At 40.4% G+C, this 288,358-nt stretch overlaps 4 protein-coding genes across 11 annotated transcripts; 2 read left to right on the top strand and 2 right to left on the bottom strand.

The window, feature by feature from the left end:
• Window positions 1-102,159: 102,159 nt before the first annotated feature.
• Window positions 102,160-146,189, top strand: GALNT15 (polypeptide N-acetylgalactosaminyltransferase 15). 6 transcript variants are annotated; one of them, XM_061996345.1, is made up of 13 exons: window positions 102,160-102,257; window positions 103,196-103,741; window positions 109,177-109,343; window positions 110,014-110,218; window positions 119,893-120,060; window positions 120,667-120,784; window positions 121,571-121,765; window positions 125,341-125,472; window positions 126,535-126,636; window positions 127,519-127,659; window positions 129,368-129,472; window positions 137,474-137,564; window positions 145,920-146,189. In XM_061996345.1, exons 1-12 carry the CDS (start codon window positions 102,232-102,234, stop codon window positions 137,546-137,548), a joined length of 1,980 nt encoding a protein of 659 aa, XP_061852329.1. In that variant the 5' UTR covers window positions 102,160-102,231; the 3' UTR covers window positions 137,549-137,564; window positions 145,920-146,189. The 6 variants fall into 6 exon arrangements, with proteins under 6 accessions (XP_061852329.1, XP_061852328.1, XP_061852331.1 ...); XM_061996344.1 differs by lacking the exon at window positions 145,920-146,189 and adding an exon at window positions 138,712-140,268; XM_061996347.1 differs by lacking the exons at window positions 129,368-129,472; window positions 145,920-146,189 and adding an exon at window positions 138,712-140,269.
• Window positions 146,190-147,626: 1,437 nt separating this feature from the next.
• DPH3 (diphthamide biosynthesis 3) lies at window positions 147,627-150,017 on the bottom strand. Its single transcript, XM_061996737.1, has 3 exons — window positions 149,853-150,017; window positions 149,637-149,711; window positions 147,627-149,139 (listed from the first exon to the last, which is right to left on the bottom strand). Exons 1-3 carry the CDS (start codon window positions 149,958-149,960, stop codon window positions 149,074-149,076), a joined length of 249 nt encoding a protein of 82 aa, XP_061852721.1. The 5' UTR covers window positions 149,961-150,017; the 3' UTR covers window positions 147,627-149,073.
• OXNAD1 (oxidoreductase NAD binding domain containing 1) lies at window positions 149,711-168,920 on the top strand. 3 transcript variants are annotated; one of them, XM_061996736.1, is made up of 9 exons: window positions 149,711-150,050; window positions 153,007-153,067; window positions 154,261-154,423; window positions 154,688-154,751; window positions 158,097-158,203; window positions 161,554-161,695; window positions 164,761-165,003; window positions 167,814-167,922; window positions 168,561-168,920. In XM_061996736.1, exons 3-9 carry the CDS (start codon window positions 154,293-154,295, stop codon window positions 168,713-168,715), a joined length of 951 nt encoding a protein of 316 aa, XP_061852720.1. In that variant the 5' UTR covers window positions 149,711-150,050; window positions 153,007-153,067; window positions 154,261-154,292; the 3' UTR covers window positions 168,716-168,920. The 3 variants fall into 3 exon arrangements, with proteins under 3 accessions (XP_061852720.1, XP_061852718.1, XP_061852719.1); XM_061996734.1 differs by having other exon boundaries at window positions 149,711-150,802; window positions 152,956-153,067; XM_061996735.1 differs by having other exon boundaries at window positions 149,711-152,263.
• A 5,076-nt stretch (window positions 168,921-173,996) lies between these two features.
• RFTN1 (raftlin, lipid raft linker 1) lies at window positions 173,997-274,001 on the bottom strand. The gene is made up of 10 exons (XM_061997180.1): window positions 273,799-274,001; window positions 263,266-263,421; window positions 232,190-232,376; window positions 220,455-220,563; window positions 206,296-206,719; window positions 202,068-202,271; window positions 191,569-191,684; window positions 181,016-181,119; window positions 179,608-179,689; window positions 173,997-176,395 (listed from the first exon to the last, which is right to left on the bottom strand). The coding sequence occupies exons 2-10, from the start codon at window positions 263,408-263,410 to the stop codon at window positions 175,973-175,975; spliced, it is 1,794 nt and encodes a 597-aa protein (XP_061853164.1). The 5' UTR covers window positions 263,411-263,421; window positions 273,799-274,001; the 3' UTR covers window positions 173,997-175,972.
• Window positions 274,002-288,358: the final 14,357 nt, after the last annotated feature.

Here is a 288,358-nt window from a genome sequence, read left to right as displayed (position 1 = left end):
CTTCTTCAGTGTGAGGGTGAGGGAGCACTGGAACAGGCTGCCCAGATGGGTTGTAGAGTCTCCTTCTCTGGAGGCATTCAAAACCCACCTGTCTGAGTTCCTGTGTGACCTACTCTAGATGGTACTGTTCTGGCAGGGGGGTTGGACTAGATAATCTTTTGAGATCCCTTCCAGCCCTTAAGATTCTGTGATTCTGTGACTCAAATAAATTCAGAAAAATAGCCATAAAGGGCTAGTCATTACAAAGCTGCCATCTATGTGTCAAGAAGTCCTTGCACAGCATATTGCTGGCATCTATGAGAGTATTTTGGGGAAGCTGCTATATGCTTGCTCTATTATATTCTTCCCTTGTACTGCATTATTGCCAATAGTTAGAAATCACACACTGAACCAGCTGGATGTCTGCCTGATCACCTTATATTTTAATTTTATGTGTTGTAAGACTACACTTAAAAGTGTTAAATACTTCCAGGAAGTTCTTGGATGTACAGAGAAAGCAAAAATGAAGATTCAAAAGGCTCTCTAAGTTAAAAGCTTGAATGACAGTGCTGTTGATTACATATCAATAGCAAGAAATCAGGAAGGACTGGGGAAGGTATTGAAAGAAAAATCTGTTCATTTTTGGTCGTTATAAGATGGATGGTTATTTTGGGTCATTTGCTAGAAGTAGTTTCTCTAATTTCCAGTTTCTGATTTGTAATATTGAGATCTGAAAATTACAACAGTTGCCACTGTTTAGAAATCTGAGCTAATATAGAAATAAATCTCAGAAACCACAAAGGAATTTACAGACTTTTCAAGTGCCCTTCATATTAATGAGACAAATTCAGACAGAAATATTAGAAACATATTTACTGAACAAGGAAAGCTGTGGAGCTGAGTGTGTTCTAAGCACAAATAAGCACTTTGTTCATCGTTAACTGATTGAAGCCCGACAGTGCTGAGACAATCCCTTTGTTGAGAGGATCAGACAAGGCAGTTTACAAGTCTGACAGCCCGGCTTGTGCAGCTTTACCGGCTTAATTAACATACTTCTGCTCGAAGGGAGGAGTGAGCCTCTACACAAAATGAAAGAGCCCCACAATTGTTTCCAAAGTCCAACCAGCTCAGACACTTTACTAGAGTACTAGCTATCATCACAGGCTGCAGCTTTCTCTTTATTGTAGTGAGTACCTCGGAGGGGAAAGCAAATCAGTTTCCCGATACACAAGCTGTTGGTCTTCCTCTTGCTATGTCAGTGATAGGGTGTTAGTCTGTGTCTCTCAGTGTACCTTTTATATACAAAATACCCGATACACACATATGATTGACTTTGTTCCCACACAGATACGTTTCAGAACAAACACAACTTGCTCAGGTGACTCGTCAGATGTCATGAGCTCTAACTGAAAGAAGTAAACTCCATGAGGTTGTATGTCTTCAGGTCCTAAGTTCATGTCTAAGTTTGTGTGAGGCATAGCAGTTCAGGAGGAAAAGTGGAGAACAGAGCAGTGGCATGTGCCTAAGCTGCAGCAGAGCTCCTAGCAGATGGCACAGCAGCAGTGCTGGCCAGAGACCCCCACCAGCCCCCTCAACCCAACTGGTGCACATCAGCTCTCCTGCCAAGAGCCCCATGGTGCTGGGAAAACAGTAGGCTACAGGTCTGGGGCTTCCCCCAGGCTGGAGAAGGGACTGCTGCTGCTGCTTTCTTCAGTGCTGGCACATGGCTCTGCTATCAGCTGGGCTTGCTTGAATGAAAAGGATTTTTAAAATTTTGGGTCAGTTTGGTTTTCTGCACCGAAGATGCAAGTGCTTGGTGCTCTACCTGGGCATAATACAAACCATTCTTGTATCACTCTATGAGATGACTTTTCTGAACAAACTTGCCTTATCATTTTAGTGTGCTCAAGGCTGTTGTTTTTAATTATTTTCAGTGGCACCTCAAAGACCCTACCACAACCAGGATACCATCTTCCTAGCAATACAGAATGTAAAACAATGCCTTCTCCAAAGAGGTGAAGATCTCAGTATGCCTTGGAGGCTTAAAGGGAGGACGCAAGGGAGCAAAGGTGCTATGCAGCAAGGCTTTTACTCACAGGCATCCATCAATTTAAGAGACTGGAAGCCAGGTTTCCTGGCACTGTAGCACACACCCACTTTTCCAGTCACCCCAGTCACCACATCTGCACTTTTGGCAATTCACACGGAATTTGTCTTCTTGCCCACAAAGTGTTGGAAGGACAGACCTTTGTGGCTAGGCACACTGCCTGATTATTGCTTTTTTAAGCATACCAAATTGGCCTTTCTCGTTGTCAGGATATCACCTCACAAACATTCATATAAAAGCTAGTCCAGAAGACTCATCAAAGAGAAGAAAAAACTTAAAGCCAGGCCTGGCTCCATAATCCTCCCCAGATAAAAAAGTCCTGATTTACAACTCCTCCAAGTCCCAGACTTGAGTGAATACAAGAAAAAAAACCAAAAAAAAACCCCAAAAAACAAAAAAACCACCCAGATATATCTGCAGAAGCATTTGGAATAACTTCAGTGGAAATTTCCTTCTATAACAAATCCAGCAGGACAGAAGAGGAAATGTGTGGTGCACATAACAGCTATAGTTACCAACATCCCTGCTATCTTCTTCCACAAAGTTTCAACCTTAAAAAGGGAGAAGCACCAGACAGTCAGAAAACATTCTATATATTGTGATTTAAAGGAAGTGTTGCAAAGACTGTGGTGGTGGATGGCACTAGGAGATACCCAAAGTCAAATTAGGAAAAGAACTACTTTAAAATGAGGAATCACCATGTGAACTGGCAATCACATCTCATTCAGCACACTGAATGCTGTTATTTATCACCAGAAACACACATGGTGTTTAGCAGACAAAGGGAAAAATGAAAACCCTGCAGCGTTTGTTAATCATAATTAGGCATAATCAGATTGGAAGATACTTTGTCAATTATTTTAGTTGTACTGTACTGTGTAACAACTGTTGGAAATTGCCAATTTATTAAAAGGGAAAGACTTTGCAGAGAATAATGCATGTAAACGAATGTCCTATGAAACTTCATTGAAAGAAAATGTTCATACAAGGAAATGCTTTAGACATCTCTAAATGAAAACATTTATGTGTGAAATTAACCTTTTGCTCTTACATGTAAGTTGATGCATGTTAAAAATCCACCATCAGTTTTAACAGAGTCAATGAAATGTTGCAGAGTGATCACAAGTAAGCTTTGCAATAATTTATCCTACTGTAAACTGTGAGGATCTTTGTTTTTCACCCCTCTTTGGGGAATAACACATTCTATAAACTACTTACCATTGGATCTTTTTTTCTATAACGTGATGCAGTGAGGTATGAAAGGGTATGAAGGGCAGGGGTCAGGATAGTGCTGGGTGGCAGAGACTGACTGAGAGAATCACACAGGCTTAGAAGCACAGATAGGTTACAGACAGTGAGGGCTGAGAGCAATCCAGGCAGATCAGTAGCATAAGAAACATCATAGGATTTCTCCTGGAAAGACAGCAAAGGAGCCTCAAGGCTGGGTGAATTGACAGGGCTTAGGGGCAAAGGGACAGTGGGGGAGCACAGTATGATACAGTTTATTGCCAAGGAGATGGCTGAGCCAGGAAAGGATGTGCTATAAGGAAATGTCAGCATGAATATTTCATATATTGACCCTTTTTGTAGTTTCAACATCTTAAAAGACAGTGACTGTAATTGACGCTAGACTCTGGGTAGAGAATGTAATTTCTGTCTTAGGAGATTGACGTATATTACACCAAAAATGTATCTCTGCTATGTTCTGCAAGGTGACATGCATTGCTACATGTATTCACTAAAGGAGTATCATTATTATCTGCCTGAATTTTAATTTCCCATGGAATATCACTATGTTGCAGTTTCACATATAAGGGCACTTCTGGAGCAGAAAGTGTCATAGGACTCGGTAGATGCAGATTGAAACCAGATGAGTTCAGACTACAGATTAACTAAGGCATTTTTCTTATCCGTAAAGGTAAGTAAACATTAACAAGGGCTGTAGTGAATTTTCCACATCTGGTAAAATTAACATTATTATTGGTTGGTTTTTTTGTTCCAAACAATGCTAATGAATTTTCCACAGGAATTAAGAGAAGGGTATTATTTGGTCTATGTGTGAGATCAGACTAGTCTCTTCTGGCCTAAGTTGTTGATTACCCTAAAGTAAATTCTCCTGCCTTCAGTATGAAGAAAATTGTGAACTGAAAGCTAACTGCACATGCCTTGGGTTCTAGCAAAAACCTTTTTATACTGAAAGCTATCTCCCTGGCTATAGTCCCTCTAAAACAGCTTCCTAGGTACAGGATATGCACCGGAGCCCTTTAAATTATATACACTCTCATAGCTGATGCAGCATCTAATGGACTCATCTAGTGTAGGAGTGAAAACAATATGTGCTCTGAAAAGGTTTATGTACAGACCAGAGTATAGGCTTGTATAGCTTCTTTTCCATATCTTGAGATCACAGTCCCTGCTGTCCTTACCCATGAAACCTCTCAAGCAGAGCTCCAGTCTGCCTGTACTCCAAGTTCCATGAGTGTGCCAGGACCTTGCATTTTTCAAGTGCAGAACTAAGGATCTTGCTGCTTTCTGGGCTGCCTGAACCATCTCACCGTTGGAGAAGCCTTTCAGTGAGGCACTGTTGCCAAGACTGGCCCTCTGCCCTGTATCAACAGGGTTTTACTACCAGTGCAAGGAGTGCATACAGGAACTAGCCAGCAGACTGACCCCACAGACACACATCTGTTATGTGAGCAGAACAGCCTGCATCAATCACCCTGCTTGTGCAAGCAATCCAAGGCATGAAGTTTATATGCCAGAGTCTCATAAATTGAGCTCTGTGTGCTCTGGGAACACAGAGCTCTCTTGGGAAGGGGCTGGGCAGAGAGCATCTTCTAGGTGACCTAGAAGAGGGAGCTTTGCCAGGCAATCTCTGCCATGAAGACGTATCTTATTGACCGTGAATAAGGTTGCATGCTCTTCTCATCCTTTGCTGTAAGTGCAGCGAAAGCACAGAGCACTAAAGGATCTGGAGACTACTCTTGTTGAAAGGTAAGCACTCGTTGAAGCACTTTGCTGGATCAAAGCCCTTGGACTAGAGACTTCAACAAACAGTACAATGCCATTGCCTCATGTGGCACTTTACATCAACCTGTGCAGTCAGTTTCTTTCTGGGAGCTATAATGAGGAAGCCATTATGTATCAGACAGGAGATGGAAGAATAAATACCAAAGTTTGCCTTTAACTCAAATTAGTTTTGTCAAAACTTTCCTGTTGTCATTAAAGGGAAGTTGTTTGTTCCAAGTCAATTTAAATATTTATATAGGCTACAATGCAGGATAAAAACAAGGAAAACATTTTACTAATCTATAAATTAGACCAAACTGCCAACTGGGAATAAGCTAAATGGGCACTTCAAGCTACTCCATGGAATGTGAGTTTGATCAATTCAGTTCAAGCCACATTAGTCTCATAAAAGCTGAGAGTAGCCTTTTCTCCCAAGGGTTTCCTTTGAGGGATATTCCTCTCAGAGTGCAATATCACAGAGGCAATTAAGGATGATAATATTTTTTGCATATACTAAGCAACTGACGAGTCAACATTGATCAAGACATGCTTTCATCATTCTTTTAAAGGCACTTCCATGTTCACAGTGGAGTAGTTTTCATCAAGCTGACAGAAGCAGTAATGACTAGTGAAAATTATTGTACCATGACCCTGTGAACGATTTTTGACAAGCAAATACTTTCCAGGGAGCTAGTAGGGAAAAAAATATTATTCTCATTAATAGTCTGTGCTCTTGTTCAGGTAGAAGATGAGGTGGGTATGCCATGAGACTTTCTAGTATTAGTGGCACGTTCTTACTCTTCCCTCCCAGATAAATTGGCATTATTGTTCCTAGGTCTCAGTAACAGTTGCAAGCTCGTTACAAGTGGTACTTTGGCTGTGTATCATTGCTGTCCCACAAGCTTATGATTTATTGCTCAGAAAGGATTTCTGGATATTTTCCCAGATGTACAACCATAGAGGCTTATATTTAATGCTCCAGCTGACAACAACCCTACCTGCACACATTCTCTCTTTCTCTCTCACATATATACCCTTGGCTGTGAACTCTGGCATTTATCTTATGTGATAAATTCCTTCATTTACCAATACAGTGCATTAGTATAATTCGGTTCTGGCCCCAATTCTCTTTTGGAACAGCTAAGCAGAATTGTAGCAATGTTGTAGTTCATATAATATATACATGTTGCTAATAGGCATTTCAGGTATTACTGGTGAAGGTCTTGCTGTAACAATGCTCTTGCTTCAAGGTTATTTGTGTAAAAAGATATTGTCTTTGTAAAGAAAAACCATGCATGCCTCTGTGCTTCCTGCACAATAACATGACATGTTACCTTTCCTTGGGAAGTTATCTTTCTGGCTCCTCTATATGAATTTTCAGGCCATTAGGACAATTCAGGTCTTAAAACAAATTAAAAGTCATTCAAATGTACCCTTGAAAGTGAAGGGATGTAAATTTGGAGCAGAAAACCCAGCATGACCAGAAGCAGTTCAGTTCTGGACTCATTTATTTATGTCAAACTTTTTCATCCTTTAGACACTGAGCTGCAAGTTGATCCAATAGTAACTAAAGTTTGGGAAACCTATGGCATGACCCAGAAACAAGCGATTCAGAGGAGAAGGAAACTCCCATCGCGTTCCTAACTATCTGGTTCAATTTTGGACAAAGAATTTTTTTCTGTGTGAAATATGAAGGTACATAAAAGGATCTGGGAATGCTACTGAGCACCACTGGATCATAACAAGGTGGGACTTCCATCAGCAACATTGCCTGTCAGTTTGTCTTAAATGCTTGGCTTTAAGCTACTATGGTAACTCCTAGGGTCTGAGTGCCCATACAGCTACTGGGTGATGGTAGGGACAGAGTACTTAACAATTTTGTCACTTTGTTTTGATAAAGAGCCAATAAATCATTTTTCACGGTTGATAGAAGGAGGATTTTTTGAGCAGCAGAATTCACAGGTCTCCTGTACTAACACATTGCTGGGAGAGCCTAAGTGCTCTGCAGGACTGCATGTCTCCATTGTATTGATCCCTGCTGCAATAAACAGAATAGGGAAACACTTTTAATTAAATAAACACCCATCCTCAAGATCATCAGTTATTACTGAATCATATCTGTTGGAACATGAGAATTATGTTTTGGCAGGTGTTTTCAATTGTCTTTTCTAGACAATTCAGTATTGCCTGTAAAGGGCAATAGATTTGCTCAGTTAAAGTGACTTATTCTAGCTGTGGAGTATTCATACCCAGAACAATAATTAACATACTCTCAAGAAAGTATGGGGGGCTTGGAGACTTTCTATTGCTCTGGGATAATAGCCTTAGTCACACTTTACAGTACTGTCCCATTTCCACTAATTTACCCATAGCGAATCATTTGTTTCTAGGTTAATTCATAGCCATGGTTGTTTCCCATCTTCCTGCGGGCTCTCTGCAGCGTGAGGCTTCTCACACTCTCAGCAAGACTCAAGTCTGAAGAGGGCTGTCACCAGCATCCAGCCAGGCCTTCTTTTCTGGAGAGAGCGGGTGTTAAGGGTGGCAGGCTGAACAATGGATGCTCCTCCACAAGCAGATTAGCCTGGTCCTGCAGAACACCATGTATCTTTTAAGGATGCTGTCAGGAAGAAAATGACGGGTCAAATCCTTGGTGAGAGCAAATTAGCCCAAGTGCATCAGCTGCAGTGTGGCTGATGAGGCAGCGGCAGCTGATAGGAGCTGAGGATCTGATCCGCTCTATCGAGGAAAAACAGCATGTATCTGTATCTTGAGTTTGAACAATACTGGAGACAGGATTGCTGCCATCAAAAGGAGCATAAGGTTTTTGCTCACTTGTCATCACTTGTGCTGTTTCCCATACGCTCTGCTGGAGTGCTGATGCTGGGCAAGTCTGGCCTCTGTGAAAGCATTTTTGGCTCTCGTGAGATTGCCAAATGACTGCTGCAATGAGGCTTTCTCACTAAGGTTAGAAAAAGATGAAAAACATTCCAAAGCACACTGAATTATATTACCTGGAAGGCTGTATCCCGTCCCTTCTCTCGTCATGTGAAGGGCATCTGACATAAGAATAGCAGCAGCAGAGTTTGCTACCCTGTGCCACTCCAGACTGCTAGCACTTTGGAAAGGTTGTGATGCTGCTGCAGCTCTGCTGCGGGGGTAGCACAGAGAGGAGGCTACAGAACTTCTTGTCCCCCTGCAAACCACAAACTTGATATTGTCTGTGGGAACATCAAGGGTACTTTGAGAACCGACAGAAATGTCACAGCACATCACAAGTGCTTTCATCCCCTCACCAGAAATAAAACACATGTCAGGTCACAGAAGGCTGTTTTTACTCTTACCAGCAGTGCCAGCTGTTGTTTAGCTGTGCAGGACTTCCCAGCCTTTTCAAAGGCATTTTTAATGACAAAGAAAGAGTATTTTTGGAAAATGCTTCCCTCCTTCTCTCAGTTTCCAAGATTTTTTCTTTAATTTGGTCACTCAAGCCTGAAATAAAAGGCTCAGATAGCTGTAAACTGTTGCTTCATTTACAGCTTCATTTGGTGGGGTTTTGATCAAATCATCAAATCATGATTTTTCTAGCTTTCATGGGTTATGGCTAAACTTTTTTCACAGTTTGTCCTTCAGAAGTTCCCAGATGTCTCAGTTGACAGTTCCCTGGCATATATTTCAGAAGAAGAAAGTTGTAAAAAAACACTGTCACTCACCTGACTGGATTTTTTCTTGCTACAGTGCTATAATAGTGTTGATAAATACTGAGGAAAATTGGCTTCAGCTCCACTTTTTTCCCTAACTGCCAGGACACGTCCAGTTTTGGTTTGCCGGATGATCTGCAAACTTTGCGGGCAGGAGGCCTGTATTGTTTTGTCCACAGTTTTGGCCTGTTCTTTTTCACATTTCATTTTACCTCTGGAATTTACAGGGTTTCTCAGAAGTTATTTTTCTTTCTCTAATGCTGTCCAGACAGCATACTAGCAATCATTTTTAATGGTAGGTTTCCAGTTAATGCTTCTTATTCAGTGATCCCATTGCCAAGGGCTGTTTGTTTTATTAATTCTGTGAAAAAACTGCCCTGATCATTTGCCCAGATACATTCACTACTTGAACTGTGAAATCAATATGGCCCCAAGTGTCTCTTACTCCCAAATGAGGTAAATTAGGCCTGTTAGTCTGTAGTTAATATTTTGCTTGATAAAGTAAGCATCATGCATTTATGAACCAGAAAGCAAAGTGTCTTAAGCTGCTAGAGATTCAGCTAAGAAACAAACTTGAGTACTGAAATATGTTTGTGCTTTTGATGAGTCAGCTGGAGGCATCTGTATCACACTGATGCAAGTGCGTATCAGCCTTCTGCCTCCAGATGCATTCCAACCTACAGGTATTTGAGGTTTTCAGCAAGAGTGTTTCTGCCTTGCATCTTTCCAGGACAAAGAAAGTGGCTTCTCTGGTTTGTCTCATGTAGAGATGGTCTGGAGACAGGCCAGACAACCGAGTATCTGACATCTCTGAGCCTGCTAATGACTCTACAGGATTGCTTATAGATGTAGGGACTTGTCTACTTGCATTTGGCCAAACATTTTTCTTTTCACTCCCGTTAAATATCCAAATATTTGGGACTTTAGCTTCTGGAATTAGTGATCGCCCCCTGCTCTGCTTGCAGCACTGCCCAGCATGACCGAGTCTGGGAAATCTCACATGCTGCTACGTGGACACTTTCCTAGATGCAGTGGTCTTCCCAGAAAAAGGCCTGCATCTCCATAGTACCCAGATGAGAAGCTGAAGCTGCCCTTTCAGATAATTCATGTGGTACAAGGTGGTGATCAATTGAGACTGCATTACACAGCACAACTGAGAGGGCTTAGTCAGAGAAAGCTGTAACGTTAACTTTTTTCCCATTATCTCCATAGTACATTTGTCTGCAGGGTCTCCTGGGTTCTGCACAGGTATTGTAGTTTCTATACATTTCCTTCTCCTGCATAATCAGCAGTAGTACATTTTCTGTTAATAACTGATAATCTGATGACTTCAAGAAGGCAGGATGATGCACGTGGGTTTTCTTTTACCAGTAGATGAAGCGATTAGTCAGTTTTCTAAAGAGCGCCTCAGATGAGCGTCAGTCTCACTATTAATAGTTTCATTTCAAGGTGAGCTCATGGGCATGGCAAGTCCCCAGCACAGTAATTACTTGAGGTGCTTTAGAGCAATGAGAGCTCCTGGAAAATTTGATAGAGTACTAATTATATCAGAAAGGTTTTTAATTATTACTTTCTGTATGAAGATGGAGGAACAAAATAAGGCATATATTCTGCATGTATCCTGAGTGCTTGCAAATAAATTTTCCTTGTATGAATGGCCTCGTGGATGTTTTAATAAGAAAGATCTCAACCCTCACAGGAGTTCTGGCTTAGTCAGGATCACCAGGCAGCTGCACTTCGGTTGTGGCACTACCTGAATTCTATATATCTCTACTTTCAGAGCCTCAGTTTCTCTCTCTTCATCTCTCAATTCCCACAGTGCATCAATCTTCTTTTTAAACAACACTCCCTATGCTCACTATCAACCCCCTAATAAAAAAATCTTCCTTCCTTTCTTTTTTTTTTTTATGTCCTCCATGCTGTTTCCATGATATACACAGGTTCCTGATTCAGTCCTCTTGTATAGTGGTAAATTAAGTAGGAGTGTGGAAGTGTTTCCAAGATCAAGGACAGAATGATCCTTCCTACTCCAGATGGGCATTATTTGTTAAAGACTGTTTTAAAAAAGCCCAATCCTTATTGCCCGATGAAATATAACCCAGAACAATTCTGTGGCCTTTTTTGCATTTTATGAGCTGCTATATTTCACATATTTTCAGCAACTGAGTTCCTAAGTGCACAGGAACTTAACTAATAAATCCAAAATCAGATTATTGTCATTTAAATGGACTAGTGGATATCATCACATAATATCAGGAATGAGACAGTTCTTCCATTTTAATTTTGCATCAAAACAAATGTATTCCAATAATCAGAGGTAAACTGCAGAAGTGCTGGGATGTGATGGATTTATTAAGATACACCATATCATTTTTGTATGAAAATATGCTCCAGAATGTGTGAAGTTTTACACATCCTTGTATTAGAAAAACAAATTATTAATAAATATTGCATGTATAGGTTTGAAACTTCATTAAGTATAATTTCCAGTATGATGAGCATTTTTGAGAGGATCTTCTCTTTGAAAAGAAGTATAAATAGTCATATGATGACGTTACAAAACCGAGCCTTTCTTTATACTAGAATCATCCAGAACCCAAATGCAATGGTCCTAAATTCACCCTGTGCTTCAAGAGGATGAGGAATGTATCCCTTACATAGCAAATAATTTGAATTCAAGTTTCTAAGCTGCTTTTAATATTTAATAGAGTTCTTCTCCTGCCTAAGGACACCTTTGGCGACAGGTAATAATTTGACTGCTTCAAATCTTCATTGTCAAAATCACCTCTTAATTTTGATGTGCTGGTTGTTGCCTTGTTCACAGCATTTGGTAATCAGTAAGACCAGAGAGGTCCATATTTGGGCTTCTGTAACCAGGCACCTAGGTCAGTACGGGCTGCCTAAATGAGTGGCCTTGTCCACACAAGAGCTGAGCTCATTCTGCTGCTGCCAAAGAAAACTGCAGCAGCAACATTTACTTCAAGAGGAGTCAGAAATAAGGAGCATCTCTGAAAAATCAGACTGCTTATATCCAGTGCATCTGTGTAGGCTTGGAAATTTTGGCCCAAGTGGTTTACTTTGTTTTATTCACCTGCACCCGATCTCATGCAACCAGCAAGACTGTGCCATGAGAAAGGAGTGCAATTGCATAAACTGGCACATATTTGTGCAAGAACAACCACAGGAGAAAACACCTGGACACCACCCCTCTCAGCAAGCTATTTTAATACCATCTGTGGGCTTTTTTAAACTACAATATTTTTTAAGAGAATTCTTTCTTCCCAGGCAACATTATTTGCTTGTCCACTGCTGTAAAGCAGATTATTGATCAATCTGCTAACATGTCCCCTTGGTTTCACATGTGTGGACATTTCTGTCCTATAGTCTTTAGCAAAGATAGGTAATATCCACAGCAATTCTATCACCCCCTCCGAAAGTGAAGAGCATAATGTGAGCTGCATGCCACAGTCAGGCGAAATCTGATCACTACAAAGCATAGTGAGGAGGTCTGGCACAGCAGGACAGAGCAGACCCCAACAAGGACCTCATTCAGGCACTGGGAAGGGACAGCCATCCACAGGTGGCCTCCTCAAAGCTGGCAGATTTAGGACTATTCAGGTAGTTTCATCCAGTAAAATACATCACCCTTTTGTTAAGACAGTGATATTCTTCATTGCTTAAACACTACATTTGTTGTTTCTTTTTTTGCTCACCTTTAATCATCCTCTCTAAAAACCATAGTGTTGAGGACTACTTTTCCTCAGTCTCTTCTTTTTCCAGTAAGTAAAACTAAAAACCCTTTCAGTACTTTAGATACATTCTTATATAAAAGAGTAACCATGTTTCCAGCATCACCTCAGATGAAGCCAGCACGTTTAGCATGCTAGTCTGCAGTACTAACTTGATTATTTTTTAGAAGTGAAAAAATCAAGTTATCACAAAAATAAAATACTAGGTGTCATTTCTTAGTGCCTGTTTTCCCTAATTTAGGAACTAAATTATGTAGCACAGATGGGGCCAAATTTTCCTCTCATTTACGTCAGCCTAACTCAATTTATTCCAAGTGACAGCAGTTCCTAGCATAGTTATGAGACATCTCATTCTGGAGTTCCTGGAACATAACAGCTCAATTGCAAGAAAAAGTAAATGGATGCTTTGAAATCTCTTTGGTTAAAGAATCAGTAAAACAAAACAATGTAGGCAACATATGGTTGGTGTCACTTTCACAAAACATGTTATCACCAGCACACTATGAGGATGGGACAGACAATGTCAAAAAACCCCAGGGAAATACAAGAAATAAGTCAGAGGGTAATGGGAGTGCAGAGAAGAGCATCAGGAAAAAAAAAAGACACAGACCTACCAAACAGATCCAGAAATATCACAGAGCAACAGAGCTCATGAAGACAAGGAAGACTTCTTGTTCAGCTGGAATATGTCTTCTAGTTGTAAATAGCTAGTAGCTTCTTATGTCTCTTTAATATGAACATAGAATTTCTACCAATATATGGAGTACGTATATGTGTGTGTATGTATGTATATACATATTTACATGAAATTAGCAACACATCTTCCAAAAAAAAATGGGGTTTTAATACAAATTGTGGTTGATGACTAAATGTCATGAAGCAAATCCATTTATTACAGCAATCTTTATGTGGCTGACTGTCTCAATACATGACCTGCACACAGCTTAATACACATATTTTCGTGATGTTCGTGTTTGTTATTGGATGTTTCAGGCTTGACTGTATCTAAAGATAGGGTATGTAAGGAAAGCAAAAGCAAGGACCAGAGGAGAAACACAAAGTATTTGAGAGGCTTGGCACAAGAAATCCAGGGAAATCTGCTGGACTGAGGATATCTGCTGTTCTAGCCTGAAAAACCACATGTTACCAAGCTTGCATGCACATTGCAAGGCTACAGTGCAGCTCAACTCTGCTTGACAGGGCTCCTAGGGCTGTAACACAGCGCCATACTGCGCAGCAGGGATTTATGTGGGTGCATATTGTAGGTAGCTCCCTGAGATGCAAAGCAAAACCATTAAAAAGAAAAGCAGCAAGCTGCAGTTAAAATACAGGAAAAGTCTCATGATCTTCCTAGGAGTAAACTTTAACCTTACACTATGGAAAGCTCTCACATTTTACAGGATGGCTGACATCATCTCTCTCCTCTGTTGATGAATATTGCCCTGGGCCTCTCATACTGGGAGCAGCAGCCTGGAGATTCACAGGACCATGTCATGGCAGTGCTCGTGGGAGCTGCATGTCCTTGCAGCATCATGCGAAGAAGTAACCACCACACACAGAAGAGGCCTTCTTCATTTTCAGCTGAGCGAAACTATTTGGAGAAGCTGTTTCTGAGGAGAATACACTCCTGCCCAGGCAATTTTCAGTGTCTACTTGATTGCACATTTGCACATACAATTTATCTTTATTCAGTCCTGCCAGTGCTGTCATCATCTGCCTTGCCTCCAGCCTGAAAACCCTTAGTCCCTGCACTCACACATCTAGTCAAAAACGTGGCTCCCCTCAGGGATCTGTGTATCCGAGCTGACGTTCAGATGACCTGGTCAGCAGCTGTGCAATGGGCTTCAGCAGAAACAACTTTTCCCCATTACCCTTTGCCGGTCACAAAGGTTTGGAGTAATTCCTGTCTATTGCACCAGAGCACAGATTATTAGTCAATGTGTCAGCTTGTAATTTGTTTCATGATGTGAGCCGTATGCCTGAGTGCTTCTATTCCCTTTTCTTTCAACAAAGCCAGTCCATCCTTTAATTCAATTACAGCTCTTTTTAGCTGGCTTCCTCACAGATTTCCAGCAACTATCCCTCTCTGCTTTGCAGATGATAAAGATACCAACACCCTGGATTATTGAACTCAGTTTTTATGCAAGCTATAAAGACAAAAGGACCATCTTCCTTCAATGAACACATCCTGACCCTCAGAGATGCTGAGCTCTTGTCCTGCACTAGAACCTCCCCCCTTTTCATCAAAGAAAATAAATGTTCCTCAGCATATGCTTAGCACCTTGCAGGACCCCACAATTAAGTCATTTCCTGAAGGCCATGGAGTGAATCAGAAACAGCGCCAAGAATTTAATACAGCTTCCTGAATCTATCCCCTGCTAACCAAGAGCACAAAAACATGCTCTGTTTACACAGAAATTAAATGACGCTGAAGCTGTAGTATTGCATGATTATATTCCATTTGTAAATAATTTTTCTCTCAGCTCTCTTTCCCACACCCCATCTGGAGCATTAATTTCCCTGTTGAAGATGCCTGTTTTCTAGAAACCTTCATGGGAGAACCGCAGCCACTGGCCAGATATGGGCCCCAATGGGCTCTGTGCCAGCATCCCGCTCTCCTGCAAAGTAGATGTCACCTCCTCCAGTCTCTTCTGTCTTTCTCCTGGACTCTGGACTGGATTTGTCTGGGGTCCAACTCCAAGTGAGAAGAGGTTGGAAAGGAAAGAGGACACACCTCTCTTCATCTCTCTTTTCAACAGGGATCTCCTGTTTGCTCTTAGTTAAAGTGTTCTCTGTCAAAACAAGGGAAGATAAATATTCCTTAATGCAGTACCTTCCCTTGCACAATCTACTCTCTGGAGAAGCCTAGAAAGATTCTGGGCTAGGGAGAGATTCAACATCCTACAGTCCAGAAATTGGATTGAGTGACCTCAGCTATAACAATGTAGACCCAAGCAACATAAGGGAACTGAGCTGCTGTTTATGTCATTTCTACTCCCATCTTTCCAGCATATGGCCTTTCCCTCTCCTGTCTGTCATCAGAACTGATATTGGCTATATCAGACTCCCAAAGGGGCTTTTCCCACCACTGAATGACTTGACTTTTCCCACCTACAGCTGTTCAGTCAGTACTAAGATCCCTGCTTCTGAAACCATGCTAGCTTGTGTTCTCCTACCCAACTGAAAATTAACCCCTATCCCATCCATTTGTATTTGTTCTGCATGCTGCTAGGCTGGGTCCCCTTTGTCACCCATGGCACTGCTGTCACCCCTACGGCAGTATTATACCCCAAATGCATTGCATTGGCTGGAGATGTGAGTTTGCTTAGTCTTCAGGTCACATTTTTAATATACTGCCTGTTGGAGATTCATACTGCTTTCTGCCTTGGGTCTGTTACCAGGAACAAGGTCTCAGAGAACTGCCTGCTCTCCATGAGCTCCACTGCAGCTGGGGACTTTGATCTCAGGGTATATTTTAATAATCTTGTCAAGGATTTAGACTTTACTGAGTGTTTTGCCTTATGCTACTTTCAGCCTAATTTCCTAACGGTTCAACATTCTCCCAAAATTGCAACACTGGCTCATCAGGCCAATCATGTACTTCTCTATGCTTTCATCATCCTTTTGGCTTACCACTTAAAAACATATTGCTCATGTTTCATGGGCTACTGGTACCACTAAAATGCCTGTAATATAGCTTCATATCTAGACGCATTCTCTTAAATTCAATGGAAATTTCACAATCATCACACCCTTTGGAAAAAGCATTGGTCAGAAATTAGACTAATTTGGCTTATCTGCCTTTATTTTGGCATCCATTGCTTGCAGTTACAGACTGAGCCACTGTTTAAACTCTGTCTGGTAGATCTTTGTATTTCCAGAGAATTTCATTTCTAGAAGGCAGAAAGCTTTCATGCTTCCTTTCAGGGAATATTGTCACTTTCTTAAAATCCTGGTTCTCTCTATTGTTCAGAAATTGCTCCCAATCCTGAGGTCTAGGCTTCCAGACTGCTTTCCCCCCAGTCCCAGTCAGAACTAGATGCAGACTTGAGCATAAACCAATGGGAAACTCTTCACAGTGTGGATGTCAGCTCTAACTGTCTGTTGCATGGACTATTTGGGAGCGCAGTCTTCTCACAAAGGCAAAGTCACAAAGAGAAGCAAAACTCCCTTGAAAATCAGAGACCAACACTGTTATCAGTCTGAAGGGAGAAAAAAAGGACCTTTCTAACAGAACAGTGAATAGAAATTAGTAGATTCTGTACAAATACTGTTTTCCTCCTCTTCTTCAGGGGAAAAAAGGAAAGGAAAGAAATTTCCAAGGAAGAAATTCACAGTATGATCTGTATTTCAAAGAAATCTTCCTAGGTGTCAATAAAAGCATTGATGAGGGAAAATTGAAAGCCAAATGACAGCCCCAAATGTAGAGCTAGTTCTCCTCTTCTCCCCCAAGAAAATAAAAAATAGTACACACTGTACATCAATCTGTTTCTTGGAAAACTGGCATATTGCAACATGTAGGGTTGGCTCAGATGCTTCCATAGCAGCCACACTCTTGCAAGCTTGAGCACTGATTGCTGAGGATTGGCATCAGGCTTTTCTCCATGGCAATACAGACCACTTCTGCTCAGCCATCTGTCTTATTCATCAGCTTTTAAATTTCACTGTTGTTCTTGTCCTTGCAATTCTGACATCTTGTATGCAAGCATGCTGCATATAAATCCCTAGTGCAGGATTTCACCATAAAATTCCAGGTGCTGTTCAGAGATTTTATTTAAATGAAGGAATACACTTATTATCATCACAGAGAAGATTATAAGAACTTGCACCTTTTTTTCACACTAAGACAGTGCATTTTTATTTGAGTTTACTTAGGAGATAAAAAATGACAGTCTTACTGAAATGTATTCTGCTTTTCTTATAGATAACATTCAAATTGTTAATTCTGCTCCTGGATGCTAAGGAATTATATAATGCTAAGGAATTACATAATGATAATAATTACCTCGCACTTCTAAGGTATTTTCATGTCATGAGGATGTTGTACAAGCTGAACATGGCAATAAATGGAAATGTGAACATGGCAATAAATGGAAACGCCATCATTTCTAGAGATTTTACAGCCACTGTCAGCACTATGTAAATAATAGGAAACAATAACCTATCTAAATGAAATACTTTGGGCAGGCTTGTTTGGAATGCAGACAGCTACAGAATTTTTGTATGAAAATTTGGGGATTTACTTAAAGCTTTTGCTCTTGAAATCATGGGATTACAAAGTTTTTACTGGAAATATCTCTCTTTTGATCTCTATTTCAGAAAAGCTTCAATATAGGAAACTCAGAGGCTCAAAACCAAATGAAAGCAAACCATGCCATATTGACTTTAGGTTTGTGTTATGATTTGAGAAAGAATGGGAGGCTGCACCCTTCGCTTTCAATACATGCAGTCAGTAGTCATGGTTTTTGACATTATGCTGACTGCAACTTGTCACAAAGACATGATGCAGCCTATGTTAATTAATAGAGGCCTGGCAATCTCTACTCACACAGCTTCCAGCCATCAGTATTTTCAAAGAACAGATCTAAGTCTGATGTTTGGTCTGAGTAATGAATCATGGAGTATTTGAAACCTGGGTATATAAAATACATGACTCTATTTCCTACAGCCTGCAGCTAGACAGTTATTAATTCTTCGCTTTGCTCATTGTTCACATTAAACTTCTGGTCTACTAAAGATATTGAAAAGGCCTTCTGGACCTCCAAGAAGATCTACCATGTTTAGGGTTTATAGATGCCAGGATATATTTGAAAATCCATGCAAATTTATCAAAGATGAGAAATTGCTGAGGATTCGTTTAATGACATTAAACTCCCATGGGGATGCTCCTGTTTGGGATTAAAGTAGTTCAGTTTGGCCAAGTTCACTTTGTTTCTGAAGGAGATAAATAAAGTCATGGTGCAGCCACTCTAGTTGAGAATGGGATTCTAATGAAGAGATTAGAGCAGGGTCAAATGAACTTTCTTTCCGTGAAGAATTGCCCTCTGTGTAACAATCCACATGGAAACCCATATTCTTCCACAGTTTCTCCTGCAACCTCAGGGCCCCTTTTTTCCCCTCTATCCTGGAAAAAGTAGTAAATGGATGAGGTAAACACAAAAGACACTGCACTTGAGCACAGAATATGAACACCTTGCCTGTCTGCACCTTACCAATTGATTCAATAGCCAAAGAAGGAGACTTCTCAGTTCACTGTATTTATTTGCTCAAGGCAGTAATGCACTGCTTTTCATGTAGGAACGTCAGACTGCCCAGGCCTTTTGCAACCCTCATTTTCTTGGACATTATGAGTGGGCAGTGTACAAATGCCACTACACCATTTACAGCCCTCCTCAAGGGGTTTAGTCCAGAGGATACTCCAACTTTTTACATCTGACCCCACTTGGAGTTTAGCCCAGAGGATATTCCAACTTTCTACATCTGATTCCCGTTGGATTTTATTGACGTTACTCTTGACAAAACAGGACAAAGTGAAAGGAGGATTGGAGGTAAAAGGAATGGCAGAAAGAGTGGCCCATTGTGCAGAACTTGCAAACACTATTCAGGCTTTAGAAAAATGAAGTAAGTTATGGCTGATCCAGCAAAAACAAGAGAAAAAGATAGAGACAGTTAAATCTGTCATCTCTCAAAGCTGTTTTGGCTGTTTATTCATATCAGGACCACAGAGCAAAATGAGTAGACATTTTGTTTCTTTCTTTTTTTACAAGAACAACTTGGCAGCAGGTTTTGATTTGAAGAAAGAAATGCAAGTCACTAAAACCTAGATTATAAATTCTATATAAGTAACAGTTATTTAAATTTGCAGGCTTAAAAACTATAAGAGTATCCCTTTATCATTTATGATTATCTAATATTTCAACAACTTTTCCTTTATTCTGCCTGCTATTTGAATTAAACTGGAATCTAAAATTTCAAAGCTAATTCGAATCCACAAAGGCCCTACTCTGAGAATCCTATTTAAAGTGAACTGACATCCTGAAAAAGCAAGATGCATAAATGTGTTAATATTTTTAAATCTCAACTTGTATCATAGCCTTTATTTGACCTTGATTCTAAACCTTTAAAGCTTCTTTGCCTCAGCCCATCTCCATGCACTGCACATTTAGCCAGTATCTCTCCTGCCACAATTCTGGGTTTGTGTCCTATTTATTTTCCTTTTCCAGCAAATTATGTCCTTCTTCCCTATCTATTAAAAAGGTCAAAAATGAGATTTACCATGCACAGGAAATCAGCATTATTTCCTTTTGCATTTGCAGCCATCTGCCAAGCACAATAAACACATTCAGTCGCAGCTAGGCTCCCTTCCCCTCCCACCCCACCACCCAGATCTGGTCAAAGAAAAAAACAGATAAAGAGAAAATATTCTGGAATTTCGGAGAGGACAACCAGCCTGGAGTGTGCTGTGTTCTGCACTGAACAGCAGAGGGGAGCAGCAGAACGGAGTCTGTCCAGCTGTACAGGGGCTGTGCAGTCCAGCCTCCAGAGAAGCCCTCAGTGTGGGCTCCTCAGCACTGGGGAGACCCTAAATCCTTGCAGGCATTTAAATTTAGTGTTAAATCTATTTCCTTAATATCTGTGGGGTAAATGAACCTCTTTGGCAACAGACCATGTGTCTTCAAGATGGTGCTGTATGGATTAGCAGCTATTAAGTCTGCATTACACCCTTATAATGATCCAGATCTGCAGAGATGTCGAGTGCCTGATTCCTACTGTTTTGAAGCTATCTCCACATCACTTTGAACATGTACCAGCTGGTATTTCCCTAGGATAAATATGTATGAGCAAAGACGCAGACAATTACATTTAATCAAATCCAAGATATCATGTAAGAGACCCTGGAAAAAAACCACATCAGTGTAAGGAAAGTATATAATATTGTTACATGAGCATTCACATCTCACTGTGTCTGTAATATCTATATATTCCATAGAGCTGATGCCAGCAGAGATGTAGGAGTCGACTCACTAAAAGGGAGCAGAGGCCATTGGAGCTGGGTCTTACTGGTGATGTGAGCTACACATGTGAGGTTTTAGGAAGCACTGAGACTGGAAAAAGCTGATGGGAAGGGCTTAAATTCCTGAAACAAAGGATACAGAGGCCCGTTAAAAGGGTTGGAGACTGCAAATATCAGCTGCTTCCCAGGTTATATGCAAAGTTTGGAAAAGAGGTTGCCTTGAAAGTCACTTGGTCTTCATATAGACCAACACATAGATCTTTCAGCTGCCTAATAAATAGCCTTGGCACTATACCAAGCTATACATGATTTGTAAGCAGCTAGTCTGGAATGTGTAATAGCCTTGCAGGCTGTTAAGAAGTAAGGCTTGCTATAGCTGATGCAGGGTTTGCCATGTGATCAGATCACAGCACATCATGGTACATGCAGATTTGCAATACAGCACATGCCCACAAGTTTGCGGAGTCATGGACACAGGAGACATGGTGCCAGTACTTCCCCAGAGTGGCATTTCTTTGAGGTGAGCTCCTTCAGATGCAAGTACTGAGAAGGGCTACCTAGAGGCAGCACATGCCTAAAGAAAGCCATCTCTGCTCTGAAGTTTGTTGGGGAAGCCAGGCAAAGACCCTGCAGGCCTAAGAGCAGATAAACATTAGTAGAAGACCCTAAACCAAAAGATTCCATTTGAACAGAGAGAGCTGAATACAGAAAGAAAAGGCCCACAATGAATGTCATTTCCTGGAATAGCAAAGAAACCCAGGGTCTTAGGATTATCCTCTTGGAGTTAGACTACGTTGCTGAAGGTACAGCAAGTTTTGAAGTACTATTCGGAAACTTGGTGGAGGACAGTAGCTCAAAATCTGTTTTGAGTCTTCTAGCAGGGCACAATCCATGACCTGAACTGCTATGAACTGCAGTCAGGGATGAGCAATGAGACAGGAAAGAGTCACTGGCATTGGATCACATATTCTAGGCAACATGTACATGTTCACGTGTATGTGTACCTGCACTTTTGTGTATATATCTGTGTATCTAGCTTAACTAGTATCTGAGATCGTGACCACACCAACTTGAAAAACAAAATTCACAGTTCAGTAAAGAGAGGAAACCTTGAGCATAGGCAACAAAAATGAAAAAAAAACCACAAAACAACGACTCACTATAGGAGGATAAAAATACCAATAACCTGTGAAATCAGAGAGCAAGTAACAGCACTTCAGCAACAACAGAGAAACAGTCTTAGCTACAGTAAATGTACACAGAAATTACAGAATTACACAGAAAACACAGAATTACAGGGCAGATTGCAGACTCCATCCAATAGCATGTTAAACATGTTAAATTTAAGTAGAGGATCCCAGTCTAAAGTTTTAGAGCTCTTTAGGATAAGAAACTGTAGAAGTTCTCATCTCTGCTGTTAGACTGTGAATTAAAATGCAGAAGTTACTTGAAGGGTCATCCTACCCATAATTACCTCTTAGTATTTAAACTCCTTCAAATATATCATTCTGGAAACAATAGCACAACATTTTATTAACAAAATAAGGCAGCTGAAAAACCCCAAACAACAGAAAAATTGCACTGGTCTTCAATTTTCTTACCAAATTGTGAGATAATTTGTATAATAGGGGTCCCTACACCAAAATTCCAGCCTGATTTCATTCATTCAGACTTCCTATATTTCTCCCACAGTCTTGCTGGTCTGTCTTCCTGCACAATGATAGTATCAATGTTGAATAAAAACAGGATTTCAAGATATACTTGTGAACCTTGGAAGAAACAAAAGCTTCTTGCCACAGTGAAGCTTCATGTCAGCAAGTATTGAAAGCACCAGACCTACAAGTAACAGTAGCTATGAAATAAGGGCAGTGCAAACTGCCTGAGCACTAAGGCTGTAGCTTTTGTTGTGGAAAGGGAGTGCCAAAGCAGATTGCATCAACTAGACAAATTGAACAGTGCACAGACATGATCCACTAAAGGTTACTTTTTTCCCCATAGTAACTATCTACATTAATTCATCTTAGAAAGATAAATATGTAGGAGCTACCTAAGGCCATGGTCAGAACTAGGAAGAGGGAAGAGAGCAGAGGATACGTTTCTGTGGTGTATGAAGTGTGGTGAGCACCGTGGACATGCATGGTGGGCAGAAAGGTTTTGTTTCAAAAACACAACAGCTTCAACACAGGGAGGGGTTCCATTGTAGAAATGGTCCTAAGATATCTGTCTGCTGCCAGAGAAAAGGTAGATAATGCTGAATTCTTGTGCCCTGTTCAGGCCCCTGATGGCTGTCCCTCAGCCCAAGGAAAGTCAAGCACACACCTGCAAAAGATCTTTCAGCTTCCTGGACCTGCAGAGACAAAGTGAAAATGGTCCAGGCCTGCAGTGCCCAATACCTGCATGGGCTTCTTGCAGGAGTGTGAGGAGATGTTGCTCAGTTCTTGAGGAGAAAACCAGTTTGTCACTGATGGATCAATCTAGCTTGAGGTCATAAGGGCATTACAGACTTGTAGGGCAGGGCACAGGTCCTGAGGTGCCAGTCAACATGGATGAATAAAACCAGGATCTGGAAGCTGATGTAATACTGAAAAGAAGGTAGCTAGAGAAGTCAGTGCATGACATCAAAGGCCCTTTATGAAGACAGGCTGAAGGGGGAATGGAAATGTGAGAAAAACTCCTTCACCTCATGAGTGCCTGTTGCTGGTCACTATATCTTCCCAGTCTAAAGGGTTGCTAATATAGACAAGAAAGCCATAGCGCTATTTTTTTAAACAGACACTGGGTATTTTCTCACATGCTACTGCAATGCTGGCATTCCTAAAGTCAAATGTAGCTTGTAACACTTTTGTATTAGCCATCTGCAATGATTTACAACAGGATCCCAGAAAATAAGTATTGACATTTGATCAGGATATTGTGTCACAGTGAAGGATTTTTAAGGTTCACAAGTAGAGAAAACCTCTGTTTTAGAGCTTAGTTAAAAGATTCTTATGAAACCAAAGAGTCTATAATTAACTTTATAACAATACCTAGCAATGCAAGCACATTGCTCAGGCTGCTCCCTGGTCACTCTTAGCAGAGCAACAGCTTTTTCAGTGAACAAAGAAAATCGGCTCCTTTCTTTCCAGACAGAAAATAAAATTAGCCTGAAAGAGGCGGAAAGCTAAAAGGGGAAGGAAAAATAAAAGGTTTAAAGAGAGAGAACACATGGAAAGGGAAAGAGGAAAAGTGCTACTGAGGAATATTTGTCTCACTTCCTACTGGTTTTGTGAGTTATAGCTCTACTTTGAGCTGCAACCTTATGTGAGCTCCCCTGCTTTTTTCTACCCACTGTAACACTGTCAGAGCCTAATGGATTTTGCCAAAAGAGGCTCTCACCATCTTTTGCATTCAGCAGTGTTACGCAGTTTTTTCTCTTAGTAGATCTGCAGAATGGGTGTATGTTGGCTTCACTGCTTCCAGTAAAAAGAACACTCAAAATCCATAACCACACAATAACATCAGAGTGAAGTTTAGGCAGAGTGAGGTTTTGGGAACTGATTTCAGACACAGGCAGTAGGTTTTCTCTCACATATAACTTTCCAATTTGTTTTCACACTTATGGTTCTTAGAAATAGTTCAGCAGAGTCACACAAATAAAGTGTAGTAAGCCTACATGGAGCACAGGGCATATAGCAAATGGACTGAGATTTATTAGAATTTTTTTCATGTCAGAAAAGCATTTTCATGACTCATATATAGGAAGTGGCTGCCTCTCTCAGCTGCATAAGATGGAGGAGCTTTGCTGGGCCCTGTGTTGGGTGATACAGATGGAACATTTCCAGCAGCATCCCCGCTGTGAAACATGAGTTTCTCAGAAGAGGGAAGCAGCGTGTAGGACCTCAGCATAACATGAAGAATATGACTCAAAGCATATTCTCTATAGTCCAGCTTCAGCAAAGGCACTGCACACAACAGCAATGGCTGCTTGCAACTGTACAGCTCACAGCCCTCTGACGCGTGAAACGTCTCATCTGTCAGTGGGTATTTTGAAACAGGAGCAGCTGTTATGGCTGGCAACTTTTCCTTTATGCCAGTGCTATAAAATGTTGCCTGTACAGGTGACAATGGAGCACAAAGCAGTAACTTCTGTGTTTCCCCAGTATAGTGAAGACCAACTAGCTTAAAAAATTCAGTTATGATAGCAAAAATCCCCCATATAACCAGTCTTTCAGGTTCCTTCTTCGGTAGCTGTCAGTGATGTGCCTAAGCAATCTTGTGCCAGTCCTGTGTAAGCAAGTGTCTCCAGTCCATTAAGTGACACCCCACAGGGAATTCACCAGTTGGCTGCTTCAGTGGACTAAGCCTCTGAGGGGTGAAACTAGATGATCTGTAAAGGTCTCTTCCAACCCTGCCATTCTATGATTCTGTGATACAGTCAGTAGAATTGTAAGGCCAAACTCAAGTATGCTATATGCAAGTAGAAATAGAGTTTAGAAATTAGAGAAATAGAGTTTTAGAAATTAGTATTCGCTTCCACCAAGGCTAGTTTTGCCCTGTATCTTGAAAACATACTCAATGAAGCATTAAATTAAGCATTGAATGATTGTGGATTGAACAGATACTGTATATATGTAAGGGCTAAATGGTGGGGGTCTGCTTCTAGGGCTATCTAGTCTTTCTTCAGAAGCTGAACTAATATAAAGTTGAAAATTCAAATCAATCTAAAAAAAGTAGCTCCTGTGATTAAAGGATTTATGGAATGTCACTTCAGTTAATATTACTCCCCAGGAATAAGTGTTGCTAGTAGGACAGGTACCAACAGACAGCCGTGAAAAAGAGAAGAAAGGGCTGCCTTTTCTTGTCCCTTCCACGCCAGGGGTGTGATGCTGTAGGAATACTATGATAGCAAAGTGGCATCAGGGTATGAAATGTGCTACATCGAATTTGCTCTTGGGAGACAACAAATCTGACTGACAGAGAGGACAAAACAGAGCTTGGGGAACTGCATTTCAGGTAAGTACTAGCTGTGACATATTACAACCAAGACATTTCCTCATGATAGAAAGACATTTGACAGAAATACCTTTTTTGTTAAATGTATCTCCATTACAATATTATTTGGGAATTTGTAGTACCAAGAAGCCCAATGTAGACCTCTAAGAGGCTTAAGGAGAAATGCAGCCATCTAATACTCTAATGAAAGTCCTTTGAATAGTTACTTTAATGTGTTCTACCACGGGTGCAAAACTAACTCAAGAATGGCTGTGGCTTGTGAATGTGCAGGCAGCCATAAACAAATTCAGTGCAGAACCATCATTACACATTTATTGAGACAGATGTATTTGTCTGTTGAGGCCTGGGAATTTTTCAAGATACATTCCAGCAAGTCCTTTTGAAAACCAAGTCAGAATTTGAAAATATTTCTCTTCTTTTCATTGGCTTCCAAGCAAAATCCATCATGTCTTCACCATACTGCATGTGTTTAGGAAAGCCACACCACATCTGGACAATCAAACTGCCTGGAGATGCTCCAGCTCTGAGCTTAGAAGAAAACACTTTAAATGTTGAAAGAAAACACTGATAAAAATAGAGAGAAGGGTGGATTCTATCAACTCTCAAAAATCTAAGATCATGCACATATGTATTTAATTGCAGAAGCAGTTTCTATTCTGCTTTGAATTGCATTAATCTGAAACATTTTTATTGCTCCTCACATTTACACTTTGAGATTCTGCCCTGATGTGTGCTTTTCTTTTTAATTAATAGGATTTAAAACTGTTGAGATAACTCTCAAGAAAGACAATTGTTGGCCTGTGCCACTGCATACCATATTCTATCAGTTTATCTTTGAAAGGCTTTAATAAAAAATGCAACATTTCAGAGCTTTCCTTCCTATGGGAAATGGCTATGCCCTGTATTCCCTTCCTATCCTATTTTTAAATTACCCTTTTGGCTTCTTGGTTTTGCTGAAGGGTTTGTATTCCAGTTGTGAGTGCTTGCTGTGGTGAGAATGTTTTTCCACTTTCTCTAGTGTGAAATTCCAGGTACAGTATTATGTCACATCAGATCTCTGTGAAAAAATGTATCTTGGTTCCAAAAGAAAAGATTAATGGAAAAACCATTCTCAACCTGCCAGGAAAATATTTTTTCCCCTTCAGCATGAAAACAAAGTGTAGAGTCAGCTGAAGGATCTAAGGATCTAAGTAATGTTCCATGCTTTTCTTAACCTTTGTCCTGAAGTTATCCAAAGGCTCTTGGAGGAAGTGGAACAAAATAAAGAAACCCAACTTTGTTTATGCCTCTATAAATGTTAAAGTTGCTTTTATCAGCAGTGAAAAAAACCCTGCAAAACAAACACCTTAAAAATAACTGGATAATACAGAATGATGCCTTTGGCTACAGAGATGCTCTGTCTTCTTGTCTGTCTAGCAGCCACAGAAGTTACTAGTGCAAAGTAAAAGCAATGAATTGTAACATAGGCAAGTCTGGACTGGCTACAATTCATTAAACTTCAGAAAAGAGAAATAAATAAGGAGGAGGAAGAGGGGCAAAAGGACTGACACAGTTATTTTTTTTATGTTCTTGCATACAAGCATCAAGTCCTCGGCCAGAAGGGTGCATCTGGCTGAGGACCCACTCATTTGAGGAGTGCATGTTCTCCTTGTCAAGCTCCTGATGGAGTGCTGCCCTGCAAGCAATGCACAGTGGCCAGGTACTCCCGTTTGGCAAAGAAGAGACATCGTGCCCTCATCCCATAGTCAAGCTCTGATCTGCTTAGTGGAGAGCAGAATGTTCAGCTATCCCAGGTCAGAGAAAAAACTTCATTAGCTTAGTGTGGTGATCTTATTCACTAGGATCCCAAGGCAGCTGATAGCTCTTATGACCTGCTTGTGGCAATTGCTGAGCTGCTGCTTCCTATTAGCAGCAAAAACCTCCTGATGCTTCCAGCAATTCCTCTCCAAAGAGTTTGGTGGCTCTTGTACACACCAATCTCCTCTCTGCCACACAGAAAGGCTGGGGAGTGAATTCCCCATGCCATTGAGAAAAGGTTTGAGTACATTTCTGAGACCTTTCAGTGCCAATGGGGTACTCACAGTCAGTCACAAGGAGGAAAAGGGAGAGCAGACACCAAAAGAGAGGCAGGCATCCTTCAAAATCTTTCAGAGACAGAAAAGTAGAAAGACTCAGACTAACCTGCCAACATATTACAAAGAGGGTAGTACAGCACAAAGATCTGCTCCAGTGCTTACTGAAAACAGGAACCTTAAAACTGCTTTGAAGGGGATTTGATAAATGCCCAACATGAAGCTGACCAAAGAGAAATGAAGCATAGCTGCCAGCTTGGTTTTTTTTTTTTTTTCAAAGAAAATGTGTGCTACAAAGTGTAAAGCAAAAGCAGAGCACAGTAATACACTGACTGGTTGAGAGAGCAACCCTGCACCTTAACTCTTCTCTTTTGAACATACCCTTACAGCAAGTAGCAGCAAATCAGGGGAGTAAGTAGGACTCAGAAAGGAGAAACATTATCCCAAACCTAGGACAGATTGTCATCTTAGCATGCCTTATACTCTTGATCAATTGAGCACATACACACAAAAAAATCTTGGCAAAAGATCGAGCATTTCAACAGGATAAATTACTTCATCATTTAATCAGCCAAGACTGAATGGTATTTATTAGTGAGTAGAAAATGTCTGGTAATTTAAGGTGGCTGTTTATGCCATTGTCTTCTCTAACGCTATTAAAATACTGCTGTGTAATCCTTATGGAGTCTGAAAAAGCATTTGTTGTGTGAAATTGTGCTCAAAGGTAAATGAATTTTAACCAAATTTGGAGATAAATATAACAATCTTCATAACTGAATTAGAATATTTTCTGTGATCTGTCAGGCCAGTTCACAGGTCAGCTCTTACTTACGGAGCTCTCCTCTTACTGCTTGACTTGTCAGACTCCTGGAGAAGTGCTGCACAAATAGCAGGCACTTGAGGCTGAGCAGTGAGCCCCCAAATGAAAGGCATTGTTCTAGACTTTGCTGAAGTGAAACTGTTAAGTTTTAACATAGAAATGAATAGCCATAATGCTGTGTCTTTGGTTACATAGACTGTTTTGGTCAATTTGAGATGAAATGTTTTGTTTTGAGAGTGCATAAGGTGGTAGGGTCTTCAAAGTCTTCTTTAGGTATAAAAACTAAATTTTATTTCAAAATAGCAAACAGAATTTAGGAGAAAATGCTAACACTAAACAAATGGATTTCCTTGACAGCCAGGTTTAAAAGCTGGTTCTATAAAATGGCAAATTCAAAGATATTTTTCTTTGCCTTGAATCTGAATTTTTGGTCATATTTGACCAAAAAAAACCCCCAAAATCACCAAGATCCACCCTTGAGCAAGGTCCTCAAACAGAATTCAAGTCAAAGAGATTCATCCTCGATGAGAAAAAAACCCTAGACTTCTCCTTTCTCAATTCAGTCATTCACTTTCATTTTATTTCAGCTAATAACAAATTTCAAGCTAAATTAAGCCACAGTAATTCAGACGTTCTACTGTGCAGTGAAGCAATGCTGTAATTGACAGGTCAGTCTCCATTTAAATTAACTCTTGGGAAGATTAACTATGTGGGGATTAAATCCCTTCATATCTGACCCAAATCTCCCCAAAATTAATATTAGCTCCCTAAGTCAGCTGGTTCAAAATGTACTTTGATCACCTGGGAAACTTGTCTCTACTTCTGACTGACATGATTGCTGTGTTAGAAACAAACTCATTGCTCTTTTCTTTGACCTGACCCTGAAAACATGACATAAGCCTTGTAACTCCACACAACTGAGGAGACTCATGTTGTTAATCTGTGCAGGTACATATTCTGTATCATCTATAAATGAATTCTTATAATCTTTCTTCTTTCTTGATATAATTGGGAAGCCAAAACACAGAATTCTTGATTAAAAAAACCCAAAAAGAGTGAAAGCAGAATATTCCACAGTGGTCCTAATTTCCTCATCTTGAATTTCTAGTTTTATACATCAGGAATGGAAGATATGGGCAGAGTGGAATGTCAGACAGGCAGAGTATTGGGAACAGACAGAGTAACACAAAGCAAGGAACGTTCATGTAACTAATTTACTATGTGTTAAACTGGATCAAATTCCTACAGATGTCATGTTCAACACTTACGTATGGCAGTATATTTTATGGAACAGGATTAAGAAATGATGTAAATTTCCAAGCATAAAATTTTGGCTAGTCAAAATCTTTTGGCACGTTATTCATTTTCATTTTGAACAAACATTCCATATTACCACTTCATCTCCAGAAATGACCATGTCATCATATAGATCCCTTGAAAATTGAATGGAAAATTTATTTTCCTGACTGAAATAATTTCCCTGCATCCCCACTTATTCCCATATATTTCATGATGTGTAAATCAAGTATTTTTTTAGTAAAAGTAAAACTTACATGTGAAATACAAGCACTTAGGTAGGTTTCCATAACTTCTGACCTATTAGTAGCAAAAACCTGTCAAAAGGTCCTGCAGTAGAGAGACGTTTCAGTTTAAAGAGGAATAGCAGCACCTGACAAGACATGCAGATACTGAGGGAGAAGAGTAATACACAGAATAACAGAATTGTTATGGTTAGAAAAGACCTTTAAGATCATAGAGTCCAACCACTAACCTGACACTGCCCACCACTAAACCATGACCTTAAGCACCTCATCTACATGTCTTTTAAATACCTCCAGGGATTGTGACTCTACCACCTACCTGGGCAGCCTGTGTCCATATCTAAAAACACTCTCTGTGGAAAAAGTTCTTCCTAATCTCCAATCTAAACCTCTTGTTCTTGGGAGAAGAGACTGGCAACCAACTCACTACACACTCCTTCCAGGAAGTTACAAAGAGCGATAAGGTCTCCTCTGAACCTCCTCTTCTGTAGGCTAAACAACTCCCACGTCTCTCAAAAACTCCCCATAAGACTTGTTCTCCAGACCCTTCACCAGATCTGTTGTCCACTTCTGGACACGCTCCAGCACCTCAATGTCTTTCTTGTAGTGAGAGGCCCAGAACTGGACACAGAATTCGAGGTGCAGCCTCACCAGTACCAAGTACAGAGGGATAATCACTTCCTTGGTTGTGCTGTATTTCTGACACAAGCCAGAATGCCATTGGCCTTCTTGGCCACATGGACACACTGATGGCTCATGTTCAGATGGCTGTTGACCAGCATCTCCACGTCTTTCTCTGTCAGGCAGCTTTCCAGTTACACATCTTCAAGCCTGTAGCATTGCATGGGGTTGTTGTGGCCCAAGTGCAGCACTCGGCAATTGGCTTTGGCCCACCGATCCAGCCTGTCCAGGTCCCTCTGTAGCTCCTTCCTGCTCTCAAGCAGATCAACACTCCTGCCCAACTTGATGTCATCTGCAAACTTACTGAGGGTGCACTTGATCCCCTCATCCAGATCATTGATGAAGATATTAAACAGAATTGGCCCAAATACTGAGCCCTGGGTAACACCACTGGTGACTGGCCACCAACTGGATTTAACTCCATTCACCACCACTCTCTGGACCCGGCCATTCATCCAGTTTTCCACACAACAAAGAGTACATCCATTCAAGCCATGGGTAGCAGTTTCCCTAGGAGGATGCTGTAGAAAACAGTGTCAAAGTCTTTACTAAAGTTCAGGTAGACCACATCCAGAGCCTTTCCCACATCCTCTAAGTATGTCACTTTTTCATAGAAGCTGATCAGGTTAGTCAAGCAGGACTTGCCCTTTATATAGCCATGCTGGCTGGGCCTGAATCCTTAGCTGTTCGGTATGTGCCTTATGATGGTGCTCAGGATGATCTGTTACATAACCTTCCCAAGCACCGAGGCTGACAGGCCTGTAATTCCTTCCATCCCTTCTTGTAGATGAGTGTAACGTTTACCATCCTCCAATCCACTGAGACTTCCCCAGTGAGCCAGGACTGCTGGTAGATGATGAAAAGTGACTTGGCAAGTACTTTCACCAGCTCCCTCAGCACCCTTGGGTGCATCTCATCTGACTTGTGTGCTGTGACCTGGACCTGCAGGTCACATACCATTTTCCTCTTCGGACTAAGGGGGCTTCATTTTGGTCACTGTCCCTGCGTTCCAGCTCTGGGGCTTGGGTATCTGGAAAACAATTGGTCTTATTGAAGATTGAGGTGAAGAAAGCATTAAGTGTCTCAGCCTTTTCCTCATCCTTTGTCACCATGCTTCCTTTTGGATCTATTAAAGGATGGAAATTGTCCTTAGATCTTCTTTTGTTGATAATATATTTATAGAAATATTTTATATTGTCTTTTATATCAGTGGCCAGTTTAAGTTCTATTTGGGCTTTGGCCCTTCTAATTTACTGCCTGTATAACCTCACAACATCCTTGTAGTCTTCAAGAGTTGCCTGTCCCTTCTTCCAGAGGTCATAAGCTTTTTTTTTTTTTTCTCTTCCTGAGCTCCAGTATAAGTTTCCCATTTATCCAGGACAGTCTTCTGCCCTGTTGGTTCATCTTTTTGTACATGGGGATAGCTGGTTCTTGTGCCTTTAAGATTTCCTTCTTGAAGTATGTCCAGCCCTCCTGGACTCTTTTGCGCTTCAGGACTGCCTCTAAGGGACTTTGTCAAACAACCTCTTAAACAGATCAAAGTCTGCCTTCTGGAAGTTTAAGATAGCGGTTCCGGTGACTTCCCTCCTTACTTCTTTGAAAATTAAGAACTCAATCATTTTGTGATCACTATGTGCAAAATGGCCTCCATCCATCACATCTCCCCAAAGTCCTTTTCTGTTTATAAACACCAGGCACCTTCTCTCACCAGCTGTGTGAAGAAGTTATCTTCCATATACTCCAGAAACATCCAAGACCATTTCTTCTGTGTTGTATCTCCAGCAGATATCTGGTAAGCTGAAGTCCCCTATGAGAATGAGGGCTAACAATTGCAAGACTTTTCCCAGCTGTCTACAGAAAATTTAAACTACTACTTCATCCTGATTGGGCAGTCTATAACAGACCCCTACCATGGAATTTTGGCCTTGTTATTCTTCCCCCTGGTTCTTACTCATAAACACTCAACCCTATCATCACCATCATTGACCTCAGAACAGTCAAGACGCTTCCTAACATGGAAGACTACCCCATGGCCTCTCCTTCCTTGTCTATTCCTTCAGAAGAGTTTATAACCATTCAGTGCAGCACTATAGTTGTGTGAATCACTCCACCACGTTTCTGTAATGACAACTATGTGTCATGGTTTCACATGACAGCCTTTTCTGGTAAGGGAGAAGGGGCTGTAAAGATGGCTCCTGTAAGAAGTTGCTCTCAACTCTCCCCAGCTCTGAGCCAGACCCGCTGCTGGGGCTGAGCCAATTAGACGCCTCCACGATCACTTTTTAAGAAGAAGCCGGAAGAGGAGGTTTCTTCCTCCATTTTCTTTCCTTTTTCTACCCCATCTTCTTCTTCCGGCTGGTGGTAGTGCAAGGAGTAGGAACAGTTAGAGAAACAACCATGCAGACCCCAAGGTCAGTGATGAAAGAGAGGAGGAGGTGTGCTGGAGCAGAGACTCCCCTGCATTCTATGGAGAGGACTGGTGAAGCTGAGATTTATTTTCATTTCTATAAAGACCCCACATCAGTGCTAGAGACTCATTTTGATAATGAGCCCGTATCAGGGGCAGAGACTCATTTTGCTACAGCTGGCCCCAGACCAGGGGCAGTGATTCACTTCATTAAAGGCCCCGAGCCAGGGACAGTGACTATGGCCGGAGGAGGCCATGTCCCGTGGAAGGGACCCAATCACTTCACTGCAGACCCCGAGCCAGGGGCAGTGATTTTATTCTTTAAAACTATGGCCAGAGCAGGCCATGTCCCGAGGAAGGGACCCAATATCCACAGCTGTAACTGTGGGGAGGAACCCATGACACATTAAACTTATGCCCAGAAGAGGCCTTGTCCTGAGAGAGAGACCCTGCAACTGCAGAAACTGCAACCACGGTCAAGAATCCACGTCTGAGATATTCACCAAGGACTGTGTCCCGTGTGAGGGAACCTGTATCGGCAGAAGCCGCAGCTGTTGGGAACAACCCACACCAGAGAAGTTCGTTAAGGACTGTGTCCTGGGTGAGGAACCCCGTGTTGGAGCAGGGAAAGAATGCCAGGAGTCGTCCTCATCTGAGAAGACAGAAGCAGCAGAGCCCATCTGTGAGAGACTGACCACATCCCCCATTCCCTGCCCCCCTGAGCCGTTGAGGGGGGAGGAGGTAGAGATATCGGGAGCAGTGAGCTGGGCCTGGGAAGAAAGGAGGGATGGGGGAGGGAGATCTTAAAGTGCTAGTTGTAATTTTCTCATCATCCTACTCCCTTTTTGCTTTTATTCCATTCTGTTTCTTGTAGAATAAACTTTCCTACTTTCCTCTCTAAGTCGAGTACTGGAGTCTGTTTTGCCCAGAACTGTAATTGGCAGCGAGCTCTCCCTGCCCTTGTCTCATCCACAACAACCTTGCTTATCTTTTTACTCCCATTTCACTGGGGCCTCTGCCATCCTAACGAGGGTGGGGGTGAATGGGGGCACCGAGTGAGAGACTGTTGTGGTGCTGCTGTACTAGCTGGGCCAAACCATGACACTGTGTCATGCTTTTCTTGCTACACAATGGCTTCCATCTCCTCCTGTTTGTTGCCCATTACAGCAGTTTCTGAAGTTATAGATGGAGACTACATTATCACCCAAGCTTCTAATAAAGTGTTCCAAGACAGAAAAAAAGGAGCCACAGACTGGCTCTGCCACTTCTTCCTGTCTCCACATGACTCAAACATCACCTGCAAGACTGCAACTGTCTTTTGATCAAACTCCTTTTGATCTGACCATCTGAAATTCAGGATCTTATCTATTCCAGAAAGAAAACTGGAAGTGGACATCATCAGAGTAACTTCCTCTATGTAAAAAGATCTTATTTCTCACACACAGAAAGCCTTGAATCACTGCACTCATAGATGTAAACATCTTTCAGCCTCCTGACCATGATGCTAATTGCTGAGTGATCACCCTGTCCTTATCACAACTCACAAGCCCCTTTGTTATATTTCTGTCTACCCTGCCCAGTTTAGGAGAGAGAGTGACAGAATGACTTGGTGAACACCTGGCACCCAGCCAGGGACAAACCACCACAAGTGTTTGTATTCTGTTTGTCCTCTTGTCTCGTTTCTTACATTTATGTGTACAATACCACTACCATTCTGTAATCCTGGGCCAGCTTTCTCATAGATTACAAGAGTCGACTCACCCAGGGCTTTAGTTGCCAGATAGTAACTGATTTTAAACCACTCATTTTTAAACAAATCTAATTGAGCAAAACTATCTACTAGGGAACCAGTTCTGAACCACTGAGCCCACCTAGAGTAACTTGGAACCATTATATTCCTATGCTAGGATCTTCAGCAGTTCTTTTGCCCTAAGGAAAGCAAATGATGGCTACTCTTTCTGTAGCTGGCAGAAAAATTACTGATAACATCCCAATGAAGTAAAGTTGAGATGGCAGAGTGGGCAAAGGAAGCATCTAAGAATTGGTACTGTCACACGTATAGCAAGATCAAAATGAAACCACCATCTCTTTGAGATGCTCTGGCTTGGGGGCCTTGGAAAGCCTGCTGGCAGCAGCAAGTATAAGGAACAACAGAAATGCTGCTCTTTGTACTGGAAAAAAAATGCTTGAAAATTGTAGTCAATCTCTTGAGTCTGAAATATGGGAACAGAGGGGCACTGCTGCTTTCTGGAAGCAAGCAGCATGCCTGGAAACAGCATCGTGAACAAAATAAGGAATTTTTCTTTGTTTTAGAGACAGAGAAGGAAGAGAGATGGTAGGAAGAAGGTGGTTCTAAGGAGAACCATGTGAGCAGGAAGCAAGGAATCATTTAGTTTTCTTTACTATCTAATTAAAAAAGCATGTTACAGAACATTCAGGCTATGAAAAGGGCCGTGTCTGAGACTGCTTATTTTGACTTGTGGGATGCTCTTGAGCATGAAGGATGTGCTACAAGAAAAGATTTGTTGACTTAAGAGTAACATTCCTCACATGACATCCACCAAAATGCCTGTGCATGTAAGACATGCAGATTCTTTGTCAATAAATGTGTTTTGATGGGCAGAGACTGCTTGAGAGGCAGCTGCACTGACAGCTTGTTCATATAAATCCAGCAATGGGGAGAATACAGGTGTGTGGATGTGCAGGGAAAAGTTTCTGTTGTGCAGCAATGTTTTCATCCTGCTCAGATGAACACTTCTTCCAGTTTACAATCAAGGAGGCCAGTCTGAGGTGACACAGATCAATGCAGAAGTTCATAGTCATATTGAGTCATTTTTCTACTGGGGAAAGGTTAGCTTGTGCTTTCTTGCACTTTGGGATGTCTTAATTCTCTCCTCCTCTGATGACTCCTGTCCTGTACATGTTTTTACTGTTGTCAGTTAATGAATTCACTTGACCTGGCAACTTATCTGCTAATGTAGTTTAAGCAGCAGATAGTTGATATTTACCAAGATGGAGTTAAAAATAACTCATGTGTTACATTTGAATGTTGAATCTGAGGTAACTCGTCAACATGAGAGCGTAGTCCATAAGTAAAAACAGATGCAAAATTAATCCGATTTTTTTCTGTTTCTTTCCCTGTGATTTTTCTATTTTTTCTCAAAACTCAAACTCTTTTCATTGTTTCCCTACTGCAGACAATGACATCTGCATGCCAAGTTCACAGGCAAAACTTCCTTCAACAGTTTTCCTGCTGATAAACACGTCAAAGCACTCATCCATACTTGCAATCCTAGGAGTCACTGTAATGACAATGCTATGTGCGACCAAAGTAGTGCCAGGAGATGCAGGCTGCAGTGTGACAGGAACAGAATGACCCTAAGCAGCCAGAAGCTAAAAAGCTGTGGGCACAAGAAACACCGCTGTGTGCCTCTTGATATCTTTGCTTTGCTTGTAACAGAAAGACTTTTGCGTGACCTGCCATGGCAATTCCTATGGTTCGCTTTCTGGTTTTGTGTTTTCTTAACTATCTATTCACACTAACTGCTTAGGAGACAAGCCCCAGAGGACTGGATTAAAAATTCCTTCAAGTACAATGCTGCCTGAGTGCTCATGGCTGTGCTGCAAGGGAAATGTAGCATAGCAAAGCAGCTAAAAACAGTCCCAGACATCTCACACTCAAGTTCTCCAGACTAGGATTCTTGGTTATCTGGTGTGGCTGCTGGAAAAGCAGCTTCAAGGATTGAGTGGGGAGTCCTTATGAGCAGCACGGATGAATAGGGTTCATCCTGCTCTCAAGAGGCCTCTCTCCCCAAAAAGGCCACACTGCACTCTGATTTCTGCTTGCTAGTGATATGAGAAAGGCTAGACTCTACAACTGAGAGTCTGACAGCCATTGAAGGATTTCCTACATCCATCGCTCTCCTTGCCATACTGCCTCTGATAGGAAGGATTTAAAAGTTTGAGAGGCAGGCTATGAATGGGCTTTCTTCTTTGCCCCAAAGGGACATTGTAAAGGTGATGGATGCACGTTGTGGGGAGCTGACTGTGTTTATGCCCAGTCCTAATAGCATCCTGGGGGCAGGCCTGTTGTCTTGACACCACAAGGATTTCACAGTGGAAGGACATAAATCAGCATTAGTTACCTCAGAGACTGTAAATGAACTGTAAAATACACAATGTGCTTGGCTACCAAAGTAAGAGCACCAACATGCTGCCATCCCTGACACATAAATTTTGGGCAACTGAATGCACACAGGTCATTACTAGTGGTGACAGAGCTGGAGAGCTTGGTAGGTGCCATGGAGAGGACGTGCTGTGATTGCTGTTGCTCTTCTCATGGAGCAACCTCTTCCCCTCACTCACACTCCTGGCAGCAGCCAAATATTTACGACATCCTTGTTGGTCACGGCTCAGTTCCTGCTCTGACTCTTGAGTTAGTTGTTTATTGGGTATCAGAATTATTTCTTAAAAATTATATCAATACAAAAAAAGGAATGGAAGCATCAGAACTTATATGTTGTAATCCCACTTTAGTGACCCCTATAACTACAAACATCACATTTCATCCCACTTGACTTCACACCCCTGTCTCACTGCTTTGCTTTCTATCCTCCTAGTAACCAAGAGCAGGACGGTCTCAGGAAAGAAAGAAAAAAAAAAAAAGGAAGTCCTGAGAAATGGTTCTCTGAAATGGATGCTGTGGGGCAGGAGGCTAAGAGTCTCCCTGAAGACTTGTACAGGATGCAACTGAGGTTACTTTTCCCAACATCAGGCACAACTTCTGATGACAACCCTGCAAACTTGGCCAGGACTGCAAGGGTTAAGTCAAACACCTCTTGCCCTGTGCATCACTGCTGCAGGGGCTCTCAGGGAAAGTTTTGCCCTCACTTACAGCTCAGCAACTCCACAATCATTCCCATCTCACAGTAATATGTGGGGGCAGAAGAGGATATACTAATTCTTATTGGGGGCATCAACTAGTTAATACACCTTTCTAGTGCAAAATGGCAAAAGCATGGAGGACACCTACAGGAAGACTCTTTAGGCTTATTGCTGTAGGTGTTTGCTCATCCTGAGAGTGTTAATGACTGCCAGATCTTATGTCCTCCCCAAAATGCAAGACGGTAGGGTCCCAGGAGCAATATAAGTAAGCTGCTGAGAAAGTGGTGGAGCTGTTAGCATCAGAGTGGACTTGCCTTAGGGTAGGACTAAACCTGTGTCTGTAACAGTAAGGATGGGGTAACTTTTCCCCTAGAGAGAAGATTCTCTCTCCTTTGCTGTACTGTCACTGCACCTACAGTGGCCTTCAGTCACTGAAGACCATTCAGTTCTGTCCAAATATGTCTCTCCCACCTTGTACTTAACTCTGTCTTTGTCTAGGCTTTTGCAGTCCAGAAGAGTGGCGTGACCTGCTCTTTATTTCTGTCCTGTAGCCTGAACAGCCAAGAGAGGCAATTCTAAGTATCTCAGATGGCTGGCCTAGAGGCTACCTCCTAAGAAAGAACAGAAATGGCTCCATAATGTCCAAAGAGAGTTTCAGCAAGTGCTTAGAGGAATGTTTCTCTCCTTTTCTAGGACACATATTTGAAAAACACTTACTGGATACTAAAACAATGAGCATTTGTTAAGTAATAAATCTCAGACAACCTAGTTTATCAAGAAAGAATAATCTTGTGAGGACTCTTTAGTTACGGAAGGCAGATTCTTTCACAGTGTCATCATTTGTTTTGAGCTTTGCTTTTGTTACCTGGTTTTGCCTAGACTCTCTCTCTATGAAAGATTTTTTAAAAACTCTAATTGTTCTTTGTGTAATCTTAAGGGAGAAATGCATGTAACTGCTAAAGCAATAAATCCTTATTACAGATCATCACTCCTTTTTCTTATGAACATATTTAAGATTCTTACCACTGGTTGGAAGAGGAAGAAGAAAAGGTTAATGCAATTTCCCTGCTTTGTTACCACAACAGACCGAAAAAAAATATCCCTCCCTCTATCCAGCTATTTACACTAGTCCAAGTCTGTGTAGCGGGACCATGAGTCATGTCACCAACAGCTCTGCAAGCACAGAGCTATTTCTCTATCCTAACAAAAGCAATTCTGTAGCTCAGGATGACAAATTAATGAAACATCTGTGAAAGGTCATGAAACAACATGCCACTTTGGGACATAGACTTTCTTCTGAGGTCCACATTTCAGTGAAAATCTTTGCTTCTTGGCACATGCTGCCAAATGTTATATTTAAAATATCATAAAAAAGAAAAAAAATTTAATATAGAAAAGTGCTGTTTTATTGAGGTTTTTTGCAACCTCAGAAGGGCAGCTGTAATATTTTAAGAGAGAAAGACAGCAGCCAGGTATTAGCATTCTGTGTAGATGCTTTTTTGCATCCAAGCCAGATCCAATTTTTACCTGTCTTTATTGTGTCACTTTCCCTCTCTGTATAACTTGTGGAGCCCAGGGTCTGGAGGCTTCATAGTTTCCATATCTTTCCATTTTCCATTCTGGAGACTGTTTCTAAACCAAGACAGCTATGAAGATGTCTCCAAAGAAAACAGGCTAACTGGAGATAGGGGTGAGGTGAGGGGTAAGACCCTTAGGGCTGCATCTGAAACAAGTTCTCAGGCATTTGTATGCCCACTTCGAAGGGAAAAAAATCTGTGTCCTTTGGAGAGAAGAAAGAGATTCTGCCTCTGTGATGAGTCAGTCTGGGAGAGGTCTGAAGATGACCATGTAGCAGTTTGCAAAACCTCTTCCTGTGGGATTTTAATGTGAGAGAAAGTAAGCCAGGCCAAGTTTAAAAAAACTCTTTTAAATCCCTTGAAATGTAGTTTTTCTTTGTCTTTTGTCACTTCCAATTATATTTATAGGTGTTGCTACTGCTCCATCCATTGTTACACCAGGGTAATACTCTCCATCATACCCACTGTTTCCAGTTGCTTATTACTTTATCAGACCTTTAACTTCTAAGGTCTGAAATGTTCCACTCTCTTCCACTGCCTGAGGACAATTAGGAAACATTCCCAAAAGTTCAGGTCCTTTTCAGAACAAAAACTAGCTACAAAGGCAGATTTTGCCACCCACTCATGAAGACTTCTATGAAGGTTGACAGCAGGAAGTTGAAATTTGGCAGAAAGAACAACAGTGAAGCTAGAAAAGTGTGTCACACTGATTTGTTAGTTGTTCTATTTGATTCAGTTGATGCGAACTTGATGAACAAGGCAGTACCAATGTCTGCCCTCCCTGCAAGCATGGGTGATTTGGTCATTTCTCAGTTACTTGTCACTGAAGCAGAGTGCTGTTATTCAGAAGGGACCACTTGGGGTTCTCATGCCTTACAGGAGAAAGAGAATGTGGCACATACTGTGCCAAAATCTCCTTTGGGATGATGGTCAGTGCTACAGGCATAGTGTAGATTGATGTTCCCAAGTCAACAAGTAGACACGCCTGATCCATCTCATCACTGTTATTGCCACAAACTTGTCTGTAAAATGAGGGAGAATGCATACCATAGCTTTATCATCCATTGCTGTGTGCACAGCATGCTGGTATTTTAAATTGCATTGATACCAACCCTGCTCTGGTCTTCCCTGATGCACAGTGGGATCATCACGGGCCTTTTGCACAGTGAGACTATTTATGACTATTTCCTTTAGAGGATTGGCCTTCCACGTGACCTTCCAGGGCTGGCTGCCATCCTACAGAAGGCATATTGCCACTGATAGGGTGCACTTTGCAGAGCAAGCCATGCAGCAGTAGAATCATAGAATCATAAAATCGCTATGGTTGGAAAAGATCTTTAAGATCGTTGAGTCCAACCAGTCACCTCACACTGCTAAGCCTGTCACTAAACCATGTACCTCATCTACACATCTTTTCAATATCTCTAGGGATAATGTCTCCACTACCTCCCTGGGCAACCCATTCCAATGCTTAATAACCCTCTCAGTGAAAAAGTTCTTCCTAATGTCCAATTTAAACCTCCCCTGCTGCAACTTGAACCCATTTCCTTGTGTGTTATTATTTGTTACTGGAGAGAAGATATCAACCCCCATCTCACTACAATTCCCCTTCAGGCAGTTGTAGAGAGTGATCATATCTCCTTTCAGCCGTCTCTTCTCCAAGCTAAACATCCCCAGCTCCCTCAGCTGCTCCACACAAGACCTATTCTGTAGACCTTTCACCTGCTTTGTTGCCTGTCTCAGGACACGCTCCAGTAGGTACTCCCGAGTAGTGTTCTCATGCTCTAATCTTCCATGTGAACCTGGTGATTAACAGATCTGTTAAGGGATTTAGCACCCGTATTTTCAAAATCATACTGCAAACTTTCCTCATAGAAGTCAAGGATAGGATAAGCACTTCATACTTATTCGGTGGAGGTAAATCAAAATTATAAGCAGGGTATAGTACTGTTTAGAAAAGGAAAAGAAAGCACCAGGCAGCTCCCCTCCTTAGGCTCCTTCTTTGAGAAGCTCTCAGTGAAGCCATCAGAACAAAACTAGTAAAACAGACTCTGGCTTACAGTCTCTCCATATTTTCTGAATAACTTTAACGTGACAAATGGCAAAATATACTGGCAAAGGTGTCACCATTACACAGCTGTGGCATTTCCACTGGGTTCCAGGAGATCTGTGGCTCCCAACACTTAATCTGCCACCAGGCTAAGGGATAGACTCAAGAGAAGAAACTCCCTGATCGCTGCTGTGTTCAGGTTGCTTTGTGCCACTGATACGTGGAGGAGGCAGCAAGGCAGAAGAAATGCTCAGGTAAAGGGCATTCTTAATGTTGTTTCTTCACACATGTACAATTTGATACAGCATTCATTTTTAAATAGCATTTAAACACACAAAAAAATTGCCTTCATAAATGTCAATGCTCCACATGTCTAGGACTGAATGCTCCATTAACTGTCAAGGAAATAAAGGTTCATGAGTGCCAATATTATTGTTGAAAATGAGATCTAAGGCACTCAAATGCTAGTTTTAAGCACAGCTTTTCATTACATGCTTGAATCATTAAAGCATGTACAAAAAAATTGTAAATGTATTGCAAATACCTACTTAGACACACGTAGTCATAGGTATTTAATTAGACTTTAAGGTGAATTTCACAAGCTATCCTCTTCCCTTATTTGTGGCTAGGGCTGAGAAAAGACACTGATTTGGAATTTCCTTATCTTCAGCTTCTCAAATTCTCCTGTTTACTCACACCTCACAGCACTCATAATAGATCTTTTAAAGTAAGCACTTTCACCTATTTTCTGAGATTCTCCAAGCACTTAAAAAATTATTCTGAAACATTTTATTTCAAAAAATTGCTTTCTAAATGAGAGTTGTTTTGTTTGGGTTTTTTTTTTTTCTAGGAAGAGATCTGCTGGGGAAACTGTGCTCTTTAACACCCAGATACATAGACGTGTCCTCATGAACTGTATTGACTTCAGAGGAACTACTTGGAATGTTAGGCTTATGCACATTGCAAGCTAGGACATCCTGTCATATACAAACTCCTTGCCTCTCAGCACTCACTGCAGATCCATTTCTGTCATTTTTTTCACCACTTGCAATGTACTACATAAGAAAAATTATATTACATTATATTATATCATATTATATTACATCATATCATATAATATCATAATATTAATTTAGAAGATAATAAATGGTATCTTCTTTGAAGCCAGAAAAATTTTTGAAGCAAGAAAATTTTTTGTTCTTTATTTGAGCATCACAAAGAGCACCACAACCCAGCTCAATGACTCAGCTTTTATGTTGCAATTGTGTTACAAGTAAGTTATAGGGTAGACCAAGATACACTTGAGAATTGAGATGCAGGTTATTGAATAACAAAGAAAAATTCATTTTTTTCCAAGAAAGATTTAAATCTTTTTACATTTTGAAGCCTTTTCTTGGAACAATATCTAATAGGCCACACCACTGACTTATACTGCAGATACTACATCTGAAAGTATATTAGACAATTACCATGCCAGGGCAATATTTGTCTTTCATTTTTATTCCCATCCCTGTGTTTAATTTGGCATATTGCACTCATTCAAAAGCCAGTGACCTTGGCTAATTTATGAAGGACAATTAACAAGCAGAAGTGTTCCAAAATCCGCCTACCACTAACTTGCCAAAATAAATGACAAAGTAGTAAAATGCCCATGAGAACTCAAAAAAGGCAGGAAAAGAAAAGATAATAAGAAAAAAGAGAGAGCTAACTTCAATCCCAAAGAAGAATTGAAGATGACCAAGAGAAACTGAAGCAGGATTACAAAGCACCCAATGCCTAAGCAATGAATTGTTTTCTTTAACACTTGGCAAACTTTTGTGGGAATCTGGGAATCAAATAATATAGGGGGAAAATAAAAGTTCCTCTGTGGTTGCTTAAACAGTAAAAAAAGCCACATATGCAACAAAAAAAGACCTGGTGAAATATGAAAAATACATTATGACTCAGCAGCACAGCCAATCTATTAAAAGTACCGGTGACATAACTATTTTTTCCATTGTTGAAGCTGCAGCAACACAAAAACATACCTTCAAACAGAAAAGGAGATTCCCCAAGTCTATCTCTATTTCTTTAGGACTTCAGTGAGAGAAAATTCTTTAGAGCCACAGCCTGAGAAAATCTTTCCATCATTAAATGCCATTTGGAAACCTAACTTTGAACTCTGCTATCTTCATGTTTGCTAAAACGATGCTCTACATTAATTTTGACTCAACTACTCTATACTCTATCAGAAGTAACTAAATATACTAAATACATTTCACAAGGTGTTTAACACACTTGTATGTCCTATCCTTGACAGGGTCTTAGAGATCATCTCAGTATTGAACAAATCCAGCTCAAAAGTCTCATGAGGGAATGGGTCAGGAAGGAGAGGGACAAGACAAATTCTTGGCAGAAGGACTGTAATTTGAATCGTGATTTGGAAGACATTAATTTCAAGCACTATTTTTACAAACAAATCTGCCTGAATGACAAATCCTTCCCATAAGTACACTATAACTAGTCAAAAGCACACCCACTTTAGAGGTATATAAATAGTCTGAGACTGGTTAGAACTACCCACATATTAACATCATATATTACAATTGCTTCAAAACAAGAAAGAATTTCAAATTACGCTGGCTGGATCTTTTTTATAGGTAGTTGTAGTGTGCTGGAGGCAGACCTTGGAGAGCAGACATTTTGGCAGACATGTCTGCTGGGAAGCATGACCTACCTTTACCTCCATTTCTTTCTTAATAAGCAGTTAAGATCAACAAGTCTCACAATGCAAAGCAGAAAATCTCTTCATCTAGGGCTCTCATACGGAAACCAATATCCATGGTTTCGATACCACTCCCCAAAGGAAAGTGGAGCCCAGCATTCCCATTTTGTAAGCAATAAGGGGACAGCAAAGAGAATGAAGTGACCTCCCCAAAACCATGGGACAGTTTGGTGACAGATTGAAGCGGAATCCACATCTCTATCCTACTTTAATGCCTTTATCCTTATGCAAATGGGTGAGCAAACTGAAATGCAAAAAGAGCTTGGAGTGACCACTACTCCTCATTAAGCCCTCCTCTTATAATTGTCCTTTGAATTTGATGCCCAACTGCAGCAATGGGAAGGGTAGAAAATGAACTGCAGTTTTAGGGGCTTGGTGCTGACAGAAAAAGTAGCAAAGATGTGGTGACTAATCTCAAATTCTCCCTGGGCCAAATTGCAATATAGTTTGGGACTTTGTCAAAAGCCTCAGTCTCCAATGAATTATCACGTACTATAGCTTTATAATCTTGAAGAAAAAGCCACAAAACCCCTATCTGATCAAAACATTCATAACTTTGCTGACTACCGAAATCTGATCTGCAGCAGTGTTTAAATCATGGAGATCTGAACAAAAAGAATGGAGGAATAACAGAAGAAACATTTTCTGGAAAAAGGTGAGAAAGTATGAGAAGCTTTACATGTTTTGTTCATGTTCCGCATTTGTCTCCTCTCTTTGGTACTCTAGTTGAAAAATTCAAAGTTTTTCTTTTAGCCCTGTTGAACTGCCACCTGGTTTTCTTCACTGCAAATCTGAGAACACCAGGATTTTGCAGAAAAAAAACAAGTAAACCAGCAAACCGAAAGTTTCCATGTTATCCCAGCATGGAAAAACTACCGGTAGTCTGAACATTTTTTTTAATAACATCTAGGAAAAGTATTTCCAAATTTGTAATTCAGTCTTATCGTAACAATTTGTCATGGTTTGACATGACAGCCTTTTCTGGTATGGGGGAAGGGGCTGCAAAGATGGCTCCTGCAAGAAGTTGCTCACAACTCTCCCCAGCTCAGAAAAGGCTCACTTCTGGGGCTGAGCCAATTAGACGCCTCCACGATCACTTTTTAAGAAGAAGCCGGAAGGGGAGGTGTCTTCCTCCATCTTCTTTCCTTCTTCTGCCCCTTCTTCTCTTCTTCTGGCTGGTGGTGGTGCAAGGAGTAGGAACAGTGAGAGAAACAACCATGCGGACTCCAAGGTCAGTGATGAAAGGGAGGAGGTGTGCTGTAGCAGAGACTCCCCTGCATTCTATGGAGAGAACTGGTGAAGCTGAGATTTATTTTCATTTCTTTAAAGACCCCACATCAGCGGGAGAGACTCGTTTTGATAATGAGCCCGCATCAGGGGCAGAGACTCATTTTGCTAAAGCTGACCCCGGACCAGGGGCAGAGATTCACTTCATTAAAGGCCCCGAGCCAGGGACAGTGATTTTGGCCGGAGGAGGCCTTGTCCCGAGGAAGGGACCCTTTATCACTGTGGCCGGAGCAGGCCCTGTCCCGAGGAAGGGACCCAATATCCACAGCTGCAACTGTGGGGAGGAACCCACGACAAAGCAGCTCATTAAACTTATGCCCAGAAGAGGCCTTGTCCCGAGAGAGGGACCCTGCAACTGCAGAAACTGCAACCGCGGTGAAGAATCCACGTCAGAGATATTCACCAAGGACTGTGTCCCGTGTGAGGGACCCTGTATCGGCAGAAGCCGCAGCTGCTGGGAACAACCCACACCAGAGAAGTTTGTTAAGGACTGTGTTCCAAGGGAGGAATCCCGTGTTGGAGCAGGGGAAGAATGCCAGGAGTCATCCTCATCTGAGAAGACAGAAGCGGCAAAGCCCATCTGTGAGAGACTGACCACATTCCCCACTCCCTGCCCCCCTGAGCCGTTGCGGGGGGAGGAGGTAGAGATATCGGGAGCAGTGAGCTGGGCCCGGGAAGAAAGGAGGGATGGGGGAGGGAGATCTTAAAGTGCTGGTTGTAATTTTCTCATCATCCTACTCCCTTTTTGCTTTTATTCTGTTCTGTTTCTTGTAGAATAAACTTTCCTACTTTCCTCTCTAAGTCGAGTACTAGAGTCTGTTTTGCCCAGAACCATAATTGGCAGTGAGCCCTCCCTGCCCTTGTCTCAATCCACAACAATCTTGCTTATCTTTTTACTCCCATTTCACTGGGTCCTCCGCCATCTTAACGAGGGTGGGGGTGAATGGGGGCATCGAGCGAGAAACTGTCGTGGTGCTGTTGTGCTAGCTGGGCCAAACCACGACACAATTGCAGAAATAGTGACAGAAAGAAAGATAATTTTAATTTCACTCTTAGTTTTCAAAACTAACTTTGTTTTCCAAGCAGATATATGAGCACATATCTACCCTAAGATAACTAGACACAATGCAGTTGCCTTCTTGTGTGGTGGGACAAGATATTTAACAAATATGCTCCTAAACTTCTTTTGAGCTCTAAGCTTTATCTATGATTGTCTGGACAAGTTCTTTATTTCAATCTCTAGTTTTTATGCTTCATAGGACAGATAAAGTTACTAAAGTGCTTGCTCAAGTTAATAAACCAGTAGCTTGGCACAATTTAAGGACAAAGTCCTGCATTCATATGCAGCATCTTTAAAAGTGTAACTCACTTGCAAGGACAAGAGCAGTCACGAAGCAGAAACTTATCTCAAAATAGGTATGCAAATGTTGTCTGTATTGGATCACTAAGCCACCTGCTAGAATGTCATTTGCATCTACTTAAGCAGAACAGGGTTTACTGGAATACAGACTTTCTTAAATGTCTAATAGGGTCTAGGCAGGCTAAATTTTATTTCTTAATAAAAAAGGTCAGATTCTACAATCCACACACTAACAAGAATTTAAGAGCTAAGAACAACTGCATTAAGAACACCTATGCTCATATAATCAAATGAGTCTCCAAAATAAATGCCAAGATCACATTAAAGGCAAATAAGTTTTCTAATGTGCTTGTAGGAGGGAATGCAGCTATCCCTGCACTGACAAGTTCAACACCTAAGCACGCAGCAGCCTTTCCAGGTGAACAAGCTTTCTACAGAATTTGGATCAGAAAGCTTTATCAAAGCAAAGTTTTTTTCTTCCTCCAGACAATAGACGCCACCTTGAAGTGCCAAGCATGGCAGTTTCTATAATGTAATACATCTGCCTGCCTCTGATCACCTCTCCAAGATTTGAAGTCTATGTGCCGCCACACGTAAACTTCACAAACAGATACACCATAGAAAATGTTTGATTGAACTGAAGTATTTAGATCATGCAGGATTGTCTCTGACCTCAAATCTTCTCCAACAGTGGTTTATGCCAGTAATGCAATAAATTCATTAATCTAATGGAGCTACAGCAGCATAACCCTACAGTCTCCTTACCTCCAATAGGCTCATCTGTTAAAACAGAGGTCACTTGCCTTTCCAGTCACTACGGAGATAGACAAAAATCCATGCCTGCTACCAAAATGGGAGTCACTGCCTTTACTGGTTAAATCTTTAATCAGAAAATTACAGGTGTGGCTACACAGCTACAGCAGACATCAGGCCAGACATCAACAGCTTTGGAGCAAGTTCCCATTTGTATAAAAGTTTACTAAAAGATACCTCAGCAGGATCTGAATTGAGGACACTCAAGTCTGATGAGGTTGAAGGGGTGTATGAGTGATCCTGGACACTAGTAAAGCAACCTGAGACTTTGCCCTTCATTGTTGACTGGAAATGGACAATGAGAATGCTGCTATAGATTTTAGAATCAGTGCATTAAAAGTATACTGAAGTTACTGAAATTAAAAACTAAGTACCAGTGTACACTGGTCTTAAATGGAGATATTCCAAAGAACACTTATCAGCTGTATTAAAATTTACATAGTGATATATTTTGCTTCTCTATCAGCATTTTTTCTGCAGCATAGATGTTTCTGTACAAAATCCATTCAGCATGGAGGATCTAAAGATGAAACATATGTATCTGATAAACAGTCTATTACAAGCTTATTGTAGTTCAGGATTGTTCTTCAGTTTATATTTTGTTTTATGTTCTTTTGAAATTGTTTTGGTAAAACTGGGATTAATTTAATACACATTTTATTAAAATTGTTTGCAGAAGGGTAAGACAAAATTATGGAGTGTAGCAGACATTGAAGAACTGAGCTGTCTATAGTATTTAGGGCAACTAAAAATAAAGCATGTCAAACTATGAGTTCCACAAATTTCCTCATTTCCTGGCCCCAGTCACTCTGTCTCAGATCCACATTAGAGAGAAATGTCTTTCACACAGTTCAGCCTTTCCTTAGACAATATGATAGGCATATCATTAAGCTATTTCCATGTAGTCACTGTGTTCAAACAAGAAAATTCTCAGTCCAACTCATTTTGTTAATATTCTGTAGCTGTTCAAGTGCTCTTTAAGCTTATGTAATTGGACTGATGGCCCTCAATGGTCAAACAAAGGGAAAATTATCTGCTGGGATTTTTCCATCTGGTTTACATTGTGGTTCAAACTCCACAGATCAAAGAAAAAACATTTTCTCTTTCATTGTATTATCTAACATGAGCCAAAGTATTTTTGTGTCTGTTCAGTGGAAAAGCAAGACAGCAGCACTTTATGGAAACTATCCCTATTTTTATTAGTTTCAAATCACTTTTTAAAGTCATAATATACAGTAATAGACATGGGCACCAGCCATGGTACAGGGAGCTGAATAATTAAGCCCTTTCTCAGTTTTTATTTGGTCCTTTAGAAACCTGTTATGCCAATTCCTGGAAAACTAACCATATACCTGCAAGTTTACAAGCAAACATAAGTAAATTTTTGGCTTTTCACCTCCATAAATCAATAGCAGAGCTACCAAATTCTTTTAGAAATTGCAAGGTTATCCAGCCTTTAAGGCTTAGGCCCTAAATGGTTTAGTTAGTCATACAGAGCTTTGATCTGAAGCCTTTGAAGGAAGATAGACTCTGCTTTCTTTCCAATTTAAGCACTTAATTCTAATGATTCTTAGTTATATCAACAGTTCCTTTAAGTTGTAAGTTCTGGTGCTCACTTCCTATTAGCTGACATGTAACCATACTGCCTAGTTAGCAGAGTTGGGGTAGAGACAGAAAAAAAAACCTTCAAGAAAAAAAAAAAGAGAAACCAAAGAAGAAAAAACCACAACAATGTGCAGGGAGTATGGACTTTTTTGCATCCTGAACTTTCCAGGAATGCAACAGGGAAAGCTTTCAACAGGGACGTCTTTTTGTGACAGACCACAGACTTCAAAAAAAAAAAAAGACAAACTCCAAACCAAAACATCTCACAACCAACCAACCAAAAAAAAGGCATAAAGTAGCCATGGCTTTGTAATTATTCTGTCTCTTAGTCATTACAGACTTTTTACAAAGTCTTTTAGTCACATCAGTGTTTTAACGGAGACCAGAAATCCCCAATTTTTAAAATCTTACTAGATCTAAACTTGGAAGAAATATAAAGATCAGACATACGGAATGTACCCATTGGATCTCACCAGATCTTAGTGGGAAGACCCTCAGACAGCTAGTACCACAAGCAACTTGTGTTTACTCTACAAAGTTGGTGAACAGCCCAGCCTTGAAGGAGGTAAGGAACACACGTGAGAGCAAGCACAGACATGCAGAGTGTCCAGCTGTTGGAGAAAAACTTCCATCTGCAGGGATACCAGACATTTTCACATCAGTCTGTGAAAAGGAAAAGAATGTACCAAAGACCAGTCAAAAACACACATATTCTGAGAGGTTTCAGTTACAGAAAGGAAAAAAGTCAGAATTCAAGAGCTAGATACATCCACTGACTGAAATATGTTGGATTTAGATGAGATTATTATTGCAAACAGGACATGACTACATTGATTAATATGACATCTGAATCTAAAATCAAGATTTTGCAGAGAAAGTTGACTCATGTGGAATACACATGGGTAAAACTTTAGGCATACATAGAGCAGATTATTCCCTGTAAGGAGAAAAAGTCAAGATATGAAAGACTTTGCAATTGCCAGTGGAAGTGGAATACCTGGTCTTGGGCTGAAAACACATTGGAGCTTAGATTTTGTTTAAAGACTTCATAGTACAGAGGATGAGAAAACCCTGGAAATGGGAAATATTTCTATTAAGAGGAATAAAGCAGACTGGAGCTCTGTATGAACATATGCAACAATTATGTGCATCCACAAAGAGGGGAAGTCTAGCTCCTTTCCTGATCCCCTTTGGAGCTGCAGCATTTGTCATCCTCACAAAGCATTGCTCAAGTTCCATCAAGTCCAGCTTGCTCACTTCCCACAGCACTAGCTGCTGTTGCAGGGGTTGGTCTTGTGTAGAATCTATTCAATGAACCAGTGGCTGTCTTGTCCAGACACTGACCAGCCAGTTCCCATATCAGGAAATTGAGAGAGAGCAAGACTACCTCTTCTAGTGGCAGCCTACAGTTAGACCAAACTCTGCACAATGTAAAACTTAGTGGAAACAAGAGTACACCAAAGGAAGAGAAAATGGTAGCAAGTAAATAAACAGACACTCTATTATTGTCTGTTCTTAATATAAGAAAACTTCTTAAAAAAATAAATATTGTTTAAAACTTATGACAGAAAAGGCAGAATGAAAACAGTATGAAATTACACACAGAATTACATGCAAGCAAATGTTAAATCCATGATACAAGTTTGGCCTGTGAGTATTTGTTGATGTCATCTCTGGATAGTGGTCATGCATTATTCTTGTCACTATCCAGATCTCCTTAAAGAATATAATATATAATACCATGTATAACCTCTATGTTTAATATCTATGACAAACTAGCTGAGGGTAACAACAGACATTGGATCAAAACATTACAGGCTTGTGGGAAAAGTGGCTGGAAAGCTACCTGACAGAAAAGGACTTCAGGATGTTGATTGATAGCCACCTGAATATGAGCCAGCAGTGTGCCCAGATGCCCAAGAAGGACAATGCCATCATGGTTTGTATCAGTAATACTGTGGCCAGAAGGACTAGGAAAGTGAACATCTCCCTGTACTCAGCACCTGAAGTACTGTGTTCAGTTTTGGGCTCCTCACTACAAGAAAGACACTGAGGTGCTGGAACATGTCCAAAGAAGAGCAACAAATATGGTAAAGGGTCTGGAAAAAAAGTCTTATGAGAAGCAGTTGAGAGAGCTGGGGTTATTTAGCCTAGAGAAGAGGAGACTGAGGGGAGACCTTATCAATCTCTAACACTACCTGAAAGGAGGTTGTAGTGAGATGGGTGCCAGTCTCTTCTCCCAAGTGACAATTCACAGGACAAGAGGAAAAGGTCTCAAGTTGCACTAGGAGAGGTTTATATTGGAGATTAGGAAGAACTTTTTGCAGAGGGAGTGAAGTCACTATCCCTGGAGATATTTAAAAGACATATGGATGAGGTGGTTAGGTACGTGGCTTGGTGGTGGTCTTGGCAGTGCAAGGTTAGTGGTTGGACTCTATTATCTTAAAGGTGTTCTCTAACCAAAACAAGTATATGATTCTAACTCCATAAACCTCATTGGAAAAGCAGTGTAAGCCAAAGGAGGAGGAAAAAGTATATCTGTGAATGGTAGTAAATGTAGGTGGAAAGAAGAAAATCTATCATGCTTCTTCAGTGCTGTTCAGTTCTCAGCTGAACACAATCACAATCACCTTGTGTGATGTTTTGTTCAGGACTAGAAATAATAAGATATGGGATGTAAAGGAAAAAAAGGTTCTTCACAAACTCCAGGATTATATTATTAGCTATTCTAAATTCTCTATTTAATGTTAACTCCTCTGCTCTGCTAGGAGTAGATTAAAGTTTAATATATTCAATTTGTCATGCATACAATCAGAATAAAATACTTTTAGCTGATTGTGAATTGTTTACAGAGAATAATAATTACCTGATATATATATATATATATATATATATATTTCAGACAGGCCAGCAACTACATAGCCTGTCTCTCCTGACTAGATACAAAAGAATAATTTACAATTGGAAAGGATGTCTTAGGAAGCTTGATTATCTTTGAGAAATTTGGCAGTACATGGGGAGGCAGAAGATTAAAAAGTATTACACATTTTAGACATGTAGAATTTCCTCATGAGGGTAGTTTATGTTGACCAAGATGTCCTTTTCTGAAATATTGGCTTTATTGGCCAGAAGTCCAATTGTCTGGTCACATTCACAGACAGATCTCATGTGAGCACAGAGGATAAGAGGATATGAAGTAGTTCTTGAAGTCTGTATCTTGGATGATATAAAGAGGAATAAAAAATTATCTTATTCTACAAAATAAGTATCACTGCCAGTTTATTGCAAAAAATTCTGTGGACGGGATGCTCAGATGTGCAAGTATATAGTGTTACTGTCTTGAGTAGCATGAAGACAACTTACATGACTGCGATAGAACAAAGCCTTGAGGGTTCATAGTTAGCCAGTTTTATTTTAGTGAAGGTTTGTATGAATATCTCTCAGATTGTTGAGCCATTTCCAGAAAGCTGATGGCAAGCAAAACTTAAATAAAATGAACAATTGCCCTCCAAAAATAGAAGCCTTGCGCAGAACACATATTTGCCCTCCTGTTTTGGCTAACAGGAATACCTTGCAACTCTAAAACTTCACTCCACAAGCCCTAAATGAGGTGGAAAAGTACATAGTCCTGTATTTCTGGATACATAGCTGGCTTGCTGTGATACCTTCTTGTTTTCTGCTGCTGAGTAATGTTATTTGGTACATGAAATGATTGCTAGCAACCCCATATGGCATCCCTGCACCATAGGAAGGGCTTTATGTAGAGTTACACTGCCCATCCTCAGATGACCCCAAGCCTGCAGTGAAGTGGGCAAACTGCCCTGGCAGTGGTTGCCACATTGCCAGGCAGATGGGCTCTGAACAATCATGTGGACTCACCACAGGTGAGTAAACAAAAGTGCAGCTCAGGCTGTGCTAAGGGGAGACCAGAGGAGTGTTGAAGATATCCCTTCCTCTACCAGCCATGGAACATGGCAGCGGGGACCAGTATGAACTGCTGGAGATTTTGTGCCTTGTAAGAGTTAAAGTGCACTGAAATACTTTCAATCTGGGCAAGACAAGAATTCACAAAAATGGCTTTGTAAAAGGCTTATATGGGTTGAATTTTGTAATTTTTTACTGTACCTGGCTGCCCAGCACAGTGAGGTAATGCATCTCACTAGGTCATGCACAGCCTCACAAACCATAGAGCAGTCCTGGCACCAGCGCTGTTCCATGTCTACCTATGTAGGCCAGATGATTGTGTTTTACAGCCTACAATAACAAAGACAGGAGGCCCACTGACTGCAAGCAACAATACTCCACCATCTCAGACCAGATTCAGGCTTTATTTTCAGTAGGCATACAAGGTGCTTGTGACAGTTTTCTGTTGCTTCTTGAAGGCAAAAATCTTTTTCCCAAAGGATAAGTTATCAAGCTGAAATACATGTTATAGACTTCATCCTTAAGATGACCTTTATAGCTTGCCAAAGCAAAAGGAATTTTTTTTTTCCTTTGGAAAAATCCAGATGCAGTTAACCTCAGCCACATGTATCTACATTACTAATATATTTTTATTGCATTATTGAAGCCTGATGGATTAGAAAGCCTGCTGCATAAATTACACTTTTCAGTCCTTTGCCAGAAGCTCAGAGGGGAACTAATTTTAACCAATCATCATCCCATCTCCTCCTTATGGGCCGTACTAATTTTCAAGGGATAAATTCATCACAGCACTCAGGGTTTTAGTTCCTAGGCTTTTTGAAAAAAAAAAAACAAAAAAACAAAACAAGCCAGATTTATATGATTACATAATGCAGAAACACTTTCTACTTATTACTGCTATGAAAAAGTAAACAAAATTCTCAAGTTTAACATGCCCAGAGTACTTGCTTTGGGAAAAGGCTTGATACAGGGGAAAGCATTGCAAGAAAAGCCCATTTGGGCTTTAGGACATGACTCAGAAGGTGTGAGATACTGCTCCCAAAGCAAACTAACAGCTGTTGCACCTTCTCTTTACACTGCAGATGCAGGCAAGATTGGCAGCAGGTTTGGGATCTCTCCAGTGAGCAGAGTTATCCAGAGAAACCACAGCAAGGAAAGAGTCCATTAAAAAAACCCTGGATTTAATGAACCATGCAGCAGCACTTCAAGACTTTAATATCATTCCAATGAACAGTTGTAAATGGAAATTAAAACCACCAGCAAAGCTAAAACCATGAAAGGAGGAAAAGATTTACACTCACCTTCATAGGGAGTTTTGAATCCCTCATCTCTTAACACAGACTCTTAACTCACCCAGCAGGAGCTATGGCTTGTCAGGATGCTTTGGCCATACAGATTTTCTATGTGGATACCTGATATATGTAATTTGTACTCCATGAACTATATGTGTTACCAAGGGTGGGATTCATAGGAAAAAAAGTAAAAGATGAACCCACATGTCATGTGGATTCTACTCACTTCTGCTTTTACCATGACCTTGGAGAGCACACATAATTCTTTTTCCATATTATACATAGTCATGCACACCTGCACAGGTTTGGAGTTAATTTTGACACCTTCGATCCATTTCATTATTTTAGTTTGAAGGTTCATGAGAAAGATTTCAAGGAGTTGTTACTTTTTAAATTTCTTCCTCACAAAAACAAACAAGAAAACCCAGGAAACAAAACAGAAAAAAGTCAACTGCAGTAATCTCCTGTGGTCTTTTGGTCAACTGTTCTGCCACAAACAGCCATTTTAAGATCTTCCATAACAAGGAGAAGCTTAGTAAGGCTCTAGATTGACAAAAAAGGTACCTGTGAGCTGGAAGCAAGTCCGAGTTGCAAAATGAAGGCATTTTAGGCATAAGATGCTCGATGAGTAGTTGCATAGCTGGAATACTATTTTATCAACAGTTTTACACCATATGAAAGATATCATCCCTATTTTTTTTTTTGTTTGTTTGTTTGTTTATCTGGGGAAAAAAAAAGATAAAAAATCTAACAGGTAAGGTAACTTAAATCATACACCTCTGAGTTTAGTTAAACTGTTTGTTCTTTGGTTTTTTGATTATCAGAGAGCTATGGTTTGTACTAACATACTGTTGTCAGATCAATATGTTTCATGGGAATTTTGATCATAGGTTAGCACAAGAAATGCAGGTCAGCCATGGAGCAGTGCTTATACAGACTTGAAGCATGAGACTGTCAAACCATAAATTTCATGAGGCATTGCAGCAGAGGGGACATAAGTGTTTCTTGACCTGAGCTAGAACACAATATTCCTACTATATACTTTACTACACTACACCATTCCAAAATATTTTGATCAGCACCATAAAAATGAATCTGAATTAATACTTTTTCACAGAATGGCAAGTGAAGAATTTCAGGCTTTTCACCCTAATTGTACAATTTTCTTTTGAAATAATTTGTGTTCTCCAACAGACAGAGTTCACTTCTCCATGAACTCTAATAAAGACAGCTCACATCTCTCTCCTTGGAAGCGGTCGAAGGATGATGGACTCAGCATGTAGCTGGGAAGCTGCTTTCCAGAGCAGCTGGAGCCCTCAGTGTGCATAATTCAAAAAGGCAAATAACAAGCCCCTCTTAGTAAATGTCTTTCAGGAAAACACACCTCTAGTCCCTATGGTCACATCACACACTGAACACTAGCAACATGTCATTTAGAAGCAGGAATAGATCCAATTTTAAGGAACTGTGAGGGAAAAAGCATAGACAAGAGGTACAGAAAGCAGTAACTGTAAACCAGCAACAACAGTAAAAAAGTTAATACCCCAAAAAGTTGAATATCCACAACTAGGTGAAGAGGAGGTTTCTACCAAGGTTGAAGAAAAATGGCATGTGGCAGAAGCTGGGAAAGAAATGGCACTGCAAGCAGTCACAGATCACACATCTGCAGCATGACTGAGCAGCAACCGAACCAATAAGGCATCACACCTAATTCAAAGGAAAAATCTCAGAGAGGGGTTGTACAATAATCTCTCAAGGACAGGGTGAGGAAGGGCTCAGTTAACTCCCTGGCAGGATGAGTTTGGCACTTGTTAAACTGTCAAATAATTTCTTAGGTCTTTATGAACCAGGAGACTACATTGGATCTGACATCTCTCATTGTAACAGAACTAACATGGCTGACCATCTTGATACAACTGGCCTGTAAAGGGAATTTCTCTGTCTCAAGTTTCAAATCAGCTGAATTTCCAGAATCATTCACAATCAACTTTAGAAGTATGATTCTTCTTTCAACTTCAAGAAAAACTACATGCAGAAGCTTCCAGCAGGAAGCTCTTCAACAAGTGTACAACATGCAATCATCTCTCTGGGTCAACAGAATAACTTATCCCTGGGTTAAGAGAACAGAGATGGACAATCTGACCAGACACAAATGGAAAAAAAGGGACAAGGCTTTCTGACCTATTTTGCGAGGGAGATCATGAGCAGGGACAACCCAAAGAGGTAAAGCAGCAATAAAACCCCACAAATAAGCATGATATAGGATTTCCTTATTAACTGAGAAATTGAACCAGAGGTGGATATTCATATGGCCTAATTGCTGATACTTACCATAATTCTGTCAGATTCTCTGCAGGTAACAGCAAGAGGGAGAGACATATCCACCTCCCTAGGGTCAGGCAGTTTATCTAAATTACACTCCTGCTATACCTATCTCTCTTCATTAATAGTGTTAAGGAGTCTAGTTCCCAAGTTAGGAGCATAGTCAGTGATAGAGTTTGATGTTTGTACTACTAGGTTGTCTTTTCTCTTTGTAGTGTCAGAGGTGGTCTCTGATCTTTTCTAATGAACAGGCTGTTTTCTGATCTTTCCCAATGGTTGTTATCTGCTTCTAAACAAATGAATAGCACAATTTGCATCAAGTTTGTGATTATACATCAACACGCTGGTACCAACTATGTGTGCAGTAAACAATAGTTTTCAAATGAAAGGCGAGCTAAATATTAATAAACATCACAAAAACTTCTTCATGCAAACCTACTCAGAGAGAACAGCTTAAACAACTACACATGCACAGAGGATCACTGTTAAGTGGTCATTGATACTACTGCCTAGCTGGAATAATGCCACTAGGACACCAAAGAACATACACAAAAATGAAGCAAATGAAAACATCTGTGGTGGTTTAGCCTTGGCTGAGTGCCAGATGCCCACAAAGTCATTCTATCACTCCCCCTCCTTAACTGGACAGCAGAGAGAGAAATATAAGGAGGTTTGTGAGTCAATATAAGGACAGGGAGATTGCTCAGCAACTAGCATCATGGGCAAAACAGACTCACCTTGGGGAGAAAGGGGTTTGATTTATTAATGAAAAATCACAACAGAGTAGGTAAATGAGAAATAAAACTGAATCTTAAAACACCTCCCCCCAGGACTCCCCTTCCTTCCCCCTCAGCAGCACAGGGGATGGGGGTTATGGTCAGTTCATTACAGATGGACTTTGCCGCTGCTTATTCTCGGGGGGGGCCTCCTCACACTTCTCACTGCTGCAGTGTGGGGTCCCTCCTACGGGAGACAGTCCCTCATGAACTTCTCCAACATTTTTGTTCCTCACAAACTGCTCCAGCATGGGGCCTCCCATGGGGGCAGCTCCTCACACCCTGCCCCAACATGGGTCATCCACCAGGAGAACAGTCCTTCAGGGACAGACTGCTCCAGCCTGAGTCCCTCACAGGATCACAAGTCCTGACAGCAAACCTGCTCTGGTGTGGGCTCCTCTCTCCCCACAGACTCCCAGGTCCTGCCAGGAACTTGCTCCAGGGTGAGCTTCCCACAGAGTCACAGTCTCCTTCAGGCATCCACCCACTCTGGTGTGGGGTCCTCCATAGGCTGCAAGTGGACCTCTGCTTCCCAGTGGCCTCCATGGGCTGGAGGGGCACAGCTGCCTCACCATGGTGCTCACCCTAGGTCACAAGGAAGTCTTTCTTCCAGGTCCTATGCACCATCCTCCCCCTCCTTCTCCACTGATCTTGATGTCTGCAAAGATGTTATATTCACATTCTCACTCACTATTGCTGCTGCAGTTTAGCAACTGTGCAGCAACTTCTTCCCTTTCTCCAATACGTTATTCACAGAGGCATTACTCAGTCACTAACTGGCCAGACCTGGGTCAGCTGCAGGTCCATCTTAGAACTAACTGACATGAGCCCTGTTAGCTACTGGGGAAGCTTCTGGCAGCTCTTTGTTTAAAGAAACCACCCCTGTAGCACCCCCCACTAACAAAACCTGTCCCAGGCAAAACTACTACAATGTCCCACCCTCTGCTGAAAGATTATCAGCAGATGGTTGACTGACTTGACAAGAGATAGCCCATCTCAGAAAAGCAAGATATAAGAAGAGGCAGGCAAGGCTGTAAACATCTTTATTAGGCCAGCACGCACATTGGATGCAGTTGTTGAGCTTTTTGGGGTACATATATCCTTCTCCATGTCTGAAATAGAAACAGCAACTGCCAAACCAAGGGTATGTGGGAGCAATCAGAAAAAAATGATTATGAACAGTTACACCTAGACTAATCTTTCTATTTTCATGATACTTGCCACTCTCAATGTTCAGCTGAGCACAAATAGTGACTTCAGGCCAGCTGGTTCCCCCATTGCCACTCCCAGAAGTGTTATCTGCCCCTCTCTGGGCCACTGTTTTTAGACAGGGACAGTCTATATTATCATCTCTGTTAGCAATGATGACAAAAGGCAGTAAGTAATTTTCAATCCCAAAACAAAGATAAAAGCCACATGGAAACACATGACACAAAACTTTTATCCCTTTGAGCTGTCTTCCACCTAAGGATAAATTGATGTTTCATCCTGACAAATTATATAAATTAAAAGCTCTACAGTATTTTATTATTAAAGATTTTCACTTTAAAAAACCAGTTAATTTTTTTCTTCTAGTTTTAGTCTATCTAATCTCAGAATATTTAAACATAGGAGGAGAAAAAGAGAAAAGAATAAGAAGGGGCTTTAAATTCCAGGGAAGTTTTTCTTTCTGTAATGAACTCAAAGTGACTGAGGTTTGTAACAAAAGTTGAGCATGTCATATTTTCCACCACTTACAGTTCCCTTCTGAACTTCCATTTTGTGGGAATACACTTGGATCACTGCTGACCTGTCTCTGGAAAAGGCTCGCTGTGTATTTTGGCTTGGCTTCATTCCATTTCTACTCCTCTAAGTCTGTTCCCCATTTCAACATCTTATTGCCACATTCCCAAGCATGTTACACAATCCTAAAAAAGGCAGTTTATAGGAATATTAATAAATCAACTGTGACCAAACAAGTACTTTTCCTGTTTAACAGATTATTCTCTCCTGGGATCTGTAATTATGTGGGTGTTTGTTCACTTGTTTACAGCACATTACACTGAATAAGATCTTCAAATAAGAAAACAGTTCAAGGATGCATAAACCTGTGAGAGCCAGTGCTCTGCAGCAGCTTTCAAAGCAAAAGCTGTCTGGAAATATTCTTTGAAGACTTTTCCAACAGAGCCTGGAAAAGTCTCATATGTGAGTGTGCAACCATCCTATAGCCAATCAAATAATAGAATCATTTCAGCTGGAAGAGACCTTTAAGATCATTGAGTTCAGCCTCGTATTGTGCCAAATATGTGTACAGAAAGACTCAGCTTTGATGTCTGTAACCTGAGGCAGCACCATCCTGATGGGAACCCTGAGCACTCTGGGAATGTAAGCCATACCAAGTACAGGGCACTCTTCTAATGCCAGCAGATACAAGGACATGACGCTGCATAACTTACCCCAGGACCAGAGTTACTCAGCCTATAAATAGCTTAAAGGCAGTCTCACCAAATGCACTGAAATTCACAGCTGTTGCCTGATCTTACAAGCCCTGTTTGCTTGAATGCTGGCTCCCATATGATACTCCTACAGGCTGTCAGTTTGCCAGGGCAAAACTCTTAGTTTTCATTATTTTATCAGAAGACTACATCAAGTTCAATGTCAACTTCTCTAGAAAAAGAGGACCTTCGTTATGCAAACTTAAAACCCAAGCCACAAGCAAGACCTTTTCATCCATCTCTCCGCAGAACAAAAGCTTTGCTGACCTACAGTTGCCCTTTTTCCTCTGTTCCCAGTGTTGGCACCCCTGAAGAGGAGCTTGCCAGGTGGAGTTATCTACCTGCTGCAGTTTACAGCCTGACACATTAGCATGAAATAAGATGACTGACTTCAAATTTATGCATTCATTACAGTCTGTAGCTCATGGTCACAATTATTTCTGCTTGTCTGTGCCCCCAGCACTGATAAAGACATTTAGGAGAAGGTTTGTAGCATGAATTAAGGGCAGTAATTGCTCAAGCCACCTCCGTGAATTCCACTTTCAAGTCAACCCAGAGGAAGTCCTGTTACTACATTGTGATGTGATACATTCATAAGCATCATCCATCATGCAGTCTATGTAACCTTACACCAACGTTAAGTGGGGAACTGTGATCAGGAGCTACTCAGCCTCTCTTAGAAATGACAAAGAAGTCTAGAGAGATCCTGTGGGTTTGAATCAGGGAGCACAGCCACAGGCAGTGCTGAAGCAGCAGTCACACCTAATGGCCGTCTAACACTCAAAGGTAAAGCAGATGTGCTAAAAGCAACACACTCAACCTCACCTGTGAGCACACAAAGAGATGACCTCAGACACAAAATCAGCATTTTTCTATGTAACCCAGCAATCCAATACAGTCTGTTTCATTAGCTAGCTTCAGCTATAAGCAGATTTTGTTTTCCTGCTCCAAAGTGGTGAACTCTGCAGTCTGACAAACAATAACACTTGAAGTCATCACAGAGAGATCTTCATCAGAAGGTCTTACTCAGATGTAGGCAAAAATACTCCATCATTGGTACCGTCCAATTACCAACGATATCCTTAGACTGAAAGCATGGGTACAGAATAACACTCACATAGCTGAACCTAAAATGACAGAATGGTTCAGACTCTGTTTCCTTTTAACATCCTAGCACTATCACTGCCATCTTTCCTGGCTTCAACTACTATGTACATATAGAACACCACTGTCAATATGATTGCAGAGGCAGACATCTAGCTGCTTGCTGACATGCAGCCAAGTACACAGTAACTGTCTAACCAGCCCAACCAGCCATTTCAGCCATCTTCTCATCTGATAGTAGGTTGTCTCTGGGTACGGGCAGTTACTGCGCGCATTTTGGTCAAGGATCACCAAAGGACAGCGTACATATGGACAGAGCTTAGTACAATAGGCCCTCAATAGCTTGAGGAAGCTAATCCAGCGTGGAGCAGTTTGCTGTCTTGTGTGGCACCATTGGATACATATACTTGAGCTTGTTTGGCCTGACCGATGTAAGCTATTCTCGATCTGCTATCTCTTTGAGAAGTAAGGCATCAAGAAAAGGTTATTTTCTAACAATCTTACTCATAAAACTGAAGAGCAATGATGAAGCTCAGGGCAGAGAGAGGAGTGAGGGGCAGCAGGGAGCAGAAATATCATAAGCTGCTCCCCACAAAGCTGCCAAATTGTGCAATACACCCTCAGCTTCTAAATGCCAGCACTATGAAGTAGGTTCTCTCACGCCTCAAGAGCTTTCCATTTCTTCGTGTAGAACAGTAACAAGGGAATGAGTAGGCAAACCAAGTGACAGATATTTGTCAAAAGAATTGGACAGAAAAATTCCCACATGTTCATGGATTTTAGTTGCTATAGAATCACAAAAATAACGTTAGGCTATAAAGGCACCGTAAATCAATAACATTCTCTCACTGTCTAAACTGGTGGAGCAATAAGTAGAAGAAAAATAAAAGACTAAGGCCAGAGCAATAAACTGTTGGGAACCTTTGAGACAGAAGGAAAATATGTTTTAGATCTCCTGTGTGAACATTCTGGGAAATAAAATAAATGAAAAATAGACATCTCCAGACTCAATATAGATATTTACTGATGGCTGTGCCAGTACGGTATGATCTGTCAATTTGCTGGCTACCCTCAGCAACAAATACTTGGTCTTCCTTTATTGAGGACATTTTGTCCACATTCATGCTGAAATATAGTACACCTTCACATATCAGGACCATACCAGCTGTGCCGTGGAGATACCAGGGATGAATTTGGGGACTCATTCCTGTGGGAATTTTAACCTGTCAATACTAGAGCAAAGCTCAAAGAAGATGCATCACCTGTTGTCTCTAAAGCACCCTGAAGAGAAAAGAACTTGAAACAGAGTCTTACCAAGACTGACTACGAGGTTAGTCAGGACTGACTTATACCTGCCCAAAGGGGCCTTAGCATCCCTGGGCTGAATCTTTTGATCCAGAGGAAAGGACAAACCTAATCTGGGACTAATACTGGGAATGAGGCCCAGGGATGTCCAGGGTACTGTTTCCACCTCAATTGCAAGAGCAGGAGGGTAGAGATGCTTTTTGCCCTGGGCAAGTACACAATAAAAGAAGGAGACGTGGAGTAGTAGAAAACATAATGCTTTTATTAGATGCTGATATAGCCACAACAGGACACAGCTGTAACTGGAGGCTCAGACTCCATGCTTGCTTTCATCTCCATTCAGCTTTGGTGTCCACCTAGATTATCTTGCCACTGCATGATCTAGTTTGCTGGCTCAAGTCCCTTAATGCAGACAGACTAGGGAACCTCTGGTCATCTGATCTCACAAGGGCTGCAGCTGCCATCATTCATAAGAACATCCTTTGGGATTGCAGCGATGGGTTGGGGGGATGGAGGCTTGGGGAGGAAGCACAGGACAAGTTCAGGGCTGCTGCCTAACTACTCGGACCCTTCTTCCCAGCATGCAACACTCCTCCTCACTTCCAAATTACCGTTCCTGTTCTTAAAAAACCCAGAACATTAGTGAATCAGAATAAAACAAGACAGGTAATGGAGAGGCTGCATGGAGACTGGTTACAGCCAGTGGTGCCCTGCTTGTGCAACTGGGGCTATGGTAGTCCCAGCCTTTGCATTTAACACAAAGCCACAATAGCAAGCAGTGCCTATGGGTCTTATTTTGTTACAGCGATTTTGTTGTTTTTCACCCCAAATACAGAAATGAAAGCAACTTTTAATCAAGAAGAGGAAGAAACACTGTGAAACAGGCAGGATTTGGGGTTTTGTCTTTGGCATAATGGCAGAGCAAGGGTATATGCAGCATTTTGTTCTGCTCCAAGACACTTCCCAGGCAATCAGTCCTGCTGCCACTGCAAAGTTATTAAGTATATACCTTCCTTAGTGAACAGTCCCGTGTAACCACAGAAATCAAGTAGCAAATAAGACTGATTGCCCATGCTTATATTTTCCATCTTCAGCGGTGCAGATATGTTATTTCCATTAGACTTTCCAACCACTCTTCTCCTATTCATGACAGATAAAAGACAGTTAACTCCTACCTTTCCTGAGGCCATCTCATTTCAAAGTCTATTGTACAGATTCTTGAAAAACTTTCTGTGTTACTCTGTAAAGTGAGGGAGAAAAGCAGCAATGGAACAAGTCTATTGTGCAGTAGCTATGAGTTTGCAATAACAATAATATAATTCTGTCCCCATATCCTCAGTTGTTCTTTTTAAGATGCTTGACCAAAGAGTGAGCAGTCAGTGATTTCTTTTCTTCCAAATAATTTAATAGTTTTGAGGTAGGTTGATTTGGTTTTACTCCAAGATACTCAATATCCTTAAACATCAACTAAAGACAAGAAGATTGATGCTATGTTTTGAGAGCTTCCATCACTTTAGGTGGTCTTACTCTGGAGGGGGGGTTGGACTAGATGATCTTCCCTTCCAGCCCTTGAGATTCTCTGATTCTTCTCCTTTAAGCCCATTAATAGAAATAGGAGAAAGGCAAAAGGTTCCTTGTAAAAATATGGGTTATTCAAATCCACACTAAAAGCCACAAGAGGGAAACCAGACAACAAAAGCAAGCGTTTTGTTAACAATGTTCCCCAAGAACTTCCCCAGGCACCTAAGTCCAGGCAATATCTACATGAAAAAACTGTTAGTTCCATGATAACATCTCATCTATGTTTTAGTAGTGTCACAGGTTTGTGTGGAGCTATTTCTGGTGATGGGGAGGGGTATGTAATGGTGGCTCATGTAAGAAGTTTCTCAAAACTTTCCCCGGCTCTGAGTCAGACCCAATCAGATAGAATAGGAGGGTTCCTCCTTTTCCAGGTGATGGTGAAAGGAGTTGGAGGAGAGAGAAGTAGCCATGCAGACCCCAAGGTCAGTAAGGGAAAAGAGGAGCTGGTGTACTGGAGCAGAGACTTCCCTGCATCCCATGGGGAGATCACAGCTGTCCTGCAACCCATGGAGTGAAATGGTGAAGCAGAGATTTGTTAGCAGGTCATGGAAGACTCCACACCAGGGGTGGTGACTGTGCCCTGAGGAGCCCATGAATTTGTGAGAAGACAGCATTGCAGCAGAAGGTGCCTGGAATGCTGTTGCTTTGGGAGGCCCACGTTGGAGGAGTTTGTGAGCAAAGCTGTAGCTGTTGGGAAGGACTCACACTGGATAAGTTTGTTAGGGACTGTATGCCATGGAAGGGACCCCATGTTGAAGCAGAGGAAGAATGTGAGGACCACTCCTCCTCTGAGAAGAAAGAAGCATCAGAGGTCATCTGTGAGGGACTGACTACATCATCCATTCCTTGTCCCTCTGTGCTGGTGAGCAGGAGGTAGAGATATCAGGAGCAGTGAGATGAGCCCAGGAAGAAGGGAAGGGTGGGGGAAGGAGATCTTAAAGTATCGGTTGTATTTTTCTCGTCATCCTGTTCTGTTTTGGCTTCCTATCTGTTCTGTTTCTTGTGGTTAGTAAAATAAACTGTTCTTTCTTTCTTCCCTAAGTTGAGTAGTCAAGTCTGTTTTGCCCAGAACCATAACTGGGAGTGAGTCATCCTTGCCCTTGTCTTGATCCACAAAGTCCTTGGATCCTTTTTCCTCTCATCTCACTGGGGACTCTGCCATCCTAAGGAAGGTGGGGGTTGATAAAGGGTGTAAGCAAGAGACTGCATAGTGCTTTGTTGCTGCCTGGGCCTGAACCACAGCAAGTAGACACATCTTCCTTCAGCATTTAGATTCTACAGTACTTCAGCTGTTTGGAAAAATTGTGGTAACTACACAAACCTATGCAAGCTAGATCTTTATTCTGAAGTGGATTAATAATTGCCAGCTTGGCTTTTAGCAAGTGAGAAGTTGGAGAGCTTTGTACCATACCACAAAGGCAACATAAACGGAATGATTGAAGGACTGGGAAACACAAACAGAGAAAAAACTATTTTGAAGTACAATGTCTGAAATTAACAGTTCATAGGAAGGTTAACACTATGGGGATTACAAAGCTCACATTGCAGAAAAGCAAAAAATTAAAAGATAATTGGTTTTATCCATCTTCTGCCATTTAGAAAAAAAAAAAAAGTGTTTAAGGGAGTATTTTTCTCAACTGGGTTAACAGAGCTCCAAATTAAAAGACTTTTCATTTTCCTTCACTTCTGGTTGACAAGCTCACCCTCATACCAGGCTAGAAAAGTAGATCAAGAGTTGAGGAACACTAGAGGATGGGAAGGAAAGCTTTTTAGAGTAAAGCAGCATTCAAGAAAAGCATCAGTAAGGATTAACATCTTTTATTGGCTGCTCTCAGTCTCACAGCACTTTACAACACGGCAAGGTTTTGCATAACAAGAATCTAGGACACTGCTGATTTAAGAGGAATTCACATCCAGATACAAGTTATTGTTTTTATAACTTACGTCTCAGGAGAGCAGTTGAATCAAATAGGCACTTCACAGTGATTAGAAAGGTAAGAAGAGGTATACTAGGTCAAAGTGCTGTATCCTCCAGCTCAGTATCCTTTCTCCAACAGTGACAAGTAATAGATGAATACGATCTTGTCTGATTGCTTTTTGAACTTGAGTAGAGTTTTGGTTCCCAAAGCACTGTGTGGCAAAGACTGCCAAAACGTAACTATGGATCATGGAAGGAAATTCCTCTGCCTATTTTGAACTTTTGAACCTGTTAATTCATTTGGCAATGTATAACAGAAGTAGAGAAAACAGTGAATTACTCTTCCCTGTGTACCTCCTCTGCTACTCTTTATGATAGCCCTCTTCATATTCCTCTCTCCTAGTCATTTATTTTTCATGCCGAAGAGCTGTAATCTACTTAGTCATGCCTTGAAAGGAAGCCATTCTGTATCTGATAATTGCTGCCTCCCTCTTTTGTATGCTTTCTTTTTACACATCTTTTATTGGGGAGGGAGGATTCATGAGGAGAGTACACCATCAGCTCAGTCACAACCGCTTCTCATGATTTGCTACTGTTACTTTCCCAACACAACGTAATACTCTTTTTGCCTCTTTGACTGTCATGGAACACTCAACTGACATTTTCATAGAATTGTCTAAAATTACAAGAAGATCTTTTATGACTACTGCTACTTCAGTCTATCACTCTGTATGAGAAATTAAGGCTGTTCTCAAAAAGCTCAATACTTTGCTTTTCTCAGCAGTGTCAGATGGCATTTTATCACCTAGTTATGAAATGCAATCTTTCCACATCATTTTTAAGCAAGCTGTTTATCCATGAACAATTTGGGCAGCACTGGCTCAAGTATTGATCTCCATGAGACTCCAGTGATCTTCCTATTTAAAGCTCATTATCTATTCCTACAGTTTGAGTGAGGTTCAGTGTATAAAGGAGAAGATCTCACATAATTTTGTGTGTGGTATAGTCTGTACGGTGCCAACAAATGTGTGTTTCCCTTAAATCCCAGGTCACATCTGTTGGCTTCACGCAGGTGTCCTGAATATCACAAAGCATCCCAAGGGGCATAAGTTACCCATGTTTAAGCCATTGAATTCAACTCTGTTTCTTGTTTCTTAATGAGTGTCATGATTTGGCCCAGCTAGCACAGCAGCACCATGACAGTCTCTCCCTCAGTGCCCCCATTCACCCCCACCCTCGTTAGGATGGTGGAGGCCCCAGCGAAATGAGAGTAAAAAGATAAGCAAAGATGTTGTGGATTGAGACAAGGACAGGGAGGGCTCACTGCCAATTACAGTTCTGGGCAAAACAGACTCCAGTATTCGACTTAGAGAGGAAAGTAGGAAAGTTTATTCTACAAGAAACAGAACAGAATAAAAGCAAAAAGGGAGTAGGATGATGAGGAGAATGACATCTAGCCCTTTAAGATCTCCCTCTCTCATTCCTCCTTTCTTCCTGGGCCCAGGATATCTCTACCAGGATATCTCACTGCTCCCCATATCTCTACCTCCTACCCCCTCAACAGCTCAGGGAGGCAGGGAGTGGGGGATGTGGTCAGTCTCTCACAGGTGGGCTCTGCCACTTCTGTCTTCTCAGATGAGGATGACTCCTGGCATTCTTCCCCTGCTCCGACACAGGGTCTCTCCCCTGGGACACAGTCCTTAACGAACTGCTCTGGTGTGGGTTGTTCCCAGCAGCTACAGCTTCTGCCGATACAGGGTCCTTCATATGGGACACAGTCCTCAGTGAATACCTCTGGTGTGGATTCTTCACCACAGTTGCAGTTTCTGCAGTTACAGGGTCCTTCTCTTGGGACAAGGCCTCTTCTGGGCATAAGTTTAATGAGCTGATTCGTCATGGGTTCCTTCCCACAGCTACAGCTTCTGTGAATATTGGGTCCTTTCCATGGGACATGGCCTGCTCCAGCCATAGTTTTAAAGAAGAAAATCACTGCTGCTGGCTTGGGGTCTGTAGTGAAGTCATTGGGTCCCTCACATGGGACATGGCCTCCTCTGGCCATAGTCACTGTCTCTTGCACGGGGCCTTTAAAGTGAATCGCTGCCCCTGGCTCGGGGTTTGTAGCAAAATAAGTCTCTGCCCCTGATATGGGGTCATTGTCAAAATGAGTCTCTACTGCTGATGTGAGGTCTTTAAAGAAGTGAAAATAAATCTCAGCTTCACCGGTCCTCTCTGTAGAATGCAGGGGAGTCTCTGCTCCAGCACACCTCCTGCTCTCTTTCCTCATTGACCTTGGAGTCTGCATGGTTGTTTCTCTCTCTTCCTACTCCTTGCACCACCACCAGCTGGAGAAGAAGGGACAGAAGAAGGAAGAAACAGGAAGAAGCTTCCTCTTCTGGCTTCTTCTTAAAAAGTGATCATGGAGGCATCTAATTGGCTCAGCCCCAGCAATGGGTCTGGCTCAGAGCTAGGGAGAGTTTTGAGCAACTTCTTACGGGAGCCACCTTTATAGCCCCTTCCCCATTACCAGAAAAGGCTATCATGTCAAACCGTGACAGTGAGTTACAGACTCACGCAAGGACAATCACGTTGCTTAGTAGTTTTGTTTCTGGTCAAGAGTTTGGCAAAACCTGGTTTGGAAGTTCAGACCTACCATATCAACTACTCACACATGTCCATAACTGCTCTAGTAAAACCTGTAACAGATTTGCAAGGGATGAGATCCTTCTAGAAAAAGAAGTATAACTCTTTCCTATCATATCTTATTTATGTGCTTCCTTGTGTATCTATTTTTTGTGTTTAAAAGCTATAGCCATACCAGCAACTTCTCCTAGGATAAGCACAATTAGGGTTTGGCCAAAAAGTTCTTCTGTACACATGATTTATATCTAGTCATTAAACAGAACATGCTGCAGTAGCAAACTGATTTCTTGGCAAACATTTACACTGGGATGGTACTGCCACCGACATTTCTATGACAGTGTTTTAGTACCTTTCCATGGCTGCCCCAAGGGCCATAGCAAAATCTCAGCTATCCACAGCTCTGTCACCCTGCCCCCAGTTTCTCTTCTTCCTGCATCTTTTCTTCTACTCATGATTTCAAAGAAAACCAACCCCATCTGCTTAAACATCTATCTCCTAGTGTGCCTACACTGGCCACATGCCACCTAGCAAAGTGTGGAAGACAGTGGGGCATGGATCATATATCTGTGGTGAGACAGAGGTGAAAGCTTCTCAGGGATGTTTAATCAATGATTCATCATCATCATTAAGAATTCAAATCTTCCTGGGAATTCAAAATGTGAATAACTGTTTGAATTAATCAAACAATGTCTCCTTTTGTGCAATAAGTAGTAAAAAAAAAAAAACACACACACATATCTAAGTGAGTATACTGCCATATCAAGTTGTTTTAGAAGAATCATTGCTATTGGCCACAAGGAATCTATCTCCAGATGGAATTTACTCCTTTATAGAGATCTTATTTCTCTAACATCAGATGCAAAATCCCTCTCTTCTGTGCTTCTGAAGAGATTTATTCATAGCTACTCTTCTGGTAAGACTTGAATCTCATGGTAATATTTAGACTAAGTTAGTTTCTGGCTAAAACTAATGTGTTGCTGTAGATTATTCCTATCCCCAGACAGTATCATATCACATAAATGCATTAGGACATTTTCCTAGACTACAATATCTTTATGCATACTGGAACTACTACAGAATAAATAAATGGAAAGGCGTTCCCTGTGGCTGACTTGTGATTTGGAGTTCTGCCTCAAACCCTTGAGTTGCATTTCCAGTGTATAAATAAGCCCAGACATCAAATCTGTCCAAAACTGTTGCTTCTTCTAATGTTCATCTGTAACTACTTATTCTGAAAGGGATGGAGTATCTAATGTGCCTTCACAAGCACCTATGCATCAAAACATTCTCCATTCACATCTGTATTTCATAGCTATGTTGCACAGATCTCCATCAGGTCTAATGCTATTTTCAGCTTCCAACTTTTGTGCCTTGCCTTCATCCTTCTCCACCTTCACCAAAAGAAGGGGAAAAAAAAAAAAAAAATCAAAGGTGAAAGTCAAGCCATGCTATTGATAGACTCCTGAGGCTCACCTCTGCATGGAAGACCCTTACACACAGACTAGGCTCTGCATACTTTACACCAGATCAGAAGAATGTGAGAAACAATGTTATCAAAACAGCATAGCATTTAATGCAATGGTCTACTTTGCTCCTTTGAAATCCCCAAATGTTTGGACTAGGGTTACTTCTGTGCTAAGCAAAGTGCCAAGCAGAAGGAAGGGTGGGAAGATTAAGAACAATCAGTACAAATTTTTACTACAAAGCGTGGGAAGATTTGAGTCAGATTGATGAAGAATAGCAAGTTTACAAGACCTTTTGTCTTACTCCACTCTTTCCGCACATTTTCAGAGGTACAAAATCTTCAGCAGTGCATCTTGAGAGCAATACAGAGAGCAGGTGGCCAACATCAAATGATTAGACAACAGCTCCACAGAGGGTTGCACAGCTGCTTCCCTGGCACACAGCAGCAGCACAGGATGTGCATAGGGCCACTGCAGTGACTCCAGATGCCCAATAGGGAATCATCTCACTTGGCAAATTTTGCCATTTGGACAGGAGCATATGGTGCTTCAGGTATTACTCACACAGGTAGTATAACTCATTACCTCTCAGGATTTCAGAAGTCTTTTAAAGCATAATTTTCACCTTGGGAATGCCATAGGAATATATGCTACGATTGCTTAAAACCCCTAAACAGCCTTGATAAGTAAATATCTCTGGGTGAAGAGTTGAAGACAGGGTGGGAGACTCCAGCTAGGTGGATACTTCAGTCCAAATATCAAGATGAAACCTGTGGATGTTTCAGGGTCTATTTCAATATGCAGAGCTTGATGTCAATTGACAGATGTCAATTTCTAAGTCACTAAACCTTGTTATTTGGCAACAAACATGTTCTCTCAACCATTTGTCAAGGGATTCTTGCCACAAACCACGGTGGAAGTGATCTGTAACATTCAGAGTTTCTAAACCAAAAAGCAGAGTTCCATACAACTGTAGAGAGAGATACATATTTAAATAAAATACCTAAAGTAAACTTGGCAGACATCAGTCTGCATCAGAGAAATCAACATTGGAGACTAGATGCCCACCATTTTCTGTATATTTCTGTATTATTTATGCTTCTACTTCACTACCTCCTAACAGATTAAATACACATCCCCCTCAACAAGCAGGCAGAAACTCAGAAGACCAGATACACAAAAGGATTCAGGTACTCAAATGCTTCCTGATTTCAATTAGTCCAAGTTTGGAGATATTTAGATACCAAAACACTTTACAGAATCTGGCCCTGTGTATCTTAGCAAGGCTATTGGAGGCCCTACTCTCAGGGATAGGATTAAGGAGTCCTAGCTCCAGCCTCAGTTTATTAGGCTATAACATTTTCTCAACTGCATCAACAGAGTTAATAGAAATAGCACATGACCTTTCTGTGATAAGGCTCTTTATCACAGCAGTCTCAGAGAGTCACAAAGTCTACTCTGCAGAGCTAATAATAGACAACATTCCTACACAGACATAATTCATAGAGTTGCAAGCACCAAAACCTAAGAAAGCATCAAATTAATTACTGTCTGAATAAAAACAAATGAGCTTCCCACACTGCACAGTGAAATGTTCAATTCAGGCTGTCTGCACAACAGCTACATATCTTAAACCCAGGAGAGAGAAATGGTAGAGGGTAGGTAATAGCCAAATGATTCTGTATCATTTCTTGGGCAATGAGGTTTTTGCCTCATATGCTTTTTATTCCTATCATGTAAGGACAGGAAAACTATGAGCAACAAGAGCAGGGACTATTTGCAAGGGATCGGTATGGTCTGCTTAAATCTGGGACTAGGAAGTGCAAAAAGGAAAAACAATGACTTCATTGAAAGCCATGTAAATCGTCAGAGTTAAAGCATCTCTTTCAGAAGGTACATCCTCTGTCCTCCCTCCCTTGTACAATGCCATACAGTTTATTAAGTGCAAGTCTGCTGGACAAAATGCTTCTCAGCCATATGCCAGTGATATCTAGAGCAGCTTCGTAATAAAAAATAAAATTTGCAAACAACTTTTATAAGCAAAGTCATTGTGCACATATGATTCTAGCAAGTGATGACTCCTTTCAGTGCTGTCCTTTAAATCCCCATTTTTGGCACGGACCAGTATTTTTGAAAAACGGAACCAAGGCGTCATGTTACATAGAAAAAAGACATCATGTTCCGAGCTGGAAAAATACTTTCCCTTTCCTCTGGGTTTTGTCTGTCAAAACAGGGCAACAGAGCTTTGCAACCACTGATGTCAAAGTTACTGTTATTATATCCTGTTCACTGGGCTAGGTATGAAAAGAAACCTGTTCTATCAGGACAGAGAATACAAAGTTTGGGAAAGGAAACCAGTTAAAAACCACTAAGAGAAAAATACAATCACAAATGAAAAGAAGACCGCTCTTATGAAGAATAAGCATATTAGAATCTTTTGGGTTTTGCTTTTAAAGTTCATTATTTTCCCTATGTTATGGCTGACTCAAGAAACAAGAAGTCTTTCATATAGGTTGCATCACAGCTTAGTCTCCATTTAAAAAATATATGGAGTGAAATCCTGTCCCCAAGACTGTCACTGAGTTCAGTGGGGGAAAGTTGCAGCCATCAACTGGCAGTATTTCTAAATGGTAAGAATTCAACAACTGCTTTTCCAGCAAGTAGGAAACAAACAAAAAAATTGACTTGCAGGATAAAATCCCTTTGCAAGGGATGAGTGTTTTCATCCCGTAAGACAGACTGTGTAATCTTTAGCACATTCTTTTGTAAAGTAACACATTCACTTTGAGAGAAGAATAAAGCCATCTCACTCTTTTGCATCATTTCACATTTTTACAGTTGTTCTGTTGCTGCTTCAGATATTGTAAAATGCAGAAATTCCATGAAATGCTGCTTCAGTCTGCATGAAAACAGGTATGAGAAATTCAATGCCTTTCTAGTTTCTTTCCCTTCCAAACTTCCATAAGCCACAATTCCACCTCTTCAGAGACCATCCAGATGTTAATAAACATCTGACTTACCGTTTTTCAATGGCACAACCTTTTCCTATTAAGTTTTTTCTATCATTTATTTTTGTCCACCCTTCAGCCTTTGTTGTTTGCTCATATTTCCAGTGCACCACAAATATGTTGTATGAGTGTCAACAGAAAAATTCCTTTAATATGAACCAACAACATTATTTGCTGCAAATCCAGGGAAACAGAACCTCAATTTAATTTTATGCTCATTTCAGCTTCCAGTAATATTTTTCTGGATGGTAATTTAACGTGGAGCATTACTGAGTGTTCCAGTTGGAATTCAAAAGCAAACTTTTCAGAGTTCACAATAACAAAGAGATTGAGGATCTTTCATATAATTTTAAAATGTGTTTCATTTAGTAGAAAATAGATCCTCAGGTCATGAGCCATGGATTGTATATCAATACAGGTCTGATAAGGATGACAAATGACAGTTGAAGAATATGCAGCACCTTTCACAGGCTCTGCAGCATTACTAAAAACATTAATACCTCTATATTTAAAAAAAACCCAAAACCCTGTGTGATGTAAATCTATGTGCCAGCTAATCTTGGCTAAAGGGATTTTTAGAGTTATATGGGAAAAACGGAAAAAAAAATTATAATATACTTGTCACAGTTCTCATGATTGTGTGTATAGTGATGAAGAGTCATTTTCAATCTGAGTTCAGTGCACTCTGAAGGCTTGCTGACTAAGAAATGCCAAGAAGAGTCAAAGGTTTACCCTATTTCAAAGTCATGACAAAGGCTGGTGGTATCAAAGTAACAGGGTATGGAACAGACTGTGATCAGCCAGAGCTCTCCTGACACATGGAGCCGTGACAATATACAAACACTCTCCTTGGGCCTCATGTTCAGATCTTCCCTGAGGAGAATCTGCTGCCAGAGCACATGCTATTTACTAACATCCAGGGTCAGAAAGCAGTTTGTATGTCTCCCTGATGGGACTGTAAAAGGGAGATCAAATCAGACCTAACCCTAATCAAAATCCACTCAACACAACATTTATAAGTTCTTGTTAAACCCATACTAGCCTTCCAAAAGTGTTTCTGCTAATCAGAGTAACAGCTCAGCTGTCCCTGATATCTCCAGATAGGCTCTTGCCAAGCACCAGGGCTGTGCTTTATGGGTCTGCAGTGCCATGTCATATCCTATACCATTATAGCCTATGTCTTCAACACCTATAGGACTGGTGCAGCCCCTGCACTGCCCACAGACGTGTTCAGTGCTGCTCAGGGTAGTGTGTGTCCCCCCTGCCACCTTGGCATCTGCATCCTGACAGGTCTCTTGTGCTCTGTGCTATCACTGGCTGTTTTCCATTCTGAGATGGTTCATTTTCCAATTCAAAAGGGCTGAACTTGGTCTGAGATTACCAAAGTGGGTAAGAGCCCACCAATGGTCTGCATGGGAGCAGAGCTAGAACAAAATCATCCAAGCTTTGCACAAAAAGTAAAGTCATAATTAATCTTTCTGGTTTTACTTCTCCAAGGACATTATTTGCAAAGCAAGAAAAAATGAAAGGAAAAGGAATTATGTAGAAAATGAAACTCACCACCAACCTCTAGAGTATCCTGTAAAGTTTGAGACTCATGGGCTAGATTTTGCATCAACACAGTCTTTGGCTTAAACAAGCTCCAATCCAAATAAGAGAGGAAGAGAAGAAAGAAAAACAAGAAAAGAAAAAACAAGAAAAACATTTAGAAAAGAACCAGTCTTTATAGAGTCTGATTCTATTCATTTCCTTTCCAATTACAAAATCTTCTGCAAACCTGATCATTTATACCTGAAAAATAGCTCCAAAGGAACTCCTACAAGTGTTAAGAGATGATTAGCAATGCCTGCAAAAAAAATATTCATGTAAACTCCAGATTTTACTAGCCAAAAGGAAATATTGAGTCTTTGTTGTAAAATTAGCATTAGAAAGACTGAGAACCCAGAGACACAGCAAAGTCCATAAAATGATCTCTAGCTCCATAGAATTCTGGCTATTAAACAGGGCTATCTCAGGAGCTCCTCAGTAAGACAGGAAAAGTGAATTTTGCCTCCAGGAATAAGAAATTTTAACTGAAGGTTGAGCTGTTCCTACCACAGGAAGGACAAAAGAAAAAAAAAAAAGGGGTACAGGGAGGATGTCAGAGCCAGAGAAGACCACCCATGAATGTCTGAAATTGGGCTATCTGCTGTTCTAAGGAGAGAAGGGGAAAGTTGGTAGTTAGGAGGAACAACTCCATGCACCAGTACAGGCTGGAGATTGACTTGCTGGAGAGTAGCTTTGCAGAGAGAAAGACCTGGGAGAGAAAGACCTTGATATTCTATATCATATGATGTCAGCTCAGTAATATAAACTAAGGGAGAGCAGCAGAAAGGAGGGCAAGATTAATTTCTAGCCTTCCAAAAGCAACCATTATGTGTACTGAAGCCCTGCTTCTCAGCAGGTGGCCAGACATCACTGCTGATGGGAAGCAGAGAGTAACAGCTTTATCTGCTTTTGCTTTGCTTCTCACATGCGCGGCTTTGTTGTTCTTTGTTAAACTGCTTTTATCTCAACCCATGAGGCTGTCATCTAATTTTCTCCCCTTCCCTGGCTTGCCAAGGAGGTGGGTGATAGAGCAGCGTGGTGGGCACCTGGCAGCCAGCCAGAGTCAAACTACCACACAATGGAAAACAGCTGGAACACAAAAAGTTCCATTTAAACATAAGGAAGAACTATGTCACTGTTCAAGTGAGGGAGCCCTGGCACAGGCTGTCCAGGGAGGTTGTGGAGTCTCCTTCTCTAGAGGTCTTCAATACCAGCCTGGATGTGTTCCTGTGTGACCTGATCTAGGTGGACCTGCTTCTGCAGAGGGTAGGACTAGATGATCTCTAAAGACTCCTTTCCAACCCCTACCATTCTATAGTAACTCTGGAGTCACACCTCAGCACAGGCACCCTGGTCTTTGAGGGCTCCCAAGTAATCAAAACTAGGATTATAGCTCCTTTTTGCTGACTAAGGCAGCTTTTTTTATCCCAAGGGAAGGTCCTGGCTACTTATATATATTGTCTCTGTGAGATGGCTTCAGAGATGAGAAGCAAGGAGGTCCCTTGAGGGATTCCTGAAATTTGAGATACTTATCCAATTTCTAACCATGACAGGAAGCATCATTGTTTCAATGACCCAAATACATTGCAGTGCATTACAACGGTACAATTAATCACAGTAATCTTTCCTACATTGCACTTAGGATCAATTAGACAACCTCAAGGACAGATGGAATCCATCCAATCAGATGGATCTACCATTGGGATAGATCAACCTGCTCTGCTGCATCATCAGTTAAATCAGTTTTGGTGCAAGGCATAATTGAAATATCAAGTTAAGAAAAATTCAAACAAAATGTTAAGATAATTAGTTGCTATAGTGACTCAACACATAACATTTCCCAATACTACAAGTCACATATGTTCATGCCTAATATTATCTTGCTTGGGGTGAAAGGAGGGTAGATGCTCTCCATATCATGCAGAAACCTCTTCAGAGAATGCTCCACAACAGCTCATCCACTCAATTACTGGAAAAGTTTCAAAAGGTATGGCAAATCTGGCATAGCAACAAGTTTAAATTCAGGATCATAGTCATATCAGGATTAATCAAGCCCAAAAACCACATAAGAATTTGGTACGAAAAGCTAGAAATTCAATACTCAATGAAATTTCATCACCTGGAATGAATACAAAAAAAAAGTCCTTCAGATGGGAATTTTTTTTTTTTTAAATCCACCATGATTTGATCAGTTTGTTGTCAGCCTATTTGCCAGAACATGTTTGCCAAGAAAATTCAAGCCAGTGCAGTCAGAAGACACACATTCACTTAACGTCTTCACAGAGAAGCTTACGTCACTCTTATAAACAACTGTAGCAAGCCTGATACCAAGATATATTTTTTAAAAGCAAATATTTTTTTAAAAATATACATTTCTCTGTCTTTAGAGGTGACACTTGGTACAGCCTCTTCAGCTGTACTTTGATACCCATTTCAAATCCTCCTGGTATTGCCTCTTTAGTGCTTGCTGAACATTGGTCGAAACTTGTTAATGGGAAAAGTATTCTACATCAGGAAAAGCCACTTTTCAATAAATCCATAGTTGTCTTGCTGTGTTCTGCATGTGAAATTCTTAAGTTAGATAATACAGAATGGGGAAGGAACTATTTTATATAAATTGTTCATGAGGGTTAGTGGTTGTTTTTTTAAAGTATGCAGTAATTCTACAAAGGATCATATTAAATATTTATCAAGTTTTAGATGAAATACATCTACTGTGTAAATGCATTACCTACCAAGTCTCACCTCAAATGGATTAATTTTGTCTCTGTTTTCCTAAAGTTCCTGACCTTCGCTACTCTTACAAGCCACACAATCTTCTAACCAAGGAAGTAAAGACAATAATGCATGAAGTCTGTTCAAAGTTTTCCCTTTTACTGGTGGTACCCGAAGATATTCATAGATCAAAAACCCTGATCTGACCAGAGCCAAAAGACATGAGTATGCCTAATCCACTGTACTAACGGTTTTGGAAATTACTCAGAAAGTAAAGGAGACACTCAAAGAAGAAATATTTTTTTCTTGTTTGCACCAAAAGAAACACAGGAGCACTTAAAATGCACTCAAAATTCAGTAATTTGATGTCTTCTTTAAAAAGAGCAGTATTGAATAAACAAACTATGTCATTGTGTATATGTATAAGGATATCATGAGATAAAGAAATGAAATAGTTCTGCCATACCCAAGTTTCACTTCTGTATCTCTCTGCTCCCAAAGGGGAACAACTGTGCAGCTATTCCATTATGCCAATGCATTGCTTTTGCTCCTTCCAGAAAGTGAAAAACTAAGCACCACCAGTTAAAAAGGTCTGCTCAAAAAACCCAATAATTTGTTTGGTCCAGATTTGTTCGGTTTAAAGTGAAGAACTTCATTAGCCAGGGGTTTATTGGTACTTATTGATGAACTGACCTGTTAGAACTATCATCTTTGGTAACCTTTTGTTATCATCCAAGTCAGTGAACAACTTTTCAACTGTGATATTTATGTTTGTTTCCAGCAAAGAGAAGCCTTATATGTATCATGGCCTTAGAACAATAGAAGTGTCCTAGAAACATACTGAAAAAGATAATCATTGCACTTTAACACTGCAACACTTGGGGATTTAGCTATTAAAAAAATTTGTATTCCATGACTAACATAATTGCATATTGATGCTAAATAATGCTAAAAAAAACCCCAAATTTCAAGTTTTCTTACAATAATTTCAGACTAGACCCTGAAAAGGCTGTTAATGAGTAACCTGCACTTTATGAGAAGCTGAGGGAATAGACTTACACTAGCTGTTTGTTTTAGAAGATTGAAGCATAAGAGACAAAAGGCAGCTCTAAACAATCAATGCGTCACTACTGATGGCTGCACAGATCCACAAATGCACTGACTCCACAGACAATGACAGGAAGATGGAAACCGTGCTGCAGCAAGTAATCCACCAATGTCCAGCCTTCTCTGGTCTGGCAGACTATGTGGTTTATTTTGGTGGTGGGCAGGGCCATATAGTGCAATTAGTCTTCAAATACACTGCACAGACATTATCTCCATACACATCAATTCAACAAGTGAATCCATGAGGAAAGTGAATTACTTCAGCCAGGTTACAGGCCAGAAACCTTCAAGGACCATTTTATAGAGTGTTTGATCTGAGTGGTCATCTTTTCTATGCATAATACATCAAGTAGGCTGAAAGATTAAAACCCTCTCTGTGCTAGCTGTCTGCTATTGAGTTTTAAACTTAAAAACAAACTTCAACTTATAAATACTCTCTATATACCAGTTTTAGGAAAGATTTTTGGAACATTGGTCTGCAGTAGGGATAGAAGTAGTACAGATGACTCATAGTTTTTATTAGTTGCATAAACTTTCACTTCTATTAAATTGTTTTCAAAGCATGTCTTTTTTTTTTCCTACTTGCTGATGTTGATTTGGCACCATTTTTTCTGCACAGGAATAACAGTGGTTGCTATTTTCATGGAAAGTTTTGTTTTCACACTTTTGTTACAAAATAAAAGCCTGTTTTCCCAGCACTAATCACTCTAATTCACCATGATTCCAGAGCTGACAAATTGTGGCTTCTCTATGGATACAGTTAAGCATATCCTTTTCAGCTAAGCATAATATTCATTCTGCCTCTCAGCTAGATTTCACTTACAATGTATACCACCTAAATCCTGAACAGCTCCTTGTAACCACCATCAGAATACAGCCCAGATAATTCAAGAAAGGAACATTAAAAAAATCACTATAGTATTTGATGCATCAGAGACAGCATCATTATAACATACTAAATATGGTGGGAGAGAATCTGTAAGTAGGTAAAGACTTTCCACTTCATGCTGCTTGGCATATACAAGTAGAGAGATGTGTCACACAAAGCATATGGTTAGAAGCTCAGCCTTCATGTGACCAGGCTCCTCCAACAAGACTGAATGCCTTCACCAGGACACAGCCCAAGACATCCATATAGGGATAAGAACTGACAGCTCTGTTGTCCTAAAAGCCTCCTCCACATCCATTCCAGGCAACAGCACATTGCTCACAGCAGCCCACACCTCATCTGCTTCTCACTGTGCCACGAAGACATGCTACAGGTATCCATGTCTCCCCTTGGTGCAATACATAGCTTGAGGTTACTATGCCTGCTTGCCTTTGATTTTGCTCATGCTTGGGTGAGCAGCTTGTCACCTGGTCTGAGGCTAATACTTTCTCTCTTCCAGGCATTTCTCTACTATAGCACAACCATGCTCCAGCTCTGCATGCTGAGACAGGTAATGGGAGGGCACAGCTCTTCCTCTCAGTGTGTTCGCTTTATTCTGTGAGGCTTTAACCTAATATTCTCTTTAAATACTTGTGGCATGATATTAGATCACAGAGAAAGAACAGGACAATTGCTGTACTTCAGCCAGGAAGCCAACTTATCTCAGTATCTTTTATTCAGAAATAGGGTTTAAATACTACTGTGTACTTAGATTTTAAAATGGGGGGAAATAACTTAGAAGTGTATTAAATATGTGTACTTTAATTCCTTGTCTGCATAACACTCATGGACGACTACTGTAGCTTTTGCAATACTAAGCCCTTAGACCTTTACTAAATAAGCTAGAAATTGTGTGATATTTTTACTATTATCTATTGAAGTGCAATTAGGTTTTCCAAAGCAGTTAGAAATACAAATTAAATTAATTTTAGATCTATGACAAGGAATATTCAGGCTCATGGACTACAAAATTTCTAAGCAATTCTAGAAGAAATCACAACAATCTAAAACAAAACAAAGCTTGAGTCCTCCCCCTGCATTTGATCTACTGGGGCCACTTTTACATTGGGGAATGTGTATGGAAGGAAAGCCAGAAAGCTCCCAGTGTTATCACAGTGCTGGCCAGAAAGGGAATCAAACTCCTTTACTCCTCAACTTTAGTCATTACAGCCTATTCACCCTTTCATTCTCTATCTGGTAATCAGCCATGTCACCACCCAAGAATGAAACTGCCCTACAAATACATTACACACTAATAAAGGAATTCATGGTTTCCCATCATCTCTATCCTCCTATTTTAGGAGGTTGGTTTTGGCTTTTAACCCCATCTCCCTTTCCAACAATATTTATCACTCATTTTTCCTTCCAAGTTCCTTAATCCTATTTCAATGAAGGTTCTTGCCATCCCTCTACTCCTTTTCTCTTGCATGCTCACCTCTTTGCACGTATTCCCCTAATTATAGTTCCTACACCTTTCCTTAACAGACTGGCATGAATCAAGTAACAAGCAGCATTGCCTTAAACACAAGGACAACTTTTAACAAAATAAATGGACAGGAGGCAAAACTCAAGGAGATAAAACTGGAGCTACACAGCCCACACTGAGGAATATCTCAAAATACTCACGAATAAACAAGCTGTAAGGGAAGCAAAGGAATTCAGTCACAAAGACAGATGAAGTAGCAGCTTCTTCTTCTCAGCTGCCTGGCATTTAGTATATCAGTGAGATGGCAGTAAGCCTTGGCTTTAGTACAACTTGAGCCTGCAAGGATAACTGTTTGTATCTCTGCCTTGCATGTGCCACATTTATGCCTTGTCAAACAGTAGTGTGGGAACACTTGCAGAGTTTTGTCTCCAGAAGGAAGCAAATAATCGCACATACAATTTTTCAGGCACATTCCAAGGTTACACTAATAAACTCATGTAATAGTATTTACTATTTTTTCTCTACATAGATACCAATTAGTCTTGCACTTTGACACAATCTTCCCTTTCTGATGAAAATGAGTTCTTTGAATGTATTTCCTGTATTCAATAATACAACTTCTCAACACATTACAATGTGCCCCATATGAATCATTACAGTTGAGTAAAAGGTAAAGACCTAACTCTGCTTAGCTGTAACAGAAGACAAATGTCAGTTATGAACATGGACAAAGCAAGAGCTATGATATTATGGCAACAAACTTGCCACCTTACCAGATGCCAAATGGATGAAACTTTCTTCTCAGAATGAGGTAAAGTTACACAGATTCAATTAGCCATTGCTCAATATGAGTGGTGCATACCTTCATGTCAAACTGCCTAATAAATCAGATAGCTTTACAATCATCTGCCTGCAGGTACCTCAGCTACCATTCTACCTTTCACTACTTTTCTCACTGCATAAACAGACAAAACAAGGAATGTGTGTGTGTCCTATGTCCTTTAATTTTTGCTTTGGAGAGAAATTCACTGAATTTTTCCCCTCCTTCATCCCCTGCAGCTCCTATTAGGGAAAAGAAGAGGGAGGGGAGGGAGAAGAATGAGAACAGCAGAAGAAAAAGTGCAAATGGCTCAAGCATTGCAGATTCTTAAAGGTTAGAAGGGACCTTGAAAGATCATCTAGTCCAACTCCCCTGCCAGAGCAGGGTCATCTAGAGTAGGTCACACAGGAACTCAACAAGGTGGGTTTTGAATATCTCCAGAGGAGAAGGCTCAACAATCCGTCTGGGCAGTCTGTTCCAGTGCTCCATCACCCTCACAATGAAAAAAAAACATCTTCCTTGTGTTTCTTTGGAATCTTTACTATTCCAGCTTGTACTCATTGCCCTTTGTCCTATCATTGGACATCGAGAAGAGCCTGAGGCTCCATTCACCTGATACCCATCATTTACGTATTTGTAAACATTAATGAGGTCATCCCTCAGTCTCCTCTTCTCCAAGCTAAAGAGCCCCAGCTCTCTCAACCTTTCATCAGAAGGGAGATGCTCCACTCCATCATCTTGGTGGCCCTGTGCTGAACTCTCTCCAGCAGCTCCCTGTCCTTCTTGAACTGAGGGACCCAGAACTGGACACAATATTCCAGATGTGGTCTCACAAGAGTAGAGGGGAAGGAGAACCTCTCTCAACCTACTGTCCATAGCCTTTCTAATACACCCCAGGACGCCATTGGTGTTCTTGGCCACAAAAGCACGTTGCTGGCTCATGCTCATCCTGCTGCCCACCAAGACCACCAGGTCCCTTTCCCCTATATCCTTATGCTTTTAAAGTTACAAGAAAAAAGGATAACTATTTCCATTTCACTTCCCTCCTTCAGTCTCAAACACTCCATGGGAGAGGAGACAATGACTGGCTGAAGGCAGTAATAGGTTTATCATACGCAAATGAAGCAGGAAACCTGAAAAGTTAGAAGTGGAAGTTGTGACATAAAACTTCCTTCTCCCATTTCACTACTTACAGAGAGTGCTGTCCTTAACTCACTCTAACTCAGGCTTTGGAGGAAATGTTTTTCCCCATTGATTCTCCAGAGGTGTCCACTCAGGGCCATTTCTAAACACTGCTTATTCAATTCATGCACCACTAGCATTAGTCACTCTTCCTTCTTTTGTTCCTTAAATGATCCAAGGGAAGGAGGTGAGATAAAGTCATGTTGCAACCATCAGTTGTTCACTGAGTGACAAGCTTCCCCAAACTCAAATTGAACACAGGTCTGATTAGGGCACAAACTTCATATCAAGACTCTCCACAGAGGCATTCACAGATGCATTCACAAAAAGACATGAAAATAGATTTTGAAATGTCTAAAAGCCTTTTCAGTAACTTAACATGTAGTTACAAACATGACATGGCCAGGATATGAGCCTTAACCACCGGCACAAGAACACACTGTAGCATTTAACTGGCTAGCATAGTGCCTGGCATATGTTTGGCCTTTCTGAACCATAATTCAAACTATGCTCAAACAGCACAGGCCAGGGAATGGTTTTTTTAGAGATGGTGGCCAGAGACCTACTACCCCCAGTAGCCAGGCAGCTGGAAACCAGGCAATACCTCTCCTTGCTCCCAGAGGCTGGCTTGTGAAATTTACTAGTATGGAGTCACACCTGTAAGCCTTTGGACAGGAATATCACCAAATACACAATAAGTGAGAAACATTCCTAGAGTGCAAGGCCTATTAGTGAATGATGCTGCATAATCAATCATCAAGGGAGCCATGAAAAGTGTGCTTGATGGAATTCTTGGTATGATAATGTTGTCAGTTGAAAAGTTTCTTGTAAACATGTGGGGGGGTTTACCCCATTCTCTTCTAGACTTTTACAAAAATCCAGGGGAGAGACAGATTGTTTATAGTAAATTTAAATCAATAGGCAATATTTAGGGCTTTTTTTTAATTGCTTTCCTTGGTTCACAGATTTCAGAAACAAACAGGTGGAAAAGTCAGAGCCATGACAGACATTTTCAGTAGATCTACTTCTCATCACAACTCACCACTTCTGATACAAATTAGAGGTGGGATCTTGCAAGTCATCTCTCCTATAAGAAATCATGAGTCCTTTTGCTTCAGAAAGATACCTTGAGGTGAGGATTTTTTCAGAGCAGCACCTTGTCTGGAGATCCCAAGGACACAAGTACAGCCAAGGTAATGCATCTGGCATGACTCCTGATATCATCAAGTAGTGTGTTGTACCCTGTAGCACACCTGGGACAGCAGCAGAATGTCCCACAGTTCCTGCTTCCACTTCTGCTCACTTGCACCATAAGAGAGTTTCCCACTCTACCCCCAGTGACCACTAGTTATCACTTGTCAGATACTCTTCTCAACCCTGAAAAAATACAGAGACTGTGAGGCAAAGCTTAAATCATTTTGTTTTCCAGAAGCAGCAAGTCTTGACCCTTTCACAGGGCAAACATCTCAGCACTATGCTCAGCAGAGAGGCCACTAGGGTATCAATCGAAGAACATCAGATCATTCAGCTCAGAGATTGGCAAACCCAGGTCTCCACCCCTTGCATGCCACATGGTATCTTCTAGTGTTCCAGTCTGCCTGTGATGAGGCTTGATTCCACAGCATAGCAAAGCTGTCTGTCAAAGATTATCGGGGCAGTCAACCTAGATTTTGCATTTGTGTTTTTCATGTTCATACTAATTTATGCATATAAATAAGCTATGCATATACATTAGTTTTTCTACTGTTTAATAGACAAGTATTTCTGAGTGAATATTAAAGAGATGTTAATAACATAGCAATGCTAATTAAACATTGAATATGGTGCCATACAGCAGCATTTTAAGGAGAACTACAGCTGCTCTAATGGTATTTCATTTTTGTGCAAGAAAACATCCTCTTAAAATAATCAAATATATTATTCAGAAAAATACAATATCAAACTGTTTCAGCTGTCAAAATAAAAATCATAAAGCAGTTTAACAATTGTTTGAGAAAGCTCCAATTTACAGGAGGAGGTAAGGTTTGTTTCTCTTATACCTTAGATGATTCTGACTACAACACTGTGTATGATGGATTTGGATGAAGTAATCTAGTCTTAAATGGAACAAAGAGATAAATACATATCAATAAAAGTACAAATAGAAAGTGTCAGCAGATATGCTAAATATCTCTCGGCTGTCAAATACAGAGGTACCAAATATAAGAGTTCAGTAAATAGCTATTCTGAATGTTAACAGCAAGCACAGGCAAGCAATTTAAACAAAGACTAAAGCATCAGGCGAGCCATACTACAGTGTCTCAGCTGTCTCTCCTACTAAGCATCCTGTATCATCATGCAAAAGCTTTATTTTCCTGTTCTCGACTTACATGTTAGATCAAAGTCTCAAAGTCTGAAATACAATCCTCCATATGAAATGTAATTGCCAACTTTAACTCTGTTAACGTAGCACCACAACGTTCCATTTCTTCTTGTCATTTCCATGTCAACTATAAACTCTTCAAGACTTCCTTACTTTAGAGTCCTGGAAGCACCCTTTGAAGTGTGAAAATGAAGCTAACTTATCATAGTTTGTATTTCTTAATAATCAACAGCTACACTGCAGCTGTACAGAATCTGGCATCTCATATTGTGTCTTCCAATAGCTGTGCAAACGGCAGTGATTTTACACAACTTAAGCAAGTAAAACAAGGTCAATACCAAGCTGAATAATTCTGAGTAGCATCAATTCATCTAAGAAGAAATAGTAAAATTAAGTAGCAAAGCAGATATTTATGAGATCTGACTCCTCTGCAGATAAAGACATGACACATTGACTACCTTAAAATGGAAAAAAGTAATAAGTTAAAGTCATATAGATTCTGCAGCATGAACCAAAGCTTGTCTCTTCGGCTACTGCAGCTGCATATAAAAGGACAGAAGCAGGCCACACAGTATCATAGTCTTATTGAGGAATCCTGAACTCTTGAATATTTTTTAAAAACTGGAATATATCCAAGCAGGTTGAAGTACAGTACTCCCACTCCTGCAAAATTGTCCTTGAAATAAGGAAGATGTTAGCACACCATGTTTGAGCAAAAGCAGACTTTTGTAGGAGGACTGAGCTATTTAGACAAATAGCAATGAAAATTGAATGTAGCTAATAATGATGTTTTATATAAAACAGAATCAAGCAGATTATATCCCAGCATTTCAACAGTCTTCCCTCTTCCAGACAATCTGTCATCCCTATGATGTAACAGGGAAACCTCTAGACAGGAGAAACATTTTCCTATGCTGCTTTTTACTAAGGTCTAAAGATTCATTGCAGGGCTATTTTCACAAATTGTCTCCCATGGCTTCAAAACCATCTGTTTAAGACAAGTATCCAAAATACGGATTGCTGTCACATTCCAAGGTAGCTGAACATAAAGAAGATTTTTCTAAGATTAAAAACAAAAAAAAAATCCCAGTAACACTGATTATCAATATGCAAAATTGGTTAAATAGTAGACCTGTATAAGTGCAGTGACATGAGTCCCACCCACATCCCAAGACTGGCCATGCACCTAAATTCAGGACTTCATCTGTGAAGTGAAAGCTTTTCTTCACAAATGTCTTTAAGGAATAGACAATACAGTGACCAGAAATAATTGCTTACATTTGAAGCATAGTACCTTATGTTGAAGAACGCTACCATCTTCCAGGAGGCACAACTATCTGAGAAGAGAGAGAAGTTGCTGGAACGACTCCTTCAGCAAACTGAAAGAATGGCATCTTCCACAGACAACGGGAGACAATAAATGAGGTCCCAACAGATGTGATCTGCAGCCTTATGGGATGGTAGAAGATTGGTGGTCTAATGACAATTTTGTACAGAATATTTGTCTTAACTATACAGAGAACATGAGATTTTAACCTGAACTATAGCTCCTCTTTTTAATCCTCCATATACGACTGGGTTTTCAGATCCCCCAACTTGAACCACAAAACTACCCAAGAAGCTAGAAAGGTCCCTGCCATTACACATTTTTCTCAACTCCTCTCCTGAAACTCAGAGAAGAAATAATGCTAAGAATTTCACATTCAAAAAGTGAAGCACATTTATTAAATGTAGTTAAGAATGAGGCAAATTGCTTGATCTGAAAAACTAGAAATAGTATGAATGTCCCTATGCCTAGGTGAATCACTAGCAAAGTAAGTGGAGAAGGTCATACTGTCAAGAACCAGTGATACACTGTACCCACTGTCTCATTATAGAGAATGCTCATCAGCTAGATAACAGGTCACAAATGAAGCAAACTCCTTAGAGACACAGAGGAAATCTGGCAAGATCTCTACCAAAAACCAAAGACCTGCTCAGGTAAATGAGCCCGTCTTTACTTCAACAGTAACATGAGCAAAGATATTAAATATATATTAGCAAGGAGGAAAAAAACCTCGTACTTGTCTTAAATCTTTGTGCAAAGCATTAACAAAATGATCACACTACAGTAGAGAGCATAAACCCCATTTTCATTAGAAATGGCACAACTGAGACTATGCCTGACAGTGGGCTACAGCTTAGCAAGCGTGAGTTTAAATCATTTAGAATAAAGTGCAAATTTAGAAATGTAACAAGTAATTCCCATTAGCCCTAATTAAGGGCTTGATGGAAAACAGTGTCAAAATAAAATGCCTACTCTAAACTAGAGAATGAGGCTGTGATCCATATTTAATGCTCATAAAAGATACCAGTGGAGAATGGATGATTACTTGATGACACTTTGTTTGCTAGAAGGTTGAAAACAAGAGTATCACGTTAGAGGAGTTGAGGATTTAGAGAGATATAAACTGGCAAAATCTGATCAGGAACCAAGACCTCTCAGTTTCCTGGGAATTATTCTGTATGTGTTATCCATAAGACCTAAGTGTCTGGGGTTTCCCCCCGCCCCAAGATAATGCAGTGGTCATACAGCAATCACAACTACAAGGGAACTTGGTATGTGGAAAAATTAAGGTTTTTTTCCTTGTTCCAGAAAAGGTAAGAGATAATCAATTATGAGGCTATTAATTCCACAAGACGGGAAATAAGGCAGCAGGCCATGGCAGTCAAGCACTCTGGCATGGCAGGGCTTCAATAGACTTTATCCAGCAGCAACATGGCCAATGTTCCTGGGAAGACCAGAAGATCATGTAATAAATAAAGTATACCAGAGAGACTAGGTGAACAAAACAGGCCGTTAGATGTTCCAACACATCTGTACTTCTGCATCATTATCAATATGGATTGTGAATTACTGCCATTTCGATGTATGATGTTTTCTGACACAAAGAGGTAAGTGTATTTTCAGTCTGAAAAGGAAGAGTTAACAGGAATAGATCTCCTGTTGGATAACATTTATTGTCTGGGACTGAGACACAGGCTGCTGCCCCACCACAGGAACCATTTTCAAACTGCAAGAGAGCCCCAAGTCTCCCCAAGGAAGAGCCCTGCTGGGCAGCGGGTGTTGGGAGACAGATATCCCTGTCTCTTTCCACAAGGAAAAGTACACAGGGATATTCTCCAGTGTTGGTTTATGAAAAATTCTGCAAATCAGCAAATAGAACAGAACATGCATGGCCAGTTACTCTATTGTTAAGACAGACTACTTCTCAGAGATGTGTTGATAGCTGCCTGCTTTAGGAAGAGCATCAGGACAATACAGACTCATATTCCAGAAAAAAAAAACAAAACAAAAACCCCACCACTGTAAGACTGAGATGAACTTGGCATGAGCAGAAGGAATAGAACTGCATTTTGCCTGGCATAAGAGCAGACAAGCCCACAGTGATGCAGAGAACATAATTTGGCCTGAAGTTTGTAGTTAAAAATCAGATCTCACATCCAACAAAAAAAATCAATGGAAAGCCTCCCAGAGGCTAATGTAGGTGAGATGTGGACTGAACTTTAACCAATGGAAGTGGGGAACAAGTTGGGTGATTGTTTTCAGAGGGTTTAATATTTGTTTGAAACAAGTATTTTCAGGAAAAATTCCTTAAAAGGAAGAATTCCTGTCACAGGAAAACCTTTTTCTTCACTGTTATAATTTTATTTTTACTTGTTTTGGCATTAAATTTTAAAAACACTTTAATGAAGAAACTTCAATACATCTGAGTGAGCAGGACATATACAATGAAACTTGTTCCTCTAGATAGTTGCAGATTGCTAGATGAAAGAAGGCTTCAGAATTATTCTCCTCTTTCCAAAATTTGTGACTTAACACAGTTGCACTATGTGTAGTACCATTTCAAACAACAAATTCCTGCACAAATCTGAACTTCTGATTAGGTTCGTAGGTTGGATAAAGCTTAGTTTTGTTTTTCAGAACCTTTGCTGTTGTCTCAGAGATTTAGCGGTAGCTCCTAGATTTACATTGCAATCAAAAGCACTACATTTGATACATTTTAAAATTACCATTTAAACATGACAAGTCCTAGAAAAAGTTTGGAAAGGTAAATGGTTATGAGCTGTAAGCACTGTTCTGATAAAGCAGGGTCTGATAGCTAGTGGTTTGGGTACAACAAAATTGTACCCATGTAAAAGTTACCTACTGGAAAAAAGGGTTTGAAGTCAAGCTACAGAGGATTCAGGATGGCATGCAAGACCTCTTCATCAAGTACAAAAACTTTAAAATGTTTGACTAAACTGACCACATGAAATGAATACACTAAAAACCTGCAAGAGATTAACTCCTATTCATATGCAACTATCATATTGTTGCGACATGGGTCTGTTTGGGCAGACAGACATAAAAGGCTGTTAAGACTCATGCCAAGATACACTCAGCTCAAGACTCTCCATCAACACTGATGTACTAAATATCTGTCTGAAGACATATGGACATAAGTGTCTATAATTTATACACTGTATCCTTCAGCACAACATAATGGCCACATCAAAGCACCCTCCAAACTGCCAGCTTACCATCTCTGACCTATAAATTAGCATTTGCAGAGGTCCACATCTGACAAACATAGCTCCATCCCAGTTTTGGAGAAACCACCTATTACACAGCCACTCTTCTTTTCCTCAGCTGTAACCACTAATGCATCCACTTGTAGTAAACACAAGAAAGCAGGCCCCTGCTGGGGCAGAGAAAAACCAACACAAAAGTGGTGCTGTCTAGCACAAGCTACACAGTAGGAGAGGCCACATTAGCAGCAACACCCTCTTTCCATATTCACAAAGCCATTAAGAGAACAGGATGGCTTTACACATGGAGTTATTCAGCTGTCCAGACAGCACACAACTCTATCTTTCAGTTACACTCAGCTATGCCCCATCACAGGACAGACAGGAATCGCCTTCTCAGTTGTCTAACTGATAAATCAACACTACTACTATACCCTTGCTGATAACACATACAAGCTACTGCCAACATTGCCACATACTGCCCAGGCACCTGCATGGATGGAGCAACTGTGGATAACAAGAGGCAAATCATGCAGTCAGGTGCAGAGCTGGATTTCTGGCTAGGGACAAAAAAGCAAATGGAGCATGCGCAGGCCAGCATGCAATGATGAAGATACAGAGGAACAGAAGGTAGTATGGATACAGAGCATCTCAATGGGTTGATGGTGCTGATAGGGCACCAGAAGTGATGGTCCTCATCAGTATTTGACCATTTTGTCCCTTGGTTTGCACATTGTCCCCATCCAATAGTAATCAAGTATCTCTCTGGGAGCTTAAAGAGTTGTCACTACAAAAAATACACCACATTTTCTATTTACCACAGCTATAGGCCTCACATTTGGCCTGGCATCCTATCACTAGACACTCCTCCCCATCAGTGGACACAAAAAGTTCAGCCAAGTAAATTTATTGCTGTTTATCCTTTGTTTCCAATGCATTTTTCCACCTTTAGTTCTTCCCTGGCATGACACAGTAACTGAGCAACAGCACACGCAACTCATGTCCACTGCCACATGCCCAATACAGAACACAAATTGCAGAGACAGATGGAACACAGGTGCAGACCTCTGCAAGGTGGGGCTGTGATTCCTCAGTCTGTGAACAGCTGTTTTGCTCACTAGCAGGCAGCCCACGAATCAAGAACTAGAAAACATCCAACATGGTTTGTTCACACTCAGCAAGGTTCTCCTGTTCTCTGGCCTCTTAGCCACGTCAGATATTTGTTTCACACCAAATATTTATTATTCAGAGACAACAAAACCCTCACATACTGTAAGTCCCTCATCTCTCCACACCATGCCAGAAGTACAGAGCAGCTGAGGAGTTGAGGTATCCTGGGAATCTGTGGATTTGTTTTAAGCTCACTGGAACCAGAAGATAGTGTGTGACAGTGTTTTAGCACATTAAAGATTCTGTCGGGAGATGGAGGAGATGACAGAGTCCTGTTGTAGTAATTTCTGTCTGCAGGAGAGATAACCAAACTGCACACTCCTCTGACCATTTACAGCAATCTGGAGTAGTGTGTCTAGCTCTGGGCCCTCCAGTTCAAGCGAGATGGGGAACTTCTGCAGGGAGTACAGCAGAGGGCTACCAGGGCAATTAAGGGACTGGAACATCTCTCTTATAAGGAATGGCTGCAGGACCTGAGGTTGTTCAGCCTGGAAAACAGAAGACTGAGGGGGAACCTTATCAACACTTACAAATACCTAAAGGGCAGGTGCCAAGATGATGAGGCGAGTCTTTTTCTGTAGTGCTCAGTGACAGGACAAGGGGTAAGAGGCACAAACTGGAACAAAGGAAGTTCCACTGGAACATAAGGAGGTACTTCTGCCAGGAGGCATTGGAACAGGCTGCCCAGGGAGGTTGGGGAGTCTCCTTCTCTGGAGATTTCCAAACCCACCTGGACACATTCCTGTGCAACCTGAGGTGAACCTACTTTAGCAGTGAATTGGTCTAGATGATGTCTAGAGATCCCTTCCAACCCCTACCATTCTGTGATAATATGGTCCTAGGAATTTTTATAAACAATCTCTGTGCAAGTGATGTGATTTTACCTTATACTATATAGTATTCTACTGTTAGAAAGACACTCTCCAAGCAACAGAATCACAGAATCTCAAGGGTTGAAAGAGACTTCAAAAGATCATCTGGTCCAATCCCCCTGCCAGAGCAGGACCTCCTAGAGTAGGTCACACAGGAACTCATCCAGGTGGGTTTTGAATGTCTCCAGAGAAGGAGACTCAAGAGATGAACAAGTCTGTTAGCAAGTCTGAAGGATACAGACTTCCTGAGAAAATCACTTCCATCTGTGCAAAAGCTTTTAAAAAAAGCATACAGTGGACAGCAAGTAAATAATTCAATGCTGTAGAAAAAGTAATTTTTTTTGTAGATGTTAACATCCACACTGAGCTTTAGGTGACAGCACATCACAAGCTCTTTCTGCAGCACTCTGAAAACTCTGGTTAGTGAGTCCACAATTGAAAGAAATAATGAAGGATAAGTAGAGACAAATCTCTTATCCTACTATGTTCATACATCCTAGCCATTTTAAGCCTATTTGTAAAAAAGATATTCTAGCTGCAAATGCATTACACCAGTAGCTTTTCCTTTATAAGGGATCTGTCATTCAGAGCTACAGGTGTTTACACCAGTGAATTCCATCTACATCTAGCTGTTGGGTTACTTTATTTTACAGCTTTGTAGAAGAGCCTTGTTATGGCTATTAATATGCCTTATGCTACACTACTGAAAATTAGGACTCAAGCTGTGATATACTGAGCCAAGCTAAGAGTTGCTTAAGTGTTTTTTCAATTTGTTGTTCTCAGTAACTCCAGCCTTTACTTGACTACCATTAAGGCAAAGCAAACATTGCAAAGATGTACGAACATTTGACACAACCCAGGTCCCATCTAGAAAGGATGGAAATCTAAACAGACAGAAATGTAGGAATTAAAGGCAAGTGATTCACCAGCAATGCCTGAACAGAGGAGAAAATCCACATCTCACTCCCCCTTCTTTGTGCAGTTTCAAGGGCATTGTCACCATTAGCTAAGTAACTTTTACTAAGGCTAATTCCTTCTGCCTTCCTCCACTCCCAAGGCATGTGATCTTAGCCCTTGTTTACAGGGCAACAAGTAACAAAGTAGCCTGCACAGTGTCCAAAGGAATGCCTCATCACTTCCTCTGCAGTCAATACTAGTATGCATTTCCTGGTTACTTCTCTTCATAATTTTTATACACCAAGAACAGATGATTATTTCACAGAAACCAAGGAGTCTAACTGAGCAAAGAAATCACAGCATAGCTCAATACATGGTGCATGACACAGAGTAGGTTAAATTCTCAAAGCATTTTAAGCATTAAAAGAAAACTATACCAGATGATATTTATTTGCAGGTCTATTTTTTCCATGTTGACAAAGTCCACTCATTCTTTAAGTTAAACTCTCTGAAGGTAACTTGAAACACAAGGTTGGAATCTGTCCTTAATTAAGACAAAGCCCTACAAAGTATTTGCAAGGAATTCCACAATAACTAGCTACTTTTAAATAGACAGTATTGTTTCATCAAGAATTCATGCAAGTCAAATGAAATAAGATCAATACTTTTCTTAAATAGTCCCGTTCACAAGCTACCAAAATACTTTCAAGTAATAAAACAGTTTCACATCTAGCTTGAATGGTTTTGGTTCTGCACATCATATTTAGACACTCAATGTTAGATTTATTCCTTTGCTTTACTAGTGTTTCTAGCTTTTTTTTTCCCCTCTCCACTAAATAAAACATAGGTGTAACAGATTAGTCATGTCTGAAGCATTCCAGCACATCAGTCTGCCAGTCACTAGCAATCTGAATGGAGTCCTGTGTAAAGCTCTCACTAAGAAAAACAAAACACAGATAGATTTTTGCCAAAACTTACTCAACGAGGGGAACTCTTTGACAGAAGCCAAGCAAAATGCACTATCTTGCACTCCCAGTGTGTAGGGCTAACATGAAAACAAAGGGGTAACCTCACTTATTGGCCTCACGCCCTTTCCATATCATAAAATGACTGAGGCAATATGGAAGAAATGTTATCATTATCCTGCTGAAACATACAGGCTAACTTGCTTGTATTGTCATTTACAAAGGCCTTTGCATTACTAACAGCCACAAACGCATTGCTTTAGTGACTTTATGATGTCGAGTGTTTCATCTTCCATAACTTGAAGACTAACAGCTTCCATATTGTCAAGGAACACATTTGAAGTGATACTGTGCAAGAACATGAGAGAGAATGAGGTGCAGTTTTGTATGTAATTATCTACAGACTTTCATACTGCATGCAGTACAAATAAAAGTCAGCATTAGTGAGATGAAGTATAAATTTTACCCTCCTGTAGTCAACTGATCTTTCCAGAAACTTGGCAAAAGAAGTGTACTGCAGCTATGCATATACATTATACTTAATGATGGCCATTAAGCCTGCAGTCACAAAATTCAGTTTGCCTTTGGCTGCTAAATTTGTACTTCAAATCTCCCATAGTCACTGTCAAAGTACAAAATAATAGTCCTGTGAAATCATGACCCTGATTAGTAAAAGAGTAACTGCACCCTCCTCGTCATCTTCATCAGTCTCAGTGGCTTTAGACCAACAATAAATTTGCTTAATTCTTTGAAGATCAAAAGACACACTTTATTAAAATCACTATAAAAAAAAAATGTTACTTTTTGCTCATATACCTCCTGAGCGATGCTTTCCAGAAGTCTAACAGCACCCCCTGAACATGTACATTCACTTTACTTTCTAGCTTGGAGAATTCATTTTAAAACTGTAGGTCACTTTTCCAGTTTTTAGTATACAGGTCCTTGTATTCTTCAGGACTATAGATCAGCCTTTCTAGAACCCAGACAGTTGTGCAGGAATATAGCTTTACTCTAAGGCAGCAGCAACACAGCAACTTAATAGATAGTCCACTGGATCATTTTGAGGTTCAGTCAGATGGACTCTTTACCAGAGCATGGACCGAATGAGTTGGGGTTCAGATGTGGTAGTACCAAATCCTTACCAACTTTAACTTAAATCAGAAATCTCCCACAATGGTTTTAGTGATCATCTCTTCCTCTACATTATGACTTTCTTTACATAGGAAAAACCTTGACAAGCCTGCAGGACCTTTTTTTTTTTTCAACTTGTACCAAAAAAACTTTCTCCCCCTTTCTCTTTTGGTGCAGGATCTCTGAATCACTGCTTCCCAAAACAGTATCTCAAAATTCACATGAGCTCACTCTTTTGAGACTGTTGACAGAAATGTTAGTGATGACAAAACAGCTACCCGGGTTCTTAGTACTCACACTACAATATAAATCTATAATCACCAGGCTCTTCCAAAAAGGATGCCATCTCCAGGTATGTACCTTTAAGAGCAGTACTGTTCCTCCCAAAATTGTCTGCTTAGTATTTTCAAGCTCTCTTGTATGGATACCAAGAGTATGATTTCTGAGAAGCACTCTAGAAGCTTTGTTCAAATTACTAACTGCAAGCCTGCTTCCTGAACTTTCGTTTTCTCTCGCATTTAACAGTTCTATCATGTGTTTTAATTTCTTTGAGCATTAACCAGCATTAACTGGCTTCTCAGACTACATCTGCTTCACAAACCAAGCATCCCATCTATGCCTAGACAGCCTTTTTCATAAGGAAAAAAAACTACAAATCAAGACTTAACATGAAAAGGAATGAAGTCAGTGAAAACTCTGATTGGCTTGTGCCATATGCACCAATTAAGAGAAGAGAAACAAGCTTTTACTTCAGTCACAAATGAAAATGAATTGAAATAATCACTTCCACAATTCAGTTTGTTCTCTTGTGCGGCTCAAAACACATCCAGAGTCTGGTAAATGACACTAGTTTTCCTGACAGTCAGCAGTCCATGGATGATATAAAAATGATATCATTTGCAGGCATAAATTTAAAAGACTGTTAATAGACATTGATTAATCTGTCTTGCTTGTGATGGGAGCAATAAAACCATCTGTGTCTATTCCTACTACCTCAGAAGTGACCACAGTCTGCACCTTCCACCACCTTTGCATTCCTTTCCTAAGCTGACAGGAAGTAAGAAGCTTTGGAAATTTAACTTACTTTATGCCAATTTTATTTCTTATACCTTACAAACTTAGGGAGGCATGGGTATTTTGTAAACTGTTAAGAATACAAGGCAGCTCAGAAAATCACACAGATAACGCCTGCAAACTACAGGCACAAGGAGGCTTTTCTTGTAGCAAGCATCCATTGTACTGACAAGTCTCACCTCCTTCGAAGGCAACGTTTGGAAAGGACAATTTTCCTTTCTACCAGAACAGTACCTTTGAAGACACAGACTTGTATAGGAAATATAGCAAATTAACACATCTCTGTTGCCCTGCCACTTTCTTCCACCACGTTATTCTTTTTGATGGCTTGCCATCATGAAGATATTTTCGTGAAACTGTAAACAAAAGTCTCATATCCCTTAAAAGATTCCCTTAATCAAGGCTACTGGTCTCCTGTTTTAAGGCAACAGAAAATTGGCTGATACAAATTAAACCAGGATTGTCACAACACAGAAGCCAAATCTACTTCTGCTGGGAAATTTTCTTTCTAATGATTTAGAAGTTCCAGCCACTGATGAGCAACTTCCCAAAGCATTAGTGTTAACAAAAACTGTATACAGATAGCAAGTTTTTTAAAGTATGTTAACAAATTAAAACCATAACCTTAATTCAGTTGTACAGAATTTAGTTCTACACTGCTATGATGATGAGGAAAAAGACTTTTCATCTCTTCCAGTAAAAAAAAAAAAAAATACTTTCTTTTCAGTAGTAGGCTTACTCCTTTCTTTAGGCATCTTGCCACAAACTAAACAGAGTATGGAGGACAGAATGGTAGGATGATCCAGGTGGGAACAGATGCACAAGTCATCAAATTAAACCAGGTTATTTTTATATATTTATGTTGCCATACACTCACGTATATGGTATATACAAAGGCTGAAGTTTTATACACATGCATACATACATACACACACATTTCCTTTCTTTCTCCCTAAATCCAATCCTGCTCTTAAACATGTGGGACACAAAGTTCACACAGATACCAGTGACTGGACATATACACATCTTCAGGCTAAATCTAGTTTATCTAGAACATCTTAGGTATGAAGTCCAGCTTCACTTTTAATACCACATTGTATTTAAGTCTTACTCACTCTACGTAAGCCTTAACCATTCCAAACGAACATTAAGAAAAGTATAGGGTTTGTTCTGGTTTCTTAAACAAACCTTGCCAAGATCTACGTCAGTATGCAATGTTTTATAGTTTAAAAGAACATCCATTCCAGCAAGAGCTGCACTTCAACAAGGCAAAGAACAAGGGGAGAAGGAATCTAGACCTCTATTCCTGAAAAAGAGTTTTCAAACACACACAGGTTAACTGCATCATAACTTCAGTGTTAATTCTTACATGGTATATTTTAAATTGTTATTTTAGAAATAAAAAATAATAAAGGCAATAGGCTTGCAAAAATTAGTATTTTCCACATTCCTTTTAACAATGAGTTATAGAAGTCTCTTTAGAGAGATATGGAGAGAAGTCATAGGTCTGCCCCACCTGCCTATGGTACTAACATTTTAGATGGTGCTTACTTCCATTTTCTCTATATTCTCCTCATACTAAAAATTAAAACCTTACCTCAAATATTCATCCCATAGTTACTCTAACTCCCACATCATAACAACATTCACAAACATGCTCTCTATGCTCTGAATTTATGTGCACTTGCTTCCCATGTGCAGCTCATTAAGCTGCACACCTGCAGGGACTTAACTTGAGCTTTACTCAGCACTTAACCCACCCCAGCAACAGTGAAATCATTTGCTCTTCACACTATAATTAAATATAGATTTCTTATCATGGTTTTCACAAGTATGATACTCTCGGTCACCTTCCATGATAAATCAAGCCCCTAATATTCAGCATATATCTGAAGAGCATGTATTTACTAAACCAAATACACACAAATATGCACCTATTTAGAAAAAGAAAACACCACCTGGTAGTTTCAAGTTTAGGTGATGTGGATGACCATTGCACTGAAACACATGCAATCAGTTATGTAACTGCACATTACTCACTACTATGTCAAGACATGCAAGAATCATTTAAAGCTTTTTTCCCCCCCTTTAGCCTAAACACTATTTCAACTGAGAATATTTATTATGAAGATAGCTTCTCCATATGAATATTATAACTTTGAAGTGCTCTCTATATTTACAGTTTCTGGGAAGCATAAACTGTGTATCTCCTGTATGTAGAGAAAGATGTAAAGTACATATGAAGTGAGAGCTGCCCACCAAGGAAAGTATATGGTAGGGGAAAAAAGGCTTTGCTGTGCTTGTCTTTAGCATCAGTTCAGAGCTGGATTCAGGTAACCTTGGGTTCAAGGTATACAAAACTCTTTCCAGCTTAAGGATATTAATAGCAGTTGAGTACAGCAGCAGAAGGTAGAGATGGAATGTGTACTGCCCACACTGCTGGAGATGTAGGTGGGTTAGTAATGATGAAAAATCTCATCCCTCAGACAGGGGGTAGCAGTCTAAGGCTGTGTTAGGGGCTTGGTTTCAGACATGGAGTACATGCTACTGGCCTTAAATTCCTGAGAGCTACCATTTCTGAGTTAGACAGAGGCTGTGGTGCAGTAAATCTAGTTTGATAGATATCCACTGTGATATGTTCCCTCTACTTTCCACGAAGTGCTGCTGACCTTCATGCCCACAGAACTGCTTTTGCAAAGCAGTGCAAAGGTCCATGGTTTCCATGCTCCATTTTACACTGGGCACATGATTTATGAGAAGAAATCTTGTAAAAATGGAATTTCAGCTGCAATTCCTTCACTGACAGGTTGACAAACATCTTACAAATCACAATGCTAGTGACAAAATCCCTGACAGTGATCAACAGATTTTATCAAGCTTTGATAACCTCCAAAACCAAGTCCTACAGAATTGTAATTTATTGCTAACTTGCTATTGGAAAGTGACATTGAATGAATAGTATTTGGTACAATGCCAATTACACAAAACATCTGCAACTGCTGCAAATAAATTATATCTCATGATAATCTAAAAACACATATTTCTTATTGTAACCTGGGAAAAATGGGGAAAATAACCTGATTATAAAACAACAGCTCCTGTGCACCATGTAATCAGTCTCATTTTATGCACCGACTTTCTTCACATCTGTACAAATAAAGCCATTTTTACAATACAAAGACCTGTGGCATATAATACATGCAGCTATGAAACCATGAGTGCTGCTATGTCTTGAGTCTTTAAATGGAAGGCGGCACATCTGCTTTTGGCATAGGAGTGTAAATCAATCCAAGATGTTTATTAAAGTCTAAGTAACAACCTGTCCATATGCTCTCTCTTCCATCCAGCCTTGTTTTTGTTCTTGCTTTGTTATTTTTCTGGCAGTTAAATACAGGCTCTGCACATTGAAAGTATGTGCTGTTTCTTCATGTATGGATAACATAATATGTCACATAATATTTAACAAGTATGAAATGGGGAATTGGGCAAAAACACAAGCCAAAATGAGGTGGGGAGGAAAGAGTAAGTACAAACAGTTACACCACAATGACTGAGAGCTTTATTACTCTGTATAAGGCAACTATGATTCCTAATACTTTTCAAATGAAAAATAAGACCTAGATTTCATTTCATGTTCTAGCTCTTGGCAATCAGTGAGGAAAATTTACAACAGTGAAGGACAGTGAATATTTTTTCCCCTATCAATCAGAAGCATGAGGAAACATTAAAGAATGGAGTACTCAATATGTCTTGCCTTTGTATTTACTGAAGGTATGTACAACTTCTACAACCAGGTCTGCCTGAGTAGGATAGGTAGGAGCCCAAATTTTTCACTACTTTCATAGGCTGACCAGCAGAGAAGACAATATAATATTTGGCCTGGTCAATATTGACACCAGAGGCTGGTCCTTTCTGTAGGAATTGCTGATGTATTTGGCACAGGTCATGACACGTTCCTCTCCCAGTAACTGGGGAGCTCTGGGGTCTGCTGTAGAACAGCAGTCCAAGGACAACAATACCTTTTGTGGGCAGCCTCTTTTGTGGGCTACCTGAATGAAGCAGCATTTAAGAGACTGGAAGTGAAGAAGAAGGCAGTGTCTCTAGGCCTGAGTGTAAAGTCTGGGACATGCAGTGTTCCTTCCCCTTTCATCAAAGAATGCACAGGAAAGTGTCCTTAGAATGCCTGGAGAGATTCCCCTACAGCTAGGCCAGAGAAGTCACCCATTCCATGTCCCAGTGAAGGGCTTACTTTGCAGGATGCTTTTTAGAAAACATAGGTAGAATGAATATACCATGGATGTGGTCTTCTTGAGTTCCAAATGGGTAGATGATAAGAATGTGATGTTGTTCTTCAAGACAATTTCAGAAACATCTCCTCTCGGGTACCAAAGGGCTCATCCACTGGAAAGACAATGTCTCTTTTGTATACTGTCAAAAATCCTAGTGCTTTCCTGGCTAATTTTTAAGAAACAAGGTTGGAAAACAGACCGGTTGATGGGAGATGGGAAGGCTTGTTGTATAGAACTGGGCATGGTTGTTTCAACAGAGAAACCAACAGGAAAGCAGGAAGTATGGTACTAAGTGCCTTACACTCGGGCATTTAATTGACTAGTCTGATCTCCAAACATCTTCTGTAATTCTTCATTTCTTCTTTGTTAAAATGGTCAGGATACATTCAAAGGCCAGGTTCCATTTGTATGTGTTTCAGATATAATGTAACCTACCAGCTGTCCCAAAAGTAGCAAAGATTGCTGTAAATTTGTTAATTGGGTCTCTTCTGTAGTTGAAACATAGCTCTGTGAGTGACCCAGGTGGATTTATTCAGCACCACAGAACACAACAGGACAGAATTTATATAGCAGTTACCACTGCAGGCTAGAATTACCTTGATCAGAGTCGTTACAGCATCCTGTTACAATATTTTTGCCAGGGCAAAAATATTTATTAAATTGAGCAGATCACAAAAGTGGAAAAAAAAAAAAAGATAATAAGCCAGTAATACTTTCTCCCATTTATTCCACACACTCTTTTAAGTTTCTCCTTTCATTTTCTTTTTTTTCATATACCAGATGATGGCACTCGGAGGAACTGAACCTTTTGCAATTCTAAAGTGCCAGCTTTTTGCAGAGTGCCTGGGACAGGTCTCTTCATTCCCATTTCATTTTTTCTTTCAATGGCTGACACATATTGTTATTTAAATGAATGCTTTTGAACACAGATTTTTTTTTTAATGCAAATCTGTGCTGTTTCCCTATTGAATTGAAAACACTTCTTTTTCTCTATGGAAATTAGGATAAAGAGTAATATTATTCTCAGGGGTACAGGTGGGTTGAGATGTTGCTTTTCTTCGAATTTAAGCTAAAAAAGAGAGACACACACAATGGCAAAGTATCAAAATATTGTCTAAATCTTCCTTCTACCAAAGATATGATAAAAGCAGTATTATATCTTTAAAAAACGGCTGAGGTAGGGAAGGTGCGAAGACACAGCTGACTTGTCATGCTCCCTCAAGGCGTGTAAGACAGTTAAGGGAGTACACATAGAAATAAGATACACTGTATGCCTCTAGTAATTTTGAGGTGCTCTATCCCGTCCTTCATGTTGATGGCCATGACTCATTTTAGTTTGAAAGTAGGTGTTTTCATATTTTTAATTTTTTTCAAAGCTGTTTGGCAGGAACCAAAGGATGAACTTACAGAACATCTTACAGGGAAGTAAGGGGGAAGAAGTAAAAAACCACTCAAATCCTCGGTTCTCTTTACATTACCCTGTATTCATTTCTTCAGGCTTTTCTTCTATGATGCCTAGAAATGTACTTTCTAACAAAAGGTCACATGCCTCCTGTACATGGAACTTTCTGCTCATCAAATATTACAAGACATACAAAAAAACACATCCCATGCCCCCAGCATCAAAAGGGTTGGTAACATCCGAGTTACATCCTTACCTGATCTCTGCCAGACCAAGAGGCATGTGATGCTGAATCATGTGGACTGTCTCACCCCATTTCCCATTGGACAAGCATCCATCTCGCAGCAAGGAATGCCACAGTCCATGCCCACTAGCATCAGTGCCAGCAATATTAGCAAACAGTCCTCAAAGACTGACCTCCCATTTCAGTCACAGAAGTCATCATTTTTTTTCAGTGTCAGTGGTTGCTGCTCCAGCCCAGGCTTTCTACATATTATTCCTGGACTAAGTGCTGCTTGCTTTGCAATATCAAATTTATGGATGAGGAGACAACTTCAGTCTGACAGGTGATAATTTGGCATCCTTATGTCAGTGTTAAAATCCCTCAGCTGTAAATATTTATCAAATATAAAATATACTCATATATTCCAGCTAGCATGTTGCCATATGAACAAATCTAACCTTAAATAAATGTTTACTCCATCATTTATTCCGTTTATAAAATTCTTGCTTCATGCTCTAAGCATTCTTTGCTTAATACAGCTATTCAGAAGTAGAGCAATTCATAGTGTGCCTTGATTTCTTTTCTAATACAACATTTTGCTTCTTATATTTCACCTCTTACAGCTTTAGCAAAGTTTTGATTTGATAGGACAAGAACGGTGAGGGCATTAGGACCAAGAGAAAGACGCACACATTGCTCTGTATTATGTCTGGCAAAGTGCTTCCTGACTGAGTGCCGTAGTTATGTGTGAAACAAAGTCAGGGACTGACTAGTTCTCATCTGTTGATCACAGTTAACTTGAAGCCTCTGAACGGGGGAGAGCTGTCAGATCTGCTTTCAGAGATAAGGCACTTCAATTCAGGCAGCAATTGGAAACTTTGAAGAAGCAGGATCTACTCTGGAAGGAAACTATAAGAAACGGAATTTCTTTTTACTTAGAATTTAAAAAGGAAAAAAGCCAAACTTCAGTTTGACTCCTACGGTCAGCTAAACATGTGCTTTCCTAACTAAGCTGGGACTCTTAATAATAAAGGATCTACTTTATCTCACTGGGTCTATGCTACGATCTACTACAGTAAGTGTGATACTAGTAGGAATGTTATGTTTTGTCTGTAAATAGAGAGGAAAGCATGAAACGGCATCAGTGAAAAGTGAGACGAGCAAAAAAATCCTCTTGGCAGAGAGTGAAAACCAGAGCTTTGCTGCAACCCCAGGACTGGAGTCTGAGAAAGATCCAAGTGATATTTAACATGACCATCTGTATCATTTTGTCACCAACAGTATGTTCTTGAAGAAGAAGTGCAGATATGGATCGCGTAAGCTGCAATTTCTCTTGTTGTTGCTGATGCTGGGCTTTTTGCTATTGATGGTTACAACACTGAATCCACCACCCAGCAACCAGACCAAGGAAGGGATTTTCCAGCCTGTGGAATTCAGCCCTCGGGAAGGGTATCAGATGGACTTTGCGGAGACCCAAGAGATGCTGGAGACCCAGGAGGAGAGCCAGCAGTATTACCCTTTGGATGGGCTATCGCCTTTCATCTCCTTGCGGGAGGACGAGTTGATTGTGGCCGTTGTGTCACCCGCTGGTAAAAGGAACCACAGCAGGGCCAGGAAGGGCTATCGCATGGTGAAGCAGCAGAGCAGGCCGCCGGAGGCGAAGGCAGAGGGGGACTCGGAGTCCCGGCTCCTGTCCCTTCCTCTGCGGGCTGAGGAGGGGGCTGCTGCGGGGGAGCGGCCACTCGGCCTGGAAACCCACGGCTTTAACGAAGCGCTCAGCGAGCGGATTTCTCTGCGCAGGGAGCTGCCTGAGGTACGGCATCCCTTGTAAGTATAACAGCTTATTTAATTTCTGGGAGAAAACTTGTCTCTTGGCACGTCGCCGTCCTCCGCTGAACCTCTCTTCCTCTAAACCACGCGTCTTTCTGTCAAACTCTCCCCTCCGGTTCGGGACAGCGTTTTTCGCCAGGCTGCGTGAGGAACGCATCTCTCTTTCTCGGCACCAGGTTTGCTGCCGGCCCCGCCGCCGGCGGAAGCCCCAGCCGCTTCAGCCGGCCTCACAGGCTTCGCGGCAGGCGCTGCCGGGGCCAGCACAGGCTGCAGTGAATGCCGGTGGCGATCCAAGCCCTCGGGAGCCGGTTGGCGGCAACAGTGGAGGGAAGGGGGCGGCGAGGGGCAATCTTGAAAGAGCAGGGTCAGGAAGAGGAGGGTGAGGGAGGGCGAGAGAGCGCTCGGCGCCCCCCGCCTGAGGGCGGAGGTGCTGTTACCTGCGCCCCTCGCGCCCCCCGCCCGCCTCCCCGCGGCCACGGGGCGGCCCGGCCCGGCTCGCGGCAACGCGGCGCCCCCTGCCGGCGGCCGCCAGCCGGGCGCCTTCCGCCGCAGCAGGTGCCGGACGGCGGGTGAGGGGAGCGCCGTGTGCCCCGGCTCCCGCCGCGTTTGTCTGGCCGGCTGTTTGCTGGGGAGGGAATCCTCATGGCCAAGGGGTTGGCGAGCGGGAAAGGCGTCTGCCCCTGCTTGGCCAGGCCCCAGCGCACCCACCAGCTGCACCAGCCCCAGCCTCTGTCCCAGGCCTGCGGACAAGCAGCTGCGTGAGGAGGGGTCGGGGCAGAGAGCAGTGAGCTGCCAGTGAGCCGCTGCCCCTCTGCTTCCCACCTCAGCTCGACCCGAGGCCTCAGCGAGCAACTCATGCTGGACCTCTGCCACGGATATGGGGGGAGTCACTGGGCTTGCAAGATGATGAAGGAGCTTTTCTGCTCTAACAAATGACCCAGTAAACATTGAAAGGAAACTCCTGGGTGGAAGGAAGGTGGAGATCATTGTGTCCGGCCAGATCTGCTAATGCCATTGGAGCTAGAGGCAGACAGGCTGTAAGGCCACATCTAGACAGTGTTGTGTTTGAGGCCCCACGTGTTGCATTCAGAGACCAGAGACTTTAGAGTAAGTTACTCAGCAGCCCAGGAGGGGCAGTTCACACTTAAAAGGGGCTGAGATCTGTCTGTGCTCCCCTGCCCAGGGGAGAGGGAAAGAGATGTGAGTGGGTACCTTTTCTTCTTGCCTTCTGTAGTGCAAACTATTGTAGCTTTCCCCCAGGACACTGTGGAAAGATGCACCTGCAAACATTTAAGACGTAGAATATATATCATTGTTTCACTAATGGTCATTCTCACATGTTCAAAGACATCTAGTGGCTCTAACTTAAGGCAACAATCTTAAGGAAGGAGAAATGAAACAAGCAAGTTAATCTGGGTAATTCCATTGAATAATGAAATGCTGATCATTTCATATATTTTTCACTGTGCTTCACTGCCAACTCTTTGGACTATGTAATGTTCAAAGGAGGAATTATGACTTTGGTTTACTACCTGTGATGTGAGCCAAAAACCAGTTTTACTTTGGCAGTTGAAGGGCCATCCAACAAGAAACAGGTTTAGTTAATACTAATCTCAGTAATATTTAAGCCATGGTCTCAGAGCTCTTAGATGGGTTTTCCTGTCTGACTAGTTACAGCCTAAAGAGCTAGCAACACCATGGCTTATAGATCTCAGATTGAAACCACAGATCTGAACATATGAGGCTTCACAGTTGTTCAGATCTAAATCCAGATCATAAACCTGCAGCAGAAGTCTACCTATTAGGTATTCAAGACACAAAATGCAAACCACGGTGACATTTTTAGGCATAATTTACTCTGAGGGCCTAGCTCACAACTGTGTCAGTCCAGTTTTATAGCAGTGCAAAATGACAGTGATCCAGTAATGACTCAGATTGTCTATTACTCTATTCTGTTTGAATCACATTGTTCCTAATAATGACTCTTATTTCATTAGAGAGAACCCAACCAATTAGAGGCATTTCAGTGAGTGAGCTCACTGAGAGATTCAGTCTCTCTCATTTTACTTCAATGAGATGGCAAATTCTTCACATCAGAAACTATGCTTACTTGATTGTGAAGCACTTCCAGATACTGTAAATTAAGGCTGGCCAAGCTTCACACTTGATTACTTAATATTTACTTTTAAACCAGAGTGTAAGATGTAAGGCAGACATCATAAGGTATGTTTTGCTGCTCTTCCTTAGAAAATCACATAAAGAGGTCTGTTGCACTTTGCATTAGAGCAATAAGCAGTCTCTTCTTATGCAAAGAGTACAGAGCTCTGCTGGAAATAAACCAGAGCCTGTGGGAAGTGCTGTGCCTCGATAGCTCAGGATCCAGCTCCCTCTCTTGGAAAGCTGTACTTCAGACCTCTCTCATCTGACCCCAGCATATCTCTTTGCATGCTTTGCAAGTGAATGTTTTATGCTACTTTTCAGAAAGTAGGTGCATAAAACAGTCTCTTCCATCACTCCTACTGATCTCACAGTAAAACATACCCCGACAGATGAACCAGGTACTTTGTTTGTCCCATTTACCTTGAGTACCAGTATTAACACAGGCAGGGATGGATGTTGGGTAAAAAAGCCTAGTAACTTGACTAGTTGTACTAGAAAGTTGTTCTTCCACTTTGAGGCTCATCCTCTGAGGCACCTTCACCCCTCAGAGTGCTTTCCGCTGCTGTCAGTTGGTCCATTTGGTGTCAACACCCTCCTGGGACAGTGGACCTGAATCAAGCCTTCCCCCGTGACTTTTATGGAAGTTCTGCCCAAGAAAGCTGTTTTCCTCTCTCAGACTTCAGTGTCAACCATACTCAGGCAAACAGAATCATAGAATCATAGAATGGTAGGGTTGGAAATAGCTTATATTTAAATGGAACTTTTTGTGTTCCAGCTTCATCCCAAAACTCACAATGTACCTAGAAAGGTTTTGAGTTCCGTTATAAAAGTATAGCTTCCACTTGAGTGCTGTTGCAAGCTGAATCTCAATGAAGCATTTTCCTGAAGGTGAGTGGAAGTCCTCCTTGGCAGTGCCTTTGCCATGTCAGAATTGCTCCCCTGTTCATTGCTGCATGTGACAATTTCTTATTTTTCACAAACTAGATTAAATCACTGTTTCTCATATCAATCACAGCTCTGAGTTTTTGAAAGGCTAGTTTATGATGGACAGTCTATGAAACTGCTCCAAATTACAGGAGGTATTTCTGTATACCATTACCCTTCTGCATTTTTCTGAAGATTAGATATCTATATTGCAAGTCTTTGCCAATCTCCATGGCAACTAAACATTCACCATTTAGATTATGTATTCAAGTACAGTTATTTTCAATTCTTTCCCAATTAAGATTCTACAACAGCCTTATTTTCTTGCTATAACCACAGTACTAGCCACAAGGCTTTGTAGCATTATCGTGCAAAATATAGGTGCTTATTGTGTACTCAGTATTCTCAATTGGAAGCTGCTTGGTGGTAAAAGAACTGCAGCAGATCTTCACTTTTCTTAATTACCTCTGAATTCTTCTGCCTGAAAATACAAATGCTGCCAAGTTGTGAGAGTATCCTTCTCCCCATCCTGCTGAAAATGGAAACGATTATCCTGTATGAAACTGCAAAATAACAGCATTGTTGATTACAGAAACTTAGTAAACCAAAGAAAATGTAGATTCATGACAATGTCAAAATCATCAATAAAATTTGCCTCTCTAGACACAATTATATTAATGATATATTAATATTATAAGCTATAATGAATTAATCATATTATAAACTATATTGAATTATTATAATTGTACTCATTTAAAATTTCTATTCCCAGAAGTGTATCTATAGTATTCAATTATTTGTATTTGTTATTAAATCATTCAGATTCTCTTGAAGTGGCTTTCTGTCTGGATAGTGACTAGCATCATAGGGCCTTGGTTCATGAATAGCAGCACTAAGTAATAAATGCAGCAATATTCAAATGATATCCCTTACATGAGCTTCTGCTGAGTAGCTAGTTGTTTAACAACCACTATAAAATCTGGGTGATGATTTGCTTGGCAATACAAAAATGCTGAAATGACAATTGACCGTGTTCAGCCAATTCTATACTTCCTTGAACTGCTGCTGAACTCTAGCTGCTAGAGATTAAATGAGTTTGGAAACTGAATGACTGCTGCTCAGGAAATGGAAAGATTTAAAAATATGTTTCTAATGTAAGCAAAGCAGATATATAGGCAAAGTCTTTGCATCTCCACAAGAGGCTTTTGAAAGTCATTTCTAGAAATCGTGCATCCTCATGCCACCATTGTGTGTCTTGTGTCTCTGAACCAAGACTGGCACACTAGAAAACACTTTTTTCTTATTAATTAGATTTGTAGATCCATTACTTACATTTGTGAAACAGCCATTGTTTGACAAGATTTATAGTTTTCATATACAGGTTCTATGAGGATGAATATGAAGTGTTTTATAATCTTAAATGCTTGTGTTGTCAAAGCATCATCTAATTCACAGTAATTTTGATGGAGTTGTTTTCAAGTCATGGGTGAAATCTTGGCCGGAAAATTGAGGAGCCATGGACACTCTGGGGCATCTCTAGGAACGCTACACAGTGACCCATGCACCCAAGTGTCTTGGCTGTGTCTGTACCTTAACAACACTTGTAAGGTAGGAGTGGCAGAAGCAGGAGTACAGAGTTGTAAAGTAAGTAGCAGAAAATGGCATAGAGAGAATCTACCCATCTGGGAGCACCATTCATCAGTGATCCATTTTCATTGGAAAAAACAAACTGTACAAGCTTTATATGGAAAATACATTTACTTTCTTAAATGTATCTATATTTGTTTTCATTGCCCATGTAAGGATCAGTCTCTTTTTCTATACAGGACTGAGATGTTGGCTTCATTCACTAGGATCCTGGTCAGGCAGTCCACAGGTATACAGATCTGTTGTGCAGATTAGTTATTTTGCTCATTAGTCTTAAAGGTACTGCATTTCAGTTTGCTCTTTTCTCTGTTGACAAAATGTGGAAATTGGTGGAGGCTGACTGACCTGCTTTATCTCCCTCTGTGCTTTGTCTAACTACCTTTCCAGTTTTTCGTTGCTTTCTGGACCTTTTCCATTTAAGATCTATGTTTTGATGAAGTCAGAGCTAAAAAACCCAAAAAATCCAAAACCTACTCCAGAACAAAGAAAAACTTTCCTCTTTTGTATTTTTTTAAATAGCGTGATTCTGTGATTTCACTTCATACTCCAGTCTTGGACTTCTTCTTTGTTAGAAATTATCTGAGATCCTGAACTGCTTTCCACTCCTGAAAGTTTAGATGTAGCTTACACCTTTGCTCTGAGAAAAAAAGCAGTCAGTTGTACCAGTGTTTCCAATGTCTCCCTCATCTGATCCCATGCAGGTGCCTACAGCAAGAATATGACTCCAGTTTGCCTACTGCTAGTGTCATCATCTGTTTCCATGATGAAGCCTGGTCTACTCTGCTGAGAACTGTGCACAGCATTATGGACACAGCCCCAAAGGCCTTGCTCAAGGATATCATCCTAGTTGACGATCTCAGCCAGCAAGGTAGCCCCCATTTTTCTGTGTGTGAACTCAGGGAAGAAACTGTCCTTCTGTGAGAAGTGTGTGAGGAAAGTAGTGGCAAAGAGGATCTTCAGAGAGTTAAGCAAAGCCCTGAACTGGATGCCAGGTTCTACTCTTCCATTCCTAGAATTAAGCTTAGCCTTTCAACTTTGAAATATGTTTCTTTTTTCCTCATCATTTCCACTCACTGGGAACTTTCTTACTTTAAAAGAAGATGTCAGTATGCAAATCTTAGCCTGGAATAGATCTGCTGTAATAATTTCCAGACCTGGACTTCGACTGAAGCATAGAGTGGAAAACTCCACATTGCTAAAGTAATCCAAAGCACTTGGGAAAGCCAGACACCTGTAGTATCTCGCTCTGATCTGTACCTTTTATGAGATGATGAGAGTGTCCACCTTTTGCTGAATATGGGAGAGGAGGCTGTTAAGTTTCCCACAGGAATAATTTCACACCTAGTCAATCTGTTTCCATTAGTCTCTATTTCTCTTTGACATTATACTGCTGTGGGAACATTTAGAACATGGCCTACTTTACAAATGCTCCCAAAACATTTTACCAGCAAGAAGTAAAATCTCCTATTACCTGTTGCTTTTTTATTGCAGCTTTAATCAAAGCTAAAACATTTCCCTGACCCTTCTGTTTCTGACAGGACCCCTGAAGTCAGCTCTGAGTGAATACATCTCTAAGCTGGACGGTGTGAAACTCATCCGGAGCAACAAGAGGCTTGGAGTCATCCGAGGTCGGATGCTGGGAGCTGCCCGGGCAACCGGGGACGTGCTTGTCTTCATGGATTCACACTGCGAGTGTCAGAAGGGCTGGCTGGAACCCGTGCTGGCCCGCCTGGCTGGCAACCGGTAAATAGCCCCATCATCCCTGTGCTGCCTGCATATGCTCATTTCTGCTGAAAGAGATGAGTTTGGAAAGATTTAGGTAGCTTTGTTATCCTTTTTTGGTTGCCTTCTTCCTTCTCGTCACAATAACCCTCACTCCACACCCAGTGTCACTGAACTGTCTGTATCTAGTATCTGAGTCTGTTATCCAGTTAGAGCTGTAAGACGGCTTTCTGGTGGTCTGAATTTAAAAGGTTACAGTCTCAAGCTGTTTGCAAATTGGCAAACAGCCACCAGAATTACTACTGCAGGACTTCATTATTCTTACTTTTTAGCTATCTCAGTGATGAAGCCAAGGATAAAATGCTTTGTCCCCCCAAGCCAGTTTGGCTACATACCAATGTCACCTGTGCTGTCTCTGTTTCATAGGAAAAATAGATTGTCTGTGCAGCCCAGACAGTTCTAGGTAACCACAGGTACTTTCACTGACACCATCTGATATATTGTCTGAGTCTTTCATGTTTAGGCTGGTGCTTGGGCCTGCTCTTCAATGTACAGCCGAGTTCATCTATGCAGTCTCTCAAGTCATTCAAAGAGATTAACTCACTACAAATATTTTGAGAATTATATGTCAGTAAATCCTTTATTAAAGGGACTTTTCTGACAGATGAATTCATACATTAACTTGCTTATCATTACCCATAAGTAACTTGGGAAAAAAAAAGAATAATTGCTAGAGGGGGTAAAAGAAAAAACCCAACTCTTACAGATCGTTAAATCATCACCTTCAAAGGCTGTTCCCAGGCACTAGAACAAGCTGCTTTTATGTCTGATTATGTTTGCTTATAAGAGAATGAATGTGAGTTTGTAGAAATTATTTCATCATTCAGATGAAAACATTAAGAATACTGAAAGCATGAGTAATGCTGCCCTAGGATGTCAGGAATATTCTTTTTTAAAAGGTCTTCCTTAGAAAAGCAGATAATTATTTGTCTTCTGATTAATTACATGTTTTTTTATGAACATACTTCATGGTTCTTCTGTTTTCAACTATAGTCTATTGATGTTCATGCAGAACTCCTATCTTTGTCAATTGTCCAGTCCTTATTCAAGACAGTGTTGCTGAAATTAAGAGTTACAAAAAGTCTCAGAGGAGAGCTATAGTGAAGGTAGAATTGCAATGGTAAGAGAGAAGTTAGGATCCTACCACAAGTGTAGTGATTCACTGCCAAAAATTCTCCCTGCTGAGGGAGTGCAAAGCTACCAAGCCTACTATCACTGGGAGGTTTCTGTAGCACTATCACCAGGGAGTGAGAAAGGGATTCTTCTCCTCTATAGGGCCCATATGCTCATTCATTCCTCCAGGGGGGCAGAATTTAACACTGAGTTAGCTAATGGCTAATTGGATTAATGGAGCAAAGGTGGAAGAGCATTAGTATAATAGCATGGGCTAAACCATCCCTTCTGTATGCCATGTCAGTCACTGTGTCTGACCCTGGAAGCTTTGTCACTGCTCGTGTGAAGAACCTGTGCCAGGGAAGACATGCTCTAAGGCATCTGGCAATCACTTTCCCTCACTGTCGCTCTTTCCCTAGCTGGAGAATGGTGATAATAACACTGATCTGATGAGGAAGTTAATTCATTATTTTTCCTAAATTGCTTGTAATGCTTGCACAGAGATCACTATGGAAATGTAAAGCATTAGCACAGTCAACTTGGCTTCATTAAGCAGTTGAAGAGCTGTTAAATTGAATCATGTGCACTCCTTGAGACTACCCAAGTGAGGAAAGTACAGTGAAAAAAAAGCTTACAGTTACTGGTGAAATACCCATCTTTCCTCTTCTTTGTGTACCAGTCAAGCTGCAACTCATGCACTTTTGCTGGAAAGACAGTTCTGACCACTGTTATTTTGACCTGTTTTAGAATTATGCCAAGAGATGCTCAGATTGAGACCTCACTGTGAGTTGAACATACTCACAAAAAGGAAGATATTCCCAGTTCTTAGTAGCGTATGGTAACAACAGAATGAACACAAGAAAAATTATCCCAGTTTTACAGGTGTGGAAATATTTCACAGATCTTTGACTTGCTCTGGGTAATGACATTTCATCTCCCTACATGGTGGGTTTATTCACTAACTCAATCAAAATTATTTTCCCAAAAGGTACTAAGTCTTTGTAAAATCATTACACAGGTATTTATGGGGATCTTGACTGGGACTAGATCTGTGAACCATACCTAATAAATTGTCTGGGAAGCTGCACATCACCTTAGTATATCGCCTAGAGAAGAGTTCAGCACTTTGTCCCTTGACATTTTGATTATTCAGTGATGAATATTGTGGGCACCTGGACAACATTAGAAAGCTAGAGATGCCCCACAGATCATTTCGTTTGTGTTCCGGGCTAATTCCAGGTGAATAGCATGGTGCACATTAATGCAGGTGTGCCATTATTACAGTTGTTTTTTTAGGAGTTTGCATTTTCTAGGAGACAGTTGCTACTTTGGCCCCACAGTTCAAGGACAGGGAGCTGCTGGAGATAGTTCAGCGCAGAGCCACAAGGATGATGGAGTGGAGCATCTCCCTTCTGATGAAAGGCTGAGGGAGCTGGGGCTCTTTAGCCTGGAGAAGAGGAGACTGAGGAATGATGTCATTAATGTTTACAAATACGTAAAGGGCAAGTGTCAGGAGGATGGAGCCAGGTTCTTCTCAGTGATGGCCAATGATAGGACAAGGGGCAATGGATACAAGCTGGAACATAAGAGGTTCTAAAGAAACACAAGGAAAAACTTCTTCACTGTGAGGGTGAGGGAGCACTGGAACAGGCTGCCCAGATGGGTTGTGGAGTCTCCTTCTCTGGGCCATTCAAAACGCACTTGGACAAGTTCCTGTGTGACCTACTCTAGGTGGTCCTGCTCTGGCAGAGGGGTTGGACTAGATGATCTTTCAAGGTCCCTTCCAACTGTTAAGATTCTGTGATTTTTTATTCAGTCCAAAGGCAGAGGAGACATAATGAACTGTGCCATGAAGCTTTGAAATGGTTGTTCCTTTTACCTAAAAACAGTGACAACCATGCTGAAGCAGAATGGTTTTTTTTAAAAGAGATTGAAAATGTGGTTCCTGAGAATACTCCATAAAAGCAGAATGAGCCTTGATTATATCCTTGAGAAGGAACCCTAGAAAGGCAAATGGCTGGCTGGGAAAGGGGTATCTCAACCTTAGAACCTTTCCTCTGTTCCTCATTGCAAGGGTTGTTTCCCTCTGTGCTGGTGCTCTGCCTATGCCACAGCTCAAATATTATATTAGGAATCAGGAGCCTGTGATGTTATTGAAAAAAGTTAACTAGTTTCTAAAATTCAAAGTGGCTCTACTAATCTCCATGATTCTAGGTCACTAATCTTTGATGAAAATGCTGTTAAGTAGAGTAAGAAATGAGCATAGTAGTGGAAAGGTGTCTGACTTGCTGTTTGCTCCCATTCAGGAGTGAATGGCACCTTTTGCATATAGATACAAGAATAGTAAGAGTTATGCTGTCCAGAAAATTTATGTGTGGTTCTAGTCTTATGGTAATATACCAGAGAGAGGGAAATATTTTGCACTACAGTTGAACAACTCTGTTGTCTCTTCATCTAACACTCCACTTCTTATGGCTTGTACCTCAGCTTTTCAAGCTACCAAATACATAAGCCATCTGTTTTCTACCTTCCCTTAGGCTCAGGGGAGTGTAGTGTTATGCATCTAGAGCCCACACTACCCCAGCATCTGAGCATGCATTTCCATGCTACTCTGCTTGTTTTGAAGACCTTCTGTATACTTCACATATAACAGCCTGCTTCCTGGGACTTCTCTTGTTGCCTGATCCTTTAATGTCCTCCATTTTTCAATAACACTCAAATTCCAGTAAATCTTCAGTCAATGATTGTTCTGCATTTGCATGGTATGTTATGTGAAGATATGCTATTGCTACAGTCTTTCACAGTTGATCAGGATCAATAGGTGACCTGTTTTAAAGAAACTGAGGTAAAGAAATGGAAGACAAGAATCTAAAGCCAAAAGCTTCAATATTATTGCCAAAAGTAGGAGCAAGTAGGATTTAGGCATGATTCATAGCACGGCGCCCTGATTGGTCAGTATAAAAAGGTACTGGTTGCTCCTACAGATTTTGGTACCCCACATACAAATTGGAATATTTTAACAAAAGACATGATCAAATTTTTAATGAAAAGATAAAGCATTCCCTTAGCACTCTACCAAGCAGAGACTTGATGCATGTATTTAGAACTTAGCTTATGAGTAGTCCATCAATTCAAGGAGACTGTTCATGTGGCCTAAGTTAGTCTGCAGCTGATCTGTAAGCCAGTTTTTAAATAATCTTTTGTAGCATAGCTTTACCATTCCTGATCACTGCACTTCATCTTTTTAGTAATGTTTTTTATTATTATTTCCCTGAAGACTTCAGCCAGGCAGCAAGGTGCTTTCAGTGAAAATGCAGTGTGCCTTGGCACCAGCTTGGGTTCTCAGTTAATGAAGTTTTGACAATATACAAAGCCGAGGACTTGGACTGCCTGGATTTACTTGCTATCTAATTTTTGCAGGGAATGAACCACTCTGAAACTGGTTGAGGAAAATACATAATTTGCATGTTTGGGGGGTTTTTTTGTTGTTCCTCTTTATTTAAAGGTGGATTTACACAGATTAAAGTCTATTCCCTTCCCAGCAAAAGAAAGTATGAATTGATAGAAAGCACTTTTAAAAAACACTTTCAGTGTTATCCTCTCCTCATGTTACTTATTCTAAAAATAGAAAATAACATCATGTCCATGATGACTGTAAAGGGGTCATGGGAAGACATTTCATTTGCAATTGTCTTTGGTTGAGAAATCTCAAACAAGCAAATTGTTCTTGTTTGGGTCGCTCTTTTTCATGGAACCGTGACCTTTTGTAGTTCATGTGCGTTCCAAGCATTTGAAATATTCACAACTTAGTCAAACGTTTCAAAGCCTCCTTACTAGTTGGATTTGAGTTTCCTGTTTTTTCCTTTCCTTGGATTCCACAGAGTAAAATTAGCAGTAGTTTGCCAGCGTGTCTCATTTTAAAGTGCTGAGAAACTGCTGACGGTCTGCCAGTTACCCAGTTAAAACCAAAAAGAATAGCTAAGACCATCTTCCAACTTTCATTACCTTCTGCTGTAAATTTGCATTTAGAACCACACAAACATGAAACCATCATTGAATATGCAGAAAATGGGTCTTTAAAAAGCATTAATACCAAAAGATATGTAAAGCACTGCTTGATAAAGATTAAAACTGGACACTGACCCATTTTCACACAAGATAAAGTTATTGGATTCCTCTATTTCAGATCAGAAAGACACTCCCGATATGTAAAATTTTAAGAAGGTATGTTTCTATTGGTTTCAGCAGAGCTACACCAGCTTATACTAGGTGGAGATCTAGCTGACAAATGTACTCTTGAAAACTGTTAATCTTGGCATTCTGAAAGAGCTACTAGATTAATAGCTCTCAAACCAATTTATCCATTTGAACTGTATAATTTTGTGGGAAAGGAGATTAGGCTTTATTGTGTTCTGGTTTATTGTCAAATTTCACCAGGGCAGAATGTAACCTCTCTGGTGAGTTATTTTCAGCTGTCTTAAATACTGAAATTTCCCATATCATAATTTGCATATAGTTTGGATAATTATTTGGTCTCCAAAACAACAGAATCCATTACATCACTTCAAGTTTGGGGTTTTTTTGAATGGCACTGAAGGATCCTTAGTTTCCTTTTCATATTGTCAGTGAGTAAAGGTCAAATACAGCTTTCAGTAGAAAGCCTTCTGCTGGTTTGATTTTCAGATGGTTGCTCCCATCCTAGATAGAAAACTTTAGCATAGGGATATCATAAAGAGAATGAATAGAGGATGTCAGCTTTATTATTTTTAGTATCATTTCTTTCAATTTCTTCTTGAATCCTGAAGGAGGATGACAGCAGATCACCACCTTAATGTATATGCCTACAAATGTTACTGGTGACCTTAACGTTTTCTCATTATTTATAAACTCAATGCTTGTTTCTAAGAGTGTCTGTCATTGCACATTACAAAGGCTGGTTTTACACCTGAATGGAAAAATAGAATCTTTTCTCTATTGAAAATTTTTCTGCCTTTAGCTCATCATAGGACAGTCTGCTCTTATTAGGAAACAAATAAAAAGTCATTTTAACGCTATCCTTTGCACAGTTCAACTTCGTACAATTCACTAATGATTGGTAGTCTCTGTTTCTCCATAGGCTTCTAAAATTCTCTACAGGAAATGGCAACTGTGATAAAACAAAGTTTGAAGTTTACCCCCACCCTGATACTGAAAAAAATACTACTCTAATGATTGTAAAGGCGGAGAAGATATATGAAGATTACATTAATATCACTCAGAGCTATGATCTTCACCAGCTGGTCCTGGTCTCTGCCATGGAAAAGTGAAAAGGGCTTACTGCATTGGAGAGTTCTGAGATGACCTTTCTTTCATGATAGTATTATATTTTAAGTATGTTTCTCTCAAGACTGATCAACATATAAATCTTCAAAAGAAAAGATATATTTTACTCTTTACCCTTATATTGACCATTTGATTTCTCTCTCAGTTTTAACAGGAAGTTATTTTCTAGGGAAAGAGTTACTCTAGAATAATACCTCGTATGAATACTTTCACTTTAGAACAAGAGTAATTTTTTCAAGTGTACTTTAATCCTTAGTAAATGTTACTGATTTTTTCCAGAGGACCTTGTGTCTATAGGCAAGCCCTTACACAGAGACCAGAGCCCATACTTTTTTGCATAACAGAGAAGAAAATGAGTATGTTGCTTTTCCCCACATTTTTCCCCCACATTCCCCAATACCATTTCATTTATACTCTGAAAATTTCCAAATGTGATACATCGACCTGGAGACAAGGAACACTGGTTACCCTTCTGAACGACTAGTTAATTCCAAGATGATGTTCAAATATACTGTGAGATATCGTGATGTTTGCCATGTGGAAATGTCTAATACCTCTTCTCAGACTAATCCAAATTTAACTCATTAGAAATTAATTGGAGATTGCTGCTTACAGTGCAATGGCTCTATTCCTGGCTCCTCAGAATAGATTCCACACTGTGACAGTGCATTTGAAGAACATTTTAAGCTTGTGATAAAATGCAAACAGAAACTGGCTTATGAACTCAGTGATAAATGTTTTTACAAAACAACCTTTAGAACAAAAAAAAGGACAAGTGCAGTCTTCTTTAGGCTCAGGATGAGAGCATCCCAGTGGGTAGGAAATCAAGCAAGGGAGCCAGGAGATCCACGTGGTTGAACAGGGAACTGTTGGGTAAACCCAAGTGGAAGAAGACAGGCTATAGATTATGGAAGAAAGGGATGGCTACTTGGGATGAATATAAGATTGTCGCCAGAGGATATAGGGAGGCAACTAGGAAAGCTAAAGCCTCATTGGAGTTGTTCCTTGCAAGGGAAGTCAAGAACAAGAAGAAGGGCTTCTTCAAATAGATTGCAGATAAAACTAACACTAGAGGCAACATAGGCCTACTGCTGAATGAGGTGGGTGCCCTGGTGACAGAGGATACAGAGAAGGCAGAGTTACTGAATGCCTTCTTTGCCTCTGTCTATACTGCTGGAGACTGTTCTCAGGAGCCCCAGACTCCAGAGGAAGTCAGGTTAAAGGAGGAGTTTTGTTTAGTTGATGAGAACTGGGTTAAGGATCAGTTGAGCAGTCTGGATATACATAAATCCATGGGCCCTAATGGGATGCACCCACAGGTGTTGAGGGAGCTGGTGGAAGTCATCGCTAAACCACTCTCCATCATCTTCAGTATGTTGTGGAGAACAGGAGAGGTGCCTGAGGACCGAAGGAAAACAAAAGTCACTCCAGTCTTCAAAAAGGGCAAGAAGGAGGAGCCAGGTAACTACAGACTGGTCAGCCTCACCTCCATCCCTGGAAAAGTGATGGGATAACTTATCCTAGGCACTGTCTCCGGCATTTAAAGGACAAGAGGGACATTAGGAGCAGTCAACATGGCTCTACCAATGGGAAGTCATGTTTCACCAACCTGATAGCCTTTTATGAAGATATGACCTGGTGGAGAGATGGTGGCAGTGTAGTGGATGTGGTTTATCTCAATTTCAGTAAAGCATCTGACACAGTCTCCCACAGCATCCTCACAGCAAAACTGAGAAAGTGTGGGCTGAATGATCAGGTAGTGAGGTGGATTGTTAACTGGTTGAAGGAAAGAAGGCAGAGAGTGGTGATCAATGAGACAGGGTCTACTTGGAGGCCTGTATCTAGTGGAGTCCCTCAGGGGTCAGTGCTGGGACCAGTACTGTTTAATATATTTATTAATGACCTTGATGAGGGAACAGAGGCACTGTCAGCAAATTTGCTGATGATACTAAACTGGAGGAGAGTGGCTGACACACCAGATGGCTGTGCTGCCATTCAAAGTGACCTGGACAGGCTGGAGAGTTGGTTACCCCAGTATAGGTTGGGGAAAGAACTCTTAGAGAGTAGTGCAGGGGAAAGAGACCTGGGGATCTCGGTGGGCAGCAGGATGACCATGAGCCAGCACGTGCCCTCGTGACCAAGAAGGCCAATGGCATCCTGGGGTGTATTAGAAGGGCTGTGGGCAGTAGGTCGAGAAACGTTCTCCTCCCCCTCTACTCTGGCCTCGTGAGACCACATCTGGAATTCTGTGTCCAGTTCTGGGCCCCTCAGTTCAAGAAGAACAGGGAGCAGCTGGAGAGAGTTTAGCACAGGGCCACCAAGATGATAAAGGGAGCTGAGCATCTCCCTTCTGATGAAAGGCTGAGGGAGCGGGGGCTCTTTAGCTTGGAGGAGGGAAGACTGAGGGGTTACCTCATTAATGTTTACAAATACGTAAAGGGCAAGTGTCAGGAGGATGGAACCAGGCTCTTCTCAATGAAGTCCAATGACAGGACAAAGGGCAACAGGTACAACCTGGAATATTAGAGATTCCAAAGAAACATAAGGGAAAACTTCTTCAGTGTGAGAGTGAGGGAGCACTGGAACAGGCTGCCCAGATGGGTTGTAGAGTCTCCTTCTCTGGAGGCATTCAAAACCCACCTGGCTGAGTTCCTATGTGACCTACTCTAGATGGTACTGTTCTGGCAGGGGGGTTGGACTAGATGATCTTTTGAGGTCCCTTCCAACCCTTAAAAATCTGTGATTGTGTGATTCATTGGCATGAAGTGCCAAACTCATGAAGTATGTGGAACATATACAGGAAAATAAAAGGATGGTACAGTGTGTGAGGCAAAAATAACCTTTTGTTATAAACATTGCATCTATGCAAAGCTTGTAACATCTGAGGTTGGGACTTCTGTGTGAAATAGCTTTAGAAGAGTTCTGATGGTTAACTTGTAGCAAAATCCTGAATAGCTTTAAATGACAATGTAAGGTGTAGGTTATCAGTAAATTATTGATGTTTAGATTCCTCACTGCAGGCTCAGTATTCCCATGTACTGAGCACCTGAGCTTCTATTGGCAGGGAAATTAAAGGCACCTAACATCCAGAGGAGTGCTTGTGCTTGACAGTATCATAAAGGAGAATCACTGTTTAATAGCAGAGTAGTGAGCTTAATTTCTGTTTTGGCTTTGAAATGAAATGGTATTGTTTTTTCCAGAAACAGTGTTGTCTCCCCTGTCATAGACGTCATAGACTGGAAGACTTTTCAGTACTATCACTCTGTGAGCCTGCACCGAGGTGGTTTTGATTGGAGACTAAATTTTCACTGGGAACGTGTTCCAGAGCATGAAGAGAAGGTACGACAGTCTCCCATCAGCCCTATCAGGTAACAGTCCATCAGCCAATATGCCTCTGCTCAGCTCAGCTGCAAAACTGTACCATTTGAGTCATCTTCCAGCTAACAGAAGAGGGATATGGTTACTTGCAAATGCTCCGTTAATGTTTTTCAAAGGAATAGATTTTCAGTTTACACTGAATTTGTTTGGCCTTTAGTAATTACTCTAACTAGATTGCAGACATATTTTCAACATGACAAATATTTTCCACACATTGAGACAACTAGTATACAAGCTGACCAGACAAGGTGTGCAAGTTTGCAGGGAAAGCAAAAGGTGGATCATGCACAGTTGAAAGAGATGTCTTAATCATCATCTGTTTGTCTGGTTTTTGGGGTGTACATGTATGTGACATTTCCCACTGTTCTGAGCTCTATTTAATAATTCAGCTTTTGGATCCTTTCCCCAATCAAATCCTAGAATTTATTTCCAGTTGTTCTTTCTTTTGGTTATATAACCAATTTATTCAAGCCTATATGGAACAATATTCAATCATTTTGCAATGCTATCTCTGTGGCAATGGCAGGATTTTCATCCTTCGCATAATTACCTATCCAAAACTGAATTTGTTCACTTTCCAACTGTTTTCGATGCAGGAGCCCTGTGGTAGCTGGTGCAGTAGTGGCCATGGATCGACACTACTTCCAAAACACTGGAGCTTATGATTCTGACATGACCTTGTGGGGAGCAGAAAATCTGGAGCTATCTATAAGGGTAAGAACCTTAATTAAAACATAAAGCTCTGGCAACTATTGGGCTTCCAGGTAACCTGTAGCAAAATGCAAGAAGCAATTTATAAAAGCAGTCAAGTGTAGAATGTCTTGGGATGTGGGCAATATCACTTCCCTCACAGATACCTATCCTCACACTCTGATCTGTCAGGAGCATACATGAATGTGCAGCTGCCGTCAGTTAGGACCATTATGCCAGGGGAAGGAAGTTTCACCGTCTGTCACTGTCTGCCTGAGGACAGAGTCACTGTTTTTGGCATGTCCTGAAAGCTGCCTCTTCTTTTTTTGGCGTGTAACATGCACCAAAGGGAGAGCAGCTTTATTTCTTTGCCAATATGTAGTTTTAATACCAAATTGTTTCTATTAAATAGTTTGCATTGATTTTTGCTGAATACAAAGAGTAACTGATATTAAAAAGCAATGAAAATTGCAGACACAAAGGGTATAGAGTCTAATGTTCCAGAGAAAGGGAGGTGTGCCCTCAGGCCCCTTCACTACACTGTACTGTTTGTGCACAGAAAAACATAGAAGCATCTACACAGCCATACTGGGTCAAATCAAAGGTCCGTGTTTGCCCAGCATCTCCTCTGTGTCTGTGTATCTGTGGAGAATGATGTATGAAGAAGCACACAATAATGTTCTCGCTGTTTCCAGCAATGTGCAGATTAGGATTTCCTGAGGTGAAGTCTATAGCAAAGTAGTTACTCCTTTTTAGATAAAGGTAATCTAAATAAGGTAATCTCTTTTTATACCTTCACCTGTGTTTCAGACCTGGCTCTGTGGTGGCTCTGTAGAAATTCTTCCCTGCTCCCGCATTGGGCATGTCTATCGAAGTCACTTTCCCCGTGCTTTCTCCTATGAAGAGGCCATTGTGAGGAACAAAATCCGAATAGCAGAGACTTGGCTGGGCTCTTTTAAAGAGAACTTCTACAGGCACGACACAGTGGCTTTCTTAATCAGCAAGGTAAAGGCATCTGCAGTGATGTGTTTCTGAGGGAAGGAATGTGTGTTGAGGTAGATGAAGGGAGCGGAATAGGGGTGGAGGTGTCTGTGCAGTCAAACATTCAATGTAGATGGTGCTGGGGATAGTCTTTTTATAAAAGCTTCTAGTGGAAGAGCAGTCAGATCAGGAAGAAAAGAGAGAAACTTGTGTCTGGGTGATGTTTGCTAAAGTTATCAAATCTCTTATGTGATGATTCCTTCTCCAAATGACTCCTTCTTCAGCTTACTCAACAAGCTGTGATTCCACTGATAGCACACAGAGGGCTGCAGTAGAAACTGGTAACACTGTGTGCTCAGAGGATTAATTCTTCATTACTGAAGGTCTTCCCCATCTGATTCATGAGGATATCCAGTAATATTTACAGGCACATGCCAAGCTGTGGCGTCTCTCCTATTAGAAGGGAACATATCTGAGTGGACCACTGACAAAAAAGGTGATTTTTTTCCTGAACTGACAAGACATCCAGAAGCAACTACCTGTATCTGAGAAAGTCAGATCTCAGGGTAGCTGCTATTTACAGGTGAGTTTTTCATTAGAAGAATCATGCAGGCAGCAGCCCAACCTCAAGCAATTTGGATTCCCAGCAGCCTTTATGCTGAGACAGGCTCATAGCCAGGTATGTGATGTAGCACTGGCTTCCCTTGAACTGTCTGCAGGCTACATACCATCCAACAACTATGGAAGGGTCACACTTCTTTCTAAGCCACTGAAAAATTTATTGCAGATCAGGATCAGTCAAGGGACTTTACACCCCATGTGTTACAAACCAGTGGATGTTTATTCCCAATGGGGACTCATGCAGATGTGGTTAGTGTTGTTCATGTTGTTAATGTTGTTATTAATGTGAAGGTTTTAATAGTGCACAAACTTGTGAGCAGTTGTAAATGAAAACATGTCATTCATCTTCCTGTTCATTTCATAATGCCACACATTTAAGAAGAAAATGGTTCACTGAAACGCGTTAGGCATAGCATGAGTGGCTGCTGTGCAAAGTTTCCCATTTGGTTTTGCTCTTGCATTTCAGTCCTTCATGCCTCAGTCCCTGCAGTTCTGGCCACCATCTGAGAAAGCCAGATCCGGCAAGAGCTGGGTTGTAGTGGGGAGAGGCAAAGGGCCATGTGTCGGTGTGGTGTCTCCTCCCACCCTGTCTGTCCTCCTTACACCGCAGCAGTGGATCTGCCTCTCCAGTCAGTCTGCCATGCTAATCCTAGTCTGAGGCTATCACATTCCTTTTTTCTATTCTGTTTTCACTTTTTAAACAAGCTTATCTTTCCTTGTCTGTATTGTAGGTTTGAACTCCACTGGCCAGAAGTTCATTAATTGACTCACAAGAGTTACAGCCATGTAACTGCAAGGAGAATGCCAGGATAAGTCTTTTAAGCTGGGCAGTTAGGTCTTTAAGTCATTTAATAATTTCCTGAAGGCCTTTCTCGTCAACTCAAAAGCAATATTCTGTACTAAAAACTACAGCCACCAATGATACAGCTTACTAGCTGTAAGCAGAAGAACTTTTGCCTGAGTTTACTCTAGCCAGAATTCTTTTAGTGCTCCTATGTATGATGAGCCTTCAAATCATCAATTTTACAACCTTCGTGCTCAGCGTAGCATAACATAAAAGGCCTTTTTCTCTGTTCCTTTCTTTCACAGCCAATATTTTCAGTGTGTCAGTGCAGTGAGATGTTATTCGAAAGACAGGAGGAAGCAATGCCATTACTGCCGCTCAGCTGCAGCAGGGCCCTGCGGGGATTTACTGAGCTGAGAGGGGGAGCGGAGCCACCTATTGGCAACCACCAAAATCTCCGCGGGCCTTCACCGCCGACGTTGCCGGCTGCAGAAAAATGCGTGCTGACCCCATTTCGGTTGCTTTATGACTATTCCCGGTTTATGGTCTGAATCGGATCCTGCACAGGATGGTAGAGCCTTAGTGCAGATGAATAAAGCACTTCCCAGTTCTCTACTATTTCAGCCACCATCTCTTCTTCTTTTCTTCCATGATTTGTTTATTTAATTTACAAGCAGTTTGCTTTCAGATTGGTTTATGGGGATAGTAACTTTCTTTACGTTCTTTACACCATTTATTCAGCATCACATGCAGACAGTAACTAGCATAATAAATGAGATTTACTGCCATCACCTTCTTCAGCCAAAGCAAAGTCTCATGAGAAACATCTCTTTTTAGGGGAAGCATTTCACTTCTCTATTTCCTGTTCCAAGAAAACCTCTTGGGGACACATTTCTGTGGTGCTGAATTGCTGAACTTTGTTGTTATGCTAATTGGATCTAAGATTCATACTAAACTATAAGGTTCTCTTTAACATACTGCAACTGTTGAGCCTTGCCTGTGCAGCTCACAGGGGCTGACAGTGACACTTTGCATGATTGATCTCTGCCTTTGGAAACTGATCCCTCTCCTTAACCTCCAAGGCCCTTCATTTGTCAGTTTTCCTGGCACGTAGCAAAATCCATTTTTTCTTAGGGATGCAGAGAAATATCTGATCTGAGGAAAAGTTATTTATGGGCAATTCTTTGCTTATGTTATCAATTTTAATTTCTGATGTAGGAATCCAGACCAGTTTCCTGGAATCCAAAACTGCATTTTTAAAAAGTAGAAACATGAAGGGAGAGATCTACTACTGGCAAGAAAAAGGAAAGAGATTGTTAAGGGTGGTGAGAAGTTTTCAGTGTTTGGGCACTGTGAGATTTTAAAACATATTTTGTGTGGTTTGGTAATGGAAGGATTAGACACTTACCAGAACCCTGTGGGCCATCTTTAGTGCTAAATACCCTCAAATATTCAAACCATCGGTCCTTGACAGTGCAGAGTCTCGTAGCTGCACCAAGGTTTGAAGACACTTGTCTAATTTCAGAACAGAGTTGCTACCAGGAAGGGCACAAGTTGATGATTTGTGTATATAATTAAGAAAACACATAAATCACAGAAAATATTTTATGCCTTTATAGCTGCAAAACACATTCACTTACTAGATGTAGTAATTGTCAGATAATAATGTGGTAGACTGTTTTTTGGGCTAAGTTCTGTTATCACTATCCTCTGATCATGGACGACTGAAAATGACTGAGTAACTTCGGCTGTTTAAGGCCAGGAAATCAAATTTTAATCAGTGAGGCAAATTCTGTACTGAATGACAATCTAATGCAATCCCACTGACTTCAGTGCAACAAGTATCAATCTTGATCCTGACTTTTTTAGTTAAAAAGATGAAAAAGGCTGACTTATCTTGCAGTATAAGAATAACTTCTAGAGAAAATACTTTCACAGTGGATGCTACTTCTGAAATGTTCTCTTCCATCGCAATGCCATACTAAATGCTGTTTTAGCACAAAGTTGGAGGAAGGCTACAGCTGGTTGTCCTTCTTTGCATACTCAAGAGAGATATATATTGATATAATCGATATCTGTAACATGCAGCATAGAAGACATGGCAGAAACAGTTTCTGTGTCGTCATTTTCACTTGTAGCATCTCTTACACAAATGCACTAGCAACTTTGTTGCCCCTGTGCTTTCTACATAAAGGCAGAGAAGCCAGACTGCAGTGAGCGCCTTCAGCTACAGAAGAGACTGGGCTGTAGAAATTTCCAGTGGTTTCTATCAAATGTGTACCCTGAACTCTCCCAACCTGAAGACACACCAAGATTCTCTGGCAAGGTAAGAGAAAACATGCTATAAAGAATGACTAGTGGTTTTGCATTGTTTAGAGACCCGGTATCACTCCATGAATTAAGTAGTCAGTAAGCATAGAATAAGAGGCTGTTTCTGCTTTGAGATGGTTTTTGTCCAAAAAGACAATGCAACAAGGATGGGAGGAGAAAGGAAAGGATAGAGGAAACAAACCATGGGTCTAATATCTCATGTAAAAGTTGAAAGCCAGCCAGGAGATGAACAGATCATTTGACTGTTCAGTTGTCATAGCTTATCCTAAGATTATCCTAAGATATCCTTAGGTTATTTAGGTGCCATTAGTAAAGGAGAATTGTGTTGCCTCATGCAGATGGCAACCACAACAGCAGCTATTTCTGTGTTGACCTGTGCACATGAAGACAAAAAAAAAGCATTTCTTCAGTCCTGCACTTCTCCCAAGGGCAGAGGTGGTAGCAATAGCAGTTTCTTGGATGACTCTGTATAGGAAGCAATATTATCGATGTTTTCTTTTTAAACATGTAAGTTGATAATTACTATTCATTAAAATTTATTCCAGGTAGTCTTTTTGTAAAGGATTTTCTCCCATCAAGGCAACAAATTTCACTAGTTAAGTCATACTCTGCTATCTGTAGCCAGATTTTTTCTGTTCTTTATTATCAAAGTTTGCTTGAGAAAAGAATAAGAACTGAGTGTGGATCACAGGAATTGTCACATTCTCATTTTTCTTCCAGAGTATTTGAGGGTTTTTCTGAGTACAGTATCCAGTTGAAGTGCAATTTTCCATTAGCATAAAAACTTGGACAGATTTCTTTTAACTATCATAAGAGTTAAAACCAGTTAAGACCAGGGTATCTCTAATAAACAAAACTCACTGGGTAACACTGACCTTTGGTGACACTCTGCCTTCTAGATCAGATAACTTTGCAAGATTAATATGCAAGAGTTAAGCTGAAAGAAAAAACCTGCCTGAATTATGTATCAAGGGATACAATCACAAAAAAAGATAGATGAAGGATATTTCATTTGTATCTGATTGCACCTTATTTCAGTATAAACCTTTACTTACAGCTTTACAATACTGGTGCCAGCTTCTGTGCAGATTACAGACCCGGAAGAGCCATCGCAGAAGGCTCTATCCAACTCTCCCCTTGCAGTGACAGTGTCACCCAGGTACTGTATACTTTAAGTACATAGGCACTGTATCAGGTCTAGGGAACTATCCAGAAGACAGTCACTCCAACATGTAAATGGCTGGGCTGACATTATGAAAATACTGATGTATTCAAAATTAGGCATGTGCTAAGGTAATGATGCCCACTCTTCTGCGGCTGTCATTTGAAAAAGGGCGACGTTCCATGTGTCACTGAGTCCAGAGATATCACACTTTGCTCCAGCAGAGATCAATGAGGGCCTGTTTGTTAGTATATTTGGTAGTGGCCAGGAACAGAAAGTCTGAGAGTAGAAAATATATAACAATTCTAGAATAATGGGGATGAGTTCCCCACTAGTGCCTAAAACTGCAGGTAAGTGCCTAAAGTGGAGTCAAAGACTCCACTGTGTCTTTGTAAGTGGATTTCAAGGAGGGGAAATTTCTCAAAGGGAGGGAATTCATGTGAACTCCCAAGCTGGCAACCAAGTCCATGACTTAAGAGAAGCCAAACCAATACAGACCTACTGCAGACATTCACTCCAAATCCCAAGCAAGTTTTGCTGCTCACACTGAGCTCAGGCTGACTGGCCAGGCACCTTTCTAAATGCAATGTGTGTGGACACTGTCAGAAACACCCTTCTGTTCAAATATTTGTTAAACTAGAAAATTTTATTGTAAGATGAGTTTACTTTGCACATGATTACAGTCCACAAAGCCTTTCCTTAGGTAAACAATTATGCCAGAATTAGCTAGTGAGGATGATTGCTTTGTAGGGTCAAGGCCATTAGGTCTCCATCACTCATCTTAACAAACATGTACAGGAAATTATTTTTGGAATTAGCATTTTAAAATGAATTGGCATGTCCTTCCATCCTTGTTCAAACAAACCCTCCCTTTTCCAGCACTTTGAATATAACAGCATGAAGGAAATCCAGCTTGGTTCTGCTCTGCTGTTTTGCTTTGATGTCAGACACGGGAAGGTTATCCCTCAAAACTGTACAAAGGAGACAGACCACAGCCAGCAGCAGTGGGATGTTCAGGAGGTGAGTAGTGACTCAGTTGTGAGGGGAAGGCAGCTGACAGTGACTGTGGGATCACTGGGTACTTGACAAGACTCACAGCTGGCGAATGGACAAGGTATGTGAAGTGCAAGTTTCACTTCTGTACCATTTTCACACAGGAATTTTAGGATGCCTCTTGCCCATTTATGCTGTCTATGTGAAATAAATTTGGTTTATAAATACAAATTACAGAAACCCTACCTAAATTCCCATGTCCTTGCTTTAACTGTTGGTCTTATTGTCCTTATAGGAATAGAATCAAAATTGGTGGGTGTGAAATAACAGCAGGGCAAATTCTTGCCCACTTCTTTTGGATAGAGGAGGGGTCAAAGTACTCTGAACCCACTCAAATGAGACATTAAAATTTCTCCTGCATTAGCAAGCTTCCTCTTAGAGGAATTCAGTATTATTCAGTGGACTTCATCAAGCAGAGCAGGAACTCCTCTACAAGACTGAAAACTGTCTTACAGACAGCCTGAGTAAATAGCAGTTACAGCAGTTGTAGGGATAGTGGAATACTCTGGTAGAGTTCCTCCTGTAATCTGCTTTGATTCCTAAGGGAAGCACTGGTTCTTTTGAAATTTTGTGGCCTGTAGTACTGTAGTTGGTGCTGATGACAACCTGTAGCCACAGGAAACAAAGAGTGAATCACAGAATGGTCGGGGTTGGAAGGGACCTCTAGGGATTATCTAGTCCAACCCCCCTGCTAAAGCAGGTCTACCTCTCACCTTGATCATGTTGCACAGGAACATATCCAGGTGGGTTTGGAAACCTCCAGAGCAGGAGACTCCACACCCTCCCTGGGCAGCTTGTGCCAGGGCTCCCTCACCTGAACAGTAAAGAAATTTTACTCATATTCAATTGGAACTTCCTGCAATCCAGCTTGTGCCCATTACCCCTTGTCTTGTCACTGGGCACTATAGAAAAAAGTCTTGCCTCATCCTCTTGATGCCTGCCCTTTAGGTATTTATAAGTGTTGATAAGGTCCTCCCTCAGTCTTCTCCAGGCTGAACAGCCCCAGGTCCTGCAGCCTTTCCATATGAGAGAGATGCTCCAGTCCCCTGATCATCTTAGGGGCTCTCCACTGGACTCTCTCTGGAAGTTCTCTATCATTCTTGAGCTGGAAAGCCCAGAACTGGACACAAGACTGCAGATGAGGCCTCACCAGGGCAGAGTAGAGGGGGAGGAGAACCTCACTTGACCTGCTGCACACACTCTTCTTGATGCATCCCAGGATGCCATTGGCCTTCTCGGCCACAAGGGCACATTGCTGGCTCATGGTCAGTTTGCTGTCCATGAGACGTTGCAGGTCCCTCCTCCACAGAGCTGCTCTGCAGCAAGTCACTCCCAGCCTGTAGTGGTGCATGGGGTTGTTCCTGCCCAGGTGCAGGACTTTGCTCTTGCCCTTGTTGAACTTCATGACGTTCTTCTGTGTCCAAGTGATTGAAGAGATTTGTTGAATTCTGCCCAAACCACTCCTATCAGCCACAAGAGGAATTGTGAGTACTCACCATGCCCTGCTCTCAAAACTAAACCTAGTCATTATGTTTTGAGTGACACAAACATTTTTGAGCAACGAGTCATTATTGATTATGTACTGTATGCAAAAAGTTTCAGAAACACAGCCTAGCTTTTACTGGAAGTCCCTTTTTTTTCAAATTGTTCTCTCCCTTCTTCTCTCATTTTGCAGAATGGAATGATTGTCCATATCCTTTCTGGCAAATGCATAGAGGCAGTGAAAAGCAAAGATGAGAAGGACTTGGTCTTGCGTGCATGTAACAAGAATCCAAACCAGGTGTGGCAGTTTGAACGTTCCCATGTGCTACGTCAGAGCTGACTGACAGGTCTCTGTAGAGGTCATGTCTACAAAATTTAACATTACTTCTGTTTGGGATTCAAGATACATTTCCTACATGGACAGAAGAGATGTTTGTATTTGCAGGGAAGTTAGGAAGGTCTCTCCTTTGAAAGCCTGGCTCAAATAGTTGCCATCAGTTCCTGGTTTGTTCAGCTCTAGCTAAATTTTTTATTTATTCTGTGAAGTAGGGAACAAAGGTACTGTGTGAACCAACAGATTCTCAACTCTGCTATTGCAGAAGACGGTTAAGTTTGCCCTTTGAAAGAAACATGGAAAATTGGCTGCCAGACAGCTTGTCTTTAGCATATTCTGTGACTTCTGAGGATACAGGAAAATGAATGTTTATGAAACTTTTGAAGCTGTAAGAGGAAGCCAGCCAAACCAGGATAAGAGTTGAGCCATGTTCTACAGTGCACTCAATTCATAAAATACTAAGTTTTCTCTGCTTAAAAGTAGTAGATGTTTTCACATGCAATAGCTAAAGTTTTGTTTTTCAGCTAGCCTGAGCCAAATTTCTACCCTATATGAGATTGCACGGAGCATAAATTAGCACTTCATTAGACACTAAATGCTGTAATTGATTTGGAATACCAATAGTCCTCAGTGTCTGGCACATCCTTCCTTAAATCCTTCATCCACGGTCTAATTTAGATGGGAGCATGAGACTCAAATATTAACAATTTTTTGTTTTTAATGAAATTTAAGAACAAGTCTTCAGGAAACTTTTGTGGAATATGGAAGAAGACTGAACTAGATTAGAAAGAAGGATAACAACTTTCCTTCTTATTTTGAAATGGAAAGTATCAGTGGCATCCATTTGCTCTTACAAAGCTATGGGATGAGCTTATTTTTATTCCAATGACAAAGGTGAGGGCTGAAAACAGGAAATAAAGGGAAACAACAGTGGCTGCCTGGGAAGAATATACTGGTGCCTCCTTCCCCTTGCTTCCAGCCTGAGTTAAGCCTTCCACACTGTGAAAGCAAGTACGTTTTTCACACTGTTGCTTTTAGCCAAAATCTTTTAGATTCTTGTTGTCATGGGTCTCCAAGCTGATCCTCAAAAGACAGCAGCATACAAAATTTTCTACCCAAGCTTCTTCCGCAGAGCCTGTATCTCTGCTGACCACCTGCCTTGCACCAAAGGGAATGAGAGCTGATATTAAGTAATAAGAATGGTCTCATACAGTATGCACTAGCAAAGCAAAATCCTATCACTATTTTGTTAGGGGACTTTTAATTTTTGAGTTAAGACCAGTAATGGTGACACTTTCCAAGAGCCTACTAAGACAGAAGAAGATTTGGGAGCTTTCCCATATCAGCACCACACCTGATTTATAGTATAAATCAGTCAGAACTGTATGTATTTATTAAAGAGGAAGAGCATCATTAATGAACTTAGTTTTTGATTCATTTTTTTTCCAGAGACAGAAGTCTGGGGTTTTTTTGTAAACTGTACAGCACATTGAACTTCAGAGAAAGAAAGGAATAACAGAATATTCTGCTTAGATCCTTTGATTCACCTGCTCTTGGTAAATCATAATACATTGGTTCAAGCATATAAAATTGGTTACAACAGAAGATACAAACAACATTCCATGTTACGTTGTCTGAAATATTTCCCAATAGGGTCTCTGTTTCCTTTGCGTGCTACAGATTCCACACCATGTTTGGGCATCACTCCAGTCACCTTAATTACCACTTAGTCTTTCTTTGATAGCATCAGAATCTAATACAATTTGCTGCTATGTCATTTAAAATCTCCTGTGACCTTCCTGAAAATGCTTCAACTTTCAGCTGAAAGGATGCTAGCAACTTCTTCCAGAACACCAAGTGATGTCTGATCACTGCCCAGATCTAGGGTGAGAAAGAGAATTTCCAAAACTGCATAAAAGCTGAATGAAATGCTGTTTTAACGACATGTGATTCCTTTGTTTTGTAAGTAGGCCAGATTTTTAAATTATGTATTATTTATTATATTTTGGACCCTACACTGGCAATATCATTCCTTCAGTGTTTAGCCTAACGCTAAAAAATGCAAATATAAATAGGATGTTTGATCACAAGTGGGATTTATGAAAATATTTTTTGTTTAGAGAGGAAATGTTTGGAATTAGGAGATGTGGACATCCTCATACTGCTTTTTAATATAACAATAAAAATCCAGAAAATAAGGTTTGCTGTAGATATATGTACAATAGAAAAACATGTTACCTAATACCTCCTCTGACAAGAAAATGAAAACCTGTGGTTCAGTACCATTAAAAAATATTTATTATGCTTGTTTCTTTCAGTAACACTGTAAATGCCTGTTTTGTTTCCAAGGGGACTAAACTCCAGAGCACGGGACAGAAGGGAGCTGTGGTGTAACCTAGGAGGTCTCTGTACAGGGGCAGCCGAGGGGCACATATGTGGGCCAAACCATTGAGCACATATCCCTCTAATATAAACATAACTTGCCATTACACACACACACAAATCAACACAGGGAGAACATCTGTCCCCAGTTTTTCCTAGTTTCCTTCCCGCATGCCTTTTAAATGCATTGGTTGGGTGTACTAATGCCGTTTCCCCATTGCGGTCACTTACACTTTTGCCCCTGTGGTTAGATGCATTAACCAGACCCTTCTCCTCATGTTGGTTGTACAGGGGGCTCACAAAAGGGCTCTGCTAAGGATGCTAGTGTGTTTCCCTCATCTTTGCCCATCTTTCATACAAAACTAGCAGAGTGATGCTTTGAGCATCACAAAACATGGAGATACTTTTAATTCTTTATTTAGACGGGGACAACATCTCAGGTTACTCTGATTCCCATTGACAGGAGGAAAGCATAAGAACAAAATGTTTCAGGCAAGAATGGAGTAGCAGTTTTAGCTTTCAAGGCCTCTGAAGCAGAACCTTGGGCAAGAGCAATGGAGTTCCAGCATAACATGGGCAAACATCCTATAGTCTAACTTCACCTGTTTCTTTGAATTTGCCAACCCAGGCATAATGAATGCTTTGAGCAAAACCCACCCAAGACACTGACTAAAAGGTCAGATTCAAGAACAAGTCACCTTTTGGTTGAAAACGCTTACAAAATAGCCTGGTTTATTCCTCTTCCAGCGAACTGGAAATGGAAGAACGTAAAGGCTTGAAACATTACTTTTAAGCCTAGACCCAGTTGATACAGTTGGTATTGACTGTAGATTGGAGTTTTGTCCTCTTAGGTGAGGTGTCATCACTAATGCAGAGAAACAGAAAGGCCGAGTTTCTCTCTGTGCTACCCTGAAGTTTGAGCAGGGGGATGGTTATAGCAACCTTGAAGCTAAATCCTGTAGCAGAGAAATGTTCAGGGTAACTCACGGTCCACATATAAGTGCCTCCAGCTCCTTCCTTAGAGGCATTGATTGAGCTGTAATGCTTAGCAGTAATGCTTACTAAAATGCAATAGCTTCCATTACAGATTTCCCCAGGAAGAAATGAGACTATGCTGAGGCAACCAAGACAGAACAACAACAGCTTAGATTTGCGTAACAGCTGGAAGGTGACACATGAGTGAGAGCTTTCAGATGCTGCCTTTGTATCTCATTTTATCTCCAACAGCTTGATTCAAATTATGAATGTATTGGAAGAGAGTAAAAAAGGAGTGTTTTGTGAATATTGGTAATTTCTTGGCTCATGTTTTTAAGCTATGCAAACTGCACACTTCTGCCCTGAATAAAATATATTGGTGCACAGTGAAATGTATTTTTATTCCTTTTCATTTTTATATTTTTCTATGGTGATTCTTTTTCCTCATGCTGCAGAATAGCTGCTCTGCAAAGAACCCTGTCAGAAAGCCTCCAGTGACAATGCTTTCATTTAGCTGTCACCTAATGGTCTTGCAGAAATGTATGGGCGGACTCTGCCTTCACCAACATCTTAGACAGGTGTTGATTTTATAGTCCTTTGCCGTAATTGGTTGCAATGGAAAGCTCTGAATAGGGACTACAGAAGTAGAGTCCCTGGAAAGCACTATCTCTAGCACACTCTTCAGACAGCTCACAGCTGTGTCTTCACCAGGTGGCTTGCAACAATGTACTACTATCCTGGTTTAGGCCCATCCAGGGACAAAAGACCACAATTAGACTTAAGTACCACAGACCCTGGAACTCCCAAAGGACACGGAGGGCTTAATTTGCCACTTATGATCCTGGACAAAACAGACCAGGCTACTCAGCTTGGGAAGAAAACAGAAAGTAATTTAATCTGCCTCCATGTAAAACACAACAAAGAGAAATACCCAATGGAAAAACAAGAGTAAGGCGAATGATGGAAGTGCAACCAGTCCTTTAAGATCACCTTCCCCCCCTACCCGTTGTCTCTCCCTTTGCCCGGTATCATTACCTCCTCTCTCCATAAGCAGTGCCGGGGGCAGGGAATGGGGGGAGCAGTCAGCCCTTGCCTGATGTCTCTTGCCACTTATCACACTCCTGAGTAGAATTGCTCCTCGCCAGCCCTCCCTTGCTCCAGCTTGGGTTCTCCCACACACTGGGCAGCCCAGCACAGGCCACTCCAACAGGATGCTGCAACCCCAGTTCGTCTTCTCTGGGTTGAGGTCTACACTGCTTGCCCTCTTACCTGGAGTCTCCAGCTCTCATCCCCTCTGTCACTGGGTCTCTGCTTCTCACCACGTGCTACAATGCTGTCTCTATGCACTTCAAATTCCCGTCCTTAAATAGTGATGGCAAAGGCACCAGATTGGCCCAGCCGGGATGGAGGTGGGGCCAAACCTCAGAGCGAGGGAAAAGTCCGAGAAACCTTTACCTGCACGGCAGCCCCCTCCTCCTATTACCAAGCAAAAGCAGCTCCTCCCAAAGCCATGACAACTAGAAAAAACAATCCGGCTCCATGATCTGGGAACAGAGGGCATGGTATTTTTGCTGTCTTTCTAGCTGTAAATGGTGGGTTTTTTTGTAAAGCAGCTACCTGACTTGGTGATTATGATGCATTGGACACACGGGATGGGAGTCTCCTTCTCTGGATATTTTCAAAACCTGCCTGGATGCACTCCTGTGTGATGCATCATCTGTGATCTAAGTGGACCTGCTTTAGCAGGGGGGTTGAACTAGATATCTCTAAAGGTCCCTTCCAACCTTACCATTCTGTGGTTCTGTGATTAAACTTGGTTAATTGCAGCCACTTTAACAGTAGTCATCACTAAGCTAATTGTCTAGGCTGCTTCTACTGGTCTGCAGAGAATACTTCCAGAGGAAACATCTTTTCAAAGACAAGTATTTAAACAAGATGGGTGAATCACTAACTAGAAGTGATTGCTTTCTCTACTTTTTTCTACAGAGAGTCTTGATGATTAATTTAGATGGCACGTTTAGCATTTAAACTCGAGTTAGGGGGAAGAAAAACTAGGCTAAAATCCCTTCCAGGTGCCCAACCCCAATGCCCAGCTCTTCCGATTCCCGTCAGATCTGGTTTTAGGCATAGAGATATCAGACGAGAACAAACTCTCTTGCTACCATCTGCAGTTTCCTCAAATCAGCTTAGAAACACCAGCACTTTTTTTTTCCCCAAGACAGCTTCTTTGTTCACAATCTGAGAGACTCCACTGTGTAGGAGGGTGTATTACAGCATGATCTGATCCTAATGGAGTAAGAATTCAAATTTTCAGAAGAGTTTTGAATATTTGGAAGATGTTAACTCTAATATTAATGACAAATCTTATACATCTTTCTGCTGAGTAGGCTAGAAAGTTACAGCAGATTTTCATAATACAGAGTTGATACAGGTGTCAGGATTGTTAGCAAGGTTCTTCTTTTCAGCTTGAATTTAACTTATATCCAGACCAGCCTAAAGTCTGGATATATTATTCCATTTCTGAGTAGCCACATGGTGACTTTTGTTAAAGTCCAAGGCCTTTGGTAAAATTCTCATGATATTTATTTACACCAACAGTAATTTAGTGTTACAAATTGAGAAGATGGTGAAAATAACCCATTTTTTAAAATATGCATGATATAAAACCACAAAACTTATTTTAAACTAATGTGAAGTGGTTTGTGCAATTACTCACAAGATTGCTACCACAAATCTCCATTCTTTAGGTGAACCTGCTTCTGCAGGGGGGCTGGACTAGATGATCTCTAAAGGTCCCTTCCAACCCTACCATCCTATGATTCTATGATTTATTGGTCTCTCAGACTTACAGACTGATAAAAAAATTATCTAATAACATCACTTACATTTTTGTGGGCAGAAATGAGCTTTAAAGGATTACATCCTTTAGTATTGTTTTTCACAGTATTTGTGCTCAACTTCCTAACTTAATATCCCACTAGGTGAAAACTGGTTTATTTTCAGTCTCTTTTTCATCATTTAATGTGACATTTACATGAAAAATTTAATTACAGATATGAAAGAAAATCAGCTGGTACTCTCATGCATCAGGAGTTCATCTTTCAAGATTTAGAACATCAGATATTTATATCTGAGTACAAACCATTGGGAGGCTGCTTCAAACGGTGCATTCTGTCAATCACTCTTTATACATATGGTTTGGGTCTACTAACAAACTAGAAGTGGTCGAAAGCTGTAGCCAAACAAAAATGTTTAATGCAAAACAGTTCTATAGAGAAGACAGTTCATTGCATTAGTGTTTTCTTCTTTTTCTTTCCCTTTTATTGTCACACACTGCCTGCTTTGCCATCTAGAATTCAAGAGCCAAGCAGTGAACAAAGAGACAGTTTCCTAATTAGAATATTTCAAGTGGCAGATGCATAAAACTCATCATGTCAATTAAAAATAAGCCTCGCAGTAAAAGTCTCATTGGCCAAGTTGTCTATCTAAAATACTGGCTTTTTGTTGTCTTATCTAATTTGTGAATGTGTCATACCCATCAAAAAATCATCATCTGTGGTGCCAAGAGCTGCCTTCACTTACAAATCAGTCAACTACTCCCGTATCCTAGAAGGCTGCTTAGCCTGGCTGAGCCAGGAATGCTTCCTGAGGTCACACCGCTCAGATCACCAGCTGCCGCAGCACGACCCCAGATGGTGGCAAGAGATGCTTCTTCGGGGCAGTTCGCAGTTGATTCCTTTGTTTGTAGAATAAAGGAAGCACTAATTTCCTAGCGTAAGGAAGTGTGGTCAGTCCCAGTGCCCGCGGAGATGCGCTCACGTACAGCCTCAGGAACTGAGCCCAGGGCTCATGAGAAGGAAAGAACTTTTAGTTTTGCGTAAACAAGGAGCGGTTTGGGCTCGAGTTCCTGCTGTTGGAACAACCTCCTGCATGCAGCCCGTGACAGAACTCTGAGGGTTCCCTAGTGCCAAGAACAACTCTTAAATCACTGATGAGAGGGAAGGGTGAAATAAAATAGGTCTTGACACTGGAAAAAACCCCTTGATAAGCAAGTAAGTACAAAAGGACCATCATTTGCCAATTACAAGAAAAATGTCTGTCTTTTCTGAAAAACATAGTATTTCCTACACTTTCATTCAACACTAGTCTTTGCAACACGATGGTCAGGCTTGGCAGAGAGCAGCAATTCCACTTTGCAGAATTTCCAAGGTTTGTGAGTTCTATCTGATTTCAGTGTGGAGCAAGAGTCAGTGATTCCTTTATTCTCTGACACAGAGCTCACCGGAGATGCCCAGGCCAGGCTGCCCACGGCAAGGTGCTGGGCTTCCTTTCTCGTCATCCCACTGTAAGAAAGGACGTTTTCCTCTGGGATGTTTTGCTTTCAACAAGCTGGCAAATTTTGATAAAAAACTTTTGCTGGAATTTTCTTTGCCAGCTGTAGTGAATGTATTTAGAACAAAAGCATGCCAGCACAGACTGCAGACTCAGCAGGATGAGGAAAAACAGTATTCAGCTTTAAACAGAGAGAAAGACTAGAGAAAAGTGGTAAATGGGAAAAGATGAATTTAATTTTGATTCCCAACTATGTCCATCTATTTCTTTTTACAGCACTGGAGTACTGTTGAACAATCCAACAGGGTTATAACCATAACAGCAGCCTCAGGTTTATGTTGCAAGCCCTAACGGAGTGACTGGCAGGGTAAGCTTTTACCTACACTTTCATGCATTCGGGCCATTTGCTCTCTCTTTGCTTTCCTCTGCACCTTGGGTGCTTTTCATCTTTCCTTACCTGCAAAAGGAAGCCCTGGAGGGGAAAGGATGAAGTGGGAGGCTGCAGATTAAGGACCCAGAACTAAGTCCTTGAAGTTGTTTCAGCTGGTGGTAGCTGCCCTGCTGTTGAGTATCTTGGCATTTGATTCACTCCTGGTTTCCCTTAGCATTTCACTTGTCAGGTAGATTTGAGCAAGCACAGCCTTCCTCCACAATTCAACCCTCTCCTCCAACTTGGGTGGCATGATCTCAGTCCTGCTCCTCAGCCACATGACAGCAATGTCCAAAAATTGCTCTGGATTGGGGGCAAAGCCAAGCTTTTGAGTTCAAAAGCCAGATGCCATTCCTGTCATCTGCCTAGCACTAACCCTTGCTGTAGGCCAGCCCACTGAGGCTTTCGGTGACAGGACACTAGGGTCCAGCTTGTGAGAATGCTCTCGTGTCAAACACAGAGGCACTTGGTGCTTCATTTCCTTATTATTTTTTGTGACTCCTTTCCTTATTATTTTTAGGACTTCTAGTGGCATTTGTAGAGAACATCACCTTGAAAAGCTCTTAACATGAAAGAAAGACATGAAATACCAGTATGGCCACGAACTCCAGCCAGCAAGGAATGAATGTCAAAATGCCATTTCTTTAATTAACATTCTGGGTTTTCTCCAGGAAGTTACCTCATCCTTTTCCTTCTTACACAGGATACAGCAAAAGAATAAACTGAAATGGAGCTCTCCATTTGTGGGAGTATGCTTTTGTGATAATCAAGGAAAAATATGCTGATTTTTTAGAAAAACTACCTTTTGTCTCTTCTGGCACCCCCAAAAAACATCCTCCTATTCTTCTGAGCACAAGCTGTTCAAATCCAGGGCTGCTACTGCCTAAATCAATTGAGGACTAAATTCTGCCAGGAAAATATCCAAGACATAAAAGACACTTATAGTTACTGGTGATTTCTATGTCATGCCTGTCAGTAATCTTTTTAGCAAACAGCTATACTCAATTATTGATATTTCATTATGGGGTTTCAAGGTGACTCTGTACATGACAGGTTAAAACTCTAATTTTCTCTCTCTCAATAGGAGTACTCTTGGCACGATGAACATTGGAAATGTCCTGCAGAACATCTGTCCCTCCAGATAATCCTCATTTTGACCCTTGACAACAAAAACCTGTTGTTTTTTGTCTGTAGCCCTTATCTAGATCATTCCAGCTGTGCCAGTACCATTAAAACCTTCCACACTGCGTGGATCTAGTCCTGCCAGGACGGCAAATTCCCCCTCTGAAGTGATAAGGACGTAAAGCTGCAAGCAGGGTAAGAGCAATTAATACCTGCTCCTATACAAGGTCTCACCAGTGCAGTTATGTTATTAAAAATGTTTAAAACACATCTGCAAAATAAATAGTAAAATGCAAAAAAAATAACAACCCTCAACCCCTAGATGTGGACAAAGTCCACATCCAGCAAGAGCACAGGACAGCCGTATCCTTTTTTCTTGGTTTTGGCAATAATAAGACAATCCTAATGGAGAACACAGGAGAGCAAATCACAGCAGGAGAAATGGCAGGACATTTGAGGAGGTTATTTCTCAGACTGTGAGAATGTGCAGGTGGTCATCTGTTCTACTGAGACCAAGATTTTTCGCTTTCTGCTGGACGTGTCAGAAATACGCACAAATCTAAACGTGATGTTTCCTCTCTGCCCCATTTGAGAGGCTCATCTCTCTTAGCTTTCTGGTTGTTTTCTGCCCAACTGGCTAGAATGAAAAAACAAGGATGGAATTTCCACCAGCAAAATAACTATATTGTGAACTACAGTCTTGGAATCGTCAGTTCTTGGCAGGCATGAGCAATGAATTACAATAGCTCTATCTGGGAGAAAATATAGAAAAGAGTCTGCATGGTAAAAACCTGCAGAGTGTCAGAATGAGCAAAAGTCAACAGAATTTACATTGATCAAACACATTTGTCAGGTTTAAAATATGACAGTCAACCCATTAAGAGTAGACTAGTGAAACTCAGTAGTTTCAGGTTTTCTGAAAAGGATGTTTCTGAAGAGTCACTATACCCCCAGGCACAGATGGTGTCTCTTCAAATCTCACTAAGGCATTTTGCTCCTCAGTGTGTTGCACAAGTCAGGAGCACCAAGAGCATGCGCAACACAGTGAGAGTGTGTTCGGGTGCCTCCGATGGCAGGGCCAACAGCCTGACCTCATGAGCAAGGTATGGTGATAGAGGCCGATTCAAATCAGGTATCCTTATCAGGAGGGTATTGCAATAGAGATTGCATAGCTGCTGAACAAAATAAGAGAACAAAAAGAACCCAGCAACAATGTACGCACACAAAAAAAATCCAAACCAAAACCAGACTCGTTACTCACTGAGTAAAGTCCTCTGAAGAGTCAAACTTTAGAGGAAGCAAAACTATTCACAGATTGGTGTCAAGTGCCAGCCTACGTGGAGGGATGGTGCAGGGTGAGAAACACTGTGATATTTTATCTCAACATATTCAGAATGAAATGAATCAGTTCCTAAATGCTGAAATGCTTCAACTGACATTTTTTGACCAAACTGATTTTTATGAATTTAAAATCTCCTACCTATTTTTCAGTTCAATAAGAAATAAACAAAACAGGAACTGTATCTGATCAAGAGCAGTCACAGAGTGCACCCTTTGGCACTTCCAATATAGCTCTGGTGAGGACAGCATCTTGCTCCTAGAAATCAAGGTTTTGTTTGTGGTTCTGCCTCACTCTGAGCTGTAATAGCCCCAGATGTGAATGACACCAAAATGCACTTGCCTAGTCTGATCTTCTGTCTCACACAGTGAAACAGCAATCAGTCTGAGTCTGAAATATTTATGAGAGCAAGTCAGGAAGGGCAGAAAACCCAGAAATTTATTATTTACATGTCTTTTATTCTCTGTTTCTGTGAAGTTCATTTAAATTCTGACCTTCTGTGGAGTGAAATGGATCTGAGATAACGAGCCTAAAGCAGCCTGAATTACTCCAGATTTACACAGCTGTGCTGGATGGCAGGGTCTGCCTTGGACCATTTTCTATTAGCCATGTTTCACAGGGTGCTCTGTGCCTAGGGCTCAGAGTAGCTCCAGTTTAATCTTCACAAGCTGCCCTTGCAAGGCAACCTGCAAACATGTTTACAGATCTAGCATGGTAATTTCTTACTCTTTGAGTTGATTAGCCTGTCAGAAATTAATCTCTTTCTTCAGACCTCTATTTTTGCAGGTGCTCCTGGTATAAACCCCTCATCTGTACAAAAACGAACTAGACAAAATGTGCAGACGCTTTATTTGGCATGGAAAGAAACCAAGGACACGGCCCTGCTATGGTTGCAAAAATAAAGAGTGTGAGGAACTTGGCCTTCCTCAATGGAAACTCAACATTTGGGTGGCCCTGCTGTAGTCTGTGTGGGGCTGGCAGTCATTGTCTCTGAATGAAGAGGCTGCCTTAACCTGGATGCCTATCAAATCCTCTCTCCGTGAGACTGTGCATTTGGCAGAGGTACTGACAGAAATCCTCTGGCTGGGAAAGCACAATCAAATCCTGTTAGGCACAATATCTTGAGAAGGGGGTCTGTTAGTTAAAACACCGAGCAAGTTTGACTGCGGTTGTTTGGCGTTTTCTCTGGTCACTCACTTATTTGAATTCTCCTTCAGTTATGAAATTCCCAGACTTGAAAAAACTATCAAGGATAAGGGAAAAAAGGCATTTGCAAAGATCTGAGTGTTTTTTAGTGACCAGATTAAATTCTTTCAGTGTGTATCTTCTACACATCACCCCTCACTTGCTGTATGCACAGGGAATAATCACGCAGCCCTAACCCCTAGGTTGCTTGCTAGGTTTACTGAGCAAGAAACAAATTCCCAGATCGGTGTCTGAAGAAAGAGCTGTGGTGGGGAGAAAATCCTGTCCCTCACACAGAGGAGGAGGTGGGCCCTCTACCAGCACATCCTCCCGCTACCATGCACTTTCAGTGTGCATAGAGGAAATCTGCACAGGAAAACCTGAGGTACCAGCCCTCTCTCTTGCTCACCCTTGCTTCCACAGCAAAATCACATCTCAGGATTGCTAAAATCTTATATCTGGATTGCTAAGCAGCTCACAGCAGAGGTGTAGGGCCACAGAAACATATTTTGATGCCTAAGACAGGATGCCAGTTTGGTGTACCATCACCTGCTCTCCCCTGGGCCTCATGTCAAGCGATATTAAAAACACAGTCTTGGTTCCAGTTCAAAGCAGTGCTTGAACTGCACGAACCATCCCTGGCAGGGAGCGTGTGTTGCTGTTGCTGTGGCCTTTTCACAATCCTACAAGAAGCCCATCAGTGTCCCACTGTTCATCATCCCACAGTTTGGGAATTTTGCTGTTTGCTTCAACAAGAAATGGATTAAGTTCCCAACTCAACAGCTTTTACTTGCCTGAGGAAAGCTCGTAGGCTCTGACCTCAGGCTGTTTGCAAAGCCTGTCAAAAACCATTTGTGCATGGAGACTGCAGCAGCGAATATCACAGTTAAGGCTAAAAGGCAATTCTATGCCAAGCTCATTCTAGGTCACTAGCTTCCTAAGGGTATTCTTCCAAGAAATAGCTTTATCTTGTGTAGTTCTGCAAGAGGAGAGAGACTGTGAGTAATAATTAACCCCTTCTTCAAAAGGAAAAGTAAGAATTCTTCATTCTATCACATTCATCACTCATAATTTATTCAGGATGAGACTGGTTTGGTTTTTTTCTACAGGCCAGTATTTGAAAATAAAAATCACAAGGAAATGGAAGATTTGAATGAAAAAAAATTCTTTGCCCTTTCAAAAAGTACCCACAAACACTGCCCTAGTCATTATTAGACTCTTCATTAGCTGCAAGGCAGTGCTGGGGATGGGATGAGACCAAGGAGGCTCTCGGTCTGCTCCAGGACAGCTGGTTCTTCTGCCATAGTTCACCTCGGCTTCTAGGATGGACAGAAGCTTTCTTTACCACCTCTGAAATGGCACTCTGATGGGTGGTTCATCTGTATCTCTACCTCCAGACTGTTTTCATATAGAAATGTAAAGTCTAGTTCTCCTTATCAAACTAACAGAAGCACACCAGAACCCATCAATGTGGTTACACCTGTGCAGTGCTCTGAGGGTCACAGAAGCCTCTGCATAATACACTAAGTCAAATATATTCTACTATAATGAGAGAAAAGGTGGCATAAAGTAGGCTTCATATTTTATCTACTTTTTTCCTACATTTAATTAAATGAAATGTTAATCTTTAAATCTGACACAAGCTACAGAATCAGTTCTAATCTAAGTTAAGGAGTGACATGAAATGATAAATTTATGCTGCAGTATACAAAGTTCAGCTGGAGCTCACCAGTCTCCCTATTGTCTTAAACACCAGGAGTTTGCATTGGCTTTGCATAGGTATACAATTTCCACAGAAAGAAGCAGCAATGGGCCTGTGATCAGAGATATGCAGAAATGAGAACTTTCAGCAGTATGTATTTCAATGTATTAAAAAAAACCAAAAAAACAAACAAACCAAAAACCTCCCTTGAAAAAACTACTTTTTTCCTAGGGAGTGTGACAGAGTCAACTCTTCCTACACTTGTGTTTTGTGTAAACACTGTATGAGAAAGATCATGCTGACAAGGGCTGCAGCTAATTGAGAGTTCTGGGAGAGTGGAATTACTTTTACTTGAAATAATGAATATGTCAAAAAGTTGTTCTCTGACTTGTTCAGAAGGACTACAAGTAAAGCCCAAGCAAAAACATTTGCCATGGAGCAGAAAGAGCCTGAAGAGGGCACTGAAAGAATGCCTTATGGGTCAGTGTATTGCCAGCTCCTGTTGATTTTCCCCAAGTCTTGTGCATAGAATCATAGAATGGCACAGGTTGGAAGGGAGCTTTAGAGATCACCTAGTCCAATCCCCCTGCAGAAGCAGGGTCATCTAGATCAGGTCGCATAGGAACATGTCCAGGTGGGTCTTCAATCTCTTCTCCAGACTGAACAGCCCCAGTTCCCACAGCCTTTCCTCGTATGAAAGATGTTCCATTCCCCTGATCATCTTGAGCATCTTTCCCTAAAGCAACAGCTTCAGCATTCAAACATGATAAAGATCTTAAAGTGACCACCACACAACTGGAAAGAAAATCTTGGTAGCAAAAAGAGAACATGATCCCTACAAACTTCAATATGAAATAATAAATAATAATTTTAACATATTCTTTTAATACTATGATTTTAAGACAAATGTTGGATCTTCAGGGGCCCAACTCATAAATTTTGAAAGCTTGGTTTCAGCACCATCAACGAGCTGACTGAAAATCTGTCAGGGAAGTGACTTGGAGAAGAAAACAGGACACTGAAAGTTACACTGTATTATTCACACAACTGAAAATATGGAAAAGAGTAAAAAAAGAAAGAAAAGATGCTTAGTTAATGATTCTGTGATAACAATATATATATATGGGGCAGATATTTGTGAATTAATTACTACTCTGTGATAGCAATTGAAATAACTTTTCTACTAGAAGAAAGCAGGCATAAGATCATAATACTCATGAGTTAGTGTAGTTGCTTCCTTTGAAAATGTTTCCTAACAATGACCTGTTATTTAGGAATCCCAGAAGTTTCTTTCTCATTTACACAGCTGCCAACACTAGTATCACACAAATTTTGAATTATTCCTTTAGATCACCATACACCAGCAGAGCTCCTCCCTTCTCTATGGAGAGGAAAGACAAAGAATGCAGAGAATAAGGGTGGATATTGAAAACTAAGAGTGCTCACAGGGCTATTGCTGCCTCAGAGGTTACTAGTGCACACTGTCATCAAGCTTTTGGCTCAAAAAAAAAAAAAACCAAACAAACCCCAACAATAAAACCCCACACAGGCAGAGCTCTAAAGTACTCTGAGAGACCTTCACTGCTTGACCTGGCAAAGCACTAGATTTGCATGTTGCAGCACTTAAGCAAACACAGAGAATTCCATTTCACTGCTCTGAAGCAGCTGGGCTGCTCTAGAGAGGAAGTTGTTGCAGGAGTTGTGCTTAGCACAAGCCCTGCAGAGGAGCAGCCCTGCTGCTCACCTGCACCTCAGGGCAGGACTCCTCTCGGCTGCCTGTGCCTGGCCGCAGCGCAAATGGCACCAACTCAATCTGCCCTGCCTCCGTGTGACTCGAAGCCTATGCTGGCCTGGTGAGCTGACGAGTATTGGAGGTGACCTGGTGTGCAGTCAGATTGAAACGGTGACAGCAAGGGATGGGAAGGAGTGATGAGCTTCAGCTTTTCCCCTTTGGGTTAGTCCCTTTTGACCCACCTCCTCCCTGACGCAAGGTGACACTGTGACAGCTGTTACCCAGCTCGACACAGCTTCTGGCATTTCTGACCTCTGTCACTCAAAAGGTTTGACCAGTTGGAGGGCTGATGAGCTCAGCACCTTCATGTTTACACTGGATCCTCTGGACCTCTCCCTGACTCCTCCATAGTAGCCACAGCTACTATGGAGAGACATTAAGAAATCAGCATTTTAAGTTACCACAAAGCAGAATCAAATATATGTCCTAACTAAAGACAAACAGAAAGCAATCCACAGAAAATTGCTAAGAAAAAAAATCCATAGCAAACATTTGTTACTACTCGGCAAATTCTACTTGTAAAAACATTTCAAGAACTTTTCAGTGTAACAAACATCTACCCCTACGGTTGGCCTGACCTGAACGTTAAGCTGGAATACAGAGACAGAAATGGAACATGTGGAAGCCGGTTTTGTTAGTGACAATCCACAGTTGTCAGTTCACTTTAACTGATATTTTGGCAGTTTATTTGAAATATGTCAGTATCTGCTTCTTGGCAGATAGGCTTGGTAATCTACATAAGGATCTTTATTAAACTGATGTTCTTTGTGCAAAGGATGTCTCTTTTTTTTGACCAGTGCTTAGAACCAAAATTTAAAGTCACCACGGAGGGAAGAAATGTCAAGGTATTTACATCAGGGTCCTTTAGAACATTACAGCTTCCTCAACAGAAAAACGGAACAAGCCCAACAGCTGAAACTGGTGGCCTAATGACCTCAGCTCTCATCCAGTGTCTCTGTCATGGACTTGTAAGAGCAACTGTTCAAAACTAATCACATTTGTCCCTGACACATGCCACTGACACAAAGGCACAATGAGCCAAAAGTACACGACCTTCTCAGCAACCTTCTTTGAAATGCAAACAAGAGTCTGACTGCTGGGAAAAGCTCAGCCTCTTTAACGAAGAGTAAATTATCTTCCATTCCTTTGCAGAAAAGTGTGGCAAGAGAGTGGCAACAGATCTGTTACACAGGAGTTTAATGGTGTTTAACAGACTTCATTTCAGACCTTGAACATGGGAAGTTTATATTATGTAGTTCCCTCTTCTCTCATTGCCAGTAAACAGGACTGTCTCCATTAATGTTCACGAGTGACGCTGTTTTCATCACTCTGCTCCTCTGTGCAGAGTCAAGGACCTAATCAACTAAATAATCCATCAATCTGCTTGCCAGATAAAAACAGCAAGTAAAAGACTTCTTTGTGTCCTACACAATTGCCTTTTTAGAAGACAAGGGAACCACTGGTTTCTCGGAACACGTAATACCCAAGTTTTGGGTAAGGGTCCAGCATGCTGTGCAAGAGTCTGGGATGCTCTGAAGAAACATTGTGACTAAATTCCAGACAAGGAACACTTCTGATAAGTTATTCAGATTGCCCTGACTGGTGTTTTGGAATTACACAGTACAGAGATATTTTTTAAAAGCTGACTGGAATCACTGGAGTCAAAGGCTTCTTACAAGCTATGAAAACACAGAAGTGGACAGTTCTTTGGCTTTATCATCACTGAGCATTCATGAAGGATGAGCTCTGCTGCTACAGAACTCCTCTCTGCAGAGCAGAGGGGAAAAGCAACAAAACAGCTCAACAGTTCTTAAGCATCTCTCTGATTCGTAAACAGCAGCAACAAGAAGAGAAGCAGATGAGAATCCATCCTTGTTTGGCCTCCTTTTTTGGAGGCAGCAACTACTGTCTTGAGATCCTCAAGATGCTGCAATGAGACTGAGAGAATTTACAAGAGCAAATGTGGCCACATCCTTTTCTAGCAAAGTCAGCCACAACCCTTTACTGTCATTATGCTGTAAAAAAGCGACAGAAAAGCAAGCGTAACACATACTTCCTTAAAGCTTTGAGATATACGTTACCACATCATTTTCATGTGCTTATAAATTGCATCATGCAACTTAGATCCTATTTGCACTTGGTAAGAAGACGTTGACCATGAAACCTAAAGCACCAACAGTCCCACATGATGTAATTAATTCATATTGCCAAAATATCTGTTAAAAAAGCCACTACCTGTATTTCAGCTGAGTGGAAAACACTACAGAGAATCACTTCAGAGCACACACCAAGTAAAACTCAATTGACAAACACATTCTACAACCATGTAGGAATTCAACTATATGAACAGTTCTCTCCACAAGCTTCATAAATGTTTTTATCACAGTGCTTTACCTTCAATATAAAATGAAAGCTGGTTATTTCTGTAAAATCTATGCATTTGTAGAGATGCTACACCTGGAAATGTACTTTGATGTAATATATCCCTGTGTGACCTGATCTAGGTGGACCTGCTTCTGCACAGGGGTTGGACTAGATGATCTCTAAAGGTCCCTTCCAACCCCTACCATTCTATGATTCTCTGGGGTTCCATTTTAAACTTGCTCTACTTACTTTTTTGTAGAACACTTGTGGAAGAATCCTTAAGACAGCTGTGCAGTGGAAATTTGAACAGGAGCTTAAACAGAGTTCCTCTAGAGTTCCTTTATAGCATCTACTGACAGACTGAAACATTTATTATTAACTAACCTGAAAACCTTCCAGTATGACTATCACAGCAGCAGCAGCAACTCAGCCCCCCTGGAAATCATTGTGGCTGGTGCACAAACAAAATAAGCAATGGTCCATTATAACCACTGGTGCAGTCTTAAATATCTTTATTTAAATAGTCAAAATAAATATTTCATATGGCATAGTTAACAATAGTACCCCAGCTAGGTTTTTTCCGAAGCAGATACTGAAACAACATGAGTGCCATCTTCTGGTTTAGGCATGAAAACACTTTGGGTTGTACATCTTGCATTCAAAACTTCAAAGTGAAGGGGGATGGGTGGATTGGTTTGGGTTTTTTTTATTAATTAGAACGCTCATCTTCAACCTTCACAGAACGTTGTAAGAAGAAAAATAGTTTAATGCAAGCATTCAGTAAAACTTGCTCATCTTTAGTGCCTGGAGTAAAATAACTATATAAATGCTGCACAAGTATTTTGCCCCCAAATTTATCTTCACAGATGTCAAATCTTACTAAAATATATGACTGACTGTAATTTGAAATACAAATGCAGTGGCTTGTAATTCAAGAAGTAGTCTTGGAATGGACGTGCTCTGTAGTACATTCTGTCAACTTTTTTCTACTTTACAGTGTGCATCTCCTATCCAGGAAGGAACAGAACCTAGTGGAGGAAGACTGAGAAATTCAGCAAATGTACTATGAATGGCACAAAGAGCTGGAGCCCAGTTTATATTTGCTGCAACAGTCAAATCACAAAGCTGTTGAGAAAATGCAAGTAAATGACAAGTCACTTCTATTTCAGTCTGTTTGCATGTCAGTGGCTTTGCAAGGGTAAAAAAAGTTTGACTTTTGTTTCATTTCACACAATCCCACAAAAATACCACTATTATGTCAGAGAGTCAGTGGATTAAAAGGTACAAAAACTGTTTCAAAACAACTGCAACTTAGGAAACAAATTTTCCCCAACTCAGGTGTTGTTCCTGCGGCTATAAATACAACTGCATTTCCTTTGTGCTTACAATAGTAAAAGCAAATTAGCAATAGTGTTGGTTCTGGGTCTCATTTTTCCCCATATTCAGTAAGGGCTGGAAGTACCTGAGCCCACATCCTGGCTGGTACCAGGTCCAAACTGTAATTTGGTATCCATTGCATCCTATGGACTTCTACATTTTGGCTCCCAACATTTTAGCTCTCTATGCCATTTCACACTGGCATATACCCACATGAAGCCTGCTTTTGTTCACAGGCTGAGAAGCCACCCTTAGGCAAATGTTACAACTTCACAACTCTGCACACTTCTTTTGCATATTGACTTGCTGTCCATTAGGACCATAATCCTCAGGTCCTCTGGAATATCCATGGCAACTTAAGATACTTTCTAAAATGCACAACCATTTTTGAACAAAACCCATTCACATGTTGACATTGCAGCAAATTTTCAAATTATGAAGGCAGCCAGTTATTGCATCTGTATCTCACAGCAGCGAGCACTTCCAGCAGGAGGACCACGTCTTTCCATAGTTGCCATCCCCATACTTTCTTACTCTAAAGCAGCAACAGTTCATGATGTGTGTATCAGCACTTAATCAATTCCTTGTTTGTCAAAGGTTCTGCAATGACTTCATCACGCATGAACTGCTCCTAAAGACAGCAAGTAGAGTTTTAGTTGACTTTCATCATTTTTTAATGTCCTCTTCCTCAAAAAACACCAGATACCCCTTCAGTTTCCTTTCTTGGGTATCACAACTATGAATCTGACTCCCAAATGGTGAAAACCGTAACATAACATGCCTGCTAGGTAGGAAAATCTCCTAGGTGAACTGACAGTGTTGATAGGGGTACAGATGGAGCTTAATGCCACTGAGATGATTTTGTCTGTGCTCCACTCCACGCTCACCCAAGTAGGCATGTTTTAAAGCCCAAACGCAGCAGAAGTAGACTAGAAAAACGAGTGATGAGGCAGGAGTCGCAGTCACAAACAAACGGGCCGCTAAACGGGTCATGTTTACTAACAACTTGACCGCGCCACCGCCCCTTCAAAGGATGTCGGACTGAAACTCGGCCTGGCCGTGCCGGCGCTGCCGGTAGCAGGCCGCGTGTCCGGCAGCCTCTCCCCGCTCCCCACCCCCCGCACCCACCTGGTCGTAAATGACACGCAGGATGAGGGAGCAGCTGGGGCAGGTGGCCACATCCTCGCCGTTCTCCAGGTCCTCCTGCAAAAGCCCCCGAGACGGCAGTCACCGACCCTCCGCCTGCCCAGCGCACGGACACGGGCGGAGGCGGAACCGCGGCCTGGCGCCGTTTCAAGCCCCCACCTCTCCCCCGCCGCCTCGTCCCCGCCCGGCCGCCGTTACCCGCGTGATGAGGAAGCGGTCCCCGCAGGGGCACGGGTAGCTATAGGTCTCCGTCTCCTCGTCGTACTCGAAGTCCTCAATCTCCACCTCGTCGTGGAACACGGCCATAGCGCCGGGGCGGGAGACCGGGCCGGAAGGGACGCAGCGGCGCACGCGCGGCCCGGGAGCTCCTCTCATCACGTGAGGCGGCGGCGGCGGGTGAGCGCCCGGCGGGGCGGGGGGCGCGAATCGCCCCGGTCTGCCCCCTCTCCCCAGCCGGGATCCCCCGTTCCGCGTAGCTGGAGCCGCTCCGGGCCGCCCCCTCTCCCCAGCCGGGATCCCCCGTTCCGCGTAGCTGGAGCCGCTCCGGGCCGCCCCCTCCCCACAGCCGGGATCCCCCGTTCCGCGTAGCTGGCGCCGCTCCGGGCCGCCCCCTCCCCACAGCCGGGATCTCCCCTTCCGCGTAGCTGGAGCCGCTCCGGGCCGCCCCCTCCCCACAGCCGGGATCCCCCGTTCCGCGTAGCTGGAGCCGCTCCGGGCCGCCCCCTCCCCACAGCCGGGATCCCCCGTTCCGCGTAGCTGGAGCCGCTCCGGGCCGCCCTCTGCTCGCAGCAGGAGCCCGGGGGCTGCCCGGTCGGCAGCGCTGTCCGGGCTCCTCGGCGCTGCCGGTTCCCGCCCGAGAGGCGGCGCGGGGCGGCGGTCGCTGGAGGCTGAGGGGGCGCAGGGCACCGCCGCGGCCTTGACCTTCCCCTCCTGGGCCGAGGCGGCAGCCGTTCACCTCAGTGCTGCCTCGCTTCAGCCAACCACATGCTTCTGCCGTGCTTCACACCCCCCTTCCAGACCCGTGTGCTCCTTAATCCTAGGCCAAAGGGAAAAGCTTTTTCGGTGATGAGGGACGCTGTATCTAGAGGAGTACCACCTCCCCATCCATACGCAGACTTGGGGAAAGGTTTCCCATCCCACTTACTTAAGTATCCTTGCTTCCCCCTCAGCACTTTCTTCTGTTCACTTAGGTGGTAATTAGCTCTTGAATGTGAAATGGGTTAACTAAAAATAACTCTCCCTTCAGATACTGATGTAGAGACGAGGAAAAGAAGAGATGCAGTTGTAGGTCTCAGGAGATACTGATAGCTAATAGGTCACAGTGTAAGGAGAATGAAGGGATTGCACGATTTTAATTGAGAAAGCAGGAGTCCTGTACAAAAGTAATGTTGATTTCTCTCTGTGGAGCAAAGAAAGAAAGCTTTTGGAGCAGATATTTCTGTAACGGCTTGGTTAAAAAGATAGTAACTAAAGGAAGAACATCCCACCAGACAGGAGGCTGAGTCTGAAGCACTGTGCTGCTTGGAGGGCAGGGAATGCCAAAGAGCTGGAGGAGCCAGGAAAGGCGCAGAAATGACAGATGGGCGAGAGGCTGTTAACGTTTTGTAAAGGCATGACTCAATCTTGTATAAGGTAGAGGAGAAGCAGGACTCGTTAAAAAGAAGTTTTGGAATTACTTACAGAGTACAAATTAGAACTGTTTCTTAGGGATTTTTTCAGGTTTGGAAAGTGGTTGATGATAGTGTAAATGGAACAGGTACCCTGAACTACTGTTTGAGTTGTTTTTAATTTGGGGTAGAGCCCCAGTCTTAAAGTTGTTTTTATCAATAAAATCTTTCAGCTCTGATGTTGAAGTTGTAGCTGCTACAGTAAAATAAGGCTGACATTTTGTTTTCAGTATTATGTATTGCTACTGAACTTTTCATTAGTTGGGGTTTTTTTTTGTTTTCACGTGTATAACTGAACACATCTGCTTCCTAAAGAAGAGATGACAATGAGAATGAGGCCGGCTTTAAGTGACTGTCAACCTCAGCAGCAGAATTAAACCAAATACGTAAAAGAAACGATAGGGAATCTTTGTGTTGGCTTGTCAATTTTGGCCTCTCCTTTCACCAAGACAACTCCCTGTGTTTGTTAGCAATTATTTGCAGAAAGGGTTTTGAAGGATGTGAGGTGATTAAGAAAACAAACCAATAATAACTCCCTCTTTATTCTCAGTCCTTGGCCACTGAACAACGTGCCGGACTGTATGTGGTTCATTTTGATCCTGTGGTGATTTAATTCAATTCATAGCTGTTGGCATAAATAGCTTACATAAGGTGTCTGCTTTCAAGCGTCCTTCAGTTTTACTTTTAGTTATTTCATGTGGTAGAGTGAAAAGCTTGAAAACATGAATCAAAAAGCAAGAAACCTAAAAAAGGAGATCCAGATGGATATAAAACCAAGAAATACTATCTCAGAGACTCCAGATCATTAAATTATTTCATGAATTTGAGTACTTCAGTGGTTTTTGAGCACTCTGGGTTTACAGACTGAATATGCTGAGGTAGAGGAATGCGACTGCTTCATTAGATGTGTACTACGTCTTGCTGAAGTATTTTAAGATTGTTGTAAGTTTTGTCATCAATAGCTTCTACACATTTACACATAGAAAGTGCTAAAGGATCTTGTTGAAATACCCTACATGCAGGGACAAAAAAAATTAGAGTAATGTTGCTCACTGTGGTAGAAGAATTTTAGATAATGCCACTTTGAAAAGTTGCAAGCTGCTGTGGAATTAAATGCTGAAAAGCTGTTAAAAATTATGGAGAGTTGCAAGCTGCAGAAAGTATTCCTTAGGCTTGAAAGTGGGCATTTTGAGTAGTTACAGTAAATGTATTCCATTTCTGAGCAGCCTAATTTATGAAAGCTCTGCCTCCCATTTGTACAAAATTACAAACAGGACAAATTACCAAGTGACCGGCCAATGCAGCTGTCAGTGAAAGCCTGGAGAGTATAGTCCTGATTAGTTAAACAAGCTGGATCCTTGCCATTTCAAAGGATTCAAAATGAAAAACAAAAACATTTTGAAAATAAATTAGATGCTTTGAAAGAATGCAGGGAAAGAGATTGAAATGGAAGTAAAAGATTAGTGATGCTTTAAAAAGAAACCCACTGTATCATAGAAATAATATAAGTTGATAGGTGGTGATAATGTGATATTTATGCTAATCCACTTTAGGACAAACAAAGGCAGATTTACAAGCAAGGAAAAATATCTCTTGGCTCACTATGAACCTGTTCCTAAACTTTGTAAATGAAGGGTTTTTCTGACTTATTCTGAACGTCACACATGTCAGTTTCTCTTTCTCAGTCATAGCTCCACTTCAGCATGCAGTTTTGAAACTTCACGCGGTGCTTCCACGCTAGTGCATGTGAGTATCTGCTACTTCCTTAACTGTTGAGAGATGTAAGTACTTGGGAGGATATACAGAAGTATGAAGGATTTCCATGTCTTTATATAAACTTGCAAACAAACAGTTTGATTGAACGTTTATAAAATTTTCCAACCGGAGCCTTTTCTTGGATAGAAAAGGAATGTGTATGCCGTGTTTGGTCTTCTTTCAAACATAAATCTTGCTTGAGTGCTTAGAAACACAGATATGTTGGGTGCGAGGGACTTCTGAGGGTCATCTAGTCAAAGCTCCTACTTTGAGCATGACAGATAGTAGCAATGGATTAAGCCAGTCCCGACTGTAGACCTTTTGCTGATGGTACATTCTGTCTCATCACCCAAGCTATTGATAAATTTATTGGGCTGTATCAGCCCCAGTATCAACCCCAGGGTACTCTGTTACTAGCCAGCAACTGAAGCAACTTGAAGCCATCAAGCCTTCAATTCTGTCTGTCCAGATAGTTTTCAACTACTCCATCTGACCTCAGCTTCCTTGTGTGTGCGCTATGGGAGATGGCGTCAAAAGCCAGAGGACAGTGGTGAATGTGCATTGTATCCCTGGCTGTCCCCTTAGCTGTGTGACTAGACATTTCATCACAGTAGGTGTTCACTTTATCACACCTGGTTTGCCCTTGGTAAGTCTGTGTTGAATCTCCCTGATTGCTTTCTGTTTTCCCACGGCTAGGGAGACAACCTCTGAGCATTTTTGCAGAGCCTGAGGAAGTGCTGACTAGACATAGGCCCGGCTTCTTGCCTCTCTTAAAAATGACTGTGCATTAGTCTCTTTCCAGTCAATTGGAGGCTTTTTCTAATAATGGTTTTTCATAGGTAATGGACAGTTGCCTCACGAGCTCCTTAACAGTGTCTCTTAGCAACCCTGTATGTAACCCATCTGTCTCTGCATGTGAATGCATCCACTTTCTCATCCCTCTCCTTCCCATACACCGCTGTACACAGAGGTACAGGTACAGGCTTTATGAAAAGGCAGAAAAGGTGTTAAGTACTTCAGCCTTTTCCATATCATATGTGACAAGGCTGTCTTCCCCTTCAATCAATGGATGCACATTTTCCATGTTTTATGATACTTTTTTATGATATGAGAACAAAGGGTGAAAACAAACTGTGTCAAATAGTGAGTATTGTATTTAACAAATATTTATGTGGTTTTTGCAGGAGCTGGTGATTCTGAAGACAGACCAGTGGTCATGGCTCATGCCACAATTCATAGGAGATTTTCTGTTCCTCAATTACTGAGAGGTGCCAGCAGAATTTTTCCCACTCACTGTGCGTTGGTGGTGTTGAGGCGCTCAGCTTTTTGTTCCTGTGCAGTGAATGGGTAGGTTAGCCACATAAAAAACCTGAGTTCGTTTTTCTAATTAAGAGAATGTCATGGTAATGCTGTCCAGATGAAGCTGACAAATTATTACTGATATATAAATACTTAACTCCCAATTGTAAATGTATATTTCATTCTTATTTAGATTTATGTCATCTGTAGTCTGGATTACACTGGTAAATTGTTATGTTAATATAAATTCATATCACTGAGGGACAGTAGCACAGCTGTCAAAATGACTATTATCTTTGCTTTTTGTTACAGCACAATAAAATCAAAAAGGAAAATGGATCATCTAGAGAGGACAGCAAATAATTTTCGCCAGGAGGTTAGTGTTCTGTTCTTTAGGATGTAAGCAGTTGCAAGGGTTTATTTTGTGTTTGATTCTTAGGCTTCATTTTGTCTCTACTGCAGTCTGGTTTACTTCTTTTTCTTCTCATTTTTCATATCTGATATTGTTGTAAAATGAGTGTGTTTAGTGGCCATTAGGTGAAAAGTAATAAGTTAGAAAAACTGTCAGTGACACGTGGTGCTGTTTACTTTGTGTCAGACAAGAAATTTAATAGAATTCTGGTCAAGTATGGAATATGGTAAGTAATGAAAGCACACTGACACCTGTCCTCTCTACTCAGGCTTCTCAGATTTTTATGGATTTCAACAATTCTAGTTCAACTTTTGAGATTACAAAAGGGCATTTTCCACATTTTTTTAACACAGGACCTAAGATAAAAATTGTTGACATTTGGAAGGGAGAGATGACAAATAGTTGTAAAAAGAATCCTAGTTTGTATCGATTTGAATTCATAAGAAAGAGAGGATTGTTTTCCATCAGAATCCAGAAATGCTTGTTCTGGATCTCAGTTTTGTGCAGTAAGCATTCTTTTTCATAGTGTTCAGAGGTGAACATGCTCTTGCATTTCATAGAGGTATTTCCTTTCTGTAATTAACTGAAGTGGGGGTTTTGAAATTTTTAAGTGCTGCGAGAATATGACTTGCAGTTCTCAAAAATGTTTACTAGGGAACAATTGTGCATTTTTCTTAGACTTTTCAGGAGAAGGGTACCTTTTTGACTGAAAAATCCCATCTTTGATTCCCAGGGACTGGAAAACGGTGCCCATTGTTTAATTAGATTCTCTCAGTCTTGAGTAGCCATTCGTGGCAGGCAGTCCCGTGAGTGTCAGACAGCAGGACAGACTATGTTCTCAAACACTACGCAGATGGGAATGTGCGTATGAGTTAAGTCCTCCTCCTTTTCCCTAACAGAAGCTGGGTGGAGGGAATACATAAGTAACCTCCCAAACTGATGATTCCTCACTCATAACAGAGGCTATAGATGGATGAAACAAGTGCAGCCTCATTCTGCCGGTTCCCAGAGGTGTCTGGGTTTGAGCCAGCTTTGAGACCCATTTGTCTCAGAGCTGCGCCTCAGCTGCTCAGACCTAATGACAACTCTTGCTTGAGTACAGATGAGCATTGCTTGTGGACTCACAGCTGCTCAGGTGTGATTTATGCCAAGTTAACTCAGTATGTGGAGAAAATGAGTGCACACACAAGTACAGAGATGCACACTCTGGCTTCTGACATGGAAAAAAATGGCTGTGCTTGTGAGTTTTCCAACCATGTGTTTGTTTTATCTTGGGTATTTCTGATTGCTTGGCTTGTTTACTTTTTCTGCTCAACATAAGTGCTGGGTAGTTGGAAATTATGTGGAAAATTGATGTTTATGAGGTGTTGGAAGCTCCAAGGTGGTACAGAGAACTGAGGAAGGCATACACAGGAGAAGAAAGCTGTATGAGATAGGTGAAAGAACAGGGCTCCGTTCTTGCTACTGCAAATTCTCTGCATACAAGAGGATTATGCTGTTTATTATTTTTAATGCTTGATTTATTCTTTGCTATTTTTTTTCCAACCACTTTAAAATCAGTTTACTTTACATCTTCTGCTTGGTTTTAAATTCCATATTAATCAGCAGCTGGCTTCCCTCAGTCCATATTGCCTTATTTGGCCATTTCAGCCTTGTAGAAAGATGAAAGAATCGCAGGTCTGTGTTGCATTAATGGGCATGCTACACACTATTGCCTGTTGAGGAGTGGTAATGGAAAGGACCAGGGCAAGAAAAAAATGCCTAACACTTTCTTAAAATATATCAGCAAAGTTGGGAGTCCTGTGTCCTCCTCCTCGCTGCCCTGAGTCAGTCTGATACTCTTGTGGTGGTCCCAAATACCAGTTAAATGTCTTTGATCACCCTGGCTCAAATTCAGCTTTTGTAAAAAACTTTATAGTGATTAAGAATTAAATTTCCAATGCTCTGTCAGGTATGTCAGTCAGAGAAAAAAAAATAAGGACAGTATTGAAAAGAAAGAAATGAAGAAGACCAACCTTAATGTCTGTTTCCTGCACTTCAGGTTTCTCCATGAGTTCTCCATTTTAAGTGTTGTCTGACATTTCTCTTGTTAACTTTGAGTGATTGGGTTCCCCATTTAATACTGTCTTCTAAAGTGGGAAAGAAATGTAAACTATTTTAAATAGGCAAATGTCCTGCTGTTTAATGGGACAGTGGACGTGTTCAGATGTTGCTTTATGAATAAATTAATTTCCTGCCATGTGTTTTAAATTAGAGCATAGTTGCTTAAAGTTCCTTTTTTTTTAATCTGTTTGTTCTCACACAAATGAGAAATGGTAGAGTTTTGTTGGTATTATTATTTCCTAGTGTGGTAAATGCCATCAACATTTTTTTAACAGAGTAAAATCTGTATATTGGCCTGTGTAGAAGATATTTTGGATGTTACTTTCTTTGTAGAGGAAAGGCATTAATAATTCTAACTCAAAAATACCTGAAAGAGGAATGGGAAGGGAAGGGATGGAAATCCATGTTACACTGATGGGCATCAAAGAGTTTAAGCAGGGAGCACCTCTCCAATAGTCCTGTTGCAAAATCTGTTTTTTATTTAGAAAGGCATTATTTTTCATATTTCTTTTTCTTTAAGCTCTTTAATAGCCATATCAGCTATGGCTCTTACATCCCCCCTTGTCTGGTTGCCAAATAAAACTCTTTCTGTTAACTAGCAAAGGATGCTTGTGTCCCAGGTTCCCTGTGTTCATAGACCACGTGTGGTCAAATGGATGTGTGGCTAAAAGCAGTGACACAAGGCTTGTTGGTTTTCTTTCATTCATGCGTTATGCATTAATGCATAATCTTTCAGTAACACATTTAATTACTTAAATAAAACAAGATACAGATCCAGAATTCTCCCTGGGACTTCAGTAGCAGGTGATCTTTTGAGGGTTTCCTTTGTCAGTCTTTATATCTGAGATCTTTTTTTCTTTATTGCTGGAAGATAGAGGAGTGTTGGTCTCACATAGATGGCAAAAGAACCTGAAAAGTGGTAACAAGCAATCGCTTCTCTTTATTGTTGTGTTCTCTTCAACTGAAATAAGTTTGTATATAATCTTAGAATTACTTGACAAAAGTGACCTGGGTGGTGGACTGTAAGTAGAAAACCATTTCTCCAGTGACTATGTAAGTGAATCCATTTTTGTTTCTCTACCCCAGTGAAAAGATGTTGGTGCTTTAGGTAGCGACATGCCACATGCGAGGCGATAGATGTCTCGCACACGTACTTTTGCTGCAAATGATGTCTGCTAACACAACGGCTTGTTTTCCTTTCTTTAGGTAATTTCACAAGCAAAAGTGTGTGGAATCACTGATGAATCAGACACAGTCAAAAGGCTCCGGTTGGCTATTGCAAATAAAGACTTTACTTTCAAAGCAGGACAGTGGTAAGATCTTCCACTATTTTGGGGGGAAATTACCAGCAGAAGTCCACTATAACAAAATGTTAAAAGGCCTCGAGCCTTTGAAAAAATCATTAGTTTGTATAAGATGTGTTATTATTGGGTGCTCTGTCAAATAGTTGATATTTGGCATAATTTAAAACTAGTCCTTAGTAAATTCGCTAATATTAATTTTTGAGGACAAAATGGATATTCTTTAAATGTTTGGTTTAATTGTTTCGGTATTTTCCTCTGGTTTATCTATATTACGTTGTTTCTTCACGAGTGCCTTTAAGTACCCTGCACTTTATTCTGCAAGCTGGCTGAACTGTCTGTATTTATCAGTTACTTTTACAGTGGAGCTGAGACTGCTGATTTGCAAGTTACTTAGTTTTGCTTTATAATTAAATTACAATTGTCTTTTAATTTCTTCCCCTAGAAGTTTCTGTTCTGAAAATTAATCCTGTTAGATCAGATTAATGTTAAATATAGATAGGCAAACTTCCAAAGAAAAAAAACCCAGTGAATTATTAAGTTTCTGAAATAATTAGCTGTTTGTTTAAGCAACCTTACAGCATTTTTTTTCCCAGGGAGATGGTGCATTTTCACATTTTTTTTCCTTCCTTGTTAAAAACACTCCCACTCAATCAATTTTTTTTTTTCCCCTCTTAGAAATTAATTTAAAACTAAGATTAGTTGCTTTTGGCATTGGACTTTTAAATGTTCTTAAACTTTTTATTGGCTTAGGCCATCTGAAAGTGGTTTTGCTGGAATCAAAGTCTAGCTGCCAGGGTATTAACAGCATATGTTACACATATAGTGTGAATATGATGGCTTTTAATTTTAGAACCAGAACACAAGATGTTGATTGCAATAATTTGTTTGTGGAGTAATTTGCTGCAGTTTTTGCACATGTGCAGTGACTCATATGAAATTCTTGCTTGCCAGTACTTGGAAAGTACATTTACCCTCCAAAAATGTTTTAGAAATTATCATGCTGAAAACTGAAAGCTTTAATTATAATTACTCTTTTCATTTTCTTCTTCCTTGAAAGTATTCTAACGCTATTGTAAGGTATACAACAGCTTTTCTATACTTGTAGCTGTAAAATGTGGTTGCATTTTTTGATGAGGCCACAATTTCCTGAATAGAAAGGACTAATTTGTTAGCATTTGCTATAGTAAGATGTTACAACCAAAGATTGTCACTAAAATATATATAAGTGTGTGTATCTATATATATATTTAAAAGTAATATCTATTTTGAAAATATGTCTATACATAAAGTGTGCATGTTTATCTAAAAATATATAAAATAGATATTATGAAGTCTTTCAGAAGCAAAAGTGAATTTGTTTTCAAGCATGCTAGCACATACTTGGCCTTTCTCTGACTTCAAGTAATAATGAAGAGGCTTGTAGCTATTGCCTGGTTTGATTTACTAAGACATTGAGGTATATACATGTTATAAATACTTTGAAGAAGTAGCTTTATGGTTTTAGTGTCAAATGAAAAACCACCAGAAGATCTGTGTTTTACATCCTTTTGCACCTCATCTTGTTGTGGGTTTATATGGGGGGAGGTGTCTTCTTTTTAATTTCTTTTTCCATAAAGTGACTCTTTCTGCTTAAGCTGTCACAGAGATCATTTCTTCAGGAGTATTTTTATGGATACTACACACAACTGAGACAAACCATCAGAACTACAAGCCAGTCCACTATGATAGAGTATCCTATGCAGTGAAATCTCTCCTAATTATGTAATTAGGGAAGAAATACCATCAGGAAAGAAACATACACCTACATTAGTGCTTTAGAAAGGTCTAATTTTTTTTTATTAGGTTTAGGTTTTGATTTAGGTTTTGCAGCAGTGGTTTGGTTTGTATGTATGTTTTCCCACCAGGCATGAATAATGCTTCCCTTATATGTCAAGAAGAACATTTTTACTTCCATGTAAATTGTTACTTTACAGCATAAATATAATTTTTAATTTTTTTGTTTTGTTAATGCAAGTAGTAAGATCTTTTTTCCACCAGAGGGTGGTAAAGAGCTTTAGTAGCATCTTGAGGTGTTCTTTGGTAGACTAAATGCTGCAATAATAGCTGTCCTTTCTAATCTTTTAGATCCTCGCTGCTGGGAAAGCTATGCCCTGTGGTCACCGTGGCTGCAGAAGCTGAGGACAGAAAAATAAGCTTTCTCAGCATTTTTTGGTTGTTGACCTTTCTTTGCAGTCAGTTTATACACTATCTAAAATAAGTTAAAATTTATATCACTACAAGATTGTATAAATCACACTGTGCTTTTTTTGAAAGGGGATATTTTTGTTGGAAGGGTGAAGCTTTGTAGGGAGTAAGCAGGCAAGACTTTTTCATTAAAAAGAAGTAAACTCTTCAAAGTGCTTCTCTCCTCCCCCAAGACCTCTGTGAAGAACACAGTCGTCTTGTTTAAATAAAATACCTGTGCAGTAGAAGAGAGTCGGTATTTCTTGTTGCATTCTTATTTAATTAACACTGAGACAGCTTAATTTAGGCTTGAATTGAATGATTCTCTAGTACTTGGCATGGATTACAAGTGTGCTTGTTGCCTAAGTGGAGCAGCGCAATTAGTTTTAAACATTAGTTTTCCCTCAAAATAGAGAGATTTTGTCATGTGCTGTAGAAAAATGAAGTATTTAAACATTTATGCAACACAGAGGAGTTTAAATGTTAGGTCATAAACCAGCTTCTAACTTCTGATACTATTTGGAATATCAAAGCTTTTATGAAAATGAATTATAGCTGGTGCAGTAGTGGCTTGCCTTCCATACTCTCTAATTGCTGGTGTTGCAAAAGCACAGCTATATGTTACCTTCTCATCTACAGAACCTCTGTGTGCTTTACTGTGCTATTTTTTAAGTAGTTATTAAATTTATTCCGGTTGAATTTCCTGTCGATGAGAAAGAGAGGGCTGTCACCAGAGGGCACTGCAGTTCAGTAGTAAAGCAATTCTGCTGCAAGGAACGGATTCTTCAGGAGAACTGTTTTACAGACCGTGCTTTTACTTCAGATATTTCATCACCCCAAGAAAAGAGTTTAATCTAAAGTCGTTTCCCTAAAATTAGTTTCCCAGTCTTCTTATATTTGAAAACTGAAGAGCTCCTTTAACAAAGGTAGTGACATGTTTCTAGATGAAAAGAATCGTAAAGAAATGGTGTTACTCAAGGTTTAACTCCTTTTTTGGAAAAGTTATGTTGTGGAAATGAAGATGTTTTTGAAAAGGAAGGATAATTGAAAAGGGCAGCCATTTTGGTTTGGATGTTGTTTTCCATGTTTGGGGTTGTTGGCTTTTTAAAACACTTTTGTTTCTGGTCTATTTTTAGGGTTGATTTCTTTATTCCTGGAGTATCTGTAGTTGGGGGATTCTCAATATGTTCAAGCCCTGGCCTGTTGAAACGAGAAGGAATATTAGAGCTGGCGGTAAAGCACGCTGTCCATCCTCCTGCTCACTGGATTCACACTGAGGTAAATGTCATTAATGGTGAGATTTGGCTTCATTTTTCTTCTTCTTCTGTTTTGAGGGAGTGGAGGGGGTGGTTTTTCCTATCGACCTCAAAACTCCTGTTGACTTGTTTGACTGTTTTTAATACGAGGTCCGTCTTTAAACGTTTTGACCAGTAAGGGCCTGAAACTGGAAGTTTGTTTAGTAATGTGGTTATTGTGATCCTTTGACTCCCATTGTGCCTGGTGGACTTAGAGTGGTACTGTAGTTGGCATGTACAAGGGTTCTCACTCCTTTGGAACTGATGAACTGAAAAATGTTGAAAAACCTCTGTTCTAAATTGTGTCCCTGAGAACAGGCTGTGTTACACAGTAAGTTATCAGGTGTCACTTTGTACTATCATTCTGGCCATTTCTACAAATGTAAACTTGTGCTCACTGTCAGGTAAATATAAATTGAGATCATTGAAGCAGAGCAAAGGGAGATATTTAGATCCTTTTTTCCTGAAATGGTGAAACAACAGAATACTTCAGATTTTTTATAGTGTTTTTTAAACATGCAATATTTTTGTAATATTGATATAACCCAAGGCTTGATATTTTTGGGTGTTTTTTTGCTATGTTAAGTTAAAGTCTGTTCCTTTGGCCTCTAGCTGTGGTCTGTTCATCCATTTACCTCATTTAGTTATAGTCAGAAGAGGCCTATCTCTGCTTTTTGTAGATGATCTGTGCTATTGACTTTTGTTCTTTTCGTGATCTCTCTCCTATTTGCTGTTTCTTGCCTGGCATTTGTGGCTGCAAAGTTTATATTGACGGATTCTTCTAGGTTTACAGATGGCCAACAGAGTTACAGTGAAAAGTGATGCAAATTTACTCGAATTGAGAATATGCAAAGTGGTGCTAATCGAGTAGCCATCTACAGTATTTTAATTAGTGTCATATCAGGTTATCTCCAAAAGGACATAAACCTTTTTGGTGATGTGTAAAACTTGTAGTGCACATGCCAGCAGACCCCATAATGCCTAAGAGGATAGTCTGGCTTTTGGCCTAATTTCACAATTCTCAGACTCTGGAGACTCTTTTTGGACTTGTGATGCTATTGCTGAGTTTTCTGGTTGAATTTATAAGAACATCTTTAGTTAGAAGATAAGCTTGGTCAAACCTGATGCTGTGGAGAAACCTCCAGGGTGTATATGGACACTTGTAGCTCAACAGAAGTGCAAGCTGTTCCTTAGGAAAAAGAAGGAAAAAAAAATAGCAACCTAGAAGTTGAAAAGGTGGTGTATATGGTGAAAAAAATCTGGCACGTAATTGTTTGAAAGTTACTTCTAAAGAGAGTTTCTGTCTCATGGTAAAAGATGTTTTAGGAATAGGACACATTTGCTCACTGTATCTAGGGGCTTTTAGAGGAGTTTTTTGAATGTTACTGTATATGATAGATTTCAGCACAGTGTTACTTCATAGCTTTGGCAAATCCAGCCTTTCTTTAGAAAAATGTACAGGCAATGTATTGATTGCTTCACTTCTCTGCCTAAGCTGTTTCAGTGCTTTTACAAACTTCTCACCATGTTACCCCAGAGTTTTGTTGCTCTTTCTTGAATACTTGTGATCACTGCCATGGCTAAAATACTAACTATACGAGAGAATGCCGGTTAAGAGGGATTTTCCCGTGTCCCATCTTAATGAGCTATGTAGCTGATGAAAGAGGAAGATTAGATAATAATGAGACTGATTCTCCCTAACAATGCTTTTTCCCACAAAGGGTACCATATTCTGTGTCCTCCTGTCACATGAACCTGAAACACGGCTGGATTCACTCATCTGAAACAGCGTTAACCATGGTGGGAAAGCCTGGCAGCGTGCATTGAAAGGGAGAGAGAAATTGGTTCCAGATAATGAATGCTGCTTGTCTTACCCTATACTTGAGAGGCAATACCTTATGCAATATTTAAGAAAGGCAATAAAGCTTTTTTTTTTTTTTTTAATGGTCCTGACTACTTCAGGAACCTCTGTGTTCTGGTCGTACCAGTATCCAAGGCCTGCCTCCTTCCTCCTGCTCGAACTGTTACGTGTTTACACCTTTGCTTACCACACAGTTATCATTACTGGAAATCCTTTTATTTAAACTACTGTTTCCTGATATCCAAAGGAATTTTTGGAGAAAGTGTTTTTATTCAGTTCTTGTAGCTTTACTTTTTTCTTTCCTCTCCTCCTTTTCCACCTTTCTTGGTTTTCCTGTTCTCTTCATTATATTTTTTAAACCTTTTCTATAACCTGAAATGAGTTCCGTTTTCCTCTCCTCTTTGTTCTGCTAGCTTGCAGTGATGTGGGAGAACTCGCCTGACTTCTCTATACTGCAGTTTCACCCTTCACACCAGGATGCAGTGCTGGTTTGCCAAGAAGATGTTGACCTGAATGGGTTTTTTTGTTGTCGTAGCTTTAGTTTTCCATGTAACAAAAACCCATGCTTTGGCAAATTCCTCTAAGAAATCATTCATGTACAAATGGAGAGGAAGAAACAAGGTTTTCCCTTGATTTTTCTTCAACTCTGAAGAGATTTGCAAATGCAGAAGTGGTTATGCAAGAAATATTCTTACAGATACTTGCTTCTCTTCTGGGTGTTTCTTATTTTTTTGGAATGGGGATGGAAAAACTTGCATCTCTGCACTCATTCTCACTTCCTTCTGTGACCTCATAGCAAGGCCTTTTTTGACAGGATTTGACGGGGTTTGGGTAGAAGAGTGATCTCCCGTGTTAACCTCGGGTTTTCATAACCATACACTGATGCTGAAAATCTCTTGCATGAATTCTTCCTCTTTAAAACTCTCAATGGAGGTGGGAAGGGGGAGTCACCATCTTGCCTTACCACAGGACTGAAACTTCTGAAAGTAGAACTAGCACCCTAGAGACAGTGAGCCAGAGGTAGCTGGAAACGGGGTGTTGATTTTAAAGTACTTTCATTTTCTCCCACTGGTCAATAAAAATCGAAAATTCACAGCCCAGCACGTCTTGTGACTGTGGTGCAAGAAGAAGAGCATTTCAACTTGTGCTTTTAGTTTTGAAATTAAATCTCTTCTTTTCCATCCTAGTGTACTCTTGACTCAGAAGTGGCCCTGCGAGTGGGAGGTGATTTCTTCTTTGATCCTCAGCCTGGTGACTCCCCTGTAAAACTAGTGCTGATAGCAGGGGGTGTTGGAATTAACCCATTGTTTTCTATACTGCTGCATATAGCAGACCTCCATGGATACCAAGAGGGTAAAGGAAATGGATACAAAATGGGAACAGTGAAGCTGTACTACAGTGCAAAAAATACAAGCGAACTCTTATTTAAGGTAAATAAAGTTTTAACAGTTTTTTTTTTACTAGATCTCAGCTATTCAGCTGTTACTGTGCAAATCATTCCGGGGCAAATTCCACAGAGCCCCTGACGCTGTACAGAGAGAGACAAAAGTCACTTCCTGCCTCAAAGCCCAACTGTGTTTTGTTAAAGACTTATTCCGGTGTACAAATTAAGGCTGTTCCTGGACACCTCTGGTCTCTTTGGAGTCACTGATAAGTCATTCAGTGCTCAACATTTTGCTATAATCTCCTCAGAGCATCATAGCATACTAAAGGTTATACATGCTGTAATATGTATGTGTATATTAAAGGTTATACTTGCTGTATGTGTGAAGTAGAACTTTACACACACGAAGTAGTAATAGCATGCATAATCCTATATGCTACAGTGCTGTAACCACACAGTCTCAGTATAGGTTGTATTGAATTTAAAGAATAGCAAGAGCAATTATATCCAAAGGAAACAGGGGAGCTTTATTGACAATGCATTAGTTGCTACTGGGTACTACTGCATGAGTGAAGGATTTATGACCACTTTTTAAAATGGCTTGTGTAGAGCTTCCTCCACATTTATGTAGCAGTTAAAGGTCAGTTGTCACACTCTGCCAGTAAAGGGTCACTGATAACATTCCAGGGTCAAATTAGCACAGCTTCTGTAACGAAGCATCCCTAAGGATTTAGGTTTCTTTGAAGTACTGAAAGCTTTTGATTGTAACACAAGGTGAAAAAACGTAATGCTTCCAGAAATTGTGTACAGGATCCATCACTAGTTTTTCTTCTGTACTTCTACAATATTTCTAGGTACAAGTGTTTCTAGAAAGTTTTTGCTTCCTTTGAAAAGTCACTGTTTATTGCTTGAAGCAGAATAATAAACTGGAACCTCTCTACTCTTCCATTGGGCCAACTACTCATCTCCCAGTATGTTCGAAGCACACACAGTTTTTTTCAGTGCAGGAGCCAGCATTTTTCCCTGAGTTTGACTTCAGCAGTGTTATGACAGCAGAGCTTTTGCATTAGAGCTTCTGGGACACAAAAGAACACAATGATATGTCACAGTTCTTAAAATATCTCTTTCCTTTCATTTTTCACATGCCCCTCAAATCCAGAATAGGCATATGAAAATTACTTGTGTGCAGAGGACTGAGGAAATACATTTAGGAGCGAGAGGCTTTCTGCTATCCTGAGACACTGTCCAGCTCTCCATGAGGCACTGTTGGGTTGTAACTAAGGGCCGGCCGGGGCTGTGTCCCCAAAGCAGCGACTGTGTGCAGGCTCACAGGGACAAAAGCTGTGCTCTCGTATCCTAGGCAGGTGCACTGCTTTTGAGAATCTCCTCATCTGAAACAGTAGAAGCAGGCAGTGCTAGAATGACAGAAGGTAGCACCCTGGCTTTGCCACTTCAAGATGCCAGCTAACTGGGTTTTCCTGATTTCACAAGGACTGAATCGGGGGCCCTTATTTCCTTACTGTGGCGGGGACACTCAGGGATAGCTCTTTTCTCATGGGTCTGTATCGCCCAGGTCTCCGCCTCACTTTGTACACCACTGGGCTGCAAAGAGCCCGATGAGCTGCTGAAATTCTCCTTCATTCAGTTAAAGAGAGCCCCTCTCTTGCCTTGAGATCCTACAAAACAGTGGTTTGGGGGCTGATGCCACATGTAGGCCTGTGTGTGAGTGACAGAGCAGAGCGGGCAGTGTGAACAGCCAACGGCTGCAGTGCTGCTCAAGCACGTGAAGTCCTATCTCAGGTGTGCTTTCTGGCTTTGTACTAGGACTTCAACTCAACAGGACACGATTAGCTTCAAAAGTGGTATCCAATTGTGCGTGGTTTTATAGAAAGGGGACAGAAGTTTAGGGTCCCACCCAGGCCTGTGCAGGCAGGCCAATGTGAGAGAGGCAGCAGTGGAACTGCACAGCAGCGTCTGACTGGGCTGCTCATCATTCCAGGTCTTGTGCAGGAATCAGAAATGCATTTGTCCATAAAGTAGACTCTGTCGGGGATTTTTGTGAAGCAACCCACGGCAGACTGTTCAGTGTAGTAAGTCATTAGTAAGCAAACACATACAAAGTGAGCTTGTTACCTATTCAGAGAGTCAGGACTATTTTTATGTCAGAATATTTTAAGGAAGAATTTCCAGTGCTCATCCCAGCAGTGGAAATCCAAAACCGTGCACAATCTAGACGGTAAGTAAATCTTAGCTTCACACCTAACTACAGCATCTGACTGACACTTTTTTCTAACAATTATTTGAAGTGAAGCTGCTGGGTTTTGGTGGTAACTCTCACAGTTGTCACTTAGGGAACTGAAAATCACACAGCTTCTACTCCAGTAAAAGCAGCATTAGCATTACACTCCAGGTGGTTTTACTTGAACACGAGAGAGTAAAGGGTCAGTAATCTTACCAGATAAAGCAGATGAGACTCAAAAAGTTTCTAACAAATGGTAAATACATACTGCAGGTTGGGTTTGTTTTAAATGGAAAACACATATGGAAGTGGAAGGAGGAAACTGAGAATCTACATGGGGAGGAAGTCAGGAAAGGACATAAGTGGTTCTTAGATCCAAGTCTTACAAATTGCAGCATGCTGTAAAAAAGGAGAAGTGCACTAACACTGTCGCTGGTGATGTGTGCACAAGCCAGGGGTGGAAATCCTTACCTGTTGCAGGTCAGCCCCGGGGAGTCAGGCCCATCACATTCTCAGCACTGAAATGCAAGAGTCTTGGTACTCAGTAGTAATCCCTGATGTTCTGGGACTTTAACTTCATGGCCTGTGGTTTAAGCAACTACGTTTTAACATTACAGAAAAACATCCTTGGTTTGATGAATGCATTTCCTGGAAAGATCACGTGTCGTTTCCACGTTACCCAGCAGAGTTCAGAGGTCTGTGAAGAACTTCAGCCACACGTTACAGGTAAATATAATGGCAGTGTCAGACACGGTATCTAAGTTTGAGTACATTCTAGAGGATGAAGGTCTATGCAGAGGTTACTACTTTTATATTTAAGATTCCAAGTGAGATGTGAGTTACACCTGAGTAATTTCACTGTACAAATTATGCTTTGGAGAAAAAAAAATCCCTTTGCAGTTTTTCTTTTCATTCCTAGTAAACCTCCTCTGTTAATTTAAACTTTACACTGGTGGTTCCCACTGCAAACTTTAGTCCAGAAAAGTGGTGCTTAAGGTGGGATTGATGAAGGATAAGCTTGCTGCTTCTAAGAGGTAACTTCATCAAATACTTCCATTTCTGTTGTGTTTGTGTTAGAGACGCTCACGTATTCTTTTTCATCTGAATGTGGGATTTTTAGTTGGATGTAAGCTGTGTTCCTCTTCAGTGACTAATATCCTGTGCATTCCAGCTGGAAGTTCTGATCTAACTCCCCAGAGGAACAAATGGTTTTGGAAGCCTCAAATCTTGTTACCTATTATCCTTAAACAGGGCTGGCATTTTTATGAAATGAGTGCTTGAAATAGCCCTAGCTACTCATTCTTTTTTAATTTCCTCCACAATTAATATTTCTGTTCTCATTTCCTACCTTTTTTTTTTGTCAGAGGGAAGAATATCCGAAAAGGATCTAGAAAAACACGTATGTAAGGACACGTTATGGTACATCTGCGGCCCACCTCCAATGATAGAATCTGTATCCAAACTCTTATCTAACATGGGTGTTCCCAGAAACTGTGTTTTCTTTGAGAAGTGGTGGTGACACCTGCAGAATGGAAAATAGATTCTTTGGTTGCAGTCCATCTCGATGAACTCAAATGTACAGAAATGGACTCTGAATTATTTGGAAGATTCTGCTTCATACGTGAAGATATCCTCAGTTGTGATGGTGTTCCTTTAATTTAACTATAATGCTGCTGCTTTGGGGGGAAACAAAAAGTGATTTTATATTAAAGACATTAACTGTTCTGGTTTTTTTGATGGTTTGCTTACTTCTTACGGTAGCAGCGTATTTCCACTTTCTACACTTGTGCTGTTAGTCAGCTTTTGAAAGACTTTCAGTGTGTGATTCAGCAGTTGTAGAGAATTCTGCAGCAACGCCAGGTCGGTTCATAATAAATAATACTTCATGCCACAACTTCTAACTCTGCTCCAAATTGTTGTGCTAATGAGAGCTCACACTCTGACTTCCCCAGTTCTATATCATCGTATTTTTATAGAAGCAGTTGCTGTGTTGTGATTTCCTTCTCTTGCTACTTCTTGTTAAAAGAAATAAAACCCTTTTATTTTAAAGCCAGTCAACTCTGTTGACAGGAAAAGACATTTTTTCATAATTATATTCAGAGCGGAGTTAAAAGTATTGAGCATGAGAGTGTCAAGGATCTGCCAGCCTCTGCTGGAGCTGTAGGCATAGAGTTACTCAGGTGAAGCCGTGGCCTTTGCTGGTGCCAAGAGAGCCCATCCAGCTTCTGCGTCCACATGCCATGTCCTCAGAGGCAGCCCTGACCCCTGCTGGGAAAGCTCTGTCCTGCTGCAGGGTGGAGCTTTAGCAGGCTGTGGGACACACCAGCTCTGGCTGGAAAACGGTCTGTGGAAAGTTTGCTCTTTTAAGGTGTGAGTGTATGGCTGGGTATAATGGCTGCCACCTCAGCCCTTCCTCAGTGAAGCTTCTTTCCCCAACTTATAGAAGAATCACAGACATCACAAGACTAACACAAAGCCATGAGGTCGTTAATTATTGTACAGGCAGTTAAATGAGTGGTACAGATTCCTGTTGTACATTTGAAGACCTCAACAAGGAATGTTTAAAGTATTAAAAATACAAGATTATGATTGAATTATTAAAAATATTAACCAGATCAAGCCTCTTCAACGTTTCAGACAGCAGTCAAATAGGTAATGCAGCAAGTTTCTTGCTATCAGCAGCACTCTGCTCTGCCTTGAACAGAGGTCACAAAGACACCGATCCCATCAGCTGATTTCCAGCCTTCATCTGCACTAGGGGTGGGAAGCACTTTAATTTTCAAGCATAACTTCCCAGTGCCTGGCAAAAGGGGCCTCCAGCCCAGCTGTCCTCTCTCAAGAAATCATTTCAGCTTCAGCATGCTGAGTTTAGCCTCTAGTCTCAGCCTCTTTTTATCAGTTTCTGTTCCATTTTACAGCCTGTAAGATACCCACTGCCACATCCACATTCACTTCATCTTCAAAAACCAGTAAGACAGCCACCTAGGAAACTCCCAGCCCTCACTTTGAGTGCAGCACAAAAGCACCTACTGCAACTGCTGCACAAGTGGATTGAACAACTGCAATAATCCTGGCACTTTCTGAGCATCAAGGAGAAAAATTCAGGCTTACACAGCTCTGAACACAGAAGTTAAGAGAACGGGTTGTATTTGCAGTCAAGAAGGGGCAACTCTGCATGCAGGACCTTAAGGAGGTGCCTTCTCCAGTACCATCACGAGGGCTGGCCCCTAAGTTTTCATCTCATGGTGCCTGCAGCCTCATCTGCTGAGGGTTGTGCTTCTGTAACACGTGGCACTAAGCGCAGGCTGAAAGCATTTGCCTCCTCAGCAGCACAGCAGACCCCAAGGGGATGTCTTGTCAAATTCCCTTCTACTCAAAGCAGAGATTCCTTCTGAGTACCCCTCTTTCAAGGAAGGGTTCCTTGTTTGTTCAGAATGTAAATAGGACAACGTGCTTGTCACAAAAAATAGAACCAAGGGGAATTCATGTTCAGAAAGATTGCACCTGACATGCCAGAGCTTGATGCTTGAAGGAAGCAGGGTTTTTTCCTGGAAACGTGCAATAATGTGCTATGAGGAAGTACTGGTGCCCTAAAATAAAATCCACACTCTAGGCTCTTGCATCTTTTAACAGTGTAACGATAAAAAGATTTGAGAAGCTTTTAAATGTTGTTTTTCTCATGACTTTTAAATCATTAAGTGGATTATAAACTGATGTACCCTTTTTTCTCCGTAATGCACAGGCTTTCTTCAGCCTAAATGACATCTCTTTCAGAAACCACTCCTCAGATGTGCACCAAAATATCCATTCAACAAAAGATATTTCAAGATATTTCAAACCCCTTTGCTTCCACGATCATCCTCTTTTCCCTCTAACCTCTTTCTGTCATCCCCTGTTACACTCAGCTTGAGCACTATGGCGCAAGGACACAGCCCTCTCATTGCATGGGCTCACTGGCCTGATGAGTGGCATTACACCATTACACACACACACACCACCTCACCCCCACCCCCCCACACACAGCCCCCTCAGGATGGAGGAGAAGGAAAAAAGTCCTATCTCCACCCCAAACACAGTACCCTGAGTTGCTGTTACCAAGGAGTTCTCTCTTACCTGGGGCATTTACCCCGCAAAAGGCACAGAACACTTACCCTTCCTCTGTGGCCTTTTCTGCCTGACTGCTCTTCCAGATGTCTCTTCTTTCTAGAGGTCAGTGGCCTTGGAGTGAAACATCAGTTTCAACTTAAAGAGTGTTACTGGCTTGGACTCCACCATAATCAAAAACAAAGCAGGAAAATTAACCTGTACAAACAAATGCTCTACCAATAACTCAGCAGAGTGCCAGCAGCCTGCACTGGCCGGGGCAGAGAGCAGCATCTGCTCCCCAGCACCTCCTGCCTCGGAGAAACACTCTCAGCGTGATGTTGAACCCTGACATGGCACCTTAGAACACTTCATTCCTTTTACCTTTGCACCATCAGATAAGGAGCAACTTAAGGAGAAAAAGCAGAATGATTGCAGTAAAATATGAGGAGATGTGTGTCCACCTCTACATTTCTATTTAAACTTGGTAAGATGTGGGTTACCTGGTGTTGCAGCCTCACTACACGGAATGTTTTTCTTTTCCCTGTGACAGTTACTACACCAGGTTTGCTCACCTGGTAAAATGAGTATGAATTGATTCCTTTAGGATTTGCATTAATTAACTGGGAAAAGAATGGCTATTCACTTATCATTTTAGTTAGTAGGGTGCTTTTACAGTGAATAACAAAAAGTACTCGAAAAGCCCTTTTTCCGCCTCTGGCTGATTAAAGTCAGCTGCCACATTCAGCACCACAGGTACTGCTCTGCTGCCAGAGGCTGTGGCAGGGCCCTTTTAAAGCCAGCAGCACAGCTCCACAACATCCCAATTGCAGGGACAGCTCCTCATTCACAGGTGCACGGGTATTGTTTGCCAGCGGTCCTCACACTTTTTGTGAAGCCTTTATCAGCAAGAAATAGAAATGCCAGCTCTTCTCACACTATTCAGATCTGGGAGGATGAAATTCCAGCACATAAAGCTGGCCCTGCTTTATTTCTGCCCTGTAATTGGCTCCCTGAGGCAAATACAGAGTCATGGCAGCTACAAAGAAAAAGCAGGGTGTCCAGGTGCAAGGCCCTTCCTCTGCTCACCTCAGAAACTGAGGCTGATAAAGGAGCCAAATTAGGGGGAAAAAAAGCACATTGTTTTGTCCTTAGCTTCCTTTCTCTGCAGATGTTAAAGCTACTTGGAGCTATTTCAGATTTACCATTTTCAAGCGTACAGATTCAATCATCAATGAAGTTCTGCACGACAAAGGGCATTTAACCCCATCTAAACTCTACATTAACTACTTTCATTATGATGCTTCAACATCTTGGACTTCCTACCCATCATAGTTCTACTCCTCTGCCCCTGCCCCTCGCTTCCATTGATTCAGCCACTCTTCTTTGCCATCTTTATTCAGCCTTGAATGTTTCTTGCCTGAGCTGGATTTCCTCCTTTGAACTCATCCTGTTTAAGATCCGTTGTCTCGTTCAGATGACCACGTGGCTGAGAACAGCAGCATGCCTAACTCTTCCTCCCCACAGAGCAGCCCACCTGCTCCTTCCTTGGGGACAGGCAGCTCCTGGGACTGGTCTCCACACGTGAGTGCTGTTGGTCTGACATAGACACATTCACCTTAAAACACACCAACGTGCTACCTGCACGTGCTGTCACACTTCATTCATTGGCAGCATGTGCACACCCACCTTGGCTCCTTCCCCAGCGCTGCTGGCAACACTCACTGCTCTCCTTACAAGAAAGGCATTAGTTTGCATCCTTATGGGGGGATTCTGCCTAGTTTGGGGGAAAAAAATAGGTTGGGCTTAAAATGGTGTCTGTCTGTGGGAGAGGAAAGGGCCTGGCTTCTCTCTGCCTTCTGCTGGGGGTGCCAAACGCTGCTGTGGAGACAGGGGCTCAGGGTAGCTGTGGCGTCTCTGGGTAACAAGTCAGTCTGGAGCCTTGCCTGCCCCTCGAGGCAGAAGTGGAGGCTGTACCTCTGCAGCCAACCTCCCTTTCAGCTGCTCACAGGTATGGTCTCCCCCCATTGGGCAGGTTTCCAGATACTGGGGTTACACTCTGGCCTAGCCCTTCCTCTTCTCCATTCAGCCTTCAAATGAGGTAGTGATGACTGCTCCCTTTCACTTCCTTGGCTACTCTGGTGGTCTTGCTTTTTCAAGCCCAAAATGGCAAAGGCAGCTGAGGTAAAATGCACATAACTGCTGTGGAGCTTTGCTGCTGTACCCCAGGCCTGCCCTTCCCCAGCCCTCACTCCATCTGTAGAACCTCTCAGCGAGGGGTTAAGCTCTCTTGGGTTTACTCGAGACAGGGGCACGGTGAAAGCAGATGCACAACTCCAGACAGCTGCTGTAACTCTGGGTAATTCATGGCCACAAGTTGGAACCAATTATGTGAAAATAAACCCAAACCCGTTTGCCTTTATTGAACTGAAAAAGCCAAGAATGTCTTCTTTGAATCTTCCCAACCCCAAGCTGCTCTGGCATGTACAGTAACAGAGTTTTAAAATCCAGCTTTCACTGAAACAAGTGCCACTTCCTCACAGACCCTCACGTGCTCTGTCAGATGGGCGACCCAAACCCAGTAGCTAGTTCTCCAGCACCAGTAACTCCCGCCAATTCAGTAGTAAGGAGCTTCCCTTCATCAGCACTTGGAGACCCCAACTTCCTCCTTTTCGGGACAAATTATTGGCAGTTTGTGCAAGTACCACAAATAAGGAATCTCCTCATGACTTTTATTTCTCTTTTTGGGATCCAGTTCAACAAGATCAAATTGCAATCCAAGAAATGTTTTCTATTTAAAAAGTATTTGGAGAGTTCTTTCTACTGCAACACTTTCTACTAGTAAAATGTCATTAAATATAGTGATTTTTTAAACAAGATTAATACAAAGCTACTCCTTGAAATAGAAACCATGGGTAGAAGGATCTTACGCTAATAAAATTTGCAGACAGGTACTTAAAACTGTACAGAGCAGAAATCTTGTACTGAAGTAGAACAACTGAAACAATGTGTTTTTGAGGCTCTTGGAACTGCAGCCTAATCTCAAGGAACAGGATAAAACAATAGAAAAATACTCCCAGAAATTGAAGTTGCTTACAGTCCTGTGGTTAAACCAGTGAACTCTAAATTAAAAGCTCTTTAATCAATGACATAAATACCACCCCCATGCTTTGTGTGTGTGAAATGGAGTGGTTTCAACTTGAGTGCCCTTATCCCAATTAGATGAATATTGAAAATGGTATGATTTTTCCTTTCTCTGCCATGTTCTGCCAACTGTGTAATTTTTAGGTGTGGAAGATGCTTTTGAACTGCTTTGGGTGTGCATTTGGTACAGAACACAGTTCCTTGTACAGCATTTTGGTTTGAAGACTAAAGAAAATCACCAGGCACAAATCAGTCGAGGGAAAAAAACAGCAAATCACTTAGAGCTCTTGCTTCAAAAAACTCACAAAATCAGGGGAACGTAGAATATATTTCTCACCTTCCTACCACATTACCTGACCACTTCTAAATAGGGATGAAGGTGGTTAAGAAGAGAGAAACAACTACTTCCTACATTTTTTGAGAACACCAAAGTACGGGGAGAACATTGGCACAGAAACTGTATGATACATGTACATTCACTTGTAAATATTTTAACGTAACTCCAAACATCTTAATGTTGGTAGTTTTACAGAATTCTGTTAGGTATCAGTCCCAAAACATGGTTGCTTGTATAAAAAAGCCCCTCTGTGAAGGTATTTAGTGACATCTGTTTGCCACTGGCCCCTGCTATTTGTCTACAATTTCAGTTCCTTCTCACAACATATTTTGTATCAGAGAGGAAGTGGTGGAAAATCACCTGGCTCGGGAGGTGACCTCTGATTCCAATTTTAGTGAAGATGGCCACTGAAAGAATTAAGCACATTTTACCTGTACTTTTCTGTTTCCTGATTTTCTGTCTTCTGAAGACCCCACAACTACTGATGAACTGCTGGGTGGCAAAGAGAGAACAGAGACGCGAGTCTCTCGGAAATTGCATTTTACATTGGAATCGCCTGCCTCACACCAACTTCCCCTGGGGTTTGGTTACCCAGTGTGCCTGCAATAGGTACATGATTTGCTTACTGCTTGAAGATCTGCAGTATTTAATAAAATTCTGGAAGAGAGTATCACGAGTAAGCATGCTATTTGAGATTAACACAGATAACAGCCATCTTATTTAAGCTTTCCAATTTCAGCCTGTTCAAGCCCAAATACCATTTTCATGACACTATAAGCTTAATGGCAAAATAACATATGGCACAGTAACTTCTCCAGCAAAGATATGTGGACAAGAAAGTATTACAGAGTAAAATATGACCAAGTGGAACGTTTGCCATGGCCCAAGCACAAACCTAGTTTGCCAGGGTCGGTCACAGGAAAACCCGAGTACGTGTCCAGTCCCTACTTTCGAATTTCAAGAGTAGCTGTAGGAGATAGCGTAGGGCATTTCCCACTCTGCGCAGGGGATGGTTTTGCAAGTCATTTCTGTGGCTTAAAAAGCCCAGGCCCTGTAGCTACTTAAAACATCAAGATGCCGGTGTGCTAAGGAGCAAAGTAAGTACAATGCCAAAGAAACGCTGAATTGAGCAATGGAGTTAGCAATGGCGGTTAGCAAAATCTCTTCTTTTGTCTTGGACAAGCAACTCACAGGACTCCTGAAGCGCAGGTCCTACTCGCAGGAGCCGTCCAGATCCTGCCCTGCCGCATCGCTGCCGCCGTCTGACAGCGGCGCGGCGTCCCCGTGCTCTGCGGCCTGCCCCGCACCGCAGCCACCCACGCCCGCGCCCTGGCTGGCACCATCACTGGTGGCACAGCCGGCGGGACACGCTTCTTCTGACGCCCCATCCTGGAGGGTACCTGTGCCATCAGTCTCAGCTGCCTCATCTCCCAAGTCTATGACCTCGTCCAGCTGCTGCTCTGGATCAGGCTTGGTTGCTGTTGGGATTTGTGCTTCCAAGTTTCTTGTGTTCTCTATGACTTCAAATTCCTGCTTCTCCTCTGCCATTTGCTTCTCCCTAGTACTTAGTTTAGCCTTTGCAGAATTCTTCATTTGTTTGCTGTGCATGTTGTCTTTGGAGAACCTCCAGTGAAACTACAAATAAGAGATCCAGATGTTAAAGGCTATTAGAGATGAGACAATCTCACGTGGACATTTACCTTCCTGAGTAGGAATCTTTTTCTTATTCAGTTGTAATTCAAAGACTAGTTTGACCAAAAAGGGCTAAGGTCATAAACAATCGCATGACTAAATCAGGCAGCTTCAGATCACGTGTGTCTGTATTACACAGAGAAAACAGACTGTGGCATGTGGTGCTTCTGCTGTTCTGTGTGCCCAGTGGGTTGCTCCCCACAGGCTCTGTTGCTGTGGAGGCCCCACAGCCCCCTGGCAGCCGACCTGCACGGCATAGAAAGCAAGACCCTGCAAAGCTGCTCAAGTGCAGGTGGAAGAAGCAGCAGAGGAAGCAGCCCTATGGGATTACTCCAATGTTTTTCACCAGGCTGGCGATGACCACCCAACAGTAAAATATCCCGAACCATTTGTGTGGATGTTTTCTGCTGAGAAAGCACAAGGCTGCCTCTTGCAGCACTTGCCACAGGACTGACTCCAGCCACCATTCCAGAAGATCTGTTTTAACTGCCATTACAAACAAACAAGAGGGAAAGTAGCAGTACCTTGAAATACTGACTCAACAGGTGTAACATATATGAAGGCTGACAAATATGCCACTAATACATCTGCTTCATTTGTCAGAAAATAAACAGCCCTTCCCAAGGAAAACCAGACCATGTTCCAAGCCACTGCCGAGCCATCCTACACAAGTCTGCCAAGTACATGTGAATGTGCACAACCATATTGTCAGTGCCTCAGTCCATGCTGGGTGACTCTCAGGGATGGGTCAGGACGCGTTTGGATGGCATAACTAATCTCATCAGGACATTCTGCAAACTCAGCTGTGAACCAAAAGCCAGTTTTTCCCATGCAGCCAAGTCTGTGCCAAAGCTGGTCAAAGGAAGGACTCGTGTTCCTCAGTTTTTCATCTAGTTATTTATTCTTTCATCAAAAGGCCATTCAAAGCATATTCAGTTTATTAGATTACAAAGACGGAGCAATGCTCTTCTGCTAACCTGAACTTCATGTAAAATGAAAAGGAAAAGAAAACCCAACCTGGCTTTCACAAGACTCTTTTTGGTTTCCCTTAAAGGAAGCTATCTTTCACTTAGCTATCGTTACAATTTAGAGAAAGAAGGAAAACAACATCTCCTTTCTAGAGCTCAGCTGTTTAAAATTCAAAGACACCTGAGTATTTTCCTCTTTGATTTGCAGAAGTGCTGGGCTCCCCTTTAACTCAAAGCTCTCTGAAATGCAATAAAGATCAAACTGTAGGAGACTCTGTGTATGTGCAGATGTTTGTGTACTTAGGTATTTATACTGTACTTCACAAAAATGCATTCAGCCAGTTTCTGCTGAAACGAGCATCACTTTCACTGACTGAATATTGTGCTAATAAGAGGACTTCTGCCTACTGAAGAGAAAAATAAGTTGTGCTGCTCCTTGCACGCTTCTTCTGTTCCTCTGACTAAACTGAATAGCAGTTGGTCGGTGTGCATAGAGAGGATGGATCACTTTCCAACCCTGCAATGTCCTCTATCAGCCTATTTCCCCCTCCATGGGGTTATCTGTAAACATTTTCAGACATGCTGCATCACAGATTAAAAAACCCCTGAGAGCCTGTAACACTGTATGTGCAGAATATTCAGCAACTTCATCAAATGCCAGGTTTGGCATCTTTGATGTGACTCACAACAACTACTTACAGACGTTGAACCGGTCTTACATTTCTTTATATAACTATGATCGTTCTTCTTTGACTTCTGGTATGAAAAAGTGCTGTAGTGATTTCTGCCCTCAAATATGTCTGTATATTTAATACTGCCAAGGAGTAAATCCTTTGTTTTATCAACCAGACATTGTTAAATAAGTTTTTATATCTCTGAATTAAAAATTTAAACAAAGGTTTGAGTCAACTGGATGGTATGCAGTTGTTATAATATAAAAAGCCAGTATCATACTGCTGTCTATTTGAAGACAGTCACTTACAGGTTCCCACCCCTGTCATTAAAGCCACACACAGGGGTAGGAAAAGCATGACCAAAGACATGCACTCCATCCCTTGTCCCAAAATCCCTTCAATCACCTGAAAACAAAGAGAAAAGCCAAGCAAGCAGAGCTCCAGTGTCACTAATGAGAGAAGGCAAATCCTCACTCACAGTCATGCTCCCAGCGGTTCTCTCCCCACTTCAATCAGTTCAAACACTCCCCTGGTCCCCACTGTATCTGAAAGACAACTTTCACAGAACAAGGCTCCAAAACACTGAGGCCTTTATAGATGAAAGCTATCTCTAATTATCTGAAGTGTTGGGTAAAGTGCAATGCTTGTACTGCTCAGCTTTGCTTTGTGTTCCGGTCTCCTGCTCTAGCTCAGCTTCTGCAGGGCCTGAGCCCACCGCTGAGGTGCACACGGGTGCCCAGCACTGCCCCAAGTGCACATGGACAGAACAACAACGAGGCTGTGTTAATTAGCAGCCTCTTCATCATGTTCCCGTACCTCATCTGGCTGTTCTATTCCCTCTGCATACCACAAGAGCAAGACAAATCCCAGCACTACTGGAAGGTCGGCACTTTCCCCCTTTCCCTCTCAGCTGTAGAGCATGACAGGTTTGGGTAGCTATACATTTAAAAATGGAAACAGGAATACATGTGTATCCACATATGTCCATCACGAGCTGTCAGCTATGTTCTCGGGTCACTTAGCTGGATTCGGAGGCTTTTTTGGGTTAAATTCTAGCAGAATTCATTAACGTTCACACAACAGATAGAAACACCAGCCAAGAGCAGGCCTGCGCTGTGCTAGGCTCTATTGAAACATGTAGCTTTCAAGAAAGAGCAATTTAAACAGAAAAAGATAGGCAATGGATGAGAGGATATAGTATTGGTTCTGTTAGTTCCACTTAGCAGGCAGTGAACATGCAGAGAGACTTTAGGTCACATATGGAGGCTTATGGTCCAGCTGTAAAGAGAAATTCTCTATCTGCTGCCGTGAGTTCAACAAAGAATGGGACAGAAGAGCTTTCGCATCATTTCAGCATTTTTTGTTTCTCATTTGAACAGTTCAATTCCTTGTATCTTGCCACTGTAGCACAGAAACAATGAATACACCATTTTTACTTCTATGGGAAATCAACTCCATTATTAAAATACCTACAACAAAAACCAAAGAAACCAGGAACTCAAAGGTTATTTACCTTAGATTCTTTCTTCTTTGCTTTCTGGGGCAAAGAAGGTCTCTGAAGAAATACAATTTGCTTTGTAGATAAATTCCCCTCCCTGAAAAGAAACAAATGCACACTCCTGAGAATGAATTAAATCCACATCCAGCATCACTCAAAGTGAAAACCCGTCTCAGTCATGTATTTATGCAGGTCAAAGAACAACAACATGAAGAATGATCTAAACATTGCCTGTCCCCAGTGCCTCTGAGCAGGCTGGTGTTCTGGGGTGAGGAAAAGAGCTTGATAGAGCCTGCCAGCCTCTGACACACTTTTGCTGAATGTTTCAGCATCAGTGTGTAAACACAGAATAAATTGTTTGTAATAAAAAGCAGGAAACCCAAGCATGCTGGTGCCTGAGTGCAGCAGCGTCTCAGCAGCGTGGGAGCACTGTCTCCCTGCTGGGGGCCCTGCAGGGCTGCTGGGCGGCCAGTGGCGCAGCCACACGTCACCCATGGGTACAGCCATGAGAAGGTCAGTGCCCTTCTGTGCTGCCAACCTCACGCCTCCTACTAGAGCTATAAGTGGGATACAGAAAGACAGAAGCAAAAGAAAGCCATATATACCTTTAAAAGACAGGGTTTACAAGTCATAATTGTGATTTTCTAGTCATTCCTGTTTTTAAACACACACAAAAACACTTAAATACCATTTTTCCCCCAGCACAGATGGCCTTTACTTTTCAGGTTTTTATGTGTAGGAGTAGTCTTCTTCTAGATCTCATAAAGAACTGAGTGTATTTTTACTCACTTTAAGATAAAAACTCACGACTGATTATACTGGTGTATATATATAAATATATTCCTGACCAGTGAAAACTCAGAAAGCATCATCTTCGTGATTAACAAGTGGGATGATAATTTCTCACCACAGTTATGAAGAGTATTTTTAAATTGCTTGCATTTATATTTAAAAACTCTGAATTTTAATATCAAAGTAGACTGCAGATATATGTGAACAAGAGTAATGATACCCTGATCTCACATGGCACTGCTCAGCTGGACTGTGTATACCAGTAGCATTAAACAAGCAGTGGGTAAGAATAAAATGACTTTTCTTCATTTGGTGTGAGATGCTGCCTATCTGTTCTCACAGGTTTTGTCTGTGCTCTAAGAGAAGCCACTGGGAGATCCAGAGCAGGAGTTTTACAGTAAGGAGTTTACAGAGAGGCAGAGATAATGCCCAGAAAACTCTTGTCGAAACCATGCTGCCACCTTGCAGCGTTGTGCCCGCAAGCCACATGCTTCCTGCCCCATGCAGCTTCTGCTGGTCAGCAAACCCAGAGAAGAGCTGCAGGAGGGGCCAGGAAACCCACGGCAGCTGCACTGGGGGTGCTTGCACGGCAACTGCCCTGGCACAAAGGCAGTGTCCCCTCCCTCCCTACCTGTTTGTCTTCACAATGGGCGTGGGGAGGACGCAGGTCACCTGCCAGCCATACACGGCAAGGGAATTCAGCAGCGGGACGTAATCTGTCTGCACTTCGACTCCCTGGGAGAGAACAAGCAACAGTTGGCATCACCACTTGCAGTGCGACATTCGGTTTCACACACACACAGACACGCACAAAAACTCAAGCCAAAATACATATGTGCGTTTTCTGGGTTTCTGTAACTGCAGTGGGTCATTTGTCATTCAACCAGGCAGGAAGGGAAATGCTGAAAGCATGAGACACAGGATGGATTGCCCCTACATCACAGGCTGCTACATGAGTTCGTTTAAAATGGTAAACATCTCTGATCTTGTTTTTACGCTGCCTGAGTCATCCATCTAGCTTTGGATGATTCCGGATCTGAACAGGACAAATTCATTATATTGTATTAATTACCTCTTCCCAAGCAAAAAGATATTCAAGTAGTTAAAAAATGGCAAGTTAGCTTTGCCTGGATTCCACACTTGTCTGGGCTAGAGTGAATCCACAACATTTGTACTGAAATCAGCTGAGGTCACTCTGCCATCATGGATCAAGAGCAAAACAGCCAACAACAACAAAATGCAAGTACAGATCACTTGCATTTATCACACCAAAGACAGGTCACTTCCTTGTTACTTTGAATCAGGAGGTCTGTGGGTGAGCCCAAAAGCAGTTCCTGTCAGTGCAGAAGCCCAGCTCCAGCTACCCACACACCCGGCAGAGCCGCGCTCGTTCTCCTTCTAGTCCATGGCAGACCCTGTAACTCACACAGAAGGAACCACTGGTGGTTTCAACAAATGTTGCTCCAGTGAGGTGTCTAATTGCCAAGACTTCCAGTAATTTAAGAAATAGATGCTAGAGCAGATTTACTAGTTATTAATTTTAACTAACAAAAATCAGACAAACAGTAACTACGAGTCTGTGCAAATGTGACTACATTCCATTGGAATAACAATTACATTTCCCCAAAAGCTCAGGCACTTACACTGGTGCCATGTGCACGCAAGGACTTTTAACTGCCAATTCTCAGCACAATAGTTTTGCAGCTTCAAAAAAATCCATTTATTCTGCAGTAATAAAATAGTCATTTGATCAGAACTAATCCAAATCCTCCTGTAGTTATTTCAAGGTATTTTTGCGAATTCCAGTCTCAGCTCTTCCTTTCTTCTAAGGAATGTAATTTAGGTCACTTGATATCTTCATAACGGAATGACTGCCTGACTGTACCTATTAAAAACCTGATCATGACTACAAATGCAAAAGGCTGAAGAAGCTGTATCACTCCTGCTTAAAAAGGAGAATGTTTAAAAGAATCTGCTTCAGAAAGTGCATGCAAAAGGATGCTCTACTAATATTACTTCTGATTCCATACAGAGGCTTCAGGGACTCACAGAGATACTGCTACTTTACAGTATCACCATGTACAGACCAGAATTGCTTACTCCAGGAGAGGAAAGAGACGCTCTACAATAGAGGAGCAATACCATGTGGCCTTTCACTCATGTCCTCTGAAATGATCAGGTCTTATCCTACAGCTGTAATGGTGGCAGATTCTGCCTCCTCAGACACCCATTTCCCTCCATAAGATGGATATTTCTGCCCTCCTTCCAGTTTTTAAAATAGTGTACAAGGGTAAAACAAAGATTATGACATATCTAGAATGCATTTAAGAGCTAACATCTCAAGAAAACAAATCATCAAGATTTATGAGGCTGCTCAACACCACCTTCTGAAAATAAAGCCAAGAACATGCAACATGAGCATTAAGGTCAGAGCATTCACCACCGCAAGCCCATCGTGAGGTGCCTGGAAGAACACATGAAAGGATCTGACTGAAACACTTCATCAAACAGCATTCGCGTAAAGGAAAAACCAAATGAAGCTCCCTCATTTAGAGGCTGGAAGATTAGCAGGTCAGGAAAGACTGGCACGGCAGACCTTGTTTGTGCCTCAAGCAACATCTTAAGTTGCAAAGAGGATTTCTGTTTTGAATTCATTGCCTAAGGTTGGTGATTAGCAAGAAGAACCTTCTCCCTTCATCAGGATGTGCAACAAACATCAAGTATCAGGGGGAGATTACAGCAATGAGGAAAGACATCAATACCACACAGAGCTCATGTAGCTGCTGCAGAAGCCAAATTGTTTGAGGGACACGCCGTGACTCCTGCCAGAGTCCACTGTCCCTGCAGGCTCTGCGTGGCGAGACAAGATTGGCTTTGGACCTGTCTGACTCGTCAGTATTAAGCATCGTCTGCAGCAGATGATGTGTTTCACAACCCCCAGCGTGCAGAAAGGAAAAGAGCAGGTAAGCACAGTCAGAAGTCTAAAGTTATCAGAAAATACGATTAAAGTCCATCGGGCCAAAAGGAAAGATTTTTTTTTTTTTTAAACCTGGACATGTAAAAAACTCAGCTGACAGGGCGCTGCACAGTGCTGCAAAAAGATGCCCGTTACGGTCGTCCTGCCCCGGAGCCCGGCGCGGCACGGCGCGGCACGGCGAGGAGCGGGCAGGGAGCGCTGGCGGCACGCTGGGAGGCGGCACGCGCCGCCCCGCCACCGGCCGCGGCACAAGGTGCCAGACGAGAGGGGGGAGCCGCGCTCTGCGGCGCACAGCTGTAAGGCTCAGGGGCTTCAGCCCCCTCCCTTGCACATACAGATTCCTTCACGGCTCCAAGAAATGACTTCTCCCTCCCCCTCCTGAATCATCGGCTGTAATCCTATCCCGCCACTGGAATCCGTGTGCCAGCAGGAGTCACGGTTGCGGGGACCTTTAATTGGTGTCATATTAAATGCTTTGCAAAGCAAAAATGCTTCCAAACAAACAATACGCTGGGGGACGGCCGCGGAGGAAAGAAGTCATCTGATATTCGTCATCTCGTACTCATTTTATATCGAACACAATTAAAATTATTCTATCCCGTATTATTTGAGGCAACAGAAATAACATTTCAGACATCCAGTTCCAGAAGATGGAATTGCAGCGCTCCTTCTAGATAGCAAATATTGGATTTGAACGGCAGCAGAAGTAGAAAGGATGTGCCAGAGCTTTACTGAAAAAGAAATGTTCAAATAATGTGTCTCAAACTGGGAGACATTTCCTTCAGTGAAAGGGTGGAAAATTTTAATTAACTTGCTTCCCGCTCTCCTGTGATCTCTGATCACACCTTGAGTGTCAAAAAGCCAGAGCATATTCAGCTAGGATTTTCCCTTGACTTGCATCACATGAAAAGAATTCAATTTTATTTATACTTGTAATGTTTGTTTTCAGCATTTTCTTCTTCCACAGTTGCTTCTGCTCTCATTAGGAAAAAAAATGATTAAAAAATGATAACGATAATATCTAGGGCAAGCCACATAAACAACTGCATTAACAATTTTTCTTTTCTTTTTTTCCCCCCTACTGTGGCAATTTTAACCACAGCAAGATAATAAACAAGACAACTACTAAGCCCTTGTGAGACACAAGTTCTTCAGAAATCATTCTTTCTTGTGCCAAGTGAACGTGATTTAGTTACAAGGCAGCCGTGGATTGCCACTAGCTAATACCTTTTTCCATCATGGATTAAAGAGTGGAAGATTGAAGATCCCATTCAATAAATCTTAATAAAACCTTTATCGGCAAATCCTAACAGACTGCACACTGAGATCTACAGACAGATGGCCAAGAGGATGGGAAGTAAAAAACATGATCGCTTTGCAATTGTCACCTACTGGCTGTTAGTGAAAAGGGGCAGTGGGTTCAAAGCCATTGCTTGCCAAAAACAGAGGGAACAGTCCACGCGGGCAGCATGTGCCCCTCAGCCAGGGCAGGCTACCGGCCCCACCGCTGCCAGAGCCTTCTCCTGGGGCACCCAAGGAGGAAGAGGGAGCAGCAGGGCTTGCATTGTAGTGGCAAAGGAGGGAAGTAAAATGAGGTGAATCAAATACATGGGCCGTGTGAGAATGACTCAGGAAAAGCCTGCTGGAAATGTTTTATGTTTGCAGCAATTCAGCTGACAAGAAGACTAAAGCCAAGCTGTAAATTTGTGAATTATTTGCCTTTTTGCCTTTGCAGATTTCTTCCAAAAGGTAATTTCTGCTAACAATATCACATTATCGATCTGATAAAAACATTTATTGGAAGCAAAAGAGAAGTTTTGCAGTGTTTCAGCAATAAAAGTTGGGCTATGCTTCTCTAGTATTGAGCTGCTCCTAAATTTCCATGTGTCATACACCAGAGCACCTCGCAAGCAGCCGCTTGCTACACATCCACTTGCTCTGTAGCAGAGGGCTATGCGATGGCTCCCGCACCCTTTGAAACCACCAGTGGCTTTTGGCAGCAGAGGGGTCACTGCCCAACACAGACAAGTTGACAAATTTGGACTTAGTGGAAAGTTCATAGGGGAAAAAAAAAAAAGGACATCAATAAATCCACAGACAGGCTTTCTGCTCATATGTAGTTTAGTGTTATTTATGATTACTTAATATATGTGAATTAATGCACTATAAAATGTTTTGAGAACATAGTAAGGCTGTAACAGCGGACAGGGCAGCATTCTGGTTTCTGTGATTCAGATGTATCTAGTCACAATTTCAGTACACAGAGGCTGCTGAGTAGCACTCACATCTGTCTCCACGTCTAAACAAAAAAAAACCAACCAAAACCCCCTCCTGTGACCACAAAGCCACTTCTCTCAGTGATGTCTGCAGGTGCAAATCCTATCTTCTAACCTATGTATAAAGTAACAAAAACATTTGAGTGCTCTGACATTATCTGCATCCGTAACAACAAAGCACATTTGCACAGCAGCACAATTTTGCATTTACGGAAGCACAGGACAGGTAACAGAAGCTCCACGAGGTGAACAAGTGGACAGGGAGAGTTCTCTGCAAAGGAAGCACGAAGCATCCTGCAGAATGTATTAAACCTACCACTGCACAGGCAGTGAACACATGACAGGATGCCACCACACAACTGGCCGAAGGAAATAAATGGGAATCCATCAGTACCTCTTCTTAAATAAATCTCTCATTTTTGGTTTCACAAGTCCTGCAACATATATGCTTCTGTACCTTAGGATGAGTGCTGATTTTACTGCTTTGGGGGAAAAAAAAACCCCAACACAGAACACCACCACCTGAGACCTTACATACTCCAGGGTGCCTTACCGCACACAGCTTGAATATCTGCATGCAGCTTCCCCAGCGTAATTTCCTTTGGTCACAACTTAAACAACATTTGCTGTTTGCAGAGAGGCCCTGTGCAGCGCTCCTGTGTTACAGAACCAACACCTCATCTCCACGCAAGAAACGCAGCTGAGCGCACACTCTCTGCTGTCCCCTGGCAGGCAGCAGGAGAGCCAGCATCAGCACTGCCCTGCACTTACAGAGGGGTTGTGTACGTGCAGGGTTCCTGCACCTGCTTCTCCTGCCCCTCAAAATGCTGAGGGCCCTTCGAAACCTGCCTGGCAGCAGCACAGGGTCAGAAATGCATTAGTCAGGGCACCACTACCTGGCTAAGGGTGATCTGCTGGGGCAAAGAAACGTGACTTGTGCCCTGAGAGGGTTTTTAGAAAGCACAAAAAAGCGCTGAAATATTTTTTGCTCAGCATGTTCTTAAGGGGAAACGTCAGATCTGGTATGCTCACTTTTTCTTGAAAGACTTCACAGGTGAGCAGACCACCAATTCTTATCTCTGGCCCTGTCACAAACGCAGGCAAAGCATGACAGGTAGGAAGTGATTCTTTTTATTCACGTAATTTTAAATCTTGTGCTTCTCTGCCTTTTAGTTCACGTGCCGTTTACCACATGGAAGAGATGTTTGCCTTGTTGGGTGTTTAACACTGCCAGCGCCACGAGAACATAGCAGGGAACTTTCAAGTTGCTGGATTTTAATACTAAATTTGTCAACAAAACCAATGAAAGATTAGCCTGTGGATTTTAATCCTCTAAGTCTACCGAGTTAGGGAGACAAATGTATATGTGTATGTGCTGTTTTCATATCTTACATGAAAGAATGAAACAAGACCTATAAAACCCTTTTGAAGATAACAGGCTCCCGAAGGCTTTTGTTCAGCTTTTCTTAAAAAGCAACAAGGGACAAAATACTCAAATATTATGCCCAGACAACATGTCTGTCCTTTGGGTGGAAAAGAGGGTCATGCACACAACTGCTCCTCATGCCCATCACCACCAGCTCCTTTGCTGACCCGGTCATGTCTTTCTCCCATGGCCAGAGACAGCAGAACACAGCTTAACTGACATATGACCTAAATAGACTTACAGACAAATCAAATTCTCATTTCCAGAGAATTTGTTTCAAGGCTTACACTAAGGCAACTGCAAGCTAGAGATCAGCAGAGCTCATTTGTAAAATCTTGTGATTTGTCGCCCTTTAAAAGGTTTTACCGTGTCTGCAGCGGACACTGACCCCATTCAATTCTGTGGTGTATTTGAGATTTTAATTCATGTCAGTACACCAACAAGATGATGTAGTGGAACATAAAAAAGCCATGAATCAGCAGCTGAAGACTTTCAATGAGAAAATACCTGTAAACTAAGGACAATATTTTTTAAAATGTACAAAGCTTCAGCGGCAGAACAATGCAGAAATCCAAAATAAACGTTACAGCACGCAGTTTTAAAGACAGCACTAGACAGTTTGTCTTGGGTAACAGGGAAGAGAAGGTGACAGATTAGACTTGGGGAGAGCGAAATCATGCAGGCTTTGATTAATCAGAACTGTCTACCCACATTTGCCTACACAAGCAGAATTAAAACCATCAAACACGTTTTAGGGCTAGATCTCAGAGGCTATGGAGGAAATAATATGCTCTGACATTTTTAGAGTTAAAGCGACGGGAGCAGCATTTTGTCACTAGAAGTCCTGTGGTCATTTGCAGAGGATGGAACAGCTCTACTTTGAGAAGAAAGAGTTAAATTACTCAGAGCTATTACATCCTGTCTGCTGCTTGGCGGGACCACATACTGTGACAGCTGCGAGCTTTACATCCTCTACAAACTGACATTTTGCACACATACCGAGTGCATCACACTGTTCAGCTTGTTTTCTCTATTAGCCTTAGCAATTAAATAGGCAGCACTTTCTCTGCTAAGAGGTGTGCCAATGCTCTCTCTTGCCTTTATGGTTAAACAACAAAACTTTGCCTTTTCATTTAGAAAAGGTGTCTTTCTATTACTAAGGGCATCGAAAAGTGTTACATGCCCTCCTAATTAACACAGCTTGCTTTTGTTGTGGCTGGGATTCTTTTGTTTGTTTCTTCTTCTTAACTGAGATACATCATAATAAATTTACATTCAGTTCAGACCACATCTGAGCAAATCCATAGCTCACCCACATACTCAAATCTGATACAAATTGAAAATAAGGATCCATTATACACATTTCTGTCATGCTGCCCATTGGGGCTTCTTCCACTGCCTCGGTATAGACTGTAACAACAAATGGAAAAGGTGAATCTACATCAGAGCTGAACCTACACTGAAGAAATAGAAAGCCTACAGTAATGAGTCATTCCACTGCTCTATAATTATCTCTGGGATAATTACGCTTTGAAGTACTAGTAACAGAAACAAAGCCTCTACTGCCTTTCAGACATCATCTGCCACTACCAAACTTAGTCTCCTTCCTTCTTCATCTCCCCATTTTCCAATCCCTTCCTCTGGTTCTGCATTATTCCATGTTTATGGGAAACAAAGTGAATTCTGACAGGGTTAAACAGAGGCAACTTTGTCTTCTGGGTATGACACTGGTCAAGTGCCTACAGACCTTCCAGTCTTTCTTTCATTCATTCGATGACTTTACCTACCTATGCTTATTACGTTTCAGAAAGCACGAAGCCTGAAATGTGCAGGAAGTTATTTAGATGTCAGGAGAAGAAAACAGAGGTGTTCAGCTCTGCTCTTCCTCTAAATGGGTAAGACCTTTGCAAGAGCTCCCCAATGCCTCAACCTCTGTCCATCAGTAGGCTTTTTCTTCTCCATATTTTCCCAACCTCAGGTTGGTGGGTAACATGTTTGTCATGTCCCCAAGAAGGTCACTTCATCTCAGAAGACCAAAATTTCCAGGGAACACCCTGTATCCAAATTTTAAATGACAGTAGAGAATAACTTCAACATACCAATGACTTACGTACATGCTATCAGTTGGTTTCTGAAACTGCACATACCAAGTCTTATGCCTGGAACAAGAGATTGCCCAAATTAGCCCTCACACAGACGTGATGTGCATCAGTACAGCACTACACGCCACACCAGATAGCATTGGGAGGTTGATTCCTTGATCTCTTGACTAGCTGTGTCTCCAGCATGGAATTGCTAGAATGGAAAGCAAATGATACTCCACCTACCAAGGCTCTATTGCTTCACAGGGATCTGCTAGAAGATATTCTTCTGCTCTGTCCTAGTGTTTTTTTCATCACTCTGCTACCACAGGATCCCTAATATCAGATGCTATCCTTGTCACGCAGCTTGAGACAAACTTTCTTGAATCCACACACAGCAAACTAAGAGGAGGTAAGGGCCATTATGCATAACTTTGTTGCAACATCCTACTGAAACAGAAAACCTTTCACTGGTTGTTTAAGAGACAGGCTAGTTCAGAAGAAGAACCCATTTGACTGAGAAAACTGTCTCAACATGGTTTTAAGTGACAGCTAAGGAATCAGCTATGTATCAGGGCAAGGATATACTCGCCTCAAATATTTTGTGTACTTCCTTTTAGCATGTCTGGTTTAGTTTCTACTGAAAGGAATTCAGTTGGTGCAATATGACAGCATTCTGTGGTGTGAGGTGAGGCATATTAAGTGGAGAGGATCAGGGAGTTCACTTCAAAAGCATACTCCTGATCTTAATTAAAATGCTTGAACAAAGACAGAGATAGTTACAGTAGAGGAGAAACCAACATCACTTCCACCTGAACCCAACTAAACTTCTTAAACCCACAGCATTCTCAAGAAAGGAGTTTCACAGATCTGCTGACTGCTCCATCAAAAACTACCTGAATTATCTCCTTTGTTTGTTTTGCATGTGGCCCTGGCTAGTGCTGTTTGACAAGCCTCAGTTCTTACACTGGTAGAGATGGCCAACAGTCAACCCCTACTGACATGCCTCTCATGATTTAGGAGACCTCCACCTGTTCCACTCCCTGCAACTCCTCTCTTCCAGGCTGAAAGGCCACACCATGTCAAGTCCTCCCAATAAGGAAGCTGTCTGTACCACTGATCATCCCCAGTGCTCTGCTCTGAACATTTACAGAGCTAACGTAACCTTGTGAAATAAGATGCTGCCAAGCCATGGCTTATACAGTAGTATATACTTGCTGTTTCACCCTCTATTTTTTTCCTAACAGGTTTTAACATATGGTTAACATTAAAGCATCTTAACATTTGCCTTCCTGACCAGCACTGACCTAATGCACTCATGGAAGCATCTGTCATTATCCCAAAACCTTGCTCCTGACTGGCAACACTGCAATTTGACCCTAAAATGAAAACAAATTTATAGTCAAGTCTGTAATAACATTAAATGCAATTTAGGAACCATTTGTTCAGATGCACGTTAGCACAAGCAAAGCTGCCAGTAACGTATGACACGGTTCTTCAAGAAGTTTGTAGCCGTAACTACATGGGCACTTCTTGATACACTACAAAGTCATCATCTAATCACCAAACCTTTAACCCTGGTCTTCTGGAATTTAGTCTAGCATCTGTCCCATTTTTCCTTAATCCATCCTTTTGGCACGTGTGTGCCTTGCTTGACTGTCTTAGGGTTTTACATTGTTTACAGTGAAAAGATGAGGCATTGCCTTTATAGATACATAACATCTATTTTTGGCAGAAAAGGGTAATCAAATAAAATCAAACTGCTAAGACAAAATCATTTTTTCCCCCCATGATCTTTTTGCTTCAAGTCACAAAGAATTCTAAGCCCAGCTTTTCAAATACCTATCTACGTATCAGATTTGCTGAGAAACATCAGTACTGTCAGATCTGATCTAAACAGTGTTTCTACTGATCTGTGTGTGCACAGTAGAAAGCCAGTCTATGACACGTGGTTTGTTTATAGGGACCTATCCAGAATGTACAGTTCTTTCAACATATGAAGGTCAGACAGAAGCAAAGGCAGCTATCTGTTCATTGCTACTGCAGCTAAGTCTACCTATATGGCTGCCTTTAAAACTGTGATGCTAAAGTCACTTGTGTGATCATGTTGCCCTGACAACCAAAGGAGATCCTCTTTACAGTTAATCTAGAAGACATCTGTATTTTTGGGACAGATAGTCCTCAGTTTTATTGCTTTCCATCACTCACATTTCCAAATCCGCCAGTGAAGCACAGAGATTATCAAAAGCACATCACATGTTTAAGCCCAGAGTGCTGTTAACTGGCGCTACCATTACGTTACACCCCTGTACCTCGGCTGTCTGTCTGGTCCTGTTGAAGCACAGCAGTATGTGACAGTATGCCTCACAGTCCTGGAGTGGTTTGATTTACAGAACAATCAGAGAGGAAAAACTGCACACATACCTTCAGGACAGTCCACTGCTCTACAACAATTGCATCATAGCTCTGCATGGTTTTACTGTCTTCCACAGCAACATCTTCAAAGAGAAATATTCCGTCCATTGTCCCATGTAAAGAATCTATAAAAACACAGGGTCATCTGTAAGCTTTATGGAAGGCAGCCCATGTATAGTGAGGCATTTGAATTTACTAATAACAAATTCTTCCAAGGATATTAATAAAAAAGTGCATATGCCTTCCTCTAATAGCCCAGCTCTATTAAATGAAAAACACCTCTAGCAGTTTTTAAGAGCAATCCTACTCTGTAACAGCAAACCTCACTGTACACTTTGTTATTCCAGAGCTTGTTCTCACAAACCACAGCTCTCCCATTTTCAGCAGGCAAAATTAATTTAGTCCTCAGTTCAGCAGTACTGCTCACCTACCTGAAATTATAAACGCACTTTGGGGAATAAATGCCATGTGTTACATCACCTTTTCAAGGGATTTTGAAGGTACACCGATATTAATGACTATACTCATTCATTCACACAAGTCAGAATCATGTTGCAGTTACAGTGATATACACGGACTAAGGATGATCTGGCGTATCTGAATGGTGTGAAGATACATTCATAACTATTTAATCAATTTATGAAAGTATTCTGACCATCTGGCTTAGTGGCTTGCTATTCTCATTTGTATTCCCAGCACGTTTAGCCTTCCTCCAGACAACACATACTATTAAAGTTACTTGAGCAGCACTTTCTCCTTGAACTTAGCTGTAAATTCCACAATCAGCAATCCCTCCCCTAGTCAGAACTCAAGTTTTGTCAGCTCCATGACAGAACAGAATCAGAATAACCAAAAAAGACCTCTTACCTTTCTTTGCTAAAATAAGCTAAATGCAATAATATTTAGAAAAACTGTAAACAAGCAGTACTGTTTATGAACACAGAAAACTCCTCTCACATTTCCACAAAGCATGTTGCTCAGCCTTTCCAGTTGAAATAATATATTTACTCTGTATGACTGATTACAAAGACCTTGCTCATCTACTCCCCAACCATTGTATTTTGCATCATAGTTTCCTTGTGTTTTTAGGAAAACTACATTCCTTGCACTGGTACAAGATATGGTTTTGAAATGCAACCACATGTGGCAAACCAACAGACTCTGGACTGACAGGAGAGTCTTCTAGATAAGTCTGCTTAGCAGTTTCATCAGGTCCTCCTGCTTTCCCTGGAGGCTGTTACAAGACTAATCAATGCCAGTGGGAAGGCATCATTGCCTCCAAGGAAAAACATGCATCAAACTCAGAACCAGTTTTCCCAAAGGAGGCAGTGAAGAGGATTAAGAGTCATCTTACCTCCTGCAGACACACTCTCAGTTAGCAGCTTCCTATGTCATTATACGATGTAAGTTCAATTTGTTATCTGGAAATTGTGAATTTGTTTTGGGCAAAGCCCTGAGTAAACTGGACTCCTACAGTTGGAGGCTTATGTCTACAAACACACTATAGCAAGACTGATGCTGCAGGTGTCAAGCATCTGCACACCCCCTTGCTTCCATTTCCACAGTCCACTACTCTCTTTTGCTGGAGTTTCAATTATAATCATTAAGTTGTAAGCGAGCAGATGCTAATACTTCTATCTAAACTAATATAGCATGGGGGTTTTTTTTAGGTTGGGTGTGAAGGAAAAAAGTTGTAAACCACTTACTAGGGACTCTCCTTGGGATTCTGTTGGGAAACTCCAAGAAGTAGAAAAATACATCATCTACTTTCACCCTGACTGTCTCCCCAGGCAGGTTTCCTGAAACTCTGTTTAGAATAGAGAGCCAGAGACGACTCATCACTACAGCAAGGCAGTACTATACATTGCTCCAAGGAGGATAAGCTGGACTACAAAGCAGTAACTCCTATCAGCTAAACAGATTTTTCACCCAAGTGAGGGGAAGAGACATTTCTGTTGGGAAATAACAGGCTGGTTACAAGTTACACTAAGTGGCTGTGTTACGAGTTAGAAAACAGTGAGAGAACAAGCCTGCCACAAGCAAATGGGTACAAGATTTAATTACCGTGTTTCATTTAGAAATGGCACTTTGTTAGACCCTACATTGAAAATCGGAAACCAACTAAGCTTCTGTGTAATATATCATGTTCCACAACCCACACTTATACCCAACTCTATTTTAGGATGCACAGGACAGTGCTGAAGGCAGAGAGCAGAAATCCATGGATCCCTACTAGACAGAGATGTCCAGACCTTGCCAGAAAGCTTTCTGCAGCGCTACTGCACTGCTCCTCTAATGTGAATTCCCTTAATTAAATGAGTGTCTCCATGCTGGCCCAACTGCAGCTTGAGCTCCCCCCACGCATTTGCCAGCTAATTAATAAACAATCAAAACACAATCAGCGTGCACGTGTTTACACTCACTCGTAAATCACCCTTTAGGTTTCACTCTGCTGCGCTTCCCACTCATGCAGTTCGCAGCTTCCACATATGTGAACATTATGGCACATATGTAACGTTTTAGAAACTAACAGCTGAGCTCATGAGACCCTACACGCAGCAGATAAACTTGGCAGTGTTAAATTTATGGTTGGACTCAATGAACTTAAAGGTCTTTTCCAACAGAAATGGTTTCACGATTCTGTGACTTTGCCTCCTCATTTAATGTACAATGACTACTGTTGAGTGCTACAGCCAGTCAATCCTAAGATCCATTAATTTTTGGCCACGAAATAAACTTCCAGAAAATGAGAAAAGTGGCAGGGGAAAAATGACAAGAGGGAGAGCAACTGCTGCGTCCTGTTGTCTATTTAACAGAGCAATGCTGATGAAAAATTCTGTAAGTGAAACTGGCTGATGATGCTCGTTAAGGTTTCCTCCCTTACCTGTCATGACACAATGTTTACACTTCGATGCTACAAATGCATGTCTGTCAATTCTCAGACCTTGGCCATACATCTTCCCTTTTAGAGGTCATCTGTACTACTCTCATAGAAAAAAGGAGTAAGTAAACTGGATCATTAATTTGAGCAATTGGATCATTAATTCCTTTGCATGGGAAACATTTTGGATGCTGAGAATAACTGGGGGAAAGGAGAAAGAAGCAAAAAGAGAGCTAACAGGGTCATATGTTGAAGAAGAGGCACACATAATGTATACTATAGTGTCAGAATCAGCAGGAATTTCAGGGAAACTTTTACACAGTATGGTGGTTTAGCCCTGTCTGGGTGCCAGGCCCCCACCAAATCGTAATAACACTCCCCCTCCTAAACTGGACAGGGAAGAGAGAAATGTAACGAGAGGTTTGTGAGTCAAGATAAGGACAGGGAGATTGCTCAGCAATTAGCATCATGGGCAAAACAAACTCAACCTGGGGAGAAAAAGGTTTGATTTACTAATGAACAATCACAATGAACAGAGAAATGAGAAACAAAATCAAATTTTAAAACACTTCCCCCACTCTCCCTCTTCCCGGGACTCCGCTTCCTTCCCCCTCAGCGGAGCAGGGGATGGGGGTTGCAGTCAGTTCATTACAGATGGACTTCACTGCTGCTGCTTCTCAGGGGGAGGCCTCCTCACACTTTCCACTGGTACAGTGTGGGGTCCCTCCCACGGGAGACAGTCCCTCATGAACTTCTCCAACATGGGTCCTTTCCATGGGCTACAGTTCCTCACGAACTGCTCCAGCATCGGGCCTCCCATGGGGGCAGCTCCTCACACCCTGCCCCAGTGTGGGTCATTCACTGGTAGAACAGTCCTGAGAGCAAATCTGCTCTGGCGTGGGCTCCTCTCTTCCCACGGACTCCCAGGTCCTGCCAGGAACTTGCTCCAGGGCGAGCTTCCCAGAGAGTCACAGCCTCCTTCAGGCATCCACTCGCTCCGGCATGGGGTCCTCCACGGGCTGCAAGTGGATGTCTCCTCCCCAGTGGCCTCAATGGACTGAAGGGGCACAGCTGCCTCAACACAATCCTCACCACAGGTCACAGGAGAGTCTTTCTTTCAGGGCCTGAGCACTCTCCTCCCCCTCCTTCTCCACTGACCTTGGTGTCTGTGGAGATGTTTTCATAGTCTCACTCCCTATTGCTGCTGCAGTTCAGCAACTGCTCAGCAGCTTCTTCTCCAATATGTTATTCACAGAGACATTACCTCAGTCACTAACTGGCCAGGCCTGGGTCAGCTAATGTAGAGGTCTACAGCTGAGTTAGTCATTCAAGGCTCTTTTTACAATTGATAGAAATAATCATTATTCCATTCATGACCCAGTTCCATGCAATCATAGAATAATTCATTTGGTTGGGGACCTCAGGAGGTCTCCAGTCCAATCTTCTGTTCTAAGTAGTTTCTATCCAAGTGCAGACCAGACTGTTCATGTCTTCATCTTGCTGCATCTTGAAACTCTCCAAGGATGGAGACTGCACAACTTCCTGGGCAGCCTCTTCCAGAGTGTGACTGTTTTCATGATGAAAAATATATTTTTAATATCCAATCAGGACCTCTCTTATTTTGTTTTTCCATCTTCCTACAATATACCTCAGTCAAGAGCCTGGATCCAACTTCTTGATAGTCTCCTCAGAGGCACTGTTAGGTTCCCTAAAGCTGGCCCTTCTCCAGGCTGAACCAACCCAGCTCCTTCCATATTAACTATGACCCCCTAAGCCTAGCCATGCAACCAGTTCTTTACCCACCTGGCTGTCTTCCCATCTAGGCTGCACGGTCCTAACTTGGGTACAAAAATATTGTGGGAGCCACTGTCACATTTCCATGACGAATTCACCCAAACTGGTATCTACTGCTTTTCCTTCATCCACAAATCCAGTCATTTTATCACAGAAGACAGTTGGTTTCATCAAGTATCATTTACACCAGTTAAATCTATGCTGACTGCTCCCTTTCACTTTCCTCTCCTTCATGGATTCAGAAATGTGTTCCAAGAGTGCTCACTCCATGATTTACCAAGGATTAAAGTGAGGCTGACCACCTTGTAGGTCCAGGGATTATCTTTTGGCCTTTTCTTAAAGATACGTGTAATCTTCACCTTTCTCATGTTGAAAAACTTCCTGATCTCTGTGACCTTTCAAAGATCACTACAACTGGCCTTCTTATGGCATCAGACAGCTCTCCCAGCACCCTTGGATGCAGACCATTTGGTCTCAGGAACTCAAGCAATCCCTGTCTTATTCATCATCCATTACTCCTAGTCCTGCACCTCCTTAACCTTGCCTCTAAGCTCATTGGCCTGGAAAATTGTGTCAATGAAGACTAAGGCAAGGGAGTACACTGAGTATTTCAGTGTCACGTAGGTCTGCTGTCAATGAATCACAATGCGTCAATGTGATCTCTTTTAGCTATCTAATGTAGCACGAAGAGGATCAGAACACAAATCCTGCTGACTATACTAGTCTAAGCCTAGATGTCCATTGATTATAAAGGCACATTCAAGCAGAAGCTCATGCAGACACCTGCAGGGTCTGCTCTGCCCACATTTACTCAGCTGAATTTTACCTGACCGATTTACAAAGATCAGCCCTCTAAAGCTTTACACAGTGAGTTGGTCTTTCCAGTTTCTCCTGTTTCTCATGCAAAATATTTCCTTATTCTGGTGCAGTTGTGTTCTCTTTTGGTAATCTCTTGTTGAACAAGATTTAGCTACTGGAACTTAGCCTACATTGAAATGGGCTTTAGTAAGCTGGGTGGGTGTGTAGACCTGCTTGAGGGCAGGAAGGCTTTTCAGAGGGATCTGGTCAGGCTGGAGCAATGGGCCGAAGCCAATTGTATCAGTTTCAATAAGGCCAAGTGCCAGGTCCTGCACTTAGGCTACAACAACCTCCAGCAACGCTACAGGCTTGGGACAGGGTGGCTGGAAAGCTGACAGGCAGAAAAGGACCTAGGGGTGTTAATCGACAGCCAGCTGAACATGAGCCAGCAGTGTGTCCAGGTGGCCAAGAAAGCCAATGGCATCCTGGCTTGTATCAGAAATAGTGCTGTCAGCAGGACCAGGGAAGTGATTGTCCCCCTGTACTTAGCACTGGTGAGGCTGCACCTCAAGTATTGTGTCCAGTTCTGGGCCCCTCACTACAAGAAGGACACCGAAGTCAAAAACACCTATCAAGAAGGACAGGGAGCTGCTGGAGAGAATTCAGTGCAGAGCCACAAAAATGATGAATGGAGTGGAGCATCTCCCTTCTGATGAAAGGCTGAGGGAGCTGGGGTTCTTCAACTTGGAGGAGATTGAGGAGTGACCTCATTAATGTTTAGTAAATATGTAAAATGTGGGTGTCAGGAGGATGGAGCCAGGCTGTTCTCAGTGATGGCCAATGATAGGACAAGGGGCAATGGGTATAAAATGGAACATAAGAGGTTCCAAAGAAATACAAGGAAAAAATTCTTCACTGTGAGGGTGAGGGAGCACTGGAACAGGCTGCCCAGATGGGTTGTGGAGTCTCCTTCTCTGGGGGCATTCAAAACCCACCTGGATGATTTCCTGTGTGGCCTGCTCTGGCAGGGGGATTGGACTAGATGATCTTTCAAGGTCCCTTCCAATCCTTAAGATTCTGTGAAGTGCTGGAGCATGTCCAGAGATGGGCAACGAAGTTGGTGAAGGGTCTAGGGAACAAGTCTCATGAGGTGCAGCTTACGGTGCTGGGGATGTTTAGCCAAGAGAAGAGGAGGCTGAGAGGAGATATGATCACTCTCTACCACTACCTGAAGGGGAGCTGTAGGGAGAATGATAGGACAATAAGGAAATGGGTTCAAGTTGCTTCAGAGGAGGTTTAGATTGGATATTAGGAAGAATTTTTTCACTGAGAGGGTTATTAAGCATTGGAACAGGCTGCTCAGGGAGGTGATGGAGTCACCATCTCTGGAGATACTTAAAATGAGGGATAGATGAGGTGCTGAGGGATATGGTTTAGATTAGTGACGGGCCTGGCAGTGTGAGGTAACTCGTTAGACTCAATGATCTTAAAGGTCTTTTCCAATTGTAATGATTTTATGATTCTAAGTGGACATTTGCAATAGAGCAGTAAGGAATGCCAATAAACTAAATCATTTTGACTTCACTGTTTGTGGCATCATTTTCCAATCTCTACTTGACAGAAATTGACATAACTTCACTCTTTCTTAAGGAAAGCCCTCTGAAAGTAAAGGTTACAATCACTGTCCTTCCTCTGAAAATGTTCCATTACCACTGCATTTTTTATTAAGGTATCCTACTGTGCACAAAAAGCTACTTTCACTGGGCTGTATAAATATTTGATGTAGCTTGGTTGACAAAAAGCAATTTTGATGTTGTTGCTTCTGATTTACAAGGTAGGGGGAAAAAAATTCTTACTTTATCACGACAGCTTTCCTAATAGGCAACAATTTTCCCCTTGCTGTTTCTGAACTGCAAATGCCCGTTATCTAGGAAACTAACCTTTAGGCTGCTGTTGCTCTCACTGAGGAAAACTAGCTGTCTATGGCTTTGTGTGGCATGTGACCTGAATGTTGTCCCTTGCTTCATATTTATATTCCTCCCTCCTCTTGATTCTTTTCACCTTCAGTACACACAGAGAAAAATAATTCCATATGGATGATAAAAATCCCAGCCACTTCAGTGGATAAGGTGACTTTTATTGCCAAAATGCATCACTAGTTCATCTCTGTCAGAGGCAGTGTGACTGTAACACAGACAATCAATCTGACCCTCTAAAAATCTGACTACTTTTCTCTTCATTTGCTTTAAGTACTGTCTGGCTGGTTAGCTGCCTTAGTTTCTAAGTTGAAAGGCAGGAAATTCACAGATAGAATGGTAAAACAAATACAAGAATGCCAGGCATTTAAGACCTGCAGTTGAAAACAACTAAAGAAGAGCAGGCTTCTGATGACTCCTTAAGGCATCAAAATATAACCTTAGCTTTGACTCCCCCTCTCTTCTCACTTTCACCTTCTTACATTGATGAGTGGAGGCTTGCTTTTACAGGAAAGAAAGACACTCCATCTGTTATGTCCTTCACATTTGGAATGGGATTAATCTGTAGTTTGCTGCTACAGCCTCTGCATCTCACTAGAAGATGGCAAGGGTGAAGTCCTATGATCATTTTGGATCACTAGGCAGGATCAGTTTACACCTGGGACTACAGGCAGAGTTATCAATGACACAAGTTGGATGAAAAACACCAGTAAGTAACTGAACTTCAAATCTAAATAACTGCAATTTGTCAACGTAAGAACATTGAAGGACGAAGCAAGCTGCTGTTTCTAACTTACTAGCAAAATCTGAATGTATTTCGTATATGGTGTAGCTCTGCGTGGTTTACATGTAATCTGCGATTGTGTTATATTTCTGTTTATAATTATCTGGTACAATAAGCAAAAAGAAACAATTGTAATCTGTGAACTTTAAAACTCTTTTAAAGAGTAATTATTAAACTGATTCCAGAAGGAGGAAACAGATTTACAACTACTGACAATCTGGAAATCTTCACTTCATTGGGCATTCCAAGGACAAGAGGGAAAAGAAGAAGATAATAACCTGCTTTTAAGACTAATAAGCAAAATAATTAATTCATACTTTAAGCCAAAGAGAAAAGCAGCCCCCAGAACAAAGAAATGTGATATAACCAATTAAAGAAAGCATGCAAATACTACCTTAATTTGGAAGAGGAATAGTCAGTGAATAAGGAGATGAGCTATGAAGAGCTGAATAGGCTGCCATAAAAGACTGTGAGAAGCCTGCAGCACCTTATTTCTTCCCTCCTCCCTACCCTGGATTGTTTCATACTGGTTGGCATATGAGTGAAAAAGCTGTTCCATTTCTGTACAGCATAGGAAAATTCTAGAATTTAGATCATAAGCATTTAACTGCAACTGATGGCAACTTACAGATGTTCTTAGCAAATGTTCTTCTAATACCATGGGTATGTTCAGAGCACTTTAATGGAACTATTCTAATTATTACACTTTCACAAACCTTAACTCTGAGCTTTTTGACTCCTAAACTTGTTTTTCCTCTAAAATGCAAATAAAAATGTTTGTTAATTGTTCATCTTGGATTGTTAATCTAACTTAATCCTGAATCTGTCCACTTTTGCATAATTCGTAATCCTCTCTGCTTTGAAACTTCACTGTCAAGCCTACTTTATCTATGTCCACAGGCAGTTATCCAGCACTCCTCACTCTGGTTTCCAAGGACATGAACTTCCCTGAAGCTTCTGTTATGTAAATGAACTTAGAAGTTTAAGCAATAGAAAAACACTGTGTTTAAAGCATTTTAGAGTACACTGATAAGCAGTTTTTATTAAAGAAAACACTGAGCCTGACAGAGACAATTAGGTTTGCCTCTACCACTTGCAATTTGTACATATAAAATAAACGACCATTTGTTTTTAAGCAAGTTAACTAGCAATTACAAGGCTTTCCAGGAAGTTGTGTGAAAGCATTCCATCAGCTGAACTTTAGACCTTCCTTTTTTTTGCTGCTTGCTTGCAAAATGAAAAATTAGGATTGCCTCTTAATTTCCTGATTGTTTTTTACCAGAACTGACACATATCACTGTGTTTTATCATGGGTCCTGGAATTCTGGCAAGCAACAGAATGGGAAGAAGACGCTCTGAAAGCAGTTCCCCCCTAATTTTGAGGCACAAACCCATTAATCTCTATGGGTTTCCACATTCCTTTTGAAGAATGCAAAACAAACCAAAATTAGGTGAAAGATTCCGCTGTAAGAACTTTGACCATTAAGTATACTAGTCACATCATTTCCCAGTAAAATTAATCTGGCTGTAATGTCAATATTTTTATGTTCAAATATTCCCCTTGGTTTGTTCTCACGTCTCTTGGTTACGTTTCTCAAATCCCTACTATGCACCAAAGTCTATCGCTGTACAGCAGGCTTGTCTTCAAATGCATTGTGGCCATGACTGTAGTATAGACTCACTACAGTATTAAGTTGGACTCAGATTTTTGCATGTTGTGAAAATGTGACACTGAGTTTTAACCTTCTCAAATTAAGACCAGTATTTAGGCATCACTCATACGAACACACTACCTAGGATGAAACAAACATAAGTGACAATTTAATAAAACATTGTGCCATCAAAGCAGAAGGATTCTGCAAGAACTGGGAGTAACTGACTACAGATGAAACTGGAGGGTCTTGCAGTCAGATCCAGATGCAGTGTGTGGCCCAACGGCTAAGAGGAAAGCCACTCTTCCATTTAATGTCATCTGCTTCACAATTTGATTAATTCATTTTACTTGGTACTGCTTATTAACTCTGTATATTTCTGCAGTTACAAGATCATCTCTAGTATGTTTATAGAACACAATACATGATCTGCTTTCCTTATTCAAATGCCTAAGTATTTCTTGTGCTTTCACTCCATTTCACTGAAACAGGCTGATCTAAAACAAATCTGTCCCAAGCCTGTATTAAAGCACTTCCCAAATGTCTTCTCTTCAAAGATAATGACCTCTATTAGAGCAGAAAGGAAAATAATCACAGCATAATGCTTTCTGTAATTTCCATACCATTTACCATTCCAAGGCTGAAGATGGCATTTACCAATGAGCCTCCTTTCCTGAAGTGATCTGTCATGTGCTCCAGCCAATTTGCTTCTAAGCTGTTGACAGTCTGCCCATTCCTGGAGATCTTCATAGGGATAGTCACTGTATAATACTGGCTGCATCTTTGTGGGGATTTTGGCTTGTTGAAGAGAGCGAAGATCTCTGCTTCTACCACGAAGTAAAAAATAGGAGTAATGTTACAATCATATATTTCAGACAAAATAATGTATAAGCCACTGTTTGTTCTTGCCCAGTTACACTTTGCAACTGCAAAAAACACTTTGGGATGTGGTTATCTCCTTAACACATTCTGCAGTGTCCAACACCACAGGGTCACAAAATGCAACACAGTATTTTGATTGCTGTCACAATATTTGTTACTAATATTTGTTACAATATTTGATTCACCATTAATAAAACATTAAAAGACAGTAACAGTTGAGCACTAATGCACAATCTCCCTTCTACTGGACTTGTCAGTGTAAATCAAGATAGGAAAACATGTTCCACAACTGCTTCAAGTACTGGTAGCAGTCACAAAATCACTAAAAATTAATACACAGTATACCTTTATTTTTCTAGTAAGCGAATTGTTAAAAGAGCTGTGACACTGACGACAGTTCAAATACAAAACCTTATTAAAAATTTAGGAAGAACTGTATGCTGTAGATCGTAGCCATTAAACTAAAGTATTAAACAACTTGGGTTTGATAATACAATGGCATGGGACCAGAAAATAGTAGTTTCCTCTGAAGAAAATGCAACAAATCATTAATGTAGGGACTATGCTAGCTGGTTTCTTCATTTCCACTAGGTCTGGGCCAAGGTGAGACATTAACACAACAGCAAATGAATTTTGAAAGTGGATTGTGAAGGGTCCTACAAATAAGAACATTTTCTAGATCCTTTTCCATAGCAGTTAGTATAGGCTTACTATCACAAAGAAGTTATTGCTGACACAAAGCTGAGGTTTCATAAGCCTAAACTGTATGCAAGTTTAAATGCAGATATACCTTCCAAATTATCAGAAGAGTACAACTGTCAATAAAATTTCTAATAAAAATTTTTTACACATTATTTTGATTATTAATGGAGGTGGAAATCAATGGTAACATTTCTATTGACTTCCAAATGTCAAAATTTCTCTCAAAACACAATAATATAAAAGGTAAAGACATTATATGAAATTTATTTATTCAATAAGCTCCTCTTGTTTTCAAGTTATTATATTCTGATCTCAGGTGTTAAAGAAAAAGATGTCAAGAGGAATGTTAAGATTCCTCTCACTGAGCAAGAAGTAGTGTGTAAATTGAAAAAGATATTAGAAAGAGGATGCTCAGAGACAGACTGACAGCTCTTGAGGAAGAAGAGCAGGAAACTTACAATCTGACCAAACATGAAAAAGACCTAATGATCTCATACAGGAACCATAACTCAGAGTAAAAAGGAGTAAATTGTTCACATGAATCCTCTTGCTGTTTATCAGTTGTTAAGAAAGAATAACATTATGATAATCCTAACTCAGAAGAGCATACACTGAATACACTTCTATGATCAATTTGATTCTGGGCCCCAAAACAGACTCATGTTGGAAATGGAGATCTTTCTTGTGCATATTAAGACACTATACTAACAATAGTGAAGATCCACAGTGAGATGGTAACTTGGATTTGATACTAGGTTGTTGACAGCATGCATTTAAGATATGCAGGAGTCTTTCGATGGTTGACTTGGTTTGTCACCATTACTAAGTGTACACTGCACGAGTCTTAATCACTGTTCAAGTCACTATAGACAACAGTTTTAACTACCAAGCCTAACTGCTCAAGCACGGACAAAGACACCTTCAGTTTGGTTCTAGGTATCATAGCATTTTGGACATAACATTGAAATAGCTATGTCTTGTTCACAGGCAAGTAATTTTCAAAACTGCTTTGAAGAGTCCTTCAATAAAAGAAAGTTAATGAGTGCTACAAGATTTTTTTTTAAATCAGCATAAAACCAAGGCTTGACTAGCATAAAGCCTAAAATAAAGAACAACATTAATATTCCACAAATAGCAAGAAATACTACTTTTATTTTTTCTGACATTTTATGTAAGGGAGAAGGACTTCAGAGTGGTGACTTCCTATGGAGTACGCAGGCTAACTGGAAAATAAACACAACACCTGATGCTTTCTACCTTTGTGTTCCCAAGGAAGGATGGAGAACTAGTGCCAAAGACTGAAATACATTTTTCCATGGGAGAAAAAGGGAGTGCTGTAATAACAAAATAATAAAGAAATCAGCAATCTTATACAGGCTATAAATCCTACCATAGTTGAGTTGTCCCATAAAATTGCCTTCTCAGACATTCACTCTTTGAAAGTATTTGCATAACTTACAATTAAAAACTAAGTACGAGAAATAAATAAAGCCAAAAAACACTCTGAGAAAGAAAGGAAGATAAATAAGGAAATGAAATGCATTTTTAAAATAAACACTCTTCTCTGGCAAATCAGCAACTGTAATAAAACTCTGGGGCGCTGCAGAGAGATGAAAGTTGAGAAGATTGGTGATGAACAGATTCACACTATATAGAAATATGAAGAACACAGTTATTTGTAGCAAAAGGTTTTCACTGTTCAGGATGGGGAAGAAAAGGATCAAAAAAGATGATTAAATTTGCTAGGTTAACCCTCTCAAAGACAGCATACATAAAAAAACCCAAACTGGTCTGACCAGACTTGGAAATAACTAATTTGGAACTACAAAACTAAGAGAGTCTTTATAATGTGCAAGATTCTCATGCAAACCAGAAGAAACTACTCAAATAATATCTATGCTTTGACTGAATCTGGGTGCCCTCTTGCACAACAAAAATTGAAAAAAATTATGGTGGAAGGTTACTACAGTGTGGTCCAAATCTGATGGCAAAACACTAATTACACCAAAATTCAACAGCAACCAAGACAATAGTCCCAGGAGGGTACAATGCGAAGTCATTCATGGTGCTATATACAAAATCCCCAGAGAGATATGATTCTTTGACTGAATCTATGTAAGACATAAAGAATAAACTAAGGGATAAAGCAAGTCAAGGACAGTACCAGTTGAAAGTAATGTAGATGGAATTTTCTTATGTAGATTTGTAGCTTGTAAAGAAAGTAAGCAAAGCAGTAAGACAAATGAGTGTAGACACTGGTTTTGAAGATTTAAGCAAATATAGGAAAGAAAAATATTTTGAGGATTAAACTGGGAATGGGAAAAAAAAATTGTTTTTCTGGTGACTCCTAATTTTCTAAATAAATAATTTCTAAATAAATTCTAACCATCCCATTATGAACTGTAATTCGTGCTACTGAAGTACTCTCCAAGCAACAAACACCTTAAGAACGGTATTTTGAGATTTCAGCTGACATAATGGCTTAAAATGACATTTAAAAGTGGAAAGCACACCTGAGGAGAAATGTGTCAAGGAAATGAAAGAAAGAAAACTAGTATATGAAAAATAACCTTACTAAAAAAAATGAGAACTGGCAGGCAAATTATTACAAGTACCATTATTAAGAGGACCTTTATTATGAATTAGCAAACATTAGCCCCTAACAAAAATGACTGATGCTTTCAAGTAATTACAATTCTGCCTGTTGCATTGCCTACAGCCTGACTGTAAGACACTAGGAGACTTTAGAGCTCAGATCACATATATTCCCGCTGTTCCTGGTGTAGTTTAATTTCAGCTGTCTGTTCACCAGTAGGTGAACAAAGGGGGTAACTGTGATAATGCTTTGTGACTTATTCCTTCTATTGTGGCAAAGCCTTGCCAGGCAGATTAGCAGGGCTTTTTATTCAAGCAGACAAAAAGGATACAAAGATCAAGACCTCTAGGGGTACCGCAACAAATACAGAGACGAACCAATTCAGCTGAATGGCAGACAAAAATAAGTCTTTCCACTCAGGCATATAAACGGGCCATAATAAAGTTGCACCCACTTCTATAATCTCTTCATTTGCCATCTGCATTAGGCTTAGCTGTTGAGAACTGTGAAACCATGCTGAAATCAGGTTAAGTGGTTCATTTGGTGCATCCTTTCTTCACTATGGCAATGGTAGGGTCCTCCCTGTATCCCCATCCCCCAAAGGAACTGGAAATGTAATTGAGGCAATTTTAGCTTGACTTTTATGTATGAGAGGTCACCACAATACTTACGGCCACTAAGTGGTTTTAAGTCTCGTGCTGGTGTTTCGTTCTCTGCAAGTCCATTCAGCTTGTCTGTTGCTCCTGTTACACTTGGGTTCATATGTGGCAACTGTTCTTCATTTCCCTTTGGAGACTTGAGTTTCAGCTCTTCAGCATCCTGCCCTTCACCTCTCCAACCCTCCCTGGATGTGGCACATTGGTCATCATTTTCCTCACTTGGTGCTGGAGTATTGCATCCATTAATGCCATCAATTTTCTCACCATCCAGTGAAGCATGATCCTCAGGGTAATTTGAAACGTTTTTATTATCTCTTGATTGCACAGAGTTGTTGCTGGTGGGTGTCACGGAGGTGCTGACAAGACAGTTCTTTTGGGAATGGTACTGAGGTATAATTCCAACAAATTTCAAGCCTTGACTTGCAGCATCTTGAATCTACAAGTCAGAGAAGATTAGATTTTTAACTGTCAAGCTGTCTTAGCTAAATAGAAATACAGAAAATAACACCCTTCAAGGCAGCTACCATGTCATTTTGGTACTTTTGTCCACTACCACAAGAAATTGCCATGTTACATTTACATAAAACGTTACAACTTAGAGAAGCAGGATGAAATCTCCCTTAAACCATCTGAAATAATATGAAAGTGGAGGGAAAAAGGAAAACGGGGGAGAAAAAAAGGTAGAAAATGCCTCCATATTTCTTCACAAGGGATAAAATATCTGTTTAATAAGTTTACTTATGCTAAATTACCAGAAGTGATAATACTCACAAAAAAATTAGTATCAACCTTATGAAGCCAGGGACTTAATATTACATCTTCTGCTGTATCAAGTGTGTGATTATGACACTTACGCAAGGAAAAGATTATCGATTCTTTCTGTTATATGCATTTTATAACAAGAGTTGTTGTTTCACCTATTTTAGATCGAGGCACAAAGGGCAAACTTTCACATAATGAGTACACAAAAGCAAAGCTATTTTAATACATCACTTTTTGGAAGGTATAGAACTTGTAATAGAAAAAGGTGTTGTAAAGTGAGTTCAGAAGAACAAAAAAGATGGAAACTATGAGCACTATTATTAATCCTTTGCACTCTAGGTAAAGGAGGAAAATTAAGGAATAAAATCACAAGAATAAGATCTTAAGTTTTGAGCAAGTAGTAACAACAATTAAACAATGTCAGAATTAAGGAAGGTTTGAGATGAAGCAGAAAGAGAAACTTCTTTTATGCAGACTCAGTACTATGGTTGCACCAGCCACTCACACTCGCGCACCACCAGTCTCACGCTCCTCAAACCCAAGACAAACTGCTGTGAGAGACAGACTTCTGTGAATATGTATGAGTGTCTACTGATACATTTACCAGAATCACTCACTAAAAAAGGAAGATTTCCAGTGTAATGTATACTCTTCATTTAATATAAAGTCTAAACACACATAAATATTTCTAAAATAAATGACCCGAGAACGGAGAAATAATTTCCATTTCTTTGCATACCATGTAATTCCATAGAATGTAAGTGAATTATTAATTATTATAAAATAATAATTAAATAAGAAAATATAATATATAATATATTATAATACTATTATATAAAATATAATAATAAAATAATTATCTTAATTATTTTCTGTGGCTCAATTTACTATTGAGCTATGAACTTACACAAAACAGTTCAGGCCTCTATTTTTCAATAGCAAGTAGGAAGAACTTTGTATAACTTTTTTTTAATTTAAATTTTCTTTTCCCTTTATTATTTTAAGAGGAAGCTGATTTCTCTAGCTTTGCTACTTAGAATTTTTAACATTTTTTTTCTTTAATGAATCATCTACTTCCTGGTAACATGTTACTGTTCTGAACACAGAAACCTACAGATGATAGCTGATTAACAACAAGAACTTCCTCTTTGAAACCACTATTGTATTTTCCATGTAAAATTAACTCTTGATTTCATGATCACAGGAACTTAAACAGAGCTCTTCAGGAAACAAAGCAATGAACTTCACAGGTGTTTTGCCCAGTGAACATGGGATGCTGACTTAACTAAAGCTCATTGCTAAAGGGGAAAATAACCTTCAAATAGAAATACTACTAGCAGTATACTCACCCCAATTAGTACACGCCTATAAAGAAGGTTAGTACATAAACCAGCTTGCTCAAGAAAGATTTACGTGAAAGTCAATGACATTGACTTTCATAATATCTTTAAGGGTCCTGACTCCCTGTTGTAACTTTTATGCAGTCAATGATGATACAGTTACAAATTCAGTTAATTTCCTATCCCTAATCTACATACACACTTGTTTAGTACGTTGCAGAGCAGCTAATTATAGAAATTTAACCAGTACTCAACTGTTGGAAGTTTGAGTAGAGCACATATGCAGTAATTTTATAGGTCCTGGTCAGTAGACTTGCTTGTCAATCTATACCAGACTCTCCCACGCTGTGACTTGGATGAGAACAGCTTTCACAGCTACTGTAACAATGTTTTACAGTCCTGGCTCACTCAAAAAAATGTATTTGTTCTAAGGAATACCTGATGCTGAGCTTTTTATTCTGAAGCTTTTGTGCTCAGAATGGAAACAGAAGGAACTAAGGAATGAATGACAGTCTAAGCCATATTAACCTAACAGCGTAGCAGAAAGATCAGATAAAGAGACTGCATCTTCAAGGCCCTTTCCCAACAAGTTAAGTGGTAGTATACAGAACACAAAATCTTATTTGAACATATATTTCAAAGTTTCCCAATTACATAAGGGAGAACCAAGCATCTCATTACTTTCAATAAAATGAATTCAGCAGGAAATGTTATATCAACAGAGCAATGTAAGCTGCAGAACAAAAAGTGATGTACTAGCAGATGCAGCATTTCCTTCCAGCTTTCCACAAAACTGTGAAGAGGCTACCTCTCATCATAAATACAGTATAAAGTCTGAACATCTTCCAGCTACAAAGACAATTTGACTTTTCAGCATCCTGTTGAGAGCCTAAATCATACAAAATTTTAGTTGGCTTCACATCCAGAATGAATTATGTCAACCAGTATACATTCACATTTCCTGTTTCCTGTATTTCAAATATTGAGTATTTGAATTATAAAAAACAAAACTCCAGTCTTAAACAAACTCAAACATCAGTACCTGGAGGGGTTGTGCCCAAGAGCCACATAGAGCAGAAGGGCTGTTCCTACCAGGCACCTGCTGGTTTTGGTCCTGTTGAGGCATCCCGCATGGGTACAGAGACACCAGCCTTTTGGGAAAATATCTTAGCAGATAAAATGGTGAGAATCAGTAAGAGAGCAACACATGTCAGAACTGAATGGGAAGAACACAATACTACTCTGACAGGATCTGACAGGATCACCCAAAATACATCTCAGATTGGACAAATGCTGTAATTGTTTGTCTTTATATGCCAATTTAGAGTACCAACAAAGATCCTTGTTATACTACGTTTCATGACTAAATGAGAGGAAAAAAGCATAAAAAGCAGAACAATTGCCCCTCCATCACCTATCATATCAGAAAAACAGCGAGATTAAAAATGGCCTTACAGTAGGAGATTCATACTAACTTCAGTTATTTTACTGACCTTTTCTTGTCTTTTAAACATGATTCAGAATTGCTCTTTCCATCTGGGAGATTTCTAAAAGGGAAATTCCAACTGCATTTCAAATAATTTTTTAAAAAATTCTTTGGTTCTTTCCCCAGATAGGAACAGAAACATTTTTACTGCCTCATAAATTGCTGCTTGGATGATATTAACCACAAATACAAGAACAGGCCTCCATCACAAAACATGTTATTGTTCAACAACAGAAACAGAATTTAACTCATTTATTTCAATCTGGATAAACTCCCAAGTGGGTACATCCAAATCAGTTTATAACTGGCCTGCAATAAATTGGATTTAAGCTAGTTGAAAAATAGAACCTGCTTAAAGAAGGGATGAAATTTCATGTATACAGAGGTCTGAGGCAGTTAAGAATTTAATGTCATCCCTATAATTTGCTTGATTAGACACCTGGCATTTTTCCTGAAGGGGAAAAAAATGACAGATTTAGCCTTTGTGATCTGTGAAAGAAATATCAAATCTCCCACTAACTCCAGCAGGAATAGAAACAAGCATCATCTCCAATCCTGATGTCATCACCTTAATTGAATTTTAGCCAAGGCACTTGTGTTAACATTTTTTAACATTTTTGAAGCATTGTTGTTTATTTCAGAAATGATTGATCACTATTTTTATACTGCATTTTGAAAAAAAGGAACCATCAGCAGCACGATGCAATGTCACTAAACATTATGGTGATGAAGCAAATTTATGTCCCATCATTTTAAATACTTCTGGTTCTCTTTAAGGCTCCCTATCTAATTAGAAAATGGCTGACAGTCCAATTTAAGGAACTGTAAAAACACACCTGGCAACAGTATTGCAGAATAATGAAAGCCTCTTTCCTCAAAACTACTTGGTTTTAAAGTATAGGCTTCGCAACCATGAAAGAAATTCAGAGATTCCAGGTTGAAAGTCCATTTGGACAGATACAGGTTTTCTTTTCAAATCTATTTGGAATAAAAACATTTGGTGGAGTTCATTGTACAGTCCACACATTGTTTATGATTCCGTGTTTCTTGTGGCATTATCAGCTCTCTAATAACCTCCTATTCGTAGAAAGCATGGTGTGTTTATAAGCATGACTTATAAATACAGAAGCTCAAGGATATAGATCCCGTGCTGAACAGAATCATATCCTTTTGTCAGCTTCAGTAATTGCTTACAGAAAGATTCTGTACATTTCTCCCATGAGACGGCATGCACCAAATCAAACACTTCCCATAAGCTTGGGATAGCATTTCACCCATATCAACAAACATGGGAAGTACTGCACAGCAATTTAACAATGAGGATTCCTCTCCTGTATAAAGATTTTCAAACACACGATTTAATAAGACAAGTGTTAGGACTTTTTCTTAACTCTTGGAGCTGGACGTTTTGGGGATGCAACCAGAGGAAAAGCAGTTTTACTAACGTCATCAGGGCATTCCAGTTTATAGCAGTCTTAACTGGTCTCAAGGCTCACACTTCCTGATGATCTGGAAAAATACTCCTTTGAATCCTAGGCATTAGGACTGAGCATCTCATTAATAGATTTGCTGTATGGTTCATGACATAACAAGAAACCAAAAGAATGCTGAAGCAACCCAGTAAAAGGGACTGTTGCTACCATAAAAACAAACAACAAACAATTTACAAAGAGCACACATAGCAGAAATGCACTTGGAGAAAGGACATTTTCTATGTGCAATGAACTGATTTTCTGATGGTCAAATGCATTTAGTCAGCTTTTCAGCCAACTATGGGAAAGACTGCTATTTAGTCCGACTGATGGGAAAATATATGGCCTTTGAAACAGTAACTGAGTTAATTTTGCTCAGAGCTATCTAAAACTTTTTTCAAGCCAAGCCAAAGCTGTTTTAGCCAATAAAATAAATTCTTGTCTGTCTGTTAATTTGGTTGCTGTTTTTAGAAGAACAACGTCAGCGGCATTAGATCTCATAACGTGCAAAGGAAACAAGATCACAGTATTTTTCTACTTTTTTTTTTTTTGGATTCAAGCATATCTCCTTTCACAACAGACATGGCATCCAGGATCTTTATGTAAAAAACACAGTCTTGTGCTTTCAGGAGAACACTATGTACTGCATACCAGGAGTTGGAACTGGAAAAGGACGTTCAAGGCTACAGTCTTTCAACTGGAAATGCCTTCATTAATATTTAGTAGTATATGTTTCATCACAAATACTGACCATCCCCCTTCTAGCTTGTTCATTTCTGAAAACAGATGTTTAAAATTAAGACAAGCTCTAAGTTTGCCTCTGATATTTTCTGTAGGTCTCATGCTGCTTCCTGAGAAGCCAGCAGAAGTCATTAAGAGTTTGCTGCTTATTTTAAAACCAATTAAGCTTAGCTAATGCTCTGAAGGAAGGGTTCAGTTCTTTCTAAATGACTCAAAACTTTCCTGATTTCAGCATTTTTGCATCTCTACTACTAAGTTACAAAAAAGGATAATTCTACTAATCAAAAAGCAAAGCAGCAACTACTAGTCATTTCTCTGTCCTGTTACTCTGAGACTCTGTTTCCATTACTTGCAGATTTTCAAACCATGAAAACTTTCTGACCAGGGTATTCCATCACTTAAGTCTGTACTTCCCATGCACTTTTAACCTTTCTTGCAGTTTACACTCATCAGTTCTTAATTTGATAGATAGTTCATGTTCACATAAATGTATTTAAATATAAACATAGCTTACAGAGTCAAATCCCAGTCTGCATTCAGGCTTTCAAATTACAAATATTTCCACTGTCAATTACATCAAATTAGGCTATTAGGGATCAAAAACTAGAGGGATGCCTTGAAAAATACTACCATAACTCCAAACCAGAAAGTTGTCCTTTAATCTTTGTTGTTTATATTGATACTTCCAATAAAAAACTTGACCAGAATTTTACTTTTGGGAACTTTACTTAAGACTATTAGAAAGAATTTGGTAGATCCAGGAGAAAAGAGTCCAAAAAAACCCCACAAAAATTAAAAGCTAATGAGTTTACTGAAGAAACAGATGTACGTTGCCTTTCCATCTGTGCAGTACACAGTCCACTCAACAGAATCATCAACTGGAAACTTCAATCTCTGGCTGCATTTGTGGTTGAGCAAAAACGAGGCACTGAACACAGAAAAGAAAGCAAGCTTTGCAGCTCCACAACACGCTCATTGGTAGTAACCAACACAAAAGAGAACTGAAAGCTACAAACAGAACAGAGAGAAATGTAGCAGAGCAAGTAGGTACTGCAGTCTACTGCTATGTTGAATAAAACAGAATACAGGCTCTTAAGACAGTGCTGTCAAGAGATACTAACTTACAGTGAGCTATATGTCTCCTGCTACTGAAGCCAATCCAGGGATGAGAGTAACAACTTGAAATTTCTCTTCAGCTTGCACGAGCTCATTCTCATTCCTGAGAACAATATAACCATACTAAACATGTAGTGCAGCATGGTGCAGGTACACTTGCTCCTTTCAGTATATCTCTCTAGATGACAGCTCTTGAAACCACACTGTCTCATCCTCTGTGGTCTTGGGTGTGATGATTCTTATAAAATTGTTATCTTGTTTTAGTACCTCTTCCTTTGCTGAGCTAACAAATACTGCTGGACAGAGGCTACAAGGGTTCAGTAACTCCAGTACCTGCTCAAAAATCATGTAACATACCTGTCTCCTCCCATCCTTGCTCTAAACTCTGAAAAGAACTTCTAAGTTTATCCGTGTTATTTAAGATTTATTCTCAAAAAATTGCCTTAGGCCTGGGATAAACTGCTACAGAGCAACCAGCTATGCTCAATTCAAATACTTGGTATACACAGTCAAAAAAATAAAAGTTTGTAGAAACTATGTCCCAAGTGCTTGCTCTGGGAAAAAAAAAAAAAAAACAAAAAACAAAAAACCAGCATTTTCAAGATTCAGATCACATCTTGTCCATAGATCTTTTAAGAGAAATCCCTACAACTAATGGGTGAATGAAAGCAAGGGGAAAATAAAGATTTATAGAGATTGATGATTAAGCGTTATATCCAACAATCATTTTAGCTAGATGAATAAAACTCAGTGTTCTTTGTAGAACATGAAAAAATAGTCACTAATTTCTGATCAACTAGCACTAATGTGACTCAGAAGTAGCACACTGGTTTAGTCCATCTCTATCCTAAGCAATGAAAGCAAAAATCTCCACAGCCCAGGACAACAATATTTTAAAAATTAAGATTTCAGTCTCAAACTCACAGACTTTACATTTAATTTGCAGGGAACATTTTCTTTTATCTTTACACATTGTTTCATCAAGCCATCTGTTACTTGTAGCCAAAATTAAAATTTGAACAATTTGCCCATATTTTATTTTAGCACAGTATGAAATATTACCATATTTCTTAGTTGGGGTTTTTTAAGCTATTTTTCTCACCAGACAGAAGCGGGATCATTAAAAATATTAACTATATACTTTATAATATCTATTTTTATCTTAGTCAAGAAGATGACTCTGAAAGCTGCCAGGGGCAAAGGATTATAAAAGCACAAGCAGGCTCCTGGGAGAGTCCTGAAAATAATTTTGCAGTGTTCATGGAAGATATGTATCAACACTACTCTTACAAGGCCTAGTCAAAAGAACACAAGTTGAAAGAAGTTTAACCAGGAGCAGATGTTTCTCTTCACACCAGGCTGTTTAAAATACAGTATATGCTATTTTTTACCATCTCTTCTTACATACACACAAAATGTTAACAAAATGCACTTTACTATCACAGCAGATCACAGCTGAACCATTGATGTGGCGTTTCAATTCCTGTTTCATGACCATATCTATTTCTAAGATCCAAATACTTTAAAATATAGACTCTGTTTGCACTGAAAACATGCAGAAAACAAAGCAGTCATCTAAGTGCTCAGCAATGGTTTTCATTACAAAGTACTCGAGAAATAAATGCTACATTGTTCTTTTGCAAATACTCTGGAGACTGAAGGTTTTCCAATGTGAATTTTTGGGTTTAAGGATGGGAACGATTTTAAAAGAAGTTGAGATCACATCTAGATAAGTAACACTAGGTAATAAACAGTGCTCTAGAGGGGTAATTTACTAGCTACAGAAGTAAATTTGTACTGCTTATTCAGTTGAGGAATGGCCCTCTAAATAATATTAAAGACTCCACTATTCTCCTCTTCTATCTTTTACTGCCACCTGCTTTGTGTACCCTGCAGGAAATTTCTGAACAGGACAGCTAAAATGTACCTAAAAAATGCTTAAGAAGAAAATAACCATCTAAGGAACCCTGGCACCAACACAATAATCAGAGACTTCACAGAAGAGATGCTTGGAAGACTGCGACAACAGTCAAGAAACGCATCCTTTGTTCCTTCTGAAGAAGAAATCTCAATGGAGAGATTAAGAGACAAAGAATAAGAAATGACAAACAAAAAGATATGACAATGTAAGAAACACTGCAACAGCTCTATAAACACCAGAACTTCTCTTAGTGATTATAAATAAAAGTAAAAAAAAACCCTGGGATCAATAATTTCCACATTCGTTTTTTTCTAGGAAATCACTGACTTTTGCTTTCTCATTTGCTTGTCACACTGTTAAACACAAATAATTAAATATGCTAAAAGCAGATACTATTATGGAGAAATTTGTCCTGTGGAAGACTTCTCATCTTTCATGTCTTCTTGCTGCTTCATAGTTAGATGCTGAAGACAGTTTTAAAACTCAAAAGTTGAGAGAGAAAAATCATTTAATATTGCTTTCACATATAATATGGATATGTGAACTCCCTTGTTTTGATCATACAAGACAAATGTTCATTCTCATGTAAGTATGTAGGAAATGAGTGAAGAGCCAAGTCTGGGCTGAATCACTTCTTTGACTAGGAACATCTATGGAAAAGACTACAAAAGCCCTCGAGAATTCATATAGGCATTCAGATTTTATAGGAGAGAGAGAAATTCTCCTAAATACTTCAATGCTGCTTCTACATAGCAACTTAAAAGAAACTGGAGAATTAATCTGTCATTTAACAGCAAAACTAATACAAAAATACTTCAACAATTAAAGCCATGACAGAATGACACTCCAGAAAATGACACAAGTTTAATTCAGATAGCAGTGATCTTGCTAACACCAAAACAGCTACAAATGTGTGGAGAAAAAAAAGCAAGAGAGAGGGATAAGTGTATCAGAGGGATAAGTGTATCTGGTAATTTGATAAAAACATCAATATGGAGAACATAACACTCAAAAATACTAATTCTTCATCCCACTTCTATTACTGATAACATTTTTATTTTATATGAGATTTAGAAAAATTCCATTATAATATCAATCAACATCATATATTCCATAACACTGACAAGAGGGCTCAAAATCAGTGGAACCTTTCAGCAATGTAGGATGTGAGTTCTTCATACATGTTAGGACTGCACGGTGTTTCTTTCAAATTGTCCAGTTTCCTACACCACTTGCCATTGTGCCAGGGAGAACTGGTGGTCACTGCTTCAGTTGCCAACTCTAGAAAAAGTACCTGGGTGGCAGCATCCTTGCCATGTACTTTCTTTGCATATTCCTCCCTGAAGTGCCACTCAAGTCTGAGAGGTATCATCACTTCTTTGGCCTAGAAATGCTATTTACTAGAAAATAAATGTCAACAAACCTATGGGCAAAGTCGCTACATCTGTAGGAATCAAGATTATTTCTAGAGTACTTTGGGCTATACAAGTTTTTCACACGACCATTTAAAGGAGTGACATGCTACTGGCAGCTTTTGAACCAGGTACTGGCATTTGTATGCCCACTGAAGTTCACCAGTGAACAGAGGGAACAGCAAGTAACAGGTTTGACAAACGCTGTATCATACAACAGATTTTGTTGCAAGATAAGCGTTACATAGGTGTTTCAAGATGGCAGTGGGGTTCCAAGCTGAAAATGCAAACTCAGTTATTCATCTGTATAGTCTTAGGTTTGTTGGAAGATATTAGACACCTTTCTGAGTCAAACAAGGACAGACCGGCAGGGAGAGGTCCTTGTCTAGTCATAAATACAAAAGAAAGACTCCTGCATTTAAATTTCAGTTAAGCAGCGGCATTTTTAAATCATGCTTTTCTGTGCTTATCATACTTCCCTACGGAACGATGGAGTCCACAGAGACAAGAAATACGAATTCTGCAACAGAGTCAACATGAAAAAAAGGTAACATACAAGAATTTCCTTCTGATACAGCATTACTAAGGAGTCCACCAAGGATACAAAGATCTGCTCTACTAAATTTTTAAGTCAGAATAGGGAAGAAGTGGTAAAGAAACTATCCTCCGTTTCCTAAACTTTCACCATCACTGCAAAGATATGAACATGGGAGCAAAACCTTTTGCTTGTTACAGTTATTCTAGAGCATGTAACTCAGATTGATATGGAAAACAAAAGTAATGAGAAACATATTTTGCATTCATATATGACTGCATACTCAAAATAGCTCTTTTCTTGGGATGTCAGCCTAGCTTCTCCTTCCCTTACTTGTCTCAGCAGATTCAGAACACTCTCAGATGAAAAAAAATATAATAGGATACACAGAAATAAAGAGCAACTAAGGAACTAATTACAGTCTACCCTATTTTACATCAGACATGAGTCAAAGTGTTACAAAATACAGTATCTTAGAAGTAACACCTCTGATTTGCAACAACTTCAGAATGATCTGAGCCACAGTGATCAGAAGTTCAGAAGTCAGCTTTGCTCATTAAAAAAACGATGAGCAAACCTTTAATCTCTGCCTGAGAACTACAGACAAGAGTGCTAATATCAACAAAGCAGTGGTATACATATACAACAGTTAAGTTACTTCTTCCACTGCCCAGGAATGAAATGACAAAGACACCATGGGACTGTTTGAGCTCTTCGAGGGCATGTTTAGTTACACTAGATCCACACTGATATAAAACAACAAACAGAATGTGGTGATTCTAACATGATTTAAGGAGCAGGAAAAGTGTATCTCATGCAACACTATGTCCTCAATACTTAACTGTGTCCTGTCTTCAATGGCTTTTAGCATGGGAAGAAACCACTGTGGTGGCAAAAACATACTAAACATACTTGTCAGAGTCCTGAAGAACAGTAGGATCTCAGCAACAGAATACAGATTTGACCAGAGAGGAGTCCTTGGCATTTCTTAGTTGTTTTATTATTAACATTGTACCGAGGTATTTTGTTTCACTGAGTGAGAAGTACCCTCCAGGTGAAATAATTTCCTTGTTTCTACTTTATTACTCTTAAAAACTTACATGGAGTTACAGAGGAAGAATAAAGGTGTTATCTATGCTGTAGGCCGCTGCAAGATTGTTACATATTTGTCAGATGCAGGCAGTTCATGTTCAATATGATATGCATTTTAAATGCAACAAAAAGGAAACTGAGAAAAGAAGTAATGAAAATTGCATCCTTGTTCAAATTCCATGTAAACAATACATGCTCAGAAGTGCATAATAAAATTAACAAAACCAATTTTCTCAAGGTAGAGGAATTTTTGTAGTAAATTCACAGTGGGAGAAAATTTTGAATTGTTATTTTGTTTTAAAAATATAACTATTCCATCTTTTATGGTTTTTTTAATATAACAGCTTGCAATGGAGTAAGACGGCAAACCTGTGCTAGAATCTTCTGCTATGAAAATCTCTGTGATCAAGGAATTTCCTATTCAATTATAACACTCTAGCAACTTTAATTGTATTCCAGGGTTTGAGAAGAATTATAGTGCTGTTCTTTTTTGAAAGCTGTCAATTGTCCTCTCTAACAGCTTTTTGTTACTACTTTCTATGAAGAACGTACTTTATTTTTCATTTATTTTGTTTGTAAACATCTGTTTTATACGCCCTTAAAAGCAATGGACATTTTTGTTGCTCAGACAAATTAGTTAATATGGCAATTAATTCCTATTCCAAAACAAGTCTTGTTTCCTAAGTTAAATTTACTTAAAAGTGTTGAGACTTTCAGTGTGTTTAATCAGACACAGACAGTGACACAGCACACACTTGACAGCAACAGCTTCAAAGAACTTCAAATTCCTCTACATCAAATAACATCTGAGGATGAGTGACATACTCAGCCTACAGAGAAACAGTAAATATACATTTCAGTTATTAAAATTTAAATGACTATATTTCAAAAAGGCATCTTCATAACCCCATAATGAAATGGCTTCCACCAACAGAAACATTTCCATGTCTAGAAAAGCATTCTAAAGAGTCTCAGAATTGGATATTTATGGAAATAAGCTGACTTCTGAATTGTCATTTTGTTTTCAAGTTAGCCATACTCTTTCTGAAGTTACAAATGCAAAAAACATTTTCTGTGGCAATGATGCAAAATCTTGCAACCAGTTGTGACAGATAAGAGTATATTTCTACCCTGACTCAAAAAACTGAAAAACAAAATCAAACACACTGAATCTGATACATAAGAACTACACCAGTTTTCCCTATGTGAGAATATACTGAAATAATCAAAGACAATGACAGAATAGAAGTGCAATAACACAATAAATCCAAGATGTGGAAACTAGATTTGGACTCAAACTTTTTAATATTAGTAAGCACTCAGAAAATTTCAGTGTGTTCTGATACCAAAATGTATCTATCTTTAAGTATGATTATGATGATCAGATAGTCATAAATGCATTATTTTAACACAATTTTCACAATTCATAGTAAAAATGAATTATTGAATATGAGTGCAGCTTGTCAAGCTCATTCAGCCTACACTAAAATCCATTAAAATTTTCCTAACAATTACCAGTGTAAGATGGATTACAGCCTGCTTACTGAAAATATTCTTACACCATGTGTGTGGCTAAGTAAATATAGTAACTAATGCTAGGTTTTATAACATACAATGGAACACATAACATACTGCAAAACTTGAAAAATTAACGATGAATTTGTCTTTAGTAAAATTCACAAAACTTGATAATTTCCAGTCTGTCAGAATAATACAGCATCAAAAATAATTTCAGAAAGAAGGCAACAGTTAAAGAATTGCAGGGTTCTTTTCAAATGCTCCAGTATGTATTAGAAGTTCATTGAAAGCAATACTGTTCTGGGTGACAAAGGCATCTAGGGTACCAGTGCCATCTCTGTTCTGCTAAGATCACGTGATACTGAAAAAAACCCTTAAATAATCAATGGGATTTGGGGAGTTAATAGGCCTTTTAGCTGCAGTACTATCCAACAGGATATTTTGACACTAAAATGGAAATTACATATATGGCTTCAAATGAAAATGTTTACGTACAGCAGTCTTCTACATCACTTACTTGGTTGGTATCATCTATAAGAGGTTACTCTCCTGTGATACTACCAGCCATTTTCATATAATAATACAATCAAACTTGTTTCTCTCAGTACTTGCCCTTCAGATACTTAAAATATCAAAACATCAAATTCTAGTGCAATGTTTCAACTGCAAAAGATGTACACATATTCCTACTGTGGGACTGACAGAACTAGAAGCAGCAATTACAGTGTAAATAAAAAACACACTATGTTTTGTGGTTTACTTTTTTTTTTACTCACTTTCTTAATAAAATCAGTTATCTCCTTTTTGTCTGAAAGTTGGTTCAAATAGGAGCAGTGCTCTACCTCCAAGACATATCCTTCACTATGGATGTCACCTTTTGAAGACCTAGAGACAGAGGAAAAGAATCAGCTTCTGTTCTTAACAGTAGATACCCAGACATCCCCTTTATAAATATTTCCCATGGAGAGCTAATCGTCAGACAAAACTTCAGTTCCAGCACATTCACCCCACTGAGCTCAATATCGTTCTGACAAGCAGCAGCTACAGCATCTCATGTACTTGCTAGGGAAGGAAATCACACCCATGTGACTGCAGATGGCAGAATGCCTCAGGCACTTCCAAACTTCTTTATCCATCCAAGAAACACTTCATCAGCCTGGCATCTATGGCCGACGCCAAAGAGACACACAGGTGACGTAACTCAGAATATGCAGAGAGCAGGTTCCAATGCAGTGCGTTGACAGACGTTCTAGGCCTCACAGGTCAGCCTGATGCAGAGTGTGTTTCACAGTAATTAAAGGAATCTCTTCTCTTACCTACCATTCTAAGTCAAGATTTTAAACTCAGGGGCTAATCAAAGTATTCTATCCTTCAGTCTTACTGATACTTTGTGGTTAAGAAATTTAAATCTGTGTGAAACCCATTCTCTTTCAGAAAACTCCTAAAATAACTCAAAACATATGGCATCTGCCATATATATTGCCAAACAAATCGGTGCTGTGGGAACTCAGTACTGGTCAAAACATGTCCAAGGATAGTTTGGAAGTTATCCTGAATGATCTCGAGAAACAGTCCGCAGGCATTCACTGCAAAGGAGTATCTTCCAGACTCCCAGGAAAGAAAATTGATTCACCTGATCAACAGAAGAAATCTAGAGAATCACTTGTTTTATCATTTCTTTACAAGAATACATGGAGGAACATGCAGAAATAAAAGTTGGCCTATAACTCTTGAGATTAGTAACAAAGTTATCCTAACATCCCATATGGGGAAACAAAAGATTTAGCTTTAAGTAAAAAACTAACCCTACCCAGCAGTCACTTTTTGCACTGGGTAACTGCAGAACAAGAAGAAAGGTGCAGAAGTTTGAACCAAGAGTGCTAAGGAAGAGGTGAAACAACAAAACAACATCGTTGCAGGCCAGCCACGCTTGCAAAAGTAAGTCTGTGTAAAAGCTCTGTTCTGGGGATTAAGATTGTGTGAAATGTAAAACACATTTCGGCTACAGATGGTCCCAGGGGCTTTCCCGAGATGCTAACAGCTACTTGAAGCCGTGAGATGTGTAGGCTGCTGACTGCAAACTAGCAGCATGTTTCCAAGGCAATACTGCAGAAATTTTCTGAACTATCACATACATTGTATTTTGTATTAATCCTCCCACTTTCACATAGGTTCCCAATTTCTTTTATCTCACTTATATGTAGGACAAGCGATACCTGGCCGTGAATTGTTTGGGAACACTAAAGTTCTTTCCCTATTTGTTTTTTCTTCTGCTTTCTAGGTTCTTCTCATAACTCATGATCCCGTTCTGGTTTTGACTCTGGACAAAAATTTTAGCAAAACATTGGTGTTCATGGAAACTCACAAATATCTTTATATGATTTGAAAAAATCATAACAGGGGGACTAAAAGTGTTACACCATTACTCCTCAGCAATAGGCATCAAAGAACAACTTTGTCAAGAAACAATAAAACAAAGTAATTTTGTGAGGCACAACACGAGCCACAGACAACCATTTCTGCTGCTCTAGATAAAGTCCTAGATAAGATAATCTACACTGTGCAGATTTTCCATCACAGATGAACTCCTTAAATTCAAGAATATAAAAATAAACATAAGAAAGTCTCCCCACTGGAGTACTTACCACTAATGTAGTCTTGGTATCATCTAGCCAAATTCCAGATAGAAGTAAGTATGAGCTAGGACTCTCTGATGCTCTAATAATCAATAAACCATCAAAACTGCCACTTGATATTACAATGCAAACTCCATAGAACATCAAAGAGAGAAAACACAATTCTCCAGTGCTTCAGTTTATATTTTTTTTTACAAACCAGAAGTGGATTACCAGGAACAGGAAGCAAGGAACCAAGCCCAGACAACCAAACCCATATTTGGGGGTACAATACCAAACCTCTACAAACATGAGGACCAAATGTCTCTGCCATTTCCCCTGCTGAGACAACCCACGGCACTCATCACAGCACCTTCTAGCCCCTCTGAGGAAGCCATACTTCCAGTCCAGAGATTTTGAAATAATACAACTCATTAAAAGTTAAGATACCAAACCCCAGAAATGAAGTATGTGGCATGCTACTCCTGAGCCTGCTCTTTCACCAAAGCCTCTTCCTTACATAGTGACCAGATCTCTATGCAAATCACAGCACTGCTATAAATACTTGCTGTGACAAACATGAAAACTTACTACTCTGTTGCTCCAAAAGAATGAGATTGTATTTTCATGTTTAAATCTACTCACTATCTGTAAAAACAAATTGTTTTCAGCCTACCTTGGTGAGGTTTATACACAGGCATAAGGAAGAGGGAAGTCTGCCCTCGAATCACTCCTAATTCCTCTCCTAACCCTCAATGGCTCATTGGACTTCAATTTTGACAATTTTTGGAGGACCTGCTTCCAACTTCTCTAAAAGAAGTAAAAGTTATCTGAGATACAGATTATATCCATTAAAATATAGTGATTCTTACTTCAACTGTTTTAAAAATCCTGTTTATTTTCTCTCCTTTAACAAGCACTTACTTTGAAATACACTTGATGCTTGTAAATATTTAAGCGAACAAGAGACAGTGAATTCTTCAAAGAGACTGGGGGCTACCTCTGCACTAGGACTCATGAAAGAAAGTGCATCAAATACCATTGCACTCTGTTAGGAACATTATTTTATAGAACACATGTAATAGATCATACTAAAAGCCACAAAATCTGTAGTTAAAAACTTCCAACAGAATCACTCTATATTACCAAAAAGTATTTTTCCATGCCTTCAAATAAAGGATGTCCATATATGTTAAAGGCAAGTCTTTCTCTATACTAGTAGTTTTCACCTTTTTAGGAAAAATTTAAGACTATTATTCAGTCAAAAACCAACAAACAAAAAAGAGCTTCAACTTTTCACATGAAAATAATAAATAGCTGTGGATGTCACAGACCACAAAAATAGTTCTCTGAGCAAATCCAGGTGGGCAAGAAATTATTTCCAGCTTCTATACAATATACAGTGCATTTCATATATGAATCAAAAAGTATTTAATAAATATCATTAAAATCTGTCATTAAACTCTTTGAATATTATTAGCATAGCCATAGAGAAGCAGCTAAATATAGGTACAAGTAAATTCTATTCTGAACCAAAATGAGAAGTTTTAGTTTTATTAATTTAACAGGACTACTTCTACTGCCACTTTTATTACAAATTATGACCTCCAAAATATGTACATCTGTCAAGATCACAGAACTCAGAGGAAAGTCAAAAACAGAGCTCAGGTCTCCTGACTTCAGTCTTGTCCCTGCCCTGGTATCCATTCCCCTGTTCTCTTCCCAAGAAGGACTGACGTCAGTTACTTGAGAAATAATCCAATAATCTATATTCTGGAATCTCTTATCTGTTTTGTAGCACAGGAAGTTACTGGAAGCTCAAGGTATAAATTACTTTATAATTAAAGCAATGGATTTATGTAAATTTCCATTTTCCTACCATTAAATAATTCTCAATAGAAACGGAAATGCCGAGATCAGTTTAGTCAAAAAAAGTCTAAGCCCCAATAATCTGAAAGATCTGGATGTGCAGTCAGCAATTTCTTCCTTTTCTCCTCCCAGGTTGGAAAACTGAACCCTCCTCCCTTCATGGTCTGAAAGCATTTGAGATTTATTATCTTTGTTCCTCTAATAAACCATGACTTAACTAAAAATGGCCCATGCCTGAAAGAGGCACACGTGGATACAGCAATGCTGTACCCTTCCTGATGGTGAACTGGAGAAACTGGTACAACCCGACTCATTATAACACCCTGCACTCACTGTAACACATTTATTTTGTGATACCTGAGGGGGAACAGAAGGAACTGTACAAATATCACCACTGCTTCATCTGAAGCAGAGACAGGAAGTCTCCTGACAGAAAATATCACTGTATCTTACGCACCTTGGGCTTTCCTTTGTTTTTCTTTATCACAGATCTCATTGTTTGATTACCTTTATCAGTTTACACAAAAAGGAATTTTTCTTTCACTGTAGGTCACTCAGTGACCATTATGGACAGAGAGTGGCAAAGAGCTGAGAGATAATTTTGGTATACCTGGAGTGTCTGCAAGCCCACCAGGGACAAGGGTAGTGCTATTGATACAGAAAAGGCTGAGGAGCATAGACTTAAAGAGAGAGACACCTTGAATCCTAAATAAGACTTCTATTGCCACTAAAGAAAATACATAGAATAAATAAGACTATCTCTTGTAATTGGAAGTTCACTATCTCAAGATCTTTTACAATGGTTGTTTCAGTAGGCTGTCATTTCCTGCACAGCTGTTTGCAGTTAAACGCCATTTCATGGTAGATAAACCATAACCAGCTGTAGAGTACCAGTAACTTACACAGTAACTATTAAAGATGACAACTTGTTGTCTGTTACAAACTGGATTTCCAATTCTTTTCAGATACAAGGAGGAAACAAGGAAGCCAACATTTGGCCCTAATCTTCCTGATGTTCTCCATGACCACAAATTCAGCAAGCCGAAAGCATATCTGTAAGCTATGCAGACACTTAAAAATGACTATTTGATTAAGATGATGCTAGGAATGTAAGTGCACTTTTGAGATTTTTCCACTACATAGGAATAGCTCTACAGGTCAAAATACACCTGTACCTTTATAACAAACTGATCTATATTACAAAAAAAAAACACCAAAAACCAACATGAAAGTGATTAACATGGGCAGTTGGTGTCTGTATAGTTCCAGGTTCAAAATTTAGCAAAATTGGAGTATTTTAAAACCAAGGTGGCAGCAATTAAAAACCCCTAGGTTTTAAGATGCCGACCCAAAAAACACACCATTTTTATAATAATAAAAGCATGTATACTGTGTCATAACAACCTCAACTCTTAACTCACATGACATTGTTTTAACTGTATTACCTAAACATCTTCTCTAAGAATTTTATATATATATAGAAAGCCTTTTCACTGGAATATTTGTTAGTAAAATTTTTCACTTGTTTTCAGTGACAGCGTATTGAGATTCTCGAGAACAGTTCTGGCATGTATGGATACATAAGCATCTTTAATGTTCAGTGTTTAGACTGTGGAGAACACAGATGAAAGAACATTTATTTTGGGTCAATGTTAAAAGTCATTGTGAGGAAATATGTATCTCTTTGAACTTGAAACAAGTAACAAGCTTTAAAAACTCAAGCCATTGTCCCTTGAGCTAAAGGAAGCTATCTGTTGACTCTTGGGTATGGAATACTATTTTTTCAGCAAGCTGAAATTGGCCTGCTGAGCACAAAAACACACACTACATTTGCACACAAAACACATTTGATACTGAAGTCCACAAAGTCAGACATATGCCATCGTCACAAGCCTAAATCTCACATGAAAATCAAATAGATACACACACAAATTTGTATTTAAACTAAGAATATATTGCACCAATGCAAATTATCTACCTTCATCAACTCGAGCAAGCACAGAAGCACTGGAGATCACTGATATTTTTTTCTGGCCATATCACTGTGAAACACCTCCAACTGTAGTTCCTATATTTCTGCAAAGATCTTCTGCAGCACATTCCAGGGTCCATGAAGGAGAATAGGGTTGGGAACGGTCAGTGCAGATGCAGCAAGGATAAATCAAACTTGGCTGACCTGATTGATGTTAAAAGGAGTGAATTTGTGGACAAATGGAGGGAAGGTAGTGGCTGTCATTGATAGAAATCTTAGCAAGAGGCTTGGCACTGGTTCCCACATTATTCCTGTATCCAGGTTAGGGTAGTACAGTCTGGAAAACCGGATGAGTAAGAACCAGCTCCATGGTTAATGGTTACATCCTGCCCAGAGGCCAGTAACTAGTGGAGTCCCCACTCACAGGTCTGGAAATTGGAACCTGTCATATTTAATGTCTCCATCAATGCCAGAGGGGGCCAGGCATGCTCTTGTCATGTTTGCAAAAGACATCGGAGAGGGGGATGCAGCTGATGTGGCAGTGTGCATGCTCCAGGAAAAATCTCCAGACCACTGTTCATAATGTGCCACTGAAGGACAAATGTGGCATGAAAAATTTTGACAAGAAAAACAAAGAAATACCTACAGAATCTCAAAGACAGGCTTGCCAGTCAGAGGCTCAAGTTATGGCTCAAGGCTCTACCTGCTGAATTTCACACAAAGTAAGAGCAAGAACTCCCTGTTTCAAGTGCCTATCAAAAAAGCCTGAAAAAAAGAATATCTATTTGGCACTAGAAGTTGTCTCAAACAGCTAAGAATCAGTAATTTGATGAACTGTCTGGATGTTCTTAGAAACATTTGCCTTTGCCTTTGGAAGGCAAATATGCAAATCCAAATGCCAGACGATCAAATCAAGACTTCACAAAGCAAAACGCTTCAAGAGGCTGGTGCTTCTTCCCAATATACTTACATCTTTTCATACTTCATCAGTTCCTTGGTATAATACAGTTTTCCTTTCTTTCATGGGAAGAGCTGTTAACTAATATTAAAAGAGGAGGTTGGTACGACTGGAAAAAAGAGTGAATGAGTTGGTCTTTCAGGTGTGAAAAATCAGGATTTTGCCTTCAGTTAACATAATTAAACAAATACCAGGGGACACTGACACCTGGAAACACAAACACAGCATCAAAGAAATGGTACGATTTCTGTCTTAAGTCATTCGACGTTGCATATCTAAGCCATTTAAATCTTTTGCCTTTACATCATGCTGCTTTACATTTTCTACAAATCCAGACTTACTATAAATCAATTTTCTACATTATCTGTAAATCCAGACTTTAAATGACATAGAGGATGCAAAAATTAAGCTGTATCTCAGAAGGTGCCATTAGCTGAAGTCACTTGGAATTAATGTTGCATTATCAGCACAAAAAAACAACTACAAAAAAACTGGTTTACTATTAAACTTTTGTACTTGTTCTGTCAAATTCCTTTGCAGATTAATAGAATTGGTTTTGTCCAAGTGATGAAAATTTGCATTTCATCAGGACTAATGAATACAGGGAAATCAGAATCAGAACTATCTCATCAACCGAATCACTGAACACCTGACATCTCATTGTTTTACAAAAAGAAAAAACAGCTGCAAAGTTGTCTAAGGTAAACGTAGGAGTCTACTGCAAAACAATTATTCTTAAATTATACTACTTAGTCTACTTTTGCAAAGCAGTTTCCCCGCTGACTGCTTTACTGATTGGAGGCAAAACCCGTTGAAGAGTATGTCCCAAGATGCAAATGGAACAACAGAGAATTTGTATTCACAACAACATGGAACAACAACAATTTATATCCCCTGCATCACTCTACCGTAGTGAAACAGAGCATCTGCAAATACATCAAAACTATTGTAAGCAGATAGTTTATGAGCCCTGACCATGTCTCTTTCCTAGTGGAAGAGAATGAAGCTTGCTTTCTGGTGCATAGTATTTAGAAAGGGAAATGAAAACATTTAAATCAACATTGAATTTTGAAACTTTAGGACAACAGACAGGGGCGTCACACTACAGAGAGCTGTGAAGGAACTAAACCAGCTTTGTGCTACAGTTTTCCTACTATTTTGTTCAGGTGCTGACTTTGTGATTTCTTTGCAGGGAACAGGTTATCTACAGCAGCCACAAACTGTCCAGAGCAGTAATGCACAAGATACCTAAACAAAGGTTGTTATATTAAAAACTCGAGAGTTTGAAAATAAAAGGGCAAAGGGAGAAAGGTTATTATGTACACAAAGAATTAATGATGTCAGTTCCTTAGAGGAATGACATACATGCTACTCTCCCTAATTTGGTTAGTCAGACCTTCCAAATACACAGACCTCCCCATGTCTCTTCCACCAGGAGAGATACACTGTCACATGTCATGTTCACACTTTCCAGGCTACCACCATATATTCCTTTTCCTGCGATTCTTGTCTTCAAGTGTAAATCAGTGTGAACCAGCTTTTCTCAAGTGTGAATCAATGTGAACTAGTAGGCCAAGGGCTACATTTCACACCTGGAGCCTTCCTTAAGTTCCTAAAAAACCCAATAAAAATCGAGTCTTGAAGATTTTCTATTTGGCTTTTTTTTTTTTTTAAACAAGATCCCTCCTCCAAGAACCCAAGTGTCTCGGGATTCATGACAAAAACAGTCCACTGCTTCTTAATTAAAAAGTCCATTGAAATTTAGATAAAGAATGAAAGAAAGTATTCACAGGAATACTGAAGTTGTTACTCCTTAATCCAACTCTATTCAACTTACAAATCAATTCCAAACAACTGGTTAGTGTACTCAATGTGATTAAGGTGCAAGAGAAACATTTATCATACTACATTTAATGAGAGCAATGGCAGAATCCTTAAGCTATTGGGTAGACTACCTTTGTGCCCAGTGCCTCCAAAAAAGTAAATGCTGGAACAGGCTGCCCAGATGGGTTGTGGAGTCTTCTTCCCTAGAGATATTCAAAACCCACCTGGTTGAGTTCCTGTGTGACCTACTCTAGGTGGTCCTGTTCTGGCAGTGGGGTTGGTCTATATGATCTTTCAAGGTCCCTTCCAAACCTTAAGATTCTGTGATAACGGAGTCACAGAGATATCAGTACAGATTAAACACAAAACTCTGTCTGACTTTTTAAAGACTTTACAACTACATTGCAAATTCACACTGAGTACTTTAAACCTCCAGGACAATGGTAAAAGAGGAGGAATAACACTAACAGTTTTCCCATGAGTTTCGATGCATGCCATGTCTAAGCACTACCTTTATCATTTTATTCTTGAGCAAACTAAGACACTGTAAACCTCAGCGATAGCAGCAGCATGTAGTTCCTGATGCACAACATCTGCCACAGCTAGTAAAGTCTCCTGCCTTTGGAGAGGCAACACTACAAAACTAAGCCCTCAAAGTGTGAATAAACAGTGTTCACTTTAAAACACAAAACTTACATATAAAGGTGCAACACTGATGAAAGACTAATTCAAGTGTTCCATTCTGTTTCCGTAGACACAGAGTTGACACTACTGTACTAAAAAGGCACTAATACAACAATTTTACTTTTGTTCCATCCAGGCAACAAAAATAGCACCTGGTGTCTGCGAGACAACTGACACACATATAGCATTGGAATAATCCATAGTGAAACACCTGCAGTAAGAAAGGAGCTGCAGCCTCAGGTGTTTTACAGAAAGTGCCCAGGAAGCCCAAGGGTGGGCCTCACACCAAGGTACACAACATTTTATGACTCCTTGTCTCCCCATGAGTCCCTGTCACCACCTTTACAGACAACAGCAGGGGATTACTTTGTACTTCAAAGCATAATCCATCTTATTGGTGATCCTATAGCTGTAAATGGACTACTTACACTCCTAAAATCTTACAACATAAATAAATGCTTATCTGATCAAGAAATATCCTAAGATGACCTCAACTTCTCCCCAAGAGCTCAACTGTTTTATATAAAGAGAATCTAGAGATGCCAGAGATTGGATAATCCTCGGTGGAAAAAGGATATGATTTATTCTTTGTCAGCAATGTAATGACAAAGGTTCATTAAAAAAATTTAACATGTCTTTTTTTGTCTTGTCACAATTTTTCTTCCCAGCTGTTCAAATACAGCTGATCTCTATGCAGGCCACAGACATCTGAAATCTGTGCAACACCCATCTCTCTTCATTGTGCTTGGTAATACGAACATTCATTGCACCCATACACTATGGAAGCAGCTTCTCCCATACACTCTCAGCCAAACTGAGGGACACTTACACTACGTTAAACTGATGTCATTTCCCTTTCTGGTACTTGTCTGTTTTTTCCTGGTGAAAAGTCTCTTCTGCTTCCTTAGTCAGTCAGAAATGACAGAGAGGAGAATGCAAAGAAATGGAGTGTAAATGTAAAAGGAAATATAATTGGTTCAAGACTCTCTACTGTCTTCAATTCTGCACAGTCATTTACAGCTGTCTAAAGTGTGTGAAACACTGGAACCCAAGTGAGTGAGTAGGCAATTAAGGTTTTGTACTCTTTCACAATCATTCTGCACAGATGTAAACTATCGGATATGGTGTGAGACAGCAGTGACACACTGAGTGCTCTGGCTTGACGACCATACTGCTCTGCCGAGAAGGATGCTGCTTTGCCCTGGCATGTCTTCACAGCTCAGTCCTGGAAGACAATGAACTCTCGGACTCCGATCCAGCAGAAGCACTTAGTTAACATTGCAAACTCATGCATGTAAATACTTTCATTATTTGCAGCAGGGCATTTTGCAGGCAGGGGAAGCAAGGTCTCAAAACCAGGCAAGCTCAGTCAAATATTACTGAAGAAATCCACTGTTCAGCCAAACATTTTATGTTTTGACAATAAAACTGGAAACGGTTTAAACAGTAATATCAGGTGAAACAACATGAAGTTTTATAATAAAATTGAAAGTAAGTCAAGGTAAACTGAGAGTTATTTTGGAAGCTAAAATTGGCTGCAACACCACATAATACCTAATGAAATGCAAAACTTTTTCCTCAGGTCACAGACTAAAGTTCAACCCTGTCTGTAATTGTTACCACTGGATTACCAACCAGGCTGTAGAAAACTGAATTGTGCTTTTACTTTAGTTTTAAAGAGGTGTCTAAAACAGTTACATACCTTCCTTCAAGCATCAGCATAATGAGTTAGACTATGACTGGCAAATGGAGGTTTAGCTACCCCCCAGCCTTCAGTATAGGTCACTGTAAGCGGTGGCGGACTGGGGAAGGCAACTAAAATAGGAAAACTGTACAGAATGGCTGTAACAACACAGGTAGTTGCAGAGTTGTGTGTGGTTGGACAATGTTAAATTACGCTTTAAACCATTAACTAAAAATCATAAATATATATTTATAAATATTCCTATGTTAATTTTCTTCGGGTCTATTTAGCAGAACATTCTATTGATTTTTTAAAAATCAGATTCAAATCTAAAAAGAGCAGTATACCTGTTTGTTTATGTAACATATTCTTAATACACTTTAAGAGACTGAACAAAACAAGAGATTCATCTTTTTATATAAGGACCAACTGAAAAATTAAAAGAACTTGCATCGTTTAGAGGAAAGAAGGGTCTAAAGTCTACACAGAAATGTAAGAAGTATGCATTAAGGCTGCAGTTCTATAATTGCACAAACTGTAAACATCTAAATACAAAATATGCCTTTTCTAAGCAAATATTTCTTCTGTCTTAATTTAATCTAATAAATTCTTAAAGGGTACCAACAGGACCATCCTCACAAATTGTCAGGCATAGGGCTTGTTTGTTTGCCTCTCATGACAACACATCCCAAAATACAGAACATATTAACTTGTTATACTCCAAGTCATCTGCCAAACTGCAGATGAATTGTAAACAGAAAAAACATGTTAAGCCTATTCAGGCCCACAAAAAAAAATAATCAAGTCTTGCACAGTAAACTCTGCTATAATTTCCTGATGTAGGTCAAAACTCAGCAGGAAATCACATTGTCTATTTTTATCCCAGTTCACTGGAAGTGCTTTACCTTTCTGTTTTCTTGATAAGCACAGCCCTGAAGATTTGTTCCTGGGGAGTTTTCTCTTTTTCATCAGTTGGTTGCACGAAAGGGTGGACAGCAGCCAAGATGAAGCCCTGCTGGTACAATTCTTGCAGCTGAGCTGGAAGATCACGCAAGGAGGAGAGCTTGATTGCAGATGATCCTGGCAGCTCAGCTGGAAACAAGAAGAAATTGGTCAATAATCCTACACTGGACAATCATGTTTTTTTAAAATCCAGGCTCTTCAAGGTCAAGGAAGCTTCAAACTCATCTACAATATTAATACAAAAATTGGCCTTTCCTGAGGCCCATTTCAGATTTTAAGCAGGCTGTCTTGGCAAAGGGCTTGTATCACACAAGAGACTGGTGCAATTAAACAAGAAGTTGGACACATTAAAATGCCAAACTCACTACATAGTCTGGCAAAGACGATGTGGAGAATTTAATTAAAACAAGACAGTTGGTCAAAAGATAATCTAAGTTTTAGTTGTCATCACAGTAGTACAAGTTGAGGCGAACAAGCCATGAGTCAAAAACAAAAAAGCAAGAGAAATGGGATAGATGATGAAAGTAGAACATGTCAAATTCAGAAACTAAACAGAAACATCCATCTACACAAAAGCTCTATTAGCAGACTAAGAGATCACTGATGCAAAATGCTATTGAGACCAAATATCTACTGCTATGTCTAAAGAGCACTTTCTGGGTATATTGGTAACAAGAATGCCAAGAGCAGTGCATACCTGAAACTTTCATGAGAAACTTTTAAGAATAGAATAGGTTTTAAAAACCCTATACATATTAGAGACAAGGGTAAGACCTAGTGCATGAGAAGAATCCTTTCCCCAGTCTGCATACTGTGGGGTTTTTATGCCTTCCTGTGAAGCACTGGATGTTGACTCCCATCTGACGCTCAACATATACACAGATGCTACAGTCAATACAGCAATTGTCCTGATTTTCTTGGTGTCTTGTGGACTTGAAAACAAAATCCCATAAATCACCTAAAACAATCTTACATTCTCTTTCTCTCTGTCAGTAATTTCTCATATGTTTTTCATATCTTACGTGAAAAGACATCCTTCTTCCCTGACCTTTGCCTCTTCATTTCCATCTGTCTTTGGGGATGTTTATTATTTCATCCCTAACCATAGTACAGCATAAAGGGCGGTGAGATGCTGGATGGTTTCCCCTCTCACTGAAACCAATGAAGAAGAGATGTTACAAGAGCGAGGACAGAGGTTCCCTGCACCTTGCAGGCCTTTGTTTAAAAAAAAAAAAAAAACATTGGAGAACAGTTTGTATGTATGAAAGATGCCAGCTATGCAAAATAAGGTTTCATTGTACTGCTTTTTTCAACACTGTGTGGCTATCCTTTATGAATAATGAAAGAGGTTATAAAAAAACTAATAAATATTCAAAACCAATAATACAGAGGAATCATTTAAATAATAATAGAATAGCTGTGCTTGGTATGCTTTTTCTTCATATAAGACCTGTTCCAGAGAGGATAATGGAACTTTTTTGACCGAGAACTGTAAGATGCAGAATTTTTATTATTTTTGCAAATAAAACGAGAAAACCCAGCGTACGTTGACAGACAATAGGGCCCTACCTTCTACAACAGCATACAAATCACTTCAGCATAAAAAGAGATGGCAGACGAATAATGCATAATAAATCAGTCTACTTACTGGACCCTACTGTAGATCGAAATGGGGAAATCTGGATGTCAGAGCTACTTTTTCCCTCTTGTGGCTCTAAGACTCCAAAAATTTTAGACTATGCTGCAAACAATTAATTAAAAGAATACAAAAGCTGGAATACTATTTGAAATAAAGGTTTTACCTGAATACAATGGAATGACTAAACACTACACAGTAATGTGAACTCTGGTAACAGTGCTCTCATTTTTAATGATCATCCATGGAAAGTGGCGTTTGCCTTGTGTGTGAACTTAATATATGGAATCTTCTGAGGATGCCTTGGTAAAACTAATAGAATGTCTAATCATTAACATTGCAGAGTGACCGCTTTCTCCTAAAAGCTAAACAGCAGTGGAAAGTGTGAAAATGCATGCAACTGGAGACTTGAGGTGTACACTTCATGATTAAAAATGAAAGGTAATAGAAAATTAAGCTGGCAGGCATGATCCAGATAGTCCATCCTGTTACCTACAGGCAGGATCAGTTCTAGTTTAGCTATTTATCACAATTTTTCTCATTTATTTTTAAAAACCTTTGGTAATGGAGATTACACAAACCCTGAAAGTCACGTTTCACTACTTCTCTTCTTACCATTCAAAACCTTTTCCTAGCACCTGGCCGAAATGTTCCTCTCTGAAATTCAAGATTGCTACTTCCTCACTAGAATATTTATTTTCTACATCACCATTTTACAACTCCCAATAGCTGTCACATTTTAATCTTACTTTCTTTAGCCCATATAAACTCAGCCTTTTCAATCTTTCTTGTTCCACTGTGTTTTCTAGATTTCTAAATAATTTTTGACAGTTCTCTACTGATTCTCTTTAGTCGGTCCACATTTTTCTTCAAGTATAGTACCTAAGACTCACCATGTCTTTGTAGGCTGGAAAAGCTCTTTCCCACTGACTATACATCCTATGTCAGTTTTTCATCATTTGGGGAATAAAAAAGAAATTTCTTTCCCCACAACCAATGGTGTCCAGATTTCCCTCCTTTTAGTAAACTTCAGGTGTTTTTCTATCAGGTTTCAAGAAACATTCTGGATTCTGACCTCCACAGCACAAACAGCACTTCTCAGACTGGTAAATATCAATAAACATACTAAGCAGTTTATCACTGCAATAGTTAATGAAAACAAGTTTTAACACACTCTGGACGTAACCCTTTTAAGCTTTTGGTTTGATGGTGAACCACTATTCAGTTCTCCTTGGATCAAAAGTCCTTTAAAAATTAAAGAGAATGCCTGTTCCACAGCTGATGTCCACAATGGTCTACATGAGTTTCCTGAGTCTACAGACCAGTTCTGTGCATTCCTGTTACTTTCCCACAGACTTGTTTGCATGAATCAGCTTCCTCTCCAGAAATCCACACTACTCACCATCCTCTGGATATTCTGCAAATTATTTGTTCCAATATCTTTCTGAGCATTAAGTTACACTAACAATCATACAGTTCTCCTTAAAAGTAGACTGAAAAAGGATATCACACTTTCCTGAGTCACATTCATCCTCCAACAGTCTTCAAACTTAAACAATAAGATTTTAATTATTTCTTTAGCTAATTCTTCTATGGTGCATACCTGTATGTACAATCTATCTAAAAACACCTAATTTATGAAACCAGTTGTTGATCTAGTCTTTCCTTACTTTACCTTAGAAAAATGCTAACATTTTCAGACAATCTTACACAACATCCAGTAAAACCCATTAAAACTTTTGGTTTAGTTGTTAAAGAGAATTCTAATCATGTCACTTTTGAAAGAAAAAAGGAAATCAAAGTTATATACTACACAGGGGCCTGTGAGAGGTAAAAGTACAAATGAAAAACCAAATAAAATCTTGTGTAACTCTAGCATTTCTTATATCCTGATTTGTCAAAAGAGAAAGATGATTTATTTTAGCAGCCTCTGTGTTACTCTTGAACTGCAGTTAGCTCTTAGATTTTATATTCTGCTTTACTCCTTATTTATTATTGGACTTCACAACCTGACCTAAAAAGATTCCTTTGTTTAGTCTGTCTACATTGAGATGAGTGTGTAAGAAAATTTTAAATGACAGATGCTGTGTTTTTCAATTTTACTACAGCTGAATGTGGAAATAGAAGTGCTGGCTGCTATTGGAACTGATTACCAGGGAAATTAGTTTGTTGCCTGACTGATAATTGAAACTGAAAACATTTCCAGCAATGCTCAGATACACACAGAAAAATACAGCTTAGAGATCCTTCAAAAAGAAAAGAAAGTTTGTGTTACACAACTGATATCCATAAGGTGACTTTCCTGGATATAGAGACTTCTGTATTCTTTCCTGCTAATGGAAAAACCTGACCAAACACTCTCATTGTCCCCATCTTGCCACAGAAAAATCAATAAAATAATTGAGTTTATGTGAAATGCTACAGGTTGAATCATGTTTATCTGCATCTCCAAAAAGCAATTTATGGAAACTGTGGAAGGTGGCAAAGTCTGCCACAAATATCCTGACAGATTGTGAGCAGACTGAGATATGTTGGGGGAGTCAGGTATCAAGGAGAACTGTTTCCTTCTGGGTTAAGGAGCACCTCTTTCCTTACGGATGGATCATCCAGGGCTGCTATCACAGAGATCAAACTGCCATCAACCAGCTTCTAACTGAAGCATCTCATACGGTCTCTGGCAATTGCCCATGCTAAAGAGGTAGATATATCTGGGTCAAATATTAAAAGACAGTTACAGCAAATGCCAACAACAATTCTTCTATATTAAAACAACAGATTTGAGTACCTTTGAGATGCTGCAACCCAACACTTTCAAATAAGGAAAGTATTTTATGCTTTATGAAATAAAGTAGATTCACCTATTGGCCCATGCTTAATAAAAACAAACACCAACTATAGTATATCTTTATATAATATACATACTCAACAGAATTGTGTGCTTTTAACTCTATTTGATAAGTAGCAATTCTACTTTCCTGCTAGTTATATTTATGATACAGCTAAAACTTCACTGGCTTTGAATTTTCTCTACTTAAATGACTTGCATTGTCCAGGAAAAACAAGATGTGAAAAGCCAAAAGGTCATTTAATTTCTCATTACTGAAACGGTCAAATTTAGTTCTTAGTTCTCCTTTATACTTTGTTTCAAAGGACAGGCATTTAGCTCTACTCCAAATGTCTATTATCCTGTTACATGTTTACTTAGTCTGCTTACTCCAACAAAACAAATGAAGTGTTGGGATTTTTTGCCTTCATTTGAGGCGTCATTTCCATTTGAAGCACCCAGAGATGGGGAGCTACAGAGTCAGTCATTTACACTCCTCCTCATATCTCCTCCTTACAGCACCTCAGACCTTCATAGGCCCTACTGCAATGCTACAGCTGCTCCAGGTGACTCATGTAAAGTACTATGTCCTCACATCTCCTCTCCAGGAGAGCTCAGGGCTTATGGAGTTCTCTCCAGAAGAGAGAGGTAGCCAACAAAAGGCCCACAAAGACAACCACACTGCAGCTCTCCCCCTGACTGTGGGCTCAAAGGCAGGTAGTCATTCCTGAGCAGGGTTGTGCCTGTGAGCTAGAAAGGAGCAAACATTCAGGCATACTACACACTTAGTCACTCCTACTCATTACTTTCACACAGCTCCCTACTCAGCATGGATTTTTTTACTGCTGCACCCAAATCTCTCTCCTGCACTCTGCAGAGCACATAAGAGACTACCTAAAAGAATCTGCATAGTGGCCAGGTGCTAGCATCTACAGTCCTTAACAGATCTAGCTATAAGCATGTAAGATGAAAACAAAGTACGAGCAAAATTATGCTCATATGGTAATACAGTCATTAGCCCAACACCATCCACTGATGTCCTGCAAGGCTTGATAATTGATCTGGCTATTTACCTCCTCCCTTTAGTGATCACTTCATGGAAAACGGCATCAACTCACTCTGTTGTGCCTCACACATTGCACTGATGTGGTCAGAAGTTAAACAGCAACACTGAATGGAGACAATGATGGGAGGGTGATGGAGCACTGGAACAGGCTGCCCAGGGAGGGTGTGGAGGAGACTTCCTTGGAGGTCTTCAAGACCCGTTTGGACGTGTTCGTGTGTGCGACCTGATCTAGGTGAACCTGCTTGAGCAGAGGGGTTTGACTAGATGATCTCTAAAGGTCCCTTCCAACTCTACCATTCTATTATTCTATGATATAGGAAGAAAGTATATGACTGAGCACATGTGTGAGCAGAAGCATAAATCTGGCCTGAGTCCACAAAGTGTTCCATGCTGTCACACGGCATGTCTGTGGTTGTTTGTAACAGCCCTGATCCTTTTCTAGAAACCCAAGGCAAGCACACTTCCTCTGTTTAGTACAAGGATTGCACTTTCTTAATTTAATATTAATTCCTTTCCAGCAACGTTAATTTAATTTCAAGAAATGAAATCTACAGCAAACTAAGTTCTAGTAGAGCAAAACTGCCTTTGCACTAGGGCCAGTCAAAAAAAATTTAACTACAAAGTTTACTGTCCAAGATGCAGCTTCACTTACGTTAAAACATTTTGTAGGAACACCTCAAATGCAGCAAAATTTTTTATAATGTTCAGAAGTTTAAACAAAAGTAATGTAAGGTTTTACATGATCAAAGTGGTTAAACAACTGCATTTTTTTCCAGTGGTTCTGTGAACTTCTGATCCAGTTGAAATTTTGGGATTGCCTGTGTTACTGGAACCATGATTTCCTGTGGGATGGTAACAGTTGCAGTTGACAGAAGGCATACACTCACAACAATTAGGATATACAAACAAACCAGTGCTACTCTGAGTGTCTAGATTCTGCAAGCTGAATGCTGACTGCTAAATGAAGGACCATCCTGTCAGGCCTCTCTTTGGTTTGCCAAAGTCTTTTTATCTGTCAATCTCAAACAAAAAAAAAATATTACAGCACCTACCATAAACTTTCATTCTTCGTTAGAAATACTAAAGGACTCTCATTTACACAACATAAATAGTTTGCATGGCAAAACAATCGAGTCACTTCAACTATTCTTTCCTCATTCAACCCACAGTTTCTTGTCAATGATAACCACAAAAAACTACCAGAGAATCAGAATACTTCCAACAAAAATAAAGGCAAATCTACTAATAATCTAACTTAAAAAATACAAATCAGCAAACAGATTTCTGGCATGTTTTGGGAGGAATTTCAAATATTTATTTCTGAACTAAAACCTACCAAATAAATGCTAAAGCAGCACGACCGACCCAGCAGGAGCAAAACAGTGTTTCTGAGACTATCTCAAAGCCTTACCTGAAACACACTAATACTAGAATTTAATGAGTTAAAAGCTTAGGCTTTTGGAGTAAAACCTATACAAGTTGCACTATAGTCTTTTTCCCTTTCCAATAGAGCTTGAGCTTCCATGAAATGTATCTAGACGTTCCTTAATGTCAAAGACAAGACAGATAGTCCAGGTGCATTACTGTTCAGGCCATCAGCAGAGACGAGGCACTGAATGTTGATATATCACATTGCTTTTCTGGTTATGCTAAATGACATTCTATAGTAGGTCTGGGATGGTAGTTATTTTCCACAGCAGCTCTTGTAGTGTTGTGCTTACTATTGATATCAATCTTATGACTATTGCTCGCACAGCACCAGGGCTGTCCCTCCAGCATTCCTTCCCCCACCTTCACCAATAGCTGTGGGTGGGCACAATCTTGGGAGGGACTACAGCCAGAACAGCTGACCCAGGCTGATCAAAGAGATATTGCATACCATATGACATCAGCTCAGTAATACAAAACTGGGGGAGAGGACCAGGAAGGGGAGGCAAGATTCATTTCTGGCCTTCCCAAAGCAACCGCTACGCGTACCGCAGCCCTGCTTCTCGGGAGGTGGCCGGACATCGCTGCTGATGGGAAGTAGAGAGTAACAGCTTTATCTGCTTTTTGCTTCACTTCCCACACACGCGGCTTTGCTGTTTCTTTATTAAACTGCTTTTATCTCAACCCACAAGACTCATCTTATTTTCTCCCCTCCCTGGCTAGCTGAGGAGGTGGGTGATAGAGCGGTGTGGTGGGCACCTGGCATCCAGCCAGGGTCAAACTACACATTCTCAATGTTTTTTCTTTCCATCTTCAATGCAAATACAATAAATATCCCCATCAAAGTAAGTAAAACGAATCTGTGAGAGAAATGAGGACTTGAAGTGAAGGATAATTGTTCAATAAGCTCCTAATGTTTACTTTTAGTGAAAATGTAATAATGAAACTTAAAAATATTCAAAAGCAAAGCACTGTATCTTAAGAAAGCAGCGGGAAAGAAAACACAGAAAGTCTGTGAAAGTTTGAAAGTGTATCTACATATGTGTATACAGTATATATGCATACATAGATTTGTGCATATATATGTACACACACAGACATAAAACTTCACTTCTTTAGGAAACTGTAGATAGGCACATTAGTCAAATTGAGAAAGTCCGAAGGTATCTCTCAGAGATGCAATGAGACAAGACAACTTTGTCTAATCAATTGTTTTGCCTAATCTCATTACATCCTTGAGTTATCTTTTTTGTTGTCCAATCAAAGTTTCATTTCTGTATCTTGCAAGCTTAAGATAAATATGCTGAGAACTGGGCATGTTTACCACCACCATTATGTGACTATATATGGGATGGTTTTGTTTTTGGTGTTTCTGAAAAAAGGAAATACTCAGGAAATCACCGCCACTAAACAACCACTAAACAGAAGTTTAGATACTTAAATGAAATGACAAGCACTTTTGAAATGACTTACAGCTTACGTCTATTGGCTTGTGGGCAGAATTATGCAAAACGGGCAAAATTTAAACCATCTATTAAACACAAAAAGGGTTAGTGACTGTGCAAAAAGAAAAACAAAAGATGATGAAAAAAGGGAGGGACTTTTCATTTAAACTATGCACAGAGAAAAGAAGCAAATCCTATTACTTTTGTACTTGAGCAGTTCTTTGAAATGATATTTTTTTATTTGTCCCTCCCTCCTGCTTGGTTCTGCTTCCTAAATTGATTCAGACCAAACATAGAGACAACAAAGACAGGTAATTTACATTTCACAAATCCAAGAAAACTCGAATTATCTCTAATCAAAAGGAGAAAGTCATAATATTTTATTCATACAGACTTGTTATCTATATAAGCTGCAAAAAGCAAGTTTTGCATTGAATTATAGAGAAGGGGTTAATTCTGAACTACAGGAAGGGCCAGTATGTTAATTCACATCTATTTCCAACCTCCTGGAAAGTACAGGTTCTCTGCCCTAAAGCCTTTAAGACACAAAGTTAGTCTCCTGATGGCAGTACCTTAGCTGCCAAAGGCAAACACTGAATGGCATTTGTTTAAATAGTTAAGAAGTAGTGAAATAGGACTTCCCACCACTTCCACCAGTGGTGCAGTAAGTTATGTCAGCAAGTAGCAAGTCATCAAATACTTAAAAGATAGGAAGGAGGAGCTACCCAAGCAGAAAAAAAAAAAAAAAGCAAAATTTTAAGAAGAGATCTTCTGATGCCTTAGAAGTTGGTGGAGTGATAAAATTTAGAGGGCTCCTCCCCTTTTACTCTGTCCCAGACAGGCCTCATCTGGAGTACTGTGTCCAGTTCTGGGGTCCCCTGGTTAAGAGGGACAAGGAACTTCTGGAGAGAGTCCAGCACAGAGCCACCAATATGATCAGGGGCTGAAGCATCTTCCTTATGAGGAAAGGCTGTGGGATCTGGGGCTGTTCAGCCTGGAGGAGATTGAGGGGGTTTTCAAAACCCGCCTGGACACATTCCTGTGCGACCTGACCTAGGTGGACCTGCTGTAGCAGGGGAGTTGGACTAGAGGTCCCTTCCAACCCCTACCATTCTGTGATTCTATGATCTCATTAATACTTACAAGTATTTAAAAGGTGTATGTCAAGAGGATGAAGGCAACACTTTTTCTGCAGTGTCTCCAGTGATAGGACAAGGGGTAATGGACATAAGCTGTAACATAAAAAGTTCCACTTAAGCTTAAGGAAAAGCTTCTTTACTACAGGGATGAAGGAGCATCAGCACAGGCTGCCCGGGGAGGGTGTGAAGTCTGGAGGGAGTCTCTCTGGAGGTTTTCAAAACGTGCCTGGGCGTGTTCCTGAGTGATTCAATCTAGGTGGACCTACTTGAGCAGGGGGGTTGGACTAGATGATCTTTAGAGGTCCCTTCCAACCCCTACTATTCTGTGATTCTATGATGCGTCTTTCTTGCTTTGAACCCTGTCTAACTAATGTGCTCAACATTTTTCTTAGTAGCAACACTGAACACTAGGCAATTTCATGGCTAAACCTACAGCTTTTAGAATCTTATTATAGCCCTCTCATACTTTTTTTTATACATGTCTTTTTTCTCCTGGCATAACTCCCTCCATTTTTCCCTTTCCTCTGCTTTGTGCTTCACCTTCATGTTCTTCCCTTATTTCTGGCAAATTTTCATTTCAGGTTATAGAACTTCAGAATATAAGAACTAACAGTATACTCTCTGCAAATTTTTCAATTAGCAAATTTGGACTGCAGTAAAAGAGCACAGATAATATCCTCAGAAGTGTAGAAAAAGTTGCCTAAATAATGCAAAAAATGATGTTCTAAATTATGCACATTTATTAATTTTACGGTATATGTCACTAGACAAGAAAAATCTCCTCTGAAATAGAGTTTGTAGCATTTCTAAGCTTTCTGAATAAGTATATCCAATTGTTGTTAAAACATTGCATGTGCTGACTCTTCAAGCAGTTAAAAAGTAGAAAGGTTTGTATATCAACCTACACATTTCCATCCAAACCAATTGAGAACAACCTTGAGATTACTGTTTTTATTCTTAATCAAACACAGATGAAGTAGGTTGCATGCATTATATTAGGGGTTTTTTTTCAGCTTCATGAGATAGTCACTAAGTATAAATCTGAATGCAGCCTAGCTTCCAAACTGAAATATGTCAAGAAGATTTCCAAACTTTTCCTTAAAAGAGAGGAGAAAGAAGTCGACAGTAGTAACTGCCTGTATTCATACACTATGATCTGATGTACGTTTTTCATGACATGCTGAAAATTGTGATAAAAGTCAAAGATTTAATGCAACTCAAAAACAAGAAGATAAAAATGCCATTAAAGCTTTTTCTCCCAATTCACAAGATAATTGCTGCATATCATAAGTATACATAGGAAAAATAACTGGAAATTAGAGAGACCATTTAAAAGTTTGACTTCTATAAATTCCTCCTACAACACAAAGACCTAAACTCACTGACATATCTAATAACCTCAGGAAGAAAGGGTTGAATTTATCAAGATACCTGTTATTCCCCAAAGTAATCTGTGCAACAGAGAACTGATAGTCTCCAGGGAAACCTAAATCCTCTCGGCAGGTCATGCCTATATATATTTTATACATAACATTTTACTTTATATATACAGAAAAGGACAGATATTTATAAATGCTTGAAGGCTTTATCCAAATGTTACCTGCTGGTTTCTGTTTCTTTTCAGTTTACATCTCCAGTGTTTCACATGCATTTTCCCCTTCTGTTGCAATAGGTGTTTTCAGTTTTTCTTGTAAAATCTTATTTAGGAGGATACTGTGTGCCAAGTTTGATTTTTTTTTTAAAACCTGAAATAGATATTTTTACAATCCTGTCACTAAAGTCCATATACTACTCTGTTTCAGATGTTCTCATTTCTTAACTGCATCAACCAGTAACATTCTATTTCTTTAAAACAGAGACACACACTAACCACTAAATATTTTAAACTGGAAGAAGTAAAGTATCTTAGTGACCCTCATCTTTTTATCTTTCTCCTGGCTTGAAATAATTTATTTTTATAGAAAGAAGACATTTCCAAATTCCGCGTGTTTTTCATTTGGAAGATAACAAAGTGTAACTTCTCTGTGTTCTTTCAGTGCTCCTTTAAATCAAACTCCCCCATTTGGGAAATCTTGTAATTTTTCATAAATGGCTGTTAAATTGTTTTCAGCTTTACTGGCAAAACTAAGTCAATGGTAAAGCAGCCAAAAATGTAACATGCACTGCATAACTAGGCAAGCAGTGTCACTTGAAGGTACACTCTCCATTAGATTTTGGCCCCAGGTTTGGTTATGTTTGAAAGAGGAAGTTGGGTAAAGAAAATGACACATGATGAAATTCAGTATTAACAGGAGATATTCAGGGGCAGGTAAATTAAATTCAGAGGAAAAAGAGATAGAATGCATTTTGATTTTGTTCATACACATTGCCCTGTAGTGACCCTAAGACAAACACTTCCATGGGCACCTATGCAAGACCTAAAACACATAACAGCTGTTAGATTATAAACAGAAACAAACAAAATCCATCTAACTCCATCAAACTTTCCAAGAAAACTCCAAATAATAAAAAGGAATAAAAAGCAAACTAAATCTGTCTTTGTTTCTAATCACTAGTCCTGCATGGGGAATTGCAATGAAAAAACAAATGCAAAATATTCTCCAGAAGGTATTCACTGTTCCTCTCAGCTCTCCTGCTCACACTTTTCCCCCCAACCCCCCCGAGGTGTATTGACAAGAGGAACATATCACTGCAAATTGTAAGAATTTCTATTTAAGGGTGTGTTAATTTCATGTGAAGACTCTGTGTCTGTACACAAGCAGGATTTAAATTCTACTGTCACAGCAGACCTCATACCACCCTTACAACTCGGTGGTGGCACTGATAAGTCTTGTACCTGGAGATCTCAGCTACCCCATAGCATCAAAGGAAGCAATCTAAATGAAGCTAAAGCCTTAAAAGGAAGATCTTGTGATACAGATCTTCACTATTTAAAATTGTCACAGGAAACTGTCTCTCCGATTATATATTTAGTGTGCAGTGATTTGTGTGGGACCATATGAAAATACTGGGCGGCATTAATCCCCATCAATAAGTTTCCCCAACATTCCTGACTAACTTGGCATGTGGAAGAGTCATGTATTACCTATCTAGGATTTTTAGAATGACCTTATAAACTACAACTAATTCAGAAAAGTATAAAGCTAGAACCACCCAATGCATCAGTTACTTTCCAACTAATTAGGTAATTGCACACTTTAGAAATGAGGTAAAAGAAAGTTACAGCTCTACCAAAGAGATCTACTTTACAGCCAAAATGTTATTGGATATGTTGATTCTATTGGTACAAAAGGATGGCTAAAGATATTATTAAAATCAGTACTAGACAAACACTTTTTGCAACCTGTATCACTACATATAGTGCTACTATGCAAATTTCTACTGAACTTTTTTGCCATTAGCATTGCTAATGAAAAGTGATTTGCGCTGATAAGGCTTTTGTTCTCCAACCTCAAAGCTGCCACTGCCTCAAATTTCCCTTCTCATCTTTTCTTCCCACACCTTGGATTCTTCAATCTGATGAGAAACAGTAATTCTGTGTCTATGTTGGAGAAATGCACTGGCTCCCTGGCCAGCAAGCTGTCACCAAGGAGAGAGTGTGTATGGCTTGGTTCTCCTTACCCTTCCCTCATCAATACAGGTCTCTGTCCTTTACCCAATTGCTAGCTTCCAAAAAATTAAGAGCAGCCTAATCATCTTTAAAAATTTCCAGCAAATTGGTTTGAAATTGTGCAGTTATAATTATTTGAAACAATGAGACAGACAGACTGAGAGCCTTTTTTAACTCTCGTTTCCCTAGGAAACTGGTTCAGTAACAAAACAGAAAAACCCATCACACTACCACATCCAAACCCTCTGGAAAAAAAAAGAAACCTTCAAAAATAAGGACCTGAAAAGAAAATCCTGCAAAAGGTATTATGGGATATTGCCTTCTGTAATGCCTTTAACAGTGTATTTAACAACTATAAGGCTTTCACAGAATATTGAAAACGACTAGCAAGCAATAGTTCACCACTGGCACCTAAAAGAAGTATGTCACTGCCAAACATACCACATCACTTCAACTTGGCAAGAACGCTTGATAGAAAGCCAAAGAGTAGTGGAAAAGGCTGTTAAAAGTTAACAAAGCACTTCCCAAAAGTACTGCTTTGTTTTTTTAAGCAAGTCTGCTAGAGCATGGGTGATGGATTTACTAAAGAGAAAAGTTGTTCTTGGCAAAAAACCCTGCTTTTTTTGCTTAGAGCAAGTTTTCTTGTCACTCTCCAGAATTTGAACTCCTACTCCCTCGTTTCAGAAAAATGTGGACAGTTTCTGTTTTCAAGTGAATAATTCCCACACAGTAATACTGATAGCACGCAAATCTATTGTTTAATCTGAGTCATGGGAAAACAGACACAAATTCAAGCATCATTACAATAGAACAACCAAAACCTTTTCTTTTTTTGCAATAAAATGGTGGTTGTGCAATTTTGTTTGCAAGGCGTGGCAGAGTATTTCTCTGAATGTTTATAAGGCATTATTTTATGTTATTTCTCAGCATAACTCTGTCAGAAAAAGTGCTATTTCTAAAACATTTATTGGAAATAAAATGGCAAGAAGCAGAGACACCTCACCTTCAAACCTGCCAAAGAATCCCAAAGTAGTAGGTATATGCAACAAGGATGTTACAGATGTCCTGTCTAAGAGCGATGGAATTCTTTCAGGGTATGAAGGTGGTCATTAAAAAGCATTATGCAGACAATCTTAAGATCTAAGACTTTTCTTACCCCGTAGACAGGATCCTTTTCAGGTTAGTGGCTTAAAAATAATCTATTTCATAAATGCACATTATTACTGATTAAATAATAAAATAAAGAAGCAAATAAACAGGACAGTTTCTCAGTTGCCTTTACAAGGAACAGAAAATAAACTTTATAGGTGACACAGTGATATACGTCAATGCATATTCACTGCCAGCATATAACAACAGAATTGTTCACTATTATTCTTGTCAGTTGCTGCTAGCACAGGCAATACCTCAGGAGCAAGCCCACGGAAGTATGCAAAGTACACTGCTTCCATGTTTTTGGCTAATACTGTTTTCTCACTGTTCCTAATAATGCAACCCAAAGGGAGGCCAAAAACAGCCTCATGTGGCTCTAACTTCTATCATATGACAGCCCACATTCACAACACTTTCATTTCTCTCTTGTCCTAAGTGTATTCTGCAAAACAGAGAATCTTTTTAAAGTTCTTTTAGGTCAAGAAGGGCCAGACCTGCTACGGGGTAATAATGAAACAGCGCTGATAACAGTCTGAGTTTTGACCAATGGTTCTGGAAGGGTTCCTTGAAAGTATCTGTTGACGGGCAGACCATTTTTTTTCCCCAAGATTTATTATAATAAAAAATCTAAACAAATAACAAAGCTGACAAGTAGCACAAGAGTACAGCATGAAAGCAAGGTCTTACAATTATAACGTATTTTATTCAGTGAACATGTGGTGAAGAACAATGAAAATAATCCCACAGAATATGTACAATTTTATCTATTTGACGATTTGAAAGGCTTCATCAAGGCATTCAACCCAGCTGGAAAAATCGGGTAGAAGGACCACAGAGAAAGACAGATGCTACATCTGAGCTGAGCATTTCTTAGTAAATAAACAACAAAACCAAACCAAAACAAAAAAATCAATTCTGACACAGTTCCAAACTTTATGAGACAATAACTTAACAAAAGACCATTTATTCTGTCATTCTCCTTTTCTTCTTTTGTTTTGTGATTTGAGTTAAAAGCAGATGCTAATTTTTTTTTGCTTATTAATAATCTGTACAGTAATTACTAGTGAATTAACCCATGCAATTTAGTACTATTTGTCAATTCTTATATCAGTTCAGGAAACAATTGTTCAAATAAAAGAACACCAATGGAGGGCTTAGTAACCAGAGAACTACAGCAGTAGGCTGCTATTTATGTATATTTCACCAATCTCCATGTCTTGGCTTATCTCTAACTTTCCCAAAATCCTGTCTATTTATTTGTAAACCTCATACCTCATTCTCTTTCAGATTTAAGGCCTTTTATCAATTCATTGGGAAACACATGGCATCTTTAGGACTTCTCACATCCTTCATGTCGTTAATTTTTTATGTGCCACAAAGCACGTGAAAGCCTCTGTATTCTCAGACTGAGATGAACGCTTTCAACCGATGCCTGTTTAACAGAGACAGGTAATATTTTTGCAGTTCTTAACTCACCTGATGACTGTCAAGCTTGTCTTTTGTGTGTTGATCAAGAGCTGCAGCTCACACCAAAGGCTTAATGAGATTCTCTTCCCCTTGAAAGGACTGTTTCTTTCAAGAAGAATCTGTAGCTAATCAATGTAAGTCTTAAGTTCAGAGAAGGATTATTTGAGAGGAGAAGGAAAGGAAGGAAGCAGAGAGTTCTTTACAATTTCAACAAACCAGAACTTCATTTGTATGAAATAAGCAGGATTTGCAAAAAACAATTGGCCAGAGAGTCTTAAACTTGCAGTTTCTGTGTAAGACCTTATCACAGTGAATGGATTACTGCCTTCCAGCAAGAGATGTACCAGTTTGCTACAGCACCTCAGCAAGCATCGGGCTCAGCCAAACTTCTTCATATGATACTTTATATCTGGGAAACTTGCTCACACTGCTGCTGATACTAATTTTATCATATAGCACAGTGTGTCACAAGTATCATATCATTTGCAAAAGCATGACTGCACACAAACCAAGAGTTTGCTGGGTGTGCAAGTGGTATCACAGAAAGCCAGTTGCAATTTCATGCAGTAATTATGTCACCTTGCCTCTTCCTAAATCCAGGATATCATGCATTTCTATGACTGCAATAAAGAGAAACCAAATAACCAAATAGTGTTTAAGATACAGGGCAAAATACACAAGACATGCCAAGGTTTTACCAAGATACTAGAACAAGTGCCAGAGAAGCTAGCTTTGGAACTGGACACAAGACTAGCACAGTGCTCTCAGTTCAATCTATGTTCAAGTCATGAATATTTTTCCAGACTGTGTCATCACTTTAAGAGAAGTACACACTCTGGAGGTCCAGATCAATTCTTATCAGCTTCATAACATGTTATGGTTTAAGTCAGTAATGTCCAAACAGTATTTCACCAAGAAATTACACTGAAGAGTTCTGAAATTGCTAGACCACTCTACATTATCTTCAGTATGTTGCGGAGAACAGGACAGGTGCCTGAGGACTGAAGGAAAACAAATGTCACTACAGTCTTCGAAAACAGCAAGAAGGAGGACCCAGGTAACTAAACACTTATCAGCCTCATCAGTCTCCATCCCTGGAAAGGTGATGGAACAACTTATCCCGAGTGCTGTCTCCAACCATATAAAGAACAAGAGGCTCCTTGGGAGCAGTCAACGTGGCTTTACCAAAGGGAAGTCACGTTTGATCGACCTGACAGCCTTTTATGAAGATTAACTAGGTGCATAGATGGTGGCAGTGCAGAGGATGGGGTTTATCTTGATTTCAGAAAAGCATTTGACACCATCTCCCACAGCATCCTGGAACTGTGGGCTGGATGATCAGGTAGTGAGGTGGACTGTTAACTGGTTGAAGGAAAGAAGGCAAAGAGTGGTGATCAATGGGGCAGGGTACAGTTGGAGGCCTGTATCTAGTGGAGTCCCTCAGGGGTTGGTGCTGGGACAAGTACTGTTCAATATATTTATTAATGATCTTGATGAGGGAACAGAGGACACTGTCAGCAAGTTTACTGATGATACTGAACTAGGGGGAGTAGTTGACACACCAGAAGGCTGTGCTGCCATTCAACAAGATCTGGACAGGCTGGAGAGTTGCGTGGAGAGAAACCTAATGAAATTCAACAAGGGTAAGAGTAGAGTCTTGCATCTGGGAAAGAATAATCCCATGTACCAGTACAGGTTGGGCAATGTACACTTAGACAGTAGTGCAGGGAAAAGGGACCTGGGGGTGCTGGTGGATAGTAGGATGACCATGAGTCAGCAATGTGCCCTCACGGTCAAGGCTAATGGCATCATGGGGTGTATTAGAAGGGCTGTGGGCAGTAGGTCGAGAGAGGTTCTCCTTCCCCTCTACTCTGCCCTCCTGAGATCACATTTGGAATATTGTGTCCAGTTCTGGGCCACTCAGTTCAAGAAGGACAGGGAGCTGCTGGAGAGCTCAGCACAAAGGCCACAAAGGTGATGAAGGGCGTAGAACATCTCCCTAATGATAAAAGGTTGAGGGAACTGGGGCTCTTTAGTCTGGAGAAGAAGAGACTGAGTGGAGTCTCCTTCTCTGGAGACATTCAAAACCCACCTGGCTGAGTTCCTGTGTGACCTACTCTAGGTGGTCCTGTTCTGGCAGGGGGGTTCCTTCCAACCCTTAAGATTCTGTGAAATTGCTGAAGACTGGTCATGAAATAGCAAGGTGTCAGAAGCACCTGGAACTTAGCATTAAATGGAGATCCAATGCAAAAAGGTGCGTTATACCAGGCCTAGTTTGGGATTTTGCTTGCTAGTGTATCTTGTACAGACAGAACACTTATTAGGCTATCACCTGTACACATACACGCAAGCACTCAAAAACAGAATAGAAACAAACATCTCACAGATAATGGACATGAGACCAATGTCTCTATTTGAAGTTAAGGTAAAGAAAAAGTAAATCAGATATTCACACACAAAACCCATGCAAATATCATAACAAGACTAACCTGAAGAACAGTTAACACTCGAGACACAATCATTAAGGTTTCCAAACTACATTATTTTACTGAGTACAATATTCATTACCTTAATTTAAATTGCAGTCACAATTATGCTTGTTGCTAAAGCAACAATACTACCTATTTACAGAACTGGGCAAAGAAAATGAGAAATTCTACAGTTCCCATGCACAATATACCAGATACATTAACTACCTAAATGTTCCGAGCTTATTCTTCAGATAAAACTGAAATTGAATGTTGATCTCTCCTTGAAATGATACCATTTTAAGGTTTGAAGTAATCTTTCCCTCTTCAGTAATGAAATAAGTCTAACACACTCAGGGAAGGTTTTCCATGTCACTTCAGACTCAAAAATCTAAACAGCGTGAAAGACCGAAAAGGGACTTGAACACAGAAATGTAAGTTGCCTTCTACAAGACCATGTGTCTGGCCATGCATGATACCATAGGTTTTATTCAAGCAGAACTCTTGTCAGAATGACAGCTGCAGTCCCTGCCGGGCTTCATCAATATCAACACAAGAAGGCGGCATCCCTCTTGCAATGGAAAGCTCCCAAAACACTGAAAAAAACTCCTCATGCAATGCCACATCTTCTTTTCCTACTTAACAAAGTCAAATGACATTTTTACTGTCACCCATCACCTTCAAGGTTTTTCAGCTTGTGTGTTCAACTCCTTCTGTCCCTTGATACTCTTTCCCTAGTTTATCTGTTCTATTTCCTCTTGATGCTATCTTCTTTCTGAAGGTCTTGTCTTCTCTTCCCATCATGCTTGAGGGCACACATCTACCTGGCAACAAAGTGTACAGAGTGTAGGAACACTGCCCTCTTAGGCTTCCAGACAAAGATGCTCCTGTGAAGCTGCTTCCCTGTCCAAACGCATAGGAACAGTGGCCAACATCACACCAATGGCACTGTGCATAACTTTTGGGGTCTCCATGACCACGATCTACATCAGCATAGGTCCAGGCCAAGGTGGTTCTAGCTCTTTGGAAGACACAGCAGTAGATGGCAGAGGCCATCAGATAGTGAGTGCCCTTCCCTTCTGCCCTCACAAAAAAATCACCTGACCACACAGTCCCCTAAGGGAGCAGGAGCAGCAAATATGGTCCTGTTCCCACAGCTCTTCTCAGCTGTGTGATCCTCTGCAGAGCACCCACAGCGTGGATGAGTCACCTTGTACTGGGGGACAGGAGTCATTCAATGGAAGGATTTTGGGTACAGACTTGCTTTTATTCCCCATTTCAGCATTCAGCCTGCAGACAGTGTGCCTACCTCTCATGTTCTCCTCATGACTGTAGGTGCCGCTTCATATGCCCAAGCTGGGATCTGCTGTTCAGTTTTTGTTCCAGTTAATCCTCTTAACATGCAGGTCCACTGGGCAATATTTCTCATGTAAGTTGTATCAGCACCCCAACACCCTTTTTCTCCATCTCTGTCTCTGCTCCAGAAGTTCCAGATCACAACTTGCTTTTCACTTCCTTAAAACTTCTGGTTCATGTTGATCCATTCTGAGACTAAAGCTGTCAAAGATGTTGCTTGAACTCTTTTTCATTTCTATTTAGCTGCAGCTGTGCCCTTCACTCCTCTGTTTCAGCAGAGAAGTCTAAAGCGCCCGTGTTTTCTGGGGTGCAGCAGCAGGAAAGCTATGGCAGGGAGCCTGGACTAGAGACGTTATAGCTCATCACAAGGCTGACAGACACTTGACTGCTACACTTTTTGTAGGAAAGAGTGTGGAGGCAGTTTCTGGGATTGAAGGATTCTGGCTATGAAGACCCTTTGGAGCTTCATACGAGCTGACATGTCGGCTGAGTGTTGACAGCCTATCAAGCAGCCGACAGTGCATGGTCCTGCTCTGAATGGAGTGCTTCAGCCAAAAGCCTAGGAACAGGACTGCCAGGCCATTTCCCCTGCAAGTTAAAAGGAAAGCAGGGAAGGAACAGATGCTTCACAAGGAGAGATGCAGCTTTCCTTGTTCAGAATAGGGGAGAGCTGATCTTCATACTGCAGGACTTAATCTGCCTGTACTACCCCCTTCCTTGTCATTAAAAGTCTCTCCTCTCCAAATCAGGGGAACAGAAGGATAGACTTTATCACTCCTCTCTTTGTCAGTTCTCCCTCCTTTAACACTTCTCAGAAGAGCAGGGCACCAGACTCACCCTCACCCCTCCATTTCCCTGCTCTGTATGTTGCTGATACTTTTCAGCTATGAGCTGTGCCTTAACACAGACCTAAATTTGTTAGGTTTCCTGAGGCCCACTAAGGCAGCAGTGAAGGCATCTGCCAACAGGAGTAAAAAGTCAAAACAGGCACTGAGAGTCAAGGAAAGGACAACGTAACTGTACCCACCTAAAAGGTATAAATGGTCAAATGCCACCAGGAAGAGAGTGAATCTCCTCACTTCTAGACACTCAGCTGTGCCTCACTATAAGGGCAGTGCTTGAAACAGTGTTTGGAGGATGGCATTGAAAACCTTGATCATGACTTTGCCCACTGCAAATTCACCCTCCCTTCCAAACTGGTTAGCTGCTGACCAACAGGTACTACAATCATAGGACTCTAAAGAGTGACAGCAACACTGTGAGAGCAGGTTTGAACTCTTAAAACTTCATCCAGTGATGGCAAAGTCATGGCAGTAGCTTGTAACAACAGCAAATTCCAACCCACCACAGCATCCTCAGTGAAGAGAGGCAAACACTAGCCCTGCCAGTCCAGCCTAGTGTCTCACACCTATATTACCCTCCAGTGGATGTAGAACAAAGCACACAGAAGAGTGAAAACTCAATAAAGTAAAGCATAGTCTACGTCTTCCTCTTCAGACAAAAGTAGGGAGGATGGAGGAGAGGGTCAGCTCACATGGAATGTGCTCACACAGTAGCTGCCACAGCTAGAGGAGGATGCTCATCAACTCATCTTCAACTCCATCTTGTCTTGACTTTTTTAGCCACGGGTGAAGCAAAGTCACCAGGCAGTAGGAGCAACAGAGCATGTATGCAAAAGCAAGAACAGAAAACAAACTAGGAGCAGAAGTAGGAACAGAAATTAGACTTGCTTCTGTATGTGAAATCTCTTTACAAGCATTAGTGGAGAGGCAAAGACAAAACAGTCATCTGAGACAGATATTGGGACAAAATAGCACCTCCTTAAGTGACTCCCAGAAGGGCTTGCAAGCCAGAAAACAAACATTTTTCAGATATCTTTCCTTCAGATTGTTTGAGAACCACATGTGGCTTGCATATAGATGCAGAGTAGTGGACGACACTAGCTACTGGTGAAAGTAAAATCCTCCAAATGCATTTAATGTGGCATAAACTCTACAGAAGCAACTGCTCCAACCTGGCTATCTACCCCTCTTGCACTATGCGGCTGGCTTAAGTTCTGCACAGCCTGCTACCAGCCAGTGCTGAGCTATGCAAACCCTTGGGTCTGACTCACCAAGGCGCAGATTATGTGACATAGCTAAATGTCCACATTGTTTCCATCACAATAGAGACTCTTTTAATCTTCATATAGGAAGATCAGATGAATAAATTAAAACAAAAAAAATCCCACACCATCAAGGTACATCTACTCAGCATTTTCTTTTCACTAAGATTAAGAAAAGCAACTTCTCACAGTCAAGAGCAGCTTACAGCAACAATTCCTGTTTTCTCTCAAAAGAGGTGTCCTCAACTCAGGATTAATCAATTCTACACCTCACATTCTCATGAGATTTTAGCCAAGAAACACTTATTTACAAAGCAAATTATTAAGAAATTAATCATAGAATCATAGAATGGTAGGGCTTGGAAGGGACCTTTAGAGATCATCTAGTCCAACTCCCCTGCAGAAGCAGGGTCCCCTAGATCAGGTCACATAGGAACTTGTCCAGGTGGGTCTTGAAGACCTTCAAGGAAGGAGACTCCACAACACGTCTGGGCAGCCTGTTCCACTGCTCCTTCACCCTCACAGTGAAATAGTTTTTTCTTATGTTTAAGTGGAACTTTTTGTGTTCCAGCTTCATCCCATTATCCCTTGTCCTGTTGCTAACTACAATAGAAAAAAGGGATGTCCCAACCCCCTGACACCCACCCTTTAGATATTTGTAAAAGTTAATAAGATCTCCCCTCAGTCTTCTCTAGACTAAAAAGTCCCAGTTCCCGCAGCCTTTCCTCATATGAAAGATGCTCCAGTCCCCATCACATAGATTTTTAAATATAATCTATCTAATGTCAAGGAACTTGTAGTCATAAAGAGATTAAGCAGATTACTACAGAGATGACTCCTAATCACTTCTCTCCCAGAACAAAAACGAGTCATTCAAAGTTACAAGCCTTGTAACTTGTGTGATCTCCTGTTCCAGTTGAAACACAGGGGAAGATTTGTTTCTGAGAAAATAGGACTGGGCTTCTCTGGTTTGAAGAATTTCATAATTCCATCAGAAATGCTCATCTACCAGCCTTCCTGACTGCTACACCTAGCACCCCGGCTCTGACAAGATCAGAAGGATGAACACCACATGAAAATGTGCAAAGCCAGAGGCAAAAGAAAAAACAGGGTGACTCAGAAAGACCATGTGCAATTCTCAAGTTGCTAAAAGAAAGAAAACTTTTCTTGGAAGTTCAGAGCTCATTTTTTAAACAGATTTGTACCTATTTTTCCATTATGCGAATGAATTACAACATTTGTGTTATGTGTGACATAAAACATTCATCTCTTACAAGAATTCAATAGCTGCATTAAGAAGCAGCTTCAGCTATGCAGTCGATACAATCAATGATGGCACGGCAAGAAAAGAGTATTACAGCACCTATTCTTCAGTCTAAGAATGGGTGCAGACTAAGAAAGGTACCACAAGGACACTTATTGCAGCACCCATATTTTTTCACAATGTAGAACACGTATACATGAAAACATCCTGCAGGTGTTCCTTTTCTCCCTAATTTTTCATTGGCACACAGCCATTGCCAAACTACATATGCAGAATCCATGTAGAAAAAGTGGTTGTTACATCGCTACATGTATTTGGGGTGAGATTTCATAAAAGCATCAGAAAAAAATCAGAATCACAGAATCTCAAGGGCTGGATGGGACCTCGAAAGATCATCTAGTCCAACTCCCCTGCCAGACCAGGACCACCTAGAGTAGGTCACACAGGAACTTAGCCAGGTGGGTTTTGAATGTCCCTAAGGAAAGAGACTCCACAATCCATCTGGGCAGCCTGTTCCAGTGCTCCCTCACAGTGAAGATTTTTTTCCCTGTGTTTCTTTGGAACCTGTTATGTTTCAGCTTGTACCCATTGCCTCTCAATCACCAGTTGAAAATACAGTTCCAAAACACATCATCCCTGTTCTCTTTATTTGAGAATTCTAATACTCACATCATATTATATCTAAGCTTTCATTTAGACTATAATGTATTACTCATAACATCAAATAGCAGGGCCACAGTTGAGTTAGATCTGGAGGACACAGGTAACACCATCAATTTTTTTTTTGCATTTGAATGTGAAAGGTACAGCTTTTTTGCAGGTATATAACTGTTAAGATACAGGCTAGGAAAATTAAAGCATTATATTGACCAGCTTCTTCCCTTACATTCAGTGAGAAGGCTGCTTTGAAGGCTATGATCTAGCTACCAGAGCACTGGACTGCCCAGGACTTCTTCCCAGTTCTGTCACAATCATTACATGACTTTATGTAAAGCTCTTTGTACTTTCTATTGTAGTACAGTTAAGTGCAGCCATAAAGCAAAGTGTAAAAGATTGAACGTTCCTATCCTCATGAAACAGCCCTCTCAATAATATAAATGCATATACAATACATGCATGTTCATATGTATTACACATTATTGATGCAGAGACACAGATACACTTATACATGTAGAAGAGACAATATGTGCATACAGCCTACCATAACGAGGACCTAGATACAATAATTATGGAAAGTAAAGCTTGTATTTAGAACCTAAAATATGTCTAACAGATTTTACTCAAGTTATACATTCTTATTAAAAAGGTAACCATGGTAAAGAAGTTCAAATTATTCCTAAAAATTATTTAAAGTAATTACATTTATGATGTAATTTACTGTATTTATTAAATTACTAACATATGGAATGATCCTTTTATGTCAAATTTCAAGTTTCCCCAAGACACACAAATAATTTTTATAAACTGCTACAGCATGAATATTTCATTACTATAGACCATAATTCACTTGAAACAGAATACTAAGAGAAGCCAAAAAAATTAGTTTTTTCATGTTAGCATTAACAGAGAGCACTGAAGTCCAGATCCAGCAAACTCCTTATGCTGATTCTTTTTATCACGTATATACGATCAAACTAAGCTGAATGGGAAAGGCACATGGACAAAGCTTAAATGGAGGGATCACAGTAGCAGAATCTGGGCTACGCAGAAGTAATCCATTGGCCTATTCTGCTCATCATTTTACTGCCCTGAAGCTATTAATCTCCTCTGAAGCACTGTTTTAGTCTGCTGTAGATGAGCTACAGAGTCTGGTCCTTTCTATCACATTACATTAATATCTAACAATAGTTTGCTGTGCTAATTTTATTTCACTGCCTCCACAGACAAAATAGTGGTAACAGATCTGGTCAACTTGAAATATAAAACTCAAATCCCAATTTCATTTATATTCTTTTCCTTACAGAAATTAAAACAGGAAACTTAAGTAACTTCACCAACGGAGAAACAACTGCTTTTGCTAGTCTTAAAATCAAGTAATAACACTTGCAAATGCAGAGGAAGAAGAAGAAGAGGGGGGTTTTTGTTTGGTTTTGACTAAGCTTTTTCAAGTGAATGGTGAAGAGAAACAGTAAGCAACAGAAGCCAGGCACAAATAGCTGTTTAATATAATATAAACATTACCAATAGGAAAAGACAGTAAGCACTTAAGTCAACAGCAAATAATTACATTCTGTAGCAAACACAATTTCCTGATAAAAAAATGCAGACACAATTCTGTAGGAAAATTGCCTTCTCTGCCCTCAACTCACACACTTTCCAGGGCATGACACTTCCAAGTTCCAATTAGAATTCCTGTTTCCCCTCCCCAAGAGGAAAATTGAAGGGGGTTTATTAATTTAAGCCTAAACAGAACTGAAATTTAATCTCTAATTAACAATATGTCCATACTGAACACATTTAATTATTGATTGTAACACAATAATAATCATGTCTTTACACATTGTATGATTAGGAAAAACAAAACAAAACTGAGTAAGAATCAAAAGCCCAGCCACAGCAGCTCAAATAGGACAGTAAGAAATGCTTTAAGCAGTACAATTGGTTCCGAAACACTGTATGGAATCCAGAAGTGGTCAGACCTGGAAAGATAGATATACTTTCAAATTTTACATATATATATTCATACATATAAATATATATACACATACATATAAAAAAAGGCCTCAAATCAGAAGGGTTTATGTGTATAACAAATTTGCTATACTAGAAGTATTGTCTTGGTAAAATACATGTCCTTTGACAACAACACTTAAAACACTCAAGCAAAAAATACATTGGAAATGTGGGAATGTAACTCAATCTCACTTTTTAAATAATTTTCTTTTTTTTAACTGAAGAGACAAATTCTTGACAATAGGGATAAAATCTATATACCCTTGTATTTACATTTTAACTTAATTTCTTTGCAACATGTGAAGTATTGTTATTTTTCATTCCATCAGTCAAAACATCTGGATTTTAGTGGTTTTACAGCACAAATGGCTTCTTCAGAGCATAGCCTTTCCCCATTTAAAAAAATTTATATCCCCATTTCATTCTCATCACATGGCTAGCATATGTTTCATGCCAACTTTATTCAAGGCCAAAACCTGTCGTAACTCATCAGACCAATGGATTGCAATGGGAATGTAAAGCAAAGCAAAAAAAGATGCAAGTCAGTAAAAAATAAATTAAAACCCCTTAAACACCAAAAAAACGATACACTATTCTGAGGAGAAGAGATAAATAACTATCACATTCCTTGTTCACAACTGAAAGGAGGTGGAAAAAGAGAAATAAAGGATGAAGAAGAGGGAAAGTTCAGTTTCTGTACGGACTGTCATTGCAACTCAAGTGTTCCAAAATAAGCAGATCAGATAAGAACAGAGAAGGAATGCAGATTTAAATATTTGTTTTTCAAACAAAATAACAAGTCAAAACAAATCAGCTTGCTTCAGAGAGTCACTGTTCAAAACATGGTTGCTTTAAATTCAGGCTATTCCATTTGTCAGCCCATGATCTCCTCAGGTTCACTCACCATTTACCTCTTATTTTCAATAAAACTTGAAGATATGAGAGTTACTTCTTTTATTTACATGGAGAAGGATGCAAAATAAACCATATTTTTTCTACTTCTGGGCAGATGACATAATCTTCTGAGGGGGTTTTCCAGAACAGGCTCTTCCAGTCTTGTTTGTTGCTAATGTTAATCTAATGCTAGTGCCTTTCACTTTCCTCAATATTTTTAATGTTATAAGGTTCAATCATTGCCACTTAGGATTAGTATTGTCTCAAAGACAATGGGAAGGCAACCAAAAAGAGCAACACTGAAGTGAAGATTAGCCAGCAGAGAGCTAGAAGAGTAAGATGTTGAAGTGCATGTCCTCTCCAAGCCATCACCAGCATCCGTTGCATGCCATTGGGAATGGTGTCTCCAAGACAGAATAACTTAGGGGAGCAGCAGAAGAAACGGATTGGGGTAGAAAGCTATCAGATAAAACTAGCTGAAGATGGAGATTTCACAGGACTGGACTGTGCACTGAAAGATATGCTGGACTCAGAGAAGGAACGAGCCCTACAAGATGACAGTGAGGTGGGTATAGTTCAGAAACTGTATGAGCACAACAATAATGAAGCTAACGTTACAGACAGGGCAACCTAGTAGCTCTGGATTGAGATCAATGGGGGAAGATCCTGCTCTTCCTTTGCACTTCCTCTGGCACTTTGCTTATCCAGCAATGAGCCATTCCATTTATGAATCTGTGTATGTTGTCTTGGCAAGTAAAATTATGTGATGATTTTATCAATTCAATTTGGGTGAAATCTGGTGTGATTCACCTGAGGGAGAAAAACAGTCCACAAGCTTTGGACAGTATAGATGACTAAAGAACAGAGCACACAAAGACATTGTCAAGAGACAAGACTGAAGACAGACTGATTTCTTGGAAAGGGCTACTTTATCAGAAACAAGAAAGGTAAAGCTCATAAGCAGACCAGATAAAGCAAACAACTCAAAGTGAGCAAAACCACCTCAAGGTTTTGAAATGTCTTAGCAAAGTGCTCGTTCCTCAAGTATCAGTCAACACTATATGATAACCCTCTGCTACTATCAGTTATCTCACTTGCCTAAGAGATAAAGGACAGTGGCAATCTGACCATTTCGATTCTTAAGAACCATGCAGGTTATCAGTGTTGTGGCACATGATGGAAACTGATGGGTTCATCACAGCCTGCTTTCTTTGGGAAATCTTTCTCTAAACATTTTATTTCCAAGTACACCAATCCTATAACATCGGGAAATGTCAAAATGAAGTTTATACTTACAATCTTAAATCTGCCTTCTGCATCTATGCATTATTCATATAGTACTTAAGTGATCAAACACTGTTTTCCATTGGACATCTCCATCAATGTAGACCAAGGCTCAAGTTCAGAAATTAATAAAAATGTACAGCAAAGGAGTCTATTTCCTCACATTCCTTCAGCTGTACATGTCAGAAGGTAAACAGCAACCAAACAAAGTTAAGTTTCTGGCTAGCACAGCAATGACCAGCAGACATCATTTTATCCCTATTTTCAACAGAATGATGCTAGGGTAATGAGTTCATAACAGTATAATCTAATTTTAAAAAGGTTCTATTTTTTTTCCTGACTGCACACTCCCATGACTCCTACCAGCTGAGCATACTTTAGACCCTTCCACAAGACACTCATCTGGCAGAGGATAATCAAACAAAAAGACCAAATAGACTTCTGCTAGATCCATGAGTTAAGTCAATTCACAGATCTGACAGGTGACAAGAAAGTATATCCCCATGTACAGCTGGAGAAAACTTACACGTGTCTAGTTGCCTATGAAAACGCATTTAAAACATACATCACTTTATGGAAGTGGTTTTCAATTTTTCTGGATATCACATTTGAGAATACATGCAGTTCCAAATTGTAAATATGACTAGCAGCCATCATTACATCAAAAGTCAACACAAGTTGCTTTTGGAACACATTAAGAAACACTAAGGACTTAGTAAATTTCTGGCAGTAATCTGTGTATTAGTTCCCACTAATCACATCCTTCTTACCATTAAGATTAAACACTTGTGATAGATACAGTTATCAGAGCAGTAAACAAAGAAAAGCCCCAGACAAAAATGAGTACCTGTCTTCAGAGCCAGGCTCACTAATGTAGTCAATAAGGCCTAGAACAAAGATACAATAAAATACTCTGCAGCCATTCATGTGGCTTTTTCTAAAAACCTGATGAAGTGGAAAACCTGTGGAAAAAATGATGTCAGGATATATATATATTCTGAAAGGGCTAAAGTAGATTCACAGAAGACAGACTTCACAACCCAAATATTCTTTTTACACAGCTAGGAGCACTTCATTTTTAGAAGCCTTTGAACCCACACAGACACAGGTGAAACTCATCATTAACTCTGGTTATCTGGAGAGGGTCTTTCTCAGCAAAAATATAAATGAATCAGTACTGTTGTCACCATTGAGAAAAACCTGGAACATCACAGAACTACATAGTGCAATGTGAGCCTTCACACAGCCAATGACATGAATAGGGAGGGAGATGCAAAACTACAAGGTGCTGCCCTGCCAGTCCTGAGAGCACACAGTCATGGGTGATAGTAAAGAAAAAGAGCAGGAACAACAGCTCCATCCCCTCCTCATCTGCCTATCCTCTGGCATCTTCAGAGAATAGAGTGATGGGGATAGAACATGCCAAAGCAGAACTCAATGAGAGCTGGATAGCTTACACTCTTCAGCAAGCCAAAGAATTTTATAAAAGTATTTCTACTTACAGTCTCTTTAAAATAGTCTCTTTAAAACCATGCCTCATAAAATTGTAACAAAGCTATCTATGATGAGTAAGAAAAACACACAACAAACTTATTAAATTTATCAGACTTAAAAAGTCTGGGTTTAATTTTTTTGCACTGTGCCAGACACTCTCTGTGCCTGAGGCAAGTCACACTGACATCTCATGTACCAATTCTTTCTCCATGCAGTGACAAAGATGAGACTTCATGAGGTATCAGGAGAATGCACACACTAAAGGTGGTGAGACAATCAGACAGAAGTGATGAGCATCCCTGGAAAGCCCACAAAATGTGTCCTCAATATTAATTAATTTTCACTAATGACACAATGGAGAGCACATCTCAGTAAAAGCCATCAAACTATCAAAGGATATAAACAGTTCACTTTGAAATAAAAATACATATATGTAGAAACAACTGCAATACTTAAAGATAAAAAAAAATCCTCTCCCATTTTTTTGGTCTTCTCAATGACTGTAGTGCCTCCCAATTAATGTAACAAGACAAACCAAAAATTCACAAGTCTGGAAGACAGGCAGTAAGAAAAAACAGCCAAAACAAAATTCCTCAGCTTCCACATTGCTTACAAAAGCACACTCCTGTCCAATCACCTATTCCAAACCTTTTTCTAAATTCAAGTTCACTTGCAGTAAGTTTTGAAAAAACAACAAACTCGCATTACTCTGGGCTGAACATATTGAACTGCACTAGAGCTGTCACATTAAGCGACATACCAGCAGCTCTTTGTCTCACACAGTGAGAGACATACTGCTTTGGCTTTTCCTTTGACCTGACTTGCAAAACAAGAGAAGTAGCAGCACACTGCAGGGCAAAAGCATAGAGGCTTTACCTGGCATCCTGCCAGCTAGCTCTAACAGATTTTGGTACTGTTTTGTTTTATATATAGCAAAAAGCAGGTCCCAGCCTTCTGCTCAAGCTTCAGATTTCCAAATGGTGTGAGGAGTAATTGCTTGTAGAGTAGGCTAATTTTGAAGTGAAAGAGGGCACAGGCAATGGTGTGAGCAATACTGACAGAGATGCTTGACGTCAATCAGAAAGGAAAGAAATGGAGTAACTGTGTATCATCATCATGTGAATTAAAGTACGACTATTTCAGACAGTAAAGAAAACTCAAGGTAAAAATTGCTTGAGACTGGACCTTCATCCCTTTCATGTTTCACATCTAAACTGTCTCCCGCTATCCTTTTTCCACCCACATAGATGCACCTGTAGCTAACTGTAACCATGTAAGAGTTACTTAGGTAAGGTAGCAAAACCAAAAGCATTAACTTCAACCTCTCTAAATACTCCTGATGGAGCACAGGGAACAGAAAGGGAGGAAGAAAAAAAGAGCAGTAAAAGTATATAACCTGGCAGACCTGAACTGATTTACCACACAAAACTTGGAAAAAATGGAAATTAAAGCAATAAACATTCATCTTAGAGTAACAAAAAAACCCCCAAAACAATGGGGTCAAGAATCTAAAAACTGATAACCTACTAGTTCGAACACTAAAAATTTACAGAAAAAACTCTGTAAGATCTCTGTAAGTATAATGACTGAAGAGTTAAAGAAACCAAAGTAATATTAAAAACTTGAACTACTATACAAAATGTATTATGAAGCAATTAATATGTTACTCTGAACAGGAATCAAAAAAATCTAAATAAGAACATTGTCTACTTACTGTCATTTAGTGTTGTGAAGTCCAGGAATCGATATTCATAGCAAACATCTATCTTGGTTTCTACCTGGGGCCTCTTCAAAGTTGAATAGATATTTCCAGGCCGTTTTTCATCATGCTTCTCTAGTTTGTTTAATCCACAACCCATTTCAGCAGCTCCTGATACAAAGAGGGAGGGAAACGGAAAAAGGAAAATGCATAAAAACCATTCATTTGGGGTCTTTTTATTTCCAGTTTCATACACCACAGTAGTACATTATGGTGATTTTTAGCTTTTAAATACAAGCTATCTACAAACTATATGAAAGAGTATCCTTAATTAAATGCTCAGATAGTAACTGAAGTATATACTACTCATATCAATCCTGAGGCTTGCTCTTATTTTACTGGAAAATTGACAGTTTAATGCATGTATTTTGCATCTTCAAGTGTATTCAATAATATACTCTGGAAAGCACATATTCCATTAAAAAAGTAGCTAAAAATACAAAATAATTTGCTAATATAATGCTTGACAACTTAATAACAATTTCTATAAGTGCAGTTTCTATAAGAGCAGATAGCATTATCTTCTACACAGTTCTGCCTAACATCCAAATTAATATCTAGATTTGTAACTCAATGGAAAAAGCAAGTTTGCAGAGAGCTACCAGCTTTTAGAAAACTACCTCACTTCTTTCCACCTCATTTTTTCAGGTAAACCACAGGAAATAATGGCACTTTATAGAAGTCATCTTCAAACCAGAAGAGGAACATAACCACAGAACTGGACTAGATAAATCTATTTCTCGTTAAAAAGCTGCCAGTCCATAACACTTAAAGGATTACTCCTGACAACCATTTCTGCTACACAGTAAATGCTACATACATTGAGAAACTGCTACACAGTTTCTCAATATCCTGCACATTACTGCTCATCTGAGTATGAAAGAATGGTAGAATCGCTTGGTGAAAATACTCAGATGATCCAAATCCTCTCATTCCTCTTCAGAAACTGAAGCAAATTCTTTCAACCAGCAGCAAATACGAAAAGACAAAGATACCAGCTAGGCACCTGAGGTTTTTCACTACAACCCACTCAACATCCTGCCTCTCTGCCCACATGTAGAACCTCATGCTTTGGAGACAGAGAAGGAAATGCAGAATTATAACACAGTAACAAAGAAGGCCTCGCACAGGCCATTCTGGACACTTTTAAGACATAGGCACCATTCAGTGTGAGGTGCAAGAAGCATCACAGATATCCATGTTTCAGCCTCCCTGCAACTTCTGACAGACAGCAACAAACATCTGAAAAACTTCAGTCACAGCCTAGGGCTGCCTTTACTTTGACAGTTAATAAACCTAAAGTAGAAAATTAAAAACTAGTTTAGATTCCCTGTCCTGTAAGCTTATTCCACACATTCAAGATTATTAGAAAGTTAGTCAGATTTCCAGCCCAAATATATTTGGAATCTACTTGTAAAAACGTATTTCTACTTACATTGTGCTTTGATTTTCATAATTTTTGTTCCCCTCTCATATTTCTTTCTGAAATAATTTTTACGAATAGTCACCAAATTCTCTTCCTGTATTTTGCTATGATGAATGTGCTCAAGTCCTTTTCTGACACTTAAAGGAAGGATCTCTGCTCCCTTCATCACCCACTCACTCTCATTTGCATTGCTCCTGTTTTCGTTTCTCTACACAAAGACAGGTGACCATATGCTAAAAACATGACCTTAAAGTCTATTAAAATAACATTGAGGTCTCCCTGTTTCTACTGCAAATAACATGCCTACTACACCTAAAATCATCACTCACAGCTTAATCACATTCAGTTTACTGTCAGCTTCCTGGTAGACAACCCATTTCTCTATATTTTGATCCAACGCAGTGAACTGAGGAGTTTCCAACTCATCACCTGTACCTTTGCTCTATTCCTCTGCATTTCTCCTACTCAGAAATAATCTTATCCCCTTTTTCCATGCCCTAGGGAGACCTAGAAGTCTTCCCAGCAATGTCATCCACCTTCACAGCATCCGCAGAGTCAATAGTGCACATCTTACAGCAAAGTCACTAGTAACTACATAAAAATAGGACTGACCAACACATCAAACCTTAAAAATGCCATAGTAAATACCTGATCACACGGAAACTCAAATCTGAAAAAACATTTGCTAGAAAGACCTGAAGCATCAAAAAAAATGGATGGTGTGTCACGTGTTCTTGAACTTTAAATATTTGGGGGATTCATCCAGTGGCAGACAACCTTCCCTGCTTATTTTGATAGAAAATTAAAAATTACTTTATTTTTAATAATTTCTGTAAATGAAAGCTAGGCTTGGGAACTATTCTCTTGTCTTTTGGCATTTAAGGATAAAAATCCCCAGGATCTTTTCCTGTTGCCAAAAAGATTTTTTTTCAACAATAACTACTGCCATTAAGTTAAAAAAAAACATTTAATATATACAGCTTCTTTCTTTTGCCTGTGTAACGTGATTAGCTTAAATCTACAATGTTATTTAATATAGACATGTATACTGTATATTGGTAAGCCCAACAAGACATTTCCATGGACTGTAACGGAACACATCTAATACTATACTTGCGCTTCAATATATTGTAGAGTGAGGAACTATGATAGCTATTAAGTCTCAGCAAGTGTATCAAATCTCTTGTTTCAGCAATGGCCCAGTAATTCTTACACATAAGTATATAGTACAGCATTACGTAAGGAAGAAAATTCCATCTCAGAGGTCATTAGGCAGCAGTGCCTGTAACTCGTAGTTATGCAAAGGCTCTGAAATCCACAGGACTCTTCAGACAACGATGGTTGCGGAGGGCAGCCTTTGGGACTCAGTATTTCACATCACTGAGAGTTTTGCATTCTTTCCTAAACTGGAGTGAAAGTGCTAGAGAACATAAGTCTGCTCTTCCCGCGGCAGCCACGGACATTCTCTTGTGCTTCTCTAACAAACATTTCCTTGGCCCTTTTGTGAAAACCGGTCCGCCCTCACTGCCCATGAGAGCGGAGATTTCTGCAAACTGCGTCAACCCACCAGTCATTCAGCATGGAGATACCTGTCCACTTGGGACTGAACTGAAAATATACATTTTTTGGTCTTAATTTACTGAGCAGCTGCTTACCAGAAGACTGATTGTCATCCTCCTGCTCTGTGGCTAAAACTTCAATTAGTGTCCTTGAGGTTAACTAGTTTCCCATATTTCATTAAGTATAAACAACTATATTTACATTACTAAAGCATGCATACGGAAAAGGATGGTTTCACTGGAATAAAAGTTTGGTCTCAGTATAAAATAAAGTTTCATAGAGTCACAGTCTTTTCCACAGTAATTGGGATGCAAGTGCTGCAGCAGTATAATATAAATCTTAAGAAATTTCTTAAGAGTTAAGAAAAAGAATTAAATTAAATTGAAGTTCCTACTTCAATACAGGAGTCTGAGTATTAAAAAAACTCCAGAGATGTATGAATAAAGTTCTCAAAGTTATTGATGATGTGTACCTGGCAAGTAACCACCAAATCACCAAATTCTGGTCAATGTTACACCACAAACTTCCCACTGGGACAGCTTGCCTTATAACCATCCGATGACTTTTAGCATTAGTTATCACCCTCTTTCTTTCTTCTGCTTGTAGCAAAGTTAGTGCTGTCCAGAGCTTTCCATCCTCATTTGAAAACATCTCCTTGCTTTTAATTTACAAATCTGACAATACAATGGTATTTACCTCCTTAATTTTCTACCTTGAAGCTATCAAAGAGTATTGTAAGAAATGTTCATCATTGATGCATTCGAAGGAATCTAAACCCTTTATAATCTCCTTTTTCAGTAAGTATATTGTTTTTTTATAAGGGATGCATAAGGCTGCTGTACTACATCTATTTATCCTGGTTTTCCATGCCTGCATGTGAACTGTACTTCTTAAATTCAGTATTAAAACAAAATATTATCACTACTACTCACTTTCTAGGGAACAAAAAACTCCTATGCTTAAAAAACAATGCAAAATTGTCAAATATTTTTTGTTCTGCAGTAGGTTCTAAGACAAACTTTTCTTCCCATTAATGTAGAAATTAATTTACCAACTCACTAGTTTCACACTTACAAGAAATATCTCGAGTGAGAGAAAAAAGTGAAGAACGCTAACAACTCAAATTAAGATACAGCTATGGGCTCTTACAGTCACACATGATGGAAAAGGTCCACAAACTCACAGATTGTGAACTAAATCTTAAGTGTGATCTTATGATCTCCAAAATTGTTCATGTGTTCAGTCATGTGATGACAAAACTAGAACTGAAATTCTATCTCACTTTAATTTTGCAAAACATGAAAAATGGAAGCTGTGATGAGCTGTAGAACAACAGCAAAACCTACAGCCAATTAATTCCGGTTTGTCTTGTGAATGATAGCAAAGGGCCCCGCTGGTTAGGAAATGAGCAACTTACTTCTGCAAACTAAATTAAAAAATTTAACCCATGTTTTGTACATCCCAAGCACATGCCACACTTGCAAGCCACAGAACCAGCCTCTTGCAACTACCTCCTTCTCATTACTGTCCTTCATCACGTATTTTATGAGTAGACACTCTGGTGAGCGTCTGGAAGAACAGGACAGAAACTGAGCTCTGCGTGGCAAATGACCTGCCCCTGAACACTTCTTCTCAATGCCAGTTTTATTGAAACTGGCATCATCCTTTGCCATGAAAAACAAAATACTACAATAAATTGACAGCAACAAGAAAATAAAATCAGTATTTCCATTTTTTAAGCACCTCTGTGATCCATGAATATGAGTGTTTAAATTAAAAAAATACAGGAATTTTTATAGCTCTTTTAGAGATCTGCAAGTTTTTGTCACCTCTGAACGTAAGCTTTGTTAAAATACTCTCTGCAGCCCAGATTCTCTTTCTCGCTTTACTAACTTCTGTTCAAAACAGATGAAAGACAACAAGCTCAGAATTAGCAAAGAAAAACAAGCATAAAGGAATTATCATGCAGCTAAAAACTTATTTTCCTGATAACAGTAGCTCAGGCCTTAGAATTTCTTCTTGCCAGGAAAGGGACACAAAGAAAAAAAGAAAAAATCCTGCCTTCTATCTGATTTTTTGTTTGGGTCTTTTTTGGGGAACAAATGGAGCTAATTTTCTGATGTATCACCCTGTCCTTTCATGGAGCTCCATAACAATTTATCTCCAAGGGATAATAATGAAAATTACACTGAAATGTAAGAGAACCACATGGCTAATGGAAGCTTGAATAGATTACCAGACCAAGTAATTTAAGAGATGTTTATCAACTGAATATCTATTGGCTAAACAGTTTGGTTTAGCTATATCAATATAACAAAGCACTGTGTCAATGCCTACTTACAGAGATTATTTGAAAAGGCTTCCTAAACAATTCTTTGAAATTTATACAGTATTGGAGTCCGCTGCTAAGCATACAGTATTAGACTGAATGTTCAAATACAATGGAGTACACATAGAATCATAGAATGGTAGGGGTTGGAAGGGACCTTTAGAGATCATCTAGTCCAACCCCTCTGCAGAAGTAGGTTCACTGAGATCAGGTTGCATAGGAACATGTCCAGGAGAGTCTTGAAGACCTCCAAGGAAGGAGATTCCACAACCCCTCTGGGCAGCCTACCATCTGAAATTGAAACAAGGTAATTTTAGTATTTGTAATGGTACCCAAAGAAAATGTCTGTACAGGCAGATTATGCTACTGTCACTTTGTTTTGAAGCATAATTAGTGAGAACAAGCTTGCTTTCAATAACACCTTTTAAATGTTTATTGTTCAGAATTAGTGACCTCATTTTGTAAGCTTTATCATGAATTAATTTATTTGTTAACATATCCTTTCACATATCCTAAGTTCCCTTCACAAAGTTATGGAACACAGTGTTCTTACTATTGAGTGCAGCAGAGAAACGAGTTAACTGCAACATATGAATAGGTTTTCTCTCTTGATTTTGGTTACATCCTTTTATCCTGGTTCTTCCTTCCATGGGCATACTTAGCTACTTCACAAGCGATGCTAGAAGGCTTTTAGAAATAATTACAGGACTTCGCATTTGTTGTGCAGTGATGAGACATGCTTATTTTCTTAAGCCCTCACTCCTGCAATCATGACCTTTCCATTTTCAAAATAATAAGCACTTCACTGTCAGCTCAGTTGACTTGCTGGCATGTGGTCACTTAATTCTTGCATCCTTCCCAGTCTACAAAACATCTGAGTATTTACTTCCCCATTCATCTCTAAACAAACCCTGAGAGAGCTTGCAAATTACAGCCAAGTCCCTTTCCTAGCATAGTTAAAGCAATGAAGCATAAGAGGAATAATATAGCAAAAAAATCCCATCAGGTAGAGAAGCATAACCAAAGCAGAGGATTAAAAACATCAGATCCAAGAAACTGTCTATACAAGTAAACAAAGAATGGATAATACTACAGTAGGATGATCCTTTACAGATCCCCAGAATAAAGTTATGCTCCTGACGTATCCCCATTTTTCCCTTCTCTGATGTATCCTCATTCTTCCCTCTCCCCATTTTTCACACTGTATGGGTTTCTTGTGAGATTATACTCATTAACAGGGAAATTCTGTGCAAGAGACACATACTTGGTCCTTTTGGAAGAGTATTACCACAGAGGTAACTATATAAGCATATATACAATTAGCATCACAATAATTTGTATTTCCAGAAAAGGATCAGTCAATTAAGTAACTACTATTTACCAAGTAGTTGGAAAGATTCTCAAAGACATATTTTAAAAACACAAAGAGCAATTACCATAAATCAGTCCCATCTATTGCTGGATGTCACAAATGACCAATTTTTTCACAGTATACTTACCAATTTGACTAGCACTATTAGGATTTTAGGTTTGCAGCTGATAACCAAATGTCTGGTTACAGAAAGGTTGGAGAAAGAATAATCCCAGGTGTATTCTTTATGATTGATTTTATTTAAATTAAATGGTTGAGCAATCCAAGTAAATCTGCAATTAAGGTGTTCAATTTCAAAAGGCAAATCTCAAAAACTAAGGGAACTCGTTAGTGAGATGAACAGGAATGAAAAGTTAGAGGACATAAGCACAGGGGAGGTCTGGAACATGTTTAAACTACAATATGAATATCTGCAGAATTTGTAACCCTAGGAAGTGACAAGAGAATTCATAAGAAGGTTTCCAGACCCAGTAAGATTAATTACTTAATAAGGAAGGAAAGGTAGAATAAGCAGAGAGCTTTCAAAGGACAAGAAAAAAGCTCAGTAGAGGAAACTACAGTCTCAGATGAAGAAACAGCAGCATAAAGTGAAATGTGCCAGAAGTCAAGCCCAGTTACAGAGGCCAAAGATATCACAAGTAAACAGAAGCTAAACACAAATCAGGAGACTAATTTGGACTCACACCAAGAACTCTGGAAGACCTGTCATAATGAACTGCAGATCCAACTGCTAGAATTAAAAAACAAACTATTGTACCAGGTTTGGTACTGCCTCCCTGGGAGACAAGACAATGTACTACCTACATGAAAAAAAATGAGGAAAACATAATTTGGCCAATTAAGACAATTGCTAGTCTAGCTTCAAGAGTTTGCTGAGGTTTAGGAAGACTTAAGAAAAAAATAATACATAGATAAACACCATATGGATTCAGTAAAGTTAGACCAGACGGACAGGTCTTAATCACAAGTCCTGAAGAAAGCACAGCCCTAGTATTCAGCACATCAAATAACACAACACCAGGATAACATGACTGCAACAAAACATTATTAGGTGCTGTTACTTTTATTACGGTGTTCACAGCACTAGTCTTGAGCTCAACTCTGCTGCTCTGCAAAACACTCATTTTGCAGTGTTCCTGGGTCTGCAGGTCAGTGGGCTACCACAAGGGAAACAACACTGGTTTGTGTGTGTGCCCATGGGCAAGAGGGTAGAAGGAAGAAAAGCAAATAGGATCAGAGAGTACTAGTGGAGGTGTAAGGCAAGTGGTGTACTGGTGTACAGAATAATTTGAGGAAGAGGCCTTGCTTCTTACTCCACCCATATCAGCCTATAATGCCCATCCAAAAGATTTCTTAATGGTACTATAACACTGTCTTCCAGTACAGCAAAAGATTCAGATGGTACCATATATTTCTACAAAATACTTTTGGGGCAGAGTATTTCTGATCAAGACAATGAAGCGTTATTGCCACTAGACAAAGCATAGGTAAAATGTCTGAAATACCTCAGCTTCAGATGTTCAACACATATGCCTCCATGTAAAGACGGGAGGCTACCAAAATGCTAAGGACTAGACAACTACTCTCAAGAACTTAAGAGGAAACTGTAAGAACTAGCATTTATTGCCTAGTAAATTAAAGATTGAATGGACTCAACGGAATGATGCATAGGAGTGTTAGGTATGAATCCATCTTTCCTTTTAAGTTAATCCCACACCACTCTGAACCCACTGAAAACAGGCATGAAAAACATATATACTACAGATATATGCATAGTAGCTTCAAGGACAGAGAGTAAAACCACAGTAAAACACAAAGTTAGACTTGACAGTCCTACACTTACTGTCTTTTGCTAGTTTGACATGGAGTAAAACCCTGACCAATCCATTTGGGGTAAAAGGTAACGTGGATCACTGGAGCCAGGGGTGAGGCTGGAGAATCTCACATGGAGTTTGGAGATGGAGTAACAGTTATGTTATTCTTATTTATTCTTCATTTATTTTAAATACAGACTTCATAATTTTTTATTTTTATTCTTCAAAAGGCTGTGGCTCCAGTTTTTCAGCTTTTTCACCACAGACTCCAAGGCCACTTCATTATACCCAATATGGTATCTGCGTTTCCCAATACCACAGCTCCCCACGGTATTTAATCACAGCTGTATATACTCATTTCATGTTACATTCTCGCTTTCAGACCAGGGGAATGCCAGCATTCAAGTGGTGGAAAGCCCCTTGTCTAATGTAACTAACTTGAGGTTAAGTTAGATTCTTAAAATAACCCTACATTCTGTGACTTTTTTTTCTTTGAAAAAAACAGAAATTAAATACACAAATGTGACCACTGGTATTGTGTAAAAGGTTACTGCCAGAAACTTGCTATTCAATATTAGAAGCTCAAATGGACTGGATTCATTAAAAATAAAACATAAAAGCAGATGTACAAAAAGATCTTCCCATGTAGCCTAGAGAATAACTATGTCTTGACATTAGTATTCTCCTATGAAACAAAAAAAAAACCCAAACCATAATTTGTTTTTTACCGGAATAAAAATAGAAGCAGCATACAACCATACCATATCTTCCAAACTTTGTCTGAAAACATTAAAAAAAATGTTTTGGCATGTAGAATTATTTTTGTATTTAATCCAACAATCACTTCAGCACACCAGCCACCCCTACCCACGACAACGACTCCAGCACTGCTCCCCGTCCTGTCACACAGAAGTCGCTGGTTCAGCTCGTTCCCCGGTCCCAGGTGGCAGGACTCTGGGACAAAGCATGCTCAATGTTAATAGAGAACAAATGACTCCCTTAAATTATTTGACAAAGTTGGAAACATCACAAAAGAGCTCTAAAAGTACATTCAATCAAATGCCCCTTTTCCAGAAACACACAAGCTGGGAGAAGCAGTTGCGCTGACAAAAAATAAGATAAACGAGAGAGAAATGTATTTCATACTCAGATCCACAACTGGATCCAACTCGTAGTCACGCTACCTTCCCTCGTGTTGTAATAAAAGCGTCCTGAAACGTTATCGCGGACTTCAAAAGGCAACACCCTGTCCAGCCTTTGAAAGTAACAACTGTAAAGTCACCAATCCCAGCTAGCCACACGACGGCACGCCGCGGTACCGCCGCTGCCAGGTGGCCGGTATGTGCCGAGCGGCGCCGGGCTGGGCGCGCAGGCGGGCGGGCGCGCACTCCCACCGGCTCCCCTCGAAGCCCTCTTGCCCCGACCCTACCTCGCCGCGGTGCTGTCTGGGCGCGGGAGGGGCTGCCAGCAACACCGCCCCCCAGGGCCCCACAAGCGCCCCGGACGCGGGAAGCCCCACTGGAGCCCGGGGGCTCCTCACCCCCTGACGGACGGCGCCGCCCGCCGGTTCTGCCGCTTTCCCGGGCCTAACAGCCGACGCAGGCGAGCTCCGCACCGGCCCCTCGGCAAACAGCGGGACATAAGCGGGCGGGACCGCCGTCCCCCGCGGAGCAGCGCTTCACCGGCGCTGCACAAACCCAGATCCGCTCGGAGAGAAGACGGCAGGGAGACCCTCCCCCTGCGCCAGCATCGGGCAGCCGCCCCCCCCCCCCCCCCCGCCAAACACCGGGCACGCCGGCCAGCCCGGGCCCCGCTCCGAACTTCAGGAGGCAGAGGGCAAGACAAGCGAGAGCTGTGGAGGGGCTTTCCCCGCTCTGCCGCTCCGACCCTGCCAAGGAGCAACCCCGGACCACTTCACCCCACACCACCCCACCCCACCCCCCGCCAAGTTTGCCCGCTGGGCCGAGCGGGTCTGTGGCGGCGATACCTGGGACAGGCGAAGCGCAGCCCGGCGGTGCTGAAGGATGCCCGCCGGGCGGAGACGGACGGCCCCACTGACAGTGCTTCCTCCTCCTCCGGCTGCCGCCCGTGCCCGCCCGCCGCGCTCGGGGGCCGCTCCCCCCTCGGCTCCGCGACAGGGAGGTGCTGAGGCGGCGCCGCGCCGCCACCCGGCCCCCTGCCCGGCAGAAAGTTTGCGCCGCGCGGCCCGGGGGCGGCCGTACGGCGCGGGGAGGCGCCTCCGCAGGGCCGAGACGGGCAGCTCCGCTCCAAGCCCGGCCAGCCTGAGGCCGCGGCCACTTCCTCTTCCTCCGAGTCGCGGGGCCCGGGGCCGATCCCCACGCCGAGCGAGAGCAGTAGCTGGGTAAGGACAGGGGCAGCGGCGCTACCCGCTTACTCCGCGACAGGGCCCGCAGAGGAATTGCTCCGCCCGCCGGTCAGGGTGGGAAGTCCCTCGCGCGCTGCTCCCCTCAACCCGCACGCGCCCCAGCGCTCCCTCGGGCTGACCTGCGCTCCCTGCCCCTCCGCATCCGTCCTTTCGGTCCCACGCCGTCAAGCCCACCTAGGTTCACAGCAGTAGAACCAGCCTCCTTTACTCCTAGAGCCTGAACATCTTTCACCGTGCCTGTTCTTTCATCCTCCCTTAGCGCCAAACCTTCCCTAAATCAAGTTCAGCGGCCTGAGCCTCTTCTGACAAGGCACATGCTGCAGTAGGCTGTGGTGGCACTCCTCAGAGCTTCTCTCAAGAACGGGGAAATAACATCTGGGCATAGTACGTGGTTTAGAAGAGTCCTACTGCAAAAGTAATCTCTTTTTCCAACCTTGTGACAGACTCTTAGCACTGTTGGGCACGGTCAGCTTGCTGTCTGCAAACCTCTGCAACAAGCACTACCTCAACACACGGGCCCCAGCCTGGATCTGTGCAACGTGCCCACACTTTCCCAGAGACAGAATGTCTGACATTGTCAAATTTCAAGAAGCTCCCGCAGGCCTGTTCTTCAGCCTGGCCTTGTCCTTCTTGACAACAGCCCAGGCCTGAAGCTCATCAATAGCACCTCCAGAATGTAGTCATGTGCAAACACAGCACCAGTGGATCCCATCCCTCATCTCCAGGTCCTTGAAAATGCTGTTAAAATACAACGGGTCTTCCCTTGCTACTGCCCTCCAAGCAAAGTGCAAAACCACTGAACTAGAACTCAATCATGTACCAACCTGTTTACCCATCCAGCTGTCCACGCACCCAGACTAAGCACATACAAAAATAGCAGGGGAGCCAGTACTCAAGTTGCCATGGCATCCACTACCATCCCCATGCCTATAAATGCAACCATTTTATCATAGAAGGCAAATGGTTGGTGAGGCAGCATGGCACACTGTCTAGACAAATGAAATACACAAAAGTCTGGTCCAAGCAGATTCAGTCATTTTTCCCTAAGACCAATATCCTCATGGTTCCCCAAACAGTCCTGGCCTTTTCTGAAAAGGAGCACAACATCCGCCTGCCTTAAAATTCCTGTGGACCCTCTTTATCCCACTCTAAAAAGCACAAAAATCTGCTGCTTTCAAGGTATCAGGCAGCTCTTCCCAGCATCCTCAAACACAGCCTAGCTAGTGTCAGATATGAACAGGTCAAGTTCCAGGAAGAACCCCTGTTCAGATCCTCATCCATTGCCAATAGCTCTTTGCTTGTTTGAGCCTTGCCTTCAAGCATGCAGGTCAGAAAATCCAAGGCAAAGGCAGCTCTCAGTATATCTGACTTACCTGTGCTCATATTCATCCAGAAGCCTACATGCTCTTTGTTCAGCCCCTTGCTGTTTTAAGAGCAACACAAAATTCCAGCAGCTCTTGTGCCCATCACCACTCCCCCTACAGGCCTTAGCAATACTTCTAAGAACTCCTCTGCCATAACCTGTTCTTGTTTCCACCATGACAGTTTCACAAGGAAATTCAGTCAGGTGTTCATTTAGCCTAGCTGGCATCCCAATTCACCAACTGGTTTTCCTGTTTGGATGTCCCACTCTTTCCTTAAAAACCTGCCAGCTTTCCTATGCTTCCTTCACTTTTAAGGGCTACATCCTATTTACTACTCAAATAAGCCAGTTTGCTCTCTGAAGTCCATGGACTTGCCTTCCTCATCTCCTTCAGGATCTTAAGCTCTGCTGTATCTCAAGGGCTGAAAAGGACCTCGAAAGATAATCTAGTCCAACCCCCCTGCCAGAGCAGGACCACCTAGAGTAGATCACACAGGAACTCAACCAAGTGGGTTTTGAATATCTCCAGAGGAGAAGGCTCAACAACCCATCTGGGCAGCCTGTTCCAGTGCTCCATCACCCTCACAGTGAAGAAATTCTTCCTTACATTTCTTTGGAACCTCTTATGTTCTATCTTATACTCATTGCTCCTTGTCCTACCATTGATCACAACAACGGCTAGGGTTAATACATTACTAAACAGTTCTTCCCTGTTAGTGGCCATGAACCTACACATCATCTGTCATTGACCCATTCTGTACATCTACGGAGGAAGCTTCCTAAAAACTGCTGGATTGCTTGCATCTCACCATGTCACTTTTCCAGCTGTCAGGGAGATTAAGTCCTCTCCGCGAATCAGGAGCTGGGACCCATAGATGTCACTGAGGTACTATTTTAATCAACTATCATGAGCAGCTGGTCTGTAATCCGATGTCACCCTCAGCAGCCTCTCCTTTGGTCCTTTGCTTTCTCAACCAGCCTGTTACACACCCAAGAGCTCCACACATTCCAGATGCTCTTTTTACAGAAAGGAGAACCCTCCACCTTTATCTTCCCCATCTCTCCTAGAAAATGTGTATCCATCCCAAATGTCATGCTTGTGGACCAAGTCTGGAACTGTGCTTGCCACTTCCATTGTGCTTTGCCTTATTGAGCCAGAAACCTGATCAGCAACTCTTACAAACACCCTTAATTAATACTGAAACCGCTTGAAGCCCTTGTGCCCAGCAGATGCATTTGCTACACTTTATCCATTTAAGACTCTCTCCGTACTGTGTAGGAATGGGAGACTTACATAATTTGAATTATGTAAAAACATATAAACAGACAATACATTAGCACTTAAATACAGAAATATTCTGCAGTTAGAAACTGAAGACTGATACTGTGATAGGTGAAAACAGATTTGGAAGTACTCTTCCCATTTTCAAGTATCCATCAAGGAACAAGAAAATTTCCCCATTCCACACTGAAGTTCTCTTTAAGCCCAACTATCAACATTAGCTAGTAGTCAGCATTTAAAAGCATAACATCAAAACAGGGCAAGTGAGGAAAGTTATTTCTTTACCAGTGCTGACTATGAAGCAACACTAGCAATGCATTTTGGATGGGAACTTAATCTCCTTTCCTTATTTCTTGCTGTGGTTACTTCAACCCCCATTATTTACAGTTTTTCCTCTTTCCTTGTCCTTCATCATTTTTCCTCCACTTTGTTACTCTGGCTTTCCAACTGTGTGAGAAAACAGCATGCACTCACATCAGGGTGCCATATAATTGAGCTGTTTTTCTGATACTACTGTTAAAAGCATATGGTAAAGGATTACCAAGTGTGCAGTAAGTGCAGCTTTCCCTCAGTTACAAACATACCAGGTCATGGATGATTCTAGAAGGAGCATCCTGGGCACCAGACCTTGCCAGCACCATCTAGGCCTCAGGAGCTGAACTGAAAAAAAGATGTTTCACTTTCACTAGTGAAAAGTCTTCTTGGACATGAAAAGGGACATCAGCACTAAAGAAATAAGATTCCTGGATGATCACAGGTTACTATGAAGGAGCAGTCCTGTACAGGTGAAAAGTGTTTCAAATTAATGTTTACAGGGGTCACATAGCACAGATCCAAGCACTACAAACCACCCTTCCACTGCTCACTTCAGTCAGGAACTATCTCACCTGTCTGCAACTCAGAGCCAATCAGATATGAGGTATTTTGAAGCACCAATTTCAACCTGAAATTTTTCTAGTCCCATGTTAAATACACAATCCATTAAGATATTTCTGCATGTTTGAGAGAAATTTTAACTAAAATGTTGCTCCATAAGATTTTTTAAATGAAAGTGTTTTTCTCCAACTCCAGTATATTAGAGAAACACCAGACTAACAGCCAGGACAGGATACCCCTAGTATCCCTATTTATATCTTCCTACATCAAAACTTTAGAAGACAAAAGATGCTTCAAGTGCCTGGTATCAAGGCACGTAAGTTCAAGCACAGCATACAATCCAAGTTGGTGCTGTACACCTAAAGTACTGCATCTAAGACAACCACCATGACACTTTCAGAATTCCACTATGGCTCTAGTGTTCAAATTTTCATTTTAAAATATGCAGTATTCCCATATCTGGGTATTATTTGCTTCTTTGAGAACCAGTTTGGTACAGATTTCCTTTGATGTGATCTAGCAGTCATTGTGACTAACAGATATTTCATGTAGTCCTCTGAAAGAGGCAATGTTCTTCCCGTGAGAAATCTGATGAACTTTATCTAAACAAGCATCCTAGACATTTCAGAGTTACTATTTTTACATATACATAAATGCATAAGTATACACACACTCCTCTCAGAAGAAACTGCCACACACAAGTGACTTGGCAATTAAATAGAAAAATACTGCTCTAACCAAACTGAAAGACCTTATTGCTTTAATCAACAGTAAGATGTTGCCCCCAGGCATCCCGTTAGGGAGTCATAGAATGGTATGGTTGGAAGAGATCTTTAGAGATCATCTAGTCCAACCCTCCTGCAGAAGCAGGTTCACCTAGATCAGGTCACATAGGAACATGTCCAGGTGGGTCTTGAAGACCTCCAATGTTAGTTTACCTTATGAGATCAAAAGTGCTTTGATGCATTTCATTTCTATTTGTTTCTAGCCAGTGTAACTGCTCTTGTAAACCCACACATTTAGCAGCACAGGGCTCTACAACCTCCTATATAACAAGCAGGAGTGACCACATTGTCTATTCACACTTTGTAGTGCTGGGTGCAGATAGGTAAGGCAAGTTCAATGCAGGTGTAAATTGCTACTGGTAGAGCACTGAAGAATTCTGCTTTACCAAGTAGCTGTTCTTATTTTGGCATACGTAAAAAAGATTACTCAATGTGAAAAACACTGAGAAATCACATGTGCAGCATTTCTCTCATGCACAGCATTTCTAGTTATTTCACTAGACAACCCCTCGCTTGGTTATTCCAAGCATTATTTGAACAACTACTTAAAGATTCAGATTAAGTGTAAGCCATCTGGGTTTTTTGGATAAAACTCACTGTAATGCCAGTTACAGTTAATTTCACCACAAACAAACTCCAGTATTCCCATTAACCACATCCCATTTCTCTAGTTTTCAGAGGTATGAGAAATACTTAAAGCTAATTTAGAACAAAATTTGTTTCCAGTAAAAAAGCAGACTTGCAACATCACATTGAACAGGATTCAGCAAAACCTAAGTTTTCTATGTTTGGTTAATCAGAAGTAACATCAGTGAAGAAAGTTAGCTTTGTTATTTACCTACCACTCTGCAAAAGCATACTAACATTAAGTCAAAGCCAAAATGAGGGAAAACTGGACTTCATTTGAGGTAGACAAGTCAATTAACATATTTGTCATTTATTGTTAGTTACAGATCACCAATGCAAACTGCTATGAAACGTCTTACTCTTCAAGGATCAGACTTCTCTAATTTGTTGATAAATCACCCTTTTGATTTCCAGTTCGTATTCAAGAGGATTGTAGCAGAGAGCACATCTGTCTTAGCAATGCCAGATACATCACTTACCCTGTACTCCTGTTTCCCATTTCCATTTGGTATGAACTGACAGGATTGCCAGGGAAAACCATTCTTTTTAGTTTTGCACAATTCCTCGGTGCAATGCAACTTGCCATTATGGTAGATCCAAGAAAGCAATTTTAGCTGCCTGACCCATGTCTGGTTCTGATTTGGTTTCTTCCAAGGCTCTTGCACTCTCAACATCTTCAATACCTTCTACTTCTTAACAGCTTTGAGTCAATGGGCTGAAGAATTCAAGACAAGGAGGTGATGCGATAAAACTCAAATGTCTTTTAATGAACTGTTTTCATGTCACAAAGGAATTACTTCATCAGGTGTTATTCAGAACTAATAGCTTCTCAGAAACGCCAGGAAATGTGCCTCCAAGTCATAGAAGAAACCAAGACAGAACCGAAAGCTATGGAGAAATCAGGCCTATACTGCTGCTAAAGAGAATCAGATTAGTCCCCTGTTGCTGCTGGTGGTGGTAAAACGTTTTTTGCCTCAGCAGCCGCAGACAATACGCTCAGATACAACAGCGACTTTTACCTTTCCGGAGTTTCAGAAGGAAGCAGCCTATGTACACTTATGTACCGAGTCTGGGTCACAATTTTAGCTCAACTAGTTATTAAAATAGCTCATTTTATTTTGAAAGAAGAGCACTTAAATATGAGTCTTACCACTGCAGCATGTTAATGGCCAAGGACATTTTTCTATATTTTTACATTAAGTGCTTCTATTGTTCATGCGTAGGCAACAACTAGAGAGGTGCAAAGGATAGTTATTAATGGTCAATTTTGTATTTTGGAAGCTTTCTGAAAGCTGGTTTCTATAGTCCTGGAATTTAAAATATGGTTATGGCCACAGACTTTTGAAGATCACACAAAATTATGTAACATTACATGCACATATTTTGACTTAACCACTATCTGATAGGATATGCCTACGTAGGAGGAAAGTAAGGGCTCCATTTGATAATTACTGACAATTTAATTAATCCTTATTTTACTTTTCTTTACTCTTTCAGTACACAGCTGACAGATTCACATTCTCACTTCATTAAAAATTTTGGTTAAGTTGCAGAAGAACCTTCAGAAACAGAAGGGATATGCCCCAAAATTATTCTATATAAAAAGACTGAGCCAGAGAACAAGATTTACTGCTGCATCAAGTTGGCACTAAAGCAGCTCTTGCTCTTGGTGATCAAAACAGTAGCCATGTTTTCTCTCTCAGAAGGGCCAACCTAACCTAGGACTAGAGAAACTATGACCTGTGTCAGATATTACACAAGTTTTCTTTTATCTCTGCTCTCAGAAATAAAAAATTGAGTTTTATTGATTTCTGTAAGGCGCTTCAGAAGCCTGCAAGTGACAGCCCCGTGTAAAACATCAGCTAGTTATAAGCCAGCACAGAAGGCTAAGTAGGTCTTAATGTCAGCAAGAAACACTGATTACTGAAAGAGATAGATTATCTGCTTTTTCTCTTCTTTGCACTCAGTACCATGAGCAATGTATTACATAGTCACACACACCTCTTTCTTGAACATTCCATAGAGTACTATAACCAACGTGATTTTTAATTTCTCCATTACATCAAGCTAATTAATATGTAAGAGAAAGTAGTTCTCAAAACTTTTGATGTTTTAAGATATCTACCCACCAGATAGCTGGTGCCCAGCTAATGAGGTCAATTGAGATTCTCAACTGAATACATTTCACTAATCTGAAGAACTAGATAAGCAGGCACTTTCAACAAAGCAAAATGAAATTTTTAGTAAGTGTTGAAACAGTATTACCTTTATAGTCAAAGGATTGGCTACATTCCACAAATTTGCTGCAGCCTAGCTGAGCCAATGGCACAAACAGTGACTAGACCATGTGAAACAAGATTGGGTCACTGTCTTAAGGTTGAGCACTTGACTCCAGCCTTATTGGTAATAACTTACGGAAAGTTTCCCTTATTTCCATCTGCATAAATACTACATAGTTAGTCTCAGGAAATTCAGTACTTGACAATCTGAAAATTGGTACATTTGCTAACTAGAGTTCCTCAACCTACAGAGAAAAGTATTTCTGGACAGTGAAAGGACAAAGTAAAAGCAGCTTAGTTTCGGAACTTACAATAGAATTCATATCATCCAAGTCAATCAAGTTAAAAGCAGTATCACAATCTAAGACTATCTACTCAAGGAATACTTCTCTCACTTCAAAAATCACGTATTTAAAAGCTTCAACACTTTGACCTGTTATAACTAGTAAAAAAAATACACCCCATGGCAACCATAATCCTTTACACGGCCCTCAGGCCTCTGAGCTCTGGTAAAGCAGGATAACATCAAATTTTAAGCAACTGCACATTTGTTATCAGAGATTTTCCTACAAGTTAACTGAAGATATGTAAGGCTTTTTAGCCACAAACAGATCTGTAGTAGCTTCAACAGATGCACAGGAGAGATCTAACTCTACTTCCTAGGGAACATTATTACAAGAATGAACCACATGACAACACACTGTGGTATGTCAAGTGGTTTACGCTCTAGCCAGCAGCTCAGAAATGCAGTATTGTCAATACATTAAAGCAAGCTTTGATAAGGTTGTACAGTTAAACGAGTACCCAACACATCCAGTGTAAGGTAAATCATATCATAGTGATGTAAGTGGCAAATAGTGCCCAACTCTAGGTAGTCAGTGAATACACCCTAACACTCAGCATCCTTGGAACTATCTGCACACATAATGAAATCAGGATGAAAAGCTGAAGAACTTCAATCAGCTATCAGTTTGTGGCAAAAGAGAATCTAAATACTAAAACCTGGAAATCCTCCTTTATAGTCAAGATCTTTATCAGCCAGTATGAGGAAAAGATTTGCTCATGTTGTGATAGTTTAAAATGCACAGCCACACCTCCAATAATTAGAAACTCGCTTGGCTCAGCTAAAGTAGTATTCTGATAGAATAGTAAAAGTTATACAGACTCCTGATCTGCAAGTGAAAACTGACTTAGCTCTACCACGCTAAATAAAATCATTGTCAAATATGGCAAACTGAAGTTATGGATACACAGTAGACTATCTCCAAGCTAGCCTGAAAACAAAGTCACTGATGTTGCGTAATCTTTGTTAACAATTCTATTTTTTATAACTGTCCTGTTAAAGTATTAAAATATTTTAAAATTAATAACACTGAAAAAATTGTAAATTAATCCTTTCCTCAAACTTTGGATCTCAAACTATGCTGTACATGAACTGTGTATTCTGAATGCATTAAGAGGTTTTATACACTAGAAGTATCACCTTGGCCTTCACTACCCTACCTCTATATTTTCTTCAAACTACTCAGACCTAAGAGCCTTTAAACAGTGTTTTACCTTCCACAGTACAGAGTTCAAGATACTCTTCAGGTATCTTCAATCATTAATTGGATCACATAAAGCTAATAAGCTAAAGCTTGACAAAAGAGCATGAACAAGGACCACAATCTAACCCAAACTCCGAAGAAGCAGTAGTACAAAGGAACAGGTATCAAAAAATCACATTCTAATCTAGTTCTAACTAGAAGTAACAGGTCAGAACAGGACTAGACCTCTCCAAGGATTCAGTTATCAAGAGAGTAAAGAGGCTACACACTAGCTTCAGATATTGTAAACTACAAAAACCACACTGATCTAGGCATTTCCATAATGAAAGTGATTGAACACATGACAAATTAATGAAGTGATCAGCATCTGAACACAGTAAAGTGAACTCTACACTCATTAGCATTTCCATACAGATACAGAAACCTAAATTTGATGTTATTGGTACACTAATAAACCAAAATTTTGCTTGACTATTTTATTGTACCAGCAAAAGCTGGTATTTTCTGCACTATTTTAGTTTTCTGGGATAAGGTATGAAATCTGCTGCAACTCTTTAGAAATCTTACTCTACTATGTCCCACACTTGGGGAACAATACTTCAAAAATGAAAACATTAAGTTTAATCCTTGATCTTACAGTACTGCATATTTAAAGTATATCCTTGCTGTCACAGGTAACAAGTACAGTACCAAATCACTAGTGGCACTAGCGACCAGTGACATCAACTCCATTTTCCCTGCTAATTCCACCTTATCATTAGGTATTAAGTAGAATACACAGGCTTGAAGAGTAGGTAGTAAGACTCAATTACCACAAAAATCAAGTTCTCAAATTTCTTAACAGTTCAAAGAGACTGAAGTTTATCTCAATGTTATTTAAATCAGACCAAAGCAAGTGAACTTTGCTCTCAAGTAATGCAAGACAACAATCATGTATGTTTCCCACAGTGCCTTGCAAGAGGCATTGAACAGACACTTCAGTAAAATCCTCCTAACTGCCCCTGTACTTAAACCACATCAGAATTCTGTTTCAAATTAGGTTTGAGACTTCTGCTTTCCAAGATAAAAGGATTCTTTCCAAAAGAATTAGTAGCACTATAATAGAACTGTTCCATCCTTCACTTGCACACATAGAACAGAACAGATACAGAAATAAGAGTTTTGTAGTTTCTGATGCTGCACATTACAAGCCAAGCAAGTTGGTTTGAGATGTTATCTGCTGCCAAAACACAGACCCCTGCCACTTGAATTAAGAGACCACTCTGGTAGCTATAACAGGATCTGTCACCAAGAACTCAAAACACTTAAGGATGCAGAGTCAACATTAACTATATGTTCCCCTACATTTGTTACAAGAGCCGTCTTCAGATAACACTTATCATATACACTGAACTTCCCTGAATTTGTCTTGACAAAACCTGTGGCTTCAGGAGCTGCTTCTAATTCTGCATACAGGGTATTTTCAGCTGGTTAGGTAGCACGTACATACAGCATTTGAAAATTACCATATTCACAACAAATACTGCGTACTTCTGGAGAGTTCTAGGTATAAATACATCACATCATCTACTACTGGTTTTTTTAGCAGTCCCATCACTGAGTTGATGTTTTTTATAAAGAACTTAATTATTTTCAGAACCCTGAGCATGACAGAAAATCTGTTGAAGAATCCTTACAGTCCATGAAAGAAGTTAATGTCATATTTTCTTTTATTTTTAAGTTATCAGCTTTGTTGCAGGTTAATGGATTGTTACTTTGGTTAAAGCATTATTAAGTCCATAAAGACATGGATTAAAACACATTGGACTCTTATGGCAAATTTATAACTGCATTCTATGACATTGTAGCAAAATACTCTGGTAGTACAGCTCACCTTGCTATCCATTCAATATGCACCAAAAGGAAAACTAAAGAAAAGCTCAAAGAACCTGACACAATCTACTAGAAGCTGAGCACATCCTGAGGATGCTTGCCTTTTTAATTTTTCATTTATTGACATGTTTCCAGTAATATCCTACAATATTGAACTAGACAAACCTTGATCTGGGCAAGTATAGTAGTTCTGTACTACAACACCACCAAACACAAACTTCACAGAACAATACCACATTAGTTTCAGCTTCTTCGGTGGTGCTTCTACAGTAACGAGATAAGCAAATAAGTGAACTCCAACTCTTTTTTGTTAGTCTGATAACCACTGGCTTCATAATACTCTGTCATAAAACATAATTTCTATGGGAAAAATGTCACTCAAGAAAGCAAACATTTCAGAAAGCCTATAATTCCCTAGGGGAAGTAGACACAGCAACAGAAAATTAAGTGATACGCAATTTCTTCCAGATAATATCCTCCCTTCCAACCAACCTGGAGGTGTCTGGTCACAGGAAACATTGAACACAGCAGGTAGCATTAAGCACTAATAGCAAAGGTAAGCCACACAGCCAAGTTCCTAGCCATTGCCAATTAAGAAGTGCCATTTAGAAAAAAAGATATCCAGAATATTTAAAGAAGTGGTCCATGTTCTTACTCATTTCAATCCTACCTCTACAAAAAAGGGAACAGAAAAGAAGGCTAAATGAGTATGTTCAGAATACACCAAGTATCAAGACAGGTTTTTTCTTTCCCCTTCAAATTCTCTGGATTGTAGAAGAAACTAGATAACAGAAAGGCAAGACCACGAAAGCCTTTTCTGGCTGATAGTCCTTTGAAATTGTCAGGTTCATTTACGTATTTGATTTGTAAGCACTATACAAATGAACTGAAGAGAGTTACAAAGAACCTAATAGGAATTTTTTAGCTATGAAATATACTGGTGGTTCACACTTGCCTGTCCTGTTTCCCTACAGAGTGCCCAGGTCTGTACTGACAACATACTCAGAACCAGCTGTCAAGCCTGGTAACATACCCTGCCTTTCTGCCAAACCTATCTTGCATTGTAACATAACGTCTGGTAATATACAGGGTGTTTTACAGCTCTATTTTGTATTGCAGAAATTGATTAGTGTACAGTAACAACAGTTACACTCTGCAATGGACAGCTTTTTTTGTAAAAAAGATAGGCTGCAGTGTTCCACAAGAGAAACTATTTTCAATTACAATATTTGGTAGGTTTTTGTTAGCTTAATGCCCCACCTGCTGGCTGACGACTAAATTACATTGTGGCAATTACCAAAAGTCACATGCTATTATTTTGTCACCAGTAGGTAGCTGTATGCTGTCATGGCAACTGGTACCATTCCCTGTAGAAAGTGTACTGCACAGCTGGGTCCATCACAGTGTGAAGATTAACACACAGAAATAGAACCTAGGTGGCTGCAAAACACATCTTACTGTATGATTTTTATAATTCATCCACATTGATGACACTGAAGTATTAAAAGGTATGTGAAAAGAAATGCTACAAAAGTGAATTCCATCTTTAGTCTGTAACAGATTAAACACATTTGCTCAAAATAAAGGTAGTTAACATAAGGGAAATATTATTCACAATGTAAGGTTCTGTCTCTAAGCTATATATACACACACCCCTTGACCAGTGATGTTTTAGCTTAATTAGTATTTGACATATACTTTAGTTAAGAAGACCTTTACGTAGCATCAAGTGTGAGAGCCCTCTAATAGCTACAGTGCAAATGTCTGTAGTGGACTTGTAACCTACCTGCAAATCACAAAGCAGTTGCTCAGTACAACAGGGTATCATCCCACAAATCCTACCAAGTCTGAGGAGGAATTTCTCCCAGCAACTAAAAACAGTAGACAAGATAGGAAAAAGGAAGATATTCTAGTAAGGGTATGTTAAAGCTTATATATATATATATATATATATATATAAGCTTTAACATACCCTTACTGGAAGATATTCTAGTAAGGGTATGTTAAAGCTTATATATATATATATATATATATATATATATATATATATATATATAAGCTTTAACATACCCTTACTAGAATATCTTCCTTTTATATATATATATATGGCCTCTAATAGTGCATATTCTATTATGTGCCTTAATATCCTCCCAAAAGTGAGAGGCAGAAATGTGAACCCATTCAAATTCCAAGCAAGTTCCTAAGAAATTACTTCACCATGTGCATGCAGAATCCTTGTTGCATGTTTTTTAAAAAAAACATAATTTATCTTGCTTGTTAAAACGCACAGGAGCCACTAACACTGGTTTAATCATTTAACCACTTTCTACATTCAATTTGAAGGGGGCTTACAGACAAGAACTGGATAGATCTAGAGCTCAGCCATGCATGTCTGACCTTCTGAACTGGTACAGGCCAAAACATTTTACACTTCTAAGCACCAAACAAGCAAACAACCTCTTCACTACTGGTTTTAGTCCTGAATTGTTCCAGGAAAACCTAAACTTTAAGAATTCCTTCAACAGTCATTCAGTGTTATAAAGGAATCAGTAAAAAATAAGAAAATCATTTGGTTAAGCTTGTTCTAGAAAAAAGGGCACTACTCAAAATATTTTTCTTCTAAATTCAAAGACAGAAAATGTACACAGGAAAGCAGCCTCCTTATCAGATAGTTTAAACACACTGAAATTTGAACACAACTTACAGGAGTACCAACTAGCTTAGAGCATATGATTTCACACACATCCCCTAAAGAGAGGAATGTTACAGACCTGTAAGTACTGCCTTACAAGCAGTACCTCTAGTGTTCCACTGTATCAGAAAATTAGCAGGCAACTGCAGCATACATTTCTACTGGACTATGTATCCAGAGGTTTTGCAGTTGCCTGTCCTCCTCACTACTATACTCCAAGCCTTCCAATCTTAAGCTGAAAGGATGAACAATCCTTTTGAATATTTGTCTTGAGCATCAAGTATGCAGAAGTTAACAATACTGGAAACAAATTTTCCATTTATTCACAGTAGCTAAAGTCACAACAGTCATACAGACGATACAAAGGCCTCTGTAAATTCATCTAGTGCCTTCCTTCCAAGCTTCTCTTGATAGCTGTTTCATCTGAAGAGCCCTGATACTTAACTCTTTATACCCTGGATCGCCTTTTTTTACTTTTGCAGCTACACAGAGTGGCTGAGCAAGGATTTTAAGTTATACATCTATCCTAACATACTAATTCACCAAGACATTACATACAAAGAATATGGACCATATACATGATATAGAACTTTAAATATCTCTTCCATTAAGGCATGTAAAACAAAACCTTATGGAACAATTAAAGGAAAATCCTTTCGTTTTTGACCAATCCCCTTTATGTAAGATACAATTTAGCATTTTGATTTAGCACACAAAATACCTATAAAAGGAAAAATACTTCTCTTTTGACAGGAAATTCATGTCGGTGCCAAAAAATAATTCTAATAGAGACCCAAGAATACCATCTGGCTGGCTGTCTCATTCCAAGAATAATTCT

Source organism: Colius striatus, chromosome 5 (genome assembly GCF_028858725.1).
Source record: "Colius striatus isolate bColStr4 chromosome 5, bColStr4.1.hap1, whole genome shotgun sequence".
NCBI lineage: Eukaryota > Metazoa > Chordata > Aves > Coliiformes > Coliidae > Colius > Colius striatus.
The sequence above is the reverse complement of the archived record's forward strand: the minus strand, read 5'-3'. Positions and strand labels throughout refer to the sequence as shown.

What these genes read in the sequence shown, in the direction of transcription:
- GALNT15 (XM_061996342.1), top strand. Translation starts at nt 102,232, where the DNA reads ATGAGGAGACAACTTCAGTCTGACAG. An exon ending in TCTCCCATCAGCCCTATCAG is followed by an intron (nt 120,061 to 120,666) that starts GTAACAGTCCAT and finishes TTTTCGATGCAG; the next exon opens with GAGCCCTGTGGTAGCTGGTG. An exon ending in CACCAAGATTCTCTGGCAAG is followed by an intron (nt 125,473 to 126,534) that starts GTAAGAGAAAAC and finishes CTTTACTTACAG; the next exon opens with CTTTACAATACTGGTGCCAG.
- DPH3 (XM_061996737.1), bottom strand. Translation starts at nt 149,960, where the DNA reads ATGGCCGTGTTCCACGACGAGGTGGAGATTGAGGACTTCGAGTACGAC. An exon ending in ACCGCTTCCTCATCACGCGG is followed by an intron (nt 149,712 to 149,852) that starts GTAACGGCGGCC and finishes GGGCTTTTGCAG; the next exon opens with GAGGACCTGGAGAACGGCGA. An exon ending in TGCGTGTCATTTACGACCAG is followed by an intron (nt 149,140 to 149,636) that starts GTGGGTGCGGGG and finishes TGCTGTCTTTAG; the next exon opens with GAGCAGTTCATGCGTGATGA.
- OXNAD1 (XM_061996736.1), top strand. Translation starts at nt 154,293, where the DNA reads ATGGCTCATGCCACAATTCATAGGAGATTTTCTGTTCCTCAATTACTG. An exon ending in TGTTCCTGTGCAGTGAATGG is followed by an intron (nt 154,424 to 154,687) that starts GTAGGTTAGCCA and finishes TTTTTGTTACAG; the next exon opens with CACAATAAAATCAAAAAGGA. An exon ending in CTCACTGGATTCACACTGAG is followed by an intron (nt 161,696 to 164,760) that starts GTAAATGTCATT and finishes TTTCCATCCTAG; the next exon opens with TGTACTCTTGACTCAGAAGT.
- RFTN1 (XM_061997180.1), bottom strand. Translation starts at nt 263,410, where the DNA reads ATGGGTTGTGGATTAAACAAACTAGAGAAGCATGATGAAAAACGGCCT. An exon ending in CTTCACAACACTAAATGACA is followed by an intron (nt 232,377 to 263,265) that starts GTAAGTAGACAA and finishes TCTTGTTTCCAG; the next exon opens with CTGAGCTGCCAGGATCATCT. An exon ending in CTTAAAACCACTTAGTGGCC is followed by an intron (nt 202,272 to 206,295) that starts GTAAGTATTGTG and finishes ACTTCGTGGTAG; the next exon opens with AAGCAGAGATCTTCGCTCTC.